Source organism: Schistocerca nitens, chromosome 1, assembly GCF_023898315.1.
Source record: "Schistocerca nitens isolate TAMUIC-IGC-003100 chromosome 1, iqSchNite1.1, whole genome shotgun sequence".
Lineage (NCBI taxonomy): Eukaryota > Metazoa > Arthropoda > Insecta > Orthoptera > Acrididae > Schistocerca > Schistocerca nitens.
The window spans coordinates 202881167-203140325 of NC_064614.1; the positions used below are offsets into that span (position 1 = coordinate 202881167).

The window sequence follows — 259159 nt, forward strand, 5'->3', positions numbered from 1 at the left end:
TCGGCCGTGGCAGAGCACGCACTGAATGAGACCGACCATGTAATAAAATTCGCCGACACGGAAGTTCTGGCTGTAGAGAAGCACTATCACACGCGCTTGTTCAGAGAAGCTGTAGAAATACAAAAACACGCGAACAGTTTGAACAAGAAAGAGGAAAGCCTTAAGGTCAACGGATCCTGGCTTCCCGTACTGCAGCGAACGACCGTCGCAGGTAGCAAGAGGAGAACCGCACCGGAAATGACCGCGGAGAAGCCCTCGGGCGTTGGCGCGCCAGGTACATACAGCCTGCGCCCGCGAGCTCGGCTCCAGTTCACCACCGGCAATGGAGGGTGAAGCTTTGACAATGCCAGCCACTCGTGCTGGCGAAACGTCAGAAAAATCATTAGATGAACGTCGACCGAAGAACCCGAGACAGAAGCCAATAGGCAGTTTGTCAACAAGTGGCCACGAAAGCCTCAACAATTTTGTAACATAATGAATGTCTGAACAAAGGAACCATAACGGAAGTTAAAAAAAAAAAAAACTTTTATTCCATTTTTCTTTAAAAATCCGATGAATCGTGCATAAATCGTGTGGATAGAAACGTGAAATAATTAATTATTAAGCTGCACTCAAAAGAATGTGGGCTATTATTGTGTGTTTCATGTACATAACGAATACCTGAATGAAGGAATCATAACCATAACGAAAGTGTCTAGGCATTTTTAGTCCGATTAATCGTGCATAAATCATGTGAATAAAAACGTGAAATAGGGAGAAATTAAAGTGTTTCATATTTTTATAAAAGCCAATGAATTGTACATAATTCATGTGGGCAGAAACGTTAAACTGAGAAACTAAAGTTCGAAGTAATTTCGAATGTTGCTGGAAATATTAAACCATCTAGGTCGATTTAATTTTGCCTTCATGTTGTAAATCAACTAAGAGCAATGAACAGTGCAGATTCAAGACGCACACAACAGTCGATGCATACAGAATGCACACAACAGTCGATAGGACAACTCATGACACTCATGATGACGCGTGCGTACGTCACGTTGACGTAGGGCTCTCCTCACCTAGCGTGAAATGAATGCTACCCGTAAGGATCAGTTGTACAGTCTCCGGCCCGGCTAGCAGTCGCTTAAGTTCTATTCTGGAAGTAACGGGAAAACGTGTTGTACGAACACGCAATAACGCCTAACCGGAAAATAATGGCGGGATAACTAAACCTGTGATCCTGTCACGGTTAGTGAAGTTAATCGGCGAACAAATGTTGACATTGGCAGGAATAGCTACAGAATTGGTGATGACAAGATTGTTTGTTAGATCGAGGAAGGAGAAGAAACGGGGACATCACACAAATAACGGAAGAATAAGACGATTCCAAATTTATATAAAAATTTCGAAATATTACTTTTCGATCTCATGCTTGAGAAACTGGTGCATATGAATGAAATGTGAAACTATTTCCTAATATAAAGCTTTTTGCTTGTAGTAGGCCTAATGTTGTTGTTGTGGTCTTCAGTCCTGAGACTGGTTTGATGCAGCTCTCCATGCTACTCTATCCTGTGCAATGCCTAATAGGCATTTGATATTGGTACTTCGTGAATTATATTCTGTTGGGTTATAAAAATGGCCATTTGTGCAAAAACAGTCTCGTTTATTTGGTATGTGCTACAAAATTGCTGCCATATTAGAAAGGCCTATTTTGTTTTATCCAGCAGACAGTGACAAAATATACGTAATTCAAGAAACCACGCCAGTCTTCGGTATTATTAGTGTTAACAGCTTTTTCAGTATTAGATAATGACATTTCGATTTTTCTTGTAGCAAAACGTTTGACGACCTTTGATGAGGTAATAGATTCTTTCGCAGAAAGGAAAGCATGCCATGTAAAGCTGTAGCAAGATTAGAGAGAAAAATTGCTAGGAGCTGAGGGTTGAAGAAATGTCTAATTTCTCGCTTATCTCTTGTCTTTATTGGTTTTATGTATTCCATATTTAATTTTATGTCACACAAAACAGCAAGTTATTAGCTAATAGGCAATAAAGAGTGCAAATTTTCTGAAGAGTTCTTGTTCTCCCGATTACAAATAATCCCTTCCGTTATTAATTGCGAGATTTTTTTTTAAGAGGGGCAGGCTGTCAAACCGGCCGACTGGGAGCAGGAGACACACCACAGGACATTTCAATTTCCACTGTCCTGAATTGAGTTTGATGGCATTCATTACAAAATATACATGTTTCAATTCCACAGAGCGAATTACAGTGATGTGCAGTAGAAGAATGCTTTATGAAGAGGCGTGGCACAGCACTTTGGCATATTTAAGACCAAATAAAATGTCTTACATTTCCTTGAACACGTATGTTTTATGTTTCAGACTTTTCAGAAAGATGTGCGCTACAAGAAGAACATATTTTTGAAAATTCGTTTTTTTTAGTATTGACCTGGTTCGCAAATATCGTAGATCCGGGGCTGATACTCAGAGCAGTCTGAGTTATAGTGGGTAGTCTCCGCATGACCCGTGTTTACATTTAGTCCTTTTGCTATTTTCCCTTCGTTTACTCTCACGTCAAATGAAAACAAAACAGATAACCTGTGACCGGGAGCTATCAAGTGAATTAAAATGCATTCAAATAATTACGGAAGGCTAAAATATGTCATTAGTTTCAGATTTTATTTTATTTCCACCTTTCTGACAGTCAAGCACTAATTGCCTTGCAGAACAATGAAGTTATTTTTGTCTGTTTGCTAAAGAAATTTGACTTTTATTAACCTTTTCCGCAGAGGCAGTCAATGTATTTGAAACGAAAAGTTTAATTCCACTGTACTGGCTAGTTTCAACTGTTCACAGTATTTCAAGTGCATGTTTTCATTTTCTAGCACGTTTAGCTTTATGCCATAATAAAGAACCAAACATGATATAATACAGTACTGGTGCTCCAAGAAAACTTACATCCCGAAAACCACACTGAAAAGCTTAATGTCAGGTTGAGGTCTACTTCATTGGGAATCTGGACATACGAATGTACACTTTAAGTATGCACTTTAAATGTTTACATTTTAATATGGTTCACGAAATTCCGATACTCTTGGAGTATCCTGTGATGTCTTGTTTCTTTTATGACATAATTTATGATCTTTCAATGTTTTACACATACGTACATATGGGCTTCCTACGTCATGATAACTGCGCAAGCACAGTGTCGCCTGTTATCTGCCCTCTCTGGCAAGGGCTGAAACGAACATATTTCTAACAAGTCGCGGGAAAATATTGCGAATGGTGCTTTGAAAAGCGTTACTTTCAAAGCAAATAACCTTTTACATAAGTTGACCTATGTGCAAGAATGTACCATGACTTTCTTAAATCTCAGAGCGTTTGACTCTCATTTAAAAATCAACTCTTTGATGATGAGCCATTTAGAAGAATTTTGAACTCTGGAGATCAGACATCTATGTCATTATTAAAAACTTTACTGGCACATTTTTGTGATCTTAAACTGTAACACACGCAAAAAAAGATCAACATTATATGCTAAAGCTTAGCTTCTCTTGCAGCGTATTAACCTTAGAGACCAATATTGTATGTGAAAGCTTTTCTTTTCTTGTAGCAACACTGTTTATATTAATTTAAACTATCAACTTTCCATGTTTGTGTGTTCGTGCTACTTTCAGTGATGTTGCTGTTGGCTGACTACATCACATGTCCTATGCTCTGAATATCCGCTGTCATCGGCTGGTGAGATCACATGACATGAGTTATGACTGGCTTATAAAAGTGCTTCGCGATCTAGATTTCAATGATTCGGAAAGTAACATGCGGTGTTTAGTGGAATTCCAATGTGTACTTTCGTAATACGAAAATACACAATGTACATGTTGCTGCACATCAAAGATATTTCCAAAATGTGTCTTTTTCCCAGAGTTCGTTTTCTAAAGTGCCAGGAAATTCTATTCCAGTGTATAAAACCATAACCATTCAAAGGATTGATAAGGAAAAATATACTGTCACTTAACATGAACAAAACGTGTTTTCACCCTGGAGAAAGTGTATTTTTTAACTGGGAAACCCAGGTAAAATCCGAGAATTTTTTTTCCTTGTCCGCGTATACATCCTGCCAGACCAACAACCAAGTGGAATCATGGCACCAGATGATACAGTCAGCACCCATGTGCCATGGGGGTACATGGTCTAATGCCTTTCCATATGTGCATCCACGTAGTGTTCAAGGATGACTTATGTGCCTCTCTTTTGGAAATTCTCTATGGTGAGACACTCACACTGCCAGCAGAATCTATTTTACTGACCCTAATGCCCGACTTACTGAAAGTCTCTGTGATGTTGCAATGGGTCAAAAACCACATCTGTAACTCGCTGGTGCCTGCTCCATCTGCTCAATCGGCCACAAAGCCATTCATGCACAAGAGACCTACAGATTGTACATACAAGGGGCGTTTGAAAAGTTCGTGCAAAGTCCGAGAGACGACACCACCGGCACGTATCGAGGTCATGTTTAGTTAGTATCATCTTTGGAAAGAACGCACACCAAGTTTCAGCCATATTGGTCTGTTTCTTTGTGTTTGGCATTTCTGTGACTCAAGAAAGTCGAGTGATTGTCAAAAAATGGACGAAAAAGAATTACGTGTGGTGATTAAACATTACTTTATGGAAGGCCAAACACCTCAGGAGACTAAGGAGAAGTTTGATAAACATTACGGTGACTCTGCACCTTCGATTAGAACAGTTTATAACTGGTTTCAAAATTTTCGGAGTGGCCATTTGGGCACAAGTGATGCTGAACTTTCTGGACGCCCTGTGGAGGTTACGACTCCAGAAATCATTGATAAAATCCATGATTTGGTGATGGATGACAGAAGAGTTAAGGTGTGTGGGATTGCTAGTGCTGTGGGCCTCTCGAATGAACGGGTACATAATATTTTGCATAAACATTTGGACATGAGAAAGCTATCCGCAAGCTGGATTCCGCGATTGCTCATGCTTGAGCAAAAACGGAGTCGTGTGAATTGTTGCAAGGATGGTTTGCAGCTGTTCAGGATGAATCCGCAGGACTTTAAGCGTCTTTTCGTCACTGTGGATGAAATATGGATATATTACTATACTCCTGAGACCAAACAACAATCTAAACAATGGGTTACCAATGGAGAATCTGCACCAAAAAAGACGAAGACCACTCCTTCGGCTGGAAAGGTTATGGCGACTGTCTTTTGGGATTTGCAAGGGATAATCTTCATCGACTATCTGGAAAAGGGTAAAACTATTACAGGTGCATATTATTCATCGTTATTGGACCGTTTGAAAACCCAGCTGCAAGAAAAACGCCGACGATTGGACCACAAAAAAGTCCTTTCCCATCACAACTATGTACCAGCACATACCCCAGCAGTTGTGGTCGCAAAATTAATGGAAATAGGATTCCAACTCGTGTCACATTCCCCCTATTCTCCAGACTTGGCTCCATCGGACTACTATTTGTTCCCCAATTTGAAGAAATGGCTGGCGGGACAAAGATTTTATTCGAACGAGGAAGTGATTCCTGCAACTAGTACCTATTTTACAGACTTGGACAATTCCTATTATTCGGATGGGATCAACAAATTAGAACAGCGTTGGACAAAGTGTATAAGTCTAAAAGGAGACTAGGTCGAAAAATAAAAAAGGTTTACCCCAAACACGTAAGTAGTGTTTATTTTTGCACGGACTTTTCAAATGCCCCTCATATGTTATGCTCTGTGACAATATCATGCTGCTGGTCTTACAGCCTCCATCGAATGGACCATTCCAAGTGTTGAAACGTGACAGGTACACATCTGATATTGACATAAGTGGCAACATTATGAGAGTCTCCACCAACATGCTGAAATCTTTGTGGACCCTCGTCATCAGGGAGGATTCCAACAACTTTCAGGACAGCAACAATTCTGACATCTGGCATATGACTGGATCAGGGTCCAACAATCCAAAAATGATCACAGTCACTATCCATGACTTTCAACCAGATGATGTCATGGTCAAACTAGTTTCCACAGAAGTCTGGGTAGAAGCCACTCATATTGGCCTGGACTCGATGATTTCGCCAATTGCTACTAGTCACGCTCAGTCCATCTGCCCACCGACAACAGTGGATTTTGCAGTTGGGTCCTCACGAATTTCCCTGACAGGAGAGCTTATGATCACTCTACCAGCTACCTCTCCAACCAGCTCGCTGGCTGCAACTGCCCCACTACTCTAGCCACCGCCTACACATAATCCAGCACTGTCAATGACAGATGCAGAACTAACTGCAGACCATGCTATGGCTGACCACATCGCCTCCCACTATGACTTGAACCATACCACCTGAACACCCCTTACCGACCGCATCACAAAAGCTCGCTGAATACGAAAATCCTAAGACGTGGCCGACAAAACTTATGAGAGTACTTGGTTCGTTTACTGTGTCTACAGTCGGTCAATCAGGATGAGTGATTAAAAATGAGTCCCTGACACAAAGTTAATGCGCAATGGTAATGGCCCTCATATTGAACTGTCTTCCTGCACCAATCCATTCTATCAGACTCACAGATATTACCTAACTATGGATTCTCTGTGGAACTAGAGAAGAGGTAGTTAAAGGAAGCTTGCCAAAATATGAACTAAAGTTCACACACACCTTGCCCATTCTGTTCACAGGAGGGCACTTTCCTTTGCAGATGATATTAGAATCTTGATTAATGTAGATTAATCACTAATGAAAGGAGGCTTATACAGCCATCATTCATCACAAATAACAGAAATGCCTATCAATTCTGAGATTTAGATTGGAGATATCCTTCCCCTGTACGAATTGTATGGCCATACTTAAAAAGTCCATACCTCCAAAACAATATGAAGAATCAGAATAGAATAAAGGAAAAAAGGGTGTTGTGAGACAAACTTAATCTGACTCCTCCACTGAGACCCAACCAGTTTGAGTGCTGCTACCAATAGCTACACTACTGCCAGTGTTGCCTTCCACATCATAGGAGCATGCAAACCCTCTCACACAAGCGTTATATGTAAGATGGTGTCTCCTGAGAGAGCAATGTGCACTAACTTACAAAGTTTGCTGAGAATCACAAGAGATCATCTGCACTATTGCAAAAACATTGCATAATGTTATGTTTGTTGGCACCATGTGAAGAACCAAATGCTTTTAAACTTTAAATGCTGTCATTAGTTTCACCAATGTTTTCAGTTTGTGCTTATGTTCTGGGTGAACAATACTTACCTGGCGCCCATTGAATACAAGCCACTGGTGCCTCTAAGAAGAGTTGTGGCAAAGTGAGTGATTAAAATAACTGTACCATTTGAAATTGATTGCTCCTTATCGGTATACTGCTTTCGTTACCAACTTTGGACAGTGAATGGTCAGACATCTCAACAAATAAGATGATACCACAATGAAATACGCACAACATTTGAGAGCTCGTTAACTCAGCATGTCACTTCAGCTTTCAGTTTTGTAGATACACTACAGTTGTGTCTGAATTCATGTTTGTTGTGCTCAAGTAAAAAACAATGTAAGGCTGCCATCAACACAAAGGTTGGTTTAAACACCATAAGCATTGTCCTATTTGGTGTGGTGCACACTTACCTTCTTCCGATACTTAAACTGACTTTCCAGACAGTTATAGGGTAACCTACAGTTTAACATGGACTCCTATCCTTGATGGAGTTCGTCGTTTTTCACACTAACAAACATAGCCAGGTCTGAAAGAAGGAATAAGAGGCAGATAAAAACCCTAGGACTGACTGGGGATCTAATTTGAGTTCTTTAAATCTAGTAGCAATCAGAAACATTTAATACTAATGAATGTTATTTGATTTCTGTTTATTTAAATATTTAATCAGCCACCTCACTGAGAGTCTTCTTAGAAAGTGCATGCGTATAATGGGTGCACAGTGAACAACTCGCACTTTAGAAAAACATGTAGGTCATAGGGCGTACACCGTATTCCATAACACAATGACATGATGGTCAGTACCGGTACTCATGCACCCACTGTACAACCATAGTTGCCAAAACACAGGATATTCCAGCCCAATGCGCTTCTCATATTAGGAATGATTTGGTGTTCTGCAAAACTGAAATAATGACACTGAAAATGGGGCATACTTAAATGGAACATTCCCTTTGTAACAGGAAATTTGGGTTCAACCTATGGGGAAAAGTAGTAGGTGGAGGAACCAGAAGAATAATTGAAACAAAGGAGAGCCATAGCGCCAGCATTCGTTTGTATATTCGTAGATGATTAATGAATTCCAGCTCACATATGGAAACTCATGTGTGTTGGCGATAAAATAGTCGTAGCAGAAAGCTTGAGATTCTCAGAGATAGAAAAGCAACTGACACATACTTTTTTAATCACTCTGCCTATTTTATGAGGCTAACCACCTGCAGCCAAACCCTGCGAACACAGTTCTGTATTTTCCATGTCAGTCACACAGGAGTGGGACGAAAACTAGATGTGATGAATAGGTGAATCAGTAACAGCATTTGCCACACCTTAAATATCTAAGTTTGTCTCTGGAACCACTTTCTGGCCTTCAGGTAGCACTGTATTAGCATTGAAGCTAATGTTTATGCCGGGGCAACTTAATTAGATGACTGAAGTACAGGGCAGGATAAAGGGTGCCAATCCAAGAATGCTATAAATGTTTGTTATGTCATTGTGTGTATCTGCTACTAAGTACAGTGCACTGATAAAGAATGATTATACACAAGCCAAGTCTAATGCATTAGCTCTGCCAACTTATTAGCATTGATCTCTGTCTAAAGCTAACTACTGAGTAAAATCTTCAATTTATCATTGACACAGCTTGTCCTCATGTGTTCAGAGATAGCACACTATCATATGTGGGGAAGGCGAAGGTAGGAATCCTGGGAGAAATCCACAGTATAGCAAAAGTTTCCTATAAAGTACTTGGATGCTAGATGATATAAGAGCCACCAGTTGGAGATATGAAGGACGAAAGTAGAAAAACCAAACATTTCTGCAAAAGAAAAGTCTATTACTGGTTGTGACTTCCCCTGTCTTGTGAAGTGGGTGAAGGTGGGAGTGTCATGTTGCCAGACCAACATGCAAAAATGGAGTCTCCTCTTGGCAAAGCTGGACGTTATTTGCGATCGTAGTAGAGTGTAAGTCCTGGCTCATTTATTATGGTGCCGGATGCAACTACAACTGAAAAAGAAGTGTTTACAGCGAACAGTAAAAGTACACTGACCAGAAATTTTGAGAAATAACTCCTTTGAACAAACAGAGAAAATAAATAAATAGTATTTTAAGAATTATCTAGGTATTTCTGATAATCGATATGGTGTCGCTGCTTGTGTGTAGTCCCTTATTACAATGGTTTCTGCAGTGCATATGGAAGCAGCTTGTTGCAATGCCCATCCGGCTCAGTAGTTTCGTCTAAAAACGCAAGGTCTTGAGTGTGCCGAAATGAAGTACCGTATATCTTATGCAGGAAATCCGCCAGTGTCCACTGATGAACCAAAAACTTGTTCCCTAAGATTTTCTGGCGGATTCGTAGAAGAATTTCGCATAGGCGGTAATGAGTGTACTGATGAACATTTGTGATTCCAAGACCAATTCGATGATTACTGCGCTGATTTAACCATTTTTGTGCACATCTTCATCATCATCGCTAGTCGGCGGTACGGGTCTTGCGCATCTTCCCCTACATTCCTTAGAGTATGGGACGTCATCGTCACCATCTCATCATAACTATCGAGTCTCCTGGCGATTCATCGATTTCCGTGTCTATCAACACTGGTGCTTACACTGAATTGTGTAGTATCTGTGTGTACTCTTTGGAGGCTTGTTAGTGTGTTTGTGTTTATATAAATAAGATGTGTCTGCTGAAAGGAAAATTAATGTATTTTAGTTCGTCATCCACTGACACTACAATTTTTTGCGATGAAATGCATGTTTGAATATATAGTTTCCTTAATGTTACGTGCTAATGGATACTGAGAAAGTAATACTGATATCTGGACTAGGATTAGTGATAGTTGTTGGGGCTTTCATCCTTTTTGGACCTACCACACGCCCCAGGCGGAGGAGAGGTACAGGATGGATAATTGTTAATTTGCCATCTTTTTTTTTGTGATCTTGTTTATTTGTTAAAATCTGATTCAGTTATTATATAAGGGGGCAGACAACACGTAGTTAACTTACTGAAGTTGTATCTACGTCTATACCTTACAAATAACTATTAGGAGCATGGAAAAGGTGCGCAGTTTTGGTGTAGAGTAGAAAATCGTTCTGCTACGATCTAATAAACCTATAATCGAACAACACCTGTAATTATACGGCATGAAGGAACAATGAGTTCGTAATATGCTCTATTTCAATTTCGTTATGTGCCGTATAAAAACCAGCGATAAATAAAATAGGCTAATAAACAAGTCTTACTGGTGTTTGAGACATGTAATGCGTGAGTTCATATCAATATTTCGCGTTACTAATACTTTAAGCTGCCGGCACAGCAGACTGCAAGCGTTAATGATTCGGACAGAAGTTGCGGTACGTAACCTGACATGGAAAGAAGTGGACAGTACAAGCGATACTAGCCGTAGACTCTGTTATTTATTAATGATTCAGAGTTTGTTATTTTCGCGGCTACTTTCGTGATTATGATGACCACAGTCGAAGGAAAATGGGGTAAGCATAAATTATGCATGAACTGACACGAACTATCCTGACGAGCTGAAATAGGATACTCGACTACTTTATAATTGATTAGGCTACGTTATAGAATTGGGTGCAGCGCATTGGTACTCCGAAGTCGCGTATATTGATTATATAATGAAAATGAGTGAGGTATAGAAATTGCACTTTGTATAGTGATCATTAGGAAGCAATTTCAGTTTTGATATCTTGATAGTCATACAGAATTTTGGTGTTGTGACTTTCGTGGGCAAAAACCTATGAGAACTGTATGAGGCCGAAGTGCTAGGAACTACCACCGAATTGTAAAGGTATACAACATGCACAAGAAGAACCAGAGGCTACATAGATTTCCTATTTGACCTACCTACTGGTTTCAAATCCAGTGAATTAGTAGATAAATTGATATGAAACTACTTACTGTTGGTCACGATGCGCAGACAAGTCTGTAGGGGAGAGATTTCATCTAATGAGTATAAAAATGTAAAAGTTCATCTGCTCCTTTCAGTTACATACATGTGCTCATTTCACAGTACATACATAATTTCCAGTTCCAGAATACTGTATATTCATCTTGTTGCACACCTAAGCACAGTCTGAATGAAAGATTTCACACAGGCCATAATGGAATCATCACATAACATTTTTAGGGTTCCAGCCAGACTTGATTATTGAGTTTATCTAGGCCTACATGTTTTAACCACATCAATTCATCAACAACAGCACCAGGAATTTGATATTCACTGCTAGATAGTGACCTCCTGTAGACTTTTGTGTGCTGGTGGTGGTGGTTAGTGTTTAACGTCCCGTCGACAACGAGGTCATTAGAGACGGAGTGCAAGCTCGGGTTAGGGAAGGGTTGGGAAGGAAATCGGCCGTGCCCTTTCAAAGGAACCATCCCGGCATTTGCCTGAAACGATTTAGGGAAATCACGGAAAACCTAAATCAGGATGGCTGGAGACGGGATTGAACCGTCGTCCTCCCGAATGCGAGTCCAGTGTGCTAACCACTGCGCCACCTCGCTCGGTTTTTGTGTGCATTACAGTCATTAAATACATGCATCCATGTTGTTACCGTATGTTTCTACTGTCATCTAACCATCTTTCACCATCGTGTCCTCAGACTTTTTTATCATTTGGAATCCAGCATCCATTGACCTGACTACATGTTGTACCAACCTCCATTTCATTTTTATTATTGTACTGTAGTAACAATATCTTCCAGTTCACTCTGTTTCCTGATCATTCTTTTGCTTTCATGTCTTTGCCGGTAATCTCCAAATGCATTTCTTCAATCTCCACAGCACAACTCTAAATTGTTTACACAATTTTAAATATGGCTGACAGCAGCAACCGTTAATAAACTTTCAGTAAATGATGTATACAGCCAAATGATTGGACGTATATATAATTTATTGAAAATCTCTCTCTCTCTCTCTCTCTTTTTTTTTTTTTTAAATAGTTGTCACACTAATTGTCAATACGTCATTATTGTAAAATACAGTGACTGATACTTTTCTGTTTCCAAGACAATTGAATCTTTTTGAAAACTGTATAGTAAAAAGTAAAGCTGCATGCCCTCGGGAAAAATTACGGCCGTAGTTTCCCCTTGCTTTCAGCCGTTCGCAGTACCAGCACAGCAAGGCCGTTTTGGTTATTGTTACAAGGCCAGATCAGTCAATCATCCAGACTGTTGCCCTTGCAGCTACTGAAAAGGCTGCTGCCCCTCTTCAGGAACCACACGTTTGTCTGGCCTCTCAACAGATACCCCTCCGTTATGGTTGTACCTATGGTACGGCTATCTGTATCGATGAGGCACGCAAGCCTCCCCACCAACGGCAAGGTCCATGGTTCATGGGGGGGTTGAAAACTGTACTTTATCAAATGCTCTTCAGGCTATTTTTACTCTTGTATTCATTTAATTTGCTCTGTCTTAAGTTGTTCACTCAACCATTTTAAATACAAAATAACAGCAACTGATTCTGTGATGTCATTGTTAATTTGTACTAGATCTGATTGTTGATGATGAGTAATTTTAGGCTCATTATAATTTATTTTCAGGCATACTTTCAATCCAGCTCTATAAAGGTCTTCCATTTGTTGTTGAAGTTTATCAGCACAAGAGGCGAACATTTCAGCAGCATTAGCACGGGCATAGTTAATGTATTCATTGGCGTTCGATCAAAGATAATTTAAGGAGTAGGTGTAACAATGTTGCTATCAGAGTTCTCAATACTGTTTATGAGTCGTTTGATGGCTCACCACCTTTTCTATTCTGTGTATTTTTACCTTTAATCCTTAAATTATTTACATTCCACTCATTGCCTCATTCTGTAAAAGTCTCTATTAGGACCAATGGTGCACTTATATGTTTTGTGCAGCAGTGTGTCAGCCCTCACCATGAGGGATGATAGGAACAAAACAGGGTGTGTCAGCTGCTGGTTCTATGGTGTTGTTGAGAGGGCAGCTGACAGACAATGTGTTTGGAGGAGTAGGAGGAGGAGATTAGTGTTTAACATCCCATCAACAGTGAGTTAATTAGAGACAGAGCACAAGCTCAGGTTAGGGAAATATGGAGAAGAAAAGTGGCGGTGCCCTTCGAAGGAACTATCTTGACATTTACCTTAAGTGGTTTATCCTCCCGAATGCGAGTCCAGTGGGCTGACAGTTGCACTGTCCCACATGGTAATGTGTTTGGAAGCAAGAGACTTACGGATATTATAGCTTCCTCATCTTGGTATACCACAACCTCGGAAACTGTAATACATTTGGAAGAAACAGATAAATGTTTGTGACAAACAAGATCATTAATTTAATTGCTGTTGCTTTCACTGACAGCAATGTATGCTATGTTCTTAGGTCTTAACCTAACCACATCCTCATAATTCGTGACATGTTCAGGAAAAAAAAAAAAAAAAAAAAAAAAAAAAAAAAAAAAAAAAATGAAATATTTGTGCCAACAAAAGTTATTGACTTTCACTGTAACATTCCAACCTGACCTAGACTTTGGGTTAAGCCACAGCTCAGTCTTTAAACACAAGTAGGTTTTTAGCTTTCGGAATTATTGGCTTCACCAACTCACAACCAAACTGTCGCAGTCCAGCCAAACATAGATCTCAGGTTAGGCTAAGAGCAGTCTTTCACCACAGCTAGGTTCTTCAGTTTTCTAACTTGTTAGCCTTGCCAACTCACAACCAAACTGCCACGCTCCAGTGTGACGACAACCTCATAATAGTATCATAATTGGGAAAAAATGTTAGATATTTGTGGAAACCAATATTATTAATAGAACTGCTGCTTGTTGTAGGAATAAGAATTGTGAATAAAAAAAGCAAAAAAGAATCTGGAAGAAATTTTAGTCATATGAATTGTAAACTAAGGCAGCTACTCTCAGAAAAGAGAGAGAGAGAGAGAAATTATCTGATTCGTTTCAGTTCTGCTTTCTCCACACCCATTCAGACCAGTAGGTATCAAAAAATGCCTAGCACTGCCTTGTGACATGCAGTGACTGACAGATAGCAGCCCATATGCCCTCTGTGATATTGGTATGAGCACCTGTCATGGCATCCTTAAAAGTCAATTTGTAGTTGACTTTGAGGTACTGAAGACCTTCATCTCTCAGGCACTTATATTAAAAAAAGAAACAGGGAGAAGTTATTGTTGTCTGGCAAAATGTTATCTTTAATTATATCCAGAAAATTTGTATTATCCCATTTGTACACCTACAGCACACTTCTACATGAATATCTCTTAAAAATTGTCTACAGTTACCAGCAATGTGCTTAGCGATGTCCATTTCAAAGGATATAAACTTAAATCTGCACATACAAACACACAAATATGTAAACTGCAGAACTGTGCCAATTTTTAATTGCTTCCAACAAACCAGCACTTCTTCTAGACACAACGTATGAAAAATGGCAGCCTTTGATGTACTATGCTCTTGATAGTAACCTTTGACATTTTTAGATCATTTCGCCATCACACTTAATAGATTTTTGTTATTTCACAATTAAATCACCGAGTTCGATTCCCGGCGGGGTCAGGGATTTTCACCTGCCTCGAGATGAAAGTGGCAAGATTGGACTGAGCAAAGGTTGGGAATTTGTACAGGTGCTGATAACAGCGCAGTTGAGTGCCCCACAAACCAATCATCATCATCAATTAAACCATGTGACATACTACTTCACCATAGATCACCAAATCACTGAGCATTCCAATTAATAGAATTCATAGCTGTAGCCAGAAAAAAAAAATCTGAAGAAAACCACAAATAAACAGTGAACAATAAAATTATTTCAATTTGGCGCTAGAAATATTGCTTTGTTCCTCACTTCTCATTGGTTACATGAAAGTAGCATCCCATTGGTATGCAAAACCAACACATTGCCATCCTATAAGCATTTGGGGAACACCACCATGACTGCCACTGGCCCTGATCTAGACTTTAACCGCTCATTCTATAATTTCCTTTATGAATTGTAAGGATTCCATGTTTTCATCATAATTTTATTGTTTTCAATTGCTTCTCTTGTCATATTTTCATTTTATCTTCTCACATCCTCTTAAAGTCATTTACAAGGAGTTGTGTGCTATTTAGCTTGTTGTATTCTATCCCAGTTTGCCTGAAACTGTCACTTTCTCTTTTAACAGTAGTGGACATAATAGGAAACAAAACTGATTTTCTTCTGCGAGCTATAGTTGTAATAAAAGAAAAATAAGCAAACACATTTTAAAGCCTGATATGGTTCTCATCAGAAAGAGAGCATTGTGTTCCACTGCAACCTGTGTGGTTTCATTCATGCAATACGAGCCCCTCTCCAAACATGAATCAGAGGAGGAGCTTTGAGAGGTCTTCTGGCATGTAATCCCTGCTGATAGAGCCTATTTTGTATTGTTTGTGTTGACAACTGCACTCCTGTAGCTGTTTGGAACCGTAGCTGGAGATGTTTAGCATTGTGTTGAGGGTTTCTGCCTATTATGTACAGATATTGGTCCTGGACACCTGTCATTTTTCTTCTGTGACCACTTCTGTGATGATCCTCAACTGATCCTGTCATTAGAAACTTCTTCCAATTTCTACAGACTTCACTTTGACTCACAGCAACATTCACTGCAATGCCCAACAGTCTCACTCCATGCTCTGTTAGGGTGACTATACGGAGCCTCTGACTGTATGTATTGCTGTCCGAATCATCCTGAACCAACACAACTCTCATAATGACACGCAGCACAGGTATTTCAACGTTTACAGATGACATGGTTGCCATAGACTGCATGTACTGCTCCCTCACGATAGAAACATGGACTGTTTCAGTTAAAATCACATTACCAATGTGATATCATAACTAATTTCTGGACTGCAATGTTCAGTATTAAAATTTCAGTGATACTCAACATGTAATTTAACCACTGTATCTTTTTATTCTGAATGAATGTGTTTGGCAAATGCTGTTAGTATATGGTCTCCATCATTTCTGGTACCATACCCATAATTTCGAGGGAAGAATCATTCTGCAGTTTTTCTTTTTTTTTCTGCTATTACATTGCAGTGGGATTTTTTTTGTTACTCTTCATTGAGCTGTTCTACCTCTTCATCAGAATGTGAGCACATTGGTGTGTAGGGGTGAATGATTTCCCTGGAGTATCTTCTCTTTGTTTTTAAAATGAGTCTTGTATCTGTAATGTTATTGTTGATTTTCTGATTTTGCAATGAAGTCTATACCCAACCTAACCCAAACAATCTTTGATCTTAAACTCCTCTTCCAACTCCACTGACTAGTTTTTGAATTCCAAAGCTCTGCAATTTATTTTCCGTAAACAAAAAATAGTAGAAGCAGTTAGTGTTTTAAGGTCCTAGTTATTGTTTATTTACCCAACTTTGTATTGCAAGGGGTGGCCATGAAACTAAGTGGGTGTTCCCCATTGCTTGAAGTAATTCCTGAGACCTCTCAGTCTTCTACTCCCCATATGTATTCTGTCACAGAGCATAAAATTGAACTCCCAGAAACCCTTCCCACTGTACATTAACCTGATGGCTGCCGAAGGGGATAGTGATACACAGTAGCAATACTAAACCTTAGCAGACCTATACTCATAGCAGTCACAGCGTTGACCCGAGCGCTTCTACAGGTCTCTTATTATGGGATAGACATGACTGATTTTCATATTCAATGCAGTCCAAGAGGGATCTGATGTCCAAATTTGTCATGTAGAAGTATGTTAGGCAGTCAGTCATAAGAAGTCCAGTTTACCTGCCACATCTAGAGAGATCTAAAAGGAAATGGAATAGGTTCTGGTACCTTTCTCCTTTTGTTGGGAGGAGATATCAAGAAATGTTAAGGTCATGATTTTGGTACCTTTATCATAGTGTTTGCAGGAAGTGCAGTATCAGAAAAACTTAAGGTCATGATTTACCAATGCAACATTAAACTATAAAGTCCTCAATAATGAGAGATTTAAAGTTTGTGAGGTCTCGAATACCAGTTAAGTGGAAAGAAATGATCATAGAAAGGGCAATAAATGAGAACGCATAAATTATAGAGGCTTCTCATTAATCAGACTAGCCCCCCCCCCCCCCCCCCCCCATGTTTGCCAAGATTCTCTGGAAAAGATTGGAACCACATTTAAAAGGTTATGTGAATGTGTGGTGTCTTTTCTTTGGTACGTATCAGAAAGAACAGACACCTAGCATTCATATAATTTATTTGCCTCAGTGGGCAATGAGTCCACAACATTCATTGCAGATGCACATTTCATTCGACCTCCAGTGGGAGTCTAAAATTAGGACATGGGCGGGGACTGTGGATAGCTGGTGCTAGATGGGAATGTAGGTCAGCAGTGGAGCATGCTGAGATAGTCAGCGCATTTGCAATAAACACTGTATCCAGAAGGTGTAGTGGTTAACATTACTGCCAAGTAGGCAGGAGATCCCTGATTTGAATCCTCAGCTGTCTCTGCACAAAATTATGATGCAGCTGATATCATTAGTTCCTTCTCTTTCTTTTCCTTTCTTCCCCCTTCATCTTCAATTACATAACATTTAAAAGAGCTAATATTTGAAAAATAAGTGGGACTTACGTATAATCGATCAACCAGTGATCAGATATTTGTACTAAAAAAGCTATAACAAAATATTGGGAATACAACAAAGTAATGGTGATATTCTTTGTTGATTTTAAGAAAGCCCATGATAACATAAACAGGGAAAATTTGTGGGAGAAAATGAAGTTTGGAATACTGAAGAAGATTAGAAATTGTTTGAAAGTTGCATTGGAAGGCTCTAAAGGGATAGTAAAAACAGAACAAGAATATCCCATGACTGTCAACTTATAAACATGATTTAGACAAAGAGATGGAATATAACCAATTTTGTTCAACATAATAATATAGCAAACACTGGGCACAGTAGGCAAAGCAGAAGAGGGAGTTTGCATCGGAATGTAAATGAATGTATTTGCCTTTGCAGAAGATGTGGCATTAATTTCTGAAAATCTAGCTAACTTGAAAGTCCTGGCAAGAATACTGTTAAAAAGAAAGGGAAATTGGATTATAGAGAAATGACAATAAAACAAAATTCTTGAGGGTACAAAGAAATTACAAAACAAAAATCAGAAAACTCTGCAGATTGATAACCACTTGTTTGAAGAAAAAGATGAGTTGAATTATCTGGGGATGCAGTGAACAACAGAAATTATGAGTAACAAAAAATTGAAGTGAGTATCAAAGCGGCCAGCAGTGTGTCATATTCACTTAACAAATTATTATCATCCAAATTTCTGTCAGTGGCAACCATTATAAGAATATATAAAATTATTGTCAGACAAGTGTTACTATATGGAGCAGAAGTATGGAGAATAGAAAAAAATAGAGAGAGAAAGAAGAAGATTGATTGCTTATAATACTGTGACACCAGGGAACAGTATGAACAATTGCATCCTATCATTATGACAGCCGCTGTTCCACTCATATCAGAGAACTTCATTCCTCTGATACAGCTGGAGAGGAAATGGCTTTGTTCAGAATCAGTTGGTAAAACGATACCATCCAGTGTCCACTCCTCAGGAAACAGGAGGCCTACAACCTGATATCAGCCAATAGCTGAAATTGAGCACCAGGCCATAGAGTAGCTTAAATCATTCCCTGTCATTGAAATTAAAACAGGGAGGCCCGAGCAAATAAGAGGGAAAAGGTGAAGAAACGAAAAGCAAAAACTGATCTGGTATCTTTGGCTGAGGTGGATCTCACCTCATGTAAAGTTGAATACATGAATACAGACATGGTACTTCCATCAAAGATGTAACAAGAAAGGAAGATGAAAGTAACCCGTACTGCCATTCTCTTAGCATCACTGTCGGTGTCACATGTGATGATAATTTAATAGAGCTGTGAAGGATACTTTACCGACCTTGGATGGGTGATGGCTATCTACTCATCAGTATGCAATACTACTCAAGAAACAATATTTTTTAGAAAATGAACGTCCTGATCACTCATGTTTATTACAAAAACTGTGTCAATACAAAGTGTGTCTCAAAGGGTCTGAATTTTAGTATGCTCAGACACCTTCAGTGAGCAATTCTTTCTCAGCACTACATCAGAGGCAGTTGCAGTCCAAATCCAGATGCTGCAGATGACACCTTGTGCAATATTTGTCTCCTTTCAAACATATGGACCTAGCGGATCAACTAACACTATGTTTTCTTTTACTGGGAAACTTAAATGCTCCTAAGGCTTTTGGCGTAGAACTAATAAATCTAGAAAAGGTGACTGACTGACTAAGGAGCTGCCAATAACGTGTTAATGAAGCTGGCTAAACACAATTATCTTGGGACCACCAGGATACACAATTGTAGTGCACACATGGAAGAAGTGAGCAAGAGAGACTGTTGGGCGGGAGGATCTAGACAGTTATGATTAAAGACTACATGTCTGAACAATAAGGATATGTTGTGACACTAACCTAACCATGTTAATGAAACATTGTGTTAGCATTTGTGTGCACAGACTTCTGCTCATAACCCCAGCATGGGAAATTAACAGAGTGCAATACGGTTCAAATGATTCAAATGGCTCTGAGTACTATGGGACTTAACATCTGAAGTCATCAGTCCCCTAGAACTTAGAACTACTTAAACCTAACCAACCTAAGGACATCACACACATCCATGCCTGAGGCAGGATTCGAACCTGTGACTAGCAGTTGCGCGGTTCCAGACTGAAGCGCCTAGAACCGCTTGGCCACCGCGGCAGTCAAAGTGCAGTACGGAATACTTCTTCAAGTTATGAGGGGTTTTGATTCCACGTAGTTAAGACATATCTGAAATATTTTCATTCACTCTACAGATACAAAAGAAAGTGATGATCTGCTTTTAGAAGAGAGAGGAATACTATCACAAGTAGAATATAATAGGATTATGGACCACAACCACATAGGAAATTTGTGATCAGATCCTCTTCCTAAGACAGAAGTGACAGGATGATGTCCAGATAGCAAGGTGCACATACAGATTCTTTCCCAAGATGAAATGGAGATGTTTCCAGAGTGAGATTTCACTCTGCAGCAGAGTGTGCACTGATATGAAACCCCCTGGCAGATTAAAACTCTGTGCCAGACCGATACTTGAACTCGGAGCCTTTGCCTTTCGCAGGTAAGTGCTCCACCAACTGTGATACCCAAGCATGACCCATGACCCATCCTCACAGCTTCAGTTCTGCCAGTACCTTGTCTCCCGGTTTGGAAGGTAGGAGACGAGGTACTGACGGAAGTGAGGACGGGTCGTGAGTCGCACTTGGGTAACTTAGTCAGTAGAGCACTTGCCTGCGAAAGGCAAAGGTCCCAAGTTCAAGTCTTGGTCTGGCACACAGTTTTAATCTGCCAGGAAGTTTTGTAAAATTGAGACTTTGAATGAAATTCTTGAATCCCTCAATGCCCATGGTGAAGAAAGCATGCCAGAACACACTCTTTGCCTGCACTGTATGCAGTTGTAGTTGATGCCAGATCATAGCAACTAATGTGGCATTGAAGACATCAAGGAGGTACGGCATTACAAGATAACATTTCAAATCCTGGATAATATCGTCAATCTAATTTCAAGATAGGTTTGTGTAGCAAGAAAGGCTTGTGTAGCATGACAGCTTATCAGTCAACTGCCACACACAGCACTGTGGGAGGTTGTAATGGAAGATAGGGAAGCAAACCACTGAAGACAATTGAAGTCAACAACCATGGCATACAGTGGAGTGACAAAAATCTTGGGATAGCTATATGTGTATATAGAAATGATGGTAGTAACATGTATACAATATGTAAACAGGCAATGCATTGGTGAAACTGTCATATGTACTCAGATGATTTATGTGAAAAGGTTTCTGACATTACTATGGCCACACAATGGTCATTAACAGATTTTGAATGTGGAATGGTAGTTGGGAGCTAGATGCGTGGGACATTCAATTTTGGAAATCGTTTGGGAATTCAATATTCTGAGATCAACACTGCCAAGAAAAAAACAAATTTCAGGCATTACCTCTCACCATGGACAACACAGTGGCCGATGGCCTTCACTTAATGACTGAGAGCAGTGGTGTTTGTGCAGAGTTGTCAGTGCTAACAGATAAGCAACATTGTATGAAATGACAGCAGAAATCAATATGGGACATACAATGAACATATCCATTTGGACATTGCTGCAAATTTGGCATTAATGGGCTATGGGAGCAGACAACCGTCGCGAGTGCCTTCGCTAATAGCAAAACATCATCCGCAGTGCCCCTTGTGAGTTTGGAACCGTGTCAATTGGACCCTAGATGACTGGAAACCACGGCCTGGTCAGATGTGTCCAAATTTCAGTTGGTAAGAGCTGATTGTAGGGTTTGATTGTGGTTCAGACCCCATGGAGCCAGGTTGTCAACAAGGCACTATGCAAGCTGGTGGTGTCTCCATAATGGTGTGGGCCATGTTTAAATGGAATGGACTGGGTCCTCTGGTCTAACTGAACCATCATTGACTGGAGATGGTTATGTTGGGCTACTTGGAGACCGTTTGCAGCCATTCATGTGCGTCATGTTCCCAGCAATGGAATTTTTAGAAATGACAGTGCATCATTTCACCGGGCCACAATTGTTTGAAGTTGGTTTGAAGAATATTCAGGACAGTGTGAGCAAATGACTTGGCCATCCAGATCGCCCAACATGAATCCCATCAAACATCTATGGGACATAATCGAGAGATCAGTTCGTGCACAAAATCCTGCATCAGCTGCACTTTCACAGTAACGGACAGCTGTAGGGTCAAAATGAGTCCGTATTTCTGCAGGGGACTTCCAACGACTTTATCATTGAGCAGCTGCACTATGCCATTCAAAAGCAGATCCGACATGATATTAGGAAGTATTCCATGACTTTTTGTCTTCTCATTGTACGAACAGCTGATAACACATGCTCAGCAAACATGACTGTAACATCAGAGTGGAAGTGCAGCTATAGGCCTGGTCTTTGCCACTCAAGGAGCCAATAACAGGGTAATGCAGGCTGGCATGTGACATTGCTGCTCATTGGCTGCAATGATGCTCCCATGAATGCTGGGAGCCAGGAGACAACAGAAATGTCAGATTCCACCAAATCACCCTCTGCAGTGCCCAAGGAACCATCATGTTTCACCTGTGGACTGCGAAGTCATGGAGTACCTTATGGAATCTGGACCTATGGACCGAGAAGTGATGGAGTGCTGTATGGGATATGGCAGGCAAAAAACTTGTTATTACTGTTTGTAATGTGTTTTAGTCACATATAGTGTACAGTAGCAAAAATGGTTGTAATGCAATAGTAATAATAGCTATAGTTAGTTGTGGTGGTTAGATTAGTTTTACTAGATCATTGAGGAATGCAATTTATACTATCCATTATACTTTGCGCCACTGCTGTGGATCTCTATTAGGTAGAGAAAGGATTCATGTATTGAGTAACGTGTGAAAATGACTTTGAACAATAATTCAGTTTATAAGACAAAGTAAACTATAAAGCATTGTTAACACAGCAATATTTCAATCTCATGAGGGTGTGTAATTGAGTAAACTGTCTCTTGATTAATAGAATTTAATTTTTATCAAGCAACTGTTTTTATAGTTTTATAGTGTCAGTTACATTTCCAGCACAAGAAGTTTATATCTGTCAGAATATTAAAAAAAAAGTGCGGTGGGGGGGGGGGGGGGGGGTAGCCTTAGCTTGTGGCAGTTTTGTTTTATTTTCTTGGGGAAATTTCATAAGTAGTGTACAGGTCAGTGGAAAGTCAATACATGTTACAGCAGTAGCTGGAGTTGGCAATGCAACATACCATTATACTAAGGTCTACTAACTTCAAACCCTGCCACAGTGACCCCATTCCAGAGATCCAGTAGTGTCTCCAGTCTCTTCTCAAATCCTTTGGCCCATCCCAGAACCTCTCCTCGGAGTCTATCTCCTCACCCCTACCCGCCCCACACTCCTAGTTTCTACATGCTTCCTAAAGTCCACAAATCCAACCACCCAGAAAGTTCCATTGTGGCCCCACTGAGAGAATCTCTGCTGTCATGGATCAACAACGCTTGCAGCCTATTACCCACAACCTTCCCTCTTATATAAAAGACACCAAGCATTTCCTCCACTGACTCTCCACAGTTCCTGTTCCTTTAGCACATGGTGCTCTGCCAGCCACTGTTGATGCCACCTGCCTTTCCCCTTACATCCCTAATGCCTCTGGCATTGCTGCTATTGAACACTACCTTCCCAAGTGCCTGATGGATTCCAAGTTTACAGCCTCCTTCCTGGCCATCATGAGCAACTATATCCTCACCCACAATTACTTCATCTTTGAAGTATGGTAGTGGGCACCTGCATGGCACTATCCTATGCCAACCTCTTCATGGGCCATGTAGAGGAATCCTTTCTAACCATGTAGAATCCCAAAACCCTCACCTGGTTTAGATTCACAGATGACATCTTCGTGATTTAGATTGAGGTTGAGTACACCCTGTCCACATTCCTCCACTCTCAACTCCATGCAAGAACATTCTTCGAAATCATGGAACATTCTGGAAGAGATTTTACATTCTGGAAGACTCTGGAACATTCTCCAGCATTCTAGAAGGAACATTTTTGCCCATCACTGCCCGGTCAGAGCTTGTTTCTCAACTGGTTCATCGTAACAAGTCCATTGGAGGGATGAACAAAAAGTATTGATGAGGCTTAGAAAATGGGGAGTGTTTGAAGAAGTCGCCCGGAACCCTGGGTCGGGGGAGACTTAACAAACAGGATGAGAAGGAAAGAACCTACGCATTTCCTAAACCTCGCCAGTCCTTTTCCTTCATCCATTTTTGTATCCCTCCATCCCTTCTGCCAAGAAGCTGGCTCCAAAAGTTTGCACTTTTACTGAACTGGAAATATGCCATGTTATAATGAGGTAGGCCTAATGTGTATGTGACTGAATGTGTTGTATATGATTATATGAAGAACAGGATTTTAATAATTTCCGTGAGGTATTATGAACCTGTGAGGATTTTTTATATAGTGTTCAGTACATTCTTAACATATTTAGCAGAGCATGGAGTAACTATAATTTGGCTGTGTGCATACGGCATTGACATTGCTTGTTGTGTGTATTCTGTTGCTTTATTGCTTGAACTGTCCCTTGCTATTCTTCTGAGCTACCTCTGTGATATGTTGGCTACCTGACTATTTCGATTATTAGTTGGCTATTTTTTTTTTATTTTATTTATTTATTTTTTTTTTTTTTATAAAGAAGGCCTTGCATTTATTAGCTGATTTCATGGTTTTTCTTTCAAATATAACTGATGAAAGCTGCCCTGACAAAACATTGATTGCTTTGGAGCGCTGTAGAGAGCATAATCCTTGTACCAGGCTGTCAAGTGGCCACCTGTTGTAAGTCTTGGAAGTTAATTATATATACTGTATGTATACTGGCACACTAAGATGTGTCACCGTAGAGACATGACAGGGAATTATTGGTTTTGGATGTGTCCATTACCATACTGTCCATGAAATAGTACAATTTGTTAATGTAATTATGTGAACTGTACAATTTGTCTACAAGGAATGATGTACCTCTTGCAGCCTTGTAACACAGTGGTAATAAAAAGATTGTAACTGACAGGAATTAAAGAAGTCATGCCTTGTCACTGACAGTTGGTTTCATACCCAACTGGCATTGCTATCGTCTGTGAATTTAGGTCCATCACAACCAGTTTCGGAGAAAACATTGTGAAGAGAAAGGTATGCAGTGGACATTTGGAGTCGGGTACCTTGCAAAAGGCCGTTGGTCACAGTGGCGCATAAAGCTGTATGTCTTAAATGGAGTAAAAAGTATGGAAACTGGACATTAGCTGATTGGACATGTGCACTGTGGTATGAAAATCATGGTTTTGGTCTGAAAAGTAACGGTTTTGCCTGTTTTCAGATAATATACTGACAACCTAGTGAGACGTTTAACGTGCAGCATGTCAAGGAAATAGTTCAGACCAGAGGGGGTTTTTGTGATGTTTTAGGAATGTTTTTCATACCACGATTTGGGCCTACTCATTAAGGTTGTCATGAATATGAACCAGGATGTTTATTCCAGTATCCTCAGTGACCAAGTGTTGCCCTTTCTTCAGGCTGTAGACACTCATGTCACTCAAGATGACAATAGTCATGTTCACTGGGTTCTGTGCATACATTCCTGGTTTTATGAACATGCAGGCACCGTTTCTCACTTCGATTAGCCTGCTAAACCATCTTATATTAATCCCATAGAAAAGGTCTGGAACAGCAATTGAAGTGTAGCAATCAACACCACAAAAATTTGGTTGCTCTATGAGATCTTATCATCAGTGAGTGGCTTCAGTTGGATACAGCATACCTGAAGAAACTTGTTGACTCTCTTCCTCACCAAACTGAAGCCATTATCAAGGCGAGATGCAGTACTAGCATGATGTGTCCACCAGGACGGGACTAATACTTGGCCGGTGTGCTTATGTTTACTTTTGTTGATCTGAATTGTTAATTTCAAAGCTTATATATATCTGAATGTTCCATAAGTTTATAGTGTCTTTCCACGAGTTTAATGAACACAGTGGATACACATAAAAGAGACTTTAGTCATCGGTAATTTATTCTCCTTCACTATTTACGACAGACCGCCAATGTTGGGATAACTTTTAGATTCCACAACTGTAGAAACCATGTGGTTTTCAGGCAGTTAACTTGTCGAGCCATGTTTGGAGTGCATTTTCATCAGGAAAGGAAGTTTCTTGAAGATTGTTCAATAGAGAGCAGAAATAGTGAAAATCTGAGGGTGCAATAACTGGTAGATAAGGTGGGTGTGGAATGACTTCCAAATCCAACTTCTCTATAGTTTTCTGAGTCAGTCTGGGAGAATGTGGGTGGAGGTTATCACAGAGCAGCATCACTTCATGCATTCTTCCTGGTCATTTTTGGGTCATGTCTACAAGATGTCTCAGTTGCTGACAGTAAATGTCAGCAGTGATGGTTACATTTAGGGAAAGCCGTTCGTAGCATAGCACATCATCGTTGTTCCATCAGATGCATAACATTATCTTTTGTGGATGCACATAGGTATTTGTATGGGGAGTTACTGCTTTATTTGGGCTCAACCATTCCTTTCTTTTCCTGATGTTAGTGCAAAGGCACCATTTCTCATCACCAGTAATGATACAGTATAGGAGTGGTCAGTGTTGTTCACAAGACAATTGATGACAAACAAGCATAGATGTGCATATGGCCACCTGCTGACTTTTTTGATTTTGGCTTGAAGCATGTGGTACCTATACACACAATTTCTGAGTGAGCCTTCCCCACTGCATGCAGATGTTGCATGATGCTGGAATGATCACAGTTCATTGCATTTGCCAGTTCTCAAGTGCACTGACATAGGTCACTGTGGATTAATGCATTTAAATGATCATCATCGAACCTCAAAGGCCCCCCTGAACATTGAGAGTCATTAATGTCGAAATGATCCTCCTTAAAAAAAATTCTTGCCATGCTCTGTCCGATGGCATTAGCCCCATACCATGGCACCACTGTTTCTGGCCGCCTCCCCTGCTGTCACCCTTCTATTGAACTCAAACAAAAGAATATGTCAGAAGTATTGCAATTTCTCCACTTGGCACTCCACTTTCTTGTTTCTTCAGCTCCACTCACTGTCTCCAAATGACAATATGTAAACTGAAATAGCAACAATGGATACAAATAAAAAATGGCAGTTGATAAATAAACCCATAGTAACTGGAATATCAACACACAAAACAAAAAACTTTTTGTTAACAGATTACCAGTTTCGGTCTGTAATGACCATCATCAGATCTGCAGCAAAAAATGAGAAAAAAACATAAATACACTTGCAGATTGTCTACAGCTTAAAAACAATACATAGGCCATAATGAAAAGATAGAATCCCCATGAAATTTAACGGCAAAAGTCCCTGAAAATAGAAAAATGTTTTAAAAAGTCTAATGTCAGATGTGGCTTTCACATTAACAACACCCTAAAACTGCGAATAAAACATTAATTGAAAAGGAAGTAATGACAAATTTGATGGCTCTGGAGTGTAGAGGATTGACTGCAGTAACTATGACAAATATTATATCGGTCAAATGGGCCGCTCTTTTAAATTAAGGTTTAAAGAACACTCATAGCCACAGAACAAAACTGCTTTGGGACAGCATTTAACTGAAACTGGTCATTCGATGGGCAGCATTGAGAATTGTATGTGTATTCTCCACAGAGTGGAAAAAGGTCGTGCTCTTTATTTGTTAGAGGAGCTTGAAATTTATAAAGCAAAAAAGAAAGAACCAACAAAGCTGTTTAACTGGCAGAGCGACTTTGTGCCCGTTGCCTACTTTGCTTTGTTTGACAGTGTTTTACTTTAATCACTGCACGTCTCTGTTATATATAGTTTGTTGATAGTTTCACAAAGTATTGTGTGCCTTACATATTTACTTCGTTTTTCATACATTTTACGCATGACTCTAGTATTTTCTTGTTCCTTCTCTGTTCATTTCATGTACTGCATTAACTAGATAATGTTGGTCATATACTGTTATGGAATTTTATCATTCTTTGCTTGCAACGGAGTGCCACAGGGTAGGAGGGGCCCTCTGGCGGTCACGTTCCTCCAACCATTTCTCGTCTATTCGTAATTCTGGCATTAGTGCTAACAGAGGGCACTGATTATGTGCAACATTATGTTTTCTTTCATTGTGGCTTCTTTAGTGATTTGTTTTATAGTTTTTTTAATATTATTCCATGCACAATCAAAGGTTTTTATAACTTATGTCATTATCTAGAATATTGGCACTTGAGCATATGCCAACTACTGTCTCTTAACTCTTTCTCTTTATAACAATCTGACTTGTATTGTGTTCTGTTTCATTGCTTTTTATTACTGTATTGCCTTTTATACGTTATAAGTTCATTACAGACTTCAACTATTGTATCCCCCTTTATTTTACGCTGTTCAATTAATCATTGAAAATTAGTGTATGCCTACATTAGAAACATCTCGTGAACCTACAACACAAATAGCTTGTGGCAACTGTACGGCAGCTTGTTTTGAACAGTAGTGCTACTGACAACATGACTCGTGCATATGCTGGTGCTGATTTTCAATTTAACATTTGATGATGCCACTATGACTGCAGTACATTAGGACTTTGTTTTTATAAAACATTTATGCCTCTTCATACTTGAAGTGCTCAAATGCATATATATGTCAGTAGTACTTTTCATTATGGTATATTTATTGTTTTTAAGCCGTAGACAATCTTCTAGTGTATTTATGGTTCTTTCTCATTTTTTGCTGCAGATCTTATGGTGTTCATTATAGACCGAAACTGGTAATCTGTTAACAAAAAGTTTGTGACCATAGACGTAAATTAAAGGAACCTTATTGTATATACGGGTCACTGTTTTATCCGCGACAGTGTCGTAGCTTGTGAAACTAGCTATATGTATTTTGAGCATCAAGTTTGTTAACAATCTGTTCATTGAGGTTTATGAGTTGCCAGGTCATATGGGGTGCCAATTGTTTTGTGAGTCAAGCTTTTGATACCATTGACAGTCATTTTAACATCCTTTTAATAAGAATCTGTCAGCATTGAGTCCATATGTGGCTTTTACAAGATACTCGTGGTGAATATGAGTGTTGCAACTGTTGTCATCTATCCCACAGATCAGAGCAAATTGAGCCCCTTGTTACTATATTCAGATGTATGTTATTCCAAAGGTACCTGACTAGATGAGGCATGATAATCTTTGTATTTAATGCTTTTGAAAGCTGTTGAAGAAGAAATCAAATGAACAGATGTTATGAAATGTTTTAAGGAATCATACAGAAACAGGTTGCCTATTGATTTTCTGTTTGCAGCTTGTCTATGATTAGTGAATAAGCAGTGTTTGTTTTATCAAGAATGTGGTTACTGAAACAATATTTACAGTGTTTTTCATTTTTTTAATCCAACACTCCTGCTGTTTTCCTTTCAGGCCAAATATGTGGTCTTGTGAACCTAGGAAACACATGTTTTATTAATTCATTATTGCAAGCCTTGGCCTCTTGTCCAGCCATTGTGGAATGGTTGTCACGATATGCCAATAAGAAGAATAATTTCATTGAAGCTTTGCATACAGCCCTTCTAGGTGAGAGATATTTGATTTCATTTTGTATCCTGATTGATGTAATATTAGTAGATTATTTTAAAAATTTCATATAATGCCTCTAGTAAAGAGTTGAACTACCCTTTTCTCATAGATTTTCCATTCTTTCTTTATGTGTGAGAAATTTTGCACCAATAAAAAAAAAGCACCAAATCTAGGGTTTGTAATCTTGTAATAAGGCATAGGCCCTACATATTAGGAAACTGTATGTAAACCTATAAAAATATAAACTTGCCAGCAGAATTTTCTGATTGCTGATGTTTCTGTAGCATTAAACGCTGCGGCCTTAATTTTAATGAGATCGAGTTTTGAAATTATAAATAAAATGTAAACCTTAAAGTGTTTTTCAAATTTTGACCTTAACTGTACTGTATTATCTTTGTGACATCTCAACTAGTAGTCAATAACTGGCCTTACAAGATGAAATAGCTGCAAACTAAAAATGTGATATAGAATACTCACAACACTGAACTTTGTGTAGAGCAACTAATTATTGTGTACCAGTAACCCCCAACCCCAATTCTTCAAAGAATCAAACTCTCATGTATAAAACAGCTTCAAACACTAGTGAGTTAATGCTTTAAATATTTCGTGTTAAGCAAAAAGAAAAAGTATAGAATTGTTTTGAAATTACGTGTAAAATTTGTTGGAAGTTGCTACGTGCTCTCTTTCTCAAATACTGGCTGAATGCAGGCAGCATAATCTTTAGAATACTTGACTTATTGTGTTAGCCTTTAACATAATATTTATACCACTTAATGAATATATTGTGACAGCATCGCACATTTTTAAATTTGACCAATAATTTTATGAAGTAGTGAAAATCTAATTTTTGTTGCCCCTCCAGCTGGATGACTGTTTTGACTGTTTAGTAATATAGAAACATAGAATTTTTAAGTGCTGCACTTAAATGTTTTGCCATTGGTGGTGTTGTAAATGACTTGTCATGCAAAGAAAACATCAAATAATCATTCTTGATTGTGATTTTGTTGTACCTTTTTCAGTCAGCATCTTTTGTTGCAGTTTCTTCTTTGTCCACTTCTTTAACTCTTCATTACAAATTCCATTTGCCCTATTTTTTAAACCCACTGCTGAATGTTTGGGTTTTAGCCTGAAAGAATTTTTCATGGAAGACGTATATTCAAAAGTTTGGCCAACATTTTGGTTTTTGAAAAGAGGGACAGGTGTATTCCATTGGACCTTAATTAGGCTGTTATGTGGAAGAGTTAGTCTGAAGATTTGGTCTGTTTGATTGAAAATGTTAATCCTGTTCCAGAGGTTGCCCCTTAGTCTGCAAGATCCGGGCAGTTGCAGGGGGTGGGCTTACTGGTAGTTGGGAGCTCCAACGTCAGGCACGTAATGGGGCCCCTTAGGGATATGGCAGCAAGAGAGGGGAAGAAAACCAATGTGCACTCCGTGTGCATACCGGGGGGAGTCATTCCAGATGTGGGGAGGGTCCTTCCAGATGCCATGAAGGGTATAGGGTGCACCCATCTGCAGGTGGTCGCTCATGTCGGCACCAATGATGTGTGTCGCTATGGATCGGAGGAAATTCTCTCTGGCTTCTGGCGGCTATCTGATTTGGTGAAGACTGCCAGTCTCGCTAACGGGATGAAAGCAGAGCTGACCATCTGCAGCATCGTTGACAGGACTGACTGCGGACCTTTGATACAGAGCCGAGTGGAGGGTCTGAATCAGAGGCTGAGACGGTTCTGTGACCGTGTGGGCTGCAGATTCCTCGACTTGCGCCATAGGGTGCTGGGGTTTCGGGTTCCGCTGGATAGGTCAGGAGTCCACTACACACAGCAGGCGACTACACGGGTAGCAGGGGTTGTGTGGCGTGGACTGGGCAGTTTTTTAGGTTAGATGGCCTCGGGCAAGTACAGAACGGGCAACAGCCTCAAAGGGTGCGGGGCAAAGTCAGGACATCTGGGGACCAAGCAGCAATCGGTATTGTAATTGTAAACTGTCGAAGCTGCGTTAGTAAAGTACCGGAACTTCAAGCGCTGATAGAAAGCACCGAAGCTGAAATCGTTATAGGTACGGAAAGCTGTCCGAACCCAGAGATAAAGTCTGCCGAAATTTTTACAAAGGCACAGACGATGTTTAGAAAGTATAGATTGCATGCAACCGGTGGTGGAGTGTTTGTCGCTGTTAGTAGTAGTTTATCCTGTAGTGAAGTAGAAGTGGATAGTTCCTGTGAATTATTATGGGTGGAGGTTACACTCAACAACCGAGCTAGGTTAATAATTGGCTCCTTTCACCGACCTCCCGACTCAGCAGCATTAGTGGCAGAACAACTGAGAGAAAATCTGGAATACATTTCACATAAATTTCTTCAGCATGTTATAGTCTTAGGTGGAGATTTCAATTTACCAGATGTAGATTGGGACACTCAGATGTTTAGGACGGGTGGTAGGGACAGAGCATCGAGTGACATTATACTGTGTGAACTATCCGAAAATTACCACGAGCAATTAAACAGAGAACCGACTCGAGGAGATAACATCTTGGACCAACTGATAACAAACAGACCCGAACTTTTCGACTCTGTAAGCGCAGAACGTGGAATCAGTGATCATAAGGCCATTGCAGCATCCCTGAATTTGGAAGTAAATAGGAATATAAAAAAAGGGAGGAAGGTTTATCTGTTTAGCAATAGTAATAGAAGGCGGATTTCAGACTACCTAACAGATCAAAACGAAAATTTCTGTTCTGACACTGACAATGTTGAGTGTTTATGGAAGAAGTTCAAGGCGTTTTAGACAGGTACGTGCCGAGTAAAACTGTGAGGGATGGGAAAAACCCACCGTGGTTCAACAACAAATTTAGGAAACTACTGCGAAAGCAAAGAGAGCTTCACTGCAAGTTTAAAGGCAGCCAAAACCTCTCAGACAAACAGAAGCTAAACTATGTCAAAGTTAGCATAAGGAGGGCCATGCGTGAAGCTTTCAGTGAATTCGAAAGTAAAATTCTATGTACCGACTTGACAGAAAATCCTAGGAAGTTCTGGTCGTACGTTAAATCAGTAAATGGCTCGAAACAGCATATCCAGACACTCTGGGGTGATGATGGCATTGAAACAGAGGATGACACGCGTAAAGCTGAAATACTAAACACCTTTTTCCAAAGTTGTTTCACAGAGGAAGACTGCACTGCAGTTCCTTCTCTAAATCCTCGTACAAACGAAAAAATGGCTGACATCAAAATAAGTGTCCAAGGAATAGAAAAGCAACTGAAATCACTCAACAGAGGAAAGTCCACTGGACCTGACGAGATACCAATTCGATTCTACACAGAGTACGCGAAAGAATTTGCCCCCCTTCTAACAGCCGTGTACCGCAAGTCTCTAGAGGAATGGAAGGTTCCAAATGATTGGAAAAGAGCACAGGTAGACCCAGTCTTCAAGAAGGGTCGTTGAGCAGATGCGCAAAACTATTGACCTATATCTCTGCCATTGATCTGTTGTAGAATTTTAGAACATGTTTTTTGCTAGCGTATCATGTCATTTCTGGAAACCCAGAATCTACTCTGTAGGAATCAACATGGATTCCGGAAACAGCGATCGTGTGAGACCCAACTCGCTTTATTTGTTCATGAGACCCCGAAAATATTAGATACAGGCTCCCAGGTAGATGCCATTTTACTTGACTTCCGGAAGGCGTTCGATACAGTTCCGCACTGTCGCCTGATAAACAAAGTAAGAGCCTACGGAATATCAGACCAGCTGTGTGGCTGGATTGAAGAGTTTTTAGCAAACAGAACACAGTATGTTGTTCTCAATGGAGAGACGTCTACAGACGTTAAAGTAACCTCTGGCGTGCCACAGGGAAGTGTTATGGGACCATTGCTTTTCACAATATATATAAATGACCTAGTAGATATTGTTGAAAGTTCCATGTGGCTTTTCACAGATGATGCTGTAGTATACAGAGAAGTTGCAGCATTAGAAAATTGCAGCGAAATGCAGGAAGATCTGCAGCAGATAGGTGCTTTTTGCAGGGAGTGGCAACTAACCCTTAACATAGAGAAATGTAATTTATTGTGAATACATAGAAAGAAGGATCCTTTATTGTATGGTTCTATGATAGCAGAACAAACACTGGTAACAGTTACTTCTGTAAAATATCTGGGAGTATGCGAACGGAACGATTTAAAGTGGAATGATCATATAAAATTAATTGTTGGTAAGGCGGGTGCCAGGTTGAGATTCATTGGCAGACTCCTTAGAAAATATAGTCCATTAACAAAGGAGGTGGCGTACAAAACACTCGTTCGACCTATACTTGAGTATTGCTCATCAGTGTGACATCCGTACCAGGTCGGGTTGACAGAGGAAATAGAGAAGATCCAAAGAAGAGCAGCACGTTTCATCACAGGGTTATTTGGTAAGCGTTGCGGAGATGTTTAGCAAACTCAAGTAGCAGACTCGGCAAGAGAGGCGCTCTGCATCATGGTGTAGCTTGCTGTCCAGGTTTCGAGAGAGTGTGTTTCTGGATGAGGGATCGAATATATTGCTTCCTCCTACTTATACCTCCCAAGGAGATCATGAATGTAAAATTAGAGAGATTCGAGTGCGCACGGAAGCTTTCCGGCAGTCGTTCTTCCCGCGACCCATACACGACTGGAACAGGAAAGGGAGGTAATGACAGTGGCACGTAAAGTGCCCTCCACCACACACCGTTGGGTGGCTTTCGGAGTATAAATGTAGATGTGCTAATGAAAAGTAGAAATCTGCAATATTTAATTGAAATTCATGCTTCACCTACACAGTTTTAGATGAGCAATCTAAAGCTTCAATTTGTCTCTCAAGTTATTACTCAGTTAAGTATTTTTCTTTGTGATTATATCTTAAAGTACATGACTTTGACTGCAGGAAGTGTAAATAACTTATTATGCCATAAAAGTTAATGTAGTTTTAGCTTTGTTATCTGAAATACTCATACATACCTACTGGGGATCATCAACATCATTGGACAACCTGCTCGGATCTTGTAAGACTGAAAGCTTGCCTGTGGGCTCTTCACTGTCCTCCTGCACTTCTGACACACATTAGGTCCCAGAAAGACATGCACAATAACTGGGAATGTTGTTACCTTCTTAGCAATTTGTCATTGTGCTGTTGAACATTTATGGATCAGTTGTTGATACAACGGAGGTAGGAAAGGTACCATAACACTTTATGCAGAAATGTTTTGAGACTTGGACACACAACACTTTTGTCACAGCATTGTGGATAACAAACTAACAAATTATGATGATGATATGTAAAAAGATATGCAAGAGAACAGTGATATAATGCTAGTAAAAACTGTTAGTAAATCTGTTATATTTACTGAGTGATCATGTATTGATTGGTCTCATTTGATACATTGTGTGTATGTACTTGTAGTACAGGAGAAGCCGGTTTCACCTAATTTCTTGAAATATGTGGCCTACATATTATAATTTACAACAGATTGATAGAAATGATAGTAATTTTATGTGCATTTATCTTTAGATTTATATTAGTATCTCACTTATTTATACAGTTTTAACTTGAGTTATTGCAGCACAGACATATGAAAACATATGACACGTACAATAATTTACATGTATCTGTAGGTTTGCATTCGGTTCTTATTATTTTGATACACTCTTTCGTATAGATGAGTGTAATATATACATATAGGTAATAGAATATTACCCATTATTTACATATATACTTTTGTGCACTGTAAAATTCTGTTTACACTAAATAATCCTTAAGAAGTGAAATGTCTTCTCATCCCCCCCCCCCTCCCCAACGACTCTCCTCAGTCAGTGTGTACTTCTATTTCATTATTTATTGTTTTATAGTAATGTGTTTTCTTTTATTAATGGAGCTATTGTTCTGACTGTGTACATACCTGGAAATATTGATATTCTTACATTTTGGCAGTTAGCTTCAGCTGCCAGAGACTGTGGTCATCTGTACGTGAGTTGTGTTTGTGCACTTGTGTGTGTGTGATTGTGTGTGTGTGTGTGTGTGTGTGTGTGTGTGTGTGTGTGTGTGTGTGTGTGTGTGTGTGTGCGAACATGTTGTCTATTTTCAACAAAAGCCTTATTGGCTGATAGCTCATTTTGTGACAGTCTTTTTGTTGTGCTTATCTGTGAGTCAGAATCTCTGCTAAATGGTGGCTAACGACTATCCTTTTCATAACGTTCTTACGTTCCATCCTGGATTTTCCATTGTTAAATTTTGGAAGGTAGTTCTGCATCTGTAACAGAAGCAGTGAAAGTAGATATTGAAGGTTTCAATTCATCGATGGATTTTGGACGGTTTTTATAGGCAGTTGCTTTTGCTGCACCCCAGAAGAAAAAGTCAGGTGATGTTAGGTGAGGCGAACGTGGAGGCAAAAGTCCCTGTGAAATTATGCGATCACCAAAAACCTCAGCAAGCAGTGACATTGAAACGCGAGCTGTATGTGCGGTTGCACCGTCTTGTTTAAAGTAACTGTTCGGTATTTCACTTAACACAAGTTCTCCTATGAATGGGTACAGAATATCACAGCAGTATTGTTGTGCTTTTATTGTTTCGTTGAAAAACCCAGGCAGGGGAACAATCATATGGCACTGTGGAGAAACTTTTGGAACACCCTGTACTAGGGTAACAGGCTTGAAGACAGCATTACAGCAAGAGAAGAGGAAGTAGATGAAGATGAGAGGGAAGATATGATACTATGAAAAGAAATTCACCGAACTCTGAAAGAGCTAAATCTAAACAAGACCCCTGGAATAGACAACATTCCTTCAGGATTATTTAGATCTTCGGGAAAACCAACAATGATACAATTGTTCCACCTAGTATGCAAGCTACTGTTACATAAAAAGGCAGAATACCTACACACATCATGAAGAGTGTGATATTCCCAATTCCAAACCAGGTATGTGCCGATGAGTGTGGATTTTAAAAAGTCGTGATTGCAAAATGACGATTGCAAAATGCTAGCGTGAATTGTTTGCAGAAGACTGGAAAACCTGGAAGAAGCCAACCTAGGAAAACATCAGTTTGGATTTCAGAGAAATATAGGAACATGCAACTTATCTTAGAAGATACATTGAAAAAAGGCAAACATACGTTCGTAGCAATAGTAGCTTTAGAAGAAGCTATTAACAGTGTTGAATAGAATACACTCATTGAAGTCCTGAAGGTAGCCATTATTAACCCTCTAGTGCATGATTTTTTTCTTTCTTAAAGAAAAAAATCTCACAGATAGGCCAATGCAAACTTAGTAATGGAAAAATATTTAAAAAATTCTACTGTTGATTTTTATATTTTAGATGTTTTATTGGTTTGATTCATAAATGAATCATCGTGTATCTGGACATTTGATGCGTATATGAATCATTCTTAGTATTTTGTGTCATAGAACTTTTATTACACTCATTACCTTGGAAAAAACACATGGTATAAATTTAAAAGCCATTTACATTTCTTGATCACACAGTAAATGCAGAAATACATTACATTTAGAACATAAACATTTAATTTTTAAACATTAATTAATTCTGAAATTGTATTAACATCAGTATTCAACACCACTGACAGTACTTTTTTCTCTATAATTTACATGGTGTGAAACTGTAGAAAACAATTTGTATCCTTATTAAAGCAAAGTGCAATGCCACATTTATTGCACACCACAAAGGTTTCCTTTGCACATGTCGGAAACGTGCACCATAGTCTTGTGGGATTCCATGTTGGAAAATGATTCACGCTGTCACATCGCACATCTGGAGGAGGAATTGGGGCTGTTGGACCTTTACATTTCTTTTCAGCATAATTGTTCCAAACTTCAGAAGGAAGTTCTCCCTCGTTTTGGCAGTGCATAATGTCCAATAATGCAAGGAGTAGTTGCAAGTTCAATTCTGACCGTTGACAGTTTCATTGAGTCTATGGGAGCATGCAGCTTTCTATGCAGCAACCAGGAATTGACAACAGTTACATCAAGAATATGATAAAACAATCGCATATACCATTTACTGGAGCGTATAGAAATTTGATGACGTCCCAACAAGCTGTCAAGCAAATCAACACCTCCCATATGACGATTGTATTCACGTGTTACTGCTGGGCAATTCACAGTTTTCTTTGTCTATTCTTTCCTATCAAACCTTTAAATTGTTCCTTCTGGTTGGGTTCCAGCAAATGTAGATAATAAACACACACTCTTGTTATCTTTCCGCGACAAATTGCGGACTTCAACATTGTTGTATGTTGTGCAGTACTCTATCGAAAACCCTCTTCTTTTTTCATCAAATCATCATTTGGAAGTTTACACTGAGGGATTCTATTCCTTCTGACAGTGCCCAAACTATGAATACCTTCCTCAGCCAAGTATGAAACTAGTAAAAGGCTGGTATAGTAATTGTCAAAGTACACTTTGTGAAACACACCTCTTGGAATCTCTCTGCACAGTTGGACAACTACACTCCTGGAAATTGAAATAAGAACACCGTGAATTCATTGTCCCAGGAAGGGGAAACTTTATTGACACATTCCTGGGGTCAGATACATCACATGATCACACTGACAGAACCACAGGCACATAGACACAGGCAACAGAGCATGCACAATGTCGGCACTAGTACAGTGTATATCCACCTTTCGCAGCAATGCAGGCTGCTATTCTCCCATGGAGACGATCGTAGAGATGCTGGATGTAGTCCTGTGGAACGGCTTGCCATGCCATTTCCACCTGGCGCCTCAGTTGGACCAACGTTCGTGCTGGACGTGCAGACCGCGTGAGACGACGCTTCATCCAGTCCCAAACATTCTCAATGGGGGACAGATCCGGAGATCGTGCTGGCCAGGGTAGTTGACTTACACCTTCTAGAGCACGTTGGGTGGCACGGGATACATGCGGACGTGCATTGTCCTGTTGGAACAGCAAGTTCCCTTGCCAGTCTAGGAATGGTAGAATGATGGGTTCGATGACGGTTTGGATGTACCGTGCACTATTCAGTGTCCCCTCGACGATCACCAGTGGTGTACGGCCAGTGTAGGAGATCGCTCCCCACACCATGATGCCGGGTGTTGGCCCTGTGTGCCTCGGTCGTATGCAGTCCTGATTGTGGTGCTCACCTGCACGGCGCCAAACACGCATACGACCATCATTGGCACCAAGGCAGAAGCGACTCTCATCGCTGAAGACGACACGTCTCCATTCGTCCCTCCATTCACGCCTGTCGCGACACCACTGGAGGCGGGCTGCACGATGTTGGGGCGTGAGCGGAAGACGACCTAACGGTGTGCGGTACCGTAGCCCAGCTTCATGGAGACGGTTGCGAATGGTCCTCGCCGATACCCCAGGAGCAACAGTGTCCCTAATTTGCTGGGAAGTGGCGGTGCGGTCCCCTACGGCACTGCGTAGGATCCTATGGTCTTGGCGTGCATCCGTGCGTCGCTGCGGTCCGGTCCCAGGTCGACGGGCACGTGTACCTTCTGCCGACCACTGGCGACAACATCAATGTACTGTGGAGACCTCACGCCCCACGTGTTGAGCAATTCGGCGGTACGTCCACCCGGCCTCCCGCATGCCCACTACACGCCCTCGCTCAAAGTCCGTCAACTGCACATACGGTTCACATCCACGCAGTCGCGGCATGCTACCAGTGTTAAAGACTGCGATGGAGCTCCGTATGCCACGGCAAACTGGCTGACACTGACGGCGGCGGTGCACAAATGCTGCGCAGCTGGCGCCATTCGACGGCCAACACCGCGGTTCCTGGTGTGTCCGCTGTGCCGTGCGTGTGATCATTGCTTGTACAGCCCTCTCGCAGTGTCCGGAGCAAGTATGGTGGGTCTGACACACCGGTGTCAATGTGTTCTTTTTTCCATTTCCAGGAGTGTATATTTCCACTAGCTCCCAAGTCTGGTTCATGATGAAGTCTATTTTTCAACTCATTTTCAGCTCCAGTGTATATTTCGAATTTATAGGCAAATCCAGACACACCACAGAGAACAAATAACTTGTAGCCCCATTTATGAGGTTTTTGAGGCATATACTGCTTTAGGTGATGTCTAGCCTTAGTGGCACACATCTTCTCATCAATTGATAAACACTGCCATTAGGAACAGAAAGAAAATTCTTCCCAACTTCATCAAAAACTGGATGCAATTTGTACAGCTTATCATCTCCATCAGCTTCTTTATTCAGTACTTGCTTTGAGTTGTCATTGAAATGTAAATTAGCTTGAATTTTTTCAAACATGTTCAATGATAAAGCTTTTTAGAATATTTGCACACAGAAGTAAGAATACAAATTCCAAGGAACTTATGTAGATCATCTTCTGATATATCCAGTGGTTTGCTTGGGTCCTTCGAAATACTGTAAAGAAGACTCTCATCGTTAATTTTCTTCATTAGTTCCTTGCTATAAAAAGTACGTGAAAATCTGAAATGGGTGTCAAGTGCTTGTAAAAATTCAGGAATATCACTACAACCAACGGACTTCTTTTGCTGTTCTGGTATATTTAGAATTGTTTTCCTCCAAATCACATTTCCAGTTTTCTTCTTTGAAGTATTTTGTTTTGTTGATTTTGGCTGCTGTGCTTTATCTAACTGTCTTCCACTACTTTGTGAGGTTGCTGGAACAAGGTTGAGGATCCACTTCATAGGTGCACAAACTTTCTGTTGACTGACTGCATGCTTGTTTGTGAATCTGTGCACTTCTTGAACTTCAGATTCTATAAGTTCATCACCTGATAAGCTATCAAACAACATGTTCACAAAGTCATTTTCACCAAGAATATTGGCAATACAAGACTGCTCTTCAGATAAAGCATCTCCAGCTGTGTCCAATAAAAATGACGTTAACTGTGATTCCCTGAGCTGTATATCACTGCTGTTTGTATTATTCCCTTCAATTTCCTCAGTATCACTTCCACTGTGTAAATCTAAATCATCCTCACTGTCACTTGGGATACTACTCAATAAGAAAGAGATGCCCTTATCATCCAATTTTCTTCTAATTCCTTTCTCATCTATGTAGTGAACTGACATCTAGAAGGAAGATGAAATCATTATAAGAGTAGCATTTTTGACAGCATTAATATCAGTAGTGAAACTGTTCTATACAATTATAAATTATAATTTATTATTTATATTATATAAGCCAGACTTAGGTGATCAAGAACAAGAGACAGTGTTCATATATAAAACAAACATAATGTTATAAGGAACAGTAAAAGGAAATAGCTACATGAAATGTAAGTGAACAAATATTGTGTGTGTTATGTTCCTTTACACACGATGATTCATATATGAATCATTCATATTACAGCTTTTATAGAAACAGCAAAAAATATATAAATACCTATAATTCCTACCAAAACTATTATGGTTATGGCTGTAATTTTTGTGCCACTTACCTTGAATTACTGCATCATCTACAATCAGCCGAAAATGGTGAACAGCATAAACAATGTTTACAATGCCACTACCAAAGATAATGCTACCTAACAGGCAGCTGCTTCACAATAAATATTTTCTCTGGCCAGGAAACAATTGCTGAATGATTCATAAATGCACGAGCATGTTTACAGCACTCAGTAAAGCTGCAGTGAATGAAAATACTCTAGGAAATAAACTGATGCATATATGCATCACTATGTACTAGAGGGTTAAATGCATTGAGTAATTGATTATTTAAACTTGTGCAGAAATTAAACTGCAGTCAGTAAGCAAAGGCCATGAAGGGGAAGCAGTAATTGAGAAGGGACTGAGGCAAGGTTGTAGCCTATTCCTGACGTTATTCAATCTGTAAATTGAGCAAGCAGTGAAGGAAACCAGGGATACGTTTGGAAAGGAAATTAAAGTTCAGGGAACAGAAATGAAACCTTGAGGTTTGCTGGTGACATGGTAATTCTTTCAGATACGAAAAAAGTTTTGTAAGGCCAGTTGAATAGAAAGGAAATGTCATGAAAAGAGGTAATAAGATGAATATTAACAAAATTAAAATAAGGCTGATACAATGTAGTTGAATTAAGTCATGTCGTGCTAGGGAAATTGGATTCTCAAATAAGAGGCCAAAAGTAGTCAGTGAGCTGTGTTATATGGGCAGTAAAATTATTGACAGTGGCCGAAGTAGAGAAGATGTGCTGTCTGACAATAACAAGAAAAACGTTTCTGAAAAAAATGAAATTTGTTAACACAGAATGTAAATTTAATTGTTACGAAGTTTCTTCAGAAAGTATTTGTCTGGAATGAACACTTGTACAGAAGTGAAACATGGATGATAAACAGGTCAGATAAGAAGAGATTAGAAGTTTTTAAAATGTCGTGCTGCAGGGGAACACTGAAGATTATTTGAGTAGATTGGATAACCAATGATGAGGGAAAGACACAACCTGAGTGAAAAAAGGGATCAGTTCATAGATCTCTTCTTGAGGCATCAAGGAGGCACGAGTTTGGTAATGCAGGGTAAGTTAGAGGAGAGGGGCGAGGGGTGGTACCAGTTGTAGAGGGGAGACCTAGACTTGACTACAGTATGTTCAGATTGATGAAGAGTGCAGTATCTAGGCAGAGGTGCAAAGGCTTGCAAAAGGTAGGCCAGGGTGGAGAGCATCATCAGATGACTGTTTGCTCTGAAGACCACAACAGCAGCATCATTTTTAGTACTGGATTTTCCTAAAATGTAATTTGATATTGTGAATATGGTTCAAAGAAAGCTAGGTTCTTGGTATATGTAACTTATTTATTTCTATAATTTGCAAGCTGTTTCTTAATAAATAGTGCTTAATTTACAGCAGACATGGTCTATATGTTGTTTCTATTGGAGTTCGTTGTCTGCCATTATTCTCAAAAATGTTACAGAGGTAACTATTTCCATCATGTTTCATTTAGAAATATATCTATGTGATTTTTCTTTTCTTTATCAGTGAATATTATGAACTTTCTCATTTTTAGATTTATTATTGAGTCAGTCTCTTTGAGTCAGTGCACTGTGTTATGTTCTGAAATAAATGTGTCATCAAGTGTGTCTAGCTTTTTCTCTGTTTTTTAATGCCATCAGCATACTGCATTTTTTTGTTTCTTCTCAGTGACTTTGATATTTTTTTAATAAGCTGAAAAAAGGGGGCCAAGTACAGGTCCATGAAGTACACCATACTTAATGGCACTGATTTCAGATCTGCACCCAGAATCTGTAGTCACTTACTAGTTTTGTTGTTAATATATAGTTATATCCATTGCACTACATTTTTCAGTTATAACTGCGTGAGTGATTTTGTCAGAAGCTTCAGACAAATTCAGAAACAGCAGATACCAAGGGTCTTTTGTCTAATGCATCTAAAATACTGTGAGGATGAGTCGTGAGTCGCGCTTGGGTAGCTGAGTCGGTAGAGCACTTGCCTGCGAAAGGCAAAGGTTCCAAGTTCTAGTCACGGTCTGGCACACAGTTTTAATCTGCCAGGAAGTTTCACAACTATAATAGTCTGTTAGGCTGGAGATAAGTCTTCCTGAAGATTCGCCTTTTTGGAATCCATGTTGTGCTTACATCAGAATACTGTAAATACTCCTACTTACTTGTAGGAAGTAAGCATGTATGGTAAACATTTGATCTAACATACAATTTAACACATTGGCATCTAACAATCTTATTTTGTCTTATTCATTCTCATCACTATCTGCACTGGTATTTATTTCACTGCTCTCCCTCCCTCCCTCCCTCCCTCCCTCCCTCCCTCCCTCCCTCCCTCCCTCCCTCCCTCCCTCCCTCATTATCTTCCCACAGTTCTTCATACTCACTGCAATTCATTTTGCATTTGATATGCAGCATTTCTTGAACCCCTTGATGATGGACTCAGTGATATGAAGGTCTATGAAGCAAGAATTCAATTTATGGATGTCTGTCCTATTGCATTGATGGGGGTCTTCAACTGACGATATATATGAGAAAAAATACCATCATAGCTGTATCTTGAGAATGACTTTATTGTCTCACATTACTAATTTCAGTGGCACATTACCACCATCCTCAGGCCCAAACACTACCAAAAGAGTATTAAATTTCCAATGCATTAGAGACAACGTGGTGTTGAGCAGAGACTCCTAAGGAAAGCTAGCTCACGTGTACTAATAACAAGGACTCCACAATAAATGCGCCAAGGAAATTGAATACCCCTTTGGCAGTGGTGGGGCCTGAGGATGGTGGTAATGTGCCGCCGAAACTAGTCGTGTGAGACAATATAGTCATTCTCAAGATACAGCTGTGGTGGTACTTTTTCTTGCATATATAATCAGGAATTCACTCATGCAGGAGGGTGACTGTAAGCAATTAAAACATGAAAATGTTGAATGTTATTGTTTAAACAGTTTTCAGAATGATTGAGTGAAGTAGATCAATGTGTACAGCGATGTTTTAATCCAGGTTTTTCATTGCTTGAGTGAACTCTTTTTAGGAGGTCCATGATTTAATTATTTATATATGCATTCCATAATAAGTATTCACATTTTGAATTGACACCTTTTTTATGCCTTTTGGGACACATTTTTGCACCTAAAAATCCAAGATCTAGTAATGTACCATGTTTAGTGGAATCTTCCACTAATTTGATAATTTAGCAGAATTTGATTTGTTATCTTTGGAATTACTAAACTGAGTGAGTAGTGTAGAAACTATAAAGTTATTTAATTTAATGTCTTGAATTTATGAAATGTGAGTTACAGTCACCAATTTCCTGGAAAGAATTAATTCCACAGTACAAAGACAATACAACCAGATAAACATAAAAGTTGAAGTTTTACTGATATGGATTTTTGCCTTCGAAGTCTAGGTGAAATTCTTCTTGATTAGTCATACTGTGATTATTTTATTTGGTGTCAAGTTGTTAAATAATGAGCACTGCACTGCAGGAATTAATTTGTGATCATCTCATATTTATTGGCACACACAATTTTGCAGTGATCAATTTGTATTCAAGAATTTAGACAGTTAATATATCAAAGGTCAACACTTCATCTAAACCAAGATTTTGTGACTGAGGGTTTTTTTTTTTTTTTTAACGTTGTGTCATATTTATTTTGCAGTGTAACTGTCGAGTTGTGACAGATGAATAACACAATGTTTAATAAGTTTTTATGTAGTAGTGCATATTTTTACTGTTCAAACCTGACTTTGATGGATGTAGTTACTGTATATACTTACTGAGTGCTAAATGCAGAAACTGGGAACTGTACATTTTGGTAGTTTAATCCAAATTCACAAAGAAGTTTACATTTTAATAGTTGACTACTGTTGGACTGAGTCTTCATATGAGAAGCCAATTTATAGACACTTGTAGTACCATAATCACACGTGTAACATATTTAATAACTAGCTTAGTGCCTGCTGCTTCACTTGTGTAAACTGTATGGCCTGCAGAGATTTTTTTGCGTTTGTTTAATTGAGTTTTTATGTTATTCACATATTGCAATACCTTCTAAGCTTTTCATACTAATTAAGGCCATACAAGCATGATCTTTTCAGAATGTAGTTCAGACCAAAAAGTGATTCAGGTAGCTGGAGTCCAAAAGTTTCGTTCATCATGCCGTTTGTGTTGTGGATATATTTCTATAGCCTCTTTTATCCCCTAGCAAAAATTTCTTTATATCTAATTGAGAAGTAAAATACCTATTTTCATAAATTTAGCTTTAAGTATTTTTTAATGTAACGAAATATTTTCTTAAAATTTTAATCCCCTATTGCACTCCCTTAAAGGTTGAATTTCCAGAAAGAGTGAAACACGTATTTCTTTCTTTCTTTCTTTGTATATATATTTTTTAAATCGAGAAGTCAAATACCAGTTGTCACAGATATAGCCTTAAAATCCTTCAGTAGTTCTTTGGTAATTATTTATTTTCAAATAAAATTTCACAGAGACTATTTTACCCCTTTAGTGGTTGAATTTCCAAAAATACTGAAACATGCATTTTTTTATTTTCTGTATGAGAAACCAAATGTCAGTTTTCGTAGTTCTAACTTCAAAATTCCTGTAATAGTGACATACTTTCAAAAAGGCTTCCATCCCCTATTTCACCACCCTAGGAGTGGAATTTTGGACAATCCATTCTTAAATGATGCCTGTAGTGTAAAGTCCACACTTCAAAATTATGTCCTTAGGTGTTTGGGCTGGGCAAAGATGAGTCACTGAATCAGTCTGACCCTGTTTCAACCCCTGAAGTTTTGACTTTCCAAAAACAGTGAAACACATATTTTTCATCTCTAACCAAGAAGACAAATGCCAATTTTCAAAGATTTAGCTTTAGCTTTAAAATGCTTTCAAAATGAAATACTTTCATAAAATGTTTCATCCCCTATTTCACCTCCTTCGGGATTGAATTTCACAAAAACAGTTATATGCATATGATTTAGTTTCGGAAATGCTTGCACAATGAAATATTGCCATAAAAGATTTTCATCCCCTGTGTCACCCATGAAGGGGTTGAATTTCCAAAAGCAGTGACACACACATATTTTTACTTCTCACTGACAAGTCAAATTTAAATTTTCATAGATTTAACTTTAAAAATGCTTTCATAATAAAATCTCACCCCTTATTTCGCCCCCTTAGGGGGCTCAATTTCCAAAAACACTGACACTGTTCATAGATGTAGCTTTAAAAATACTTTAGTTGTTCTTTAATAATGATATATTTGCAAAAAAAGCTTTCACCCACTATTTCACCTCTATAGGGTTTAATTTCCAAAAATGCTGAAACGTGTATTTATTTATTTTTGACTGAGAAACCAAATACAAATATTCAAAACTGCCTTAATGGCGACATTTTTCAAAAAAACACTTCATCCCATGTTTCACTCCCTTAGGGTTGGAATTTCAGAAAATCCATTCTTAAACAACAGCTACAGTATCAGATCAACACCTCCTTCAAATTTCAAGTTTCTATCCTTGGCAATTTGGGCTGGACGATGATGGTGAGTGTGTCAGCACATTGACTTTATATATAGAAATAATATAAGAACATGGAAAAATGAGAGGGACAAAGACAGAACATTTTCTTTAACTAATAGCTGTATAATTAAGAAATTATAGTAGTTGTACAATTTTGTGGGAGATAGCTATTACCAAATAGGGGATTTCCAGAGTTTGAAGGAAAACTCAAAAAGTGGAAGGAGTACATCGAAGCCCTTTTCAAAGAGGATACAGGTGAAATCTGCTTCACCTGATGCAAGGATCAGTGAAGTCAATTCTGCAGTCACAAACGGTGAAATTGTACATACCATCAAACTGCAGAAGGAGGGTAAAGTCACCAGTCCAGACGCGGTCTGTGTTGAAGTTATTAATGTTTTAGCTGAATAGAACTCGATTGGCCTCAGCCTCCTAACATCATTGTTCAATGTTATCTTTGTAGCTGGAAAGATACCTTATTATTGGCTGAGATCTACTTTTATACCAGTGCCAAAGAAGACCAACTCTTCCCATGTGATGATTATCGTACGATTAGTTTGATGTCTCATGTACTCAAAATGTTTATGTGAATCATACACATGTGGATTTACAAGAAGTTACAAATGGATGTGACTCAGTTTGGCTTCTGAAATGGGGTTGGAACTTGTGAAGCAATCTTCTCCCTAAAAAATACTAGTGCATAGTTTCAGAGATATGAATGTTGATGTGTACGCTTGTTTTGCTAACTATAAAAAAGCCTTTGACTACATGAGACATAAAAAAATGGTGGAAATTTTGACTTCCACTGGTACTGACCTAAATGATTTACGTATCAGCAACACTCTGCATCAGAATCAGACCACAGATGTAAAAACTGCCCAAGGAACATCATAAGCAACTACAATTTGTAAAGGCATTCCTCATTGCTTTATACTACAACCTGTCTTGCGCAACATTTAATCCAAAACAATTTTCAGGGGACTGTTGGTGGAAGAAAGCACTCGGGTCATAATATGTGGAAAGATTATTATTAATATTAGGTACAAAAATGGCAGTGTTGCCATACCAAATGGTCTATCTGTGCCCCAACACTTGATAGACAAGTTAGTCCAGTGCAGTAAAGAGTTTGGCACGTTTGTCAACACTTCCAAGACCAAAGTTGTAGTCTTGTCTATAAGAAGAAACCAAGCAACCTTATTCAATCTTATTTTCTTTGACAAGAAAATTAGATTGAATATGTATTCTCCTTGAAGTACTTGGGCACTGTGATGGATAAGCAGTGTGGCTGAAAGAAAGAGCTCAGATCTGGAATAGGACAGACCAGGAGACAATGTATTAGCATGAAAAACTTTTCATAAGCTCAGATCTTAGTCTGCAACTGAGAATGTGAATGATTCGTTGCTACACTTTCTCCCTTCTTCTCTACCAATATCTAGAGAAAATAATGAAATGCGTCTATATCACCATCTCTTACGCATACCTTGGGTGCTGAAAATTTCAAATGAAGTCCTCCATTGGATGAAAAAACAAAAAGAACCATTCCTTACTATAAAAAAAGGAAGACTTAATATCTAGGATGCATTATAAGAGGTGAATGATACCAGTTATTACAACTCATCATTGAAGGGAAAATACAAGGGAAAAGGCCTATTGGAAGGGAAGAAACTTATAGCTGAAGGACTTCAGAAAGGGTGCAATTACATACCGGAAGATGCCTTCCATGCTGCAACATCACGTCCAAAGATGTCGGCGTGGACCACCAAACTTTCTCAGGAGAAGGTGTCTTAAGGAGAAGAAAGTTTGCTAGTAAAATCTTGACAATAATTAATATACAGGTTCTCTTAATGAAAGTAGATGTTTTCAGAATCAGGAAAATCAGGACTATAAAACTGAGGTACTGAATTTTGGAAATAATCACAATTTAAGATTGGAACATTCTGGAACATGAAATTTTTGAATACAAATAACTTATGAAATATGAATTGTTTGGAGGAAGAGAATGAGGGGTTTCATTTGAGCTATCTCATTTAGAAACTGCTATTTGCTCATAGAAACATTTCACCTTCACCCGTCTAGTAAATCATGAATAATCATCTAAAGCAAAATTTTTCTGTAAGAACCAAATATACTATTATCATAAGTAATCTGAACACTATCCTGTGGATATCAAATTTTAATGAAATACAGTGTGAATAAGAGATCAGTTATTTCAGGTAACTGTCATGTATGTGTTATGTGCAAACTGTAAAAAGAAAAAGAAAAAAGAATGCATTTGGGGAGTATAATTGCAGCAAATGGAGCTACCCCACAATGCAACATCTCAGTGTTGGACTGTTGGTGTGATATGTCATATTTACATGTTAGTTTGAGGAGGTGATGATTTACGGCTTCTAGAAACTTTTGGAAATCATGATTTGGACACAACTGTATTGTCACTTTATCAAACAACCAATTTTGGTCAGAAACAGACAATCCTTGGGTATAACGTGACATCATTAGTGAGCTGTGTGACATACCATAACTCTTGAAGAGCATCATGCAGTAAATCAACATTTTAAATCCAACTATAATATTGGATTACATCCAGCAGTCCAGCACGTAGTAGGTAATGTGCCAAAGCACATGATGTGTCTTGGCTACTGTGTGCTGTATTTACTAGTTGGACTTAACACATCATTTTTTTTTGTAGGATGCTTGTTAGTAGTTATGTTGTCATGCATTTGATTAATGATATAACATTGTACCTGAGGATAGTCCATTTCGGACTGAAATTGATTGTTTAACAAAGTGACAATACAACTGTGTACAAACCGTGATTTTCCAAACATTTGTGTGTTCATGATTACAATAACACAAAGAAAAATTGAGAAGGCTGTGGATAAAGATAAATTCATTAGCTTCAAGACAGGTGAAGAAATCAGAGAAGCAATTCTGCCCATGTGCTTAGTCGTGGAAGAGATAATATATACCAGACTATCTTCCTAGCATTTATGGACCCAAATGAAGCTTTCAACTATGTAAAGTGTAATGAACTGTTAAAAGTTATGAGGATGAAGCATGAAGTCAGTTGAATGAACCATAGAAACCAAATGGAAATGACGAAAATGAAACATTGGGAAGACACAAGTTTGTGTCAAGTATGTTATAAGGCAAGGTTGCAGCTTATTGTCATTGTTGGACTCATTTATTGAAGAAGCACTGGAGACACTGAAAGAAAATTTCAGGAGACAGAAAGTGTAACACAATAGATGCCAATACAAGTTTCTCATCCAGGCCCTGATGGCCCAAGGAATATCAAACGGCTCCCACACTATTTTCTGCCATGTGACATAATGCAGATGTGATATGGAGGGGCAGATCACCACTCATCTGATCATTTTGCTGACTTTCCAGAGCTTGGAGCTGCTACTTCTCAATCAAGTAATCCCTCAGTTGGCATCATAAAGCTAAGTGCACCCAATACCAGTCCTCCCATCAAGGAGAAATCCTTGATAGTACCAGGAACTGAAACTGAGTCCTCCGCATGGCAGCCATCTATATGACCACTCAGCTGGAGGAGGACAAAATAGATACCACTGCCAGGATTTTATCAATCGGAGGAGGCAAAGAAAAGCTGCTGGATGTTTTAAATGGTTTACTTAGCACAGAATTTATTATGAGTGTAAGGAAAACAAAGTCAAAAGTAAATATATCAAACTGAAAGATGAATACTATTATGAAACGAAAGTTGCTGCTCACTATAGTATCGCTTCAGTTGCCAGAGACTGCAGTTGTGTGTGTGTGTGTGTGTGTGTGTGTGTGTGTGTGTCGTCTATTTTCATCGAAGGCCTTGCTGGCTGAAAACCTATTTGTGACAGTCTTTTTGTTGTGCCTATCTGCGACCTAGCATCTCCACCATATAGTGAGTAGCAACTTTCTTCGATCATATTGTTGTTTTCCATTGTTTGAAAGATGAATAAGTGAGATAAAGCCTTGATTATTTTGAATGCCACCAGTATTAGGTACATTTCTAATGAAAATTGTGTCATTACCACCCTTGACCTGACAGTTGCCTCTTTCAGACAGTTACTCATGTAGGGAGACCTACAGGTTAATGTAGAATATGAATTACTATGCAATAAGGCATTTTTTACATACACAGTCCACTACTGGAGGAGAGAGTGCCAGAAAAAGTCCCAACACCAACTGAAGACACAACTTCAAGATTTTTAGTGTGAAACAAATGTAGCCAGTGGGCCACAGCAGTACAGTGACTTGGTAAACACCAGACTTGGGTAAAACAGCCTTTCAAAATATTCTGCAGCTTAGAAAGTGTAATTTCACAAAATGGACAAACTAAGAAAGAAATCAATAGCCAATTTTCGCAGGAGGATGGATCTTTTTGTTCAAGAAGAGAGCCCCATGTCATCAAATAATATTATGAATTTGAGAAAAAACCTCCCTGAATTTGCATCTGGAGCACGATATTATCTGCAGTGTAACATGATTTGTTATAAAAGTGGGGAAGAATAAACTGGAATCATTTGGAATATGGCACTTACAGAAGCAAGCCACAAATTTACATGGCCCAATAAAGTGTACTCCTGAGCAGTTTAATTGCAGTGAGATGATGTGGCATAGATTCTATCAAACGACAAAGATTTTTCATATCTTTGGAATGTTCTGCGAACTACTCTGACACATTTCAGAAGAAATGTCTGAAAGGGGTGATGTATTGTCTCAGTGAAGGACCAGGTCATCTCTGTAGTGCTGTAAAGAAGCTGATAGAAGCACATGTCAGGTGGTTACTGTATTTTTTACCATAAATAAATTACAGCAGATATATCAGCAGCCAGAGTTCAACCTGGGTAAACACTTGCTACATGAAAGTACTTTTTCCACCTGCTTGAACAGTGCTCTGTTGGCATGAGGGATTCATCACCTCATTTGATTTTCATTGTTCTTGTCCTTTGTCATCTGCCAGTTTGAAAGTGTAGTGTGACTCATCAGTCTAGATCCTTTTTCTGTTGGTAGTGTTCCTGCATTGATGCTAATCCCTGTACCTAGAGTCAGACCGTGAGCAGACCTACATGCTTGTTGTGGTGGTTTCTATAGGTACAGCTTAGAGATATTTTTGGACAGTATGACTCCTCACAGTCGTTATTATCCAGCATTGAATTGGTTACTAATTTGCTGTACGGTTGCCGATCTTTTCACTGCTAGAACCCAAGATAATTGATGGCAACACTTTTTTTCAACATGTTGTTGCCTGTGGCAGTGACACTAGTGGTGACAGTTTTCCTTGACTGATGTGCTCGCCATACACTCTCGATACAGTAGCTTGTGAAAATCGTAGTGCCTCTTAACACTTAACTTGCATATATTTAGCAACCACTGTCTGTCTACAGTCAGATGTGCTGATATCGGATGTGCTACCCATCCCACACTTAGCTGTCATGCTGATATCCAGTAGTGTGTCTGAAATGAAGTGATAAACAATAGGCAAGGAAAAGAATCACATTGAAACCCTCACCAGAAGAAAACAGGTCAGTAGGGCTTACATTAAGACCTGCGACTGTATTGGAGAGGAATTACAGGGGCTGATAAAGATCATAATATGTGAAAGTGATAGTGTTTGCATTAGATAAATAGATTAAAAAGATCAACATAAAATTGAGAAGGGTGGAAGATAAGATCAAATTGGTTATATGACTGATGATTTTACTTTAAAAACATGTCATTTTGATTTACAAAGCTGCAGACCTCAATTCAGTTATCTGCAACGTCATGTTAGAAAGTATCTGAACTTTTTTCCATAACTCTATCCTTTGCTGATGTAAGAAACAGCTGAAGGACCTGATTAAATAAATGTAATAAATACGTCAACAACTTGAATGCGTAAGTGATGCATACATTACAGAGAAAATGTCCAAATATGCTACCCTGACTGTGATGTATTAAACATTACAATTGTTGCACAGCTACTAAATTACATTTTATGTTACTTTCTTAGGTAATATTTGTATCTGTTTACTTTCAGTTGTGAATGGGCAGCATCCAAACATATCTGAAGATCCGTACACAGCGGAAAATGTTATTAAATGTCTCTTCAGCAAGGGCTGGACAATTTCACCTGAGGAGCATGATGTACATGAACTTCTGAACGTGATAATGACAACAATTGAGGAAGAGATCCATCATTCTAATACCACGGTATTGGATACTTTCAGTTCAATTAAAATGAGTAATTGCTGGTGGTTGTCTTTTTCCTTGTTTTTGTCTCCCTTTGGTAAAAGATTTTTGTTTTCTAAGTTCTACTTTGATTTAGCACATTTTGTAAAGTATATATTATAAAATATAAAGAGCAGTCAATGTTTCATCCTTCCTATTTATATGGGTAACAAACATATTTTAATCAACAATAATCCTGCTAAACTAGTCGCCACGACTAGTTTAGTTTCACAGTAGAACCAAACAAGCTTTTCATTTTCTTAGCTATGGGTAAACAGTCTTCCTTAAATAAACAATTTAAATGTTATTAAAAAGGAAAAAGCTTTCTAATGTTCTATAAAATTATATTTATTTGGTCGCGAACTGGCTTTCGGCTTCTCGGGCCATCTTTGGGTTACAGCTGAATGTCGCAAATCAAATAAACATGATAGCAACATACACAGATATTTTTGTACAGAAATACATAAGTGACAAAGTGTTTACAAAGGAAAACATTACAGTAATTACATTAACTAAAAAAAAGTAATGATAAACAAAGTGTCATGTGGAGCTACTTTTGACAAATGATAAATAAGGTGTATTTGCAATTTGAAACTAGTATTTGTAACAAAAACTTAATTTAACAAAGAGTAAAATGGAAATTGAATTCTAAAATTTAATACTAGTTTGGCATTCAGTGTCACGTGTTTGTTGATTTCCAGTATCTCCATTAGGGTCACTTTTTTTTTTTTTTTTTTGTTGACAGAATGTAAAACTTCACATTCTACATCATATGAATAGTTTTTTGATAAAAGATTATCAACAAAGGTCGAATCTTTCTTCCTTAATCAAAAATTTTTTTTCAGTCAACTGTCAACATAATCGATATACTTGGAGAAATGCATGATGTTCACTGTGCTGCCTTACAGTATATTTATTTACAATCAGGTTTGATCATGGACCATCTTCACAGTGGAAGATAGCTATTGTGGCAACTTCACATGTCATACATGCTGATTAACAAGAAAAGTATACTCCATAATGACTTGAAACATCAGAAAATGATACTTACCACCATGATACCAGCTTAAGCTCGAAAAAAACATGGAAAACATATAACAGCAGTAAGTGCACAGCACCAGTGCTCATACACACCACGCAGTAAGTTAACACTTGTGCACTTAATGATGTTACATGTTTTCAATTGTTCTGCTCGCTTAAGCTGGTATTGTTACATTAAGTATCATTTTCTGATTTTCTCAAGTCAGCAGTGGCATATAATTTTCTGGTTAAATAGGATGTATGACATGTGAAGTTGTCACAATTGATGTTTTCCCACTGTGAGGATGCTTCATGATTGAAACCAGTTGTAAATAAATATGTCCACATAGCCTAATTGCCACAGCTCTGCCTGACTGACCAATATACACATTTCCACACTGCTTGCAAGTGATTTTATATATACCACTCTGTGCCTAGGTTTTCAGTTTGTCTTTGTTATTGAATAAAAATTTTTATATGTTATTGGCGTTGGTCTGTAATTGCAAAATTTAACTTCTTTTTGTGAGATGGTTTGAAATGCTGCCAATACCAGTAATTTTACATGAGGCTTTGTAACTGCTAAGTGATTTGCTGTTGGCCATGAGGCTTTGTAACTGCTAAGTGATTTGCTGTTGGCCAGCATACAGAAGTGGTGTAATTTTATTCATTTTCTTTTTTTTTTTTTTCTTTTGTAGATATTATCAGTCAGGACAGAGATGTGGACAATGCATGAAGCAGTTTGTTAGATGGTTTATAGTTCTACATCTACATTTATACTCTGCAAACCACAGTGAGGTGCGTGGCAGAGGGTACATCCCATTGCACCCGTTTTAGGGTTTCTTCCTGTTCTATTTACGTATGGAGTGTGTGAATAATGATTGCATGAATACCTCTTTGTGTGCAGTAATTATTCTAATCTTATCTCCATGATCCGTAAGTGAGTGGTATGTAGGGGTTGTGGTATATTCCTAGTGTAATCATTTAATGCCAGTTCTTTCAGAGGGTGTATACGACCTGAGACAACCGGGAGATCCGGGAAAAACCCGGGAATTTTTTCATCCAGGAGAAAACAGGGTAAAACCCGGGATTTTTTTAGAATTTCGGGAATTTTTCATTGTTTCATTTTTCAGTTAAATTTTTGTAATTTTGACTGGTAAGAACCGATACTCTAACAAAGGATATTACTGTACCCTGCTACTGCAGAATAATACTCCAACAATAAAATATAAACGAGAGAAAAAACGAATATAACTTAAATTGCAAAGGAAATGCGCCATATACAACCACGACACACAGTGCTCATGCAGTCGTCTGCCAACTGCAAAATGTGTCAAAGGCTTTAGGAAGACTATGGAATACTTCATAACAACAAATTGCCACCGATGAGCATGAAGTCACAACTGTTTACATTAGATACATTTTAGCAGTTACAATTGGGCTCATGCGCATGCTCAGTTGAGTCGCGTTTGAGTAGTAGTCTGCCGCTTCTGGCAACAGGAATGTGGTTGTTGGCTGTGCTAGCAGTCGCAGCAAGCAGCTAGATGCTACCGGGAAAAGGGAGCGCCAAATTCATATTATTGAGGAAAAAAAACTTGTTTCACAAAGTGCCTAGCATCCAGCGCATGTTTGTCTATCGATTATTCATATTATTTGGAAATGCTTCCCTGTTGGTTTTTGAACATTTTTGAACACATTTTAAGTTGATTTCTGAATAAATCATAAGTTGATTTTTGAATGCATGCGTAGTGTACGTGATGTCTCTGCCAGGAGAATCCTCGTCACATCTAGAAATAAACTTTCCACAGACAAAAGGGGATGGGGCTATACGAGCTGAGCAGAGTAAAGCCGAATGGATGAATGCCAATCGCTGTCTGATTATGTGGTTGATTGGGTTTACGAATGATCAGTGTTGTTATAACTACTAGCGAAATCCATAGATTCAGACAACCACTATGGAAATAAACAAATGGCAGGAATAACAGGTGAGAAAGATTACGTATTATCTTATCGCTGTATCCAAGAAAATGAAATTTTGACAGAAATTTTTTGACCAGATCGCTACACCAGTACCACAGCCCCCAGCTAGCAGCCGCTTAAGTTCTATTCTGGAAGTAACGTGGAAAAAGTGTTGTACGAACACATAATAACACCTAACTGGAAAATAATCGCGGGATAACTAAACCTGTGATTCCGGTAGGGTTAGAGAAGTTAATCGGCGAACAAATTTTGACAATGGCAGGAATAGCTACAGAATTGGTGATGACAAGATTGGTTGTTAGAACAAGGAAGGAGAAGAAACAGTAACATAACAAATTATGGAAGAATAAGACAATCCCAAATTTATATAAAAATTTCGTAATACTACTTTTTGATCTCGTGCTTGAGAAACTGGTGTGTATGAATGAAATGTGGAAGTATTTCCTAACATAAAGCTTTTTGCTTGTAATAGGCCTAATAGGCATTTGATATTGGTACTTCGTGAATTATATTCTATTGCATTATAAAAATGGCTATTTGTGCCAAAACAGTCTCGTTTATTTGGTGTGTGTTACAAAATTGCTGCCATATTAGAAAGGCCTATTTTGTTTTATCTAGCAGACAGTGACCGACCAAATAGACATAATCAGAAACCACACCGGTCTTGGGTAATATTTGTGTTAACAGCTTTTTCAGTATTAGATAACGATATTTCGATTTTTCATGTAGCAAAACGTTTGACGAACTTTGATGAGGTAATAGATTCCTTCGCAGAAAGGAAAGCTCACCATGTAAAGCCGTAGCAAGATTAGAGAGGAAAAAATGCTAGGAGCTAAGGATTGAAGAAATGTGTAATTTTGTGCTTATCTCTTGTCTTTATTGGTTTTATGTATCCTATATTTAATTTTGTGTCACACAAAACATCAAGTTATTAGCTAATAGGCAAAAATCCACCATTTCTAGTTCACAAACAGTTCCTTTCACCTTTTAAACAACCATTTCGGCTAATTCTAATAACTTTCGCTTTATTTCCATTTCCGTTTTTCCCACATCACTGATAATTTTTATCCGCTTCCCACAGGTTTTAACGTCATTATTTCGTCGTCAGACAATTGTTAGCCTCATTTTCATAATCTGGCACCACAAAACCACTCCTTTTAATATATTACACGCAGTTTTTTCGAAATTTTCCCGAATTTCTCCGTCCTTTAACGTGTTTTGGCGGCAACACAACCACCTAACCTTTGTGCACATCGCTGTCTACCAACCCAAGTCCAACATAGTCCAGCTGTAACCAACACCTTCTCACCTTTTTTCACACCAGATCTCCAGTTACTTTCCAGTCCACCTTTATCTCTTCCCATATATTTTTATTTTCATTTTCATTTCAGCCTCATGTTACACTTTCCACCTTCTAATACCATGTCACCCTCACAACACCCCCACAACGACCCCATTAAGTTTTATTTACATTCCATCCGCAGACATGCCTTTGCCCTATCCAGATTACGCTCCCATATTCTATTTTCTCAGGCTTGTCTGACATTTGGCATTACCCCAAAGGCCTCACACTTAAAGTTCCCATCTCTGGCTGCAACCCTTCTTTCCATCAGTCCCTATACCAGTTCCAAACTGAACAATCCATTGCCCTCACCCACCTAATCCTTCACCTACACATCAACTCAGCCAATGAACACACCCGTCAACTCCTATCCTTAATAAAAGTCCTTAATCTTTCCTCTCCCACATCCACACCGGCTGTTCAGAGCATCCTCCTACAGGCCAACCGTAAATTAGAACAGCATGCCACCCTCCACCTCAAAAAACTATCCAATCTCCTGGTTTCCCACCTCCGGAAAGGCAACTCACTCACCCTTCACAACCTTTCCAGCAAACCTCAACCTCCTCTCATTGCACACCAACCCAGTCTCTCCCATCTACTCAATCTCCCACTTCCAGCTCCACTCCCTCCAAAACCTCAAAATTCCAATCAACACAACCTGGAACCACAACACCCCAATTCAGTAGTTAACCTTTCCTCCAAACCTCTCTCCCAATCCGAAACCTCTGTCCTATCCAAAGGCCTCACCTTCAGCCCCACTCCCAGATTCAACCAAACAGCCCTCGTCAAAGATTTATTGTCCTACACCCGTACTCTCTGCTGGAAATATCACTTTGCCACGAAGAAAAATGATCCTAATCCTACTCCTAATGATCCCACTCCCCAAAACACCATGCAAATTGAACCCTGCCTGGAACAGTTCCGTCCTCCGTCGCAGCGGGACCCACCTCCTCTTCCTCAAAATCACCCTCTCCAAACCTTCCAGGAATTTCTGACTTCCAGCCTTGCATCTCAATCCTTCTTAAAAAACCTTAATCCTACTCCCAAAATCACCACTGCTGAAGCCCAGGCTATCCGTGATCTGAAGGCTGACCGATCCATCGTCATTCTTCCGGCGGACAAGGGTTCCACGACCGTGGTACTTGATCGTCGGGAGTATGTGGCTGAGGGACTGCGTCAGCTTTCAGACAACACCACATACAAAGTTTGCCAAGGTAACCCCATTCCCGATGTCCAGGCGGAGCTTCAAGGAATCCTCAGAACCTTAGGCCCCCTGCAAAACCTTTCACCTGACTCCATCAACCTCCTGACCCCACCGACACCCCGCACCCCTACCTTCTACCTTCTTCCTAAAATCCACAAACCCAATCATCCCGGCTGCCCCATTGTAGCTGGTTACCAAGCCCCCACAGAACGTACCTCTGCCTACGTAGATCAACACCTTCAACCCATTACATGCAGTCTCCCATCCTTCATCAAAGACACCAACCACTTTCTCGAACGCCTGGAATCCTTACCCAATCTGTTACCCCCAGAAACCATCCTTGTAACCATTGATGCCACTTCCTTATACACAAATATTCCGCACGTCCAGGGCCTCGCTGCGATGGAGCACTTCCTTTCACGCCGATCACCTGCCACCCTACCTAAAACCTCTTTCCTCATCACCTTAGCCAGCTTCATCTTGACCCACAACTTCTTCACTTTTGAAGGCCAGACATACCAACAATTAAAGGGAACAGCCATGGGTACCAGGATGGCCCCCTCGTTCGCCAACCTATTCATGGGTCGCTTAGAGGAAGCCTTCTTGGTTACCCAGGCCTGCCAACCCAAAGTTTGGTACAGATTTATTGATGACATCTTCATGATCTGGACTCACAGTGAAGAAGAACTTCAGAATTTCCTCTCCAACCTTAATTCCTTTGGTTCCATCTCAGATTCACCTGGTCCTACTCCAAATCCCATGCCACTTTCCTTGACGTTGACCTCCACCTGTCCAATGGCCAGCTTCACACGTCCGTCCACATCAAACCCACCAACAAGCAACAGTACCTGCATTATGACAGCTGCCACCCATTCCACATCAAACGGTCCCTTCCCTACAGCCTAGGTCTTCGTGGCAAACGAATCTGCTCCAGTCCGGAATCCCTGAAACATTACACCAACAACCTGACAACAGCTTTCGCATCTCGCAACTACCCTCCCGACCTGGTACAGAAGCAAATAACCAGAGCCACTTCCTCATCCCCTCGAACCCAGAATCCCCCACAGAAGAACCACAAAAGTGCCCCACTTGTGACAGGATACTTTCCGGGACTGGACCAGACTCTGAATGTGGCTCTCCAGCAGGGATACGACTTCCTCAAATCCTGCCCTGAAATGAGATCCATCCTTCATGAAATCCTCCCCTCTCCACCAAGAGTGTCTTTCCGCCGTCCACCTAACCTTCGTAACCTGTTAGTTCATCCCTATGAAATCCCCAAACCACCCTCCCTACCCTCTGGCTCCTATCCTTGTAACCGCCCCCGGTGTAAAACCTGTCCCATGCACCCTCCCACCACCACCTACTCCAGTCCTGTAACCCGGAAGGTGTACACGATCAAAGGCAGAGCCACATGTGAAAGCACCCACGTGATTTACCAACTGACCTGCCTACACTGTGATGCATTCTATGTGGGAATGACCAGCAACAAACTGTCCATTCGCATGAATGGACACAGGCAGACAGTGTTTGTTGGTAATGAGGATCACCCTGTGGCTAAACATGCCTTGGTGCACGGCCAGCACATCTTGGCACAGTGTTACACCGTCCGGGTTATCTGGATAGTTCCCTCCAACACCAACCTATCCGAACTCCGGAGATGGGAACTTGCTCTTCAATATATCCTCTCTTCCCGTTACCCACCAGGCCTCAATCTCCGCTAATTTCAAGTTGCCGCCACTCATACCTCACCTGTCATTCAACATCATCTTTGCCTCTTCACTTCCGCCTCGACTGACATCTCTGCCCAAACCCTTTGTCTTTAAATATGTCTGCTTGTGTCTGTATATGTGTGGATGGATATGTGCGTGTGTGCGAGTGTATACCTGTCCTTTTTTCCCCCTAAGGTAAGTCTTTCCGCTCCCGGGATTGGAATGACTCCTTACCCTCTCCCTTAAAACCCACATCCTTTCGTCTTTCCCTCTCCTTCCTCTCTTTCCTGATGAGGCAACAGTTTGTTGCGAAAGCTTGAATTTTGTATGTGTGTTTGTGTTTGTTTGTGTGTCTATCGACCTGCCAGCACTTTCGTTCGGTAAGTCACATCATCTTTGTTTTTACATATATTTTTCCCACGTGGAATGTTTCCCTGGCTGTCAAACCGGTCGACTGGGAGCAGGAGAGGCACCACAAGTCATTCCAATTTCTACTGTCCTGAATATAGTTTGATTGTATGCATTACAAAATATACACGTTTCAATTCCACAGAGCGAAATACAGTGATGTGCGGTAGAAGAATGCTTTATGAAGAGGCATGGCACTGCACTTTGGCATACTTAAGACCAAATAATATGTCTTACATTTCCTCGAACACATGTGTTTTATGTTTCAGACTTTTCAGAAAGATGTGCGCTACAAGATGAACATGTTTTTGAAAATTCGATGTTTTTTAGTATTGACCCGGTTCACAAATATCGTAGATCTGGGGCTGATGCGCAGAGCAGTCTGGAACCGCGAGACTACTATGGTCGCAGGTTCGAATCCTGCCTCGGGCATGGATGTGTGTGATGTCTTTAAGTTAGTTAGGTTTAACTAGTTCTAAGTTCTAGGGGACTAATGACCTCAAAAGTTGAGTCCCATAGTGCTCAGAGCCATTTGAACGAAATTCTGATGCTGTTGGAGTATCCTCTGATGTCTTCTTTCTTTTATGACATAACGTATGAACTTTCAATGTTTTACACCTACGTACATACGATCTTCCTACACCATGGTAGCTCTCTTGCAACTGCTGAAACGAACCTATTTCTAACAGGTCGCGGGAAAATATTGCGAATAGTGGTTTGAAAAGCGTTACTTTCAAAGTAAACATCCTTTTACGTAAGTTGAACTATGTGGAAGAATGTACCATGAATTTATTAAATCGCAGAGCGTTTGACTCTCATTTAAAAATCAATTCTGATGACGATCCATTTAGAAGAATTTCAAACCCTGAAGATCAGACATTTATGTCATTATTAAAAATTTTCCTGGCACATTTATGTGATATATCTTAAGTGAAGCAGGCAAAAAGGAATAAAAACGTCTCAAAAATGAGATCGACAGGAAGTGCAAAATGGCTAAGCAGGGATGGCTAGAGGACAGATGTAAGGATGTAGAGGCTTATCTCACTAGGGGTAAGATAGATACAGCCTACAGGAAAACTAAGAGACCTTTGGAGAAAAGAGAACCACTTGTATGAATATCAAGAGCTCTGATGGATACCCAGTTCTAAGCAAAGAAGGGAAAGCAGAAAGGTGGAAGGAGTATATAGAGGGTCTATACAAGGGCGATGTATTTGAGGACAATATTATGGAAATGGAAGAGGATGTAGAGGAAGATGAAATGGGAGATATGATACTGCGTGAAGAGTTTGACAGAGCACTGAAAGACCTGAGTCGAAACAAGGCCCCGGGAGTAGATAACATTCCATTGGAACTACTGACAGCCTTGGGAGAGCCAGTCCTGACAAAACTCTACCATCTGGTGAGAAAGATGTATGAGACATGCGAAATACCCTCAGACTTCAAGAAGAATATAATAATTCCAATCCCAAATGAAGCAGGTGTTGACAGATGTGAAAATTACCGAATTATCAGTTTAATCAGTCACGGCTGCAAAATACTAACGCGAATTCTTTACAGACGAATGCAAAAACTAGTAGAAGCCGACCTCGGGGAAGATCAGTTTGGATTCCGTAGAAATATTGGAACACGTGAGGCAATACTGACCCTACGACTTATCTTGGAAGCTAGATTAAGGAAAGGCAAACCTACGTTTCTAGCATTTGTAGACTTAGAGAAAGCTTTTGACAATGTTGACTGGAATACTCTCTTTCAGATTCTGAAGGTGGCAGGGCTAAAATAAAGGGAACGAAGGGCTATTTACAATTTGTACAGAAACCAAATGGCAGTTATAAGAGTTGAGGGGCATGAAAGGGAAGCAGTGGTTGGGAGGGGAGTGAGACAGGGTTGTACCCTCTCCCCGATGTTATTCAATCTGTATATTGAGCAAGCAGTGAAGGAAACAAAAGAAAAATTCGGAGTAGGTATTAAAATCCATGGAGAAGAATTGAAAACCTTGAGGTACGCCGATGACATTGTAATTCTGTCAGAGACAGCAAAGGACTTGGAAGAGCAGTTGAACGGAATGGATAGCGTCTTGAAAGGAGGATATAAGATGAACATCAACAAAAGCAAAACTAGGATAATGGAATGTAGTCGAATTAAGTCGGGAGATGCTGAGGGTATTAGATTAGGAAATGAGACACTTAAAGTAGTAAAGCAGTTTTGCTATTTGGGGAACAAAATAACTGATGATGGTCGAAGTAGAGACAATATAAAATGTAGACTGGCAATGGCAAGGAAAGCGTTTCTGAAGAAGAGAAATCTGTTAACATCAAGTATAGATTTAAATGTCAGGAAGTCATTTCTGAAAGTATTTGTATGGAGTGTAGCCATGTATGGAAGTGAAACATGGACGATAAATAGTTTGGAAAGGAAGAGAATAGAAGCTTTCAAAATGTGGTGCTACAGAAGAATGCTGAAGATTAGATGGGTAGATCACGTAACTAATGAGGAGGTATTGAATAGGATTGGGGAGAGGAGAAGTTTGTGGCACAACTTGACTAGAAGAAGGGATCGATTGGTAGGACATGTTCTGAGGCATCAAGGGATCATCAATTTAGCATTGGAGGGCAGCGTGGGGAGTAAAAATCATAGAGGGAGACCAAGAGATGAATACACCAAGCAGATTCAGAAGGATGTAGGTTGCAGTAGGTACTGGGAGATGAAGCAGCTTGCACAGGATAGAGTAACATGGAGAGCTGCATCAAACCAGTCTCAGGACTGAAGACCACAACAACAACAACAACAACAACAACATCTGAAGTGTAACACATGCAAAAAAAGATAAACATTATATGTGAAAGCTTAGCTTCTCTTGCAGCTTATTAACCTTAGAGACCAATATTGTATGTGAAAGCTTTGCTTTTCTTGTAGCAACACTATGTATATTAATTTAAACTATTAACTTTCCATGGTTGTGTGTTCATGCTACTCAACAGTCATGTTGCTGTTGGCTGACTACGTCACATGCCCTATGCTCTGAATATCCGATGTCATCAGCTGGTGAGATCACGTGACATGAGTTATGACTGGCTTACAAAAGCACATCACAATCTCGATTTCAATGATTCGGAAAGTAATATGCGGTGTTTGGAATTCCAATTTATACTTTCGTAATCCCAAAATACACAGCATACGTGTTGCTGCATGTCAACGATATTTCCAAAATGTGTCTTTTTCGCTGAGTTTCGTTTTCTAAAGTGCTGGGAATTTCTACACCCATGTATAAAACCACAACCATTCAAAGGATTGATGAGGGAACATATACTGTCACTTAACACTGAAGAAGCATGTCTTCAGCCAGGAGAAAGTGTATTTTCAACCCAGAAATCCGGGAAAAATCTGGGAATTTTTTTTCCTTGTCCCCTTATACACCCTGTTTTAGCTTTGTTAATAGACCTTCAATATAGTTTACGCCTGTCTTCAAGAATCTTCCAATTCAGTTCCTCCAATATCTCTGTGACACTCTCGCACAGATTAAACAAATCTGTGACCATTCATGCTGCTCTTCTCTGTATATGTTCAATATCCCCTCTGAGTCCTGTCTGGTACGGGTCCCACACACTTGAACACTATTTTAGAACTGGTTGCACAAGTGATTTGTAAGCAGTCTCCTTTGCAGATTGATTGCAATTCCCCAGTATTCTACCAATAAACTGAAGTCTACCCCTTGCTTTACCCATGAATGAACATGTGTGGTCATTCTATTTCATGTCCCTACAAAGTGTTACATCCAGGTATTTGTATGAGTTGGCCAATTCCAGCAGTGACTCATTAATAATACAGCCATAGGATACTACTTTTTTTTCATTTAGTGAAGTGCAATATTTTACATTTCTGAACATTTAAAGCAACGTTTCCAATCTCTGCACCACTTTGAGATCTTGTCAGTGAGTCTGAGCTCAGAATATGTTCTAAGGTTCTACAACAAATTGATGATAAGGATACTGGACGGTAGTTTCATGGATCACTTCTACTACCCTTCTTGTAGACAGGCATGACTTGTGCCCTTTCCCAAGAACTGGACACAGTTTTTTGCATGAGCGACCTACAGTAAATTGCAGTTAGAAGGGGGCTAACTCAGCCGCAAATTCAGTATAGAATCTGACAAGGATTCTATGGATCCCTGTAATATCACTGACCCACTGTCATCAAAGCTGTCAGAAAAACAGCATATGTGGAAAACTATCTTATTTACAGAGCACCTGACGATGCAGTTTGCTGAAATAGGCTCATCGTGAATTAGATAAAATGTAAACAATTTACATAGCAGTGTATTAGGATTTATTCATAATAATCATGTTATTGAAAGACTGTGCTGCAGGCCCCAAAGAACAAAAAACCATGTAATGGTCACTGATTCCAGGTTCAATGTGGGCATCCTCAAAGAGGTCAGGCCTGTTTGTTGCCATTAGATCCAATACATTTCCATCATGGGAGTGGGATTCCTAACTACCTGTTGTAGGCAGTTTTCAGAGAATGCATTTATTAAAGTTTCACAGGATGTCTTATTGCACCCACTGCTGACAATACTGTGGTTTTTCCAATTAATTGTTGGGGAACTTATGTACAACCGAACTGAGGTTACATCAGGAGATGAGTCTAGTGGGCGATAGAAGAATCTGTTTGAAAGACTGATTTATCAAATGTATCTTCACATAAAAACTTTGCCCCCCCCACCCCCCCCCCCACCCACCCACCCATTTTAGTTAATGTAATTATTTTAACAGTTTTCTTTGTAAACACTTCTTCATTTATGTATCTTCTGTACAAATAATATCTGTGTAAGTCACACATCGTGTACATCTGTGTTTGCAACATTCAATTGTCACCTGAAGATAGCCTGAGATGCTGAAAACCAGTTCATGACCAAGTGAATGTAAGTTTGCAGAACCTTAGGAAGTTATTTTCCTTTTTAACTTTACTATCATGTTCTGCCAAGCACCGATGGAAAAATCAGTTAATTTAAACATGATTACAATTAGGAACACATTTCATGGAAGTGTGGTACATGGAACATTAAGCCCTAAATAAGAATGACGAAAAAAATAAGAATAATGTTAAACAGGTAACCAGAGATTTAATAAAAATTTTAAAAAACTAAATTATTGATTATAGAACTTTTAAGGAATTATTAAGGCCCATTCAGACAGTGCTCTTTTTTCCACTGAATGCATTAAAAAACTACAGTTATAAATAATAAGTGAAAAACTGGCTTCATAATAGTCTGGATCGTGAATCGCAAATGTTGATTCATTGTTCCTTTGGACTGCTTCCCTGCACTTAACCTCTCTCCTTTTGGATCATTCTCATTGGTATGTAGGTCTCTCTCAGCATCACAGAATAAATTTAGGAAACAAGTAGACACTATTATTATTTTCAGTATTTCTTTCTGGGCTAGACTTTACAGTTGAAAATAATAAATAGTGCTAAGAATACCAGGTTGGTGTATAAAGGATATAAAAAATCTTATCATAGTGAATTTTGAGAATGGTGTCAGTGAAATATTGTACTTTTTCTGTGTATGGTTCTTTTATTTATAGTGAGGTATTGTCTCCCTCTTCCATATATTCAAGAGAACCACCAGCAATGATTATGGGCATGAAAAAGCTACCACACTGCAAAGAAATAGGGGAAATATTTAATGATTATTTCAACACTGGAAACTTGCTTTTGGAATATCAACAATATAAGGAAAAGATAGATTACTCCTCGCTGTAAAGATGACATGTTGAGCTACAGGCAGACACAACAGAAGTATGGTTACTCATTAGCTTTCTGCCAAAGCCTTCTTCTGAAAAAAGGGAAGAGATACCAGGGGGGGTGGGGCTTTGGGAGAAGAGCACTGCCAGTCTGTGGGGTAGGTTGGGGGGAGGGGGAGTGGGAAAAGAGAAGAGCAGGAAGGGGAAAGATAGGCAGATGTGTTGGCAGAGGGTGGCACATGAAGAGGTTGGAACGAGAATAGGGAGTAGGTGATAGGATGGAGGGTTTGGAGAGAGTAGGTTACCATAGGTTGAGGCTGGGATTACATTCAGCTGCGTATTGTGCCACAGGGTGGTCTACATTGCTGTTGGCCACAGTTTGGTGGTGGCTATTCATCCTGGTGGACAGATAGTTGATGAATGGACTTCATGGAACTGTGGCCAGGAGCAAAGTAAACGGCCCTATCGCACAACATGCAGCTGAACATAACATGCTTGATTTCAGGTGGCTGCTTCAGTAACCAATACATCTGGAGCCTCCCCTCCACCGTCAGCTTTTCTGAACTGCGAAGATGGGAGTTCCTACCCTTAAAACACAGTCTCAGCTCCTGAAATTATCCCATCCTTAACCTAAGGTAATCCACTATCCCCACAGCCAGCATCCAACAGTTTTCACCCCCCCCCCCACCCCCCCCCCCCATCTTCTCCCTGTTCTCATCCCCTCACCCTCTTTGTGCACCACCCTCTGCAAATGCACCCAGCCATCGTCCCCTTTTCCCACTCCTCTTCTTTTTCGATCTCTTTCCCTCCCCCCTCTGCCCCCCCCAACACTACCTCCCTGCCCCACAGTCTGCCGATGCTGAGTCGACTGACAGTCATCCCTGCACACTCTACCAGACAGCGCTCTTCTCTTTCCCTCACTTGTACCATCCTAACCCTTCCTTTCCCCGCCCCCTAGAGATCTCTGCTTCCATTCTACATGACAGTTGTTGTCTGGTCCGAACTGCCAGAGATGGTGGTCATGAGTGCGTGAAGGGTGTGTTTGTGTGTGTGGGGCAGGGGTGGGGGGGGGGGGGGGGGGGGGAGAGTGGGGTTGGGTGTGTATCCTTTTTCTGAAGAGGGCTGTGGCAGAAAGCTAGTGTGCAACTGTCTTTTCGTTGTGCTTATCTGAACTCAATGTGTCATCTTTACGGTGAATAGCAATCTATTTTTTCCTTATATGGTTAATAATTATTTAATTAACCACTTTAAATAACCACTTTTACAAATAACCAATTGAAAGATAATTGAATTATTGCGGTAAGAAGAAAACGCTGGTAAAGGTAAGTGGCAACTGAGGTTTATCAGCAAAATTCTGAGCAAATGCGTCTACAGGGTATTACAAAAAGCTACGGCCACACTTTCAGGAAACATTCCTCAGACACAAAGAAAGAAAATATGTTATGTGGACATGTGTCCGGAAACGCTTACTTTCCATGTTAGAGCTCATTTTATTACTTCTCTTCAAATCACATTAATCATGGAATGGAAACACACAGCAACAGAACGTACCAGTGCGACTTCAAACACTTTGTTACAGGAAATGTTCAAAATGTCCTCCGCTAGCGAGGATACATGCATCCACCCTTCGTCACATGGAATCCCTGATGCGCTGATGCAGCCCTGGAGAATGGCGTATTGTATCACAGCCGTCCACAACACGAGCGCGAAGAGTCTCTACATTTGGTACCGGGGTTGCGTAGACAAGAGCTTTCAAATGCCCCCTTAAATGAAAGTCAAGAGGGTTGAGGTCAGAAAAGCGTGGATGCCATGGAATTGGTTTGCCTCTACCAATCCATTGGTCACCGAATCTGTTGTTTAGAAGAGTACGAACACTTCAACTGAAATGTGCAGGAGCTCCATCGTGCATGAACCACATGTTGTGTCATACTTGTAAAGGCACATGTTCTAGCAGCACAGGTAGAGTATCCCGTATGAAATCATGATAACGTGCTCCATTGAGCGTAGGTATTCCCCAGTCGCGAGTCATAGGCTGGAATGTTCCGTGCTCTCTAAGACGCCGATCAATTGTTTTGAGCGTCTTCCTGTCGGGACACCTTCGTTCTGGAAATCTGTCTCGGTACAAACATACCGCACCACGGCTATTGCCCCTGTGCTAATCCATACATCAAATGGGCATCTGCCAACTCCGCATTTGTAAACATTGCACTGACTGCAAAACCACGTTCGTGATGAACACTAACCTGTTGATGCTACGTACTGATGTGTTTGATGCTAGTACTGTAGAGCAATGAGTCGCATGTCAACACAAGCACCGAAGTCAACATTACCTTCCTTCAATTGGGCCAACTGGCGGTGAATCGAGGAAGTACAGTACATACTGACGAAACTAAAATGAGCTCTGACATGGAAATTAAGCATTTCCGGACACATGTCCACATAACATCTTTTCTTTATTTGTGTGTGAGGAATGTTTCCTAAAAGTTTGGCCGTACCTTTTTGTAACACCCTGTATTTGCAAACGAAAGCTGCTGTTGTGACTATTGTCTGCTTTCATCAGATTCTCAACATGTGGAAATGACTGAAAGAATGGAATGCATGCAGAAATTATCTCTGCCATTTAACAAATGTCTCTAACATGAATGATAGTTTTAAGTTAGAAGTATGTATTAGGGTCAAGGGGTTCTTTGAAATGCCATAAAGATTCTGACAGGATTATCACCATTGGAATTTTATTTGATATGTTGGCTTTACTAATTGTGAAGGTGTACAGTTGCTGGAAAGTACTGCACAGTTTCTAATCAGGTACCCAAAGCATTAGTTGAGGCAGCATTTTCGTTACTCTGATTATGTAATGTTCTCTCTTGACTAATATTCAAACACATTGCTGCGAGCTATGCTGCGTGCAGTGTGGAGTAGCATATAGCGTCACTGGCTGACATGTTGCAAATTGTCAGTTCTTGTCTTTACAAGGGCTAAGTACTTGAGTGCAGAATTATGGAAATGGGAGAGGACGTAGCTGAAGATCAAATGGGAAATACGATACTGCGTGAAGAATTTGACATAGTACTGAAAGATCTGAGTTGAAACAAGGCCCCGGGAGTAGACAACATTCCATTAGAACTACTGATAGCCTTGGGAGAGCCAGCCATGACAAAACTCTACCATCTGGTGAGCAAGATGTATGAGACAGGTGAAATACCCTCAGACTTCAAGAAATTATAATAATTCCAATCCCAAAGAAAGCAGGTGTTGAAAGGTGTGAAAATTACCGAACTATCAGTTTAATAAATCACAGCTGCAGAATACTAACATGAATTCTTTACAGACCAATAGAAAAACTGGTAGAAGCCAAACTCGTGGAGGATCAGTTTGGATTCCGTAGAAATGTTGGAACACGTGAGGCAATACTTACCCTATGACTTACCTTAGAATATAGATTAAGGAAAGGCAAACCTACTTTCCTGGCATTTGTAGACTTAGAGAAAGCTTTAGACATTGTTGACTGGAATACTCTCTTTCAAATTCTGAAGGTGGCAGAGGCCAAATACAGGGAGCGAAAGGCTATTTACAATTTGTACAGAAACCAAATGGCTGTTATAAGAGTCGAGGGGGCATGAAAGGGAAACAGTGGTTGGGAAAGCAGTGACACAGGGTTGTAGCCTATCTCCGATGTTATTCAATCTATATATTGATCAAGCAGTAAAGGAAACAAAAGAAAAATTTGGAGTAGGAATTAAAATCCATGGAGAAGAAATAAAAAAAATTGAGGTTCGCTGATGACACTGTAATTCTGTCAGACACAGCAAAGGACCTGAAGAACAGTTGAATGGAATGGACAGTGTCTTGAAAGGAGGATATAAGATGAACATCAACAAAAGCAAAACTAGGATAATGGAATGTAGTCGAATTAAGTCAGGAGATGCTGAGGGTATTAGATTAGGAAATGAGACACTTAAAGTAGTAAAGGAGTTTTGCTATTTGGGGAGCAAAATAACTGATGATGGTCGAAGTAGAGAGGATGTAAAATGTAGACTGGCAATGGCAAGGAAAGCGTTTCTGAAGAAGAAAAGTTTGTTAACATCGAGTATAGATTTAAGTGTCAGGAAGTCTTTTATGAAAGTATTTGTATGGAGTGTAGCCATGTATAGAAGTGAAACATGGACAATAAATAGTTTGGAAAGGAAGTGAATAGAAACTTTCAAAATGTGGTGCTACAGAAGAATGCTGAAGATTAGATGGGTAGATCATAACTAATGAGGCGGTACTGAATACAATTGGGGAGAAGAGGAATTTGTGGCGCAACTTGACTAAAAGAAGGGATCGGTTGGTGGGACATGTTCTGAGGCATCAAGGGATTACCAATTTAGTATTGGAGGGCAGTGTTGAGGGTAAAATTTGTAGAGGGAGAGCAAGAGATTAATACACTAAGCAGATTCAGAAGGATGTAGGTTGCAGCAGGTACTTGGAGATGAAGAAGCTTGCACAAGATAAGAGTAGCTAGGAGAGCTGCATCAAATCAGTTTCTGGTGGACTGAAGACCACAAAAATTGTGATCTAAGTAGTTTCTTCAGAATGTGCTGTTACTGAATCTACATTAATACTCTGCAAGCCACCTGTGAGTGTGCACAAAGGGTGAGTCACAAAGAACTTCTGAACAAAGGCATGCCCCTTGCAGGAACTATTGCAGGGAGATGCCACATTTTCCTGGAATACAGTGCAAGACAGACCTTTCCTTTCCTTAACGAGGCACTGCCATCTTCTCCAGTCGTAGCATTCACGACGAGAATTCCAAAACAGAACTTCACACCAATACTAGTGGTTGTGTGATAGATGCAGTTCTGGTGCAGATTCAGAAAGATGATGATGAGGCGATAGCTTACACTCCCAGACTACTTTCAAAGTCCAGGATGAAGTACTCTACAACGAAGAAGAGTGCCTTGCAGCTGTTTGGGCCATCAAGTTGTAGTCATTTTTATATGGCAAACTGTTCACCATTGTGGTTAACCACCATTCTTTATGCTGGCTGACTAGTCTTGAGGATCTGTTGGGTCAACTGGCAAGATGAACACTGAGGCTTCAGTAGTGCAATATCACAGTGGTACAAAAAATCAGATGTAAACACGAAAACACCAATTCCTTTCAAGGAACCCTTTGGAGGAACAGAGCAGCATGGGTGAAATATCTGTCATCGCTGCTGAACATATGGAATATCCAACACTGCTGAAAACGATAGATGGGTTGAAGGAGGAGGAACTGACTAAAGGAAAATTCCAGTTAATAAATGGAGCATTGTATAAGAGGAACTATAAAGTATTTCTATGGTATTCCAACATCTGGTTGCCTGGGATTCATGAAGACTCTAAAGAAGATCAAGTGCAGGTATCACTGGCCAGGTCTCTACCGATCTGTTGGACATTATGTGCAGGTGTAATGGAATGCCACTGATGGAAATAATTGCCGCTGTTTCCTTGGAGCATCTCTATCAATTCTGCCTGCATCAGCACATTTCCCCCAGTTTCGTATCAACCTCTTGGGGATGTTCCTCATCTCAATAAATGGGAATTGATGGATAATAGTCTGCACTGACTACCTCGCCTGCTACACTGACACCAGAGCTGTGCCAAGTGCCAGAGCTTCGTAAATTGCAATGTTTCTTGTAGAAGACATCATTTTGAAGCACAGAGTGCCCTGTGTGATGATGAAGTCTGTGGAAAATATTTCTGCTCAAGACTAAGGTAATTCCACATTGTGTTATAACCAACTGGATGCCATCTCCCTACCACTCACAGACAGATGGCCTCTCAGAATGCTTTAATAAAACATTGCCAGATATGCTCTCCATTTATGTTGACATTGAACAGAGAGATTATACAATACTGCCCGTCGTAACATTTGCATATAACACAATGAAGCAAGACTCAACAGGCTCCACACCATTCTTTCTGCTCCTCAGTTGTGAGGCAGAAAATGACAGTGGTTGTTACCACCTGGGACAACGATGATGGTGTCAGAAACTTATTGAAATGTGATGATGAAAAATTAGGAAACCTTGAAATTCCTCAACCAGTTTTACTGTAGGTTTCACAAGCATGATACCTGTCATGGCCACTAGATTCTTTTCTATTTTGTTGCTTAAACATTGTAGTCATGTAATTGTAATTGATTGATTGTGTACCTATTCTTTGTTACCTGTTCTTGTGACTAAAAATGAAACTTCACAGGGAACGTACAGTACTGTAAATTGTATATAGTACATATGAATACACTTTGTTGTAAAGGTATTCTGAAGTGTTTCAGTCTGTTTAATGAATATTGGTGCAATTGTGTGATCCCTTGTTGATATTAATGATGTAAATATAATGAACAATTTGTTTTAAACCATTAATTTTTGTACTAAGTATTGTAATAAGCAAATGGTACTGCATTTCAGAACTCCCACAAACTACTCACAAGCATTGGCTATGATGTCATATGTCATGTCTGTTATGGCAGTCAAAATTGGGGAGGAAGGGGAGGTTAGAGCACACAACACAAACACTTCTACAGCACGAAAAAATCATTGTGGATGTTACTGATACATTTTAGAACCACACTGTTTTTGTGGACAGTAAATAAACAATGCCCCCACACAGTTAAAAGTTGTCTCTTTCTGAGCCATTATGTAAATGTGCTTTAATGGGGAAATGAGAAGAGTTCCTAAATCATTTAATACTTTTGCAAAATGTTGTGCAAGGCTCATTAGAAGTTTTCTGATACATTTTAAAAACTTGCTCTGTTCTTGAAAAACTTTGAAAACTTTGCAAGTGTTTTATAATGTGATATGTTCAATCTAACATCTTTATGTTGCTATTTTTGTCTTTCAGAAAGTGTCTACACTTGCCGATCTGCTTGATTTTGAAGCAGAACAAGAGGAAACCAATCAAAGTGTATCTAGCTTGCCGGAAAGTGAAGGGAGTGGCGATTTTGAGTTGACTTCAGACAGCGATAAAGAAAATGTTGCCACTGTAAACAGTTATTTGGATGCATCTTCAGGGCAAGGACTTGCTTGTCTGACAGAGAGTACTGACTTGACTGTTGAGAACAAGTCTCAGAGTAATCACATAGTTCAAGGTGGGAATGATTGCTCAAGTATTGCTGGTCCTACGACGGTGAAACTAAATAACTTTGATAAAAAATGTGTCCTGAACAATGAAGTTAACCATGCACAGGGTGATATGCCTAGTGTTGGCAGTAAAGAACATCTACATCACCATCCACATTGTATGGACAAGAGAAGTCCCAGTGACTGGAAGAATAAAGACAGTCAAAGTAGGCAGTCATTGTCAGCCAGTGGCATTGTCAGGTGTATACAGTCAGGCTTAAAAAATGCCCACTTACCTGGTGTAAAAGGATCTGTGTGGGCAGTACCACCTTGTGAAGGTCTGCTAGCTGGCAAGACTACATGCACAAGATGCAAATACAAGGTAAATATGTCACTGAAGCAGTTCCTCTGTTTCTGTTAATTTTTTATGGTATTGTGTAGTAACAGATGCTGCAGACAGTAATTAACACAGACTGTGTACACTATCTTAGCAAAACATAGTGTCATTGTGTAAAAAAAATATGTTATACTTTTCAGCTGCAGGACACTCAAGTAGCGAACAATACTGGTTTCAACTTATTACCAGGTAGTCATCAGATGATGTGTTTAAAAGGTAATAAAAAGTGGAATAGTAAAGTGCTATGAAACTGATGAAATTAATTTGATTTATAATTTAGTTTCCCTTGTATTTTGGGAGAGCCAGCCATGACAGAACTGTTCCAATTGGTGTGCACGATACGTGAGACAGGTGGAATATCCTTGGACTTCAAGAAGAATGTAATACTTCCAATTAAAAAAGAAATAGGTGCCGACAGTTATGAACAGTACCAAACTAGCAGTATAATAAGTTATGGTTGCAAAATACCAACACAAAATCTGTAGAGAAGAATGGAAAAACTGGAAGAAGCTGACCTCAGGGAACATCCGTTTGGAGTCCAGAGAAATGTAGGAACATGCAAGGCAATACGGACTGTATGACTTACTTAGTAGGTAGGTTAAGGAAAGGCAAATCTGCATTTTTTAGCGTTTGTAGACTTAGAGAAAGCTTTTGACTGTTGACTGGAATACTGTCTTTGAAATTCTGAAGGCAGCAGGGGTAAAATACAGGAAGCGAAAGGCTATTTACAACTTGTAAATAAAAAAAATGGTGGCTAGAAGATTCTCAAGGGCATGAAAGGGAAGCAGTGCTTGAGAAGGAAATGAGCCAAGGTTGTAGCCTGTCGCCATTGTTATTCGATCTGTACATTGAACAACCACTAAAGGAAGCAAAAGAAATATCTGGAGAAAGAATTAAATTTTAGGGAGGAGAAATAAAAACTTTGAGGTTTGCTCATGACATTGTAATTCTGTCAGAGACAGCAAAGGACTTGGAAGAGCAGGTGAATGGAATAGACAGTGTCATCATATACATCAACAAAAACAGAAAAAGAGGATAATGGAAAGTAGTTGGATTAAATCATGTAATGCTGAGCGCATTAGATTTTAAAAAATGAGACGCTTAAAAAAGTAGATGTGTTTTGCTATTCGGGCAACAAAATAATTGATGATGGCCAAAGTAGAGAGGGTATGAAATGTAGACTGGCACTGACAAGAAAAGTGTTTCTGGAGAAAAAAAGTTTGTTAACATCAAATACAGATTTGTGCATCAGGAAATCTGTTTTGAAAGTATTTGTATAGTGTGTAGGTGTATATGAAAGTAAAAATACACCATAAACAGTTTAGATAGGAAGAGAATGGAAGCTTTTGAAATGTGGTGCTACAGAATCATGCTGAAGATTTGGTGGGTAGCTCATGTAAACTAACGAGGAGGTACTGAATAGAACTGGTGAGGAAAGAAATTTGTGTCACAACCTGACTATAAGAAGGGATTGGTTGATAGCACACATTCTGAGACACCAAGGGATCACCAATTTAGGGCTGATGGGATAAGGTTGAGGTGAAATTGTAGAGGGAGACCAAGAGATGAATATAGGAAGCAAACTGAGGAAGATTTAAGTTGAAATAGTTATTTGGAGGTGAAGAGGATTTCACAGCATAGAATAGCATGGAGAGCTGTGTCAAACAATGCTTTAGACTGAAGACCACAACAGCAACAGTATTTTAAAATCCCTCTTTTTAAACAGGTTATCTGCTGGTGATTTAATAAGTTGAAACTATTAATGATAGCATTCAAGTGACCTGAGATAGAAACTGAAAACACACACACAATTACGACACCATGAAGAATAGTAAGTAACAACAAAATTTTACTTAATGTGTATGTACAGTGTAACAAAAATAATACATATTTCCATTTGGGGGCACAGAGGGTGAAAATTTAATGCATAGAGCTGCCACCTCTGTGAACAACAGCAACTCGACCTAACTGGGCATTGATTTAAACTGAGCTTGGATAACAGGTACAGGTACATTTTTCCATGCTGCCTTAACTCAACACCAGAGTTCATCAAAAGTAAGGCTGGTGATCAGTGATGTGCCAGTTTCTCAGCTAGCCATGACCAGATGAGAGGTGAGAGACTGGGAGAACTTGCTGCCCAGACCTTTGTATGAGGTATATCAGGGCAGCACTGGCCACTTGCAGTTTTCCAACATCCTGCTGAACAATATCATAAAGACCTCAAAGATAAGGCACAGCCACCGGCTTTAACACATCAGATATGTAGTAATTGCTAAACAAATTATTGACTATGCGAAACAGAGGTTATCATGCTGTGTATGCAGTGGCACTCCATACTACCTAGCCGGGTGCTGGACCATTGACAATGAAAAATGCGATCAGATAATGGTCAGTCTCCTTGGAGCCTCCACACGTGGCTATTTCCATTGTGATGCTGTACACAGAATCGGGAATCGTGTGGAAAGTTAATGAGGTGCTACTCTATGTCCAAAGTTGTTGTCGGGTGCAGCACTACTCTGATGCTGTGTCAAGGGAATCCAAAACAGCCATGCTGACAGTCTTTGGTGTTCCAGACATTGTGCACTGTCTGTATTGATACTTGTCTCACTGCAAACAATTACATTTCCTGTCTCGATGTATGTGACGTGTCTGGAGGGAGACATCAGTCTTGTGGGGTCGTTGATATCCTGTATGGCATTGTGTACAGCCCTCATGAAGCCTTTGCTTCCACATTTGCATTACAAACATGGGATTCTGACCAGTTCAAGCAGCAGTATCACAGAACAATGAACTGCAGTCTCGAGAGGCTGTGATTCTGCCATTTTTGAATTCCGGCATTTTACTCTTAAAGGTTTCTTCGTCTTACACAAGGCATAACATGAGCTTACAAACAAACAACATTCAGCTGTGACTTCTGAATGAGAAATCTGCTGTATTATATTTTCTTATGTACAGAATGTAGACAGCATTACTTCCATGTAATTTCTATGGTTGCATTGAAATGCTTAGCATTTGCACATATCGTGTGCAGTACATTTCATGCTAATTTAACATTTGATGCATGCTGTCTTCATGGTGCTGCTGTTTTAATGGTCAGTTGTGTGTAGTCTTTTTATGAAATTTTGATTTAAGGGTCATGTTAATATGTTGTTAGGTATCAAATTTTCTTTGGGTGTCACTTTTCTTTTGGAGGGAATTAAGATAATCAATGACCTCCGGTAGTTTCATTCATACATCTGTCTCCTATTAGAACATACTTAAAAATGATCCAGGAAACTAGCTTCAAATATATGAATGAAAATAAAATAGGCTAGTTAACTTTTGAGACTCATGTTAAGACTTTGTCAGCTTTGAAACTGTTTGAAAAGAGCTTGGCTGTTTTCGCACAAAGAGGTATATTTAATTCTTTTTATTTTTTAATAATAGAAAGTTATCACCAATATTTCAATAAAAAGGAATTGTACATTCAACTTAACATTTCTATTGTATAGATAGGGAAGTTAAAATTGATAATGAAATTAATTTGTGTAGTTATTTTGACAGTTTTAGATACAGTAACCACTTCATCAAATGATAGGTACGTCTTTCTGTATAACTTCACAGTAGTTGTTGACTTCTGTATGTTACTGTTTTTTCACCATTCACAAAAAACTTGTGATACTACTTTGCAGCCAGAAGACCATTGGATCTGGTTTGATAAGACTCAGGTCCTAGGTAGCATGGACAGGTATTACAATAAGCTATACGTAGAGGCGTGAAGAGATTGTCAAACATGCCAGTAGTTTTAATTGGAAGGAAAAGGATCTGGAACTAAATGTTATCTGGATTCTGGTGTTGAAGATGGTGTACCATTCTTCCACTGAGTGATGAGTGCAATACAGATGAAAGCAATAAACATCATTTGAAAATGTGATGTAAGGGTTCTGTGTGCTAGAACCTGGAAACAAAATTTTATTGCAGCCAGAAGCATCCTGGCATGACCCACAACCTGCCCTCCCAGCTTTACTTCTGCCACTGCCACCCTCCCATCTTCCAAACTTGTTTGAGTTACAGCCGGGCACAACGTTTCTGTGGCAAATTTTGAATCGCGCATACTCTGCTGCAAAGTAGAAATTCATTCCAGAGTATCACATTTATCTGTATCCCCAATACCAATGATAAGCACTCTGTAACAATATAATTCCATTCTGAAAGATTCTGAGATCATGTCACTGAACTGGCCAATATAAGGGCAGCACATTGACTCCAACTGGTTTCTTGCAAAGACTACAGAAGTCTTCACAAAGACAAAATAAAACATTTGTTTGAAACCACATAGATCAGGAGACATACAAAAATGTGTTTGGTGAGCAAATGCATTGAGAAAGGAAAGGAGAATGGTGAGCTCTTATTTCCTGTTGCACTGATAGTAATCAGAACAGCAACAGATTTGAAATGAAGCACAGTGACACTGTTGTAACAACAGGAGAAGAATTGTGCATCATAGATTTTGTTAGACTGGCACAACAAAGCTATGTACGTCAGGAAAAATCTGACTGAGGAAGAAGCAAGAGACATGTTTGAGCAGTTTGTAGAAAGAAGCTGTTCATTGTCATATAGGTCACTATTATCTACATCTACATTTATACTCTGCAAGCCACCCAACGGTGTGTGGCGGCGGGCACTTAACATGCCAGTGTCATTACCTCCCTTTCCCGTTCCAGTCGTGTATGGTTCGCGGGAAGAATGATTGCTGGAAAGCCTCTGTGCGCGCTCGAATCTCTCTAATTTTACATTCGTGATCTCCTCGGGAGGTATAAGTAGGGGGAAGCAATATATTTGATACCTCATACAGAAAAGCACCCTCTCGAAACCTGGACAGCAAGCTACACCACGATGCAGAGTGCCTCTCTTGCAGACTCTGCCACTTGAGTTTGCCAAACATCTCCGTAATGCTATCACACTTACCAAATAACCCTGTGACGAAATGCGCCGCTAATCTTTGAATCTTCTCTATCTCCTCTGTCAACCCAACCTGGTACGGATCCCACACTGATGAGCAATACTCAAGTATAGGTCGAACGAGTGTTTTGTAAGCCACCTCCTTTGTTGATGGACTACATTTTCTAAGCATTCTCCCAATGAATCTCAACGTGGCACCCGCCTTACCAACAATTAATTTTATATGATAATTCCACTTCAAATCGTTCCGTACGCATACTCCCAGATATTTTACAGAAGTAACTGCTACCAGTGTTTGTTGTGCTATCATATAATCGTACAATAAAGGATCCTTCTTTCTATGTATTCGCAATACATTACATTAATTATGAGAGAAAGAAACATTATAATTTATGGAAATTACTCATGTCAGTTCAAAAGATGATATTTTAAAAAGCAAGGAAGTCTGCACTATGTGAAGTGCCAGAAGATATTAATCTCAGCTACTCTTCTATTAATTGACATAAAATATTTATGAAAATTTCAAATGTTTCTTAGTTATGCACAATTTTGCAGAGGAATTTCTGATGGAAATTTCATTAATATTGTGTAACAGTTAAATTTCGAGTCAATCTTGAAGTGGTGGACAAATTAATACTTGCATTGCATACTGGAATGCTGTATTTCAAATTCTCAGTCAAGGTTTTGCTAAGAAAATACAAGTGGTTATCATGAATAAGAGGATAATGTAACTTTCCAGAAGTGGTTTGAAACATCCCGTGTGATGAATCTCACAAAGCTATGAAATGTGTTTATGTGTAATGACCCGCACAATTATGTTGCTAACTTTGACAATGAGAAGGGCTGCAATTATTCAGTGGCTGAAAAGATGAAGTGTGATTTGTGGAGATTTGAAGAAGGGTGCATTGTATAAGGAACGATTTCCAGTATATGTCATCGGTGAAACTGCAAAAAGATACAGGCATGAAACTGGGCAGCTTTAGTCACACCATTGTTATTTTAGTGGTGTTGGGTGTTGAATGTGTGTGGTTATAAATCAAACAATTAACTGCCATATAAACACAAAGTTTATGCCCTGTGAAGCTGAGAAGCTCCTCATGGAAGCTGAGTGTCAAATTGCTAGTGAAAAATGAAGGTAAATAGTGAATCATGAAATATGTGTCATTGTGGAGGGACGCAGCCAAGAATGAAATTGTTGTGGAAAAAGTGTGAAAAGCGTCAATTACACATCCAGTCGCGGGGTGGGGGGTGTAGCAATGGTAGGGATTCACTATCAAATTTTAGAGGAGAAGCAGCTACTGACAAAACACAGTTGACAGAATTCAGAATGGGTGTTGCACTTGTGTGTGTGTGTGTGTGTGTGTGTGTGTGTGTGTGTGTGTGTGTGTCATCTATTTTTGACAAAGGCCTTGTTGGCCAAAAGCTTATTTCGTAACAGTCTTTTTGTTGTGCCTATCTGCAACTCAGCACCTCTGCTATATGGTTAGTAGCAACTATCCTTTTCATAATATTGTTGGCAGTATTTTTGGTGGATTGTAACTAATAATATGCCTCTCCCCAATGCTATTTAATCTGTATTTTGAGCAAACAGTAAAGGAAACAAAAGAAAAGTACGGAGTAGGTATTAAAATCCATGGAGAAGAAATAAAAACTTTGAGGTTCACCAATGACATTGTAATTCTGTCAGACACAGCAAAGGACTTGGAAGAGCAGTTGAACGGAATGGACAGTGTCATGAAAGGAGGGTATAAGATGAACATCAACAAAAGCAAAACGAGGATAATGGAATGTAGTCGAATTAAGTCAGGTGATGCTGAAGGAATTAGATTAGGAAATGACACACTTAAAGTAGTAAAGGAGTTTTGCTATTTGGGGAGCAAAATAACTGATGATGGTCAAAGTAGAGAGGATATAAAATGTAGACTGGCAATGGCAAGGAAAGCGTTTCTGAAGAAGAGAAATTTGTTAACATCGAGTATAGATTTAAGTGCCAGGAAGTCGTTTCTTTAAGTATTTGTATGGAGTGTAGCCATGTATGGAAATGAAACGTGGATGATTAATAGTTTGGACAAGAAGAGAATAGAAACTTTCGAAATGTGGTGCTACAGAAGAATGCTGAAGATTAGATGGGTAGATCACATAACTAATGAAGAGGTACTGAATAGGATTGGGGAGAAGAGGAGTTTGGGGCACAACTTGACCAGAAAAAGGGATCGGTTGGTAGGACATGGTCTGAGGCATCAAGGGATCACCAATTTAGTAGTGGAGGGCAGCGTGGAGAGTAAAAATACGTAGAGGGAGACCAAGGGATGAATACACTAAGCAGATTCAGAAGGATGTAGGCTGCAGTAGGTACTGGGAGATGAAGAAGCTTGCACAGGATAGAGTAGCATGGAGAGCTGCATCAAACCAGTCTCAGGACTGAAGACCACCACCACCACCACCACAACAACAACAACAACAACAACAATATGCTGACTGAATCTTCCACCATTACTTTATAGAAAACTTTACTATGTAACAATGAAAACACTAACGGTGAGTGTTCTGTATCAATATTTTGCATTTTTATCTTTAAATATAATATAACAAATAATTTTAAGAGACTTCAGCATATTAGAAAATGAATAGTTCTTTGCAGATTTTTGTAGATTTACTTATGAGAACTAGTAATTGTAAATTTAGTAACACATTTACATATGACCTCAATGCTATTCCATTTCTTGTTTTGATTTTGTCACTGGAGAACACAGTCAATGCTGTACACCACACCCACCAATTTCTCCATTTCGTGAATGAATTCGCATACCTGTGATCTGTCTTTGGACTATATGGTAATTGTGCTTGACTCTTTTTTATGGGTGGATTGAATTACACATGGATTTACTTTGAGGTATTCAGCTGTGTTAAAAAATTACTGTGCCTGCCACTTACTACACTATTGTCAAATATGTTAGTGATTTGTTTCCAGGAAGGAAAGAAGGGAGGGAAGATGATGTGGCAGCATGCATAATTTTGTATTGAAAACAGTCCTTTAGTTTGTACTGTAGTTGTTACTTAGTGTTACAGTTATAGTAAAGAGCATGCATTGGTACTTGATTTCAGTGAAGCAATTAATTTCATTGTCACTGCATGTCTTACGGTTCAAGTAGCATGTTGTCAATACAATATTTCCCAGTGTTTCTAAGGACATGTCGAGAGTAATTTCTTTATTCAGTTTTGTTCCTTGCTATGTAATATTGATTTTACCATATGTTTATAATTTGAGCTTATCATATCATTTTGTTGCAGTCACCTGTGAAATATGACAAGTTTGGCTGCATATCTTTGACACTGCCACCCAACGAAACCGTATTTCGTAATAAAACGACATTATATCAACTGTTGGAGAAGTTCATGTCTCCAGAGCTAATCAATGGTGTAAGCTGTGAGAACTGTGAAAAAGTGTTTGGCGATTCAAGATCTTCAGGATCTAGCATCTTTAAAACTTGTAACCTAGGAAAGGTGTGTTGTATCTTTGTGATGTAACATTTATAACATTTGAGTTGGTATTTTATCTTATGTTTATGCGTTAGAAATTACGTCTTCCAAACTGTTTGGTTTTGTGACCTGATTTTTGTGACTTTTTGTAAGTTATAGATATCAAAATACTCTGACCAATTTCCCATAGTATTTTAATAAAATTTGTTTCTAGTGTATACTGATGTAAATATTTGTGACAGTTGTGTGTTGAGAGTTCAGTTGAAAGAGTACTGCTTGCAAAAGGCAGGTACTATTACTCAAACTAGTGACCCATCCCAGCTTCGCACTTGTAGCACTAAGTCCTACAGCCAGACAACTTGTCTAGCATAGTGGTAATAAATTATATACACAAAGCTTCCTTGTGAATTAATTTGTCTATCAGTGAAAACAGTATCAAAATTCCTACAGTAGTTACTAAGATTACCCTTGACATAGGTGCAGAAAAAACACTGAAAGGGTTTTAATTTATAATTTGTATAGAAAAAGAAGACATGTATACATTCTGGTAATAATAATTTTGTGTGGCTCAGTGGTCTTTTGATTTGTTGCCACATTGGCAGCTTGCATGCCCTAACCCACCCTAGTTATCCAATGGGTGAAAATGGAAATTCAGTTTACTGTGAACACCAAACCATGTGTCACTTCTGGCGAATCTTCACATCTCTGAGAAGCAAATGCTAGGGTATAAGGCAGACTGAAAAATGCATTGCCAAGCTGTCTTGAGTTGCAGTGGTTCTTTACTTTGCTGCTTTTTGTTCCAGATACTGCCTCTTTTACAGCTGACTAGCTTATAGTTTCCATCATTGCCAATAGATGTCACTCCAAATGGCAACTCTCTCTCTCTCTCTCTCTCTCTCTCTCTCTCTCTCTCTCCTCCCTCCCTCCCCCCTCCCTCCCTCCCTCAATAATGACAGTGTTTGGAATAAGTGTAGTCATTGGGGTAAGGGTAATTCTGGGAATGAAGAGAAAACATCTTTAACAATAAATCAAATGACACGAAATAATAAACATGAATTTGTGGTGCATCCTTGTATATATATTTCCATATGTCCAAAAAATGTGTTTTGAATTCGTATTGTTTGTCCTCGCTCGTATGACCGGATCAGGGACTGTCAGTATGGTAGCATAACCTAGAACTTTAACTCGACAAACATTGTCAGTTACAGTAAGCATGTTAGGCCATTGTAGCAATAGGTAAATGACAATTCAAGGTGACAGTGAGAAATATGTTTGTCATTTTGGAAAGAATATTCGTATAGAAAAGTCAACGTGCACAACAGACAGAAATAATGGACTACCACAGTGGTCACGGTTAGTATCTGTGACAAAGCTGTATACAAATTATCCAGTTATATGTACTTTAAAACAAATGAAATTATATTTGTAATAAAATAATGTTAAAAAGGAGTCCTTATTCATGATTAATAAGTTAACTCCATAAAATGTAGCTATGCAGCTGGGTGTCTATGATGCCCTTTTGCCTGTGATAGTCAAGTCTCCTTTATGGTAAAAGTTTCCACAGATAGTAAGTTTTAGTAGAAAATCAGTATGCAATGTCAGAAACTGGCTAAAAAACTTTACTAATGATACCTCATTCATCCCTGAAAAAAAGGGATGTTGACTTCTTGAGCAATAACACAATCATATATATGGTTACATTCTTGCTGGTGACATCATTGCTAGGGTAGGGTGAGGGGTTGTGTTGGGAGGAGAGTACAAAGGAGGGGAGTAAGTGGGAGGCAGTTGTGGGAAAAGTTCACTGGCATCTGGGAGGGAGAGCCAACAGGCCCACGGGATAGGAATGTGGCACCAGTGAGCTCATTCTAGCTGCAAGCAATGGATGGGAGTAATGCAAAGGCAGAATAAACTCATCAGTGTGACATTCCGATTCTGTGTGCCAACTTGACCTACCTCCCAGCCCTCACTAATACTTCCCCAATCTTCCCTCCCGTTGCCCAACTCCTTTCTCCTGTTTGCAACTCCACCTGACGCAGTCACTCACCACAGATATTCAGTTTCCTGTTGTTAACAGCATGTCAGCATTAACTGTGTTCTCTTCTTTTTCTTTATAGTTTGCATGTAGAGTGTGTACTGTTAGATCTCTTGTGATGCTTAGTGTTGTCTATTGTGGATGTGCATAGTGGCAATAAGAAAAAGTGGTGGAACCTGAGTATTCAGATGCCTTCCTGACAATCGTCGTTGAGATTAGCTGCAGTTTTTCTAAATTAATTTTGGAAAACGCTGGGATGGTTTATATATACAGAGTTATAGTATATTCCTTCAACAACTACTCTGTCACACTGTAACCTACCCGCCCTTTAAAAATATATTTTTCACTTTCACTAGGAACCAAATAAGCCTTTTTATTCCGTGTTATTGTAAATCTGTATTTTTATGTCTGTAACTTGTTTTAAATAACTGTAACAGTTGGACGTGTAATGTAATTTCAGATTATATATTCAAACATAGACCTTTACACTACGTACTCGTCTTCCAATACCAAATGATGTCTTATTCATTACTTCATACTAGGGTGTAACCATCTATTTAAAATGTGTGTGAAAAAAATACACATTACCGACTGAACACTGTAAAGGACTCAGATGCTGTTCAGTATGTTTTATTAATTCCAAGAAACATGCAGAGTGTTTAAAATATTTAGGATCAAAATTATGCAGTTGGTCCTTAACTGAATACTTTTAGATAAGGAACCAATGGTCAGGAATTAATATTTCAGGCAACGCGAGGTCTTGAATGAGCAATGCATTTGAGGTACACATTTGTAAACTGCTGTTGTTTCATACCAAACAACTGCCTACTTTATTGTCATTTGTGGACTATCTTGAAAAGGGATACTCATTTGTCTGTGGTTTGTCCTTGGTGTAATTTACCACCTTTTACAGTTAATGGCTGGTTCTGCAACAAAATGTATTACCGAGCGAGATGGTGCAGTGATCAGCACATTGCACTTCCATTTGGGAGATCAGTGGTTCAAACCCATGTCCAGCCATCCTGATTTAGGTGTTCCAGGATTTCCCTAAATCACTTCAGGCAAATGCCGGGATGGTTCCTCCAGAAGGGCACAACCAACTTCCTTACCCATCCTTCCCTAATCTGATGGGACTGATGACCTCGGTGTTTGGTCCCCTCCCCTGAATCAATCAATCAACCAACCAACAAAATGTGTTGCCTGGAAAGGCGAACATTGCATTAACTTCTATTAAGGCTATCAGTTTACATAACATGTTCCCTAATTGCGTAAATCAGGTCATGGTTCAAATGGCTCTGAGCACTATGGGACTTAACATCTATGGTCATCAGTCCCCTAGAACTTAGAACTACTTAAACCTAACTAACCTAAGGACAGCGCACAACACCCAGCCATCATGAGGCAGAGAAAATCCCTGACCCCGCCGGGAATCGAACCCGGGCGTGGATCAGGTCATGTAAACACATGTCGTATGTGTAAACAACAGAAAGTCCAAGATAAAATAACAACAATATTATGAAAAGGATAGATTGCTACTCACTGTATGGAAGAGACATTGAGTCACAGACAGGTGTAATGAAGAGACTATTATACATTTTAGCTTTTGGCCAAAAGGCCTTCGTCTGAGTCACACATTCACAAAAGCACAAACAACACAAAGTATGAGTTAATGTGCAGGTATGTGAATTGTGCTTGTGTGAATGTATGTGTGTTTTCTGCTTCAGAAGAAGGCCTTTTGACTGAAAGCTAAAATGAATAGTAGTCTTTTTTGTTGCGCCTCTCTGTGATGCAACATATTCTCTGTATGGTAACGACTACCCTTTTCATGATATTCACTTAGTATGTTTGTAAATTTATGATTATTTTCAGCATAATAATAATAATAATACCATACTGTTCACAACGTCATATGGCGTCTGCTGTTTTCAGGATTTTTGCAAATATATTTTATTCAGCTTGTGGTTGAATGCCCTTTCTGCCCCACAGTCAGTTATCTTTAGGGAGGGAAGTCATTTACACCATCTGTTTGAGAATCATGGAAACTTTTTTCTGTGTGTTATCATATTTTGACTCTCTGTGTGTAATATATCTTGAGATGGAGATGGGGGAGCAGCACAGCATTTGCTAAAATGAGAGTGAAAATTGCCTAAAGCTACAGTAAGGCCGGCCAGTGTACCACACTCATTAATATGTCACACTGATTTGATACAGGTTTGGCTCACCTCCCTGTCTCGCAAGCTATCACACTGCCAGTTAAACTATATCATCAGATCAGTAATAGTAAAAGCACAAAAATCTAGTAAAAAGAAAACACAGTAAGATCAAAACTTATAAATGAAATAAGATCAAAAGTTATAATTATGCTCCAAATGTAATGTCTATATGAGTCTTCATAAATTCTCAGATTAATTCTAAACAAACTACCAACCACCAGTTCTGCATTGGCATTGGTAAAACTAATGTGATGTTATCAACAATACATTTTTGGTAGGTGACTTGTAATGGCTGTCAAGTAATGTATAAAATGCATGTTTGACCATAAGCTGCTTTTATTTTAAACCCAAATATCCACCAGTTTCAGTCATGGCCCATCTTCACAGATAAGGTTAAAATTGTTTAAGCCACAACATTACAATTGTCATTACTTAAGTAATGTGAAGAGCATGTCATGTATATCAATATATGTCACAGGACTTTTAGAAGCAAACACACTAATAACAAGTGTACACAGAGCAGTACTCAAGACTGCTCTGTGTACGCTTGTTATTAGTATGTTTGCTGCTAGAAGTCCTCATCATATATTGATATTCATGACATGCTCTTCACATTACTTAAGTAATGACAAATGTAATGTGGCTTAAACCATTTTAACGCTTATCTTTGAAATTGGTCCATAACTGAAACTGGTTGATATTTGGGTTTTACATAAAAGTGGCTGATGGTCAAACATTGGAAAATCCAGGATGAAATGTAACAAAATTATGAGAAGGAAAGTTGCTATCACCATATAGCAGAGAAGCTGAGTTACAGATAGGCACCACAAAAAGTGTGTGTGTGTCTATTGCTGACAAAGGCCTTAATGGGCGAAAGCTTTGATTGTGAGAGTCTTTTTGTTGTGCCTATCTGCGACTCAGCATCTCCGCTATATGGTGAGTAGCAACTTTCCTTCTCATAATACTGATGGTCAAACATGCATTTTATACGTTTTATACATTTTACACATTATCTATAAAAGTTGTACGGCATTTTTATTCTGTAAATGAAGCTCAGTGGTTTCTTGGGACTCGGTAGAACTCGAGCTGCTACATTCAAAGTGGGTTGCTAGTTGTCAGGTATTATGACACTCAGTGCATCTACACTAACAATAAACAGCATCTCAAATCCAGTTACAAATAATAATATGAGATATATAAGAAAAATGGTAGCAAAGTTTAAAAACAGATGTTCAATTGACTAGATAACATGAATTGTGCCAATGATGTCAGAAAATGTTGCTGAACCAACCCGAAAAATTGCTTGGCACTTGAGCTTTTGTATTACTTTGGGTTCTTAACCTTAACAGTTTCCTGTGAAATATTTGGCTTAGTTTTCCAGGAACCGGTGTTTATTAATGCATAGCGAACATCAACAGCGCTGTTGACGCCGATATCCTATAGCAGAAATGGTTCTGGAAAATATTTCTTAACCACTTAGTGTTAAGAAGACAAATTCATTTCATTATTTAGTGTATTACATAACTGCCTCGGGCAGTGAATGAGGAAAACACATGGCACTTCAAAAAGTAACTTTCATCATCTCCTTTTTATTGAACTCAATTTAAATGCAAGTAAGATTCTCAACTAGAATAATAAAAAGAGGGAAATAAATAAAGGTACATTAAAAATTCATGTAATTAGAAAATATGATAAAGGAGAACAGAAAGACTGAGTGAGAAATAATTGAATGGAGCTCTAGAAAGAGAGAGTTTTGCTGAAGTTGTTTAGAAATATATTTCAGTTGACTATACTTATGATCACGATCAAGTTATGTTCTGTGTTTATTGAGAAAAGCCTTCACTTTTAACAGCTGTTACTTAGATTTCCAGTTTTCAACTTGTCACTTACACGAACCTTATCTTTTTTTCAGCTTCCTCCATGCCTTATTTTTCATATCCAACGCACTACGTGGCAGAGTAATGGAATGACAAAAAGGCATGATTACATAGAATTCCCAGAAATTTTATCCATGCACTCATATATCTATAATCAAACAGAGAAGGTAAGATTTGGTTTAAACATAATTCTGTGATTTATGAAGTTTCATTTAGTTAAACTGAACTCCATGTACATTTAAGGCAAAACTACTCCCTCTGGGGTATTTCAGTTTTGAGACTTAATATTTCAGTTTTATCAGACTTATACTAAAGTAAATGGAATTTAAGATATTGTTCTTAAGGTTAGCAGTTGCTTTGTTACTTGATCCACCCATCATAATTCTGTTTTGCCATGGTTTCCCCAAACCAGTTCCAGGTGAATGCACTACCTGATCAAAAGTATAGTATACATTAATATGGTGAGTCTCGACCTTTCGCCTTTGACTGCTTGACTCTGCTAAGAACACTTTCAATGAAGTGTCTTGAATGTGTGTGGAGGAATGGCAGCCCATTCTTCTTTAAGATCCAAAACTAGACAAGGTAGTGATGCTGAAAAGCTGAGATGCTGAAAAGAAGTCACATCTCAGACGCGTTCCTGTGATTTCATGTTTTGACTCTGGGCAGGTCAGTCCATTTCAGGAAAGTTATTGCCCACAAACAATTGCTTCACAGAAGCTGCTTTACGACAGGGTGCATTGTCTTGCTGATATAATCATGTCATAATCTTTGAATCTATTCCTCTACTGTATACAGTACACATTGCTTTAAAATGTTTTCATATCCTTCTGCATTTAGCTTTTTCTTAAATGCAATAAGAGGTTCCCATCCTAACCAGGAAAAACAACCTTATACTGGAACACCACATCCTTCACACTTCACTTTTGGCACTACTGTATTTACTTGAATCTAAGCCGCACTTTTTTTCCGGTTTTTGTAATCCAAAAAACCGCCTGCGACTTAGAATCGAGTGCAGAGTAAGTGGAAGTTCTGAAAAATGTTGGTAGGTGCCGCCACAACTAACGCCTCTCATCGAATATATGTAGCGCTACACAGGCATGCTTTGCAGGCACAAAGATAAATACTGGCGCCATAATCTCTGCGTCAGTAAATAAATTTTAAAAAAGGTGAAAGACGAGCTTTTTTCTCCGCCCCGAGTTTCGACCACTGCATTTTCATACATTATCCAACGAAGTAAATAAAAATTCCGTATTTTTCATCTTTGAATGTAGCAGCTTTTCAATGTACTGCAAAAATCCAACTGGCAAGACAGTTTGGGATGTTTGTCTGTCAATATGACTAACTCTACATTCTGAATTTTTTCCTGCCTTTGACAGGAGATGGTTGCTAATAGGAACTTTTATGAATTGTGAATCACATGCAGTATTCTCTTCACCATAAGAATAATTCGAATGTAAACATTTTGCCATGTATTCTTTCGTGTTTGCTGCTATCTCATTTAAATACTGTCTGCCTAATAAACTACGAAACTAAGAGTGAGACAACAGCAAACGCGGAAGAATCATGTCATGTTTATATTCGCATTATTCTTATGCCGAATAGTGATACAGTCAGAAATGAAGCACGGCAACTGACTAGATTTTTAAATCTAAGATGACTCTAATTTCTGTGCAGAATGTAATGTACTAAAGAGGCGTCTGTAATAATTTTCAAATGGAGAAAATTTTTCGATAAACTCTTGTTTAGAACATCTTCTATGGCCTATTATTTGGTTCTTGTTTATCATTATCAAAGAAAGCAGCAGTGTAAGTAACAACAAATAGCAGTCTCTTGCCACTGTTTTGCTAATGAAGTGATTCCTCTCTTTTCTTTTAATTGTATGCGGCAGTAGCGCGCACAAAAGCAAGTCATGCCATGAGCGTCGACAGGCCGTAAACACTCAGTATCAGAATGCGACAAACAATGCATGACACAGTACAATAATGCATTTCAGCCTACTGTGACGTAAAAACCTATACCAAAGAGAACGGCACTTATCAGATCAAAGAAAAATAAGCAATCACTTCAAACCAGACGAAGCACGTGAAAATGGAAAGGTAGCCGTATAAATACGGACGGAGCACCTAACGCATAGCAATGCCTACCCGGTAAAGCTTACAACTCGAACCAAACTACTGTAGCTGTATCATCATTCATTTGACCTAAATTGTGTCTCATGTTACAATGGACCAACTTTGTTTCGATTTGGAGGTGCGGTCTAAAACTTTTCTCTCCCCTTGAATTTCGAGTCTCAAATTTCAGGTACGGCTTAGATTCGAGTAAATACGGCACATGGTGGCATGTAGCTTTCCCAGGCATTTGCCAGGTCTAAACCTGTCCATTGGACAGCAACAGTGTATAGCATCATTCATCATCATACCAGTTTAAACTTGATAACTGACACGATGATTTCTCATCTTATACTTTCAAAATCTTTTCATGAATTCACTGTGTTGTTTCTCCCAGTATTTTGGCCAATTATTGACAGTCTTCTTGTTAAGTTTCTTTGTGAATCTGTGCTTCATCGTTTGTTTTCCAAAGGCTTGGAAGTTTCTTATAATGTCTTAAATTATATTAATTTCTTTTCCTTGTTATTGTAATTTCTGTATTTTTTTTATCTCTGTAATCATTTTTTATTTTCATATTCTTGGTTTTGGTTTAGAATCAGAGATGTTGAAAATGTGTTTTACCCATTTAGAATCATTCATTCATTCTTTTGTGGCCTTAGAAATGAACTCCATAATTTTACATTGTGTCCTTAATTTTTTTCTGTTTTAAAATATATTTTGTTGTTGTGATTTTTTAAGCAGCTCCTGTTTTTATATTTGGCCTCAGTACAGGGCTATTAAAAAACAAGGAACAAATTTCAGACATTTGTTGCTTCCAAACTACAAGAGGTAGAAACAATATTCCAACATGTTAGGAAATAGAAAAAGTCACATGGGACTAAATCCGGACTATAGGGAGGGTGAGTGATGCACTTTATGTTGATTTTTACAAGAAATTCACCAACAACATTGTCAAAATGCGGCCGCACATTATCGTGGTGCAGCATCCAGCTGCTTCACAGAAATGTGGTCTTTTGCGCCTGATATGGACTTGCAATGTTTTCAGGACATCTCTGTAGTATTGTCCAGTTACTGGTGTGTGTGTGTGCAAGTACAACATGCTGATAAAATTCCATGAATATCAAAGAATGATATGACCATAACTTTCCCAGTAGAAACAACCACTTTTGCTTTTTTGGGCCTTGGTGATGAAGATTTCCACACTGGGTTTTGCTGTTTGCTCTCAGGATCAAAATGATTTAGCCAAGTTTCATCAGCAGTAATTATAGTTGAAAAAGACTCCGGATCTTCCTCTAACATCAACTTTAACTGCATGCAGACCTTCACACGAATACCCTTTTGTTTGGGAATCAGCAGTCTTGGAACCCATTGTGCACAAATTGTGTGATTTTATCTGTCACCAACAGGTGGGTGGCACTCAATGAAATGTTCAGTATTTCAGAAAGTGATCTTAAGGTAATTTGTCATCCTTTGTCACAATGACAGCAGCAGTGTTGATGTTTTCTCCCATAAGAGCAGTAACTGGAGCACCGGGTCCACCTTCCTTTGAAATTGATTGTCTCCCCTCTTTAAACATTTTAAACCACCTTCGAGCTATGCTGTAGGGAAGAAAAGATTCTCCATAGGCCTCCTGTAACATTGTATAGGACTGAGCTGAAGATTTGTTGAGACGAAAGCAGAATTTCAAAGCCGTCTATTTTTCCTGGTGTGTTACTTCCATTGCAGTGGTAGGTGATATGAACATGTCTGACCTTGCCTGCCTCTCACAGGTGGGAACCAGGAGTCCCAACAATGAAACTACTATGACAAATCTGTTGCACATTAAGCTAACAGAATATCATAAGATTAAATTTTAGTGCGAGAAATTATGACAAAAAAAATTATGATCGTTTTTTATTGAACAGCCATCGTATTAAGGTACTAGGAAACCTGATGGTTTGTGCGGCATGATGACAGCTAGATGCCTGGAGATATGGATCCATGTGCGTGTGTTTTCTGTACACAGAATGTTGCAGTGACCCGTCATTCTTACAGTGAACTAGCACCTTAGAAAGGGTAAAGTCGCATCTTTTTCAGTCTCCATCATAAGCTCAATGTTCTCATGTAATGAGTTTAAATGACAGAAGAATTTTTGCAGTTCTTGTGTGCTGTGAGGCCATACAAAAAAGTATCATCTACATGATGCCAGAAAACCATGGACTTTAAAACGGCAGATTGTTTAGGAAAAATAAGATATTTTTCTGAAGGAATCTGGTGTTTTAAAGTCCATGATCTTATGGCATTATGTAGATGGTAGGTTAACTTCCCTCCACCAGTGAAGAGCTTGGCTCTGGTTGGATCCATTAAAGACAACTTAACAACTGAAAAAAACAGGCGTTTACAAAATTCCCTGTGAGTGTGGTGCTGCATATACAGGGTGTTACAAAAAGGTACGGCCAAACTTTCAGGAAACATTCCTCACACACAAATAAAGAAAAGATGTTATGTGGACATGTGTCCGGAAACGCTTAATTTCCATGTTAGAGCTCATTTTAGTTTCGTCCACCTACGCTCAATGGAGCACGTTATCATGATTTCATACGGAATACTCTACCTGTGCTGCTAGAACATGTGCCTGTACAAGTACGACACAACATGTGGTTCATGCACGATGGAGCTCCTGCACATTTCAGTCGAAGTGTTCATACGCTTCTCAACAACAGATTCGGTGACCCATGGATTGGTGGAGGCGGACCAATTCCATGGCCTCCACGCTTTTCTGACCTCAATCCTCTTGACTTTCATTTATGGGGGTATTTGAAAGCTCTTGTCTACGCAACCCCAGTACCAAATGTAGAGACTCTTCGTGCTCGTATTGTGGATGGCTGTGATACAATACGCCATTCTCCAGGGCTGCATCAGCGCATCAGGGATTCCATGCGACGGAGGGTGGATGCATGTATCCTCGCTAACGGAGGACATTTTGAACATTTCCTGTAACAAAGTGTTTGAAGACATGCTGGTACATTCTGTTGCTGTGTGTTTCCATTCCATGAGTAATGTGATTTGAAGAGAAGTAATAAAATGAGCTCTAACATGGAAAGTAAGCATTTCCGGACACATGCCCACATAACATATTTTCTTTCTTTGTGTGTGAGGAATGTTTCCTGAAAGTTTGACCGGACCTTTTTGTAATACCCTGTATATAGGCCAGATGACATGATCAGGAGCGTTGCACAGAACATCAAAGATACATCTGTCTTTGGCAGCAGTTAAAATTAGCAGAAGCAGAACACTTTATTTCCATGGGATGCTCAATGGAATACAATAGAAAAAAATTTGCTTCATTTAGTTTTTGTGATTCAGTAATCAAAGAATCAGTGGAAATGCATCTTGCCGATAAATTTATAAATTGTGACAACAGCTTTCAGCTGGATAAAAATTGGAATCCTATAATTAAAATTACTTAGTCACAGAGGAATTGACAGGGTCAATCAATACTCAATGATTAGATCATCTCCCATATCACCACCGAGGTCAGCACACACGACTCGGCTGTGACACCTATGTCATCACCCGACATGTGCACCGAAAGACACCAGCACAAGTGCGAGATTCGGCATAAATACTGTGAATCCAGCTGGGCTCTTCAGTAATTGTCTACTCACCTAAAGATGGCTGGACATCTCTGGGCTGAAATATAGTGGCAGAATATCGAAGGGATCAGACTGCACACTCGGAAATTATTAAAAGTCATGCATCTGTTTGTTTAATGCGTTGTTTTATTACATCATAGTGTAAAAAGATTCAATTTTTTGCACACATTCAAATCTATCTCTGCAATAGCACTTTGGGCAAGGAGACACCAACGAAAACTGAAGAGTATTATCAAACAATGGAAAATCCAGAATGGAATGTAACAATATTATGAAAAGGATAGTTGCTACTCACCATGCAGCAGAGATGCTGAGTCTCAGATAGACACAACAAAAGACTATCACAGAATGGTCTTTCGGTCAACAAAGCTTGGTTAATTCTGTGGATGATTAATTCTGTGGATTGACGAGATAGGGTAAACTGAATAACTGTCTACAGCTACTCAGAAATAGGAAAAACTTGAAAACAACAAAGGCAAATCTGAACAGAATAAAAAGCCTTTGCTAAGAGAAGTGATTGTAGTGTCCTTGATGTGCCGAAGTCACCCTCGTTCACTTACTAGCTGCTTTAATTCATAAATAGTTTGTGTCGATGAGAGCAAATAAAAGAACACTGAAATCATGCTTATACTTGAAATAGCTGCTTCCACTGTTGTATGAGTATTGCAGAACCGTACTTTTGCCATTCAAAGCCTGCACACATTGTGGGAAATTGCACCTCACTTCAAAATAATCTTGCCCAACATCCAACCACTCTTTTGTAGTATTTGAAGGCTGAAGGTAAACAAAAAATAAACTAGAACAAAAATGTGCTTCCCCAAAACACACGCACACACACACACACACACACACACACACACACACACACACACACACACACACACACACACAAGTGCTGATGTGATTTGACTAAATATAAACAGAAATGTGTTGTTCTTTTCCCGCTTCCTTTTGATGTATCACTACAGTGCTGCATGTTCAGAAATAAACACACATTTGCATCTTCTTGGTCTATTGACTGTAAAGATTAAGCTTGAACTAAGAGTTTTGTAGTCCAGGGAAACAAATTCTGTAAGTGGTCATCAACTGAGTTGAATGTAGTTTTCCAAGGATTTCACCGAAGCCTGAAAAAAACTCACGGGTGTAAACTCACCTTAAGAGATCATGAAGTAGTACTAATGTTTATCACTCATTGTGGAAAATGTACATGGAAGAAGACAGACCAGCCAAAATTATAGATGAAGAACACCTAATTTGCTTAATGGTGGGTCACATACTTGGATTGCTGTATCAAACCAGCAAGCAAGTATTGTGAAGCTGTGTTACATTTTAGCTTTCCTGACACTGTATTTTATATGGTAGAGTTACGGAGACATTTGGGACAGATCTTTTGGCATTCCTTATTGGCTGGAAAAAAAAATTGAAGTTAGATGTCGTTCACATTATTAACAGATGGAGTGGCTGAAACGTAGATTTGAATAAGGACAAAGATATCACAACACAGAAACTGCAAAGCTTATAAGAAATGAGGACACATGCCAACTTTATTGGCTGGCTCGAAGAATCTCCAGTTCTGCAAATTAAATCCTCCAGACAAAGAAACAAAACTATTGCTCTATTGTTGTGGTGAGATGACAATTGTGCAGAGTGAAAACAGACAATAAAGATGCACAGAACACAATGCTCATAAGCAAATTACACTAATGTTATTTTTGTGCTAACTGACAAAATATTTCACAAATTTCATGATAAGTGGCAAAAACTAAGAGACTGCTCATGCAGACAGAGTGGAAGGCATGGCTGGATTTCGTTTGGCATAAGATAACAAACTGTGTCCATGCCTGTCTCATGATTGCAGCAGTGTTCTACCCATACTGCCAACAAATACTGTGAACTGCTTCCTGGAACAGTTAGCTTGTGACTTATGTGATCTACCCTTAAATTCTTAGTTTCTGTATGAACCAATCATGGTCAAAGAATTTAACTGAACACTGCCGTGGGATAAAATCATTGTCCCAGGAGTAGACAACATTCCTTACATCATATTATCACACTTATCAATGCAAGGACGGAAACTCCTCTGCAGTCTGTTAAATAAAGTATGAGATTCTAGAACTAATATTCTAGATTGGAAGATGACATTAGCCATTCCTATTAAAAACAAGGGAAACCTCCAGACTAGAGGTTTTTGAAAACCTGCAGCAGAAATTATAATCCTATTTAATTGATTATTATAATCCAACTTCATGTTGGGAGGGGGGGGGGGGGGGGGAGATGCAGCTCATGTTATTTTTGTGATGAATGACAAAATAGTTCTCTGCAATCATCTAACACAGTCCTCATTGTCTGCTTGATGTGAAGAGGGTGTTGCATAAATGAGTATTGTTTAAAAAAAAATGCTCTGTTGTGAAATTTACTGAATCTGTTCCCTGCGGACTTCAGCAGTGTTGTTGTTAACAGAAAACTACTGCATAATACACAGATTATTTCACATGGTTTTATCCTATTTGGAAACCCACAGTCAATAGCAAAATGTATACATTGTTCTGCGAAATGTGTAAAAGGTTGTAAACTGTTTATTTGATTGCATTGTACTATTATTTATCAACATAGTGGCACAGGTTATAGAAATCTTTGAAGATGGTGATAATAATTTAAGGAAAACCTTGTGCTCTCCCTGTCACAGTGATTTTCAGCTGCTGTCAAGATTTGCGGGTTTGTTACATAGTATTGTAACAAGATCCTTCTATCGACCATCAGACTCACTTCCTGATTTAACCAAAAACTTCAGAGAAATCCTCAGTTCATTATTGTGTAAGTTCTCCAGTCATACTGTAATTGTTGGTGAGGACTTGAATTACCCTACAATCAATTGAGAAAATTACAATTGTGTTAGTGGTAGGCAAGACAAGACATCCTGTGAAACATTACTAAATGTCTTCTCTGAAAATTACTTATAACATACAGTTTGGAACCCCACTTGTAAAGGAAATATATTATGTCCGATGGCAACAAATAGGCCGGACTTTTTTGAGGATGTCCAAATTGAAACTGGTATCAGTGATCACGAGGCAGTTGTGACGGCAATGATTACCAGAGCATAAAGGGCAACTCAAGCAAGTAGAAATATTTATATGTTCAGCAAACTAGATAAAAAGCAGTAATGGGTATCTCAATGAGAAAATAGAAACTTTTGGCATGTGACGGGTATGTGGAGGAACTATAGATCAAGTTTAAAAGAATAATAGTTGATCATGCATTGCGTAGATATGTATGCAGTAAAACAGTTCATAATGGGTGGGACCATTTATGGTATACAATCACTGTAAATAAATGGGACTACTGCATAATAGGTGTGAGAAAAGCTTAGATGCTGAATGAAATGTGTTTAGTTGTCAAGAGAGCAGTGACTACTGATGTAGAACACTGTCAAATTATCATTCACAAAACCTGGAGAAATTCTGGTTGTATATAAATGCTATTAGGAGCACCAAAGTTGGCATCCAGTCTCTTATGCATGAAACAGGAACTTAAATTGAGTATAGCAAAGGAAAAGCAGAAGTGTTTAATTCTTGTACCACTAAAATGATGAGTGAAAGAGATGTTAATGTTAGTGGTGTTGAGAAACGGCTGAAAAATTAGACAAAGCTCCGGGCCCGATGGAATCCATAGCAGATCCTGTACTGAATTTGAGGCTGAGTTAGTCTCTTTGCTAATTACAATCAGAATTATTTATTTATTTATTTATCCATCTGATGTATTTAAGTTGATAAATGTCATATAATTCCATATAGGCCGTGACATTTTGATTATACAGTAACAGTTTTCTACAACTTAGTGCATTTGTAGCACAGATTACAGCATAATACATTTATGATATTGTACAGTGTATTCAGTTTTATCATAGTATATTAGTATTTCCCAGCCGGCCAGAGTGGCCGAGCGGTTCTAGGCGCTACAGTCTGGAACCGTGCAACCGCTACAGTCGCAGGTTCGAATCCTGCCTCAGGCATGGATGTGTGTGATGTCCTTAGGTTAGTTAGGTTTAAGTAGTTCTAAGTTCTAGGGGACTCAGGACCTGAGAAGTTAAGTCCCATAGTGTTCAGAGCCATTTGAACCATTAGTATTTCCCATATATTTAAATTTACATACATACATGTATATTGATTTTTTAATTGAAGAATGGTTACTTATCACATTTTTTATTTTTCCTTGCAATAATCAATAAATTCATTTACCGAACAAAATAGATTTTTCTCCAGTATTTCACTAATTGTGTGCTTAAGGGTATTATTGTTCTTTATTTTGCTGATATTGTTCAGAAGGCAATTGAATAGGTACATTCCCAGGTATGTTACACTTCTCTCATAACGTTGGATTGCTATTTGTTTCCTGCAGTCTCGTGTTTCATATTGATGAACCTCTTAATTTTTCTTAAAATTACTAATGTTTTTTCTTAGTGTGTTCTAGTGTGTGTGTGTGTGTGTGTGTGTGTGTGTGTGTGTGTGTATTTGTTACTGTTAAAATGTTTAGGAGATTAAATTTTGAGCTACAGCTTGTTCGTTGATTCATATTGGTCATTGTCCGTGTAGCCCATTTGTGTACAATGAGTATCTTCTTCATGTGTACTGACATTCCCCATAGTTTTATTCCAGATGAAATTACTGATTCAAAGTGTGCAAAGTAAAACATTTTTATGACTTTAATACTTACAGTTTTGGCTAACTTTTGTAGTGCATGTTGTTGTTGTTGTTGTTGTTGTGGTCTTCAGTCCTGAGACTGGTTTGATGCAGCTCTCCATGCTACTCTATCCTGTGCAAGCTTCATCATCTCCCAGTACCTACTGCAACCTACATCCTTCTGAATCTGCTTAGTGTATGCATTTCTTGGTCTCCCCCTACGATTTTTACCCTCCACGCTGCCCTCCAATACTAAATTGGTGATCCCTTGATGCCTCAGAACATGTCCTACCAACCGATCCCTTCCTCTGGTCAAGTTGTGCCACAAACTCCTCTTCTCCCCAATCCTATTCAGTACCTCGTCATTAGTTATGTGATCTACCCACCTAATCTTCAGCATTCTTCTGTAGCACCACATTTCGAAAGCTTCTATTCTCTTCTTGTCCAAACTATTTATCGTCCATGATTCACTTCCGTACATGGCTACACTCCATACAAATACTTTCAGAAAAGACTTCCTGACACTTAAATCTATACTCGATGATAACAAATTTCTCTTCTTCAGAAACGCTTTCCTTGCCATTGCCAGTTTACATTTTATATCCTCTCTACTTCGACCATCATCAGTTATTTTGCTCCCCAAATAGCAAAACTCCTTTACTACTTTAAGTGTCTCATTTCCTAATCTAACACCCTCAACATCACCCGACTTAATTCGACTACATTCCATTATCCTCGTTTTGCTTTTGATGATGTTCATCTTATATCCTCCCTTCAAGACACCATCCATTCCGTTCAACTGCTCTTTCAAGTCCTTTGCTGTGTCTGACAGAATTACAATGTCATCGGCGAACACACTGGACTCGCATTCGGAAGGACGACGGTTCAATCCCGCGTCCGGCCATCCTGATTTAGGTTTTCCGTGATTTCCCTAAATCACTCCAGGCAAATGCCGGGATGGTTCCTCTGAAAGGGCACGGCCGACTTCCTTCCCCATCCTTCCCTAATCCGATGAGACCGATGACCACGCTGTCTGGTCTCCTTCCCCAAAACCAACCAACCAATCATCGGCGAACCTCAAAGTTTTTATTTCTTCTCCACGGATTTTAATACCTACTCCAAATTTTTCTTTTGTTTCCTTTACTGCTTGCTCAATATACAGATTGAATAACATCGGGGAGAGACTACAACCCTGTCTTACTCCCTTCTCAACCACTGGATGTCCCTCGACTCTTATAACTGCCATCTGGTTTCTGTACAAATTGTAAATAGCCTTTCGCTCCCTGTATTTTACCCCTGCCACCTTTAGAATTTGAAAGAGAGTATTCCAGTCAACATTGTCAAAAGCTTTCTCTAAGTCCACAAATGCTAGAAACGTAGGTTTGCCTTTCCTTAATCTTTCTTCTAAGATAAGTCGTAAGGTCAGTATTGCCTCACGTGTTCCAGTATTTCTACGGAATCCAAACTGATCTTCCCCGAGGTCGGCTTCTACTAGTTTTTCCATTTGTCTGTAAAGAATTCGTGTTAGTATTTTGCAGCTGTGGCTTATTAAACTGATTGTTCGGTAATTCTCACATCTGTCAACACCTGCTTTCTTTGGGATTGGAATTATTATATTCTTCTTGAAGTCTGAGGGTATTTCGCCTGTTTCATACATCTTGCTCACCAGATGGTAGAGTTTTGTCAGGACTGGCTTTCCCAAGGCCGTCAGTAGTTCCAATGGAATGTTGTCTACTCCGGGGGCCTTGTTTCGACTCAGGTCTTTCAGTGCTCTGTCAAACTCTTCACGCAGTATCGTATCTCCCATTTCATCTTCATCTATATCCTCTTCCATTTCCATAATATTGTCCTCAAGTACATCGCCCTTGTATAGACCCTCTATATACTCCTTCCACCTTTCTGCTTTTCCTTCTTTGCTTAGAACTGGATTTCCATCTGAGCTCTTGATGTTCATACAAGTGGTTCTCTTATCTCCAAAGGTCTCTTTAATTTTCCTGTAGGCAGTATCTATCTTACCCCTAGTGAGATAAGCCTCTACATCCTTACATTTGTCCTCTAGCCATACCTGCTTAGCCATTTTGCATTTCCTGTCGATCTCATTTTTGAGACGTTTGTATTCCTTTTTGCCTGCTTCATTTACTGCATTTTTATATTTTCTCCTTTTTGTAGTGCATAGCAGCCTGAATTTAATTTACTATTTATACTACCGTGAAGTTCAGCAGCCCAAGCGCGATAGGATTGATTCGGTTGTTTTTGACAACAATAAAAGGCAACACGAGAGGCTACCACAGCCTGAATTTAATTTACTATTTATACTACTGATGTGCCCTGTCCATGTTAATATATCATCAATGTGGAAACCCAAAAATTTTACACATGGTACTTGTTCAAGTGTGTATTTCTTGATTTATAACACTAACTCATTATCTTTTGGTCAATTGTTTCTTGTACTTAATTATCCATGTGTTATTTCTAAACCAGTTTTCTAGTCTACATAATACACTTTTAGCTCCATGTGCAGCTTTCTCTAGATCCATTTCTGTAATTGAAATATTTGTCTCATCTGCAAATAAATTGATTTTTTTGGGAATTTCCTCCGGTAGGTCATTGATAGAAACATTCCACGTGGAAAAAATATATCTAAAAAGAAAGAAAGTGATGAGACTTACCAAACAAAAGCGCTGGCAGGTCGATAGACACACAAACAAACACAAACATACACACAAAATTCTAGCTTTCGCAACAAACGGTTGCTTCGTCAGGAAAGAGGGAAGGAGAGGGAAAGATGAAAGGAAGTGGGTTTTAAGGGAGAGGGTAAGGAGTCATTCCAATCCCGGGAGCGGAAAGACTTACCTTAGGGGGAAAAAGGACGGGTATACACTCGCACACACACATATCCATCCGCATATATATATATATCAATGACCTACCGGAGGAAATTCCCAAAAAAATCAATTTATTTGCAGATGATATATATATAAAGATGATGAGACTTACCAAACAAAAGCGCTGGCAGGTCGATAGACACACAAACAAACACAAATATACACACAAAATTCAAGCTTTCGCAACAAACTGTTGCCTCATCAGGAAAGAGGGGAAGGAGAGGGAAAGCAGCCTGAATTTAATTTACTATTTATACTACCGTGAAGTTCAGCAGCCCAAGCGCGATAGGATTGATTCGGTTGTTTTTGACAACAATAAAAGGCAACACGAGAGGCTACCACAGCCTGAATTTAATTTACTATTTATACTACTGATGTGCCCTGTCCATGTTAATATATATATATATATATATATATATATATATATATATATATATATATATATATATATATATATTTCCTCTTTCCTGATGAGGCAACAGTTTGTTGCGAAAGCTTGAATTTTGTGTGTATATTTGTGTTTGTTTGTGTGTCTATCGACCTGCCAGCGCTTTTGTTTGGTAAGTCTCATCATCTTTCTTTTTAGATATATATTTTTCCACGTGGAATGTTTCCCTCTGTTATATATATATATATATATCTCAAGAACAGCAGTGGCCCTAGGACATGTCCCTGTGGCACACCATTTTGGATCATCCCTATGTCTGAGTACTATTTATTTCTCTCATCATCTGTTATTGCCATCTGTTGTGACTCACCGATGTTTCAAAGTGCCGCCGTGCAATTACACACGTCCTCTACATTCGGTGCTGTCTGCCAGCCATGCAGCAGCAGTGCCACCTAAGCGGCCAGCCAGCCAGCGGCCGCTAGACTTGGACTCAGTTATGATTTGACTGTTAAAGTGTACAAACATCTTACTCTGTTTATTTGATCTGTGACTTCCATGTATTGCGTCTTCCTTGAAATATATTTGTTCAACTTGAAGTTATTACAATTGCCGACGAGGATGGGATTTTTCTTTTCCATCGTTGAGCCACATGCTTCCATGGCTACTTTAGAGCAACTATTGCAAGGTCTCATAGAACAGCAAACACTTCTCACAAATGCGATTCGTGATTTCGTCATGACATCAAATCCGGGGCGTCTCTCGTCGTTGTCTCTACCTACTTTTCCTCCTTATGACGAGACGGCAGAAGACTGTTCTGATTACGAAAAAAGTCTTCGACAGCACTTCTTGGCATTTCATGTTGCGGACGAACAAACATTTAAGTCTCTGTTCCTTTCATGGATTTCACCTCAAATGTATTGGTTGTTGTCGCAGTTGGCTCCTTTGAAAGATCCTGCGTCTCTGTCCTTTGCTGAAATGTGCTCACTTCTGTCCGTCTATTTTCAAAAGCAAACGCATGTGGTAGCCTCTCGTGTTGCCTTTTATTGTTGTCAAAAACAACCGAATCAATCCTATCGCGCTTGGGCTGCTGAACTTCATGGCCTCAGTAGATAGTGTCAATTTGTTACTGAAGTTCACAAAGAATCCTACGCCGATTCCATGGTACGGGATGCTATTATCCGATCGGTGCCCGACAAAGAAGTTAGGCAACATGCCCTTCAGTTGACAAATCCGACTCTAGATGAAGTCCTATCCATCGCTTAGTCTTTTGAAATTTCTCGCGCCGCTGGAGCGCAAATAGGGGCATGGAGCGACATCGGGGAAATACAACCTCTGTGTGATGTTGACGAAGCGTGTGGTGTATCCCCGCCGTCCGACGTGGCCGCAGTATGCTCCCACACGCAGCCTCGGCCTAACCGTAAACAAAACTCTAAGAAACTGCAGCAAAACCCACGGCAACTTCCTTCATGTCCGCGGTGTTGTACGAAACATTCACAAGAAGATTGATTGTCCACAAAGTTGGGCCGTGTGTCACAAATGCAAAAAAAAAAAAAGAGTCATCCATTTGCAAATCCGACCGCTTACATGATGTTCCTGAACATGTCGCTGATTCTGATTCTGTGTTGTCTGTCAATTGTACTTCTTCCCTTCCAGGGAAGTTATTCCTCACTGTCCAAATACTTGGTCGAGATGTTCTCATGCAGGTGGATACTGGTTCTGCTGCCACTATCATCAATTCTCAGACGAATCTTCAGTTGGGTTCTCCAATCCTGTCACCTGTCACTAGGCAATTACAGACTTACAATAAACAGAAGATTTCTCTCTTGGGACAATTTGATGCTGAGGTATCTTACAAATCTGTCGTTTGCACTGTTCCCATATTTGTGGTCGACCATAGTAACGCAGAGAATCTTTTTGGTTTCGATACCTTTCGCGTTTTTGAGTTCTCCATAGATGACTCTGTCAATATCGTCTAGTTTTTACCATTTGCTGCTTCAGTGGCCCAGCCGTTGCATCGCCTGTTGCATAAAAACGTGCCTTTTCACTGGTCCGCGTCATGCGATGCGGCTTTCCAGAAATTGAAGACTATGCTGAAACAGGCCCCGTGCCTGGCTACTTATCGACCTGGCCAACATCTTGTTCTTGCCACGGACACCTCTCAATAAGGCGTCGGTGCAGTCCTTGCGCACCGTTTTTCTGACGGTTCTGAACAACCCATTGCTTATGCCTCCAAAACGCTCACGGATGCCCAACAAAAGTATTCTCAAATTGAAAGAGAAGCTTTGGCCATTATTTATGCTCTTCATAAGTTTGGTGCTTTTCTCTACTGATCCAAATTTCATCTTGTTACGGATCACAAACCACTTGTTTCCTTGTTTCATCCATCAATGTCACTTCCCGACAAGGCTGCACACCGCCTCCAGCGTTGGGCTCTTTACTTGTCTCATTTCAATTATGAGATTCGTTTCCGGCCGATGGCTCAACATGCGAATGCTGATGCACTGTCTCACCTTCCCATAGGTCCTGATCTGGCATTCGATAGGGACGAAATTTTGTGTTTCCACCTGGATGTTGCCAAGCAGTGGGTTGTGGACGGGTTCCCCATCACCGGGCACTGGCTGGCGGCTGCTGTGGGTTCTGACCCTACCCTCTCCTGGGTTTTACACTGTATTCAGAAGGGTTGGCCAGATTGTTCATCTGCTAAGACTTCTGATCCATTGCGGAACTACTACGCTTTGCGTTACCGCCTCACGGCTAGAGTTAGTGTTATCCTCCTTACCACCGAAAATGCTTCGCCGCGTGTTGTGGTAGCTGCGTCTTTGCATGCTTCGGTCTTGCACCTCCTTCACCAAGGGCACTGGGGTGTCTCTCGCACAAAATCTCTGGTGCGCTGTCATGTGTACTGGCCCAGCATCGACTCTGAAATCGCACACATGGTCGCTGTGGCCCTTGTGCGTCACAGGCCACCACCCTGAAGTCATCTTTGCACCATGGCCTTCGCCTGAGAAGCCCCGGGAGCGTATTCATGCTGATTTCGTGGGACCTTTTTTAGGTACTTATTGGCTTCTCGTTATTGACGCTTACTCTAACTTTCCTTTCATTGTCCGTTGCACGTCGCCTACCACTGCGGCAACCACTAATGCTCTAGCTCGCATTATCTCTTTGGAAGGCCTTCCCTCTACTCTTGTTACTGATAATGGTCCGCAATTTGCCTCTTCTGATTTTGCGGATTTTTGTGCCTGCCACGGCATCATGCATGTCACGGCCCCTCCGTTCCATCCACAGTCAAACAGTGAGGCTGAACGACTGGTCCACACATTTAAGGCTCAGATGAGGAAACTCCTGACTTCTGCTGATGATGTGCTTCTCCAGTTTCTGGCTTCTTACCGTTTCACCCCCATGGGCGACCACAGCCCGGCTGAGCTCTTACATGGCCGACAGCCCCGCATGCTACTTCATCTTCTGTGGCCTTCCAGGTGCGTTCGCTTGACCGGTTCACCGCCGCTGACCTTGTATGGGTACGGGGATATGGCAGGCGGCCAAAATGGAGTCCTGGCCGCATCTTACGACACCGTGGCCAATGCCTGTATGAAATCCTGACGGACACGGGTGTTGCAGTGCGTCATTCGGACCAGGTTCAGCCTCGTGTGCCGTCAGTGCCTGTTCTGGATGCCACTACACCACCTTCAGCTCTACCTGACACTCGGGATACTGGAATCTCTCGTTACTCACAACTCAGTGCTCTCTGCTCTCACCATCATATCGATGCCAGCACAAGAACTGACACCAACAGGAGACATGCCCATGCAGGAACCAGATGACCATCATCTATCGGAGCAACTCTACTCGCTTCCTTCTCCTACGGATGCGGACACATCGCCCATGTCTCCTGTTATAACAACCAGAATTGCCGCAACGGGCAGATTGGTGCACTGGGCCCCAGCAGATTCGACACCCACGTCTCCTGTCATCTCGACCCGTTATCATCGGGGACACTTCCATCCGTACGGGAAGCCGCCTCCTTGAGACTGTACGGCCAGTCAAACAACACCTATGGACATTAGCAATCTACAGGCCACCTCCATCAAGACCTGTGCAAAAAATTCAAAGGGGGGAAAAGTGTTGTGTCTTGCCGATCTTTCAAAGTGCCGCCGCGCAGTTACGCGGACTCAGTTATGATTTGAGTGTTAAAGTGTACACACATCTTACTCTGTTTACTTGATCTGTGACTTTCATGTATTGTGTCTTCCTTGAAATATATTTGTTCAACTTGAAGTTATTACACCATCTTTTGGTATTCTGTTCATTAAGTAGGATTTTATAAGACCGAATGCCTTTCACCCCATAGAACTTTAGTTTTTCAGGGAGAATGTTCTGATTAACTAGGTCAAAATCTTCAAAGATTTTAGATGTTACTGGTATAATACTAACAGGTCTGTAGTTTCCAGGTTCTGTAACGTCACCTCTTTTGCAAAGTGGTAGCACCCTAGCATTTTTTAAACTATCTGGATACAGTCTTTCTGTGATTGCCTCATTAATCGTTTTGGTCAAGGGGGTAATGATCTATTTGGTTGAAAGTTTAATACTCTTATTTGAGATACCATAGATGTCCTGGGACCTTGTGTGTTTCAACTTGTTTATGATTACATGAATTCGCATTTGCAAATAAGGACAACCATAGGGTATAAAATGGAATGATGACAATGAAAATTTGCGCTTGATTTGAACTCGAACCCAAATTTCCCGCTTATTGTGAGTAGTCACCTCACCATTGGCTACCTGTGCACAACTCGTGGCCAGACTCAAACTTCCATATTTCGTCAACCATGTGTCTATGATCTGCATTTGTACATCCATTATGGATATTCCCATACAGCTAAGACATTGTACTTGAAAGTCGCTTGCCCTGTTTTGGCAGATAAATACGATGTTTCACCATGGCTGTAGTCACTGCAATGCCAAGGAACATTGCATTGTAATCAGAATAACAGAGGCACTGCAATATCGTTGTATATGATTCTCATAAGTCTTCTTCACTTGTTGGATATAGATATATAGAATTTTGTAGTGCATGTCTTTTCTCTATTAAATCATTCATAGCACTTGTCATCGTAATTCACATATCCTTTGTTAGATTTCTGCACCATTTATGTTGTTTGTTGTTGTTGTGGTCTTCAGTCCAGTTATTCGTTATATTTAAAGATAAAAATGCAAAATATTGATACAGAACACTCACCGTTAGTGTTTTCATTGTTACATAGTAAAGTTTTCTATAAAGTAATGGTGGAAGATTCCGTCAGCATATTGTTGTTGTTGTTGTTGTTGTTGTGGTCTTCAGTCCAGAGACTGGTTTGATGCAGCTCTCCATGCAACTCTATCCTGTGCAAGCTTCTTCATCTCCCAGTACCTACTGCAGCCTACATCCTTCTGAATCTGTTTAGTGTATTCATCTCTTGGTCTCCCTCTACAATTTTTACCCTCCATGCTGCCCCCCAATACTAAATTAGTGATTCCTTGATGCCTCAGAACATGTCCTACTAACCGATCCCCTCTTCTAGTCAAGTTGTTCCACAAATTTCTCTTCTCCCCAACTCTATTCAACACCTCCTCATTAGTTGTGTGATCTACCCTTCTAATCTTCAGCATTCTTCTGTAGCACCACATTTAAAAAGCTTCTATTCTCTTCTTGTCCGAACTATTTATCGTCCACGTTTCACTTCCATACATGGCCACACTCCATACAAATACTTTCAAAAACGACTTCCTGGCACTTAAATCTATACTCGATGATAACAAATTTCTCTTCTTCAGGAACACTTCCCTTGCCATTGCCAGTCTACATTTTATATAATCTCTACTTCGACCATCATCAGTTATTTTGCTCCCCAAATAGCAAAACTCCTTTACTACTTTAAGTGTCTCATTTCCTAATCTAATTCCCTCAGCATCACCCGACTTAATTCAACTACATTCCATTATCCTCGTTTTGCTTTTGTTGATGTTCATCTTATACCCTCCTTTCAAGACACTGTCCATTCCGTTCAACTGCTCTTACAAGTCCTTTGCTGTCTCTGACAGAATTACAATCTCATCGGCGAACCTCAAAGTTTTTATTTCTTCTCCATTGATTTTAATATCTACTTCGAACTTTTCTTTTGTTTCCTTTATTGCTTGCTCAATATACAGATTGAATAGCATTGGGGGGAGGCTACAACCCTGTCTCACTCCCTTCGCAACTACTGCTTCCATTTCATGTCCCTCGACTCTTATAACTGCCATTTGGTTTCTGTACAAATTGGAAATAGCCTATTGCTCCCTGTATTTTACCCGTGCCACCTTCAGAATTTGAAAGAGAGTATTCCAGTCAACATTGTCAAAAGCTTTCTCTAAGTCTACAACTGCCAGAAATGTAGGTTTGCGTTTCCTTAATCTATATTCTAAGATAAGTCGTAGGGTCAGTATTGCCTCACATGTTCTAACATTTCTACGGAATCCAAACTGATCTTCCCCGAGGTCAGCTTCTACCAGTTTTCCATTCATTTATAAAGAATTCGTGTTAGTATTTTTCAGCCATGCATTTACTGTTATGATGTGTTATTACTATACATCAAAGACCTTGGCAAGATCCTGACTATGGTGTTAGAGATGGCAGTCTCTATTGAGTATCACATGGAGGAGCTAAACTGAGAGATTGTTAAAATACTGCAGAAATATGAATAATTATTCTGCCATTGAACAACCTTCTAAGAAATCATAAAAAGGTTGGGAGTAATGTGAGTGTAACTAGACATTATTTGGTTATCTTTTTTTAAAATTGTTGTTACTGCTGCAATTATCAGCATTTCTGGAAACAAGGCTTTGAGAGTTATTGGTTGACTGCAAACATTGATTATGGCCGGTTCATTTAAGTCAGAATTAGATGTTATTGTTTAGCTGTGTCTGGTATGGCTTACTTGTAGAACTTGGTTGTCAGCATGTCTTTGTAACCAAAAGATTACTGGAAAGGAAGAAAGATTGATGCTCACCATGCCGATAGCATCCTGTAAGGGTATATGTCCTCTGAGTGGTGGTAAAATATATACATCTTGTGGGGTTCAGCAAGCATAGCTTGAATATGGATTTGATGAACCAGCAGGCTTCTCAGGTTGAGAATTGATTGACACTGTAAAACTGCTATCACTCTTAAGGTCTTGGTGCGCTCAATTGACGGTCACAGAACATTTTGTGTCAAAGAAACTAGGGACTTTGGCTTAACTACCTAGATCATTAGGATGCTAGAAAACACCATTAACATGACCTCATTCCAACCCACTGAGGAGATGAATGTGTATTAAGATGAAACATAATGAGCAACTTGTGGAATTTCTGCTGTTAGGCTTACTCAAACATGTGGATCTCTATCTATTTCCCTTACTTCAATTGATTAAAGACTAGTATTAACTCTCAACAACCCATCAAGAGGCTCAGGAGGGAGAAAAAGGAAGAGCACATAAAAAGACATCTTCAAAGATACACACTAGTTAAGCTGGACAAGTGTGAGGTAAAGTTTCAATTTATCTATTTGTGGGAAATATCCATTCATTCATCTGTAATGACTTCAGAAAATGGAGAAAACTTAATAAGAATAGCTTCACGCTTCTTGAATGCAACTATTTTGGCAGTAAAATGGAAAAAAGAAAAGAAAAAAAAATAAAGAGGTTACAAATACTAATAGGAAAACTGAAGTCTATGAACATTGACTGTTAAAATCAAAGCTAAAAGATATTTTTAAAAAAAACAAAAAGCAGTGTTATTCAATGCATGAATTTTAAAGCCTCAAATAGTAAAACCCCACACATGTATTTTTTAATATGTTGCATATACAACATATAATGTTTAGTACATTCATGATCCTTTCAGTACTAATACTTCTAAAGAGTGTACTAAATTTCTATAATTATTATTGATTATCATAATTATAGTATGACCTTTGCAAGAGGCAACATATTGATGGCTCCATCCAAACAAAAGTAAATAAATAAAATTTAAAAAGTAGCCTGCAGACTGGAACATTTACTTAAGCTCAAGTGGTCAAAGTATTCATATGTAAGAATGCGCAGTTATTATTTATTGCACACTGCTCTTAACTATAGTTCATGGTTTTCATTCCAAGGCATTGTACAGTTTATGGCTTACTATAGAATTTTTTTATTTGACAACCTCCCTTTACTCTACTGTTCAACACTTCCATTAGTTATGTGACATTTTACTCTATGTATATTTACAGCATATACATTTTCTCTGCACAGATTGGACATTCAGCCCATTTCAGACTAAAGTTTGATTTTAAGACACTTCTTAACGTTGACCTGGTATAAACCACAGTTCATTAATAATGATATACTGTGTGTATGGTTCCTCAGTCTCACTCAGTTTCTAATTATTTGTATGTCTGATCCAGCTTTGTGTTAGATACATATTCTGTATCTTGTGCTGGTTACATCATGACATTGCAATTTTCTCATTTATAAGTGTACTTAACCATAAAATAAAATTTATACAAGTAATTTAGTGGAATGAAAATTCTATCTTTTGTTTACTTTTACAGAAAAAGAATGATCTTACTTCTATTATGGGAGGTGAAGGTTCTGGCAGAAAAGCACCTGTTGTAATTGACAGGTATGTGATAACTTCTATAACATTCCTTTATATAATGAGCATATCATGATTCACATTAAGTTTTTAATGTAACATTATTAGTGTCACACTGAATAACTGTACTCTTGCAGTCTGAGAAACAACTATGACATAGGTGGATAAAATGAAATGTCAGATATTCAGAATGTTGGTTTCTTTTTCTGAAGCTGATGAATAAAAAGTGCAGAGGAAAAACTATGGACATATGATAAGGACAAACCAAGACAAACTCTGTGTTACTTGCTGTACACTGTGTAGAATAGACCATGTGTCTGGAATAAGTTGTAATGTTTCATATTACAAAGCTCGATTAGTGTCAAAAACTGGGGAAAAATGGAAAAAGTACTGCAGATTTGACCCTAAACTGAAGAATGAAAGCATGAATCATAGTACAAAAGTAGAACATTTTACAGTCCTAAGCATAATGGTAATGTTATTCAGACTCCTAAAAAAATTGAAAATGGCTGTAATCAAACTTAAATGACAGGAATGGTGCAAAATGGTTAAGGAAGCAGGAACATTCTGTACTGATTTTCAGCAGTTTTTTTAAGTAAAACCCATTTTGTCACAGTAACAGTATTTGTAAAGAAAATAAATACAAAATGAAGCTACAACACAGCATAGCTACATATTAAAAAAAAATACTATTTAATTGCTAGGTGGCAGCTGACTTAGACATCTGCAAAAGCTAACATAAACTTATCTTTCAGAACCTTGTGGTGCAAGCTAATGTTTCTTTCAGCTTTTATACATCTGTCAGTCTGCTAACAGCTAGTAGGTATAAGCTATGGCAAAAAATAAAATATATCCATTTGGATTTTGGTTGTATAAGTTGGTTTAGTCTAGTTTGGTATCACCCAGTAATATTTCACTTGCATCCTGCACCAAGTGTCACATGTTGTGGTAAAGGATTACTTCTTTTTTGATGAATCAGGCTTGTATCTAATTCCAATCACTGTTTGGAATGTTGTGGATCATCTATGCTATGCCACACCCCTGCAGACTTCTCCAAAGTGTCTCCTCTGCTGCAGTAAATTGCTAAAGCTATCCAACTAACAACTTATACCAAATTATCAAATGATGACTGAACATGTATTTTCATTTGCATCCCATCTTCCTTTGTGTCATTATTTTACCAGGAACAAGGGACTGATGACCTCGCAGTTTGGCCGCCCCTCCCCCGCCTCCCCCTCTTTTAAACCAACCAACAAAGGCCTTCTTACATTACAATTCAGAAAACATCATTTGCTTTTCTCCTAAGAGACTCCATAATCTGTGCACGTCTTCTGGGTCCATGGAGTGCATACCAGACTCCCAGCAAGTAATCGGCATTCTCCTGGCATCTGTGCGCTGTGGCTACATCTTTCCTCGTATGCCCACTCTTTAGGAACAGACACATTACGCACAGGAGGTGTGTCGATATTTGACCCCTCTACTTTACTTAAACATCACAAACATCTTTAGCTGCTGTGACAATTCATCATGTAGCAGAACAGGATTTGATGCGCAAACTCCTTACCTCATAATGTGTATCAGTCTGTACGACAAAACTCTATTCAAGCCATCAAATTCAGTTGCTTAGAAACAGAATTTGAGAAATGTGTAGGGTGTTCTTCCAGCGTAAAAGCAAATTAGTAATGTCAAGTATAAAGATGTCAGTGGTCATTTAATGCTGCTATCTAAATACGTCATTAAGGAAACTTCAGTGGAAATGTTCTCTCATGTGTGTTGTAGAAAATGGAGAGGCTCCATTTTACCGGAAGTACATTCCATGTGCCCAGTGGAGTGCTTGTTCAACTGAAATAACTGAAAGGGGAGCTGTTAGTTGTGTCCTGTCATTTGTTGCTCCAAATCATATATGGATATTATAATGTAAATAGGTAAATAAAATGGCAGCAGGGTAACACACACCCAAAAGGATTTAACTTCTACAATCTTTCAGAGGCACTGGCTCCTCCTTCTGGCAGAAGATTTGAAGGGGAAGGATGCTTTCGTATACTGCTGTGTTAGGTACTGTGCATACTGGAAAAACTGTATATTTTTTTCAAGTACAAGTAAATAAATCTCTGTCTTGAGATAGATGTAAGCTGCCACTTATTAATTTAATGCGCAATTGTCTGGTAAATCCTGTTAAACTGATTTTGTTCCTGTGGAATGGATTTATTATTAAGGATCACATCCACATATTGGAACTCTGTGCATGTGTTTTGCTTCATATTGTTTCTTATTCTTTCTAATCAGAGGAAACAAAAGACATGTTAATGAATGTTTTACCATTGTGTTGGTACTTTGTGACATGGTGAAATGAGCCAGCGCAATACACAAGTAAAACTTATTTATGGGAAGACGTGTGTACATAGTAGGTTATGACTTACTTCATTTTAAAAGGCAATTATTAGGAGCGTTTGAAAAGTCCGTGCAAAGTCCGAGAGATGGCACTACTGGTGAATATTGAGGTCATTTTTAGTTAGTAGCATCTTTGCAAAGAACGCACACCAAGTTTCAGCCACATTGGTCTACTGCTTTGTGTATGGCATTCATGTGAATCAAGGAAGTCGAGTGATAGTCAAAAAATGGACGAAAAAGAATTTTGTGTGGTGATTAAACATTACTTTATGAAAGGCAAAACGTCTCAGGAGACTAAAGAGAAGCTTGATAAACATTATGGTGACTCTGCACCTTCAATTAGAACTGTTCATAAGTGGTATCAAAATTTTCGGAGTGGTCATATGGGCACAAGTGATGCTGAATGTTCTGGACGCACTGTGGAGGTTACGACTCCAGAAATCATTGATAAAATCTATGATATGGTGATGGATGACAGAAGAGTTAAGGTGCATGAGATGGCTAGTGCTGTGGACATCTCAAATGAATGGGTACATAATATTTTGCATAAACATTTGGACATGAAAAAGCTGAAACTTCCTGGCAGATTAAAACTGTGTGCCCGACTGAGACTCGAACTCGGGACCTTTGCCTTTTGCGGGCAAGTGCTCTACCAACTGAGCTACCGAAGCATGACTCACGCCCGGTACTCACAGCTTTACTTCTGCCAGTATCTCGTCTCCTACCTTCCAAACTTTACAGAAGCTCTCCTGCGAATCTTGCAGAACTAGCACTCCTGAAAGAAAGGATACTGCGGAGACATGGCTTAGCCACAGCCTGGGGGATGTTTCCAGAATGAGATTTTCACTCTGCAGCGGAGTGTGCACTGATATGAAACTTCCTGGCAGATTAAAACTGTGTGCCCGACCGACACACGAACTCGGGACCCTTGCCTTTCGCGGGCAAGTGCTCTACCAACTGAGCTACCGAAGCACGACTCACGCCCGGTACTCACAGCTTTACTTCTGCCAGTATCTCGTCTCCTACCTTCCAAACTTTACAGAAGCTCTCCTGCGAACCTTGCAGAACTAGCACTCCTGAAAGAAAGGATACTGCGGAGACATGGCTTAGCCACAGCCTGGGGGATGTTTCCAGAATGAGATTTTCACTCTGCAGCGGAGTGTGCGCTGATATGAAACTTCCTGGCAGATTAAAACTGTGTGCCCGACCGAGACTCGAACTCGGGACCTTTGCCTTTCGCGGGCAAGTGCTGTACCAACTGAGCTACCGAAGCACGACTCACGCCCGGTACTCACAGCTTTACTTCTGCCAGTATCTCATCTGGCAAAGGTCCCGAGTTCGAGTCTCGGTCGGGCACACAGTTTTAATCTGCCAGGAAGTTTCATATCAGCGCACACTCCGCTGCAGAGTGAAAATCTCATTCTGGAAACATCCCCCAGGCTGTGGCTAAGCCATGTCTCTGCAGTATCCTTTCTTTCAGGAGTGCTAGTTCTGCAAGGTTCACAGGAGAGCTTCTGTAAAGTTTGGAAGGTAGGAGACGAGATACTGGCAGAAGTAAAGCTGTGAGTACCGGGCGTGAGTTGTGCTTCGGTAGCTCAGTTGGTAGAGCACTTGCCCACAAAAGGCAAAGGTCCCGAGTTCGAGTCTCGGTCGGGCACACAGTTTTAATCTGCCAGGAAGTTTCATATCAGCGCACACTCCGCTGCAGAGTGAAAATCTCATTCTGCATGAGAAAGCTATCCACAAGATGGGTTCCGCAGTTGCTCACACTTGACCAAAAACGGAATCGTGAAGTGTCGCAAGGATAGTTTGCAGCTGTTCAGGAAGTATCCACAGGACCCTTAAGTGTCGTTTCGTCGCTGTTGATGAAACATGGATACATTACTATACTCCTGAAACCAAACAACAATCTAAACAATGGGTTACCAAGGGAGAATCTGCACCAAAGATGGTGAAGACCATTCCTTCGGCCAGAAAGGCTATGGCGACTGTCTTTTGGGATTCGCAGGGGATAATCCTCATCAACTACACTCCTGGAAATTGAAATAAGAACACAGTGAATTCATTGTCCCAGGAAGGGGAAACTTTATTGACACATTCCTGGGGTCAGATACATCACATGATCACACTGACAGAACCACAGGCACATAGACACAGGCAACAGAGCATGCGCAATGTCGGCACTAGTACAGTGTATATCCACCTTTCGCAGCAATGCAGGCTGCTATTCTCCCATGGAGACGATCCTAGAGATGCTGGATGTAGTCCTGTGGAACGGCTTGCCATGCCATTTCCACCTGGCGCCTCAGTTGGACCAGCGTTCGTGCTGGACGTGCAGACCGCGTGAGACGACGCTTCATCCAGTCCCAAACATGCTCAATGGGGGACAGATCCGGAGATCGTGCTGGCCAGGGTAGTTGACTTACACCTTCTAGAGCACGTTGGGTGGCACAGGATACATGCGGACGTCCATTGTCCTGTTGGAACAGCAAGTTCCCTTGCCGGTCTAGGAATGGTAGAACGATGGGTTCGATGACGGTTTGGATGTACCGTGCACTATTCAGTGTCCCCTTGACGATCACCAGTGGTGTACGGCCAGTGTAGTAGATCGCTCCCCACACCATGATGCCGGGTGTTGGCCCTGTGTGCCTCGGTCGTATGCAGTCCTGATTGTGGCGCTCACCTGCACGGCGCCAAACACGCATACGACCATCATTGGCACCAAGGCAGAAGCGACTCTCATCGCTGAAGACGACACGTCTCCATTCGTCCCTCCATTCACGCCTGTCGCGACACCACTGGATGCGGGCTGCACGATGTTGGGGCGTGAGCAGAAGACGGCCTAACGGTGTGCGGGACCGTAGCCCAGCTTCATGGAGACGGTTGCGAATGGTCCTCGCCGATACCCCAGGCGCAACAGTCCCTAATTTGCTGGGAAGTGGCGGTGCGGTCCCCTACGGCACTGCGTAGGATCCTACGGTCTTGGCGTGCATCCGTGCGTCGCTGCAGTCCGGTCCCAGGTCGACGGGCATGTGCACCTTCCGCCGACCACTGGCGACAACATCGATGTACTGTGGAGACCTCACGCCCCACATGTTGAGCAATTCGGCGGTACGTCCACCCGGCCTCCCGCATGCCCACTATACGCCCTCGCTCAAAGTCCGTCAACTGCACATACGGTTCACGTCAACGCTGTCGCGGCATGCTACCAGTGTTAAAGACTGCGATGGAGCTCCGTATGCCACGGCAAACTGGCTGACACTGACGGCGGCGGTGCACAAATGCTGCACAGCTAGCGCCATTCGACGGCCAACACCGCGGTTCCTGGTGTGTCCGCTGTGTCGTGCGTGTGATCATTGCTTGTACAGCCCTCTCGCAGTGTCCGGAGCAAGTATGGTGGGTCTGACACACCGGTGTCAATGTGTTCTTTTTTCCATTTCCAGGAGTGTATCTGGAGAAGGGTAAAACTATCACAGGTGCATATTATTCATCATTATTGGACTGTTTGAAAACCGAGCTGCAAGAAAAACACCGGCAATTGGACCATAAAAAAAGTCCTTTTCCATCACGACAGTGCACCAGCACACTCCTCAGCAGTTGTGATCGCAAAATTATTGGAAATAGGATTCTATATTGTTTCATATCCCCCCTATTCTTCAGACTTGGCTCCCTCGGAGTACAATTTGTTGCCCAATTTGAAGAAATGGCTGGAGGCATAAAGATTTTATTCAAACGTGGAAGTGATTTCAGCAAATAATAGCTATTTTGCAGACTTGGACAATTCCTATTATCCGGAAGGGATCAACAAATTAGAACAGCATTGGACAAAGTGTGTAAGTCTAAAAGGAGACTATGTCGAAAAATAAAAAAGGATTACCCCAAACACGTAAGTAGTTTTTATTTTTGCATGAACTTTTCAAATGCCCCTCATATTAGTCACTTGATGACTTGAAGCTGTAGGCTGTAATATGTTTAAAGTGGCAAAAATATCTGCTGTAGCTTGATTACACCATAGCCAAGCAGTTGTGAGAATTAATCATGATCATCAAATGTCTACATATCACATTCATAATTAGGTTGTAACTCTACATGAACATACTTATAATGAAGGCAGACAACAAACGGAATCAGTTACAACAATCCTAAAGTTATGTAATTCATTTATGAAGTAGGTTACTTTAAAAGACCTGATAAAAATCTCAACTGTTATATGTCAGTCTGACTCATACCAAGTTGGATTCAAGGAAGAGCTGTAGAAAATTAAAAGAACAGCTCTACATGTCTTTTCATGTTTGTTAGCCACTATGTGTGTCACAGAAATGTTAACAGTCTACAGTAGGACAAGCTACAGGAAAATATGTAGTGTGTGATTGGAAGCTGTACTTTTAAAATTTCAATTGCTCACATTCCAATACATGAAGGAAATAAGTTATTTCTTCTCATGTACAACTGATAACTCCTTGGTCTTCTGTCCAAAGACTGGATTGATGCAGCTCTCGTTGCTACTCTACCCTGTGCAAGCCGTATCATCTCTGAATACACTGGCCAACAATGAAAACGTTTTGAGCTCAAAAATAGTTAATTCTTATGTATTTCCATTTGCTGAATTAAAAAAATCACCAAAAAAGTGGCTCTTGCTTCGGAGATAAAGTGACATTTCATTTTTATAGTCAACACTTTCAGTTTGGGAGAAGTTTTGTTTTCAGAGTTAGCACACGTGTCGAATAATAGAACACAAATGCTCTTAAGCTATTTGTAAGTCATGAACATAGATATTATTACTGTGGCTGTGAGTTTCATATTGTTTTACTGTAATTAAAGCAGAATTTCTGGTTCAAGTGTGCTTTTGTAGTGTAAAATTCATAAAAATGCCACAAAAATGCATAATTAAGATGAATAATTTTTGTTGCATTTGTGGTGAAATAACATTTTCCTCGCAAAAATGCAATCTGGTGCCTCTTGTGAAGACTGCCTATCAGCATTATTTCAGTATGGAAGTAGGTGACCAGGATAAGTCTTAAGCTCCAAATATTTGTTGCAACACATATTCATTTACATTGCAAGAATGACTGCAAAATAAGAAACAATCTGTGGCTTATGGTGTATCTATGGTTTGGTGGGAGCCTACAAACCATACAGATGACTGCTATTGCTGCTTGACTCCACTCATTAAGACAGTATTGTCTATGAAGAAAAGAACAACAGTTCAGTGCCTGAATCTTCGATCTTCTAATCGACCCATTCCGAATTAAGATACACTCCTGGAAATTGAAATAAGAACACCGTGAATTCATTGTCCCAGGAAGGGGAAACTTTATTGACACATTCCTGGGGTCAGATACATCACATGATCACACTGACAGAACCACAGGCACATAGACACAGGCAACAGAGCATGCACAATGTCGGCACTAGTACAGTGTATATCCACCTTTCGCAGCAATGCAGGCTGCTATTCTCCCATGGAGACGATCCTAGAGATGCTGGATGTAGTCCTGTGGAACGGCTTGCCATGCCATTTCCACCTGGCGCCTCAGTTGGACCAACGTTCGTGCTGGACGTGCAGACCGCGTGAGACGACGCTTCATCCAGTCCCAAACATGCTCAATGGGGGACAGATCCGGAGATCGTGCTGGCCAGGGTAGTTGACTTACACCTTCTAGAGCACGTTGGGTGGCACGGGATACATGCGGACGTGCATTGTCCTGTTGGAACAGCAAGTTCCCTTGCCGGTCTAGGAATGGTAGAACGATGGGTTCGATGACGGTTTGGATGTACCGTGCACTATTCAGTGTCCCCTTGACGATCACCAGTGGTGTACGGCCAGTGTAGGAGATCGCTCCCCACACCATGATGCCGGGTGTTGGCCCTGTGTGCCACGGTCGTATGCAGTCCTGATTGTGGCGCTCACCTGCACGGCGCCAAACACGCATACGACCATCATTGGCACCAAGGCAGAAGCGACTCTCATCGCTGAAGACGACACGTCTCCATTCGTCCCTCCATTCACGCCTGTCGCGACACCACTGGAGGCGGGCTGCACGATGTTGGGGCGTGAGCAGAAGACGGCCTAACGGTGTGCGGGACCGTAGCCCAGCTTCATGGAGACGGTTGCGAATGGTCCTCGCCGATACCCCAGGAGCAACAGTCCCTAATTTGCTGGGAAGTGGCGGTGCGGTCCCCTACGGCACTGCGTAGGATCCTACGGTCTTGGCGTGCATCCGTGCGTCGCTGCGGTCCGGTCCCAGGTCGACGGGCACGACACCTTCCGCCGACCACTGGCGACAACATCGATGTACTGTGGAGACCTCACGCCCCACATGTTGAGCAATTCGGCGGTACGTCCACCCGGCCTCCCGCATGCCCACTATACGCCCTCGCTCAAAGTCCGTCAACTGCACATACGGTTCACGTCAACGCTGTCGCGGCATGCTACCAGTGTTAAAGACTGCGATGGAGCTCCGTATGCCACGGCAAACTGGCTGACACTGACGGCGGCAGTGCACAAATGCTGCGCAGCTAGCGCCATTCGACGGCCAACACCGCGGTTCCTGGTGTGTCCGCTGTGTCGTGCGTGTGATCATTGCTTGTACAGCCCTCTCGCAGTGTCCGGAGCAAGTATGGTGGGTCTGACACACCGGTGTCAATGTGTTCTTTTTTCCATTTCCAGGAGTGTAGTTTACCAGTTCCTACTCCATCCGAAAATTGTGTGTTTGAAGTAGAAAATGAAGACAGTGTAGAATAAGAAGAAGAACAACAACCAAACAAGACTTACACATGCTGTGACTCTGATTTTGAATAAAAGGTGATAAACTGAACAGACTTATTCAAGCGGAATTGAGTGATCTCATGAGACCTTGATCTGTCAAAGGAGAAGGCAGAAATTCTTGGGTCTTGATTGCAGCAATGGAATCTTCTCGAAAGTGATGTCACAGTCTCACAGTACAGAAAACGTTACATGGAACTGCTTTCCTTTTTGGAGAAGAGAAACAATCTTGTTTGCTGTGACGTTAATGGCTTGATGAAATCTTTGAATTTGAACCATGATCCAACAGAATGGAGGCTGTTCATACACTCCTCTAAGCTTAGTTTGAAAGCTGTGTTACTTCACAATGGTAACTGTCTTCCTTCTATTCCTGTTGGTCAGGCATTTCACATGAAGAAGACATATGCAGATATGACAGCCCTCGTGGACTCAGTCAAATATTATGAACAGAAATGGAAAATCTGTGGCAATCTAAATGTCATTGCCATACTCTTAGTAATGCAAGCGAGGTACACAAAACATTGCAGCTTCTTATGTATATGGGCCAGTATGGATAGGAAATCACATTATATTAAAGCAGACTGGCCTGCAAGAAATCTTAACCCTAGCGAGAAAAATATCGTTGCCGAGCCTCTCGTGGACCCAAAAGACGTTCTTCTTCCACCCCTGCATATCATGCTGGGTTTGATGAAAAATTTTGTCAAAGGTGTAAACCATAAAGGACATAAGAGAGAAATTTCCGAAATTAAGTGATGCTAAAGTTAAGGAAGGTATTTTTATCGGGCCACAAATTCAAGAACTTGTAAAGGATCTTGCATTTGACCAAGTTTCGGAGGGGAAAGAAAAGGAAGCTTGGGAAGCTTTCAAGGGAATTGTTCATGGATTTTTAGGCAACAAAAGATATGATAACTACATTCTGTTGATGACAGTGTTCCTGCAAAAACGCTGTAGCCTTGGATGCAACATGTCCCTTAAAATCCATTTTCTCCACTCCCACCTAGACTTTTTCACTCATAGTTGTGGAGCTGTCAGCAATGGACATGGAGATAGATTCCATCAGGACATTTCTGTTATGGAACAAAGATATCAGGGCCATTGGAAAGAAGCAATGCTTGCGGATTACTGTTGGTCTTTGTGTAGGGATGCTCCAGAACTCCGTTACAAGAGGCAAGCTAAAAGACAACTATGTCATGCACTCACCACATGATTGTCTTCAGACACAACTGTCTGCGAGCTATTCTTCCAGCAATTTAGAACTCTTAAAATGTAATTACTAAAATCAAATACACTTTTGATGTTGTTTGCATATGTAATTAAAATGTATCTTTTTCTCTTAATCCATTAATATTAAATACTTTCACCTACTGTGTATCACGGAAACTAGAGCTAAGGAAAATTTTTCTTTGTCATATTCATTTTTCTCGACCCAAAATTAGTAACAATTGACTCATGAAGTGCAGAAAACATTCAAAAATTGTTTTCTTGTTGGCCAGTGATCTACTGAAACTTACAGCCTTCTGAATCTGCTTAATGTATTCATCTCATTGTCTTTCTCTATGAATTTCATCCCCCCCCCCCCCCCCCCCCCCCCACTCTTCCCTCCAGTACTAAATCGATGATCCTTTGATGTCTCAGAATGTGCTCTATCAACTGATCCCTTCTTCTAGTCAGGTTGTGTTGCAAATTTCTTTTCTCCGCAATTCTATTCAGTAACACCTCTTTAGTTACATGATCTACCCATGTACTCTTCAGCATTCTTCTGTAACACCGCAATTCAAAAGCTTATATTCTCTTCTTGTCTGAACTGTTTATCGTCCGCGTTTCACTTTCATATATGGCTACACTCCATGCAAATACTTTCAGAAAAGAATTCCTGACACGTATCTCGATATTTGATGTTAACAAATTTCTCTTCTTCAGGTATGCTTTTTTGCCATTGTCAGACTGCATTTTATATCCTCTCTACACCAATTATTTTGCTGCCCAAAGGGCAAAACTCATCTACTACTTAAGTGTCTTGTTTCCTAATCTAATCCCCTCATCATCACCTGATTTAATATGACTGCATTCCATTATTCTCATTTTGTTTTTTTTTTTTTATGTTCATCGTATCTCCTTCTTTCAAGACATTGTCCATTCTGTTCAACTGCTTAGTCCTTTGCTGTCTCTGATGGAAATACAATGTCGTCTGCAAACTCAAAAGTGTGAGAAGCTTGGGTTGGACGGTATCATCCAGATGGCACAGGCTGTGGAGCTGCCATTGAAATTGAACCTGTTATGCTCAGCAGCATGTTCTACCTCTACATGGTCAACTCTGCTCTAGGACACAGAGTTGCTGCAAACATTCATTCAATTGACAAGGTTGTTTGGTGGTAATGCCCACACAAAATGCTAATCTGGAATTACTGCAGAGACTATGTACGATATGACTGTTTTTACATGTAGCACTGCCTCCAACAGGATAGCATAAGCCTGTGGCAGGACTGGCATAGGATGTGGTGTGTGGGTGTATTTGAGAGGTCTGCACCTGGGCGTTCCACAGGTATATGATCCTTTTTGCAAGAGGTTGGGAGTAGGTGTAGCATTGTACAGACTGGTTGGGTTATGGAATCCCACTTTGGGGATTGTGGAAAGAAGTTTGGGTTAGATGTTCCTCATTTCTGGTCTTGACAAAAAAAGTGAAGCGTCTGGAAAGGTAGGAGGAAACAGAATGAAACTTCAAGGATTAAGAGGTATGTGATGTTGTTTCAGTAATTACAAAATCGAGTCAAATTTACCCCAGAACAGGGCAGAATGAGCCCATTTATAAGTATGACATTGGACCCTTCTGGCCAGGATGCATGCACTGATTTAATAGGGGAATGTGTAACTAAAACATTGTATCCTCTTCTGAGTTAAGCTGGCCCACAACTGTTTAACTGATCCATGATATTCTGGATGTAGGCACTGGGACAGAGTTGATGTCCGAGTTGGTCTGCCATGTGTTCGATTAGGGGCAGATCTGGGGATCTCGCTAGCCACATGAATATCCCAACATAATCCAGACAATTTGTAGAGTCATATACCGTGTGTGGACTAGCATTGTCCTGATGTAAAATGCTACTACAATACAGTCACTTGAGAGGTAGTACATGAGGATACAGGATGTCCATATTGTACCATCAGTCACTACCAGTAATTATCTGAAGTCATTCGTGACGATTCTCCACTCATGTCACCACTAGTAACACCATTGTACCTTTCTGAAACATTGGAGGAATGAGATGTCCACATAGGTCACCTCCATACTCGCCGACAATGGTCGTCCGAGATAGTGCAGAACTGTGATTCATTGCTGAGCACAATGGTACGCCATTTATCAGTGGTCATACTTCCTTCTCGTGACACCACTCCAAATGTAGTCATTGTGTTGTGGTGTGACAGCAGACAGTGCATGGGATGATAAGTCCTTAGCCTGGCTGCTGCTAGTGTCTGACGAATGGTGGAAAGTCATACAAAATATTGCAGGGAATCTATTACATGATTTCGGATGGCAGACGTAGACGTCAAAGAAGTATGATGGGCTTGGTGCACAATATGGTGATCTTTCCTTGTGGTGGTTGACCGAAACATTAATGATCAGTATCTTTTCCCTCATGTTCCTATGCAGCCCAACATTGGGCCTTTGTCACACCCAAATGCCCAACAAATCTGAACTTTGCACAATTTGATGTTCCAGCCAAATGGAGACCCACTGTGAGGTACCTATTCAAACTGTCAGGTATTGGCAATGCTGTCTCTCACTAGTATGCATCACCCCCATGGCCTTTGCTGTGATCACTCAACACCTGATGCTGTTCACACCCCTTATATATCCTATTGAACCTGGTAATAAATGTAAACATGAACAACACTAATGCACTCTGGTGGCCATTCTACCTGATAGAGATAATTGCAGCTCAATCATTTCCAAATCTGCTAATGAAGTGGTTAGTATGAAGTTACATTGACATCCGACCAGGTTTTCCAGTACTTCACTTTTTTTGTCAGGCATTGTAGTTGAAGCATAGGCAGAGAATATGGTTAAGGTATTCCAATCCAGGATAATGATGGGTGATGAGGGAGTGTTCCCTTGTTGCTGGTTTCTGGAGGTGGTTAGGGGATTGAGGTTATGTGTGGACATAGTAGACTTGTTTTGAGAGAATAGTTTTGAGAGTAAGGCCTGTCTGTGAAAGCTCCCTTCAGCATACTGGGCAAAGAATTGCTTGTTACTGCAGACACACCATCCAATAATGATCAGACTATATAGGAGAGACTTGGTAGTGTGGTAGGGATGGCAGTAGTCAAAATAGACAGAGGTTTGAATAGAGCCGTTACAGAAGTGGAGGTGGTTGAATCCTTCCAAATCCATGTTCTTACATACCAACAATAGAGTGGGGAAAGTGTTTGGTTCAAACACATGATAAAATGTGTAAATTTTAAATGTGATTATTTTTGCAAAACAATAAAATGATTTGTATCACAAGTTTTCCTTTCATTATTTTTGTAGGAACTTAAACTGTTGCTCTTGTACATTATGTACTTTTAGCGACGTGCCCATTGCGTGCACAAGCATCCATGCATGTGACCTTATGGTGAGAGTACAAAGGTACCACTCCTTATTTACCTTTGTGAAACGCTGTGAGCGCTACAAACCCCAATATTTCACTGTATTGTTGAAAAGGCACTCAGGAATAGCCCTAATAATCTGATCTCATAGGTAAACACTGCAATTATCCAAATCATATTGAGGCGGCCTGGGAAGTAGGATTGACTAGTTACTAATAAAAGCAACAGAACTGCATTAACCTACAAATGTAAGTGGGAGGTGCTTTTTCCACTATTAAACAGCAGTTACAGTAGCAAAGGATTGATAGCTGTGTTTGGCAGCTGTTGTTTAAGACGAGAGCACATGAAAGACTGAGGTATCAGGCGAATGTCTTCCCTTCCATGTCTTGTGTGATACTTCCATCAGTTACGTTAAATATAATTCAAGTCACAAATCAAGTACTCACTACAAAGAGAACTTGACTTATGTTAGCCATTTCTCGAACTCTATCTCAAGCACGTGACAGTTTAACACAGTTGCAACACGGAAAAATGACACAATGAAACTTGCACTTGTTCTAATCAATTTTGCACTGCCAGGTGGATCTTTCAATGATGACTCTAAACTATACTCGTGCTTGTCTGCACATAATGAATGAAATAAAGGATCAGGATTCAGTACTTCCATCACACGACCATTCGGCCATCTGTGTGGTTAAACCTTCCACACACAAACATAAGAAATCTCGCAAACGCCGAGCCGTATGGCAAAATCACCTACACATTGTATCGAGACAGCGTAACGACTTGAGAACGCGTTCCTAACATCGCTGTAATAGTTGTCACAGTTGGAAATGCTACTTGTACACATATTCAAAGTCACTGTCTACTTGTACATGTTACTGTGTATAATATTTGCAGAATAAACTGTTGCCACTCACACACTGTAGTGGACAGAGCAGTGTCCAAAAAATAATAGTGCTTCAAAAGAACTGTGTTACATCAGAGCAAATATGAACATTTTTGCTGAGTGTTCACCTGTGTGACCTGCCATTCCTAACGTTCAGTTGGCCACCTGTCTAGTGTTGTTTCAAGTGCTCCCTCTTGCTGTTACCAGAGTACAAACAAAATAGTTTATTTCATGTTGTCTTATGGGTGGCACGAAATTCTTTTCTTTAAATTATGGTGAAGCCTTTAGTTGTTTTTATTATTATCAAATGTATGTAAGAAGAAAAGTAGAGGAGGATACATGTATACATTACTACATATTGTAGTTGCTTTGTTACACACTATATTGTGTTACACCACAGGCAAAGGCATTGAGATGCTGTTAAGTGTTTTGTTCAGTTCACTGAAAATTTGTGTGGCACATATTTTATGATATAGACTTCATGAATACTGAACTTGGGATATTAGCATTACTTTAAATAATGCACATTCCAGACTGTGTGGAAATGAAATCTTATGTTCTTCAGTGCCATTATTTGTTTGTCACATTTTTTGACTGGTACTCACACTGTTAAATCTAATTTTTCATTACAATGTCTCAGGGAATTCTGTCTCTTAATGTGGCAGGAACTTTAATCTTGGAATGGCTATCAGTGTTCAAGCAGTATTTTACATGGCTCTATCCTGCGAAACCACATGTCTGTGATGTTATGTGTGTGATATTGCAAGGAATTTTTGAAACATAGTAACATGACAGGCCTGTATTGCTGTCATTGTAATAGCTTCTGTAGGTTTAACAGTATGTGCTGATGAAGCCAGCAAGACAGGGTACACCTCATTTTATAAACCTGGTGCTATGATATGGATGCTTTTGAATCGTGAACAATAATGAAAATTATGATTGTTTATGTAATCATGACTGTGGAAATGGGCTCTGTCTGACGTCGTCCTGTTTTGCAAGACTGAGCAAATTTCACCAAAATTGTGCAGCATGTGCTGGTAGGACTCTACCTGATGTCTAGCTAATAATGACTCTGAAATATCGTTTTTGGCAAATTCACACTGCTACCATTTGAAACACTATTGCAGCACCTCCAACTGCCCCATTATTATGGCTTGGTAAATGCTTTTCAAAAGTGTCATCATAGTTCAGAGTAACTGTCAGATTGCCAGCAGAGCATTTAAATATTTCCATTTTCTCATGTTACACTTTGTAAGACACTATTTCAAACAATTTGCTGTCATTTTAAATTTCATTTTTAACTTTTTTTGTAGAGATTATTATTAAATCGTGTTGTAATTACTTTTTAAATACAGTGGTTTTTTACTAATATTCATTTCTTTTGGGGACTGAATAGGTTCAAACATTTGTACAGACTGTCTGCTGTAATAGTACATAAGGGGAATGCGGAGCATGGTCATTTTGTGACCTGCCGGAGATCTGCAGCACATGCAAACAGGTAACCTTTCTCAGTAAAACTGCAATAGTATTCTTAGAGTTTCATCAAATGAATAAAAGTTGTGGTCATGTGAAATATTGTAATATGAACTCAAAAACATCAATTTAAATCTTGCTGTGTTCATGAAGTATGACCCTTCTTATTCACAAGACAAAATAGAATGTTAATATGTGTATAATTTCTCTCACTACCTTATAGATTGTTACTCATTCACATGTACACTATGTTATCAAAAGTATCCCAACACTTGGCTGAAAATGACTTACAAGTTTGTGGCACCCTCCATCAGTAATGCTGGAATTCAGTATGGTATTGGCCCACCCTTAGCCTTGATGCCAGCTTCCATTCTCACAGGCATACATTCAGTCAGGTGCTGGAAGGTTTCTTGGAGAATGACAGCCTATTCTTCATGGAGTGCTGCCCTGAGAAGATGTATCAGTGTCGGTGGGTGAGACCTGGCACAAAGTCGATGTTCCGAAACATCCCAAAGGTGTTCTATAGGATTCATGTCAGGACTCTGTGCAGGCCAGTCCATTACAGGGATGTTGTTGTCGTGTAACCACTTCACCACAGGCCTGTGATGTAATAGTGCCATGCAAAACAAAAAGGGGTGCAAGCTCCCTTCACACGAAAAACACGACCACACCATAACACCACTGCCTCCGAATGTTACTGTTGGCACTACACCTAGGGATGTTTAGGAGTGTGGAAATCTCACGTACAGGCATATGACACAAGTGACATCCATGTTAGAAGTCCTTGAGTTCCTGGGAGTGCCCCATTCTGCTCTCTCACAATGTCTAGTAACTACTGAGGTCACTGATACAGCGTATCTGGCAGCAGGTGGCAGCACAATGCACCTAATATGAAAAACGTATGTTTTTGGGGTCGTCCAGATACTGTTGATCACATAGTGCATATATTTTTTATGTCTTGTATTCTTCTCTTATGCATCCTACGTGGTGAACCTGCTCTCCAAGGAAAAAAATTCAGGCATTGCTCAGAAATATTTTGTAAGTATTATGATATATGGGACATGGTCTCCAATGGTTTGTTATAGATAATTGTGTTTTATTTGATTCCTTACCCCCATTTACTGTTGTATCTGTGTTGCACTGAAAATACTGCACAGCAGTGCACATGTAAATGGTTCACGGTTTGTTTGTGTTTGGATACACACTGGGAGAGGGCAAAAATATGGAACACCAAAAACACAGCACATTACCTTGCCTAATACGTGTAGGAAAACTGTTGGCATTCAAAACAGCTTCCACTCATCTTGTAATGGATAAATACAGATCCTGTATGGTTTTCAAGGGAATCTTATACCATTCTTCTGGCAAAGTAGCGACAAGTTCAGGTAATGATGATGGAGGGGGATAGGGATCATGCACCCTTCTCTCTAAAGTAGACCATAAAACACTCAATATTATTTGAGATCTGGCAACTATGATGGCCAGGGAGATGCAACAATTCATCCTCAAACTCACAAAACTGGTAGTGGACAATGCCAGCTTTGCGAACGGGGGTCTGTCATCTTGGAAAACAGCACCACTATTTGGGAACAAATTTTGCACCATGGTGGGGATAACCCAGTGATGACATAATCCTTGGCAGTAGTGTGCTCTTGCAGAGTAACAACGGGATCCATGGAATACCACCATATGGCTGCCAAAATCATCACCGAAACCCCATCATGTTTCATTCTTGGCAGCAAGAGGTCTGCATCATAGGCTTGGGACAGCATGCACAAGACATTAATTCACCCAGAAGTTGGAAACAGTGTGCAACAAATCTCACCTGACCAAATTACTTTCGTCCATTGCACTATGGTCTTGTTTTGTGGTTTTGCCACCATGTTTTCCTTTTACAGGCATTTGCATCACTGAAGTGTGATTTTCCATTTCACCCTGCAGTTTCTAGCATATGGAATTCCCCTCATGCTGTTGTGGTGTTGATAGGGTTCATGAGTGTGACATTCAGTTTTGGAGTGACATTTGCAGCGTAGTCCTCCTATTTTTTGTCATAGTCCTCTTCAGTGGCTGTCTATCGTGATCACTTGACGCACACTTTCATCAACATTGTGACTTCGCAGGTGATGTTTTCGTGCTTTCCCTGTATGCTGTATAAATCTTTAATAGAGTGCCTCTTGAAACACAAAACACTTCGACTAACTTGGTTAAGGAACCTCCCATCATAAGAGCACCAACAATTTGCTTATATTGGAATTCATTTAGCTCTGACATAATACTATCATAATTAAATAGAATACTGTTCTGATCACGACTGGCATTTGCAACTTGTTGAAATTACACAGATGCTGTTCGTGGTCTAATACAACAGCACCACCTGCAGGTTTTCCTAGCATTTGTATTTATGTTCAAGTGAGCATTACCCATGGCGTTTCCATATTTTTGCTCAACCCTGTACTGGTTCCATTTCATCACGGTACTTGCTGTTGATAATATTAAAGGCTCTTCACTGTCATCATCAAGCTTCCATTTCATACTTCTCTGTTCTCTCTCAGGTTTGTTTTTTGAGCAGTAGTTGTATGTTAATAGTAATACACAGTAGTGTAAATAGGTTTCTGTTATACACAGTACTTTTGAAACTGTCTGAAGGTGTTTCCTTTACTCTGTGTTTTGTGTTGTACATTTTTGTGATTGCATATTACAGGCATTTTTTACTGTTGTGGAGGTATTTTCACAAATACAAAAGTAATTGGGATAACAAGCCAAATAAACAGTAATGACATTATTACTCGTAACACACCACCAGAGACCACTGCCCCTAAAACTATTATACTCAAGAAGTATACTTGAAAAACCTCCAAAATTTTCTAACTGGACTTTTTAATGAATAGTTATTTTCTGTTAGCTGCTTAAATTTTATTGTTCTTTTGTATAAGGGGCATTCAAAAAGAAATGAGCTGGAGGCATAATTTCAGGAACCGATATCTATATGTTAGAAGTACTGGCTCTGGCTGTTGAGACACCTATCCCACTGTGACAAAAGGCAATGAATGACTGTCTCATAAAATTCCAGGGACTGTGATGTTAACCAGTTCTGCACGTACAGCTGGACGTCGTCGTCTGAGGTGAATCATTATGCTGACCTCCTTTGACCAAGATGGCTCCCTTCTGATTTACTTCCTGCAGCATGGGACAACAGTGAATGCCCAGCATTACTCGCAAACCTTGACAACCCTTCGCCAAGCGATCAAATCAAAATGACCAGGCAGTCTCACCTGTGGGGTCATTCTGCTCCATGACAATGCAAAGTCTCAAATGACCAACATAGTCGCAGCACTCCTGTAGAAATTCAATTGGGAGGTTCTTGGCCACCCTCCGTACAGTCCGGACCTCTCTCCCTGTGATTACGCAACTTTTGGTCCCCTTAAAAAGGCTCTGAGGGGCAAATGATTCACCTCGGATGACGACGTCCAGCTGTATGTGCAGAACTGGTTAACATCAAAGCCCCGGGAATTTTATGAGACAGCCATTCACTGCCTTGTGTCACAATGGAACAAGTGTCTCAACAGCCAGGGTAAATACTTCTAACACACAGGTACTGGTTCTGTAATTATGCCTCCAGCTCGTTTCTTTTTGAACGCCCCTTTACTATAAGCGTATTTCAGTATTGTGGGCATTTTCTAGTGCAACATTAAGTTATTCATAATGTATGTATGTACTGCATCTGTGTCGGGTCGCTATTTTCTTGTAGTCATATAATGAACAAATGTGTGTTTTCCATAAAATTTTATAGTTGGTTGTATTTTGACAGCTTATTGACTTGATTCAGGTTTACTTGCATTAAGTTTTATAACATATTTATATACTGGATTTCTTTATGGCCATAATTTTCTTACTGTCTCATATTGTGAACAATTATGTATTTTTTGAGAGATTTGACAGCTTTATAACTTTATACAGAGATGCTGTATGGATCAAGCTATAAAGTTGTCAGTTCTTACAAAAGATATGTAATTATTGACAACGTAAGACAGAGCTCTTCCACCTACACTGTTCAATAAGGTCTCATGTTATCATCCATAAAAATGAGCACAGGACCAAATGCACCCCTGAAAAGATGCATGTGGGCAAGAAGTACAGTGTAACAGTGATGTTGACCAGTGAGTGTACCATGTTCAAAGATTTGTGATGGTGCTAAGTGCATTGGGATTTGGCCAACAAGGAGTGGGATGCGGGATGTTCTTGAATGGGAGCAGATTCAGTCTGTATAGAAATTCTGGACATACCCTCATATGGTGTGAGGTGGGAACATATGATGGACCCAAGAAAATTGTAGAGCATAATTGTTTTGGCGGTCCAGTTATAATGTGGGGAGGTACAACATGCTTGGGTGTACTTATCCCTGTGAACAATACAAGTGGAGGGGCTCTTGGATATTCAGCAAATGGACTGACCAGCCCACCCTCTGACCTAAGTCCAATCGAACACGTGTGAGATATATTGGAAAGACATATTGCAGCAGATCCATATACACAAACAACCATTCAGAAGTTGTGAACCACATTGGTGGAGGAGTTGAATGTCTTACCACAAGAACTCCTTATCAACTTCCAGACCAACATGGGGGCACATACATTACACAGCTTACACTGTTGTCTGTGGTGATCAAACACACCCTATTAAGAACCACATTGCAAATTTTGTAATATCCAGGGGACCATCATAAATCAGTGTGACTTCAGTGTAATTATTGTCTTTGAATAAAAGTGTCATTTCTGTGTGTCTCATTGTGGATTTCTTTCACTTACCTTTTGTGCTAGATGATAGCAGTTCTTACTGTGTATTGTTCAAGTTTCATGAAGCTCTGTTACATGGCAGTGACGCAAAACGTGAAATTTACTTTTGTCCTTATGTTTTGTACAGCAGTGTGCTTAGAAAATGAAAAAATGAAAATGTTATTGCATTAACAGCAATCCTCTTTCATGGGTGGAGTCATCTCCTCATAACAAGGAGCAGAGGATTAAATTGCTGATGGAGTCCCTAGAACCACCAGAACAAAACTAAACTAAGACTGGGGGAACATTAAATGCGGAGACCATCAAATTTCGATATGGATTTGGTCCTATTCCAAACCTAGATAATTCGCCTTCAGACACTTTTGAAGGGCCGTCAAAAACACCCTAATGTTATTTAGCTGTTCCATAGGTCTGCCAAGCAATGAGCTCACCCTGCATGTAGAACATGTCAAGTAATTTTGATTATGAATGTTATAAGACCAATAAATTGCAGTTCACAATATTATTGTTACAAACATTTACTTGTACAATTCATACCAGTATCATACTTTGCCAGGCCACCAGTGAATGTACTGATGTAGCACATACACAATATTAGTAGACTAACATTATATGGAAAACAATTACAGTTGGGTTTAAATTAGTTGGCATTTGACCTTCAACTGAATAGTAACAAATACTGTCTGCAGTCAGCCATTGCAGTGCTCTGCTCTCCAAAGCATTATAAAATTGCTTTTAAGTCTCGTGTGTCCTTAAGGGTGGGAAAACTGTAAATTCACATACTGTATAAATCTCCATAGTTTGTGTAAGCATGTCAAAAACCTGTTCAGTTGGCGGAAATGATATCACATTCCTCAAGAGTATTAGCAGTAGGCAGACATCAATACACCCAGATTCTAAGCAGGGTCCAGTCCTCATGAACAAATAACATGTTCAGTCCAAAGAATATCCAGATATAATCAGTGTATTGCAGGGTTGTCATCAGTACTTCAGTTGTCTGTGGAGATAAACACATTAGCTGTCAAACGGAAATGAGAATGGCACTGTGGCCACTTGGTCTTAATTGTCCATCTGACTGGCTCGTGTGACCAGCCATCCAAAGATGCTCTACTGCTCACCCACTGAACAAAGGTGTAATAAGGTATACTATTGATAGTATGGCATCATTCATCAGTACATCCCTTGGGATTACAAGACTGAGAGTGACAACAACACTGAACTTACAATGAAATATGTGCGTGTTCATCAGTAATTTTAAACTTTTCAAAATTTAGGAACCCACCTATGGTATTACTTTGTGCTTTGGGCTTGCAGTGGTAATACTTCCACTTTCTGTTAGCAAGTAAGTACCTTTTCATGGCCACAATTGTGATTTTATTTCACTTCCCAATAATTTTAAGTCTAGCCATCCTATGAACATGGAAATTTTCGAGATATTTTTTATTTCCTATGTAAATGTTTTATGTATGGAAGTATATTTTATGAAAATAGCTCTAAAACCAGTAACTTTTTTGTTACAGTTGGTACTGCATATCAGACACAGAAGTTATGGAAACATCACTGACAGAAGTTCTTCAAACATCTGGATACATGCTATTCTATAACAAGTGTCAGACGAATTAGGAATAGAACCCTGTCTACAGACTTGTGTAAGATATTTATTTGTAAAGCGGAAATGTGAAATTTTTTTAAAGTGTAATTATTTGTACATAATATGTATTGAAAATATTTTGAAGGGTAAAATGTATGTCTTTGCTAAATATATGTCATGGCTGTGTGAATTTTGAAATGTTTGTTATTATTACCAGGGAAACTGTGATTAATCTACATCTACATGGATACTCTGCAAATCACATTTAAGTGCCTGGCAGAGGGTTCATCGAACCACCTTAACAATTCTCTATTATTCCAATCTCCAGTAGCGTGCGAAAAAAACCAACACCTTTATCTTTCCGTACGAGCTCTGATTTCCCTTATTTTATCATGGTGACCGTTCCTCCCTATGTAGGTCGGTGTCAGCAAAATATTTTTGCATTCGGAGGAGAAAGTTGGTGATTGGAATTACGTGAGAAGATTCCGTCGCAACAAAAAACGCCTTTCTTTTAATGATGTCCAGCCCAAATTCTGCATCATTTACGTGACACTCTCTCCCATATTTCGTGATAATACAAAACTTGCTGCCTTTCTTTGAACTTTTTCGATGTACGCCGTCAGTCCTATCTCGTAAGGATCCCACACCATGCAGCAGTATTCTAAAAGAGGACAGACAAGCGTAGTGTAGGCAATCTCCTTAGTAGGTCTGTTACATTTTATGTGTCCTGCCAATAAAACACAGTCTTTGGTTAGCCTTCCCGACAACATTTTCTATGTGTTCCTTCAAATGTAATTTGTTCGTAATTGTAATACCTTGGTATTTAGTTGAATTTACGGATTTTAGATTATACTGATTTATCATGTAACCGAAGTTTAACGCATTCCTCTTTAGCACTCATGTGGATGACCTCACACTTTTCGTTATTTAGGGTCAACTGCCACTTCTTGAACCATTCAGATATCTTTTCTAAATCATTTTGCAGCTTGTTTTGATCTTCTTATGACTTTATTAGTCGATAAATGACAGCATCATCTGCAAACAACCAAAGACAGCTGCTCAGATTGTCTCCCAAATTGTTTATATAGATAAGGAACAGCAAAGGGCCTATAACACTACCATGGGAAACGCCAGAAATCAGTGTCTGTTTTACTCAGTGACTTTCCGTCAGTTACTACGAACTGTGATATCTCTGACAGGAAATCACAAATCCAGTCACATAACTGAGACGATATTCCATAAGCACGCAATTTCACTACGAGCCGCTTGTGTGGTACAGTGTCAAAAGCCTTTCAGAAATCGAGAAATACAGAATCAATCTGAAATCCCTTGTCAGTAACACTCAACTCTTCATGTGAATTAAGAGCTAGTTGTGTTTCACAGGAACAATGTTTTCTAAACCCATGTTGACTGTGTGTCAAAAGACCGTTTTCTTCAAGGTAATTCATAATGTTTGAAAACAATATATGTTCCAAAATCCTGCTGCATATCGACGTTAACAATATGGGCCTGTAATATAGTGGATTATTCCTACTACTTTTCTTGAATATTGGTGTGACCTGTGCAACTTTCTAGTCTTTGGGTACAGATCTTTTGTCGAGTGAACGGTTGTATATAATTGTTAATTATGGAGCTAATGCATCAACATACTCCGAAAGGAAACTAATTGGTACACAGTCTGGACCAGAAGACCTGCTTTTCTTAAGTGATTTAAGTTGCTTCACTACTCCGAGGATACTTACTTCTACGTTATTCATGTTGGCAGCTGTTCTCGGTTCGAATTCTGGAATATTTACTTCATCATCTTTTGTGAAGGCATTTTGGAAGACTGTGCATAGTAACTCTGCTTTAGCAGCACTGTCTTCGATAGTATCTCCATTGCTATCACGCAGAGAAGGCATTGATTATTTCTTGCCGCTAGCATACTCCACATACGACACAATCTCTTTGGATTTTTCTGCCAGGTTTCGAGACAAAGTTTCACTCTGGAAACTGTTATAAGCATCTTGCAATTGAAGTCTGTGCTAAATTTCGAGCTTCTGTAAAAGATCGCCAATCTTGGGGATTTTGCGTCTGTTTAAATTTGGCACATTTGTTTTGTTGTTTCTGCAACAGTGTTCTAACCCGTTTTGTGTACCAAGGAGGATCAGCTCTGTCGTTTGTTTATTTATTTGGTATAAATCTCTCAATTGCTGCCAATAGTATGTCTTTGAATTTAAGCCGCATCTGGTCTACACTTATGTTATTAATTTGGAATGAGTGGAGATTGTCTACAGGAAGGTGTCAAGTGAATTTTTATCTGCTTTTTTGAATAGTTATATTTTTTGCTTATTTTTTGAGGATTTGGGGATTACAGTTTTTCTAGGATTTGGGGATTACAGTATTCAATCTCGCTACGACAACCCTGTGTTCACTAATCCCTGAATCGGTTTTGATGCTCGTTATTATCTCAGGATTATTTGTTGCTAAGAGGTCAAGTGTGTTTTCACAAATGTTTACTATTTGCGTGGTCTCATGGACTAACTTCTCGAAATAATTTTCAGAGAATGCATTTAGCACAATTTCAGATGATATTTTATGCGTACCTCCAGAATTAAACATGTATTTTCGCCAACATATTGAGGGTAAATTAAAGTCACCACCAACTATTATCGTATGAGTTACGTACGTGTTTGAAATCAAACTCAAGTTTTCTTTGAACCTTTCAGTAACTGTATCATCTGAATTGGGAGGTCGGTAAAAGCATCCAATTATTATTTTATTCCGGTTGCCAACAATGACCTCTGGCCATACTAACTCACAGGAAGTAGCTACTTCAATTTCATGACAAGTTAAACTACTGCTAACAGCAACAAACACACCACCGCCAATCATGTTTAGTGTATCCTTTTGGAACACCATTACGTTATTCACAAAAATTTCAGCTGAGCTTATATCCAGCTTAAGCCAACTTTCAGTGCTTATAACGATTTGAGCATCAGTGCTTTCTATTAGCACTTGGAGCTCTGGTACTTTCCCAACACAGCTACGACAGTTTACAGCTGTTACACCAATGGTTCCTGTATCTACGTTCTTCCTGTGTTCAGCCTGCACCCTTTGTGACTGAAGCCCTTGTTGTGTTTTCCAAAGACCCTCTAACCTAAAAAACTGCCTAGGTCATGTCACACAGCACCTGCTACCCATGTAGCCGCCTCCTACATATAGTGGACACCTGACCTATTCAGCGGAACCTGAAACCCAACCACCCTTTGGCATAAGTCGAGGAATCTGCAGCCTGCACGGTCGCAGAAGTGTCTGAGCCTCTGATTTAGACCCTCCACTCAGCTCTGTACCAGAGGTTCACAATCGATTATGTCGACTATGCTGCAAATGGTCAGCTCTGGTTTCATCTTGCAAGCAAGACTGGCAGCCTTTACCACTTCTGTTAGCCACTTGAAACCAGAGAGAATCTCTTCTGATCCAAAGTGACACACATTGGTACCGACGTGAGCAACCACCTGCAGTTGGCTGCACACTGTGCTCTTCATGGCATCTGGGAGAACCCTTTCCACATCTGGAATGACTCCACCCAGTATGTAAACGGAGTGCACATTGGTTTTCTTACCCTTCTTGTCAGCCAAGTCCCTAAGGGGCCACATAACGTACCTAACATTGGAGATCCCAACTACCATTACTCCCCTCCTCTGTGACTGCCCAGATCTTGCAGGCTGAGTGGTTTCCTCTGAAACAGGACAGGCGACAGCATCTGGTTCAGCGACAGTGTCAGCCACAGACAGCACCTGGAACCTGTTTGTCAGACAAACCAGGGAGGCCTTACGTGTGGCCGCCTGGGAAGTCTTTCACCACCTGCTTCGCCCCGGAGTGACCTCCCACTCGACCACATGTGAGGGGTCAGCGTCAGTGCGAGCATTAACTGGGTTGGCCACCGGTGAGGACTGATCGGAGGACTTGGACGTGCTGATGTCCGTTGGATCCCCACGGCCAGCCCACAACAGTGGTGCCCATCCACTGCAGCCTCAAACTGAGTAATCGAAGCCATCACAGCCTGAAGCTGAGAGCAAAGTGTCACCAACTCGGCTCGCATCCGCACACAACAGTCACAGTCCCTGTCTATACTAAAGACAGTGGAAAACCAAACTATGCAGATAAATGGACTATCAGCACATGCTACGCAACTCTACTGTAGACCCTGACGAAAACACAGGAACTGTATCTAATAATATGCAGATATTCAAAAACCTAACTACCGAAGCATTCAGGTGAAACTAAATAATTTGCCCCTGATCAGGAACTTATAATATGTCACAAAATCGGTTAACTTTCCGACAGAAACGAAAACGGGAGAACAGTGGCTATTAGATATAAAATCTGCACGCAGAAACTCAAGAAACTAAACTATTAAAGCACACAGAAGTTAGGAACTTTTAAATGTCACAAAAGCAGTTACTTCACTGTTGCTGTGTCTGTCTCGGTCGGCTACTACTGCCTGACTGACTACTGTCTTAAGAACACTCATTGCTAACATACCAAGATGTGTGTGCTATATAGTGCATGAATCTTGCCTTTGTCCAGTTGAGACTATTCATGTAGTTTTCTGTAAAGAAAATATCGTCATATGCTACTGCCAAATGTGTCATTTTCTGGTGCCAATCCTCTCCCATGTCAATCTTTGCCTTCCTATCAACCATGTTCTAATTACAGACAGCGTAGAAACCTCTCAATTGGGCTACAGTGACAGAGAAATGGGGTGCAAATTCCCATCTGATTATCCTGATATGATTTCTAATGCTTCCTGAAATTGAATGCTTTGAATAGGACACAGATAATTTCCTTCCTCTATCTGACTTTGCCCTCTACCTCTAAAGATCATTGCAATATTACACCTAGACTTACAACTGATCTCACTTCTCTGAACATCATGTGACCACTGGTATAGAACTTTTAAGTGTTACAGGGTTTAGGTTAGCATCTCACTTTTGTAGGTCACAAATGGAGAAAGGAGGAGTTGCCACATTCATCAGGAACTGTCATAAATTTAAGAACATAGACATTCATAAATTTTGCCTACAACAGCATATGGAAGTATGTGCAACAGAAGTAGAATCTAACAAAAAATCCTTCATAGTATTAAGTGTATATCGAGCACCTGCAGGTAACTGTAATCTGTTCGTAAGCCACCTTGAAGCTGTACTGGCCCATTTAACAACCAAAATCAAAGAAATAGTGGTTGCTGGTGATTTCAATGTAGACTTCCTTAAAGACTCCCTCAATAAGAACTTATTTGAGTTAGTGACACTATCATTCAACTTAATTCCCTCTGTAAAGTTCCCCACTAGGGTAGCCAATTGCTCACAGCCAGCTATTGATAATATCTTTATAGAAAATTCCAACGAACAAAATTATATTACAAAACCAATAGTCAATGGCCTCTCAGATCGTGACAAGCAGTTGCTTCTGTTAAATGTTAACACTGAACAGGGTATAAAATCTGTTAAATCTGAGCTCAAGGGGGTAATCAATAAGCCAAAAATTGATTATTTTAGGACACTCCTCAGAGACATTCACTGGACTGATGTTTGCAGTGCTCTTGGCATGAATGAAAAATATAACTTTTTTGCTATTAAAGTGCTTACCTTATTCGAACACTGTTTTCCCCAAAAACTTACCAAGGTTAGAGCAAAGTCTACAAAGAAGCCATGGATTACTCAAGGAACAGGGGTATCTTGTAAAACAAAAAGAAAACTGTATCTGTCAATCCGAAACACTTCCGATGTTGATGCTATAGCACATTACAAGAAATACTGCAAAATATTAAAGACTGTAATACGGACATCAAAGCAAATATATTACAAGGGAAAGATAGTCATATCAGATAACAAAATAAAGACAATATGGGATATAGTGGAGGAGGAGACCTGTAGAACCAGGCATGAAGAGGGACAAATAGCCTTAAGAGTAAATGATACATTGGTGACGTGTGTATATTGTTGCAGAACTTTTTAACAAACATTTCATAACTGTTACTGAAAAGATGGAGTTGTCAGGTTCTGTAGATGCTGCTATGGAATACCTCAGACCAGACATTTCAAGTAACTTCCATAATACGAATTTGACCCTCACTACCCCAGCAGAAATAATATCCATCATAAAATCTTTAAAATCAAAAACATCTAGTGGGTATGATGAAATATCAACAAAGCTAATTAAAGAGTTAAATAATATCAACAAAGCTAATTAAAGAATGTGATTGTGAGTTAAGTAACACATTAAGCTATCTGTGTAGCCAGTCGTTTATCAGTGGAATATTTCCTGAATGGTTAAAATATGCTGAAGTTAAGCCGCTTTTGCCAGCATTCTCAAAATTTTTAGAAAAAGTAATGCACAATCAGCTTTATAACCATCTTATCTCAAATAAGATACTGTCAAAGTCACAGTTTGGATTTCTAAAGGGTTCTGATATTGAGAAGGCTATCTACACTTGCAGTGAAAATGTGCTTTATTCATTAGATAAAAAATTGCAAGCAACTGGTATATTTTGTGATCTGTCGAAGGCATTTGACTCTGTAAATCACAATATCCTTTTAAGTAAATTAGAATATTATAGTGTAACAGGAAATGCTGCAAAATGGTTCAAGTCTTATATCTCTGGCAGGAAACAAAGGGTTACTAGGTTATCAGGAAAGAGACATGTATCAAGCTATCAGGCATCATCCAACTGGGAACTAATTACATGTGGGGTCCCACAAGGTTCCATTTTCTGGCCCTTACTTTTTCTTGTGTATATCAATGACCTTTCATCAGTAACATTACCAGATGCCAAGTCTGTTTTGTTTTCCGATGATACAAACATTGCAATAAATAGCAAATCAAGTGTAGTCTTAGAAAGAAGATCAGCTAATAAAATATTTGTGGACATTAATCACTGGTTCCTAGCCAATTCCTTGCCACTAAACTTTGAAAAAACACACTACATGCAGTTCAGAACTTGTGAGGGGTGTCACACGAGTATATGCCTAACATATGATGACACACAGATAGAAGAAGTGGACAGTGTTAAATTCTTGGGATTGCAGCTTGATAATAAATTCATCTGGGAAAAGCACACCATAGAACTGCTGAAGTGTCTTAACAAATCTCTATTTGCAATGCAAATTGTGTCAGACATAGGTGATATAAAAATGAAAAAGCTGGCATACTATGCTTACTTTCATTCCATAATGTCATATGGGATTATTTTTTGGGGTAATTCATCAAGCCAAGCTAAAGTTTTCCGGGCACAGAAACATGCAGTAAGAGTTATATGTGGTGTGAACTCAAGAACATCCTGCAGAAGCCTGTTTAAGGAACTAGGGATACTAACTACTGCTTCCCAATATATATATTCTTTAATGAAGTTTGTCATTAAAAATATATCACTTTTTCAAACCAACAGCTCAATTCATGGAATCAATACTAGAAATAAGAATAATCTTCACAAAGATTTAAAGTCTCTTAGTCTTGTACAAAAAGGTGTGCATTATTCAGGAACAAACATTTTTCAATAACTTGCCAGCAGCCATAAAAAGCTTAACAACCAATGAAATTCAGTTTAAGAGAAGCCTAAAGGATTTATTGGTGGTCAACTCCTTCTACTCCATTGATGAATTTCTCAGTAGAACCAGCATATATGTATATGTGTGGATGGATATGTGTGTGTGTGCGAGTGTATACCCGTCCTTTTTTCCCCCTAAGGTAAGTCTTTCCACTCCCGGGATTGGAATGACTCCTTACCCTCTCCCTTAAAACCCACATCCTTTCGTCTTTCCCTCTCCTTCCCTCTTTCCTGATGAGGCAACAGTTTGTTGCGAAAGCTTGAATTTTGTGTGTATGTTTGTGTTCGTTTGTGTGTCTGTCAACCTGCCAGCACTTTCATTTGGTAAGTCACATCATCTTTGTTTTTTATATATATATATATATATATATATATATATATATATATATATATATATATATATATATATATATATATATATATATATACACACACACCTGGAAATTGAAATAAGAACACCGTGAATTCATTGTCCCAGGAAGGGGAAACTTTATTGACACATTCCTGGGGTCAGATACATCACATGATCACACTGACAGAACCACAGGCACATAGACACAGGCAACAGAGCATGCACAATGTCGGCACTAGTACAGTGTATATCCACCTTTCGCAGCAATGCAGGCTGCTATTCTCCCATGGAGACGATCGTAGAGATGCTGGATGTAGTCCTGTGGAACGGCTTGCCATGCCATTTCCACCTGGCGCCTCAGTTGGACCAGCGTTCGTGCTGGACGTGCAGACCGCGTGAGACGACGCTTCATCCAGTCCCAAACATGCTCAATGGGGGACAGATCCGGAGATCTTGCTGGCCAGGGTAGTTGACTTACACCTTCTAGAGCACGTTGGGTGGCACGGGATACATGCGGACGTGCATTGTCCTGTTGGAACAGCAAGTTCCCTTGCCGGTCTAGGAATGGTAGAACGATGGGTTCGATGACGGTTTGGATGTACCGTGCACTATTCAGTGTCCCCTTGACGATCACCAGTGGTGTACGGCCAGTGTAGGAGATCGCTCCCCACACCATGATGCCGGGTGTTGGCCCTGTGTGCCTCGGTCGTATGCAGTCCTGATTGTGGCGCTCACCTGCACGGCGCCAAACACGCATACGACCATCATTGGCACCAAGGCAGAAGCGACTCTCATCGCTGAAGACGACACGTCTCCATTCGTCCCTCCATTCACGCCTGTCGCGACACCACTGGAGGCGGGCTGCACGATGTTGGGGCGTGAGCGGAAGACGGCCTAATGGTGTGTGGGACCGTAGCCCAGCTTCATGGAGACGGTTGCGAATGGTCCTCGCCGATACCCCAGGAGCAACAGTGTCCCTAATTTGCTGGGAAGTGGCGGTGCGGTCCCCTACGGCACTGCATAGGATCCTACGGTCTTGGCGTGCATCCGTGCGTCGCTGCGGTCCAGTCCCAGGTCGACGGGCACGTGCACCTTCCGTCGACCACTGGCGACAACATCGATGTACTGTGGAGACCTCACGCCCCACATGTTGAGCAATTCGGCGGTACGTCCACCCGGCCTCCCGCATGCCCACTATACGCCCTCGCTCAAAGTCCGTCAACTGCACATACGGTTCACGTCCACGCTGTCGCGGCAGGCTACCAGTGTTAAAGACTGCGATGGAGCTCCGTATGCCACGGCAAACTGGCTGACACTGACGGCGGCGGTGCACAAATGCTGCGCAGCTAGCGCCATTCGACGGCCAACACCGCGGTTCCTGGTGTGTCCGCTGTGCCATGCGTGTGATCATTGCTTGTACAGCCCTCTCGCAGTGTCCGGAGCAAGTATGGTGGGTCTGACACACCGGTGTCAATGTGTTCTATTTTCCATTTCCAGGAGTGTATATACAAGTTATATGTATTAAAAATATGCATATATTAAAGAATTAGGTACCTAAAAACATGCCCATATTATAACTCAGTGTTATGTCAAAATTTGAAAGCAATTGGTCATGAACTTTTGGAGATTAAACATTTTGAATAAACCATCATTTACATTTTTATAATGTTTCCCCTTTTATTACATATATACCAGGTGGTGTTTCAGTAAAGTATATTTGGTATTTTAATGCAACATAGTGTCAAAATTTCAAAGCAATCCATGAAGATCTTTCAGAGATTGCGGATTCAGAAGAAATAGACATCTATATTTGTACTTATATAGAAAATGTGAATGTTCATAATCACATATCTCCAAAAGTTTTTAAGTGGTTGCAATTTGACATATGGTTCCACTGGCATCTGCACAAGAGTCTCTTTTTGTAGCTGTTTTAATTATGGAAATATTGGTATCAACTTCACTTTTTCAAATGGAAATATAGTAATTTATATTATTAGTTTTAATTATGTTATTATGTAATTTATGTTTATAGTTCTAAAAGAAACAAATTCAACAGCATTTCATTCTTCGGGATCTGATTACTAGTTCTGGAGTAATTAAAATATTTAAAACGTAGGATTTATCTTCTATGAACAAGAAATAGATTGCTGTCCTATGTGCAAGTTTATGATTTTATACCCAAATAGGGAAATACATTTTGTCACACAAAGAGGAAACAGAATGTTGGATCACCATGATACTGGTATAAAAGGGGCACAGAGGAACTGTAGCTATCATTCAGTCTGTGTTGTTAATGTGTGTCAAGTGTTGTTTTTTTAAAGCTTTTCTCAAACCAAAAGAAACTGCTTTATGGACAGTGGAGAAAGAATGTGAAGAGCACAGTTGAGTTGTAGACACAAAGACATCCCAACAGATGGTGTCCAACAAGAATGACATTTCAGCAAAAATGCAAAAAATTGTTATGTAAAGGGAACTGGACTACCAGACAGAGGGTAACAAGCAAGCCTGCAATGAACGGAGTGAACAAAATGGGTGCTGTGGCAGCAGTTGCTCGTAATCTTCATGTTAGCTCCAGAGAAACTGCAAGAAGCTTTGAAATAAATCAGCCCAGTGTTTCTTGCATTTTGTGTGTAGACAGCTTCCATCTGTATCGTGTTGTCGTAACTGCCGTCTGCCTCACATCTCCCGTGCAGCAAGCTACGTGAATTTAAGTATTAACTGTGTTTTTCTTACTTGTCACTTCTTTTTCCGTGTGTTTTTGCTTTTAGGAAGCTTTAATTTTTGAGTACTAATAATAGTGTTCCATAGATTTCATGTTTGTTTTGAATACAGTCCAGACATAGTTAGTGCTTATTTTCACTGTTTCCAACAAGCAGTGTCTAGTAACCACAGTTTAGTCAGCTATCAGCCGCCTTTAGTGAATTAGCAGTCTAGTTAAAAGTTGATTCCTTAACTCTCTACAGTAAACTGTTGATTTCTTAGGATGGATAGGATGTGTGACTCCTGTGTACGGACACAGGAGGAGCTGGCCACTGTTCGCGAACAGCTGAACGTGCTGATGGCCACGGTCAGCCGTCTTCAGGCTGCTGCCTCAGAGGGTAGTGTCAGTGGGGAGTCTCACGCATCGCATGGTAAACCGCAGGTATTACATGCTTCACCCACAGTCTCTGCTGTTAAGACATCTTCACAGGTACCAGGCGCGGTTGGGCCACCCTCGTCCCAAGGGGAGTGGCAGGTTCAACGGCATTCACGTCGCACAAGGTGGAGGGTCAGTAGGGGGCTGGCCGTGTGGCATTGCCCGCTCTGCCTGTGAGTGGATATGTGGCTGCTCCTTCAGCAAGGTCCGAGCAGGCACACGGGGGGAGCTCCAATGTTAGGCAGGTAATGGAGGGCCTTGGGGAAATAGCGGAAAGGTCGGGGAAGAAGGCCAGTGTTCACCATGTCTGCTTGCCGGGGGGTCTCATCCAAGAATGTGGAGGAGGCCCTGCCAGCGGCGATATAGAGCACTGGGTGCACCCGACTGCAAATTGTTGCTCATGTCGGCACCAATGACTCCTGCTGTCTAGGTTCAGAGGTCATCCTCAGTTCATACAGACGGTTGGCGGAGTTGGTGAAGGTGGAAAGCCTTGCTTGTGGGGTGGAATCTGAGCTAACTATTTGTAGTGTCATTCCCAGAACCAATTACGGTCCTCTGGTTGGGAGACGAGTGGAAAGCTTAAACCAGAGGCTCAGACAATTCTGCAGAGATCTGGGGTGCAAATTTCTCAACCTCCGCTATCGGGTGGAGAGATGTAGGGCTCCCTGAATAGGTCAGGCATGCACTACACGCAGGAAGCGGCTACAAGGGTAGCAGAGTACGTGTGGAGTGCACATGTGGGTTTCTTAGGTTAGAGAATTCCCTCCCTAGGCCCGACAAGATGCCTCCTGAGACGCGACAAGGTAGCAGTAGGCAAATGCAACAGGGAATGACAATATTAATGTGGTAATAGTAAATGGCAGCAGCATCTATAGAAAGGTCCCAGAACTGCTCTCATTAATAAACTGTCACAATACCCACGTAGTACTAGGGACAGAAAGTTAGCTGAAACCAGATGTAAACGGTAATGAAATTCTAAACTCACACTGGAATGTATACCGCAGAGACAGGCTTTACAGTGAAGGGGGAGGCGTGTTTATAGCGATAAAAAGTGCAATAGTATCGAAGGAAATTGACGGAGGTCCGAAATGTGAAATAATTTGGGTGAAGGTCATGGTTAAAGCAGGCTCAAGCATGGTGATTGGATGTCTCTATAAGCCCCCTGGCTCAGCAGCAGTTGTGGCAGAACACCTGAAGGAAAATATTTCGAGTAGATTTCCCGACCATGTTATAGTTTTGGGTGGAGATTTTAATTTACCAGATATAGACTGGGAGACTCAAATGTTTATAATGGGTGGCAGGGACAAAGAATCCAGTGAAATTTTTTTGAGTGCATTATCTGAAAACTACCTTGAGCAGTTAAACAGAGAACTGACTTGTGGCGATAACGATATTAGACCTTCTGGTGACTAACAGACCCGAACTATTTGAAACAGTTAATGCAGAACAGGGAATCGATGATCATAAAGCAGTTACAGTATCGGTGGTTTCAGCCATAAATAGAAATATTAAAAAAGGTAGGAAGATTTTTCTGTTTAACAAAAGTGACAAAAAGCAGATTTCAGGGTACTTGATGGCTCAACACAAAAGTTTTATCTCACATACAGATAGTGTTGAGGATCAGTGGACAAGGTTCAAAACCATCGTACAATATGCATTAGATTAGTATATGCCAAGCAAGATCGTAAGAGACGGAAAAGAGCCACCACGGTACAACAATCGAGTTAGAAAACTGCTACGGAAGCAAAGGGAACTTCACAGCAGAGAAAACATAGCCAAAGCCTTGCAGACAAACAAAAATTACACGAAGCGAAATGTAGTGTGAGGAGGGCTACGCGAGAGGCGTTCAGTGAATTCGAAAGTAAAGTTCTGTGTACTGACTTGGCAGAAAATCCTAAGAAATTCTGGTCTTATGTCAAAGGGGTAGGTGGATCAAAACAAAATGTCCAGACACTCTGTGATCAAAATGGTACTGAAACAGAGGATGACAGACTAAAGGCCGAAATACTAAATGTCTTTTTCCAAAGCTGTTTCACAGAGGAAGACTGCACTGTAGTTCCTTCTCTAGATTGTCGCACAGGTGACCAAATGGTAGATATCGAAATAGATGACAGAAGGATAGAAAAACAATTAAAATCGCTCAAAAGAGGAAAGGCTGCTGGACCTGATGGGATACCATTTCGATTTTACATAGAGTATGCAAAGGAACTTGGCCCCCTTCTTGCAGCAGTGGACCGTAGGTCTCTTAGAAGAGCGTAGAATTCCAAAAAATTGGAAAAGGGCACAGGTCATCCCTGTTTTCAAAAAGGGACGTCGAACATATGTGCAGAACTATAGAACTATATCTCTAACGTCGATCAGTTGTAGAATTTTGGAACCATATTATCATATTATGTTCGAGTATAATGACTTTTCTGGAGACTAGAAATATACTCTGTAGGAATCAGCATGGGTTTCGAAAAAGACGATAATGTGAAACCCAGCTCGCACTGTTCATCCACGAGACTCAGAGGGCCATAGACACGGGTTCCCAGGTAGATGCCATGTTTCTTGACTTCTGCAACGCATTTGATGTTGTTCCCAACAGTCATTTAATGAACAAAGTAAGAGCATATGGACTATCAGACTAATTGTGTGATTGGATTGAAGAGTTCCTAGATAACAGAATGCAGCATGTCATTCTCAATGAAGAGAAGTCTTCCGAAGTAAGAGTGATTTCAGGTGTGCCGCAGGGGAGTGTCATAGGACCATTGCTATTTACAATATATATAAATGACCTTGTGGATAACATCGGAAGTTCACTGAGGCTATTTGCAGATGATGCTGTAGTATATCGAGAGGTTGTAACAATGGAAAATTGTAGTGAAATGCAGGAGGATTTGTAACGAGTTGATACATGGTGCAGGGAATGGCAATTGAATCTCAATGTAGACAAGTGTAATGTGCTGTGAATACATAGAAAGAAAGATCCTTTATCATTTAGCTACAATACAGCAGGTCAGCAACTGGAAGCAGTTAGTTGCATAAATTATCTGGGAGTAGGCATTAGAAGTGATTTAAAATGGAATGACCATATAAAATTAATCATCATTAAAGCAGATGCCAGACTGAGATTCAGTGGAAAATCCTAAGGAACTGTAGTCCAAAAACAAAGGAAGTAGGTTACTGTACACTTGTTCACCCACTGCTTGAATACTGGTGTGGGATCCGTACCAGATAGGGTTGATAGAAGAGATAGAGAAGATCCAACGGAGAGCAGCACACTTCGTTACAGGATCATTTAGTAATCATGAAAGCATTATGGAGATGATAGATAAACTCCAGTGGAAGACTCTGCAAGAGAGACGCTCAGTAGCTCGGCATGGGCTTTTGTTGAAGTTTTGAGAACGTGCCTTCACCGAGGAGTCCAGCAGTATATTGCTCCCTCCTACGTATATCTCATGAAGAGACCATGAGGATAAAATCAGAGAGATTAGAGCCCACACAGAGGCATACTGACAATCTTTCTTTCCACGAACAATACGAGACTGGAATAAAAGGGAGAACTGATAGAGGTACTCAAGATACCTTCCGCCACACACTGTCAGATGTCTTGCAGAGTATGGATGCAGATGTAGATGTAGATGTGTCACTTCACCAACAGATTAACCAGTGGTATTGCAGAAAACATGTAGAATTCTGCCAGTTACTTCTGACACGACATCAGGATAATACTTTTTTTTTTGCGAAAAATTCTCTTTATCGATGAAGCTACCCTAGCAGACCACAGAAAGCTGAATGTAAGAAATATAAATTTTTGAGCTGCTGAGAATCCAAATGTCTCAGGCAAGTGGACATCAGAGACAGTGGTGTGTGAACATTTGATGCAGGATCATAGGAGACAACATGACTGGTCCTTACTTCCCTGAAAAACTTAACAGGTAAAAGATAAGCACAGTTTCATACTGAAATGCTACCAACTCTCCTAGAGAAAGTAACACATAAAATACACAGATGCATCTGGTAACAGCACAATGGGTGACCTGACATGGGCATACCCAGCGAGGGGCAGGGGGGGCAGCGCCCCCCCCCCCCCTCCGAAGATATTCGCAGTTTTTCACTAGTTTACTGTTTTATTTAATAAGAAATGCTGCATGTTTTCTCGGATTGTACAAGTGCATTCTTGTATTTAAAATGTTTATTAAGAGCAGTTTTTCACTGGTTTACTGTTTTATTTAATAAGAAGTGCTGTATGTTGTCTCGAGTCCTTGTTTCCTGTGACTAGTATGACCTGCCCCCCCCCCCCCCCTCCCCCAGTTTAGATCCTTGGTACGCCCTTGGGTGACCAGCTCACTATTCACTTGTGGCTGGGAAAGTTCTTGTCCTGCTCTTCCCTGATTGCTAGATGGGATGTGAAGACATTATTAGTTTACCTGCATGTTTGTTTGATTTGATGCCACTGGTCTTCTTTTTTCTGATGTGAACTCAAAGATGAAGTATTTGCACAAGTTCCGACATCCTAAGAGGATTTAAAATATCACATTGTTCTAGCATGTGTGGTGATATTAAAAGAATCTCCTCAGTCTGTCCAGATGCCCCTGCACCAGAGACTGCAAATGTGTATTGTAGTAGATGGAGAACAGATGAAACACTTGACAAGATAAATGCAATTTTAACAAAGTGCTTATGACCAATTCTTTTGTGATATTCTTTTTGTTGCTGCTGCTGAAGTAATTTTTCAATGTATGTGTATATCCTGACATGAAACTCGAGATGCAAAGCTATTATTTGTCAGTCTTTAGTACTTCAATTCAGTGTTTTACAAATCCATTCAATTTTTGACCAGCATCTTTCTTTCAAGCTTCTGGTTGAAATGAGCAGAACTATTACCATAATTAACTGGAAAAATCATCCATAGATGCCAATTGGTGTTTCAGTCCAACCACACATAGGAAAGTTCGATTAGTATCAGTTTTAAATTAAACTTTTTTCCATTATTCCACTTTTGTAAGTATACTTTATTGGCTGTGTCAAGCTGGAGCAACATATCAGTCAGACACAACCATTGGAGTGCAGTTCCAGCAGCTGAATCTGATCTATCAATAATATCATGTAACGTAACAGTCTTAAGCTTTTAGTGTGTTACGCAATATCCTACACTCCTGGAAATGGAAAAAAGAACACATTGACACCAGTGTGTCAGACCCACCATACTTGCTCCGGACACTGCGAGAGGGCTGTACAAGCAATGATCACACGCACGGCACAGCGGACACACCAGGAACCGCAGTGTTGGCCGTCGAATGGCACTAGCTGCGCAGCATTTGTGCACCGCCGCCGTCAGTGTCAGCCAGTTTGCCGTGGCATACGGAGCTCCATCGCAGTCTTTAACACTGGTAGCCTGCCGCGACAGCGTGGACGTGAACCGTATGTGCAGTTGACGGACTTTGAGCGAGGGCGTATAGTGGGCATGCGGGAGGCCGGGTGGACGTACCGCCGAATTGCTCAACATGTGGGGCGTGAGGTCTCCACAGTACATCGATGTTGTCGCCAGTGGTCGGCGGAAGGTGCACGTGCCCGTCGACCTGGGACCGGACCGCAGCGACGCACGGATGCACGCCAAGACCGTAGGATCCTACGCACTGCCATAGGGGACCGCACCGCCACTTCCCAGCAAATTAGGGACACTGTTGCTCCTGGGGTATCGGCGAGGACCATTCGCAACCGTCTCCATGAAGCTGGGCTACGGTCCCGCACACCGTTAGGCCGTCTTCCGCTCACGCCCCAACATCGTGCAGCCCGCCTCCAGTGGTGTCGCGACAGGCGTGAATGGAGGGACGAATGGAGACGTGTCGTCTTCAGCGATGAGAGTCGCTTCTGCCTTGGTGCCAATGATGGTCGTATGCGTGTTTGGCGCCGTGCAGGTGAGCGCCACAATGAGGACTGCATACGACCGAGGCACACAGGGCCAACACCCGGCATCATGGTGTGGGGAGCGATCTCCTACACTGGCCGTACACCACTGGTGATCGTCGAGGGGACACTGAATAGTGCACGGTACATCCAAACCGTCATCGAACCCATCGTTCTACCATTCCTAGACCGGCAAGGGAACTTGCTGTTCCAACAGGACAATGCACGTCCGCATGTATCCCGTGCCACCCAACGTGCTCTAGAAGGTGTAAGTCAACTACCCTGACCAGCAAGATCTCTGGATCTGTCCCCCATTGAGCATGTTTGGGACTGGATGAAGCGTCGTCTCACGCGGTCTGCACGTCCAGCACGAACGCTGGTCCAACTGAGGCGCCAGGTGGAAATGGCATGGCAAGCCGTTCCACAGGACTACATCCAGCATCTCTACGATCGTCTCCATGGGAGAATAGCAGCCTGCATTGCTGCGAAAGGTGGATATACACTGTACTAGTGCCGACATTGTGCATGCTCTGTTGCCTGTGTCTATGTGCCTGTGGTTCTGTCAGTGTGATCATGTGATGTATCTGACCCCAGGAATGTGTCAATAAAGTTTCCCCTTCCTGGGACAATGAATTCACGGTGTTCTTATTTCAATTTCCAGGAGTGTATATTGAGTATTGTGTTGTCATATGACTCCATTTTGCTTTTATTAAGCATTATTTAATTTTATTTGGAACAACTGTACTGACAATAAATACACCATGTAATTAAAAAATTTACAAATCTCAATAATTTGAAATAATATACTCAGAAGTCTATACTCAGTAAAAAAAAATTGTCAGTTTTAAAAGACTAATAATGCAATTATGTAATGCAGTTGGGTGTTTTTTTTAAACAATCATTTAGAAAGTTCCAGAAGGTCAGCATGGAAAAATCAAGACCGTTTAGTAATGTATAACATAATGTACAAAGTAACTTTTGGAATTTAAAAAAAATTAACTTTAGAGCTGGAACACATGTAAATGTTAGTAATCATTAAATTAATGTTAGTAATCAAACTAATTAAGTAATTTATATTAAAAAATGCTGTGACTTACCAAATGAGAAAGCGTTGTTAGATAGACACAATAAAAAACACACACACAAATTTCAAGCTTTCGCAACCCACAGTTGCTTCTTCAGGAAAGAGGGAAGGAGAGGGAAAGACGAAAGGATGTGGGTTTTAAGGGAGAGGTTAAGGAGTCATTCCAATCCCGGGAGCGGAAAGACTTACTTTAGGGGGAAAAAGAGGTATACAATCGTGTGCATGCACACACACACACACACACACACACACACACACACACACACACATCTGCTCATATACAGATACAAGCAGACATATGTAAAGGCAAAGAGTTTCTGCAGAGATGTCAGTCGAGACGGAAGTACAGAGGCAAAGATGTTGTTGAGTAACAAGTGATGTACGAGGGGCGGCAACTTGAAATTAGCGGAGGTTGAGGACTGGTGGGTAGCAGGAAGAGAGGATATATTGAAGGGCAAGTTCCCATCTCCGGAGTTCTGATAGGTTGGTGTCAGTGGGAAGTATCCAGATAACCCGGAGTGGGGAGGATTTCATGAAGGATGGATCTCATTTCAGAATTAATTAAGTAATTTAGTAGAAATTTGCATATTTTAGAAATAATTATTTATAATTAATATTTTATTAAATTCTGTATAAGAAAACTGTCAAATATTTTTCTCATTACTGTAAAACTGATTGTTACACATAATTTTTCATTATAACTTTCCAAAAGTAGAAATACTAACTACAAGTTTACTATAATGAGTTGTTACATTTGAATATAAGGGTCAGTGCAAGGCTAAGCAAGTTAGTTCATTTTATAAGGTTATTTGTTAGCAATTAAAGTTCATTGCTAACATGGTATTTAAGACGTTAAATACATGCAAATTATTTCTCAAGGCTGTGAATTTGTCTTCAAAAGTTGGACCAATAGGAGATTCTGTGATGTACAAGGTGTAACACGCCAACAGATGTCAGTGTAAGGTTGCATGCACAGACTCAGGGAGTCTCAACTTTTGATTGTGTTTGCATCGGGAGCTGTGCAGTGGGGGCTATTCTGACTATGTTTATTACCATGTCTGCCATTTCAGCAGGAACAGCAAGTTAGGACAATGAGGTATAACAAATCTGACACAGAGATGCTCTATATGATCCAGCAGGCCTACAACGATGCTACCGTGAGTTGTGCAAGGTGCTTTGAGTGGCACACATGCTTCAAGAACAGAACAACATAAGTGAAACACAGCAAGAGATGATGCCAACCTTCCACATGGAAAACACCCCTAAAATGTCAAAACCATTTGGCAACTTGTGCATAAGGCTCATCAGAGACCAATCCGCAACACTGCTGCCATTGTTAGTGTGTCATACAGACCAGTGCAGGCAAATCTCACGATTTCAACATGCGGCATATTGCTGTCAAGTTCATCCTCAGGAGCAGAATAATCACTGCATCAAAGTTTACCAATAACTCCATATCAGTGTGTTGTGGATGACATGTCCTTCATGTTAAGGATCATTAAGGATGTTGAAATGTGTGTATGGGTATGACACTGAGACAAGGCAACTGGCTTCACAGTGGAGGAGCCCATCATCACCATGACTAAAACAGCTAGGCTGGTTCACTGTGCACCAAACAAGCTAGGCTGGTCCACAGTGTGCCTGAGTGCATGCTCATCATCATTTTCAACATTTGCAGCTTTGTGCATCACAAATTCATCCGCAGTGACTAGACTGACAGTAATGAGTTGTACTGCTGGGTTTTAAGGCATCTGAGGGAGGAAATTTGGTGAAAGTGGCTGGGTCTGTGACACACAAAAAACTGGCTGCTCAACAACAACACTGCAACATGTCATAGTGCTCTTTTCATATACGAGTTTGTAACTGGAAAAGAGGTTATCACACTCCTGCACCCACTCTCCTCGCCAGATTTGGCTCCTGCAGACTTCACCATCTTAACCAAAGCTGAATATCCAGCTCAAAGGCCCCATTTTGCCACCATTGTGAAGATCCAATGTAAATTGCAGAAGGTGCTTGGTACATTTAAAAAAGAAAACTTACAGTACATGTTTCAGCAATGACACAAACACTTGGATTAATGTATTGTTGTACAAGATGACTACTTTGAAAGCAAGAGTGTGTAGATGTAGAGATATGAATAAAGTACTTGCTTTTAAATATAGGTAGTCTTTGAAACTTTCTGGTACCCCCTTGTAAATGACAATGTTTCATTCCACGGCTTTGAAAATACAACCTGGGCCTCTTTGCAAACACTAGGCAATGATCCAATTTCTTCAGATAAGTTTCAAGTAAAAATTCAGGGTGCACAGTTGCAGTTATCTACATGGCTGTAGAAAGAAGTAGTTGTATTAAATTCATTCTCAAAGCTTTCTTTATACACTTTCCTTTCTGTACTTCTTTTGTATTACGCATGACAGTATCCATTCTTCTTCTTCTTCTTCTTCAGCATCAATCTCTTGACTGTTTGGCATTAAGATTATTTATTTAAAATAGACAACAAAGTGCATAAGATTTACAAAAATGTGGTTCCTCACAGATACACTGTTACACACACACACACACACACACAGTAGGTTCAGTTTTTGAGAAAGACAAGCACTCTCAGTTCTACTTTCCAAAGATTCAAGTGTATGCATATGACAAAGATATGAAACACTTGCATTACGGTGATGTTATAATACATTTCATTTTTCCTTTAATATTGACACTTCCTTCAAAGAAAAATAAAAGGTGAGTACTGAATTTCACATGGATTTAATCCTCTGCTCTCCCATTCTTTCACACAGTATCTTGAGTCAAACCCTTACGAATGGCTTTGTTAGTACATCAGCTAACTGATTGGTTCCATTAATGTATTCTAATTCAAGATCCCCATTCAAGAATCTTTTCCTGGTGTAGAAGTGATGGACTTCTGTGTGCTTTGATTTTTGATGATATGTTGGGTTTTTGGACAGTTTTACTGTACTTGCATTGATAACATACAGTGTAGGATGTTTCACCTGTTTGGAGGTTCCAGTCAATTCATACATCAACTCTTTTAACCAGATCAGCTCCTTTGCTCCTTCAATGGCTGATATTATTTTTTCTTCCATAGTAGATGTTGCCACTGTCTTTTGTAGTTGACTGGTCCATGGTACAGCCCCATCACTGATGGTTGGTATGACACCTGTCATTGAATGTCTCATGTCTTTGTCACCAGCATAATCAGCATCACTGTAGACTTTCAACCTCTCTTTGTTGTTTTACTTAATTCCATAGTCCACTGTATTCTTCAAGTACCTAAAAATTTCCTTTACTTGATTCCAGTCTTGAACTGTAGGATCTTCTATCGCTCGAGCTGTTTTGGTCACTTTGAAAGCAATGTCCGGACATGAGACTATAGTCAGTTACATCAGACAACCCATTACTTCTTGATACAGATCTTTGACTGTGATCTTCTCTTTGACATTATTTTCTTCATGTCCAATTGGAATTGAAATTCCATTAGACTCAGCCATTCCAAATCTTTTCAGAATTTCCTTTGTGTAGTTTTCTTGGTTCAGTGCTGTTGACCCATCTTCGTTTTGCTGTATCTTCATACCCAAAAAGTTGTTGTGAGACCCTCTAGTTGTATGAAACTCCAGCTTCAACATTTTCATGAACTCTTCAATATCTGCCCTGTCGCTGCCCACAACTAAACCACATCAACATGGATTGCAACTTATAGACAGTTCTTGTTGCTCCAATGGTAGAAGAGACATGAATCGGTACCATTGTTTTTAAATTCAGCCTTCATCATGAAGTCTAGGTAATGTTTGGTCCAATGACATGGTGCCTATTTGAGACCATACAGACTTCTCTTCAGCAAACAATCATGCCCAGTACCATCTTCAAAACTGTCAGATTGTTCCACGTATATGTCTTCTTTGGGTACACCATTTAGAAAAGTTGTTTTGACTTCAAACTGATCGAGCTTCAATTTTTCTGCCAAAAGAGTTCAAATTGTATCATAATGCATGACAGGTCTGAAAGTTTCTTCATAGTTAATTCCATGTCTTTGTGCGTGTCCTTTGGCCACAAGTCGACCCTTGAAGCAAAATTTCCTGTTTTCTGCAGTTTTCTTCTGTAAGAACCACCGATTTTGCAAAATCTGTACACCACTTGGACGCTCAACTAATATCCATGTATTTTTCTCTTTCGGGGGCTTCAATCCTTCATGAATGGCCTCCAGTAATCCTTCATGAATGGCCTCCAGCCACTGATTTTTATAGCTATACTGCAAAGCTTCTGCTTATGAACTTGGATCCTTGTCTCTGGATGATAGGAGTTCCAGCCGTGTACACATAATCTCCACTGGACATCCATTCTTGTTTCTTCTTCTTGCTTTTGCTTCTCACTCAAAATTTTGCTTCTTCCAGAACTGATTACCATATCCAAATCTTCTTCCTCCTTATTACTTCCTCCGGAACTTAACATTGTCTCCAAGTCTTCTTCCACTTCACTTACTCTTTTCTCTCATCATGGCTGACAGCTTCTGATTACTTTTTCTCATCAGAAGCCTGGTTAGGGTGACCCTGTTGAACAGTGTCTGTACCAGCAACTTCAAATTCAGCAGCACTGGTGTGTAGATTGCATACAACTAAAAAAAAAACCACTCTGTCTACAGGCCACAAGTGGCCCATCAGGACCATCTGACTGCCATGTCATCCTCAGAGGAGGATGCGGATAGGAGGGGCGTGGGGTCAGCACACCGCTCTACCGGTCATTATGATGGTATTCTTGACTGCAGCCGCTACTATTCGGTCGAGTAGCTCCTCAATTGACATCACGAGGCCGAGTGCACCCTGGAAAATGGCAACAGCACATGGCGGCCTGGATGGTCACCCATCCAAGTGCTGACCACGCCTGACAGTGCTTAACTTTGGTGATCTCACGGGAACCGGTGTAGCCACTGCGGCAAGGCCATTGCCCGCATACAACTCCAGGCTTGAATTTTACATCATGACTTAGTACAACTTTTGTTTGAAATGGAATGCAGACCCAAAAACCATCTCTATTATTTACGTACCCCACCAGATGTCCAAACACAACTTTGAATGAAAATTCTTATTCACATGCACATAACATTCTGTTCCAAAGATTCTCAGATGATCCAGGTTGCCTACTGGTCAACCACACCACAGTTCATATGGAGGTTTGCTTTCTGTAGAGAGCATCCCAGTGTGATTAAAAAGATATGCAGCAGTATTGCAAGCTTCTGGCCACAGTTGCTTTGGCAATTTACTGGGATTCAACATAAAACGTGCACACTCCAAAACAGTGTGATTTTCTCTTTCTGCAACACCATTTTACCGTGGTGTGTGTGGTGGAGTGATGCAATGCTCTATACCTCTGCTTGCCAGCAATTCTGAGACTTCTAGACTTGGTGACAAAAGTGTTGAAATTGAAGACAAAGCGACTGGGCAAACAGTGATGACTGGGCATGTCAGCCATGGTCTCTATGTTCTTGACATATGTGTCATTAAATCAATACAGCCTGCTCAAGTGAATTTTGTGACACTGTCAGATATGCTGCAAGTTTACCATGCGAGATTTGGACATCAACACAGACAGCACATAAAATGTACCTTGAAGCAGCTTGTTATAGAGCTCTCTTCCTCCATCACACCTGAACTGGTAGACAGCATGACCATTTGTCTTGGCTTCATTCAAGAATTGTTCCAGGACTGTGCTGACTTCACCTTTTCGCTTAAGAAAGAAAATTTTATGGAACTTGCTAAAATCACCTTTGAAACATATGTAATAGCAAGCTTTTCTGAGAGACTCTGTAGACAGCATGGATTTGTTCACCTGTAACTATTGGTCGATTCATTCTCTTCCTGAATGGCAGCCTATGCATATTTCTGAGTGCACATCCGTCACAGAATTCTTCTTTGTACCAATTGACATTGATGTTCATCTGCTTCAAGGTACATTTTATGTGCTGTTTGTGTTGATGTCCAAATCTCGCATGGTAAACTTGCAGCATATCTGACAGTGTCACAAAATTCACTTGAGCAGGCTGTATTGATTTAATGACACATATGTCAAGAACATAGAGACCATGGCTGACATGCCCAGTCATCACTGTTTGCCCAGTCGCTTTGTCTTCAATTTCAACACTTTTGTCACCAAGTCTAGGGCAAAAACCTCTTTGTGCAACTGCTTTGACAGAGAACAAATGAGCACCTGCTTCAGGAACATAAAGCACATATTTCAGTGCACCATTTTTCTGGCATTATGCAACTGCATTTGAATTTTTACAGTTCCCTGTCCGCCAGCCAACATGTTTACACCTTTTTTCCCAATAGAAATCTTTTCAGGGATGGTGAATTTCGTATATGATATGAAATATCGTTTATTTGGAGTGATGTGATTTGTGGCACCACTGTCACAGTACCAACTGCCAATTCCAACACAGTTTTCGACTGAAGCACTAAAAACTTGTGACAAAAATGCAACATTATTTTCCATATTCTTTTTGGAATGATTGATGTGAAGATTATCTTTCTTTTTCGTTGGACACTCTGTTGCCCAGTGGCCTACCTGCCCACATTTGTGACAGTATTCTTTTTCGATTTTTCAGTACCAGTATTGTCACTTTTGTTTCACTGAATTTTCTTTTTAGGGCAACCGTGTGTAACAAACTCAACTGGTTCGACCATACTTTGATCATGCAATTCAGTTGTGCACAATTTTTAAATCAAAAGGTTCACACTTTGATTTTCAGATGGAATTGTATCCCACAGGTCCTTGAAATTGTCGTATTCTTTACCTAGTGTGGAGAGAATTTGGCCATTTAAAGTTCTTTCAGACAAAACATTTTCATTGTGCTTCTGCAATTTGTCATTCAAATCCACAAAAAGCTTCTGCAGTTTTGCGATGCATGTGATAATGTCCTCTTTGGCATCTCGTTGAACACAAAAAAATGCTTCTATCAACATGTTCAGACATTGTGTACTGCTTTGTTCGAATTGTGCATGTAACTTATCCCAAATTTCAGTTGCACGGGTGCATGTTAACACAAGCTTGGCAACAGATTTTCCTAACGCACTCGCTAGTAAACTTGCTGCTTTGCATCATCTTTCCACCAATGCTGATGTGCCACCTTTTTCTCAGCGATCACATCATGTAGCAATTCAGGACACTCCTATGTACCATTTACGATGTCTTCAAGCACATACGCTCATAACAGCATCGAGATGTGCCATTTTCACTTCACCCAGTCTTCAGATTCTTCGAGTTTTTCTACTTGTATCTTGTAATGACAAAAAACGGCTGCCACTTTCATCAAACACACAAACATTGGGCAAAATCACAGTGTTTTAGTCATGAGCAAAAAATTAGTTCACAGCTGTTCACACACAGTCTGGGCCCTTTAAGATTATTTATTTAAAACAGACTACAAAGTGCATAAGATCTCTCTCTCTCTCTCTCTCTCTCTCTCTCTCTCTCTCTCTCTCTCTCTCTGACACACTCGCGCACACACACACACACACAATAGGTTCAGTTTTGTGACAAAGATGAGCACCCTCCGTTCTACTGTCCAAAGATTCTATTGCACACATATGACAAAGATATGAAAAACTAGCATTACACAGATGTTACAATACACTTCATTTTTCTTTTAATACTGACAGTTGGCAGCTCCCCACCTGTATATATAAGAAACTCCAGTTTACATTAAAATTACAGACAGAGTTGGTGCTCAGTACTTACCTGAAGGAAGTGACCAGTTCTTACCTTAAAGAAGTGTCAAAAGATGTATTTAAAAGTGAAAAAAACTGTTCCTAGCTTTTGGTACCACTAAATCCATCCTCAGGGAAGAAAGAAGGGTAGTTAGGGGAAGATTAGAAAGAATAGGAAATCATTCAGATCCTAAGAAGTTAAAGCATTTTCACAAATGCTCTGTAATTAGGAGGAATATGTAAAACAAGGAAAAGGTAACCATTGACCTATAGCGGGAACACTTAGCAGAAAACAGCATTCACACTAGCATTTGAATGCTAGCTCTTTTTCTTGCAACCCCCCACCACACACACACACACACACACACACACACACACACACACACACACACACACGCGCGCGTGGCTATGGCAAGACTATATAGCCTTGCTGTGGCCACAGAAGTGTGTGTTCAGGAGCCTGAGTGGTTGTGTGTGTGAATGTGTGTACTATTGCTAGAAAAAGAGGTAGTGCTCAAATGCTTATGTGAATGCTGTTTTCTGTTATGTGTTCCTGTGCTCCACACATTGATCTGCTTAGAATCTCTTAGCGCAACATACCCGAATACATTTACATCATAAACCATATTATCATTTGATCAAGTCTCTTTTAGAAATTCTGATTAATTTCCTTTGCAGAATACAAGAGTAATTGTGGCTGAATGATAGCATGGTATTCTCAGTGAGTCACGTGACTTGTTACAACTGAGTCACTTCTTTGTCTTCTCATTGCTGAGTGGCACTTACAGTTTTTTCCCCCAACTGTACCTATTGGCTATTTCACTGCTGATACACTACTTATTGGTAAGTTCTTAGGTGCCAAATCAGATTTAGTTCAAGAATGTGAATATTGTTTTCATTAGACTACTTCCTCTACTTTTCTTAGTACAATATATCAAGTGTGTATCTGTGTTGAGTGGACAAACATGATGAGTCCTTGTGCGAAATGTATAGGGGTGTGTTTGTATTGATAGTGTTGATAATAAAAATGCAATGAAAGGAGTCTATGAAGCTTAATTCTTGCACATAATATACGTATCTTGACTAGCACCACTCTAGCTGTCATGCTTAAAGTCTGCATCTGACAGATTTCTCTCAACAGCATTACAGTCCCCCAGTGTGTAAGATATTAAATGAAGGTTTTATATTAAACCTAAGACACTGGGATACAGTGACCAGTAACTGAAGACAAGTACCTCAACGACCTTTGTACTAAAGTAGTGGTGATGAGGATTTTCTCACCACTAGCATTCCAACTGCTACCTCCAGGTCAAGCATTGCTGCTCTAGCCATATGGAGGGGCATTGACTAATGAAGTAAATTGGAAAAAAATAAGCACAGAAATTTGCCTTCAAAGCAATTAAATCATGCCATAGTTTACAAAATTTTAACGTAATTTATTTTTTCCAGTGACAATGTGAATCCAAAACATTGTTCATGAGTAAATACAAACTTGGCCATAATGCATTTGGTATCCACCAATTAAATTACACTGTACAAAAAATTAAAGGATCACTTTTTTGAAACCCTGTAATTGTCTCCTATAGGGACACATAAGTTTAAAATTTGCCTCAGTGGTGGCTACAACCTCCCTCTGTACTGGTGCAAAAGCTTTGTACCCTGCAACATCACCCTCAGGCTCAGTGATGCAAGATGTCGACAGATGCAAGAAAAAGTTCATTTGAGCTGTAAGGTATGTTAATGATGCCACAGCCCTTCTTACCCGGAAGAAGGGCACCCAGCATTGAAAGCATGCGGTTTTGTTATAAGTGGCTCAGAAAAACATTTCAGACACACCACCACTCCCAATTGACATGAAAAGGCCTCAGGGGGAGGGGGGGGGGGGCAGCATGAAGAGCATCAGTGAAAGCACCCCTTTCCCTTAGACATTGATTTTCACACAGTTCACAGTTGAAAACAACATTTCGTTGTGCAATGAGGAACAGGAAAAAGTTTTTTGACAACCTTTAACATTGTTGGCACCCTCCGTCACTGCAACCCTTCTCTAAGGGTATTGTGGGGCTGCATCACCACTGAATGTGATTGCACCCCTTTAGAGTGCAGCAAGACCACAATTATTGCTCTTGTGTACAGATAGGAATCGCAAGAGATTTTTCAAAATCATTTGATGAAATTTGAATGTGATCCAAAGCAGCAAAGGGTACTTATGCTTTTTCAGCCCTTCTGCTTTCCACTATCTTGTGGCATAATCACAAAGGAATGCAACATCAACAGCTCTGTGAATAAAATGGCAAGACCCCACAGTTTGGCAATACCCTCAGTGCCACCCACATAACTTTGTTGAGAATGTTACAAATGTCTCTGTCAGAAACTTCAACACCGATTCAGCCATGCAGCTGCTCTAGTACCTGACAATTGGGAAACCTCTCCCAAGAGGTGCCAAGTGGTTGCCTAACCCTCAGACACTAGAGCCACCAGGCTGATTGTTGAAATTTCTGAAGGTACATTTGTTACATTCTCAACAAAGGTGCTTAGGTGCACCAAGAGTGTTTCCAAACTGGGGAGGCCCTTGAGGGAGCCTCCCTGTTTTATTCACACACATGTTAAAGTTGCATTCCTGTGTGGTCATGCTACAGGGTGCCAGAAAACAGTATAGCTGAAAAACCATAAGTACCCTCGACTGCTTCAGATCACATTCAAATTTTGTTGAATAGTTTTGAATGGTCCCTACACCTGAATAGGTCGGGTGTCCACTATACACAAGAGGCGGCTACATGGGTGGCAGGGGCTGTGTGGCATGGACTGGGTGGTTTTTTAGATTAGAGGGTCTCGGGAAAACACAACAAGAGCTTCAGTTACAAAGGGTGCAGGCCGAACACAGGACGAATGTAGATACAGGAACCATCAGTAAAACAGTTGTAAATTGTCGTAGCTGTGATGGGAAAGTACCAGAGTGCCAAACACTAATAGAAATCACTGCTACTCAAATTGTTATAATCACTGAAAGCTGGCTAAAGCCAGAGATAAGCTCAGCCGAAACTTTTGTCAAGAACGTAATGGTGTTGCAAAAGGATAGGCTAAACATGATTGGCGGTAGTGTGTCTGTTGCTATTAGAAGTAGTTTATCTTGTCGAGAAATTGAAGTAGGTAGTTCCTGTGAGTTAGTATGGGCAGAGCTCATTGTTAGCAACCAGAATAAAATAATAATTGGATCCTTTTACCGACCTCAAAATTCAGGTGGTACAGTTGCTGAAAGGTTCAAAGAAAACTTGAGTTTGATTTCAAACATGTACTCGACTCATAAAGTTATATTTGGTGGTGACTTTAATTATTTACTGTTGGTGAGAATACATGTTTAATTCTGAAGGTATGCATAAAACATCATCTAAAATTGTGCTAAATGAATTCTCTGAAAATTATTTCAAGCAGTTAGTTCATGAGCCCACGTGAATAGTAAACGGTTGTGAAAACACACTTCACCTCTTAGCAACAAAGAATCCTGAGTTAATAATGAGCATCAAAATGGATAGAGCGATTAGTGAACACAGAGTTGTCATAATGAGACTGATTATTGTAACTTACAAATCCTCCAAAAATAAATGAAAAATATACCTGTTCAAAAAAGCAGATAAAAATTCACTTGACACCTTCCTGAGAGACAATCTCCACTCATTCCAAATCAATAATATAAATGTAGACCAGATGTGGCTTGAATCCAAAGAAATAGTATTGGCAGCAATTGAGAGATTTATACCAAATAAACAAACGACAGAACTGATCCTCCTTGGTACAGAAAATGGGTCAGAACACTGTTGCAGAAACAACGAAACAAACATGCCAAATTTAAACATACGCAAAATCCCCAAGATTGGCAATCTTCTACAGAAGCTTGAAATTTAGTGCAGACTTCAATGTGAGATGCTTCCAATAGTTTCCACAACGAAATGTTGTCTCAAAAGCTGGCAGAAAATACAAAGAGATTCTGGTCGTATGTGAAGTATGTTAGCGGCAAGAAACAATCAATGCCTTCTCTGCACAATAGCAGTGGAGATACTATCAAAGACGGTGCTGCCAAAGCTGAGTTACTAAACACAGCCTTCTGAATAGCCGTCACAAAAGAAGACGAAGTAAATATTCCAGAATTCGAATCAAGAACAGCTGCCAGCATGAGTAACGTAGAAGTAAATATCCTCAGAGTAGTGACAGGACAGTCTTGGACAGTTTCCAGCCACTGGCTGGGTCTGTCGGGAACACAAGCCTCTCCATCGTGTTCTGTCTTTCCACCATTCCCCCTCTTCCACCTTCGTCCAGTTCTCTCCTCTTCTCGTCACACATTCCTTCACTCCCTTCACCCATCTATCTCTTGGTCTTCCTCTGGGCCTCTTCCCCTCCAGATGCAGATCAAACATCCTCTTTGGAATTCTTCCCTCATCCATTCTCTTCATGTGTCCATACCACTGCAGTCTTGATTTTTCTATCCTGTCCTGTACTGGTTCCTCCTTTAGTCCTTCCCTCACATACACATTTCGCAATCTGTCTCGTCTTGTTACACTCAACCTGCTCCTCTGGAACTTCATTTCACTAGCCTGTATTCTACTTTTGTCGCTTTTGTGCATTACCCATGTCTCACTTCCGTATGTCAATATGGGGACAAAGTAGGTTCGGTATATAATTCCCTTGGATTTCTGTGGCACCTCCTTGCTCTAAATAAGCCCCCTAATGCATTTGTAGAACTGCCCTGCTTTTCTGCACCTTTCATTTATTTCCATTGCGTTTCCCCCCTTACTTTCAATCATGCTTCCCAGGTACTTGAAGTTCTCTACCACTTGTAGTTTTTCCCCTCCACAAGTTATATCCACATTTGGCCTATTCTTCTTCCTTGTTGTGACAATTATTTTACTTTTCTTTGCAGAGAAATGCATTCCATATTGTGCTGCCGTTGCCTCCCATACATCTAACTGCTCTTGCACCTCCTTCTCGCAATTTCCCCATAACATCAGGTCATCGGCAAAAAGCACTGCTTTCATTTTATGATCTCCAATTGGATCTGATACTTGCTGTAGGATTTCATCCATAACAATAATAAACAATAAAGGCGAAAGTGCACTTCCCTGTCGCAGCCCATTTTCCAGCTTGAACCATGCAGTACGTTCCCTCCCCACTTTCACACAACTCTCACTTCCCTCATACATTTTTCTGACTAGTGTAGAGTAGTGAAGCAACTTAAATCACTTAAGAAAAGCAAGTCTTCTGGTCCAGACTGTATACCAATGAGGTTCCTTTGGGAGTATGCTGATGCATTAGCTCCATACTTAACAACGATATATAACCATTCGCTCGATGAAAGATTCGTACCCAAAGACTGGACTGTCACACAGGTCACACCACTATTCAAGAAAGGTAGTAGGAGTAATCCACTAAATTATAGGCCCATATTCTTAACGTCGATATGCAGCAGGATTTTGGATAGTGTTTTCGAACATTATGAATTACCTTGAAGAAAACGGTTTATTGACACACAGTCAACATGGATTTAGAAAACATTGTTCTTGTTAAATGTAACTAGCTCTTTATTCGCATGAAATGTTGTGTGCTATTGACAAGGGATTTCGGACTGATTCTGTATTCTGGATTTCCAGAAGGCTTTTGACATTGTTTCATACTTCCATACAAGTGGCTTGTAGTGAAATTGCGTGCTTATGGAATATCATCTCAGTTATGTATTTGTGATTTCCTGTCAGAGAGGTCACAGTTTGTAGTTGATAGAAAGTCATCGAGTATAACAGAAGTAATTTCTGGAGTTCCCCAAGGTAGTGTTATAGGCCATTTGCTGTTCCTTATCTATATAAACGATTTGGGAGCAGCCGTCTTAGGTTGTTTGCAGATGATGCTGTCATTTATCGACTAATAAAGTCACAGAAGATCAAAACAAAATGCAAAATGATTTAGAGACGATATCTGAATGGTGCGAAAATTGGCAGTTGACACTAAATAACGAAAAATGTGATGTCATCCACATGAGTGCTAAAAGGAATCCATTAAACTTTGGTTACATGATAAATCAGTCAAATCTAAAGGCTGTAAATTCAATTAAATACCTAAGAGTTACAATTATGAGCAACTTAAATTGGAAGGAACACACAGAATATGTTGTGGGCAAGGCTAACCAAAGACTGTGTTTTATTGGCAGGACACTTAGAAAATGTAACAGATCTACCAAGGAGACTGCCTTCACTCTGCTTGTCCGTCCTCTTTTAGAATACTGCTGTGCGGTGTGGGATCCTTACCAGATAGGATTGATGGAGTACATCAAAAAAGTTCAAAGAAGGGCAGCATGTTTTGTATTGTCACGAAATATGGGAGAGATTGTCACTGAAATGATACAGGATTTGGCTGGACATCATTAAAACAAAGGTGTTTTTCGTTGCGATGGAAATCTTTTCAAGAAATTCCAACCACCAACTTTCCCCTCCAAATGCGAAAATATTTTTTTGACACCAACCTACATAGGAAGAAAGGATCACCACAGTAAAATAAGGGAAATCAGAGCTCATGTGGAAAGATATAGGTGTTCGTTCTTTCTGCGTGCTATACAAGATTGGAATAATAGAGGTGGTTCAATGAACCCTCTGCCAGGCACTTAAATGTGATTTGCAGAGTATCCATGTAGATGTAGATGTACTAGTTTCAAGCTGTACATGAGAGCAAAAAGTAGGGTCGCATTGCACTCCAAAGGGATGTGGTCATGCTTGTTGGTGCTGCAGCCCCACAATGTCCTTATAGAAGAGTTGAAACATCCGAGGGTGTCAGCAGTGTCAAAGCTTGTCAAGAAACCGTTGCTCATTCGAACTGTGAACTGTCATTTTTGATCACAAAATGAGTGTGAATCTATGCCCCAGAGAAAGGGTGGTTTCATTGACATTTATGCCACCCCCTGAGGCCTTTTTGCATTGATTCTGAGCGGCCACTCATAAGAAAATCACATAATTTCAATGCTTGATTTCATGGTTCTGATGTCCATCACAGAGAATTCAAAAGGTGGGGTGAAATGTGGATAAGATGACCACCTTGCCATGTGACATGTCCATGGTGGCATTGGCCAGAATTGTGGAGAAATGCACCAATGTGACATCATTAATTCACGTAACAGTTTACATGAACTTCTGAGCCATGGCCTGTGGCGTGTATCGGTACCTTGCTGTTTGAAGTGTCGCCAAGTCCGCATCATCATTACAGAGGAAGGTGTAGGTGCCTTGGAGCCAATGGGACCTTTGTACCACAATGGGAGGCAATTACGGGGTTTCTAAAAAGTGATCCTTTAATTCTATTGCTCAGTGTGGTTTTGAAAAGTATCACGTGCTATTTTTCAGTACAGTGGTACAGTTTTCGTATCTTCTGTAAATCAATATCTGTAGGGGCCTTTCGTTGTCCCAGTTCCAAGTCTTCATTATGCTGCACAGAAGAAAATAGCTTTAATTAATAACTGGTCATGAAAAACTGTTCTGTTCTGATATGGATATAATTTATAATTTTCTTATAAGTACACAAATACTGGAAGGAGCAAAGGTAGAAATTTACTCTATAGTAGTTGAGTGGCACATGAACAAGACTGAAAATGTTGCTAGGCTTCCAGATAATGACCTCTTTCAGAGCTAACTGGTACAAAATACCCAAAGACATGGCTACATTTTCCCAGCTGAGTACATTGTACCAGCCCTTCAATTTGACTGGGTGAGGAGTAGGGTTAGGTAGATTGGTTGAGGGGAGAACGGAGGGGGAGGGGGAGGGGGAAGGGTGGAGTGGGGCTAGGAGGGGGAAGGGTGGAGTGGGGCTAGGAGGATAAAGGTTGCCTTATGACTGGGAGGAAAAGGCTGCTAGCAGATGGTATAGGAATTTGGTATCAATGGGCTCACCTTCGTGTGGAAAGGAGAGTTGTGTGTGACACACATTGATATTTAAGAATGAACTTGGAGCGGGAGATAGAACAGAGAAAGAGAGAGATTGCAAAGGGGAGGCTGTGAGTGATGGCGAATGGTGGTGGAGGTGGGTGTGAAGCAAAAGCTACAGGAAACTGAAGGCAAGAGGAGTGTGGGATAGAAAGATGTGTTTATGGACAGACCGTATTCCCATGGACTGGTATTGGTGATGGTGGTGGTGATTGGGGGGGGGGGGGGGGGCGGGGGGCACCTATGCTAGGATTACGATGTGCCTTGACGGCAATGGAAAAGAATAGGTATTGCATCTGGGCATAGGTGTGATTTAATGACTGCCCAGGATAGTTTGTACATAACACAGGACTGCTCCTTTGCAGCTGGTTTGTAAGGGAGGTGAGAGGGTTAGGGGCATATCGGCATGCATGGGTATGGTATGGGAGCTCTAAGATTAGGTCTGGATGGTGATACCTGTACGTTAAGGCCTTAGCAAGATAGCCAGCGTACTGGGCAAGGGGATGGTCATCACTGCAGACATGCCATTCATGGATGGCTAGGCGGTATGTGAGTGACTTTGTAGTACGGAAGGGATGACATTGTCCAAATGCAGGTACTATTGATGATTCTTGAACTTGGTGTGGACAAAAGTTTTTATACGATAAATGGAAATGTGGAGGTCAACTTCCAGGAAAATGGTATGCTGGGTTGAAGAGAACAAGACCATAGAGATATGAGAATAGGGTGTCTTGGCTCTGGGTCAAGATTATGAAGATATCATGAATCAACCTGGAGCAGACAAAGGGTTTAGGATCTCGAGTGGCAAGGAAAGTCATCTCTAGATAAACAGGTAGGCATAGGTGGGTGTCCAAGACCATCCTGCAGGGTTGTTTTTAAATCTTCCCCCAAAAGAGTAGTAGATCATCAGGAATGATGGGGAAGGTTTAGTATTGGTAGGACTTTGGGAGGTAAGACATTGGGAGAGATTTTTTCCAATAGTAACATAGCCATTCACAGGGTGAAGGTGTGTAAAGAAGTGGTGTCAACATTAATGTGCAGGCATCCAGCTAGTAGAGGGGCTAGTAGGGGTTGGGTATGGTTGAGAAGCAGTGAAGGAAGTGGTTTGCATTTTTGCTGTGGGAGGCTAGGCAATTGGTTGGAGGTGTTTATCAACAAGGTTTGGAAGCACAGTAACCAGCAATAATGGGGTTCCTGGGGTTGTTAGGTTTATGGATTTTGGAAAGCATGCAGAATATGGGTATGCAGGAAGTAGTTAAAGCGAGGAGGGAGATGGATTTGGGAGGGGATGGGGTGGGGGAGATTTTCTGGGATTGGCCTAAGGATTTGAGTTGAGGTTGGAGGTTATGTCAGACTTCTCGGATGAGATCACTGCAGCAGGATTTGCAGGTGAAAGGATATCTCATGTCAGGTAATCACTGTGCGTGATAGAGTTGGTGCCTTTGTCTGCCAGAAGAATGATAAAATCAAGGTGTGTCTTAAGGTTATGGGTAGTTGTTCTTTCCTCTGCTGAGAGAACTGTATTTTGGGGAAGGATACTAGACAAGGAGGGTGAGGCCACGTTGTGGAAATAAGGAATTTCTGGATGGGAACCTTACCCATTTTTCTCCAGAACAGCTTATTTTCCCACCCAGCAGACAGATCACTTTTAAATTGTCTATTTCCTCGTTCCACGAGCTACTATGAAGAGTCTAAGAGAGTATAATTTAACCTGAGCTGTTGGCAGATAACCTGTTGGTCAGGACATGTTCCCTGCTATATCTCTCATCTTGCTGGCCAACTTTTTCTTCTCATCATCATCAGTTATCTGCTCTCCATTTTCTGCGATCCATTGCTTCCTTCTTAAGGCTGCTGTATGTTACACCATCCGTCATGTCATCCAGTATCTGGAATCTCTTCCTTCCTCGCTTCCTTTTCCCTTCTACATAACCTTCTAAAACTGTTTTTATCAGTCCGTCATTCTTTCTTAATATATGCCCAATCCAATTTCTTTTTTGTCTCTTTATTACATCTAGTAACTGTCTTTTCTCTCCCACTCTTCTCAGTACCTCTTCATTTTTTACTCTGTCCATCCAACTTATTCTTTCCATCTTCCGCCATGTCCAGATCTCAAAAGCCTCCAGCCTTTCTCTGTCTTTTTTTCCTCATAGTCCATGTTTCAGCGCCATATAGAAGAACACTCCATACAAGACATTTTATGAGTCTCTTTCTGAGTTCTCTGTCCAGACTGCTGCAGAAGATTCTCCTTTTCTTATAAAATGCCTCTTTCGCCTTTGCTATCCTTGTTTTAATTTCTGTGGTGCACTTCCAGTCGGTGTCCATCCTGCTTCCAAGATACTTAAAATTTTGCACCTGTTCTAGTATTTCTCCATTCAGCATAATTTTTATTTCCTTATTTCCTCCTAGTGCCAATACTTTTGTTTTATTTGTGTTAATTTTCATTCCATATTTTTTTCCGTTAGTTGCAATGGTGTCCATGCAGTCTCCATTTTTCTACTATTCATATTCAAAGTACAATCCCCATGGTTGAATAAACTGATTACATTGACGTAGTGAACGCTGTCACAAATAACATTCACTCCAAGTTTTTGAAGTATCTCTTTCTTCAGTATTACAGTAACGCAGTCATCTTTGCAATTCACTATGCTAAATATTTCAAAGTGAATATGGCATCCCTTTGAAATTCAGAAAATTAAGTAGAGCTACACAAAAAGATTTTAAACATATTTTGACTATATAATTATGTATAATAACAATAATGGAAGTTCTTGGATGGAAAAATATTTAAAATAATGGAAAGATAACCACTTACCAACAAAGGATTTGGGTATGACACTCAAGAACGTGTAATAAAAAACAGTTAACACTATCTTTCAAACACTTGCTCTTTTTCTAATAAGACTACACACATTAACACAAAAATGTACACATTGGGTGTCTGTATGGTTGTGTGTGTGGATGCATCTACTCTTATTAAAAGAAAAGAGCAAGATCTTGAAACTAGTGTTAATTGTTTTCTATTATGCTTTTCTGTGCGCCACATATGAATCCTCGACAAGTAAGAGTTTACCTTTCCCTTATTTTGTGCAATTATAAATTACATTATGAGATTTAAATTGAAAACATAACAATAAAAATTATTGTAAAAATTACATGAAAGAAAAGACTAATATCTAATTACCATCTGCTGAAATGGAAAAATCTGATGTAAGGAAATAGATTTGGAAATTTTACATAGTTTCTTTGTGAAAAGAAACAATCACATTGGAAACAGGAAAAACAGTAAAGAGAAGGTATTCCAGTTCTGGAGGAAAGAGCAAGTTGCCCCAGGCCCTGAACCAGAAGTAGAGTGCATGAAAGGAGCTGGTAGTAACATAACTGCCATTGTCTCCCTACTTTGAAATTTGAATTGTGGCTGTTATATATTACAGTTGCTTCATATCTGGTTTCAAGATAGAACTTCTTTTCCCTTACATAGATGCACATCTCCCACTTAATTTTTCCAATTTTCCAACTGATTAAGGTGCTGGCTGAAAGTTTCACGGGCTTTATTTTTATGCCAGGACAATGAGGCTATAGGCTTTATTTTTGTGCTAGGACAATGAGGCTGTGTGTGTGTGTGTGTGTGTGTGTGTGTGTGTGTGTGTGTGTGTGTGTGTGTGTGTGTGTGTTGTAATTAGTTAGCTACAATATAGAGTGTCTTACACCTCATTTAAGTGTCTGTTGACCCTTCAGTGCCTCAGTCATGTCTTGAATGGTTGCCTTTACACCTGGCATTATTTATTTTATTTTATTTTATTCATTTTATTTAATTCATTCTATATACCTGCTTCATTTGCTGCCGTTTTGGCAATTGGTAAGGGTGCTCCTGTTTCACACTACATAATAATATAGAATTTGTACAACCTGAGCAGGAATCACTTCAGTTATGTAAAGCATGCTATAATCAGGTTACAGTACCTTAGCAACAATTGTTGGTAACTTTCCATCCTTTGAGAATGCAGTACGAGGATAATGCATGATGCTGCTGTAGTCATATGGTAACCCAAAAGTTGTAAACTCAGGTTCTTTAGCCTTTATAAAATCGGGATGGTAAGCTGTAACAAAATTGATATTTTCTAATAGTTTTTTGAACAGTTCTAATCTATTACATTTGGATGAGCTCAATCATTTTTGCAAGTGTGTGAAAAATAAACAGTTCAGCAAATAAGTAGTTCATTCACAACTGAATATTTAATCAGTGGTATTATGCTGAAGAAATTCAGCCCTACACTTCATGGAAAAGAATGATTGGATCAGCCAGATGAGTACACTGCCAGCCTAATAATAATACATTGTTTCCCTTTTGACTTACATGATTGCACCATATTGTCACAGCATAGATTTTACACATCTTTTACAGCCACTCAGAGGTGAACATTACCAGATCATCATGTACAGTTAGACAGTCCTATAGCTTATGAGCTGACAGCCTTTGAGATATTAATGTTGCTCGGTGTGTTTGATAAAGTTAACAACAGACAAATGTGAGTGGCGGGATAAGGACATTAACTAGAATTCATCAGCATGCTGTGAAAATCCTGTAGCATGATTCCGGCCTTGTGATATCAAGAACTGTCCTACTGTACAGTGCAAAGTACAGTGGGGAAGACCATTTGTCATGAATGGATGCGAATGGCCATCACTATTACTGATGCACTTCACAAATTTTATGGTCCTGTCTGTAAGACCAAGGCAGATCATTTTACCATAATACTGTCACTAGAATTGGTACAAGCTGCATTCTATTTTTATATAACCAAGAAGGTGAAATTGTTCCTTGATTTCCTGTAATATTACTGCACTCACAAGTACAAATTAAAAACTTTTTGGACCAACAGTCATGCACACATACACAGTTTTGTAACAAAATAACAAAAAATTATTTGCAGCAAAATGTAACAGCTCATTCTTCATATGATTCCAAGGCCTAGTATAGCTTATCTTTCAAATGACACTAAAGCTAATTCAGGTTGCTTAATTAACAGTTATATTATCAGGTAGTACCCATGTAGATAATTCCACCTTTTGAACACTAAAATTTAATTTTCAATAACATCGTGTCCAAGTATTCATCAGTATTACTTTCATCCATTGCTAGAAACATATATAATCAGTTTGTTTAGTCACAATTGCAACTGTTCAGTTATGAAGGGGGGATGGGGGGGGGGGGGGGGGAGGAAGGGACTGTTGCTGTCAGCTGCATCGGGACTGTATGTGGAATCAGCGGCGACAAGTGAAAAATCTGTGACAGACCTGGACTCGAACCTGGAATCTCCTGTTTACTAGGCTGTTGCGTTAACCACTGTGCCATCTGGACACAGTGTTTATCAGAAAAGCGTAGACTATTTTGGCACACCTCTTAGCCGACCCACACTCCCATCTAGCACCACCTATCCACAGTCCCTGTCCATGCCCTCCATGCTCATATTTTGAAACTATCACAGGACATCAGATGTAACTGTGCATCCACACTGAAGGTGGTAGATTTATTACCCATCAACAAAATCAATTATATGAATGTGAGGTGTGTATTCTTTGGGGCACATCCAAAAGAACAGATACCACACATTCATATACCAAGTTACCCCCACCCCCAAATTGCAAGAACTTTGTTTTTCAGCAGTCATTAACATTATGAAAAGATGCCTAACTTTCGGTTTATTTTCTTTTTTGTGACAACATTCTCTTACCCCATGTGTTGCAGATACACTGCAGCAGCAATGTGCAATGAATGGTGTGATCTGAAGAGACCTGGTATCTCTTACTGTATATTACTCCAGCAACTGCACTCTAAATTACCATCTGTTCTACTATATAGCATGGACAAGCTTCTAATGTTCACAATACGTGATGAGGTATGGATATACAGGGCTTATTGTTGTCTAACAATAATGGAAATTCCCTGATAGAAAAATACATAAAACAAAGGGAAGGGCAACCACTCACCTATAGAGGACCAATGTGTGAAATATAAAAGCACACAACAGGAAATACTATTCACACCGTAATGTGAACAGGGTTGCCTGTTACGTGTTTCTATCTTTACACATCAGTCCACTATAGATGAGTTAATAACCTTTTCATTATTTTAGACAATGGTGTTTATCACTGTACCCATCACTGTTTGTTTATTTTCAATACATATTTATAATAGTTGCAACAAATCATTTGAAGAATGACAGCATTTTCATGGTATTCTTTCCCAGATATCAGGTTATCACAAGCTGTCCTTTGTCCAAATTTAATAAATCAGGCTTACTCTCTGCTAAGCTATTCACAGTGTGCTAGTATGTCACACATGGATGTAGTTGTTTCTGCAAATCATGTGGTAAGAATTTTCTAATAACCAGAGAGAATCCAAGAAAATCATGGTTTTTGAGCCCAAGGAAGCCAGCAATTTAGCTTAATTTGCAAGTTTCATGAACTAGACTCGTGAGCACTCCAATGTGAAACATGTCAATTAGTTTGTAAACATAATACATTTTCTCAGTGAAATATTTAGCTCAAGCCAATCATTTTACACGATTGGGCTGTAAATTAATCTTCACTAATTTATTATGCACCACTGGAAGTTAAATACAAGCTGTTGGGCTTATCAAATGTTTGTTGAAGGACATTTACAGTATGAGAAAGTGTAACACACTGCATATTTGATGAAGACATCACAGAAAAAGTTTTATTAATTTGGTTTACAAAAAAAAATCGTAAAAATAGTGACAAGATGATTAAATAGAACTAGTGAAGCCCTTCTAACAGAAGAACAATGTGGTTTAAAAGAGCTTGTTCATGCTCTGATTACATGTTTGTGCTAGAGCAGTTGATTTAACAAAGAAATTAATATACCTAATAACATCCTTGTTAGTCATAGAATATGAAAGGCATTTGATTGTATTATCAGTACTAAATTATGGAAATTAATGGAAGTTAAAAGATATCCCCAATATTTGATAAAGTAATCCAAATCCTATATAGTAAAAGTTGGGACCAGTCAAGTTAACCGCAAGAGCAAAGTGGTCATAAATCAGAAAGTAAAACAAGGATGCTCCAATAATATTTAATAGACAGGGCGGAGAAAAACTGTGTCATGAAATTTTAACCCTGGATAGCTGATGCCAGTAGGAAGCAAAATTACTAATGTTGTGTAGGCCAATAACACACCATTTTTAAACTATAGAAACTTGGTGCCACACAACCCAATTGGAAATGGGATTGCCCTGTTGCCATTCGTTGGTTGACAAGCAGCGCTACGGTTGTCAGTTCACACACACAAACGTCCCTCCATTGTCACTATCCCAATGTGATATGCTCACATGTTGAATAGGTCTTGCTGTTTGTCTCCACCTCACGTCAGAGCCATTCACACATAAGCTTCGCCTGCAATTTAGTCACACAGTAAGCATGGCAGCACAGTATTCATTTGAACTACAATGAGATATGGTTTTTGTTTATGGACTAGCCGATGGTAATGCGCATGAAGCTCGACAGTTGTATGAGGAACGGTACCCCAAGATGCCACCCACACCCACAAACGTTTACAGCAATTCACCAGCTACTTGGTGAAACATGCTCTTTACCTGGATATCATGGTCATGCTGACCTTGAACACGACGGGATGCTGCACTTGAAGAGACTGTTCTCGAGTGCTTTGAGGAAGCACCTATGGCAAGTACTCGGGCGGCTGGACACGACTTGGGGGTCACTCATCGGTAAGTCTGGAAGGTTTTGAGGGATGGCAACCAGCACCCATTTAGTTTCCGGCCTGTCCAAGACATACATCCTGTAGCATACTATGAACACAGGCTAGGGTTTTTCCAGTGGTTTCTGCGACATGCTGTATAAGATCCCAACCTTCCCATCATTGTGTTGCTTACTGATGAGTGCACCTCCATCAGGATTGCCTTTACAACACTTGAAATGTTCATCACTGGGCAAGGGGAAAACCTCACATCACGTACATCCACAGACACTAGGAATGATTTTTGCTCAACATTTGGGAAGGTATTGTGGGTGAACATCTGATTGGGCTGGTCTGTCTATCCCCTCGCTTACCGGGGGAAATTATCTTCATTTTTTGCAAGAAACTCTACCCGGTCTGCTGGAAGATGTTCCCCTGGACATACGGCTACACATGTGGTTGCAGCATGATGGAGCACACGCACATAACAGTCTTGCTGTGTGTGGTTATTTAAAGGAACTCTTCGACGGCCGGGTAATTGGCAGAGATGCTCATAGGACGTGGCCCCCACGATCACCAGACATGATGCCATTGGACTTTTCCTATGGGGATTCTTCAAGTTTCTAGTTCAACCAACCAGATGCAAACCACCTAGAAACGAAGACGAATTAATGGGTCGCATTCAACATGCTGCAAAATCACATCATGGCAATGCCAGGAATCTTTGAAAGAGTTCAGAAAACCACCGTTCAACATTACCGAGCTTGTGGCATGTGAAAGGGTCGCCAGTTACAGCACCTGTTTTAAGTAAAAAATGTCCTAGCTACAAAAAAGGTCCTTTTCAGGGCCTACACAATTTGCAAAAGCCTTTCTGTTCTCAAACTAACAGCTGTTGATGGGTTTGTTCCCAGTACATCTTATCATGAAACTACAATTAATGTGTCAAGACCCTGGTGGATTCACCCACAGGCCCCCAGTGTGGAAGGCTGGTGAGCTACCACCGAGCATGCGGGCGTCCTTGGATATGTCATGATCTCAGGGAGGCAAAGCATTCATGGTCATACATTGTGCAGAGAATCAGGTAACAGGCCAATCCTGTGGCCAATCGGAGCATGTGGCGATAAGTTTCAGTAGTTTTAAAATTGTGCATTCTCCACCTATACAACATTCGTAGTTTTGGTTCCTACTGGCATCAGTTATCTAGGGTTAAAATTTCGTAACACATTCTCCAGCCTGTAGACATAGATGCAGTCACATAGGAGTAGGAAATTACTCTGATAAATAATTCCCAAGGTTTCTAGTGTTCAAGGAAGGTTCTCATGATGAAACAAAGCAAATTGTAACTGGTCCCAAACATGTTCAATTAGGTTCAGTCACCAGATGCAGCAGACCATTCAGTTTGGTTGATTTCTGGATCCTGGAGAAATGTTTTTGTGAGGTGGTTGTGGTGTGTTTATGCATTATTGTTGCAAAAGATAAACATGTCATTGAAATGTTGACTGTACGGCTGAAAAACTAAGTTAAAAGATCCTGTCTTGAGACTGTAAGGTTTCAAATTACTTTTAATAGTGGTGAGAGACATGTACATTTGTACATGATACTGGCCCAAAACATGACTGAGCCACCTCCCTGCTGAACCTATGGGACTGCATGCTTGAGACATGCAATGATACCTGGCTGCCTCTACACTCTTCTACAATGATCATCAGACAAATCCTAGAATCACCAATAAGAGAATCTCACGGCATTGTTCCAGGGTCCATTCTGTGCTTTCCCTTGGCCACCTCCTCCAAGCATCAGCAAGTCAGGGGTTTTGTGTTACTTCTATTGGATGCCTATGGGCCAAACTGCTCATGTGGAGATGGATGCATACTGTATGGGCAGACACAGCTTTTCCAGTTGTCTCCTAAAAGGTGATCTGCACTCTCCTTGGGGTACCTATGCACCAAGATTTGTAAGTAGCAGTCATCAGTTAGTGTTATTGACACAAGTCAACCTATATGAGGCACACATTCAATGACCCATCCGGACAGCTGAGTGCGCCATTTTGGAACATGGGGAGGTTAGCCTAACTCAGACTGATTTCGCCTCATGTATTAATGATGAGCTGGTGAGCTAAGCAATATGGATGTAGTTTTTGGGCAGTTTTCCACATTCAAATATATGAATACTGGGATAGTACCCACATCTGGCCTCAGATACATGCTATACAAACATTTAGAAAATGTTCTCACATTTGTACATAAGGTTTACTCTAGCTGCACAGAGATGGGCTACACAAATTCCATTCTGAGTGATGAATAACAGACTGATTATCTTTGGTGATTAGTCTCTTCAAACACACATTGTTTGTGGGTTCGCATATCATGATAGTAGTTGGTTGTTCTTATACGTAACGATCTATTGTGAAAGAGGTTTCTGACCAGCAGAAACATGCACTGTCCATGCATACAGTTCAAATACTGATTTTATTGTGGCATTTAAGTGATTTCAGCACAGTAATTACAGTGGCAGCTTGAACAAACTACTATAAAGAACAGATGTGGATTTGATCAGTCATTTGTGAGCCGGCAATGTTAAGTAGTAGGCACTGGACATGCAGTTGTAGTGTGTCAGTGTTGTTGTGGCACAAATCGCAATGAAACAACATCTCTAAATCAAGTATTCAAGACATCCTCCAGAATGTTTTGAGAACATAAAAGTTTGCACAAAATTTTGGCCACAAACCTTGACTCCCAGAGGGGTGTCGTGCTGGGGAGAGGGAGGGGGGGGGGGGGGGGGGGGTGAACCGAATGCTGCCACAAATTGACAGAAATACAAAAGTCAGACAATTCTTTAAAAAAGTTATCATGGGTGGTGTGATTAGTGGTTATCAGTATTGCTGAAACCCGGGGAGTGGGAGTCACTTTGTGTGTGTGTGTGTGTGTGTGTGTGTGTGTGTGTAGGAGGCCAGGCACAGAGTGTGAGGAGGGGTCCAGGATGCCTGGAGGAATTAACAACACAGCGATATCTGCAATAACATTTATTTTCCAGGATGAGTTTACAAAATAACAAAGTATCTCTGTGCATCGGACAGCTGACAGGAGTAAGAGTGAGCTGTGAAGAAGTGCTGATGAGACATGACATTGAAGCCACAGGCCAGTGGCTGCAGCTGTGTGCTGTGCCAGCTGTAGTGTGGGGATGGGTAGGCATTGCCTCTCCAGACTTTTTGTGGTGCAGTATGACTCACACCTCAGTGCTCTCATAGACAGCCCATCACACAATCAGGTGAGAACAGCCAACTGTGCGTAGTCCAGGACATCGGGTTTCGTGAAGACTAGGCTCTGGTCATCCACCTTGGAATGACCATGACTGCAGTAGATTTTCACAAGTCAGCTAGAAGGCTATGCAAATGCTCAGTGCCTGGACAGTGTGGATATGACAGCATACAGACCACCCACAATTGACCCTCAGTGTGCAGCAACAGTGGACCACAGCTGTGGTTTGCATTAGGTTGGCTGTGTCTTGGTGTTGAAGTCTGCAAGTGGGTATCGGGCAGACCACCATTGATCAGCTTGTCATGGTTTCACTGAAACTCAATAGACCATCACTCTCTCTGGTTCTAATGAAATGGACAGAATGGCAGCAGGACTGGATGTGTTTTTGGGCTCTGAAAGCCTCATTATTTAAAGAGCTGGGCCTGCACCTATGGCACAGTGGTTCTGGCTACATGATTAAATTTGCACTCATTTATTGGTCCTTGTCAGTAATTCATCTGGTTTGAAGAGCTTGAGTCTTTAGGCAACTTTTGGCTACTGCAGTGGTGTCCTGGTGCTGAAGTTATGGCATGTTGCTTCATACTACCCTGTTATGTAGCACAGAAGCGTTTGCACTTCTGCTTCCATTGCTCAGAGATTATGTGGCAATGCCCATCTGGTGCCCAACCTTCCACTACATTGGCAAAATGCCTTGTTGACATACCAACTGACTCACCGCCCCGAGCTAGCCCCCTCACCTCTGAGCTGGCCGGGTAGAACTTTAAAAAATTTAGGCATGTACAATGAAATTATTCAGCAGCATACAATACAAACCTACCACAAAATGACAGATTGCAGAAATTTGCACAAAGGGTGAACGCTTTCGTGACATAACTAACATTTAAGCCAATGTGATATGCGAGTTGAAAAATATCCCAAAGAAGGATTTATCTGACAGTTTCACCTGGTTGTATGAATGTTCTATGCATTAGATTCAAGTGGGGGAGACTATTTAGAACATGTGAAGTATCAAAATCACCATCTTAACTTTCTCCTTCTTCTAATTTTAATGTAGTCTCAGTTCTTTCTGGACTGACATCGTATACTAAGCAAATCATGTAGGTAGTGAAAAATATTTTTTGAGCAGTTTAGTAACCTAAAAGGCTAAATGTTCTTCTTAACAAGTGGCACATGGCTTTAGACTGGGATGACAATGACTGTAATGCTAGCACATACAAATGGCCTATCATTACTAAACATTATTCATGTTTTGCTTAGTCACTCAATCTGGAATGTACTGGTTGTTGAAAATTTCATTGATTCCAGACAACAAAGGGCTAGTTGTGAATGTTCCAAAAATGTATGATTTGGTACAACAGTCCTATGTGAATGAAGCTGTCATTCAAAACAAAAAATAATATTAAAAAGATATGCAAACATTACATGTGTTACAAGTAATTTTAACAGAGTCATTGACAGAGCATTGTCTGCAACTAAACAGGTCATGTAAAAAAAAGGTTGCAGCACTTATGAAATGATAAACTGAAATCCTTTCACATGAAAAAGCTTCAGCAACCCAAACATGGTAACTTACAAGCTCAAAATGTAGCAAAGAAAACAGTTATTACTGACTGTACTGATCTGTTTTAGCAAAAATATGCAAATTCATTCAGTATGAAATTAATTTTCATAAAAATGTAGGTGTATCTGTAAATAAAAGTAATCAGTTCAGTTCTCTCATAGATTCCACAAGAGATAAATGCATAACTTCATGCTTCACAGAATATTATGTCACTACCACCATCAGTTTCCTCCACACTGATAATAATACCATGGCAGTTTTGTGTTTGGTGGAAAGGGGGGGGGGGGGGGGGAGAGAAAATCCATAAAATTCTGTTTATGTAAAGTCATGTTACATTGAATATTTTCAATTTGAAACTTCTGCCATGCAAGTGTCTCATGTTTTTCTCAGCAGTTATTGTTATTGTGAAACAGATTATTTGTGGCCCAAAAATACTCTTCTTCTTCTTCTTCTTCTTCCATTGTGGTGCAGGTAATCAAAAAGATTGGACACCCCTGCTGCATACATTCAATATCCCTTGTTAGTCATGTTTTACCTTTATTTGAACCACTTTGAAATCTTATTAAGCTCTACCTACACATTAGTGCAGACTTTTTTAAGATAGTACTTTCCTATATGTAACTGAATCATCTACAAAAAGTCTGAGGTTACTTTTGAGAAAAAAATCATATTTGTGCTGTCAGCTTTAAAATTACATGTTTATTCTCTACCACTTTTAATTATTACAATCATCTTCACAGGAGAAAAACAGTGTTCCTCCATCATACATTTTGTCAAATATGACCCAGCCTTCCTGTAAAGGTGATTGTAACAATCAAAACCAGTAGATAATAAACATACAGTTCAAATGGCTCTGAGCACTATGGGACTCAACTGCTGAGGTCATAAGTCCCCTAGAACTTAAAGCTACTTAAACCTAACTAACCTAAGGACAACACACACATCCATGCCCGAGGCAGGATTCGAACCTGCGACCGTAGCGGTCGCGCGGTTCCAGACTGTAGCACCAGAACCGCTCGGCCACCAGCAGCCGGCAAACATACAGTTGTATAGCTGATAGTACAAATATGCTTTCGTCATATTATTTAACAGCTGTAGAGAGTCACCTGTGATAAGCTCTGAGGTTACTGTTAATATTGTCTGACAGAGGTCACCCAGAGTGCCAATATACTTTCCTGGAGCAAGCCTAAAGTTACTTCTATATCTGTTGATGATTCACCATCCCAGATAACATGCTGCATCTTCCCTACCAAGAGAGCTTGAATTCATTCAACCTCCTATATTCACTATATTGACTAATTACCATACTAATGTTTATATTCAATAATAAACATTAGTATGGTAATTAGTCAACTGCTTTTTGGAAGTCAAGAAATATGGCATGCACCTGATTGCATAAATCTATAGCCTTCACAAAGTCATGTGAAAAAAGTGAGAGTTTGGTTTTGTATGAACAATTTTTTTTCAAAATCCAAGCTGGGTAGCAAGGATGGAATCATTCTGTTCTGGATAACTAATTGCATTTGAGCTCCAAATATTTTTTATGATTCAAAACTGAGGTGCAAAAGTCATGGGATAGGGATATACACACATACAGATGGCAGTGGTATTGCATACAAAAGGTATAAATGGGCAGTGCATTGGTGGAGCTGTCCTTTGTAATCACGTGATTTGTATGAAACGTTGTCTGACTTGATCACAGCCACACGACGGGAATTAACAGACATTGAATGCGGGACACTCCATTTTGGAACTCATTAGGGACTTCAATATTCCAAGATCAACAGTGTAAAGAGAGTGCCAAGAACACCAAATTTCAGGCATTACTTCTCACCATAGACAACACAGTAACCAATGGCCTTCACCTAACGACCAAGAGCAATGGCATTTGCATAGAGTTGTCAAAGCAAACATACAAGTAACAATGAGTAAAATAAAAGCATAAATCAATGTGGGACATATGACAAACATATCAGTGAATACAGTGTGGTGAAATTTGGCATTAATGGGCTATGGCAGCAGATGAATGATGCAGGCACTTTTGTTAACAACACGACATTGCCTGCAGCACCTCTCCTGGGCTCATGACCATATCAGTTGGATCCTAGCTGAGTAGAATACAATGGCCTGGTGGAATGAGTCCCAATTGTGGTTGGTAAGAGCTGATGATAAGATTCAAGTGTGGCGCAGATTCCACAAAGCCATAAACCCAAGTTGTCTACAACACGCCGAGCAAGCTGGTGGTGGCCCCATAATGGTGAGTGCTGTGTTTACATGAAATGGACTAGGTCCTCTGCCCTGTTCAGTTACTTGGAGACCATTTGCAGCCATTCATGGACTCCATGTTCACAAATAATGGTGGAATTTTTATGGATGACAATGCACAATTTAACTGGGCCACAGCTGTTTGTGACTGGTTTGAAGAACATACTGGACAGTTCGAGCAAACGATTTGGCCACCCAGATTGCCTAACATGAATCCCATCGAATATTATGGGACGTAATCAAGAGGTTATATTATGCACAGAATCCTGCACCAGCAACTCTCTCACGTTTGTGGGTGACTTATACGTTGGGAAAAAGGAAGTCAGACACAATATGAGGAGGTATCCCATGACTTCTGTCATCACTCTGATATGATAATAGGAGGTATTCCATGACTTTTGTCACCACAGTGTATAGCAGATCAATCTCAAGCATTCTGGGTGGTAGTTTTTGAATCTCTGCCACTTCCCTTCTTTTGACAGATGTGACCTGTGCTTTCTTCCAATGTTGGGAACACTTTTTTGTGCAAATTATTTACTGTTGATATAACAGTATATGTGGGCTAACTAAGCTGTAAATTCTGTATTGTACTTAACATGGATTACATTAGGCCTTGGTGTTTTGTTTAGTTTAAGTGGTTCAGCGGTTTTCAATGCCACTGACAGTGATATCTATTTCACTTGTCTTTCCAGTTGTATTATAATTATATTGGGAAAGTGCTTCCATATTGTCCTTTTCAAAGGAACCATGTAAACAGAGCTCAGCATTTCTGCTTTTGTTTTATTACCCAATATTTCAGTTCCTATGTCGTCTATGTGCACCTGGACAATTTGTTGTGTCTGTATGGAGTAATGAGGAAGAGTTTTAGCAGCTAAATTAGAGTATAACTATTCCATAATATGTTACAGATAAAATTTCAGGACACATTTATGTGTGACAGTTTTGTAATAAATTTTGCTAACTGTGCAATAGTTTAGTATAACAATTTTAAACCTTACCCTTATCCATATTGTCCCAGTAAATCTTCACAAAATCATCTCTGTCAGGTCTTGCTTGCTCATGAAGTAAACCCAGTACATGTAGAAGTTCATGCTGAATTGTTCCCACCTGATCAAAACACTCTGGGGACTGTAAATTCAATGTATGAGCTTGAGCTGTTGTACGATAGCCAACCATTGAATAACACCCATCTCTCTTTTTCGTCAAGAAAATATATTGCTTCTGCTTCTCCTGCTTTGTGAATTTGACACATGTTTTATTTTCAATACCCTCCATGGCTTCAGTAACCATATTTTCTTCCTTCTTTGCTAAAACAAAGTATTACATTTAATTTATTATTTAGTTTTGTGATGAGCATGAGTAAATTCAAAAGAGAATAATTTTGTAGGAGAGTTCTGGTATAAGGTAAATACTCTGGATTAAAGGAGACCACTCACGAAAAAGCAGAAGTGTTGAGCTGTCGAGAGGCACACACAAAAAAAGACAGAAAACCCACATGGTGCTGGTTGTACACACGAGGTCAATTTACCGACTGGGAATGTGGGAGAGAGGGGTGTGAGGTGCACAGGCTCACAGGCTAGGCACGTGATGCACAGTTGTCAGAGCCGGGAGGGGGGCACATGCTGAAGGTGCTGTATGAAGGAAGGGGAAACTGTTAGGTGGAGGGTGTGGAGACAGTGTTTTACTGGAGATTGAATGTGTTGCAAGTATAACTCTCATCTGCATAGTTTGGAGAAGCTGGTAGTGGTATGAAGGATCCAGATTGCCCAGGTTATGAAGCATCCACTGAAATTGAGCATGTTATATTTACCTGGATGTTGTGCTACCAGGTGGTCAGTTCTGTTATTGGCAACCATTTGGTGGTGGCCACTCATTCTGCTGGACAGCAGGTTGGCAGCATACCGACATAAAAAGCTATTAAGTGTTTGCAGCACAGTTAGTATATGACATGGCTGCTTTCACAGGTTGCCCAGCCTATGATGAGGTAGGATAAGCCTGTGACACGACTGGAATAGAAAGCATTGGGTGTGTGAACTGGGCAGGTCTTTCACCTTTGTCTTCCACAGAGATATGATCCCTGTGACAATGGGTTGGGAGTGGAAGTGACATAGGAATGGACTAAGATGTTAGGATGTTATGTAGGTTGTGTGGGCAGTGGAACACCAGTTTAGGAGGGGTGGGAAGGAACTAGGGTAGAATGTCCCTCATTTCAGGGCACGATGAGAGATAATGAAAGCCCTGATGAAGGATGTGGTTCAGTTTTTCCAGTTCTGGGTGATACTGGGTGATGAACACTCCTTTGTAGCTGATTCTTGAGGGTGGTGGGAGATTGGGAGTGTGTGAGGATAAAATATGGGAAATCTGATTTTGGACTAGGTTTGGGGGATAGTGCCTGTCTGTGAAGGCCTTCAGAAGTCTTTGAGCATACTGGACAAAGGAATTCTCATCTCTGCAGACACATTGTCCAAGGATGACCGGGCCATATGGCAGGGACGTTTTGGTGAGGGAGGGATGGCAGTTGTTGAAATGCAGGTATTGTTGGCGTTCATTGTGTTTAATGTTGACGGATGTGGGGGTGGAGCCATCATGGAGATGAAGGTCAACATCCAGGATGGTGGCAAGTTGGGTTGAGAAGGACCTTGTGAAGTGGATGGAGGAGAAGGTGCTGAGGTTTCCCTTTCCTCCATTCTGTCACCTCCCGCCAAATCACATCCCCACAAAATTTTCAGCATGCACCACTGCCCCACTGGCTTTGACAACTGTGCTTCACATGCCTAGCTGCCTAGCCTGTGCACCTCCCCCCCCCCCCCCCTCTCTCCTTCTTGCATTGCCAGCTGGCAAACTGTATGCCTCCCTCTTGAGCCACCAGCTGCCCCCCTTCCCCCCCTCAGAACACAATCCAAACTCCAGTCTAGCCCACCTGCCATAATGCAGCAATGGCACTGTGTGCGCAGCCGGTGCCCCACGTAGGGGCATAGGTGTACGAGTGTGGGGAGATGGGGTACGTGTGCTTTTTCTTTGTGTATTTGTACTTTTGCTCAAAAGCTAGCATGTTTTCTTTCTTTTTTGTGTATGATTGTTGATGACTCGATGCTTCTGATTTCTGGTGAGTGGTCTCCTTTCTTCAAAATACTTACAATTGAATTCAAAGAGATTGAGGTCAGTTTTATTGCTCTTGTGACTTGATATATTGAGTTCTCATGTTGGGTCGAGTATGTGTGGTGAATATGGGAAAGTGAGGGAGAGGTAAGCACTGAGAAAGAGAGGTAGTATAGGATGTGGATAGGAATACGACAAAGGAAAAGTTCACTCTGCTGCTGATACAACATTGACACACACTGTAATTTAACATGACTAGCTTTTCACATGGGAGTAGGTGATAAATGCTTATACTAAAGTACTCAACGAACTTTATTTTTTTACGTTGTATATTGATGGTTTTACTTTTGTGCCACATATATTAATCACTGTTTAACATCACCTGAGAAATTTAAGGACATGCAGTACAAAGTTAATCATTTCATTCCTTATGAAAAATTATGATTCTGAACAGATTGTAACTTTGTGTATATATGTTCCTCTTCAGTCATTTTCATATTTTTAAATTTGGGAAGACAGAAGTTTGTTTTGGTGATGCAATTTCTGTATAAAATACTCAGAACATTCAAATGGAAGTTTCTGAAAACCATTATGAAATGATGTCAAATGTAATGAAACAGTAGGTAACCAGTTGCATAGTGAAAATTTAATTTCTTTGCCAGTTTTGGGCACTTAGTGCCCTTCCTCTGAAGGCTGTACAGGAAAATACACCACAAATAAGTAGAACTCAGATAAGAATATTAAAATTAGGGACAAAAAGATTAAAAATTTAAAGGTAAAAAATGGTACATGTATTACTTGCAAGTGTCAACATTAAGAATGTAGAGAAAGTTTAGGGTTTTTTTTTCGTTTAGTAACAAATTATTTAGGAATGAAGGAGATGACTCACTGAAAGGCAGAAGTCGCACACATGCATGCACGCGCGCACCTGTCTCCCTGTACTCAACTGAGGCATGTGCATATTGTGAATTGTGTTTTTTTGTGAATTGTGTTTTATTCATCTCAAAACTACATTTGCAACCCATTTGGTTTGTGTACAGGAGACATACATGTGTGTGTGTGTGTGTGTGTGTGTGTGTGTGTGTGTGTGTGTGTGTGTGTGTGTGTGTGTGTGTGTGTCTGTGTGTTTTTTTCCTACAAGCTTGAGAAAGGAAGTTCATTCCAAAAGCTAGCAAAGCTCTGTACCTTATGCTTGTGTACCTATCAACAACACAGCGCTTCTGCCTTTTGTTGTGTCATCTTCTTTGTCAACAATAACATGCATACAGCAAAATGCCATGGCTCTAAAAATAAATATACAGGAGCATTAAGTAATACAATTCTGAATCTGTTAATACAATAATAGCTCTTAGGTGCTTACATGTGGTCCATACTGTCTGTACAAAATTAGTATAAAGAAATGAAATAACAAGTGCCAGCACATGAGCTTATCAGCTAATGAAAGGCATATCTTGAAGTTGGGGGTGAAAGTATGATAAAATAATATAATAAGGTAACTATGGTTGTCATAATGCATACACAAAATTGTAAGTAAGTGGATATAAGAAGTACACTCCTGGAAATGGAAAAAAGAACACATTGACACCGGTGTGTCAGACCCACCATACTTGCTCCGAACACTGCGAGAGGGCTGTACAAGCAATGATCACACGCACGGCACAGCGGACACACCAGGAACCGCGGTGTTGGCCATCGAATGGCGCTAGCTGCGCAGCATTTGTGCACCGCTGCCGTCAGTGTCAGCCAGTTTGCCGTGGCATACGGAGCTCCATCGCAGTCTTTAACACTGGTAGCATGCCGCGACAGCGTGGATGTGAACCGTATGTGCAGTTGACGGACTTTGAGCGAGGGCGTATAGTGGGCATGCGGGAGGCCGGGTGGACGTACCGCCGAATTGCTCAACACGTGGGGCGTGAGGTCTCCACAGTACATCGATGTTGTCGCCAGTGGTCGGCGGAAGGTGCACGTGCCCGTCGACCTGGGACCGGGACGCAGCGATGCACGGATGCACGCCAAAACCATAGGATCCTACGCAGTGCCGTAGGGGACCGCACCGCCACTTCCCAGCAAATTAGGGACACTGTTGCTCCTGGGGTATCGGCGAGGACCATTCGCAACCGTCTCCATGAAGCTGGGCTACGGTCCCGCACACCGTTAGGCCGTCTTCCGCTCACGCCCCAACATCGTGCAGCCCGCCTCCAGTGGTGTCACGACAGGCGTGAATGGAGGGACGAATGGAGACGTGTCGTCTACAGCGATGAGAGTCGCTTCTGCCTTGGTGCCAATGATGGTCGTATGCGTGTTTGGCACCGTGCAGGTGAGCGCCACAATCAGGACTGCATACGACCGAGGCACACAGGGCCAACACGCGGCATCATGGTGTGGGGAGCGATCTCCTACACTGGCCATACACCACTGGTGATCGTCGAGGGGACACTGAATAGTGCACGGTACATCCAAACCGTCATCGAACCCATCATTCTACGATTCCTAGACCGGCAAGGGAACGTGCTGTTCCAACAGGACAATGCACATCCGCATGTATCCCGTGCCACCCATGTGCTCTAGAAGGTGTAAGTCAACTACCCTGGCCAGCAAGATTCCGGATCTGTCCCCCATTGAGCATGTTTGGGACTGGATGAAGCGTCGTCTCACGCGGTCTGCACGTCCAGCACGAACGCTGGTCCAACTGAGGCGCCAGGTGGAAATGGCATGGCAAGCCGTTCCACAGGACTACATCCAGCATCTCTACGATCGTCTCCATGGAAGAATAGCAGCCTGCATTGCTGCGAAAGGTGGATATACACTGTACTAGTGCCGACATTGTGCATGCTCTGTTGCCTGTGTCTATGTGCCTGTGGTTCTGTCAGTGTGATCATGTGATGTATCTGACCCCAGGAATGTGTCAATAAAGTTTCCCCTTCCTGGGACAATGAATTCACGGTGTTCTTATTTCAATTTCCAGGAGTGTATATTGAGTAATATAGAAACCTAATGATAAATCAAATAAGTTAATATTGACAGCAAGTGGCGCTATGGATGAGAAATTTGGGAACTAATCTCCATACAGCTGTAGTAAGGTCAGTAGCATGCTTATAGGGAACCTCTAAACAAAAGCAAAGTGCAAAGCGCATCATGGGCTGGAGCTTGTGACTGGAGTAAGTGGAGAGACTATTCTCCATCATTAGCTAATATTAAGTATCAGAAAGTGACTTTAGAGGAAAAGAAGCATGGGCACAGTTATATAATAATGAAATAACTAGTAATGGAAGATATGCATGTTGCAAGTACGTTTTGTGAAAGAATTGTATTTAGCAGCGTATACGACACAGGACTTTTAGAGGCAAACATACTAATACCAAATGTACACAGAGCAGTACTGAACAGGAGATATCCACAATCTTCTCTTCAATACTGCTCTGAGCACACTTGGTCTTGGTATGTTTGCATCTAAAAGTCCTATGTCATATATTGATATTCGTGACATGCTCTACACATTATTTAAAAAATGACAAATGTAATGTTGTAGCTTAAAGCATTTTAACCCTTGTCTTGAAGATGGTCCATGACTAAAACTGGTCAATATTTGGGTTTAAAATGAAAGCAGCTGGTAGTCAAATGTGTGTTTTATACATCAATAAAAATTGTATGATACTATAAGTTTCAGAACACATCAGTGAATTGGTGTAGAGATGTTAATAGCTTGGCAGTAGGAAATACACCAACACAAACAGCGCACAAGATGCATCAAGGAGTGAGAAGCAGTAATTAGTGCACATGGAGAAACAATTCCTAGTCAATAGGTAAAACGAAGACTCAAAATAAACTATAGGAAAAAGGAAACATGGGCATTGCTGTACACTTTTGATACAGTGGAATAACTAGTTCAGAAATGTATACAAACTAACAAATACGTTCTTGAAGTTAATATAACTAGCAATATTCATATAAGGTGTCTGGAATAAGCACAATAGGTTTAGTTATCTGACCAGGAATCAATAAAAGTGCTTATTGGATTTAATCATTAACTGTAACTGCAGAGCAAAGCATCTGTAACTTTAAGAATAGATTGTCTATAGATCATTGTTTACACAGTGGTAACATTCTGTAGCAAAATAAATCATCACCTGCAATACTAAATGGTAAACTACCTGATAATGTAAGTGGCTAACCGCTTAGAACGGGAAATGTTTCACTACTTAAAACTGCATATGTCTAATAACCTGTAGCTATATATGATCAACTCACTGTGTAGCTATACTAAAATGTAGACTTTCATGGCTGGAAATGTCATGTCCATTATAATTATCCGGGCTGTTATGCCATGGTCGGTTGGTGAATTCTTTGTCGAATCCCAACGTTTCGTCCCTGTCTGCGAGAGACATCTTCAAAGGGGTCTGTAGCTCGATGGAAGGTCCAACACACCCACTGGCTCACTACTGACTGCTGCTAAATTCTGTGTTCAATACGTGACGTCACGTGTTTTGAAAACGTCAGTGCAATTGGCCGCTGTCCGTTGCCGTCGATTGCCGTTGCCATCATGATGTGTTGGAACAGCTGGATCGAATTTTTCCTGCCGATATTTCAGAACTGTTTAAGTGTTAGACCTGAGTTTCTCCTGGCGTATACAACTTTCAAATAACTTCCGGGAATTCAGCCAGGTAACACTTTCAGCGACCGCCGATATTTCGGCGGGAGAACACCCCGCCATTTTCAGAACACATCAGTGAATTGGTGTAGAGATGTTAATAGCTTGGCAGTAGGAAATTCACCAACACAAACAGCGCACAAGATGCATCAAGGAGCGAGAAGCAGTAATTAGTGCACATGGAGAAACAATTCCTAGTCAGTTTGCCTTGAAAATGGCGAGGTGTTCTCCCGCCAAAATATCGGTGGTCGCTGAAAGTGTTACCTGGCTGAATTCCCGGAAGTTATTTGAATGTTTAAGTGTTGTTTGACGACCACATACTTCAAGTGGAATGAACAGTTTTATGAGCAAATAGATGGCGTGGCTATGGGAAGCCCCGTAAGTCCTATAATTGAAAACTTCTTTATAAAAAAAATTAGAAGAACAGGCCTTAGGTATTGCCAGAAAAAAACCAAATGTATGGTTCCGATACGTGGATGACACATTTGTGCTGTGGAGACATGGCAGGGAGGAACTAAGCCGGTTCCACGAACATCTGAATAGTATAAACTCGAGAATTCAGTTTACAATGGAGGAGCAGGTAGACAGCAAATTACATTTCCTCGATGTGCTTGTTTTTAGAAATGAAAATGGTAGTTTGGGACACTCAGTATACCGCAAACCCACACACATGGACAGTTATTTGCACCGGGATTCGAACCACCACCCACAACAGAAGCGGAGTGTTATCAAGACGTTAGCGGACAGAACTAGAAACATTTGTGAACCTGAGTTGCTCGACGCTGAGATGGAGCATCTCCACAATGTACTAATGAAGAATGGATATTTGTCTGCCAAAATAAAACACGCATTGAGACAGCCATGCTGAAATCATAGTGACGTACAGGCTACTGCAAAATCTAAGGTTTTCCTGCCATTTGTTAAAAATGTAACGGAAAGAATAGGGAGGATCTTGACAAAGCGGAATATCACCATAATTTACAGGCCCACCAGGAAGATACAGGAATGCCTTAAGCCTGCCAAGGACGCTCACAAACTATTGGAAAAAGCTGGAGTGTATAGGATCCCATGCAGCTGTGGAGATGTTTATGTGGGTACCACCAAAAGAACAGTTTAAAAACGTTTGGAAGAGCACAAGGGCAATTGTAGAAGAGGAGAAATGGAACCATCAGCTGTTGTGGAGCATGCTTTCCAGCCAGGGAACCACCATATTCGTTTCAAGGAGACGCAAGTACTAGCGGCCACAAGCAGATATTACAAAAGGCTCCCATCTAGCTACAGACCCCCTTGAAGATGTCTCCCGCAGACGGGGACGAAACGTTGGGATTTGACAAAGAATTCACCAACCGACCACGGCATAACAGCCCGGATAATTATAATGGACATGTGTAGCTATATATGATCAACTCACTGCATAAAAAAAAGCTGCAAAAGTAACTACCTGCAACAAATGTACTGATAATAAAAGGTGAACTATTCATAGATGTAAGCAGTTTTTTCAGTGTGACTGTATATAGCTAACAGCAAATAAATGCAACAGTGTATGGCCAACTAAGTGCGTAAAATACTACAAAAAATTTATTGGTTATGAATAGAAAATTAGTGGCTATCTGCATACAGCCACTTCTGAGAATTATCAAACTAGCATACTGATCACAACCTAATGATCGCAGCTTACTAAATATAAATACAAACAAACAGATGTAGTAGCAACTATAACTTACATAGGGGCAAAATTCTACCTATGAAAATTAATAGGCTCATATAATTAACTATCTACACCTAGGGAGTCGAATTATATACAAGATTCTGCTTGTACAGCGCTGCAATCATAAGAGACCAATAATAGGACCAATAACAAGAAAAATGTAAGGGGGCCGGGGGGGGGGGGGGGCAGGGAGGGGGGGCAGATGGGTCTTTGGGAGGGTATTTGGGGAAGGGGCAAATTAGTTTCAAATATACAAAAAGGGGGGGGGGGGGGGGGGAGAGAAGTTAAACTAAAACTATATATGCAAAACTGTGTGAGCTAACTTAACATGTGTGTGGGAGGGGCTTGGGAGGGGCGGGGGGGAGGAGGGAGAGGAGAGTGTGCAGGCTGGGAGGAGGAGGTGTGATGAGATGATAAGCCATATGGGAAATGGAAATGGATGATGGAGTGGGATGGTGGGGTTGGGACGGAAAACAACTAAGATCATACACACCCATATCAGAACCTTAGAACACGAAGACAAAAAAAGGAGTTAAAAGTGGCTACATATTAAACTAAATCGATGGATGGAAAGACAGCCAAAAGCATGACTTCCTCTTGGAGAAAGGTCCATAAAATACGCCATAGAGGAAACAGAGGTCCTGAACTAAAGATTAAATGTCCTTCACCATATTGCTGCAACAGATAAAAAGTAAAATGCAGTCGACAGCCTGTGCATCGTACGCTAAAATGGCTGATAACTCAGACAGCAAACATACATTAGAACACAATTGATTAAAACAAGGGCATTCAGTCAGGAAATGGTGAACCAGTGAAGGTCAATGACAATGAGCATGAACTGGTGAGGGATCACCACTTAACAAAAGGCAATGGCTAAAACAATAGTGTCCAATATGCAACCTAGTTAAAATGATCTCCTCATGGTGAAAGGACCAAGAGGAGGTCAGCAAAGCAGCTGGAAGAGGTTTAGTTCCCCAGAGGTTGTTCCCATGAAGGGAAGACCAGTTGGGATGCCAAAGGGACACCATCTGCTGACAGACATCAACATGGAGATCATCGGAAGGAAGGGAAGAACTAGTGGGTCAAGGTAGGACGAATGCAGCCTTGTTTCCCATCAGACAAATGTGACCAGGGAACCATACAAACATCACAGTGGCTAGATCAAGAGTGAGCAAATGGAAATTTTCTTGGACCCATTGCACTAAAGGATGGACTGTGTACAGCTTACAAGAGGCTCTGAAGGGCACTGAGACAGCCGGAGCAAATGATACAATTGAAAAACTTGTGTCACTGCATGTACTGCATGGCTTGATACAGGACAAAGGGCTCTGCTGTTAATACTGAGCAGTGTTCCGGAAGATGATACCAAAAATTATCAGTGCCAAAGATGAAGGCACACCTGACCCCACAATCAATCCAAGAGACATCAGCATACACAAATGTACTATCATGAAGCTGTGCATGAAAGTCAAGAAACTTATGGTGATAGAGTGAGTCTGAAGTAGTGTCCTTAGCAAATTAAGTCCAAGTTGAACACAGGCCACCACATGAAGCCAAGGGAAAGTGGCAGGTACCGTGAAGTTAAGCTGCTAGAGCAACAACCAAAAGTGAACTACAGGATGTAACATAGAAGAGGGAAGCACCCCCATACTGGCAATCAAAGGAGTCATCGAAGAATGAGGCATAGGATGGGTGGCCAGGCATAGCAGACAAATGGCATGCTTACCCGCTGATGAGAATATCGTGTCAGTATGACAGCAGTAGTTTGGACAGCTTCTGCATGCAGACTCTCAACTTGGCTGTAAAAGGTGGTGGCCGAACAGATGCCACAAAGGTGGATTCTTTTTAAATGGCGAAAGATGGACAGATGTGCAGATCCATAAAAGAAACACCTATGGTCTATTTTCGAACAGACAAGGAATTGGTACAAACAGAGGAGGGTGGTCTGATCCACTCCGCAGGATGTACCACTGAGGACACATAGGATATTGAGGGACTGGGTACAGTGGGCGGCCAGGTAAGACATGTGCGAGGTCTAAGAAAGTTTCCTATCAAACATGAGCCCCAGGAATTTCACGGTCTCAGTGAATGAAAGAACAGCAGACCCAAGATGTAATGGTGGCAGAAGAAACCCATTGTGCAGCTAGAAAGTCATATAAACGGTTTTGTCAGTGGAAAAGTGAAAGCCATTGTCGATGCTCCATGAGTAAAGATGATCAAGACATGGCTGAAGACACCACTCAAGGAGACAAGTCCATGAAGAACTGCAATAGATTGCAAAAATCGTCAACAACAATGGAGTCAGAGATGCCCGGTGGGAGACAGGCCATAATAGGGTTAATGGGGATTGCAAAGAGGACAATGCTCAGGACGGAACCCTGAGGCACACTGTTTTCCTGGATAAAGGTGTCTGACAAAGCAGAACCCACACGTACCTTGAAAACTCTATCTTTTAAAAATTCCTGAAGGAAACGTTTCAGGTGGCCTCGGAAGCCCACATGTAGTGTGTCCTCCAGCAAGTGTCATATGCTTTCTCCAAACAGAAAGACACAGACACAGTCTGGTTCTGGTATTTCCACAGAAAACCATTCATGACATGGGTTGACAAAGTGACAAGATGGCCCAGTGCAGAACAGCGCATTCATAATCCACATTGTGCAGTGGTTAGTAGACTACGAGACTTAAGCCACTATACCAGACAGGCATGAATCATATGTTCCATAACTTTGCAAACACAGATGGTGAGTGAAATGGTGTGGTAACTAGAAGGAAGGTGTTTGTCCTTACCCGGTTTAGGTATGGGTATGACAGTGGCTTCATACCAGCATCTGGAAAATGTGCCATCTGCCCAGATGCGATTGTACGTATGAAGGAGAAAGTGCTTTCCCACAAAAGAAAGGCGCTGTCACATCTGAATGTGAGCATCATCCGGTCCTGCGGCAGAAGGTCAGGAGAAGTGAGAGTGTGATCTAGCTCCCACTTAGTAAAGGGGACATTGTAGCATTCATGATTCTGAGAATAGAAAGGTGTCACCCAAGCCTCCTCCGATGGAAGAAAGCAGGGAGATAGTGGGTGAAGCTCAAAATCTTCACAAAATACCAGCACTATTGGAAACAGCAATAGGGTCCACTATTACATCATCTGCTATTGTCAGGGCAAAAATTGGGGATTGGGCCTCGGTTCCAGAGAGCTGACAGAGGTTGCCACACACAATGGAGGAGGGAGTGGAATTGTTAAAGGTAATAACAAATGAAATCCAGCTAGTTTTTTTACTATCTGAATAATGCAATGATACTGTGCTCACAACTGTTTACATTGAATGCAGTTTAACATCATAGGGTGATGGTTAAAAATATGGAGAGCATGTCTCTCGAGTGGAATTGCATCACGGTACACCACAGTTAATAGTTACACAGTGTAATAAAGATGAAGTACGAGGATTGCAACATTCTGCAACAGTAAGAATAACATTTGTGAGGTATTTTCCCTGGTCATGGCAGCTGGGGAAATTATGTTCTTCAAAGGTTGCCAGGGAGGGGTAAAGCCACCAGTCAGCCTTAGAAAGCTGCCAATTGGGTTTGCTCGTGGGGGGTAGGGGGAGTAGGAGTCAGCAAACAGATAGCATGTGAAAAATGGTTGCTCGAGTATGTGTCGGAGAGAATGGACCATTCAAGATGACAGGCTAGCTGGGCAGTGCAGAATGAGAGGTCCAAATAGGAATAGGTATGTGTGGGGTCTGAAAGGAACATGGGTGCTCCAGTGTTAAGGCAGATGAGACTGAGTTTATTGAGAAGGTCAGCCAAGACTGCATCTTTTGGACAGGTTCTGGGACATGCCCAAAGGGTATGGTGAGCATTAAATAACCCAGCAGCAAAAAGGAGTGAGAGGAGTTGCCCAATAAGCTGGAGGAAGTCTGTCCGAGTGACACCGAATGACGGAGGGATGTAGCCAGTACAATCAGAAAAGGTGAAGCGAGGAAGGAAATGCGGACTGCAAGAGCTTACAGCCATATGTTCAGGGAGATAGTTTGACTGTGAACATCATCCTGGATTAGCAGCATGACTCCCCCATGAGACAGAATGCCGTCCTCAGGGAGAAGGTCAAAGTAGACCGGAAAGAAATGCAAGAGGTCAAAGCAGTTGTGAGGATGAAATTTTGTTTCATGGAGGCAGAGAACAAGTGGATGCTGCAATTCCGAAAGCAGACAGAATTTCTCCTCGTTGGAACTAATGCCACAGATGTTCTATTGGAGGAGAGTCATGATGGGGAAAGGGCAGGAGGGAAAAAATGAAGGGTTGTCATCTTGGTGGCTGCTGAGTGCCAGCCTCCAAAGACTCTCTGCTACAGGGCACAGAGGCTGGAGGACCCTGCGCCATGAGATCTACAGAGACATCAGCACTCTCCCTCAGTCAGTCTGCAGATTCCAGGGCAGAAAAATGGTTGGCGGCACGCACCGGCAACACGTAGGTTAGACAGGTGATGGTATCGCGCAGCGGACACTGTTGAGGAGGTTCTCCGAGTTGGTAAAGGAGAAAACCTTTTTGATTTTGTTTGATTTCTTGAAGCTTTTGCGGTTGGCAGATGAAGATTCAGTTGTTTTTGGTTGGAAAGATATAAAAAGTCTTCGCAGGAGTATTCCTTCTGTCCTGTTCGGCCTGCTGGTTGTGGAGCAGATGATTTCGCCGCAGGACATGAAAATTTGATGGCTTGTTGCACAGCTGGAGGAGGAGGAGACAGGGATGCTACCATGACGCTGGGTGGTTTTACAACCACAGTGCTGAATTTGAGGTCGCAAGTCTGCGTGGTCATGTCCGTCATGGCATGAGATGTAGCAGGAACGGTACCGTAAGTGCCATATGGTAAAATGCAGGGCTTCCTACTAGCCAACAACTTGGGAGCAACAGGGAAGGACTTTTTGCTTCACTCAGATCTCCTGGATTGCCCACTCATCAAGATACACAGACATTCTCGGGATGAGGCTGCATTGTCGCCACTGCAATTGATACAGCGGGGAGGGGGAGGCACACAATCACCCTTGTGACCATCCCTACTACAAGTAACACATTTTTCTGGGTTTTGACAGGGCAATTGAGTGTGGCAGTAACGTTGACACTTTTAGCAGTACATCAGCTTTGGAATGCATGGTCAGGTTGTGATGCCTTCATAGCCTACATTGATCCTTGATGCAAGCACTACTCTACTGGACATGAAGTGCATGTAGGTACTAAGGATGCATCAACCTTTCTCATCACCCAATAGACTGCAGTGATGACCTGATCAGATACAGAAGTTTGGATTTCTCCCTCAGTCAGACCATCGAGAAGCCTAGTGTAAAAACATAAGGTGAAGAATTTATCTTTCGACAGGCCTCAATATGAACAGGATAGCTACAGAGGAGGGAAGCTGCAGGCAGTTGTTGTGCCTGAGAATCACAATTAGTCTGCAAAATCAAAGTGGCATTATGGAAATGAGACTAAGATTTCACAGGGCCTGCAATTGCAACAACACCTTTCTGAATAACAGACAGATTAACTGTAGCAAGGGGCTGACCATCTCCAGTACATGAAACCATGAGGAACCGTAGCGCAGCTGGGAGAGTCTTTGAATCATTGGCCTCATTCCATTTACATATAGTAGATGTACACTGGGAAGAAGATGACTGGCTCATTACGATAAAATCCCTCATGATTTCTAGCGTATCTCATAGGAACACTCCTTCCAACTGGTGAGCCCCCTCAGAGAGGGGCTCACCCACCTTAGGTGATCGTTCACACCTCAGGTCACACTTCCCGAACTAGCAATTTTGGAAAATATCAGTTCAGGCAATCACCCCTCTCTGGGGCTGGACTGTGCCGGAACCTCAAACACCTAGGCAGAGGAGAAGGGGAATGAAGAAAGAGAGAAAAAAACAGTGGAAGAACTGTTCTAATAAAAGGCTACTGAAAATTCACACCATATTTCCAAAAATTTCCCAGGCATGTTCCCCAAGGGAGGGGTAAAAGAATAGCAGGAGGACAGACATGCAGCATTGAAGGGAAAATGTACTGCAAAGGTCGTGGCCCCACGGCAGCCATGCACAAACTCGCCAAAGAATTGTCAGCCCCCTGGGGGAGGTGGGAGGGAGAGATGGGAGGATGTGATGATGTGATGAATAGGAACAAAATAGGCTTATCATAGCTAAATTATTACAATTGATAAGGCATAGCAATTGTGATAATTGGTTGCTACATGATTGTACCAACATTCCGCAAACTTCTGAAAATAACATACTAATGGTAACTTATGGAGTGTAATCAAGTGATTATAACTGTAATGGAATGATTGTGGCACAAATAGTAGCTTACTAAGTAATTACATTCTACCTATGAGAGCTGATAGGTTCCTGGAACTAATTATATACAGGAGAGGGGCTGATTGTATATCAGAAACCAATAATAAACCACCGCAATTACAGCAGAACAATTATGGGAAGCTGACCTGTGAAGCTGTTTGGGTTGACAGCAGGGGTGGGGTTTGGGGAGTAATGTAATAATGTAGTAAATTGGGTTGGAGGGGGGGGGGGGTGGCAGAAGGGGGAGAAGTGATAAACAAGAACAAGTGAAAAGAATTAGCTTGCAACAGCTAGATCCTTATGAGTGATAAGGTGGTAGCTATCTATCAGACTAAGTCATTGCTACCTAATTATACAGGGTTATTACAAATGATTGACGCGATTTCACAGCTCTACAATAACTTTATTATTTGAGATATTTTCACAATGCTTTGCACGCACATACAAAAACTCAAAAAGTTTTTTTAGGCATTCACAAATGTTCGATATGTGCCCCTTTAGTGATTCGGCAGACATCAAGCTGATAATCAAGTTCCTCCCACACTCGGCGCAGCATGTCCCCATCAATGAGTTCGAAAGCATCATTGATGCGAGCTCGCAGTTCTGGCACGTTTCTTGGTAGAGGAGGTTTAAACACTGAATCTTTCACAAAACCCCACAGAAAGAAATCGCATGGGGTTAAGTCAGGAGAGCGTGGAGGCCATGACATGAATTGCTGATCATGATCTCCACCACAACCGATCCATCGGTTTTCCAATCTCCTGTTTAAGAAATGCCGAACATCATGCTGGAAGTGCGGTGGAGCACCATCCTGTTGAAAGATGAAGTCGGCGCTGTCGGTCTCCAGTTGTGGCATGAGCCAATTTTCCAGCATGTCCAGATACACGTGTCCTGTAATGTTTTTTTCGCAGAAGAAAAAGGGGCCGTAAACTTTAAACCGTGACATTGCACAAAACACGTTAACTTTTGGTGAATTGCGAATTTGCTGCACGAATGCGTGAGGATTCTCTACCGCCCAGATTCACACATTGTGTCTGTTCACTTCACCATTAAGAAAAGATGTTGCTTCATCGCTGAAAACAAGTTTCGCACTGAACGCATCCTCTTCCATGAGCTGTTGCAACTGCGCCGAAAATTCAAAGCGTTTGACTTTGTCATCGGGTGTCAGGGCTTGTAGCAATTGTAAACGGTAAGGCTTCTGCTTTAGCCTTTTCCGTAAGATTTTCCAAACCGTTGGCTGTGGTACGTTTAGCTCCCTGCTTGCTTTATTCGTCGACTTCCGCGGGCTACGCGTGAAACTTGCCCGCACGCGTTCAACCGTTTCTTCGCTCACTGCAGGCCGACTCATTGATTTCCCCTTACAGAGGCAACCAGAAGCTTTAAACTGTGCATACCATCGCCGAATGGAGTTAGCAGTTGGTGGATCTTTGTTGAACTTCGTCCTGAAGTGTCGTTGCACTGTTACGACTGACTGATGTGAGTGCATTTCAAGCACGACATACGCTTTCTCAGCTCCTATCGCCATTTTGTCTCACTGCGCTCTCGAGCGCTCTGGCGGCAGAAACCTGAAGTGCGGCTTCAGCCGAACAAAACTTTATGAGTTTTTCTACGTATCTGTAGTGTGTCGTGACCATATGTCAATGAATGGAGCTACAGTGAATTTATGAAATCGCTTCAATCATTTGTAATAGCCCTGTACTTACTTTCAGCAGCCTATTGAAGCTAACACAGTAACTGCAAAACACTGAGTAGAGCCTACTAAGTATTACTGCAGTAGCACTAATTTTGGCTTACTGTATGGGAAGATTTTACTCATGAAAGATAAACAGTCCTTATAAATAATTTTATGTATCTCAGGAAGAGAATTAATTACATATTAGACAGATTATGAAGCACTGTATAATCATAGCAGAACACTGAAAGGGGTGGGGGGAGCAGTGGGGGAGATGGGAGAGGAAAACAGGGAAGTGTCAAACTAAACAGAAAGGGTGTAGGGGGAGAAAAGAGGGAACAGCTTAACTGCATGAGCAATCATACCATGTGGGGAAGGTGGAAGACAGTGGGGGCATTTGGGTGTGGTGGGTGGAATTGTGTGAATAACTAGGAGAAATAGTAATATTAATGCAAGTGATGTCTGCACATGATGTTTTACAAAAACCAGTTACAGTTAGGAATAAATAAGTTGCAGTTTCAACCAATGCTGCTGTAAAGTAACACAAGGAAAACTCCAGGTAGGAATATCAACAATATAGAAAAAGACAGATTGCTACTTATTGTAAAGAAGATACATTAAGTTGCAAACAGGAACAATTAAAAAACACTTACATAAAGCTTTTGGCCACAATCTTCATCAGTAAAACACACACACACACACACACACACACACACACCACCCACACACAGCTGTTGTTATTTGGTAAGCATTTCACAAAACTAGTAACACTCAGGAAGAATTAAGTTGCAGTTTCAAGCAATTTCACTGTTTAGGAAGTATAATAAATTTAAAATGGTAAATAAAGAGTCTCCTAGGAGTGTAGATACACAATCAAAAAAAGTTGTTTTTTAAAGGAGTTTGTTCATTCAATAAATGAGACTCTTATAGCTTGGATTTCTTGTATATTTCTATTTCTTCTAGGAAATTCATTTGATAAATGCCAGGTTTATTTAATGCATTACTTATTGGTTGCTCATTGTGAACAAGTAATTGGCTGATTTTACTATCAGTAGAAAAGGCTGCTGTAATACCTCATTTTTTTAAGCAGGTTGGTCATTTGATAAGATATATTGCCAGGAAAAGGAATAGTTGCATAATTCGGTTTCTCTGTGTTGTGGAGTGAAGTATGTGATGTTCACCTGCTTTATTTCTTCGTTGATGGTCCTCGGTGATGACGTACTGCTTTGTGATACTGGCTGAAAAAGGGGAGAGGGGGGGGGGGGCGGAAGTTCAACACTGACTACTGTAAATGATGTATCCAACAGGTGCACAGTTGCGTTTCACAGTTCTTTAAGTTCACTGCTCACAATCCCCCTATATACACAGTTAATATGGCCAGTCCACTATTGGTTAACTTTCGATAAGCCTCATCAATAGTTAGCAGGCAAACATCAGCATACTGCTACAATAGTTTACTGTTGTATATCTGTGAGCAGTAAAATTCTAACCACACAGTTCAAATTGAACAGACACTGTCATTGTTTTAACACAAAGCCTAATGGTGTTACACTTATTTCTCAGTTAAGTTGTTGCATTGTTGTTAACCCAACCAAAACAGGTTCCTCGTCTGAAAATTGACTGTGAACTGACTGTCTCAGAACCGAAAATCGAGCTTTTATATAACATCACAATCATAGGTACTGAAACTATACATCATTTGATGTTTAATTTTAAGCATTTTAATTAAAGCGTAACTCATTCAATTAACTGAATACATCAAAAATTCCTTCTTTTTAACAGTTTCTTCTATTACAAGGGTTAGGCTGAATTATTTGTTTAAATGTTGAAATTAACAAATACAGTTATACAAACAATACTTTTGACAAAACTGGTCATTGTTTTGGAATTAATTTGGCAGTGATCTCTGCCCAAACTCTTTGTCTTTAAATATGTCTGCTTGTGAGATGTCTGCTTGTGTCTGTATATGTGTGGATGGATATGTGTGTGTGTGCGAGTGTATACCCGTCCTTTTTTCCCCCTAAGGTAAGTCTTTCCGCTCCCGGGATTGGAATGAGTCCTTACCCTCTCCCTTAAAACCCGCATCCTTTCGTCTTTCCCTCTTTCCTGATGAGGCAACAGTTTGTTGCGAAAGCTTGAATTTTGTGTGTGTGTTTGTGTTTGTTTGTGTGTCTATCGACCTGCCAGCACTTTCGTTCGGTAAGTCACATCATCTTTGTTTTTAGATATATTTTTCCCACGTGGAATGTTTCCCTCTATTATATATATATATATATATATATATATATATATATATATATATATATATATATATATATATATAAAAAGAAAGATGATGAGACTTACCAAACAAAAGCGCTGGCAGGTCGATAGACACACAAACAAACACAAATATACACACAAAATTCAAGCTTTCGCAACAAACTGTTGCCTCATCAGGAAAGAGGGAAGGAGAGGGAAAGACGAAAGGATGTGGGTTTTAAGGGGGAGGGTAAGGAGTCATTCCAATCCCGGGAGCGGAAAGACTTACCTTAGGGGGAAAAAAGGACAGGTATACACTCGCACACACACACATATCCATCCACACATACAGACACAAGCAGACCTGACGAGGCAACCGTTGGTTGCGAAAGCTAGAATTTTGTGTGTATGTTTGTGTTTCTTTGTGTGTCTATCGACGTGCCAGCGCTTTCGTTTGGTAAGTCACATCATCTTTGTTTTTGTATATATATATATATATATTGTCTGCTTGTGTCTGTATATGTGTGGATGGATATGTGTGTGTGTGTGCGCAAGTGTATACCCGTCCTTTTTTCCCCCTAAGGTAAGTCTTCCCGCTCCCAGGATTGGAATGACTCCTTACCCTCTCCCTTAAAACCCACATCCTTTCGTCTTTCCCTCTCCTTCCCTCTTTCCTGATGAGGCAACAGTTTGTTGCGAAAGCTTGAATTTTGTGTGTATGTTTGTGTTTGTTTGTGTGTCTGTCGACCTGCCTGCACTTTCATTTGGTAAGTCACATCATATAAAACAAAGATGATGTGTTTGTTTGTGTGTCTGTCGACCTGCCTGCACTTTCATTTGGTAAGTCACATCATATATATATATATATATATATATATATATATATATATATATATATATATATATATATATATATATATATATAACAAAGATGATGTGACTTACCAAATGAAAGTGCTGGCAGGTCGACAGACACACAAACGAACACAAACATACACACAAAATTCAAGCTTTCGCAACAAACTGTTGCCTCATCAGGAAAGAGGGAAGGAGAGGGAAAGACGAAAGGATGTGGGTTTTAAGGGAGAGGGTAAGGAGTCATTCCAATCCCGGGAGCGGAAAGACTTACCTTGGGCGAAAAAAGGACAGGTATACACTCGCACACACACACACACACACACACACACATATCCATCCACACATTGGTATATGTGTGGATGGATATGTGTGTGTGTGTGTGTGTGTGTGTGTGCGAGTGTCCTGTAACCCGGAAGGTGTACACGATCAAAGGCAGAGCCACATGTGAAAGCACCCACGTGATTTACCAACTGACCTGCCTACACTGTGATGCATTCTATGTGGGAATGACCAGCAACAAACTGTCTATTCGCATGAATGGACACAGGCAGACAGTGTTTGTTGGTAATGAGGATCACCCTGTGGCTAAACATGCCTTGGTGCACGGCCAGCACATCTTGGCACAGTGTTACACCGTCCGGGTTATCTGGATACTTCCCACCAACACCAACCTATCCGAACTCCGGAGATGGGAACTTGCTCTTCAATATCTCCTCTCTTCCCGTTACCCACCAGGCCTCAATCTCCGCTAATTTCAAGTTGCCGCCACTCATACCTCACCTGTCATCCAACATCATCTTTGCCTCTTCACTTCCGCCTCGACTGACATCTCTGCCCAAACTTTAAATATGTCTGCTTGTGTCTGTATATGTGTGGATGGATATGTGTGTGTGTGCGAGTGTATACCTGTCCTTTTTCCCCCTAAGGTAAGTCTTTCCGCTCCCGGGATTGGAATGACTCCTTACCCTCTCCCTTAAAACCCACATCCTTTCGTCTTTCCCTCTGCTTCCCTCTTTCCTGATGAGGCAACAGTTTGTTGCGAAAGCTTGAATTTTGTGTGTGTGTTCGTGTTTGTTTGTGTGTCTATCGACCTGCCAGCGCTTTCGTTCGGCAAGTCACATCATCTTTGTTTTTTATATATTAGGAAACTGGTTACAAATTTATTTTCCAAGGTATTAATGAAGATATCAGCCATACACCCAGTCACCCAGTTAGGTAGTTGCCCATAGCTAATTCCTCGTGTTGTTGATATAGTTCCTTATTTGCCATACACTAAATAAATAAATAAATAATAGCTCCTTATTAAAGGTGAAAATATTGTATTTAAGTGCAGTGTGCAATAAACTAATAAATTCATCTGTTTCATCATTTTTGAGAATATTTTGTGCTCTAAAATTATTCTCAATGATTTTGATGGTTTCCACAATAGGTACATTGGTATACACGTTTTCAATATCAAATGATGCTAAGATAGAGTTGTTGGGCTTTATGATTTTTGATTGAATAGGTATTTTGGTATTTATAAAATCTGTTTAATAAAACTTTTAATTTTTTTACATGGCTGATAAGCAGATTTGCCAATAGAATTAACTATTCGTCAAATGGGTCAATGTTGTTTATGAATCTTGACTTGGACTCTAAGTGAAGGAGTTTTAGCATTCACATAAATAAGTTTATGTTTATCTTTAGGGTAAAATAGATGTTTACTAGTATTAATTACTTCCCTAATTTCTTTGTTGCAAGCATACACCAAATGTTGTTAGCATTAAAAATTTCTGTTTTTGTACATAGTTCTTTTTATATGAGGTCTGTTCAAAAAATTCTGGAACATTCGTAATTTCAGGCCAATGGTATGTTGGTGCAAAATGTTGTTGGCATCCCTGCACATGCCTGTGCTTAATGTGTAACTGCCAGAAGTTTCATTGTTGTATGTCTATCAGTTATTGTTCAGTGCTGTATTAAGTAGAACATAGTGTCGCACAGTTTGCGAATTTGGAGATGGCAGAGTTAGAGGAGCAACGGTTCTGCATTAAATTTTGCATGAAACTCAAGAAAACCTTTACAGTGATGCACCAAATGATGTAGGAAGCCTACAGTGATGATTGCTTAAGCCATACTTGGAGTTTTGACTGGTTCACACGATTTAAAAATGGCCAGACGGAAGTAAAAAATGATCCTCATTCAGGACACACTTCGATGACTCCCGATGACACTCACGTCTGGGATTTCAATGAAACTGTGCGTCCCAATTGAAGTGACTGTCCAGATATTGCAGAATTATATAATATTTCAGTTTGATAATGTCATGAAATCCTGTCACAGCATCTTGGAATCACTGTGTTGCCACCAAGTTAATCCCATAGCTCATAAGTCAAGACCAAAAAGACTGTCACCTAGCAATCTGTAAAAAGCGTTTGGATCTTGCAAATGAGAACTAAATGTTTTTTTAAGAGAATTATAACTGGTGATGAGACATGGATCTATGGTTATGATGTTGAGACCCTTTCACAATGGGTCGGGAAAGGTTCACCAAGACCAAGAACAGCTTGTCAGGTCAGGCCAAATGTCAAAGCCATGCTGATAGTTTTCTTTGACTTTCAAGGATTAGTTCATCACGAATTCGTGCCGTGGTGACAAATTGTTAATTGATGGTACTATCAGGAGGCACTGCAATGCCTGTGAGAAAATGTGAGAAGGAAATGCACTGACATGTGGTGAGACAATTCATGGCTTTTCATCATGATAAGACACTCGCACATTCATCCCTGTTGGTGCATGACTATTGCACAAATAACAAAATCACTGTGCTGCTTCGTCCTCTGTACTCTCCAAACCTGGCTCCTGCAGACATTTTTTTTTTATTTCCAAAGTAGAAAATCCTGTTGAAAGGACGAAGATTTGCACCAATAGATGAGATGAAAGAAAATTCGCAGAAGGCACTTTATCTGATACAGCAAGAGGCGTACCAAGACTGCTTCCAGAAATGGAAATGGCATTGGAAGCAGTGTATCAACTGTGAAGGAGAGTGTTTCAAAGTAGACCATGCACAATAAGTAAAAGGTAATCACAGAAAAATTTTGTAGACAAAGTTTTGAATTTTCTGAACAGACCAAGTACATAATCACTGCTGTGTTGCTTTGATTACCAGTGCATTCAAAATCTTTTGGTCAGTAGTGGTATTCTTACTCCTGGAATCCACATTCCTATAACAATATCATCATTTTGTGTGCCACTTTAGTTTGTTGTTTTCTGTCTGTTTTAAGTGAATCTAGCCCTAGTTTAAAATAGAAATCAGTTCTGCAACACTGTTTTAGTCAAATGTTGATCTGATATTACATTTCAAACCTTTATCAAGCAATTCAGTTTTCTATCATTAAATAAAAAGTCAGTTTTATTAATAGTTATACTATAAAATTCAAAGTTCAAAGAAGTACCTAAGCACAATTTGGTTTCAACTGCTTAGACAGAAGGCACTCTAACTTTTTATTGGGTCTTTTCTGGATCAAAACTGTTTTTTAATAGCCATTCATCAATATGAATAAAAACACTGTCTAATTGTAAATTATGTAACACACGTTATATCGTTGTATAAACTGTAAGTATTAATATTCGTTTTGTCTGTTTAAATGTTCAGTGTTCAAAACATAAACATTTAGCATTTTAACAACCTTCAGTATGGTTCTACATGTAGTTCTTTGTATACAACAGTAAAACATTAGCACTGGAAACTCTGTAACTGAAGGCAGTTAAAATACTTACTTTATATTAGTGCAATTTACATACTTTAGAATCTGTTTTTAAAATATAACAATGTTAGATTTAACAAAACTACGTATTTCAAATTTTACTAAAATTGTAGTAATATAAAAAACAACTACAATATTATGAAAAGGATAGATTGCTACTCGCCATACAGAGGAGATGTTGAGTAGCAAACAGCTACAACAAAAAGATTGCTATACATTTCAGCTTTTGGCCACTGAGACTGGACAGCGTACAGCATCTGTGCCTGAGGGGAAAATCATTCTGAGCGGTAGGGATAAGGAAACCCTGGGGCGAAGATGGGAAGGGATAGCAGGGTAGGGGTGGAGGAAGGTGCAGAGCTGCTTGTGGGAGCATGCAAGGATGTGGTAGGGACAGGGTAGGACTGCTAGGTGCATTTGGGAGTTTGGAGGGGTGGAGGAGGAGGGAAAGGGGAGTAGAAAAGGAGAGAAGTAGGGGAGGGGAAAAATACTAGCGAGTGCATTTAGATTAGATTAGATTTACTTTCATTCCAAATGATCCGTAGTGAGGAGGTCCTCCAGGATGTGGAACTTGTCAGAAAAACAACAATACATGACAAATATTTACAACTAAAACAAATAAGCTAATGTACCATTCCACAGGTCCCAAGTGGAATGATCGTCATTTTTTAATGAACACTAAGAGTCATTTTACAAATACTAATGCACTGAATTTAAAATAAAAAAAGTTTTTTATTTATTTATAAGGTAATACAACTACTGTAATACTTATTTACAATGAACACATTACTGCACTGAAATGGTGCAGAAGTTAGATTATACTAACACACACACACACAAATTTTCAATGAACACATTACTGCACTGAAATTGTGCAGAAGTTATGTTGTACATATATACAAATCAGTTGGTTTTACTAAGAAATTCATCAATGGAGTAGAAGGAGTTGGCCACCAATAAATCCTTTAGGCTTCTCTTAAACTGAATTTCATTGGTTGTTAAGCTTTTTATGGCTGCTGGCAAGTTATTGAAAATGTGTGTTCCTGAATAATGCACACCTTTTTGTACAAGACTAAGTGACTTTAAATCCTTGTGAAGATTATTCTTATTTCTAGTATTGATTCCATGAATTGAGCTGTTGGTTTGAAAAAGTGATATATATTTTAATGACAAATTTCATTAAGGAATAAATATATTGGGAAGCAGTAGTTAGTATCCCTAGTTCCCTAAACACGCTTCTGCAGGATGTTCTTGAGTTCACACCACATATAACTCTCACAGCACGTTTTTGTGCCCAGAAAACTTTAGCTTGGCTTGATGAATTACCCCAAAAAATAATCCCATATGACATTATGGAATGAAAGTAATCATAGTATGCCAGCTTTTTCATTTTTATATCCCCTATGTCTGACAAAATTCGCATTGCAAACAGAGATTTGTTAAGACGCTTCAGCAGTTCTGTGGTGTGCTCCTCCCAGTTGAATTTATTATCAAGCTGTAATCCCAAGAATTTAACACTGTCCACTTCTTCTATCTTCTTGTCATCGTATGTTAGACATATACTCTTGGGACACCCCTTACAAGTTCTGAACTGCATGTAGTGTGTTTTTTCAAAGTTTAGTGACAAAGAATTGGCTAGGAACCAGTGATTGATGTCCACAAATATTTTATTGGCTGATCTTTCTAATACTACATTTGACTTGCTATTTATTGCAATGTTTGTATCATCGGCAAACAAAACAAACTTGGCATCTGGTAATGTTACTGATGAAAGGTCATTGATATACACAAGAAAAAGTAAGGGCCCCAAAATGGAACCTTGTGGGACCCCACATGTAATTAGTTCCCAGTTGGATGAGGCCTGATAGCTTGATACATGTCTCTTTCCTAATAACACCCTTTGTTTCCTGCCAGAGATATAAGATTTGAACCATTTTGCAGCATTTCCTGTTATACTATAATATTCTAGTTTACTTAAAAGGATATTGTGATTTACACAGTCAAATGCCTTTGACAGATCACAAAATATACCAGTTGCCTGCAATTTTTTGTCTAATGAATTAAGCACATTTTCACTGTAAGTGTAGATAGCCTTCTCAATATCAGAACCTTTTAGAAATCCAAACTGTGACTTTGACAGTATGTTATTTGAGATAAGATGGTTATAAAGACGACTGTACATTACTTTTTCGAAAATTTTTGAGAATGCTGGCAACAGTGAAATTGGGCGGAAATTTGATGCTATTTCTTTATCTCCCTTCTTAAACAGTGGCTTAACTTCAGCATATTTCAGCCATTCAGGAAATATTCCACTAATAAACGACTGGTTACACAGATAGCTTAATATGTTACTTAGCTCAGAATCACATTCTTTAATTAACTTTGTTGATATTTCATCATACCCACTAGATGTTTTTGATTTTAAAGATTTTATGATGGACATTATTTCTGTTGGGGTAGTGAGGGTCAAATTCATATTAAGGAAGTTACTTGAAATGTCTGGTCTAAGGTAATCCATAGCAGCATCTACCGAACCTGACAACCCCATCTTTTCAGTAACAGTTATAAAATGTTTGTTAAAAAGTTCTGCAACACTATACACATCTGTCACCAATGTATCATTTACTCTTAATGCTATTTGTTCCTCTTCATGTCTGGTTCTACCGGTCTCCTCCTTCACTATATCCCATATTGTCTTTATTTTGTTATCTGATATGACTATCTTTTCCTTGTAATATATTTGCTTTGACATCCGTATTACAGTCTTTAATATTTTGCAGTATTTCTTATAATGTGCTATAGCATCAACATTGGAAATGTTTCGGAGTGACAGATACAGTTTTCTTTTTGTTTTACAAGATACCCCTATTCCTCGAGTAATCCATGGCTTCTTTGTAGACTTTGCTCTAACCTTGGTAAGTTTTGGGGGAAAGCAGTGTTCGAATAAGGTAAGCACTTTATTAGCAAAAATGTTATATTTTTCATTCATGCCATGAACGCTGTAAACATCAGTCCAGTGAATGTCTCTGAGGAGTGTCCTAAAATAATCAATTTTTGGCTTACTGATTACCCTTTTGTGCTCAGATTTAACAGATTTTATATCATGTTCAGTATTAACATTTAACAGAAGGAACTGCATGTCATGGTCTGAGAGGCCATTGACTATTGGTTTTGTAATATAATTTTGTTCATTGGACTTTTCTATAAAGATATTATCAATGGCTGTTTGTGAGCAAGTGGCTATCCTAGTGGGGAACTTTACTGTGGGAATTAAGTTGAATGATAGTGTTACTAACTCAAACAAGTTCTTATTGGGAGAGTCTTTAAGGAAATCTACATTGAAATCACCAGCAACCACTATTTCTTTGTTTTTGGTTGTTAAATGGGCCAGTACAGCTTCAAGGTGGTTGACAAACAGATTAAAGTTACCTGCAGGTGCTTGATATACACTTAATATTATGAAGGATTTTTTGTGAAATTCTAATTCTGTTGCACATGCTTCCATATGCTGTTCTAGGCAAAATTTATGAATGTCTATGTTCTTAAATTTATGACAGTTCCTGATGAATGTGGCAACTCCTCCTTTCTCCATTTCTGATCTACAAAAGTGAGATGCTAACCTAAACCCTGTAACACTTAAAAGTTCTATACCAGTGGTCACATGATGTTCAGAGAGGCAGATTATGTCAGCTGGGTTTGAAGACTCTAATTCATCTATGCAGATAGTTAATTCATTAATTTTATTTCTCAGTCCTCGAATATTTTGATGCAATAAAGATAGCTGACATTTCTCATTGACTGAGTTAAAATTGGGTGGAGTTAAAATATCTGCATTGATGGCATAGAAGACTGCGTAGTGCTGGAGTGGGAGCTGGAAAGGAGATAGTTACGTGGAGGATAGGGACTAGCAAAGGTAGAGGCCAGGAGGGTTATAGGAATGTAGACTATATTGCATGGAAAGTTCCCACCTGCACAATACAGAAAATATGGTGTTAGTAGGAAGGATCCACATGGCGCAAGCTGTGAAACAGTCACTGAAGTGAAGCGCATTGTGTTGGGTAGAATGTTCAGCAACTGGGTGTTTGAATTGTCTCTTAGCCACAATTGGTTAGTGGCCATTCATGCAGACAGACAGACAACTTGTTGGCTCTCATGTCCACGTAGAAAGCAGCACTGTGGTTGCAACTTAATTTGTAGGCAGGGTCCATGGGGCAGACCTTGCAGCTAGGTCTAGTGCCATGAGGTGAGGAGCTGGAACAGAGGCGGAGTAGGGATGGACAAAGATATTGTATAAATTCAGTGGACAGCAGAATATCACTGTGAGAGGGGTGGAAAGGATAGTGGGTAGTATATTCCTCACATCAGGGCACAACAAGAGGTACTCAGAACCCTGGCAGAAAATCTCTCATCATGCCCTGAAATTAGGAACATTCTACTATTATCCTTCCCGTCCCAGCCACAGTGGTATCCCACTGCCCACCAAACCTATGTAATATCCTTGTCTATCCCAACTACATCCCTTCCCCCAGCCCCTTGCCTCTTGGCTTATATCCCTGCAACAGACCTAGATGCAAAACCTGTCCCAGACATAGTGCCACCACCATCTACTCAAGTTCTGTCACAGACATCCCTACCCCATCAAAGGCAGGGCTACATGTGAAAGTAGTTATGTGATCTACAAACTAAGCTGCAACCACTGTGCTGTTTTCTATGAGGGCACGAAAACCAACAAGCTGTCTGCATGAATGGCCAATGATAAATTCCTCAGTAGTATTTTTCTTTCGATCTACACACTTTGAAACACGACTATAAAAAGAGAAACTCTGAATTCATTTAAGTAGGAGAACCCTATAACTTATTATTGAAATTCCTCATGTTAAAAGCAGTGCTCTCTTATTAACTGTAAACTGCATCATATTAATGACATGTCAATAGCTACAATGGCATCATATGCCAAAGTACAGGTGCCATACTGAATATGCAGTACAAGAAAGAGAGAGATAGTGAGAGAGAGAGAGAGAGAGAGAGAGAGAGAGAGAGAGAGAGTGAGAGAGAGAGAGAGATTGCCTACAACAATTTCTTTTATATTCTTTGAACGAATTCATTACATTAAGTAACTTACTGTAACTTGGATGAAACTTATAAGGAATTATTCCTTTAGGCCACAGCAAAGAAGGTATAGCAAGTGCATTTCTGGAACCAGTAGGAAATATAATGTCTCCTTGGTAAAATTTTCCAAGCTCTGGGTAACTATTTGTGCCTACAAAGAAACAACAGATTTCTTGTATAAGCTTAGCATACAAACTGAAGTTACTAACATATTCCGAGACTTATAGACTTTGTAGAAATACATTTTCCATACACAGAGTGTTTGTGCTACAATTACAAACAAAAATCAAATGCAAATACTGTTTCAAACACAACATAAGAAAAGATACAAAAGATTTGGCAAACTATGTAAATAACTACTTTAGCAGTATTAGAATAAAATTACAGCATACAAAAAAATTTCAAACAGTCCCTTATGTCAAAAAGCTAAATAAATGTGTACTGCATTCAAAGTTATTATTGACTATGACACGGGAGGAAATCTATAGAGCACTTTGAAAACTGAAAAATAATGTTTCAGGAGGTTTGGATGAAGTACCAACTCGTCTGATTAAGGAGCCTAACTCACCACTATTTCACATTATAAACCAATCACTCGTGTGTATTTCGCTCCCTGACTACTTTAAATGTACTAAATAACGCCTCTCTTCAAAGCGGATGGCATGGAAAATACAGAACATTATAAGCCACTCTCACTAATCTAGTGCTTTGCAAAAATAATAGAAGCTATTGTGAAAGACAGACTGATGAACTATTTAAATAAATATCAGGTGATTAAGCAATTATCATATGGCAATGAAACTTGGTATATATGCCAATGCATTAATCCAGAACTGATTTTCACTTAAATAAATAAATAAAATAAAAAAATAAAAAAATTAGTTCCAAGTTTGGCCACCAGTTACAAATCTGGTACTGTACATCATCTCATCAATGTTTCTGCTGCTCATATTGAACAAATTGCATAAGTGGCAGTTAATAATAAAAACAAATTATGTCTTTCTCACTTGTTTGACCTTTTCTGCCCACATTCTATTCCTAATCCCATTACACATAAAAACATTTCTAGGCATCTTTCTTGCAATCACAATGCCGGATTTGTAACTGATGACAAAAATAGGACCTAACTTTTTTCTAGTGCAGATCAGTTGTGCATTAATGCATATCTACCAAGTTTCACTGTCATATGATAATTACAGCCTCCTTGGACCTCTGCGAGTAGCTGCAATTGAATTATAATAACCTAATACAACCTCCTTTCCAATGAACAGCTTGGTTTCTGACCTAGGTAAGGTAGTGAATCAGCAACAGCACATCTCAAAAAACATGTCCTTGAATCATTGGCTAAAGGGAACTATGCAGCAGGTATATTCCCTGATATAAGTAAAGCATTCGACACAGTGGATCACAAAATACTGTTAAATAAGATGGACTGGTTCCAGTCATATCCAGAAAACAGAGTACAATTGGCTGACATTACAAGTGAGTCAAGTAGCTCTAGCTATATTGGAAAACATAAGTTTGAACCTAAATATACAAATATAGGCACAGGGTAGTGTGCTTGGTCCAGTATTTTCCTACTTTACATTAATGATTCCCGACAAAGCATCAAGCATGGGCTAACAATATTATTTGCAGATGTTCTAACATACTGAACACTGTCACCAGAAGTACAAGGAGAAAAAGCCGAGGAAAAATTTAGCTGTGTACAAAGTGGTTAATGAACAATAAAGTCACACTTAATATAAATAACACAATCACTATGAACTTATACAAAAATAAAAAAAACAGATTACAGTAACTTGAAAATAAATAATTAATTCATACAATGTGTGGTGTGGCATTCGCTGTGTTATTCAGTGGTTTGGTATTTAACTAATTTGTAAATGAAAATGATAATCTTATTTTATTTACTAAATAATTTTTCTCCCGGATAAAGATTTGGTCAAGTTGCTAAAGAACTCCAAGTTAACGTCGTGTTAAAGTGTTGTCTGTAAGTTGTGTAAGTGTCACTAAATCACAGTTCATACAACAGATTCTATACAACTATTGATTATGGTGGAAATAGTTATCTTCAGCAAAATGATCATTAAAACCACCGAATATCAGCCGCGCACAACACTGACATATGTTACCTGAAACAATATTCTTCGCAACTCGTGTGTAATTAATTTCGGCTCCATACATCAGCTAGAAAAGTTTTTTATAACGATCGTGCTATGAGCACTGTTTTTAAAGAACCAATCTGATTCGAATTATTTTCATTAAAATGAGTTCGGGACCACCGGTGCACATTTATTTTTACACATTTGTATTACGTTCGGCATTTATGTCTGCAGAGTTGCGTAATTTGAATTTGCCGCTGAGATAATTGTTAAGATGGCGGCAGACAATTGATAGAGACTTTCTATTGTTAGACCAAATAAGTAAGTATTTGAAATGATTATTAAACATTACTTTCATATCGTGCACTATTTAGACTTCATCAAGCAAACATTTGATTTTTTTCTAAGGAAGAGACAGACAAAAACGCGAACAAATCGCTATCATCAATGGCTGCGCTCCTTGCACTGGAAAGGTATAATTAACACAGATAATGCTTACTGAGAGAGGAATTAAAGTTACAAATAATTATTCCCTCATATTTATAATAATAATGAACTCTATTCTCAAGTAATAATCAACAAATAATTACAATTTCTTAACAGACCTCAGTTTGATACGTGTCCGCAACCTACAAAAGCCAACCAACAAAAGGTAAAAAAAAAGGAAGACAAACGCAGATCATAAAAGGAATTCACAGTTATCATTGTGTTTGTATGATACACATTGATATGTCCAATTACATAATATAATATTATATAAATAATTAATATTTATCATCGTTTTCATTCGTTTTCACTGTTTTTTCATACGTCGAATAGATAATGTTTATAACTGTTAGAGGCATAATTTTCTCTCGTCGCACTGTAGTTAAAATTTATCACGTGGATGTTACAGTGGAAAGCATAAAATTTCTTGAAATGCACCTTGAATGTCAGTTAAAGTGGGAAGAACATGTAAAAACACTTATTAATAGAATCTCTGCAGCACAATATGCCCCCCAAATTCTAACACTGTTATGTGATCTTTATGTATCTGATCAGTATGTGTTGCTTATATTCATTCTGTTATTAGCTATACTATTTTTTTTTTTTTTTTTTTGAGGATTGAAAAGGAAAAATATTCTAGTTATATTAAGATTGTAGAAAAGATCAGTGCATATAATGACCAAAAGTGGCAGCACAGCTCACTTCATTCAACTTTTTAAAGTGCTGGAAATCCAAATTATCCGTTGTGACTTTACTTTTCAGAGTGTTATGTATGTAAAACTACTACATTAAAAATTGTGTAGTACATGATTATGAAACTAGAAACAGCTACAGTTTTACATTTGGACAGAAAAAAGTTAGAACTCAGCAGAATTTATTGTACAAACCCATCAAATTATGAAACAAATTACCAAAACGTATAAAACATAAAGATTCTAAATGCTCTTTCAAAATGAAAATAAAAAATACTTACAAAATTAAAACTTCTATACTGTAATCGAGAACCAGAATTAAAACATGTTACTTAATTTAAGAAGTCCTGTATTATAATAAATACAGAAATAATAATTAAAAGAAAATTCGGTGTTAATTTATTAGTGTGTAAGGAATCAATTTTAAGCTGTTAATTTTTCAGTGTGTTGAATGACAAAATCCATACAATGTACATTGTTTCATAGATTAATAAAGTAATCAATCAATTATGGCTGCTCTCTCATCTCTGGTCCCACAAGTTTCTCCCCAGGAATTCCTGTCCATGTGCAAAGCTCGCTTTCTTTCCAGAGTGCTAGTGATGTTCAGTTGGTGTAGAAAAACATTACAGCTTGGCTGAATAAAAGTGCTACAAGACAGGGCCAGAGCGCTGAACCAGTGAGCTCGAGCAAACTTTTAGGTAAGTTGGTCTTGTGTTGCTTTGCAGTGACCAGCTTAGCAGGCACCCTGCTCTCTGAAACAGAAGCAGGTGGATTTTCACAGATTTAATAGCTCACATGTCGCAGTCTCGTCGCCTTTTAGTCATTGTGGAAAGTCCACTTTTTGGCTCTGTTGGACCGTTAGCTATTAAATTAGCAGTGCCACAGACCAGCAGATTAATCAATGTATTTTTCCATGCCAAAACCCCAGTTGTTTCTCAACAATGTCAGAATAATTTATGCTATGATTTCTGCAGGAGCTAACTGTCAGCTATAGCAATTATCAGACAATATTTGGTAAACTATTTTCATGCACTGCATAAGCCGCATTTTGTATTAATGTTGATTTAGTATGTTTTCAACACTCAGAACTAGCTGCATATTATGTGCATGTCAACATTAGAAGCATTTACATGGACTAACTGGTTGATACCAAATGCTCCACATACATCACATGCCAAATTCCTGTATACATTTTAATTTCCATGAAGACTGAATAATTATATTTCCAGTTTCATTTAAGTTCTTTTTGCATTTTTATATTGCTCAAGACTTGATTTTAATTTCTGAAGATGTGCAACTCAGATATATCATGTTTGCTTATTTAAAATTCCCCAACAGTGTGGACTACAAGAAGTTAAATATTAAATGTTGGATTTTCAAGTTACACTTAAATGACGCTTATTCTATTTGGTCTCATTTGTTTGTTTGAAGCAATTAGTTGAGCTCAACAAATGAGTTGTGCTTGTTGTCAAACCAATGTGGAAATTCTTGTAATTCCTTGTAGGAATGTGCATCCCCATCTCCCTTTCCTACATGAACATGTCTAAAGTTCATATTTTTGTTTTTGCATAAGCTGTGTCTCAGCCCTTAGGCTATTTATCCTTTCATTTAATTTTGTCATTTACTAACTGTGATTATGTGTGGCTCTCAAGGGAGGGCAGAGCCATTCAGTGTAATCTGTCTAAACCAAGTTAAATACTTTAGCACATTACAGAGCTGTGCACTATTGCTCAAGCAATAGGTAAGCCCTTTCACTTTCCTGGGTACATTTTGATTCAACTCTACCAATCAGGGGCACAGCCATCAGATTCCACTCAATTCTAAACTATATAGGCAAACATTCACTGTGGCTCTAAGTTAGTAGTATTGCACCTCATTTACATTCTGGCGACCTTGATGAACAGTTCACAACTATAATCCACACATCATCCTTTTACCTGCATGTTCCACACAGCGCACTTTCACCCTAACCCTTCATGTGTCGCTCCACTAGCTCTATGTGATGTTTACATTTACTGTGTTTGTCCTGTATCAACATTCATGCAAACATTAAGCAGTCATTTCACAGTAAGATTCAGCTGAACCCACTTCTGAAATGTCATCTGTGTCAAAAAGCATGCACCCATGCCTTACGACCCGCCAGCACAAGTGGCTGGTTTACGCGACCAGGACACTACAGGCCAAGGACCCTTCATCAACACATCAGCTAAATTTGATTTGATTTGATTTATTTCGTGTTCCATAGGTCCAACTGTGTTGGATACACAAGGACGTGGAACGAGTCAGTTTTTTACAAATACAATCTGATAATCTAATAGCATATACAGAAATTTGAGTACATAATTATATAAAAATTTATACAGTAAATTCTTTGGGCAGCAATACAGAAAAAGAAAATACATATTTTCTTAGAATCATTAAAACACTACAGAACACAGATACGGAGAACACACAGTTACAGAGCTCAGGTTAAATAAAATTCATAGTGGCATTATGTCAACTTGTATTATATAATATTAAAATATTACAATTTATTTAGTTAAAAATTCATCTAGACTGTAAAAAGCTTTTTCTAGCAAAAATATTTTTAGTGCTTTCTTAAACTCACTCTTGTTATGAATCTCTGTCTTTATTTTGGGAGGAAGAGCATTGAAGAGTTTTGCTCCAGTGTAGTGGACACCCTTTTGTGCCAAGCTCAAATTTCTGAGTTCACTGTGTATGTCATTCTTCCTCCGTGTATTATGCTCGTGATAATTACTGTTTGGTTGAAATATCTCTATATTTTTACAAACAAAACACATGAGAGAAAAAATATATTGGCATGTAGTTGTGTATATTTTAAGATTACGAAAACAAGAGTCTCTTGGGCGCAATCCACATATAATTCTTAAAGCTCGCTTCTGTGCAATGAACACTTTCCTTGCTAATGGCTGGTTGCCCCAAAAAATAATTCCGTACTCAATGAGACAATGAAAATAGCCATAATATGCCACTTTTGCAGTGTTAGGTTCAACACATGTAGTGACAACCCGTAAAGCATAGGTAGCAGAGCTAAGCCTCTTACAGAGGTCAATAATATGTGAAGACCAGTTCATTTTCTTGTCAATGTGCACTCCAAGAAATTTTGTTGTTTCCATTCTAACTATTGGTTGATTACCACATGTCACACTTATCTCTCTCTCTTTTTCTGTTTTTGTACAGAATTGAATAAAGCTGGTCTTACTGGAATTTAATGAGAGACCATTCACCTTGAACCAATTAACTATATCTGAGAGTATGTGATTAATGAGTTCCTCAAGATTGTTGTCTGTTCTACTGCTCATAAAAATTGTGGTATCATCAGCAAATAATGTAAATTTACACGGCAGGCTTGTACATGATGGTAGATCATTTATAAAAATCAGGAATAATAGTGGCCCAAGAATTGAGCCCTGGGGCACTCCACATGTAATGGAACTCCATTCAGAATCTGAGGAAGTGTCACATACTCCACCCAAGCTATTCAACACAACTTTTTGTTTCCTGTCTTGGAGGTACGATTGTAGCCAATTGCCTGCAACACCACTTATTCCTACTAATTTTGCTTTTTGCAAGAGAATCTGGTGATCAACACAGTCAAACGCTTTGGATAAATCACAGAAGACACCAAGTGCTAGCATTTTTTCATTAAGAGTTTCTAGGACTTCATTTGCAAGTGCGTAGACTGCATCTTCTGTTGAACGGCCCTTTTGAAAGCCAAACTGGCTCTTACTGAGAACTTCGTTCTTCATGAGATGAACAGTAATTCTTACATGTATTAGCTTTTCTAGAATTTTGGAGAAAGCTGTCAGCAAAGAGATAGGTCGATAGTTAGTTAGTTCAGCTTTATCACCCTTTTTGTACAGGGGCTTCACAAGAATCCCTGCTCACCTCCCAGCATTTGATGCCCACGAACCATGCCCGTGGTTTTCTTCCACTGAGGCAGCCTTTGCTGACCCTGAAATCATGAACGATGCAACAAAGTTCACCATGATTATTACAAAACTTGAGTCCACCATCAAGGCAGAGACTCACAATATCATTAGAAATCCTCCACAGCCTGGCAGCTATATTAAGTTAAAAGACTGCTTAATCATGTAGTCAGTTTCTTCTGAGATGCCACTCTCTTGGGAAATGCTTTCTACAAATGAATGTTTCAACATAAGGCTCACACATCTCCTGCAGTACCTCTGTGCCCTACCTGACTCCAATGTTTTTCCAGACAAGCTCTTACTTCATAACTGGCACTCACTTTCACCAGCTGCGATTTATAGGGCACTCACTGTGAAGTATCGCATTAACATCACTGCCACCACTGTAATAGAGCACCAGGTATTTGACTCTTGATTCCCCCTCACCCCCTTCCCACCCAAGCTGCAGCTGCCAGTCAGTCCTTGTATCCACCATTGCCCTTGCTGGTTCCTTTTTGTCACCATGGCAGTAAGTCACCTAGACGCTGCAAGGCACAATCCATAGTGACACCTCTACAACCTGTACCACAAGACATACAGTCCAATTTAGCACATATAAATGACACACATGAGCTGTGAGATGGCTAAGCTAACCACTGCCCTCGTTTGATTGCATCTATCCATCTCTGCATCAGGTCTATTATAGCTTAACCGTGCTTATTAACATGGCTCACACAATTGTGATACTCCTCTGATTGATGACTGCAAGTGCACACATCTGCACAAGCGGATTTCCCTGGGTCCATCTGGCAATCTGTAGGATCTGGCTGAGAACAAGTCCATGTGCTGGTATCACGAGTGTCTCAGCTGTAATGTCACCAACTACAGACTATGATGCACATAGTCCCTAGACTCGAATAGCAATCAGCAGTAGGTGCACCTGGATGTTGGCGATATCTCCGTGCTGTTTGTGCTTGGCTACTGCAATCCCATCTCACCTGTCTCCTGCTGACTGACAACGTGTCGGACTTACCTATTTTCCCACACAAACTCTTGTCCTCATCTGGCCCTTCCCCTCTCTTCCTCCTCAGTGCCGCTAACAGCTCTGTAATCACATGTTACAGTTTCCACACCTGTTAAGTTGATCTCGACCTTGGTAAGGAGTTCCCTTAGTACTTCGCTGTGACCGACTCCTCTGACCCATTTGTTGGTGCAGATATCATTTCACACTTAACCTTCTTCTCAACTTTGTATAGTGTTGCCTAGTTGACAGCACTTTGGGTCATTCCATACCCTGCACTTCCCATGTTGCCACCCCCTTTAACATCAAAAAACTACTCCAGTCCCTTTGCCAATCTTCCAATCTTCTTTATGAACTTCTGCTTCTCATCCATCATTCCAGCCTCCCCCCCCCCTCCCCCACCCCAAATCCTGTGAATTGCACCATGACATGGTGCATTATATCATAACCACTCTAGGCATGCCTGCCCACTGTCATGCTTATCCTCTTCCACCAGATGAGCACAAACTTGCACAGGCATAAATTGTGGTCTCCATTGCTTCTGTGCTCCTACAGCCATTGAAAGGCCCTTGGTTCTCTGCACTCCATTTGGTGGTTCAATGTGAGAACTATTCCCGATCGCTACTTTGTACCAGTCTTGTGCAGCTATAGTGATGACATTTCCAGCTCCACCATCTTCAGCAAGATTGACTGGGCCAAAGCCTTCACATAGATCCCAGTAACACCAGAGGACATTGACAAAACAGCAATAACATTTTTCAGCCTTCTCAAGAGTGCTTTTATGACCTATGGCCTCTGCAATGAAGCACAAACTTGGCAACATTTCCTAGACAATGTCCCCCACAACGCACTGGGCTGTTTTGTATGGTATCCTCATTTAAATAGGAGAAAAGTATTTTTGGTGTAGCCATCAACTTCTGCCTGACAAAGTCTGAGTGATCACCAATTTTCTGTACCTCACAAAATATAAGGAACTTTGGAGATTGTTTGCCAGCCAAGATTTTTAAATGCTTTCTCAAAACTGTGGCTTATATTCTGGAGCCCCTCTTGGCTGCACTGCAAGGTGACCAAACAAAGACTAACAAGCTCATGCCTTGGACACTGTCCATGACAGCTAGCTTTGAAAACACATAATGTGACCTTGCTAATGAGGCCCTTCTGGCACATCTCCAACTCACCACCCTGCTCGCTATTGTCAATCTACAATAGGCACCATTCTTCAACAGCGTGTCAGGGACTCTTGGCAGCTGCTGGCTTTCTTCTCGGCTAAGCTCTGAGCCACAGTGCAAATGGGTCATGTACGACAGGCAATTACTCGCCATCTTCGAGGTGTTTAAGTACTTTTGAGGGATGCACTTTCACCATCTTAACTGACCACCAATCTCTTATGGCAGGGTGTTTCCAGAAAAATGATGCCAAAATTTCACTCTGACAGCCCACCAGAAGGAATACATTGTGCAATTGTAAACTGATATATGCCATGTATCTGCCATTTATAACATTTTTGCTGACTGCCTCAGTTCCCCCAGTGCCCTAGCCCTCCTTTAGATTATGAGGTCCTAACAAGTGCCCAATGTACTGGCCCTGCCAAAGTCAAATTGCATCTGGACTCAAATACCGACCTTTTCCTCCAAGTCCAGCAGATCCCCGGTGTGGTCCACATCTTGAACATTTGGTGAGATCAACTGGATGGATGGATGGATATGGTGTTATGGGCACTCAACAGTGTAGTCTTTAGCGCCCGAACAGAAACAACAACGGACGAGTGTCACTAAAATGCAGCAAGTGCAAAAATAGGATTAAAATTATAGGTGAAAGTCTACAGAGGCAGTTTGCACGTCAACAGTAGCAAAGAGGAAAGCAGCACATAATGAGGAGAACTGCAAGAGAACTGAGGGGAAGGGGTTAAAATGAAACACATAGCACATGTTTGGAACTGGCCTATTACAAGAATAAAAAGGAGTGGTAAGCCACTCGGCAACACACTAAAAATTCCAACCTAAAATTTTTGGCTGAAGCCCAGAAACATCACAGTACCTTAAAACTTTCTTGACACTCGCCTCGTCATCGGCTAAAATCGAGGGCAGATCCCCACTAATATTAACTTCTGCCCTGACAAAAAGATATAAATCACACTCAACTAAAATGTGGCGTACAGTGATTCGTACGCCACAGGCATCACACAGAGGGGGTTCCTCTCGCCGTAGTACGAAGGCATGCATAAGAGGACAGTGCCCTATGCGAAGATGTGTAAGGGTCACTTCATCACACCTAGGTGACCAGCAGGAGGAACACCACGGCTGGATGGTGGGTTTCACCAACCGCAGCTTATTTTCCCTCACCGTCAGCCATTCCTCCTCCCACAATTGCATATACTTCCGCCGCAGCACAGAAACGACACCTTGCAAAGGAATAGAACATTGTGTCACCTCTGGTAACCTGCAGGCATCCTTGGCAGCTCTGTCAGCTTGTTCATTTCCCCGTATGCCCACATGCCCTGGCACCCAGCAAAAGGACACTTGCTGGCCCTGTCGTTGGAGGATGTACAGTTGGTCGTAAATCAGCTGTTCCAACTTCTCCGCTGGGTACAGGTTCTGCAGTGACTGTAATGCGCTCAGTGAGTCAGAGCAAATTAGGAAGTGTTTGCCCTGAGTAAACCATATCTGCTCCAATGCCTTCAGGATCGCGTGAAGTTCTGCGGAAAAAACAGTGTATTCCTGGGGAAGGCGAATCCTGATGAGATGGTCAGGGAACACGACTGAGCAGCCAAGAAAATCCCCCTGTTGGGATCCATCAGTGTAGACTACTGTAAAATCATGATGCCTGTCTAAAATGTTAAAAACAAAGATTTGAAAGTAAAATCTTATGTATTGTCTTTCTTAAAATTTGCCAAATCTAAAATCAGTGTGGGTCTCTGGAGGAGCCAAGGTGGATATCTGCTCCAACCTCGACGTGAAACATTAAAACCGGCCACACCCATCTCTAAAATGCAATCCTTTGCACGAATCCCATAGGGCCTTGTTGCTCGTTGCCGGTTGCGAAAAAGCCTTTCCAGTGGAGGCCGAGCAACACTGTGGTATGCAGGTGTGTATGGTGTGGATAATGTTTGATAGGCCTGGCCCACCATTAGTAGATGCCGCCAGAGGTGAAGTGGCGGTTCACCTGCCTCTGCACAGAGGCTCGGTATGGGGCTGGTTCTGAACGCCCCAGTGGCCAACCGAATCCCCTCATGGTGCACCACATCCAACAGCTTCAAATAAGTGGGTCTTGCAGACCCATACACCGTGCATCCATAATCAAGCCAGGACCGCACGAAGGCTCTGTAAAACCGGAGCAGACAAGTCCTGTCTGCTCCCCATGTGTGGTGACTAAGACATTTTAAAATAGACAGCGCCTTAAGAGACCGTTTTTTCAGTTCCTTAATGTGTGGCAGCCACGTAAGCTTAGAATCAAAAGTGAGGCCCAGAAACTTCACCGTGTCTTTAAAATTCAGAACGGTGTCCCTCATCCTCAACTCAGGCAAGTCAAAAATGGAACGAGAACGGTTAAAAAGAACACACACTGACTTATCAGTTGAAAACTTAAAACCACTCTTCTGTGCCCATTCATTCAAACATCGCAGAGTGAGTTGCAACTGACGAGTCGTCGTTGCAAGGCTTGAAGAAGAGCAAAATACAGAGAAATCGTCCACAAAAAAGGAACACTGCACAGGACTTTTCACAACAGACGTAATACTGTTAATAGCAATAGCAAAGACCGTCACACTTAAAACACTACCTTGAGGGACACCGTTCTCTTGTTCAAAGTGACTAGACAGTATGTCTCCGACTCGGTACCGAAAATAACGTGGCGACAGGAAGGACCGAATAAAATTGGGAAGACATCCATGAAAACCCCATTCGTGGAGCTGCCTGATGATAAGATGCCTCCAAGTAGTGTCGTATGCCTTTTCAATGTCAAAAAATATTCCCAACAGGTGCTGCTGGCGCAGGAAAGCCTGTTGTATAGCCGCCTCCAGGAGGGCCAGGTTATCAAAGGTGGAGCGATACCTCCTGAACCCAGACTGAAAGCGACTAAGGAGTTCTCTGGATTCTAACATCCGCTCCAAGGTCTTTCCCACGCAGCTAGTGAGGGCAACACTATGGTAACTACCCAGGCATGTGCGGTCTTTCCCAGGTTTTAAAAGAGGAATTAAAATTGCTTCACGCCACGAGTCGGGGAAGTGACCAGACATCCAAACTAGATTAAAAAGTCGGAGGAGGATTTCTTTATTTCTCCATGTGAGGTGCCGCAGCATGCTATAGTGGATTCTATCCTGACCAGGGGATGTATCACGAGCCCCACACGATGCAGAATCCAGTTCCCACATGGAAAATGGGCAGTTGTACTCTTCTGTATTGGGTGAGCGGAAGTCAAAACTGCTCCTCTCAGCAGCCACTCTGTGGGGCTGGAAAGCTGGATTCTGACTGGCGGTTGCAGTAATAGCTGCAAAATGAGCCGCCATAGACTGGGCAATATCTTTTGGGGTCGTTTGGAGAGTACTATTCCACATTATAGCAGCCATAGGGCACCTCCCACCTCTCCCAGAAATCTTCCTTATGGTCTCCCATACAATGGAACTTCGTGTATAATGATTAATGGTGTTCAGGAACTGCTGCCACGACCTCTTCTTGCTCTCTTGTATAATCCGACGACACTTTGCCCTCGCCACCCGAAAGGCTGCAAGGTTCTCTACAGTTGGCCGGCATTTGAACCTACGCAGAGCTGCCCGCCTAGCCCTGACTGCAGAGCGGCATTCGTCGCTCCACCAAGGGACAGGGTGCCGCTTCGGTTGTCCCATGGACTGTGGGATGGACGCTTCACTGGCGCAGTGAATCACTTCAGTAATATGATCCACCCATTCCTGGACACTGACCCGATGTTCAAACTGGGCTAGTTGACTATACAGTGCCCAGTTGGCTCTACAGAGCACCCATCGAGGCGGTTTCCTTTCCAGTTCCACTGCATGTGGCAGGTGAATCCAGATGGGGAAGTGATCGCTGCTGTGTAAGTCATCAACCACTTCCCATGCAGCAGTGTGGGCGATGGCTGGAGAGCAAAGCGATAGATCAATGGCAGAGAATGACCCAGTTGCAATGCAAAAATGCGTGCTTTGACCTGTATTTAGCAAATAGGCACTGGAAGACAGAAGAAGCCTCTCGATTGCTCTACCCCTGGGGCAAGTACTCACAGAGCCCCAAAGCACATTGTGTGAATTAAAATCACCGCAGAGGATGAAGGGGTGGGGGAGGTGTGTAAGAAGATCACTGAGAGCCTCTTCATCGAGCACATCATGTGGGGGCAGGTAAAGTGAACATACTGTTAGCATATGACGCACATGTACTAATATTGCAACTGCCTGTAAATTCGTCATGAGGGAGAGAGGCGAGGAGTGTTAGTCGGTGTTGACGAAGATACCTACTCCTCCTCAAGCTCTCTGTCCACTCAGGTCGTCCTTTTTGTGGAGGAGATAACCACGTAGCTCAGGGGTGTATGTTTCACTGAAATTTGTCTCTTGCAGACATACACACATAGGTCTATCCTGAATCAATAGACGCAGTTCCTCCACATGTGTCCTGAACCCTTGCAGGTTCCATTGCAATATGGGAGCCATCACGGTGGTTGTATTTTCTGCCTCTGTTTCCACCGAAGTGGGGAGACTGCAGCGGGTGGAGGCTCAGTCTTGGGGCGAGATGATTGACCTATATTCTCAGACTCCATCAGCTCTGGGGAAGAGTCTGATGAAGTGTCTAGTGGGACCACATTAACATGATCCGAGGGTTTACCAGCCGATTTAATCTGTTGGTGCTGCTTGATGTGTGCTTCCCTTTGTTTAGGCGGCTTTGCTAGAACTGGAGCAGGGGTGTTTATGACAACGCTGGGCTTTGGAACAGCCTCAGCAATCGGAGATGCCTGGGGCTCTTCAATGTTAGCTACTGTACCTTTCTCTGCTGTTTGAGGAGGGGCTACAGGCTCTGATACACTTGCTGCCTTGCAAGACGCACTGACACGTGCAGGTGTTCGTGCCAACACTAACAGCCTCCGTCTGTGTAGATGCATCGACTTTTGGAGGCAGCTTCTGAACAATGGAAGCAAAAGACGTAACGAATGTGGGTGGCTGCATGGCCTTAAAGATCTTTTTGGCTTCACTGTAGGGGATACGCTTAGTTGTTTTTATTTCTTGTATTTTACGTTCCTCTAGGAAGATTCTACAGTCCCTACTCCAAACAGGGTGGCTTTCAGAACAGTTTATACATCAGACAGGCGACGAACAGTCAATTCCGTCATGGGCAGCCTTACTGCAGTTGCCACACATCGCTTCTCCTTTACACCCTAGAGTTGTATGCCCAAAACGCTGGCAATTAAAACAGCGCATTGGGTTTGGGACATACGACCGGACGTTTAGTCGAAGAAATTTTGCCTTGAAGTGTTCTGGGAGTTTGGGGGTATTGAAAGTAAGAATGAAGGAGTCAGATTTCACCAGGTTCCCATCCACCCTTTTCATGATGTTCTGAACGTCAACAATTCCCTCCTGAGCCCACTCACTCTTTAATTCTTCTACAGGAATGTCAACAAGATCCCTACAGGTAACAACACCCTTACTGGAGTTCAGGGTGCTGTGAAGCTCTGTATCGATCGTGTATTCCCCCAAGCTTTTAGCTGTTTGAAGGTTAACTGCTTGTTGAGCAGTTGATGTTTCAACAAGCAGTGTCCCATTCCGTAAACGCTTCACTGATTTTAAAGTGCCAGCTATTCCTTCTAGACCCTTTTGGATATAGAATGGCGAAACCTTTTCAAAGGAACCCTCTTTCCTTTTTATTATTAAAAACACATTCTGGTTGTCAGTATGTGCTCTGTTACTCTGAACTGCTGTACGTTTGCTGACACCTGAGTCAGGAGGACTGGCTAACCGAGCCCTCTGGTTGGATTGGGCGGTAGTGCCTACCAGCGGTCCACCCATCCCACTGGCCAGCGAAAAATTAGAAAGAGGAAAACAGGAAGAATTCGTGGTATCCATGGTCGTCCCACAAGCAGCTAGGGAAACTTACGTCCATCCAGACAGAGCCCCGCATGCCTGGATAAGCCTTGTACAACTGAGGTGCGGCAGGTTCCCCAGAGGTTGCCCGCTAGCGACTGTTCCACTTCAACAGCCATGCGTCTTGTCGGCGCGCAGCACACCTTAAGATTGAAGGGTTTTTTATAGAGGTATGTACCGTCCTCGCGATCCAGGCAATCAAGCCAAGATCCCCGGTCCCTACGACACACAACGTTCCACCGTTGCGCCACACGGTGGTCGCTGAAGCATGCCCAGAGCTTACGGTATCTGCAGACTGGCGGCGCACACCAGTCCACAGCTCGAGGACCCTGGGTTCGCCAAGCCCGTACCCAGCAAACGAATGCTGAGCCCCCTGAGGGCTGAGATCAACTGACAGATCCCAAGTACATTAACAGCTCTAAAGACTGCACCCACCCCTACCTTCCCCCTATCTTCCATAAACCAGCATTTGATCACCTACACGGCCTAGCAGACTCCAGTGTCCACTGCCCTTGTCCAAGAACGTTTCTTCTGGCCTATTACCCAACTGAAGTGTAACACCTAAGTCCACACCTGTGTTCTGTGCCAGCAAATGAAAGCGGACCGACAAGTGCACACACCAAATGCTTTATTTCACATGTTGAACACCTATTTTCTCAAGTACACATAGAGATTATCGACCCTCTTCCACTTTAAAACAGATGTTGCTATTTTCTGACAGTTCAGATTATGCACTGGCCACAAGCCATTCTCATCTCAGACATTTTGGTCGAAACTGTTGCCATGGATTTTGGGTGCCCCCACAATGTTGTGCAGACACCGATTCACCTCTGGTCTATTCAAGACCTTTATAGAGACTTGTAGCAGCCTTGTTCATTTCACCATTGGTTACCATCCCACTGCCAAGCCAACAGCATAATGGAATGTATCCACCAGACATTGCATCTGCCCTCATCTGTTATGATGTAAAAACTCTGCCATCATGCCACTGGTCATGCTAGGTTCACAAGTGCCCCAAAAGGCTGACTTGGGAGCGCTCACCTGACTTAGTTTACAGGCAGCCAGTAGCCCTACCTGGTGATTTTATTGGACCTCAGTCTCACTTGGCTACAGCCTGTATCCCAGCTTATGTACAGCAGCTTCAAGATTACTTGGACCAGTTATGACCAAATTCTTCAAAGTGCCACAGTGAGCACGAGGCTTTTATGAAACGTGACCTTGCAATGTGCATGTGTGGAATGTTAAGCATTTATGCTTGCCAGTCCCCACTTTGTGCCCATAGCACTCGTGCCCTCACCTTAACGTGAAGAGTGGTGACAAATCCTTTGCATTGTGTCTCCACAGTGTCCCATCATTTGTTTCTGTTGATCAATTCAACCCAGTGTTTGTGATCACCCTGCAGAATGCCTGTGTGCCCCCAGCAGTTACGGTCTACCTGCTGCCTACTGCCACCACCAACACTGCTGGTGTCATAGCCGGTGATGCCACCGGCGCCACCCCTGCAAGAGCCGCTAAACCACCACCTGTTGCCTGGGAACCACATGCAACAACCTCCCTCCCTTTCAGTTTACTTCCTGCTCTTGTTACTCAGCACACAGATTTTGTTGCAGAATACGCAGAACCAGATGGAGGGAATGCAGTACCCAACACGGAGCCTGTCACCTCACTACTGCGACCCAATGTAAATGCAGGCACTGCTCCTCCAGCTCCTGGCGATGCTCGAGTGCCTTTGACACCAGCAGATCTGCTGCCTCTGTTGTAGCACCGGACACTTCCTGTAGTGTCTAGTGCTCAATATCATAACCCACTTCTGTGAAAGCATTACACACGGGCTTCTGGCAGACAGCAGCAGCAGAACCAGCCATTGCTGCAGGCATTTGTGCACTTCAACGTGTGCTAAATCACATGTGCTGGCCACACGGTACCTTGTCGTCCACGTCCCATCTGTCTGGGTTACCACGTGCAGCCTCGCAACTCCTTGGCAGGCTGGCACACACTGTACACCAGTCACTGTGCCATACAGGTACGTCTTTTTTCAAGTTAAAGCCCAAGCTACCTCATGCCTTTGCTTTGCTGACCAGCACACTGTCCTCCGGGTTGCCTGTCGCATCATCTGGGGCAGCTCATCTCTGTAATATCCCACTGCTGCACCACCCCTCCACTGGCAGCTGGCAGCTGCTCTCAAACATCTGCCATGCTAACATGCCTGGCTGTCATCACCCTGCTCCTCAACAGCCACAACTGCATGACGCCACCACTGACGTCCCTGGCACTGCATTTGGCATTTTCATCCTAGCATCCTCCTCTTGATGGTGGGGATGGAGGTCTCCTGTGAGGTGCTCTCTCATCTCAGGAGCTGTGACCCTCACAATCTTCTCTGGAAGATGATCCTCTCCTAGGAGTCAGACAGGTAGACTCTCCGATGTGCTCTCGTTACGGCACGCACCGTAGAAATATCTTTCCACCACCATTGGGATTGATCCCCACAAGTTTCTCCCCAGGAATTCCCATCCTTCTGAGAAGCTCACTTTCTTTCTGGTGTGCTAGTGATGTTCTGTTGATGTAGCAAGAACCTTACTGCTTAGCCGATAAAAGTGCTATGAGATAGAGCCTGAGCACCGCAGTGATGAGATTCAGCTAAATTTTATGTAATTCGGTCTTGTGTTGCTGTGCAGTGACTAGTGTCAGGCATCCAACTTTCTGACACAGAATCAGATGTTTTTCCCGCATTTAATAGCTCATGTGCTACAGTCTTTTTTTGCCCTTCGGAGAGTCCACTTTTTGGCCGTTGGACCCACAGTTATTACATTTGTAGTTCCATAGATCATCACATTAATCAATGTATTTTTCCATGCCGAAACCCCAGTTGTATCCAAATGAAGTCAGAATAATTTTGTGCTATGCATTTCAGTAGTCACTGTCAGTGGTAACCATTACGAGATAATATTGCTAAACTATTTTTCATGCACAGCGTGAGCCCAGTTTGTATTCATTTTGAGTTTAGTATGTTTTCTATGCTCAAAACTAGCCACGTTTTATGTGTGTGTTTGCATTACACTCATCCATTTGGACTAACCATTTGATACCAAATGCTGTGTTTAAATTATTTTTCATGCACAGCACACATCGAATTCTCATATTCAGGTCAGTTTCTATGAGCATCCATGATGACTGAATAATTATATTTCCAGTTTCATTTAAATTGTTTTTGTATTTTCAAAAAATGCTCCAGATTTAGTTATCATTTCCAGAGACCTGCGGCCCAGAAATTTCATGTTTATTTATGTTTATCCAACTATTCGGACTACAAGGTGTTAACTACACAGTCCAGTCACATTAATGTCACCACCTGTCAAAAGCCTGAATAATCAACTTTTACAGCAAGGACATGTACGAAGAGTGTTAGTGAGGCACCAGAAGGCACTGATAAGGGTGTGGAGCCATTCTGACTCCAGTGCCATGGCCAGCTGCGTTAGATTTTTTGGTTGAGGATCCATGGCATGAACAGGCCAATTGATGTGATCCCATAGATTCTAAACTGGGTTTAAATCAGGGGAGTATGTGGACAGTAGAATACAGTAAATTCATCCTGGAGTTCTTTGAACCACTACCACATATGCTGCAAGCTGCGCGACTCATGTTGTCCTGGATGGTAGATGCCAAGAAGCAACAGGTAAGCCTTTTCATATTCCTGGGTACATCTTGATTCAAATCTGCCAGTCAGGAGCTCAGCCATCAGACTTCGTTGCTAGTTGGGTCAAGTTTATTCAGGATTCAGGTTAGTTTTGTCAAAAGTCAAATCATGATCAATAATGTTCCTTTTAATTCTAAGTTTAGCAGGGGAATATCAACTGCAGTTCAACTTTAGGTTGTATTGTACTTCATTTGCACACAGTCAACATTATTTTATTCACACATCATGTTCTGTAGATCCCACAGCAAGAAATAATTTTCAGCAATGGAGATTGTGTCAAGATAAACATGACGAACTGCCTCTGTAATGTACAGATCGTTAAAGATAGATAATATTCATTATTGTTTAAAGGTCATACTCTACCTCACAATTAAGAATTTTTTGAATTAGTGTCTTACATAATTACACTGGTTGAAACTGCAAGCTGTGAGGAGAGATGACTACTTACCCAGCAGAAGAGAGACAGAGCAGTGGACAAGTGTGTGTGTGTGTGTGTGTGTGTGTGTGTGTGTGTGTGTGTGTGTGTGTGTGTGAGGGATTTTTTTTTTTTTTTTGGGGGGGGGGGGAGGAGCAGGTGTAACATTTGGAAAATGTTGGTGTGTATTGTGTCAGTGTGGGATCCATGTATTTATGCAGAGATAGAATGTGTGACCATGTTCAAGGTTCATAATAAAGATTTATATTGTGGCTCCATAAAATTAGCTGTCCATATTAAACACACTAGCCAAAAATACTGCCCCCAGTTTATTTTCATCTCTCTCATTTTGTTATTTTTGCTGTTATTCCAGCCTTCAGGCACATTATTGGATTGAGCTCTTCCGTGGTTTTTAGTTGGTAGATCAGTCAGCTTTACCCTGCATGCCCTGTAATACTTTTAGTCATTATCATCTCATTTTGCAGTGTCAAGTTTAATGTAATGCCCACTGCAATTTAATTTGGTTATTCTTTAACAAAATTGTGGGGAACAATTTTCACTGGGCTGCTCTATCACACTGGAGATATATCAATGGCAATATGGATAGCTTATCACAGGTGTAGTCTGCTCACATGTACATGTGTGACACTGCCCTCATATATCCCTAAATCCTGCAGCTGTTAATGTGTGGTGGTTTATTCATCACTGACTTAAAGTGGTACGCTAAGGATTCTTATATTTCTGATACCTGTGACTATGTTAGTGACTGTTCAATGGGTAATCATAAAGTTTTAATTTTCACTCTGACACACTACAGTTACATAATTTTTTGTTTCTTTGCAGGAATATGTCTGCGGTTCTTGTAACAATGAAATCTTGCACCACAGTACAAATATTCACTACTCTAGGAGCCAAAAGAAGATGGTAGAGTCCACTGATAAAGTAGAGTATCGTTTTCTGCATTTGGAGGGCAACAACATAGTAACAATCCAGGCCAAGTTGGTAAAAGTGTAAAGAAACCATACAAAAGCATATGACACAGCAGTACATGCCACAGATGCTTCCCCCTGTGGTCAATCAAGTCTCAATAATGAGAATGAAATGGCAGACCACCCTTCTGTGAAGTACAGGGAATCACAAGATGACTTGCAAATTCCAATTGAGGTGACAATGGAAAAAGTGAAAATCAGTCATGGATCAGTTCTCAGCATATTACATGACAGTTTGCTTCAGCTGATTCATCTTCAGCAATGAAGCAACATTTTTTGTGAATGGCACAGTGAACAGGCACTATGCCGAATCCGAGGACAGAGAATTCCCATGCTATTGTGCAGCGCATTCAACATTCACCAGAAGTTTAATGCATTCTGTGCAGTCTCATCATTTAAAGTTTACAGTCCCTTTTTCTTTTGTGGAAAGACCATTACAGGACACTTGCGTCAGATTATGCTTGTAAACTGGCTCATGCCACAACTGGAGACTGACAGTGTGGACTTTATCCACCAACTTCCATGATGTTCCCGGGTTCTTAAACAGGGAACTGAGAAACTGATTGATCAGTCATGGTGTGTTGATGATCAGCAGTTCATGTCAGGGCTTCCAACATTTCCTGACCTATCACACATTTTTGTGTGTGTTTATGCCTGCTCTACCAACAAGGCTATCAGAACTGCAAACTTACATCAACAGTGCTTTTGCACAGGCTGATAGGGAAGAAATTGACTATTGACGTGATATCTGCAGAATCAGTAGTGGGATATATGTGGAGCACTTATAACCTGCAAAAAAAAAAAGTTTGAGTTGTTCTATTTGTGTACAATGTCCTCTGACAATATGTCAAATAATATACGTATATCAAATATGTGGAATCACTTCTGTCATTTGTAATAACCTTGTATACCACCAACAAAGCCAATTGTATTTCACATACAGGCATGACTTACAACCCCCCTTAAAATTCAGTCGTAACAGTTTTGTCTGCAAAGTGTGAGGGCTCATTCCATTCCAACACTGAGTTTTAATTTTTCATGAAGTGTGTACCTTTTCTTGGAGCCAAATATTTATTCTGGAAACAACCCTACATTGTGGCTGAGTATTTTCCTTTGGAGTCAAAGTTTTATCCTGGAAACAACCTCTAGGTTGTGGCTAAGCTATTTCTCCATAATATCCTTTCTCCCAAGGAAGATTGTTGGATGTGCAGGAGAGCTTCTGTGAAGTTTGAAAACTGGGATTCAGGTAGTGACAGAACTGAAATTGTGAAGGTGAGTTGCAAGTCATATCTGAATAGGTCAATTAGTAAGAGGTTTACAGTGACAGGCTCTAAATTACTGTATGAAATTCCTGTACAGAATAACAGGTTTTTACCACAATAAAGTCTTTTCACAGAGATTTCAACATCTGAACTTGCAGAAAAGTGCAAACCTTTCTGTAAAATTGTTGAAAAAATGTTAAAACAAATTTAAATTAGTTTTCTGTTCATGTCACTGAATGACTGCTGTCATTCTGTTTGAATTAGTCCTCATTATTAACCACAACTATCACAATGGAATACTAAATCAAACAATGGAAAATCCAGAATGAATGTAACAAGTTGCGTTTGCTTGAGTGTGTGTGTGTGTGTGAATGTGTGTATGTGTGTCTACTGCTGCAAAAAATGTGACACTATACAACAGACCAAAATTAAACCAAGAAAACAAACATCCACAGTTCATTGGAGAATATTCTTATAGTGGAGACAATAGCCTCCACTTTCTGCAATTTTCATCTATCTTCAGTCATAATTATTTAAAATGTTTGACTTCCTTTGTGGTCTGGCCAGTCTGTGATAATAATTATAATCATTTGTGTTGTGTTACAGTTAAGTGTGTAGCTGGCAACTTTTGAAAAGGGCTATAAGTAAAACTCACGCATGACAAAAAATCTAACGATTTTCGGCATAACCCGGCTTGACGAAAATAATACTACTTCTGAGCTACAAGATACAATAATTCATGTTCTAAACAGGATACTTCAATGAAATCATATCACCATAAGCCAATGATTTGTAGATGAATATAACAATCAAGAAGAAATCCATGTTAAACAGCAGCAGGCGTGTTGAATATTGGTCTGGCGCAAACATAACAGGACTTCCCTGATAAATTAAGCAGATATGCAATAACTGAAAAAAGCTTTACACACTAAAACTTGTTTAACGTAACATAGACAAAAAATAAGGTGATCTACACTGCAAACTACATGCTAGTTTGACTTTAAAGTCATAGTTGTGGCCTTTTTAGCTGCCTGAAAAAAGTCTGGAGAAAATATTTTGTCATGACAAGGAACAGAACTCCTGTTCCTTAAAAAAGAGAGACTCCAGAGATTCATTGGATGTGGATGACCTGAATTCTGTTCTATTTTTCTTCACAAGGCTGGAAACACTTTCACATTCTGGGATATGGTGAGAATAGAGAGCATTACTCAAGAAATTCGGTTATACTTAAGAAGTCCATCAGCTCCATGAATTCTAGATATTTGTACCCAACTGGAATCACTTGCAGCATCATGATTTGCAGCCAAAGTGTTATCTACCTGAAGACCTGTGAACTTCCTCCGAAGCTCAGTCACCACCTCGTCTGTTGTTTAATTCTCTCCCTCCCTTATTAGGAAAGGAAACCTTTCCAAGAAAAACGAATGGAGGAAATATGTATCTTCAATTTTGTCTAACTTAGCAACTTAAGCAAGCTTTAACACATAAAGGGATTTATCCATATCCTGGAGATCATTGACTATGTTCGAAGTCTCGATGCCAATAACTAACTCATCATCACTTATTTGATTTCAAATCAAGTTGTACTGAACTTCAAGCAATGAGGAGCTTTTGACAATTTTTGACTTAACAAACTTGGTGAACAACTGCTTTAGCAAATCCATTAGAAATTCCAATAAAAAGTGAACTTGTGAGGAAGAAGTCTGAATGACAACATTCAATTTACCAACTACAGGAATAGCCACATGAAGAAAACACAAAAGACCTTGTTCCAGTTTGAGGAGAAACAAAAACAATTTTTCCTCATGTGTTGTAGCAGAAGTCGTAATTTTTAGGATGGGAGTGTCCCATATGGAAGAATAAATTTATTCTTTTAGGGGCACATGCAGTAGCAGAATCTTTGGATCCACTTTGTTCAATTCTAGGTATTTCGAAAGATGTCAGTCTTGTAGAAATGTTATGGGTACATAATATTACTTTCTCCTCGAAAAAAAAAGAAACAAATCCCACTGGTCAAGTAGTCTATCCAAACATTCGTCTAAAGATAACCACCTAGTACATACATCCTTCAGAATTTTCTTTGTCTCTTTATTGTGTGAGTTCTGAAATTTCTGAAGACATTCTTTTCTTTTGATACTCTTTTCTAAGGAATAAAATATAATCAACAAATATCTCATTCACTTTAAGTGGTAATCTTCCAGCATCTTTCTCAGTTGCTAGATTAATCAGGTAACAAATGCAACCTATGATGCCAATACTTGGTTGAACTTCCTTCAGAACTGCTGGATCTCCATTTTTGTGTCCTATTGTAACAGGAACATTGTTGGAGCAGAAAGCCATAGTTTTCAATTGGTATGTTATGAGAATTTACCTGTGATAACATCAGGTTACCTACATTTCGCCCTATTGAATTCCCGTCTAATGCTGGTATGGATAGCACAGTGCTCACTACTTTTTCCCACAGAATATCATAGAATGTAACAACAATAGGATACAACTTGGGTTTGTATCATTTCCAAGGAAAATGGTCCATTCTGAAGGCACTTAACAACTTCAGATGATGTAATTTTTGCTATTTTATTTACAATGCATGTTGTTTTCATGTGACCACAACTATATTTCTTTGCAACTTCTGATGGGAGAGACATCTTAAAGCACCAGCATGATCAGCCACACTTAAGCGCACATGGTGTTCCACCGAAAAGAAAGTAAACAGACAGGCCACCTTAATTATTGTCACTATCAACGTTTCCAGACTTGGCAAAAAAGGTGTTGATTTTCTTGTTATTTCCTTTCGATTCAACATAACTTGTGTGTTCACCATGCTTCACATAACAATTTAAATTGTTTCTTCCACCATGTGCAATATTAATATCACACCCACATATTAATATCACAACCACATATTAATACTGTGTAAAAGGCTAATTCTCCTCCCTTTCTTGATTTTAGTACGAAAGGAAAATCAACAGAATGTGATTCTTTAATTGTCTGGAAGTACTGTTTCTTGATGGATTTATTCATGAATCCTACAACAGGAATATAATGTATGAAAATGTCCAATAACAAATTTCAAAAGGAACCTGGATCACTGAACTTCACATAAACTTATAACATGAACACTCAAGGCAGTCAAAACCCATTTAATGAACACAACATCAACTTTGGAAGAAAAATGCACATGGAAAAAAACCATACACACACATGGAACAAATGTAATTAGTCCACACATGGTCAAAGAATATAGGTTAAATCACAATGAGGGAACTCAGCGGAACAAAGAATTTGTGGAGCAGAGCCTGTCGACACATTCACTTGAAAGAACAAGAACTGTTATCCATGCTTTAAATTCAATTCGAATGACAAAACCGACATCACGATTAAAAGCACCAATCATATCAAAGAATGAGTTATCGACTACTACAGACTTGCCTTCGACCCGGCAAACAATTGACTGTACAGAGATGGAGTGATTACCAAATGTTAACGTTTCAAATTTTTGTCCGCAAAGTTGTAAAATGCTGCAGTTTCATAAATTTTACAGATACATGTAAAAGTTGCAATGTTTGCAATCTGTTGTCTATTTTTAAGTCCAGATCCCAACATTTCTTTCTTTAAATTTAATTCTGGTAACCAGTTTCAGCCTATAAGATTGTACTCAGACCAAAAGCTCAAGATGGCCTGAGGAGACAGTTCACAGAGCCACTGTGTAGCACTAACTTGACACACGTCACAAACTACTCTTTTTTTCTTCTCTTTTTTAGAAAAGAAGCTGTCTGGGCTACTTTTCACTAAAATATTAAACATGACTGCTGTCACTGCACAACAGCATCAAAAATTTTATCTATAAGCCATGAGCTGATTTCACATAGTACACTATTTGCTAACTCATTTACACTCTATTCCTTGAGGTTCATCTTTTAACAATAAAGAATTTATTTTGAAAGGTGGTGGCTTGCTAAAACAATATAAAGAACAAAACACTTACCATTTACAAGTACCCAACATCAAAGCGGAGAGAGCCAAATCTTAGTCCTTTCCATTGGTCTTAGACATTATTTCATGATTTGCAAAGTTTCACCAAATGTTGGAGCACTTTAAATCAGAATATTATTTACCAAGACCCAGGAGCCCTCAGCACTTTTAGTACTGTGGTCAGGGTCAACCAAGCACGAAGTACAAACATGTAGGAAACTTTACGAGACAAGTCGGACAGCTGCATCACCATCTCCAACACCAAGGGATGGCATTACACCAGCTGCTGGGATGATTCACCATTGCTGAAGCTGCCCTTGAAGTAATACAGCATGGTGGAGCACAGAGGAGTCTAGCAGCTTCTCTGTTTCTCTTGTTGTGATAAGCTCCACAATATCTCTCTTGGCTGCAATGTTGTTTTCATCGAGTGCTGACACAGACTTACATTGAGAGTCCAGTCAACCCACTCTCCCAAAAAAACGAGAAGGTGACCCTACTTATTGCCTGGGTTTAGTGAAGTGCAATTGCTATTTTCACTAGATGTCTTCCTACAAGCACCTAGGGAACTTAATAAAGTTAATTCATACCCATTGCCTCACGTCCATCTCTTCAGCTCCGTGAAGGGTGCTAGTAAGATATTTAAAAAATTCCCATTACTTTTATGGACACATAAAAGACGGGCCCATTCTTTCGGGAAAGAAAATTGCATTGTAAGCTAAGAAACCAGTGGCAGTATTATTCCTCCACTCTACCTGGAAGCTGTCCAATGGGCGAACACCGAGCAGGATGGTGCAATGGTTAGCACACTGGACTCAAATTCTGGAGAATGTTGGTTCAAAGCCCCATCAGGACATCCAGATATAGATTTTCTATGATTTCTCTTAACCATTTAAGGCAAATGTGAGATGGCTTCTTTCAAAAAGGCACAGCCAATTTCCTCTCCATCCTTCCCCAATCCTAGCTTCTGCTCCATCTCTAATGACCTTCTTGTTTTTCAATATCTGCAGTGCCTTTCTCTACCAAAACCAAATTGTTCATTTTAAACATTACAGCTTTTGCCTTTTTGTCTTGTCATGTCATGTCATTTGGTCTGTGGCTCTTTCTATTCTACATAAAGCTTCATGTTCTAGTTGTGTTGTTATTAAAGTTTGCAGTAGTGGAAAATAAACTCCTCCTCAATAGTATTTGAGGGCTTTTTTCCAAAATTAGTTCATGTGGAGGGACACTCGTTGATTCATGCCACAAAATACTTATGTCTTATGTAAAGCTTCCCACGTAATTAGCCCACATTTCACCTCAGTAAGCTTGAGGAAAATATGATGAAACGCGAACATCTTTTGGCCTGCTTGATTTCATGAAGGGAGCAAATTTCCTGCAACAAACTGCAGTCCATTGTCTGATAAAAATCCTGTTAGCAAGCCCACATACAAAAAATAATTTTCCTATAGTTTACTTCCTAATACTGATGCTGTAGCCCTCCTGATCAGGTAAAATCTCACATATTTTGTGTAGGTGTTCAATACAACAAAAATAAAGACCACCCATCACAAAAAGCATGTATGGGACCAAGAGATCTGCTGCAATAAGCTGTCATGGCACCTGAGGTACGAAAATTCATATATTTGCTTGAAAAGGTATGGATGCAGATCTGTTTCTCTTCTTCATGACAAAACATCTGGAGTTATGCTGCTTTTTCTCTTCACAAACTTAATTTCCATTTCAATTTGTTACAAATGTAACATCCACTTAGCTAAGCGAAAATGCCTCAGGCTGTATCTCTTCAAGAAACTAAGGGTTTTGTGGTCAGTAACAACAGTTTGATAACCCATCACATTTCAGAAAACCATACAGGATAACCGATGCTCAGAAACCAAGCAATTCTTTTTCACAGCAGATACTGTTTCGGTGGCAAAGGCTGCAGGATGTAGAAGATACACTGGCTGCTGATGCCAGACTGTGAGCAATAGTGCATGATGGGAGAAGTAATCTGCAGTGTAAGTAGGAGGCTCGGGTGGAGAGGGTGTAATATGTAGGAGTGGAGGATCTAAAAGTGTTGCTTGTGGGAGAATAGAGGATGAGATTTTGAGGGGGGGGGGGGGGGGGGAGACCACAGTTATTAACAAAGGTTGTGGCCTGGACAGTTACAGGAATGAAGGATATACTGCAAGGGGAGATCCCACATGCACTGTTCAGAAACACTGGTGTTGGTAGGAAGGCTCCAGATGTCATAGGGTTTTGAAGCAGTCATTGACATGTGGAACATCGTGTGGGGCAGTGTGCTTAGCAACTGGGTGGTCCACCTGTTTCTTGGTCACAGTTTTCAGTGGCCATTCATGTGGACCAACAGCTTGTTGGTTTTCATGCCCACGTAGAATGCAGCACAGTGGTTGCAGCTCAGCCTGTACCCACATGACTGAACATGTGATGCTTGTGACAGGACTGCTGTAGGTGTTGATGGATGGTACAGGCCTTGCATCTAGGTCTATTATCTAGGTCTGTCACATGGATATGAACCATAAGGCATGGGTTATGGAGTAGAGGTTCTGTAGGGATCAACAAGGGTACTGTATAGGTTCACAGGGTAGCAGAATACCACTGTAGGAGGGGTGAGAAAGAGAGGTAGTCAAAAACCTGGTGGAGAATGTGATTCAGTTGCTCCAGTCCTGAGTGGTACTGAGAAATGAGGGCAATGCTCCTCTGTGGCCAGATGGTGAGACTCTGGGAGCTGGCGGGTGACTGGACAGATAAGGCATGGGAGATCTGTTTCTGTACAAGGCTTGGAGGGTAATTACAATCCTTGAAGGCCTCAATGAGACCCTTGATATATTTCAAGAGGGACTGCTCATCACTACAGACACACAGGTGGCCAGGCTGTGTGGAAGTGACTTCTTGGTATGGAATGGGTGGCAGTTGTCAAAATGGAGGTACTGTTGATGATTGATAGGTTTGATATGGATATAAGTACTAATATAGCCATCTTTGAGGTGGGTCAACATCAAGGTAGGTGGCTGAGGAGGACCATGTGAAGCGAATGGGGGAGAAGATGTTGAGATTCTGGAGGAATGAGAATAGGATATTCTCACCCTTGACCCAGATCATAATGATGTCATCAATGAGTCTGAAGTAGGTGAGGGGTTTGGGATCCTGGGTGGTTGGTACAGATCCCTCTAGATGGTCCATGAATAGGTTGGCAAAGGGTGGTGCCATGCAGGTGCCCACTGCTGTACCCTATATTTGTTTGTAGGTGATACCTTCAAAGGAGGAGTAATTGTGGGTGAGGATATATTTGGGTGTGGTGACTGGGAAGGAGGTTGTAGGTTTTGAATCCGTTGGGTACTGGGAAAGGTAGTGTTCAATATTGACAATGCCATGGGCATTAAGGATGTTAGTGTGAAGGCTGGGGGCATCAATAGTGAAAAGCAGGGCACTGTGTGGTAAAGAAATAGGAACTGTTGCAAGTCGGTGGAGAAAATAGTTGGTACCTTTTATGTAGGATGGTAGTTTGCGGGTAATAGGCTGAAGGCATTGATCTACGAGAGCAGAAATTCTCTCAGTGAAGGCATAGTAACTGGCCACAATGGGGCATCCTGGGTGGTTGGATTTATGGACTTTAGGAAACAGGTAGAAGGTTGGAGTGCAAGGAGTGATATGTGTGAGGAGAGAGAGAGATTCCAGAGACAGGTTCTAGGGTGGGTCTAAGAATTTGAGGAGAGACTGCAGATTGTGTTGGATTTCTAGAAGGGGGTCATTGTGGCAGGGTTTGTAGGTAAAGCCATTCTGCCAGGTAACCCTTGTGGCTCAAAGCTCAACAGTGGTGGAGCGTTTGTCAGTGGGTAGGATTATAAGGTCTGGATCAATTTTTAGGTGGATTGTGGTTTGTTCTATGGATGTAAGGTTACCTTACATGTTGAAAGATTTAGGGAATGATGGTGAGGCAAGGTTTGAGATTAAGAAATTCTGAAAATTTAACAATTTTGATTTGGGACAGTGGGGATGGATCACGATTGGATGGTGGAGTGAAATGAGTTGTGAAGGGTTCAATGGCTACATCAGTACCTCCATCCATTTCAAACCTACCAACACCAGCAATACCTCCACTTCAACAGCTGCCACCCATTCCATAACAAGAAGTCCCTTCCCATTGCCGTCACATTTGCAGTGATGTGCAGTCCTTCTCAAAATATACTGAAGGTCTCACTGAGACTTTCATATACCGTAATTACCCTCCCAGTCTTGCACATAAACAGATCTGTACATCTCTCCAATCACTCACCACCTCGCCGGCCGCGGTGGTCTAGCGGTTCTAGGCGCTCAGTCCGGAACCGCGAGACTGCTACGGTCGCAGGTTCGAATCCTACCTCGGGCATGGATGTGTGTGATGTCCTTAGGTTAGTTAGGTTTAAGTAGTTCTAAGTTCTAAGGGACTGATGACCACAGCTGTTAAGTCCCATAGTGCTCAGAAGCATTTGAACCATTTTTGAACTCACCACCTCCCAAAGTCCCACCATCTATCCAAAAGGGAGCATTCCCCTTGTGACTCAGTATCACCCAGGACTGAAGCAACTGAATCAAAGTCTCTGTCAATATTTCGACTACCCCTCGTCATGCCCTGAAATGAGGGATGTCCTACCCACATCCTCCCCATCCCTCCCACAATGCTTTTCTGCCATTCACTGAATCTACACAATATCCTCATCCATACCTACAAAACCCCTATTCCTACCCCTTGCTTCATGGTTCATATTCCTGCAATAGACCTAAATGCAAGACCTGTCCCATACTTCCACCCACCACCACCACCTATCCCATCAAAGGAAGCACCACCTTTGAAATCAGTCATGTGATCTACAAGCTAAGCTGCAAACAATGTGCTGCATTCTATGTGGGCATACTGTACACATGAAAACTACCGACAAACTGTGGCCACGACACAACTAGACCATTCAGTCACTGAACATGCTGCCCAACACAACATTTGTCATTTCAATGACTGCTTCACAGCCTGTGCCATCTGGATTCTTACTACCAACATCAGCTTTTCTGAATAGTGCAGGTGAGAACTTTCCCTGCAGTAAATACTTCATTCCCATAACCCTCCTGGCCTCAACCTTCATTAGTCACTATCCTTCATCCACCTATCCCCTCCCCTATCCCCATTACATAGCCTTCAATTCCAGCAATGCACCCAGTCTTTTTACTTCTGTCCTTCTCTGATCCCCTCCCTCCCCCCCCCCCCTCCCACCTCTTGCGCTCCATCTAACCTCCCGACTGTACCTAGCTGCCCTACTCTCTTCCTACCTCCTCCTTGTATGCTCCCACAAGCAGTACTTACTGACCGCCACCCCTACCCTGCTCCATCCCCCCTCCCCCCCAATCCAATCCCAGCCTCCTCCTTACCATTACATCACCACTCAGATTGATTCTCAAAATATCCACTGTTTTTTGCAGTCTGGCCTCAACACCCAGAGACAGTGGTCATGTGTGAGAGTTGCGCTTGCTTGATGTGTCCGTGTATGTTGCTTAATCCAGAAGGAGGTCTTTTGGCTGAAAGCTTACTTGTTTAGCAATCTTTTTATTGTGCCTCTCTGTGACCCAACAATCCACTAAACTGTGAGTGAGTAGCAATGCTTTCATTGCATTCTGAAACAACAACCAGAGGGTTTATGTAGTCTTATATGAATAATGATGACTTTTCTAAAGAATAGAAATATTTTTGTTCAGTCCAGATCAAGCAAACTGTGCATTAAAACATATATTTTCCTAAGCTATCAAACTTCTTGATTTTGCATTAATGTTCCCAGTACCTTTAGTTAAGAGGAGAACTCAACATCTTTATAGTACATTCAGTCTTAGAAATCCTATATAATCTTTTATAAAATTTGTAGATGTTTGATAATAATATTTGTATTCAAAACTTTCTTACTGACTTTTTTTTAAAATTTCCTGACCAGTGCGTTGTTTCTACACCTGTTTCAGAGTTTTTTTTTCCAACTAGCACTTTGAATACTCCAATATAATATGAAAAACCGCTGGTTTCCTTAATTTCTTTCCAACACTGCACTTGCCTAGAAAGGTTATTTGTCATTTTAATAGGACCTCCTACAACTACAGAAATTTGTGCTTGTAAATGTCTGAGGTCCAGAGAAGAGATTATGGGAGTTGTAGATGGATATTGTGCGTATCTTCAAGAATATCACTTCAAGAATAAAATCAAGAATAACATTTCAAGGATAAAACCTACATACTAGAAAATGTTGGACAATGCACGCTGATCTGAATGGAAAGTACATGCAAAATAAAGAATTTTTAAACTATTTAATATCTCATTGCACGTACAAGAATTTTCTACTTTGCCCTCACAGTAATTTCAGTGAAAGTAGTGGTTTCTCATTTCACTAGTTCATTTATTATTACTTCTCAACAAAGCACCAAGGATTTTTAATTAATAAGCAAAGGATATCTGATCACAGTTAATGTATCAATAATGTATAAATGACTTTTACTTAAATTTGCTTCATTTCTCAAATAACTTACCTATTGTAGCATCCTTTGTGTTTCGAAGAATATTAAAATCAGTGGTTTCTACATAATACAGAAATGTTACAATTAAAAGGGTGACAATCATCTTTGTACACAGGAAGAGTATCCGAAGTGTGTGTTCAGGGTTCTGCAGTAGGGTACTGACTGCAACATTTACAGCTAATCAAAAGGAAGCAATACTGCCATGGCACTTTATCAAACTACTATCTGTGACTGGAGAAAGTTACTTATCAATCTGTGCTCTCTCGCATAAGTAATTTCAACATTAGCATGCTTTAGCTTCCAAAAACAAGCCCGACTTCCTGATAAAAACTACACAAGACTCTATCTGCTAATGAGTCATAGTAATTTCAACCAATTATGTGCCCCCATCACTGGTAATGTCTGTAGTAATTATGTGAGAGCCATATTTAAATAAATCAGTTTCAATTCAGCATATGCCCAATCGAGAGTTGCTCCATTCAATTAGTGTTGAAGCACATTTTCTTCACAAAACACATATGCTTGTTAGAATTGTTGGCATGTTTAAACGAGACAGAAGGAACAGATCACAAGTGACAGCATGCGCACATGAAATACCACAGAATGGACACAACGAATGCCAGTGGTGCCAAACAAACAGCTGACAATTTTGAAAGAGTGAATATTATATGACAAATAAGTTTCCACACACTTTCTATTAGTTGTAGAGTGAACATTAAATTTTTCCTCAAAAATAAAATGCTCTTTCTTATTTGTATTAACAATGATTGAACCATCCACACTAATTTCATACAAGATAAATAGCAAAGCTTCTGCCACCAACTAAGTTAAATCTACTTTTACACTCCCCAAAGTATATGAGGGAGGGTACTTCTGAGACCATCGCCATCCATTTACACATTTCCTGTTACCACTTCATTGCAAACACTGTAAACTTTTTTTTTTTTTTTTGAATGAATAAGTGCCAGTTTAACACGGACTAAGCTTTAAATATCCTTTGCAATAGCTTAGAGGTATAAAGAAACACATCCTCCCTGGTCTAACTTGTGGAGCATTCTGTTGGATTCTATCTTAACACAATGTCGTTAGAGCATTATATTGCCTAAATGAGGAAAGACAACCAAACCTCTTACTTCTAGCTGATCAATGCATGGTGCTGTAGTTCACACTCTTTGTTTTTTTAACCTTTCTGATTATTTCACCAGCCAGTGCAGTAATTTGGAAAATGGGTTTAATTATAAAGTCACAAAATAATTCTCATCATGAAGCAGTGTTGTCACAATAGCAATATAAACAAGTGGAAATTATGCCACAGAATATTAATAAAATATAAATAACATTTAACAACACACTGGCTGCAACAACAAGAAAAGGCACATACATTTGCAAGTGAGTGAGCTGTCTAATAACTACTGCATTTGGGGATGATGATAAGATATTGTAATTATTGTAAAAGTCACTCACATATGACAAATATACGGAAAAGACAGACACACACATATTTTCTTAGATTTACCTTTTTTTGTGGCCTGGTTACAAAGAATGTTGGTTATGGTGGAAACAAGAATCAGATAAAAATTATAGCAGAAGGAATTGGACTTCGTTAGAAAAAGAGAAATGATGAAGATTGCACATATTAGTGTCGCAGTAAATAACCAAATTAAAAAAAGAAAAAAAAATGGCAGCCACAAGGGAAGAAAAGGAAAAGGACATGTTCGCCTACCTTCACTTTCGTAATGTGCCGTCACAAAGATTGCCGCAGCTATCTGTATCCATCTCGTATAAATAATAACAATATTGGTCCAGGAGAATGTTTTATTAGGCTTCCACAAATAACGATAAATGCAGAGATTTAGTTACACAGTTTTCTCAGCAAATGGTAATTTCCTATGGCTCTGTTGAAACAGCTATGACATTGGTAAAGTTGCAGCCCTATAAAGTAGCACCTGTGCAAATACTTAAACTTGGTGACCCGGAAAAGAGATTGAAGTTCTGTGAATGGATTTTGAATATGGTGCAAGACAGAGAAATTGATCCTAACCTACCTTTCTTTTTGGATGAATCATGGTTCCAGTGGGTATGTTCATTTACAAAATAACACAGCCAACTGATTCAGCTCATATCTGAGAGGTCACTTTTGTACATCCTAAAATAAGAAACTTTTCAGATATTTTGGCTCGACAACCCCTAAAGTTCATGATGAGCAATAAGACCCAAAACTGACAGGATTCATAAATAATTCAAAATTACGCATTTTTCATCATCGTATATGGGAATCACGAACACATATTTTCTAGGAAAATGGGGATATAAACTTCTTCGATCGCTGCTTATGCACAGATAAGATAAAGGCTATTAAATAAAAGTGTCATGGTCTAGCTACGAAGGCATCTACAGCCTTCTGAGATGCACTGTGTGTGTGTGTGTGTGTGTGTGTGTGTGTGTGTATTTTAGGTTTTAGTAAAGAATTAAAATTTTAAGCCTTGTTGTATGAAAACAGTACCAAGTGAGACTGTTGAGAAGACAAGCATTCAACACAGGAAAGAACTGTTGTCACAGCTTGTTGTATACATAAAATAATGGATTTAAACATTGTGCTTTATTCAATCGTAGCATCTGGAAAATTGTTGCCTAAAGTTTCCAGTGCTTACAAGAAACCAATGATTAATTTGGTCTTCAGTGTGTAGAAAAGTCAACTGTTTAACTGACTTGTTAAAAAATGTTTATGTAACTTGCTCCAAATCCACGAAACTGACAAATCTACACTACTGGCCATTAAAATTGCTACACCACGAAGATGAAGTGCTACAAACGCGAAATTTAACTGACAGGAAGAAGATGCTGTGATATGAAAATGATTAGCTTTTCAGAGCATTCACACAAGGTTGGCGCCGCTGGCGACACCTACAACGTGCCGACATGAGGAAAGTTTCCAACCGATTTCTCATACACAAACAGCAGTTGACCGGCGTTGCCTGATGAAACATTGTTGTCATGCCTCGTGTGAGGAGGAGAAATGCATATCTTCACATTTCCGACTTTGATAAAGGTGGGATTGTAGCCTATCGCAATTGCAGTTTATCATATCGCGACATTGCTGCTCGCGTTGGTCGAGATCCAATGACTCTTAGCAGAATATGGAATCAGTGGGTTCAGGAGGGTAATACGGAACGCCGTGCTGGATCCCAAAAGTCTCGTATCACTAGCAGTCGAGTTGACAGGCATCTTATCCGCATGGCTGTAACGGATCGTGCAGCCACGTCTCGATCCCTCAGTCAACAGATGGGAACGTTTGCAAGACAACCATCTGCACGAACAGTTCGACAATGTTTGCAGCAGCATGGACTATCAGCTCGGAGACCGTGGCTGCGGTTACCCTTGACGCTGCATCACAGACAGGAGCGCCTGCGATGGTGTACTCAACGACAAACCTGGACGCACGAATGGCAAAACATCATTTTTTCGGATGAATCCAGGTTCTGTTTACAGCATCATGATGGTCGCATCCGTGTTTGGTGGCATCGCGGTGGACGCACATTGGAAGCATGTATTCGTCATCGCCATACTGGCATATCACCCGGCGTGATGATATGGGGGTGCCATTGGTTACACGTCTCGGTCACCTCTTGTTCGCATTGATGGCACTTTGAACAGTGGACGTTACATTTGAGATGTGTTACGACCCGTGGCTCTACCCTTCATTCGATCCCTGTGAAACCCTACATTTCAGCAAGATAATGCACGACCGTATGTCGCAGGTCCTGTACAGGCCTTTCTGGATACAGAAAATGTTCGACTGCTGCCCTGACCAGCACATTCTCCAGATCTCTCACCAATTGAAAACGTCTGGTCAATTGTGGCCGAGCAACTGGCTCGTCACAATACGCCAGTCACTACTCTTAATGAACTGTGGTATCGTGTTGAAGTTGCATGGGCAGCTGTACCTGTACACACCATCCAAGCTCTGTTTGACTCAATGCCCAGGCGTATCAAGGCCGTTATTAAGGCCAGAGGTGGTTCTTCTGGGTACTGATTTCTCAGGATCTATGCATCCAAATTGCATGAAAATGTAATCACATGTCAGTTCTAGTATAATATATTTCTCCATTGAATATCCGTTTATCATCTGCATTTCTACTTGGTGCAGCAATTTTAATGGCCAGTAGTGTAATTTACAACACACATATCTTGAGAACATTTTAAAACCACAAGTTGCAGGTAACAAGTTTTGTCTAATATTGATCCCTAGTGTAGACAGACTCAGACCATCATGTACAACTGTATGATTATAAGTGACAGGGGTGCATCAACTTAGATGATAGAAGTAATATTGCCAAACTGCAGAACTGTGTGCCAGCCATGTGATGTTCATTTTTATTGCCTACCTAGAAACTTTATTTTGAGATTTCAACATTGCAATCTAGTTCTGGAAACCTGGCAGGAACTGCCCTACAGTTTAGGTGCAATAATGTTTCACAGTGTAATTCAAGATCAACTTTCAGCACTGATTTTTGGCGATGTTACTGTAGGCACGACATGCATCAAAATTAATTCCCGAAAAATAAATATTTTTAAACGTAAACTAAGTCTGTCTGCTGTCAAATCGTTGGAAGGAATGATCTACTTGCACCAAGACTGCATTCTTCACATGTTCTTGGTGCTGCAAGAATATTGGCTTTGAATGTTTATTTGAGATTACAATTACAAATAACTTACATTGGAATGATCAGATAGATAATGTGGGGAAAGCCAACCAAAGATTGCTATTTATTGGCAGAACACTTAGAAAATGTAACAGGTCTGCTAAAGAGACTGCTTACGATACACTTATTCTCCCTCTTCTGGTCCCATTTTTTATTACCACATATTAGGGGAGTGAGTGCCACAGATATGATACAGGAATTGCAGTGGCAGTCATTAAAACAAAGGAGTTTTTCACTGTGGGAAGACCTTCTCATGAAATTCCAATCACCAACTTTCTCTCAGAGAGAGATAATATTTTGCTGGCACCCACCTACATAGGGAGGAATCACCCTAATAATAAAATAAGAGAAATCAGAGCTCGCATGGGAAAATTTAATTGTTCATTTTTCCTGTGTGCTGTTTGAGAGTGGAACAACAGTGATGGAGCTTAACGGTGGTTCGATGAACCCTCTGCCAGGCACTTAAGTGTGAATTGCAGAGTAATCATGTTGATGCAGCTGTAGACGAGTACCATCCATCTACCTGTTCAAACGAAATTGAGGACATGTAACAGAGTTAGAGGAAGAGAACTTTTAAAGTGACCAGGATTAAATGTTTAAAACATTGGAGGTATGAATTAAACAACGCCTTCAGTCACAACTTTTTTGTGTTTTATTAACTACACGATGCATTTCAGACCCTGTGTGTCCATTGTCAGGCGTAATTTGTCTTAATACATGTTTTATTTCTTCTCCTGAATGAGGAGAAGAAATGAGGAATTCAGGAGAAGAAATAAAACAATTATTAAGACAAATTACACCTGACGATGGACCCACAGGCTCCGAAATGCATCATGTAGTTAATTAAACACGGAAAAGTTGTTACTGAAGGCTTTGTTTAATTCATACCTTCAATGTTTTGAATACAGTCACGTTTTAAGCTGCAAAATACGGATAAAATTAAATTATATGTTTCATTCTTTACTTGTCAATGTTATCTGAGAAATTTATTTGCCTACTTTATTATTCTTTATTGATTCACTTTACTTATTAACCTACCTATTCCTACTAATTTCAAAACAGAAAAGAATACACATTTGGAAACCAAACACCGTGTGAGGGTCAAAAGATGGAAATTAATAATTCAGGAGTTCATAAAACACTTGCTCTGTAACAGCTGATATAACTGACAAATCATGGCTAGTTGATAGGCAATCAAATTTAAATTATGATATTATGGTTAGTCAGAGTACTGACCCAGTTCTGGGCTTGATATGTTTGGATTTTTTATTAGAGATGCTCCTGGGGTGTCTTGCAATGGAGAAAGACCATCTTATGGTGAAACCATATCATCGTAAGTAGCTACAGAGTCTACAGCGCCGTGTGTCACACCACGGAGCCCCTTCACAATGAAGTTCCATGACAGTGATCAATGCTGACCTAAGAGTGTTGAATGAAGTAAAGGGGGATTCTTAATTCTTTCAATAGCCTTGGAAGAATTCAGTCATACTTGTATTACTAACAAGTTGTAATTTGAGTTGTGAATTCAAGTCTGTTTGTAATCTGGCAAATAAAACCAGATAATCTTCCCGAATAGCTGAATAGTTCTTCTTTGTAAAAAGCAATTTTCACGTAGAACTTATGGAAGAAGTGGTGAGTTCCGTGAGTTGAAGGTAAAAGTGAGCATCAAATGGCAGAACCATCACAACAGCCAGATGCTTTGGTCGCTACACCAGCAGCACTTGCAATGAACTGTCTTTACCTTATGGGTGCATAAGTGCCAGTTGTAAAAGTTGCTTGCCTCGATTTCCAGGAATATAGACTTTTGCAGATCCAAACATGATGAAAAATGCTCAGTTTATAATTACCCATCAATCCAGTCAATTCTGAGTTGATTGTGTGACATGAACTTTAGGGGTGGTTTTCTCAACAATACCTTACTGTATTTTATTTTGAACTTTAGGTGCGGTTTTCTCAAAAATATCTTACAGTATTTTATTTTAGTTTGTACATAACTGACCTGCCAAATACGAGCTAAATTGCTTGGCTGTGTCTGAGGTCCTCCCCCTGTCAGTGAATCAAGATTTATTTGTAATAGATGACTCTCAGGATCATTTATTCAACAATTATTGTGGACAACAGGCGTGCCTTTGATAGTATACAATACAGCAGGGTTATGCACACTTGTATACCGTAAAAATACTAGTTGTATGAAGACTGAAGACCACAACAACAACATGAAAGTGAATGCCATTTTAAATGGTCTTTTACATCATAACAAAATTATCTTTTACATGTGATCTTCAAATAAAAGAATTAATTTTTAAAATGATTTTTCTTCTTCAGTCACTTTTTACCAATATTTAATAGCACAAAACATTTTGGCAGTATGCTGCCATCATCAGACTGTTTTCGTTATTCCTGATGTTCCCTATGAGATCAAAGTTATGCCATCTGGGCTACTTGATGCTCTAGCCTGCTTCGGACATATGATGGACAACCTCCTTCGATACCTTACAAGGTCTATCGTTATTTGCTAACTGAATGATATTGTCATTTTTTAAGAAATTCAAGGAACATCGAAGCCACCTGACAACTGTGTTGAAGTGTGTTCAGACTGCAGGACTCAAACTGTATCTGAAGATGTCCTCTTCATTGAAAAAGAAATACAAGTCTTGGGGCACCTAGTTAATGGGAAGGGAGTCCACAAGAGAAAATGAGACCAGTCACAGATTTTCCAACTCTTTGGCACATTTGTGATGTGATCAATTTGGTCAAAATGTGTCTTACTACTGGCGATTCATAAAGAATTTGCAAGTACTGTTGCAAGGAGACACCAAATTGCCTTGGAACAAGGTACAATAAAAATCCTTCCTTGTCCTTAAGGAGGTGCTAACATCTTTTCCAGCTCTGGCAATTTATGACAAGAACATCAAAACAGAACTTCACATAAGCGCTAATGGTTAAGGGATAGCTGCAGTCCTAGTTCTGATTCACAAGGAAGGTCATGAAAAGATGATTGCTTATGCATGCACAGTACTCTCGTAGTCAGAGATTAACTACTCTACAAATGAAAAAGAGTTCCTTGCAGTTGTTTAAGCAATCAACAAGTTCCAACCAGGTTTATTTGGCAAATCATTCACCATTGTGATGGATCACCATTCCCTTTGCTGGCTTATTGGCCTGAAAGTTCTGGCGATTCAACAAGTGATATGGTCACTGTGTGTGTGTGTGTGTGTGTGTGTGTTTTTTTTTAAGTCATCAGTCTACTGACTGGTTTGATGCGGCCCACCACTAACTTCTCTCCTGTGCCACTCTCTTCATGTCAGAGTAGCACTTGCAATCTAGAGACCTCAATTATTTGCTGGATGTATTCCAGTCCCTGTTTCTTTTACAGTTTTCACCTTCTACAGCTCCCTCTAGTACCATAGAAGTAATTCCCTGATGTCTTAACATATGCCCCCATACTGTCCATTCTTCTTTTTAGTGTCTTCCATATGTTCCTTTCCTCACCGATTCTCCAGAGAACCTCCCTTATTCCTTACCTCATCAGTCCACCTAATTTTCAACATCCATCTATAACACCCCACTTCAAATGCTTCAGTGGTTTTCCCCCAGTCCATGTTTCACTAACATACAATGTTGTCATCCAAACGTACATTCTTAGAAATTTCTTCCTCAAATTACGGCCTGTGTTTGATACTAGTAGACTTCTCTTGGCCAGGAATGCCCTTCTTGCCAGTGCTTGTCTGCTTTTGATGTCCTCCTTGCTCCAACCACTGTGGTTTATTTTGCTGCCTAGGTAGCAGAATTCCTTGACTTCATCTATTTCTTGATTATCAAAAGCATTTTTTAAGCTTCTTGCTGTTCTCGTTTCTGCTATTTCTCATTACTTTCGTCTTTCTTCGATTTACTCTCAATCCACATTCTGTACTCAGACTGTTCATTCCACTCAGCAGATCATGAACTACTACTTCACTTTCACTCAGGACAGCAATTTCATCAGTGAACCGTATCATTGATATCCTCTCACCTTAAATTTTGATTCCACTCCTGAGCTTTTCTTTTATTTCCATCTTTGCTCTTCGATGCACAGATTGAACAATAGGAGCAAAAGATTACATCCCTGTCTTACACCCTTTTTAATTGGAGCACTTTGTTCTTGGTCGTCCACTCCTACTATTCCCTCTTGGCTCCTGTTCATATTGTATATTATCTGTCTCTCCATATAGCTTACCCCTATTTTTCTCAGAATTTTGAACATTTTGCGCCACTTTACACTGTCAAATGCTTTTCCCAGGTCAACAAATCCTATGAAATTGTCTTGATTTTTCTTCGGTCTTGCTTTAATTATCAACCGCCGTGTCAGAATTGCTTCTCTGGTACCTTTACCTTTCCTAAAGCGAAACTGATCGTCATCTAACACACACTTGATTTTCTTTTCCATCTTCTGTATATTATTCTTGTAAGCAACATGGGTGCATAAGCTGTTAAGCTGATTGTGCGATAACTCTCTCACTTGTCAGCTCTTGCAGTCTTCAGAATTATGTGGATGATATTTTTCCAAAAGGCAGATTGTATATAGCCAGACATATACATTCTAAATACCAACGTCAATAGTCATTTTGTTGCCACTTCCCCCCCATGGTTTTAGGAATTCTGATAGAATGTTGTCTGTCCCATTTGCTTTATTTGATCTTAAGTCCTCCAAATGTCTCTTAAATTGTGATTCTATGACTGGATCCCCTATCTCTTCTAAATTGACTCTTGTTTCTTCTTCTATCACATTAGACAAATCTTCCCCCTCATAGAGGCCTTCAATGTACTCTTTCCACCTATCTGCTCTCTCCTCTGCATTTAACAGTGGAATTCCCATTGCATCCTTAATGTTTCCATCCTTGCTTTTAGTTTCATAGGAGTTTGTTTTGACTTTCTTATATCCTGACTCAGTCCTCCCGACAATCATTTCTTTTTTGGTTTCTTCACATTTTTCATGCAGCCATTTTGTCTTAGCTTCCCTGCACTTGCTATTAATTTCATTCCCTAGTGACTTTTACTTCTGCATTCCAAAACCCGCGCGGTTCTGGTGCTGCAGTCTGGAACCGCGAGACCACTACGGTCGCAGGTTCGAATCCTGCCTCGGGCATGGATGTGTGTGATGTCCTTAGGTTAGTTCGGTTTAACTAGTTCTAAGTTCTAGGGGACTAATGACCTCAGCAGTTGAGTCCCATAGTGCTCAGAGCCATTTGAACCATTTGCATTCCAAAACAATTTTGTACTTCCTTCTTTCATCGCTCAACTGAAGTATTTCCTCTGTAACTTATGGCTTCTTCGCAGTTACCTTCTTTGTACCTATGCTATTCTTTGTAACTTCTGTGATTGTCCTTTTTAGAGATTTCCATTCCTCTTCATCTGAACTGCTTTAGAGAACTTCAAGCATATCTCGGCATTCCTTAGTACTTGTGTATCCCACTTCTTTGTGTATGTATTGATTCTCCATACCTGGCTGTAAATATGAAGATGCTGACTGCCTTTCAAAGAATCGTTTGGTGGGACGCAACGCCATAAATGAAATCTCAGTCATCACAGTACTGAATGACATTTATGCTGAGGAGAGAAGATCCAGCATTGCTGAAAACCATAGCTCTGATGGAGGAAGAACTGCTCAAAGAATGGTTACAATGAATAAATGGAACACTGTATAAGAGGAACTATGAACCAATGGACCGAAAATGGTTGCTTGTCATCCCAGCTCATCTAAGGCCAACTAACTTGCAATTTTTCCATGAAACTTCAACATCTGGTCATTTGCGATTCAAGAAGACTCTTGACAAAAGCAGTCCTAGTATCACGGGCCAGGTCTTTACCAATCCTTTAGACAATATATGGGCCACTGTAAGGAATGCCAGTAGCAGAAGCAGATGCTGCAATTACTTTCAGGGTGTCTGTTACCAATTCCACCTGCAGCAACACCATTCCATCAAATTGGAATCTCTTGGAGAGGTTCCTGAAATTAACAAATGGAAATTACTGGATAACAGTCTGCATCAACTACCTCACCTGCTACATTGTGATGATCGTGGAATAGTTTTCCAGGCAAGACTAGTGTCAAAGGTAATTTCAGATCATGACAGCGCAAACAAGCTCTCCTGCGAGCTTCTGTAAAGTTTGGAAGGTAGGAGACGAGATACTGGCAGAAGTAAAGCTGTGATAACGGGGCGTGAGTCGTGCTAGCTCAGATGGTAGAGCACTTGCCCGCGAAAGGCAAAGGTCCCAAGTTCGAGTCTCGGTCCGGCACACAGTTGTAATCTGCCACGAAGTTTCATATCATCGCACACTCTGCTGCAGAGTGAAAATCTCATTCTGGAAACACCCCCAGTCTGTGGCTAAGCCATGTCTCCACAATATCCTTTCTTTCAGGAGTGCTACTTCTGCAGGTTCGCAGCAGAGCTTCTGTGAAGTTTGGAAGGTAGGAGACAAGATACTGCAGAAGTAAAGCTGTGAGGATGGGACGTGAGTCATGCTTGGGTAGCTCAGATGGTAGAGCACTTGCCCACGAAAGGCAAAGGTCCCGAGTTCGAGTCTCGGTCCAGCACACAGTTTTATTCTGCCAGGAAGTTTCATATCGACACACAGTCCACTGCAGAGTGAAAATCTCAAGATGACAACTGCCTACCGCCTACAGACACACCTACCACCTACAGATGAATGGACTCACAAAACATCTTATTAAGATGTTGGCAAATATGCTCTTGATGTATGTCGATGTTGAACAGAGAGACTGGGATAAAATACTACCTGTCTTGACATTTGCATACAACACAGTAAAGCAAGGTATTAGTGACTTCATTCCATTCTTTCTGTTACATGGTCAGGAGGCTGGAATGACAATGGGTACACTGTTGCCACTTCAACTCTGGATGACTACGTGAAACATCTCATCACCAGGACCAAACAAGCAAGACAGCGGACTTGCATGTGGACTCTGGATGCCCAGGAGAAGGACTGAGAGCACTATAACACCAAGCACACCAGTCAAGGAGATACAGCCAAGAAGATATGGTGTGGTATGGATTTTTATGCTTGTGTGGAAAGTGTGACTACTGGAAAAATTAATAAAGTGCTACTTTGGACCATATCATACCCTTCATTGCCAGTCAGATGTCACACAAGAATTGGAAGATTATGACCCTTTACCAAGCAGATAAAAGCACACAGACCATGTCCATGACCTCTGAATGACGTCCCACTACAGTCCTGAGACACAGATCAACACTGGGAGCTTCTCATTCAGTTTCCTTGAAGACACGCTGTAAGACTGAAAATCTTCAAAGGGAGGGGCTACCTTCAATGCTCATAGTAGTGAAGAGGATGTGACAAGATGACCAGAACTCAAGGATTCACCTGTACGGTCATACAGAGGACCATTATCAAGGGGTTGGGTTGTTTAAGGGAGAGGAGATCAGACAGCGAGGTCATCAGTCTCATCAGGTTTGGGAAGGATGGGGAAGGAAGTCGGCCGTGCCTTTTCAAAGGAACCATCCCAGCATTTGTCTGGAGCGATTTACGGAAATCATGGAAGACTAAATCAGGATGGCTGGATGTGGGATTGTACTGTCGCCCTCCCGAATGCAAGTCCAGTGTGCTAACCACTGCGCCACCTCGCTCGGTCCATTATAGAGATCTAGATCCAGGGTACTGTAGCAGGCTTCAATGAGAACTTCTGAAACAGCAGGTGGCTATTTCTCCAGGAGAGGGAGCACTGCTGTGCTGCCTGCAATGTGACATTGTGATCAGCCGCTGGCTGACATGCGAAACAGTTACCAGTTCAAATGCAATCACCAGCTGTTATTTGTTATATAGTATTTGTCATCTCTGGAAAGTCCATGAAATTTCTTAAGTTTGTGTATTCTGGAATATGCAGTGTTTCTGTAAACAGCAGCATCCACTGTCCAGGAGTTCTCTCCTGCTTGTTATTATGTTGTGTTTGTAATAAAGATGATAATCATGCTATCAGATTTGGAATTGTGACTGTGGTTATAATGCGACAATATTCTGATAGTAAAATAGCCCCCATTAAGATCCCCAAGCAGAGCCTATTCAGGAGGATCTTGTTATTAGGAAAAACAAAACTGGCATTATATGGGTCACAGGGTGACATGTTAGGTCCCTTGACTGGGAAGATAAGGTATAGAATTTGAAAAGAAAATTGGATGGGTGGAAGATAGATTTGGTGGGAATCAGATTAGTGAACTGCGGTTGCATCAAGTACAGGCTTTCTAGTAATGAGAGTATAGGGTTATCAACATAAATTCAAACAGTGTTGTGCGTGAGTCGGTCTCATAATGAATAAGAAAATAGGAATAGCATTTTGGCCAAGACAGACAAAAGCTTAATTAAAACTTAATAGTTCCACAGATAACGAAGAGATTTTATAAATGTATGATGAGATAAAAGAAATTATTCAGTTTGTTAAGGGAGAAGACTATGATTAGAATTTAATAGTAGGAAAAGAAAGACAAGGAAAATAGTAAGCGAAGCTGGACTGAGTTAAAGGAATGAATAGGGAAGCCCCTTGGAAGAATTTTGCTCAGATCACAATTTAATTCACACAAACTCTTTGTCATAAGTGATTATGCAGTGGAACAACAAATTAAGAAATCAGATTTTAAAACTGAGAACAGAACTCAGATAAAAATTCATTGGGCACGAAATGCAGATTGAAAATACAAAAACAGCAGAAAGGAAGGAAACTGGACATGGATAAATTGAAAGAACTAATGGTTGTTACTGTTTCAAAGGGCAATTATTGACAAATAGAAGAAAGGAACGGAATACAAGACGTATGGGTACCTTTGAGAAGCCAAATAGTGAAGGTAGCAGGGGATCAAATAGGCAGTGAGATAAGGCCCACCAGAAATCATTGGATAGCACACTAGATACTCACTTTAATTGATGAAAGAAGAAAATATAAAATTTCAGAAAATTAGGTACGTGGAAGGGAATGCAGATGTCTAAAAACTGACAAGGGGAGGCCACAATGCTGGGATCACAGATTTACTTCAAACATTGTGCTTCTCCAGTAGGCCAAAAAACAAGATAATATGCAAGCAGTAAGGTGCACTACTCTGGCAATTCCGAGAAAATTGCAAGAGAAGTTGTGTGTGTCTATTACGTAAGGGACGTATCTGCATATAAGTGCAGCTTGTGACAGTTCGTAGTGGCATAGTGGTCAAGTGGTTAGCATTCGAGCTTACTAAGATGAACATGTATGAGGTGATGGTTCGACTCTGCTCAAACTTAATTTTAAATCTATACTTATTTCATCATTGTTCATATTATTTAATTTATATGACATTGGATAGGTAATATAATCAAAAAACCAATTGTGTTTCCATGAAGTTTTAGTGAATCTCATGTTATTCGTCTACTTACAACTTTTAATTAAATTTAAGTATTAGAACAAACATATTTATTACAACGAAATGAAAACCCTTAGCTGCTTACAGGCGTTGACATACACCAATGGGGACATATGAAAATGTACGCCCCAACCGGGAATCAAACCCGGGATCTCCTGCTTACATGGCAGATGCTCTATCCATCTGAGCCACCGAGGACGCAGAGGATAGTGCAACTGCAAGGATTTATCTCTGGCACGCCTCCCGCGTAACCCACATGCTCAACGTATTGTCCCGCACTACATTCATAGTGCCCTCGGCCATTATACTCATTACTCACGGCGCATTGCCGATTCCCGTAAGAGTTCAGGCACTGTTTGTGCATCCGCACAGAAGAAGAAGATAGTTAAGTGGCCGGTGAGCCTTAACTATATAGGGTGGTCCATTGATCGTGACTGGGCCAAATAACTCATGAAATAAGTGTCAAATGAAAAAACTACAACGAATGAAACTTGTCTAGCTTGAAGGGGTAAACCAGATGGCGCTATGGTTGGCCCGCTAGATGGCACTGCCATAGGTCAAACAGATATCAACTGCGTTTTTTTTAAATAGGAACCCCCATTTTTTATTACATATTCGTGTAGTATGTAAAGAAATATGAATGTTTTAGATGGATCACATTTTTTGCCTTGCGATAGGTGGTGCTGTAATAGTCACAAACATATGGCTCACAATTTTAGACGAACAGTTGGTTACAGGTAGGTTTTTTAAATTAAAATACAGAACGTAGGTACGTTTGAACATTTTATTTCAGTTGTTCCAATGTGATACATGTACCTTTGTGAACTTATCATTTCTGAGAACGCATGCTGTTACAGCGTGATTACCTGTAAATACCACATTAATGCAATAAATGCTCAAAATGATGTCTGTCAACCTCAATGCATTTGGCAATATGTGTAATGACATTCCTCTCAACAGAGAGTAGTTCGCCTTCTGTAATGTTTGCACATGCATTGACAATGCGCTGATGCATGTTGTCAAGCGTTGTCGGTGGATCATGATAGCAAATATCCTTCAACTTTCCCCATAGAAAGAAATCCGGGGACGTCCAATCGATGACAATCCACCTGTCATGAAACATGCTATTCAATACCGCTTCAACCACATGTGAGCTATGTGCCAGACATCCACCATGTTGGACGTACATCGCCATTCTGTCATGCAGTGAAACATCTTGTAGTAACATCGGTAGAACATTACATAAGAAATCAGCATACATTGCACCATTTAGATTGCCATCGATAAAATGGGGGCCAATTATCCTTCCGCCCATAATGCCGCACCAAACATTAACCCACCAAGGTCGCTGATGTTCCACATATCGCAGCCATCGTGGATTTTCCATTGCCCAATAGTGCATATTATGCCGATTTACATTACCGCTGTTGGTGAATGACGCTTCATCGCTAAAAATCTGTCATCGTTCCGTAATTTCCCTTGTGCCCAGTGGCAGAACTGTACACAACATTCAAAGTCGTCACCATGCAATTCCTGGTGCACAGAAATATGGTACGGGCGCAATCGATGTTGATGTAGCATTCTCAACATCGATGTTTATGAGATTCCCGATTCTCGCACAATTTGTCTGCTACTGATATGCGTATTAGCCGCGACAGCAGCTAAAACTCCTACTTGGGCATCATCATTTGTTGTAGGTCATGGTTGACGTTTCACATGTAGCTGAACACTTCCTTTTTCGTTAAATAACATAACTATCTGGGGAATGGTCCGGACACTTGGATGATGCCGTCCAGGATACCGAGCAGCATACATAACACACGCCCGTTGGGCATTCTGATCACTACAGCCATATATCAACACGATATCGACCTTTTCCGCAATTGGTAAACGATCCATTTTAACATGGGTAATGTAGCATGAAACAAATGCCGTCCGCACTGGCAGAATGTTACATGATACCACATACTTATACGTTTGTGACTATTACAGCGTCATCTATCACAAAGCGAAAAAAGTGGGCCAACTAAAACATTCATATTTCTTTATGTACTACACGAATATGTAATAAAAAAATGGGGGTTCATACTTTAAAAAATGCATTTGATATCAGTTTGACCTATGGCAGCGCTATCTAGAGGGCCAACCATAGCACCATCTGGTTTCCCCCTTCAAGTTAGACAAGTTTCGTTCTTTGTAGTTTTTTCGTTTGAC

At 40.4% G+C, this 259159-nt stretch overlaps 1 protein-coding gene, 1 non-coding gene and 1 pseudogene across 3 annotated transcripts; 2 read left to right on the top strand and 1 right to left on the bottom strand.

Annotated features, from left to right (window-relative positions):
* Positions 1 to 9835: 9835 nt before the first annotated feature.
* On the top strand, positions 9836 to 132943 carry LOC126245812 (ubiquitin carboxyl-terminal hydrolase 30). Of its 2 annotated transcripts, none has more exons than XM_049948346.1 (9): positions 9836 to 10091; positions 29232 to 29384; positions 52332 to 52504; positions 72790 to 73389; positions 81637 to 81849; positions 87983 to 88114; positions 110230 to 110300; positions 126303 to 126404; positions 132693 to 132943. In XM_049948346.1, exons 1-9 carry the CDS (start codon positions 9989 to 9991, stop codon positions 132793 to 132795), a joined length of 1650 nt encoding a protein of 549 aa, XP_049804303.1. In that variant the 5' UTR covers positions 9836 to 9988; the 3' UTR covers positions 132796 to 132943. The 2 variants fall into 2 exon arrangements, with proteins under 2 accessions (XP_049804303.1, XP_049804304.1); XM_049948347.1 differs by lacking the exon at positions 9836 to 10091 and adding an exon at positions 10555 to 10689.
* On the top strand, positions 114248 to 114322 carry Trnal-caa (transfer RNA leucine (anticodon CAA)). The gene has a single exon. It is a non-coding gene; the product is annotated as a tRNA-Leu (tRNA).
* A 22706-nt stretch (positions 132944 to 155649) lies between the features above and the next one.
* Positions 155650 to 155767, bottom strand: LOC126203228 (5S ribosomal RNA; annotated as a pseudogene).
* Between the last annotated feature and the right edge of the window lie 103392 nt (positions 155768 to 259159).

Coding starts and splice junctions, on each gene's coding strand:
- LOC126245812 (XM_049948346.1), top strand. CDS start 9,989: ATGGATACTGAGAAAGTAATACTGATATCTGGACTAGGATTAGTGATA. Junction 81,850..87,982: donor AAACTTGTAACCTAGGAAAG/GTGTGTTGTATC, acceptor TCTTTTTTTCAG/CTTCCTCCATGCCTTATTTT. Junction 110,301..126,302: donor GCACCTGTTGTAATTGACAG/GTATGTGATAAC, acceptor GGGACTGAATAG/GTTCAAACATTTGTACAGAC.